Here is a 288,358-nt window from a genome sequence, read left to right as displayed (position 1 = left end):
GCAACAACAAAATCCTAGTATATTTGAAAAGGAATGCAAAATACAGGAAGTCTTAAGCAGTGTTTTCTGAACTAAATATGTTTTTAGAGTCAAGACAGTAGGAGGCAGCTTGTTTAGGAGCAGAAGCACAGCACCTGCTCAGGTAAGATGGTGCACAACTTAAAACTCTCCAAAATATGTTCATTGATTTTCTGCACTTTAAATGTATAGAGATAAACACAGATCATCCTGAGATCCTCCTATTAGATTTAATGAAAAACTGTTCCAGCTCACATAGCCTCACCTTGTGATCTATCATTGCACTTGGACTTTTATCAGGAAATCTGTACAACTTTGAAAATAAAAATAATGTATAACAGAGACAGATAATCGCCAGCATTTATCATTCTGCTTATGACACTTTCAAATAGTTGCTAACCAAATGGTTAACCTCTTATTTTAGAACTGGCAAGCTTCACACCTAGAATTTTGGTCACTCACGACACTCTGTGGTAATCTTTTCAAACTAGAGCAGATGCTATGATTTGTGTTTCAGGTTATTTGTTCTAATTTAAAATGTCATTTCCAAAGCAGCACATTAACAGTTGACATCCTTTTCCAATGCATGTGCAGAATACAGCAGAAAGTGTCATCCTTTACATATTTGCCTACAGGGATTATAATGTAACACCAACAATTGAACTATTTGGAATGGTTTGTTCCTTTTTATTTGTTAAGAAGCTAATGTATATTAGGCTTTATAGTAGAAGTACTGACCTTTACATTTGAAATAGAAAAGTAGCTAAAATAATGCGAAGTATATTTTAGTTTTAAATATTTCTTTAACTTTCCTCATGGTTCCATCAATATTATCCTATCTTTCCCAGAATGTTTCCAGGCCCTGGTTAGAGTTCAATTATATCACTTTTCATGAGGACAAAAGTGAAACACTTAGTTCAACTGAGTAATTTAAAGAGCTCTTCTCCTTCCACGGGCATTTTCCTCCAGGTTCTTCCAAGACAGACCTGTGGACTTTTCACTCACACCATTTTCTACAAAGAATACCCAGGGGGTCCAAGGGAGCTGGACAAGAGCATCCAAGGAGGTGAACTTTTCTTCACTGTGGTACTCAACCCAGTAAGTACTTGGAGCTAATCTTCAAATACATAATGAAAAATGATACACTGGGTGAAAGTCATCCTGAAAACCAGAGAGAAAGAGAGAAAGCTAGAGAGAGAAAAAATTTAAGTCTAAACTCTAAATGATGTCTAAGTCTAATGAAGTCAAATGAAGCCTAAGCTCTAAAAGAGTCCGTAAAACCTAACTTGAAGCCTGGCACCAGTAGCTCACACCCATAATATTCGCTACTCAGGAGGCCGAGATCTGAGGATCAGTTTAAAGCCAGCCCAGGTAGAAAAGTCTGTGAGACTCTTATCTCCAATAAACTATTCAGCAAAAGCCAGAAGTAGCACTGTGGCTCAAGTGTTAGAGTGCTAACCTTGAGCACAAAGAGGCTCAGGGACAGTGCATCGGCCCTTAGTTCAAGCCCCAGTACAAGGGGAGAAAAATCTGACTTGAATCACATCTACAAATGAAGACTCTTCAACTCTACTAGCAGCAGTGTCATGAGGAACTTAGGGCAGAGTAAGCAAAGTGAAGCACCAGACCCTTCTTTGTGTTGACAAATGTGCTGAATTTAGACATTCTTGCTAGTGTATATTAATTTTTCAACTAGAAGCTCCCCTTTCTCTATAAGGCATCAGTGTTGTTGTTTTTACTTAGGCAACTATTATACCCCTCTCTCTCTCTCTCTCTCTCTTTTCTCTTTTCTCTCACAAGTTCTCTCTGCCATAAAGGCAAAGAACTAAATGAAGAAATAAGGTCACTATTCTACCTTCATGTTAAGTCTCACCTTTCTGGGTTACAGAACAACCCTGTTTAATGGACCACTGTTCTGCTTTCTTCATTTCTTAATACCTGAGTATCAGCAACATGAGGAACCATTCACACGTTTGCTTGAGGCAAGTCTTATAAATAGTGTAGTGAAATAAGAACTAATTGAAGTAAGCTGTGCAAGGAAAAGCTGTTAGTGATTTTCCCTTGTGAGGGAACATAAAAAGGAAAGCTCAAGTTTATTTATTAGATGTGTGGGTTTGCCCCTAGCATTAGCAATATTCAAGATGAAAAACTGTAATTATCTCTAAATATGAACCAAAAAAATCCTATCAGGATAAAAGTTGGCTAAAATTAGAAACAAACAGAAAAAACATTTTCAAGACTCCTATCTCAACCATAATTTTCCAGGTCCTGTGAATCAAAATGCACATGGTTTTCACCATCTCGTTCTAGTCCACAGCTGGGTCTGTTTTTTAGCATCTTAGAAAAATACCATAGAAATTAAGGGTAACTCATCCTTGGGGAAAACCTGCTAGTATCCAGGTGGCTTAGAATTGTGTAGCATCTCCCTTCTGGGAGTTTATCCCTTTGCAGATCCCTAGCATACAAGTCATTATGAGTTAAACAGCAGCGTAACTGGATTCTCCTGGATTATCTGTCTTTTACAAATGGCAGTATCTTATAAGTCACAGCCTACGGCCTTCTCTTTTCTTTTAAATACAGCCAAAATAGATGAAACAAAAAAAAAAATACAGCCACTAACCCATAGGCTAAAGGAATTAAGCCAATATGTGATTACAGATGGGAGTCTTCATTAAAATATGCATGCTTACATTTTCATTAATAATATTAACCTATAAAATTCCGACATTTTACATTTCCTCTCATCATTGAGCCATAGAACTATAAACCGCTCTTCTGCATTCTTTTAACTCTTGGTTGCATTGGTGCCTATAAAGTTCATTAAATATTGCTTCTTAAAATGCTTGTTATGGTTACTTATGCTCTGCAAAACACTGTCACAAATGTCCCTTTAATTGGCAACTATTTCCCATACATCCTGGCTACCAGGAAAGAACCTTCCAGTGGTACCGGTTTTTGAATTTAGTTTTTCCCTAGTTTGTAACTCCTTATTTTAAACTAGATGAGGACTTGCTGTTCTTTTTTATTGGTTTCATAGCTTTTGTCAATTTAATTCTACCACTGAGAAAAGCCGTCACTGTCAACGTGTGTTGACCCAGGTTTTGGAGCTTGCTGGGCTGAGGAACAGCCTTGGGGTGTTCTTGTTGTTCAGGATAGCACAAGACTAGGATTTACCCAGGGTGAAAGCTAGGAAAACCCTAGGCACTGTCCGCTGCATGAACACCAGCACACGCTTTCTGTGAAGCACAAAACACTTGATCAGTTCACCTGCCGCAAAGGAAACTATATAAATAACCACTGGGAAGGCTCAGAGAACTGAAAATGATAAGGATGGCAAGAAGGACTCACTGACAGAGAACACCTACCCTTCCATGTGCTTGTAGAAAAGAGACTGGTAGGGGTGCCTTTTAATGTCTCTAGTTCCATCTGTCTTAGGAAGATGTGGTCATCCTCCATGCAGCTTCCTGGATGTGAGGAGTGGAATTGCCACTCAGAGCCGTACTTTACCCCCAGCTGCTCTGATGACAATGTCATCTCCCATCTCCAGTGTTCTGACTTCTGATCCCATGTTCGGAGTCACTGCTTCTGCTCAGTGAACCCATTCCCGGTGCTCACTCCCCAGCAACGCATGTCCCGCTCCAACATATCTTATAACAAAGCTTTGTTTGTTACTAATCCAGAAGCAAGTTGGGATTGCTAGAGGACAGTTGCTCTTCCCACTCTCAGGGGAAGCACATATTATTATACTTATATTATATAAGTTCACAGAACTAGTAATACCTTTATGCCCACCTTTTATTAAATTTTGACTCTATATTCTGAGTTTCATATAGCACTCTTTCTCCATCCCTGCCCAAATCTCTAAATATAAACCGGAAGTTGTGTCCTTCTTATCAAAGAAGCAGCATAAATATGGGTGTAAGTAGTGAATACCTTAAACTGGGATTAACAACAGAGACAAGGAGATAAAATGAAAACCACAAAATGCACACAAGAAGGTATGCTACGTAAATAGAAATTAATCCACATTAAATTCAGACAGTATGATTTTCCTGGTCATATACAGCGTGTGCTTGTCTATAAAATTCATCTGAGGCTGGGAAGGTGGCTCAGTGGTAGAGCGCTTGCCTTGCATGCTCGAGGCCCTGGGTTCAATTCCTCAGCACCACATAAGCAAAAAGAAAAAAAGCCGGAAGTGGTGCTGTGGCTCAAGTGGTAGAGCGCTAGCCTTGAGCTGAAGAGCTGAGGGACAGCGCCCAGGCCCAGAGTTCAGGCCCCACGACCGGCCAAAAAAAAAAAAAAATTCATCTGAAAAGAAGCTTTTTATTCCTTTTGTTGTTTTTATTGTTGTATATTAATTGTATATAGTATTACCTCCATATATGCATATAGTGTACTTGATCACTTCACCCCATTTATCACTTTCATCCTCCTGCCTCTTGCTAGTTTTATAAAATGGACTTCCTATGAACTTTTCATACGTGTGTACAATGTATTTCCATGAGATTATCTCCCACCTCTATAACCTTTTCCACCCACCCACTCACCTCCCACTAGTTTGGCTCCAGACAGTTCCTTTTTTTTTACTTTTTCTATTGAAATGTAGATCCTTTGGGAGGATCTAAGTTACATGTATCTAAACTTCCATGTGCTTTTTTCTTTGCTAGTCTCACCAATTTTACTTAACAGGTTGATCACCAGTTTCATCTGTGTTCCTGCAAAGGCCATAATTTTATTTGAAAACTGTCGAATCAATTCATTTGTCTGCTTATTAATTGCATTATTTATTCTCTAGTTGCTTAACATCTTAAGTTCTTTTTATATGCTATATATTATTCTCTTATCATATTGAAAGCTGGAAAACATTTTTCTCCCATTCTGTAGATGGTTTTCTTTGATGTGCAGACACCTTTTCATTTGATTCCATCCTAGCTGTCAATTCTTGCTGTTATTTCCTGAGCTACTACAGGCTTGTTAAATCTTTTTAACAAGCCTGTGCCTTGATCTTGAAGTATTTTCCCTGTGTTTTCCTCTAGTACAACTTTTTTATTCCTAGTGGAAAGGGTATATTTCTTCCTCTTTTTTCCATTAGGCCTCGAAAACATTCTGATAACAGAAAACTTTTATTGAAAAGCAAATGATCAGAACATCTTTACATCTTTACACTAGGAAAACAGCTCCTGAACATGCTCATTAGAAAGGTACCTAAGACACAGAATAAGGTATTTATATAGAATACCAGAATCTCTGGGGAGGAGATTGTATCTCATGTTTATCACATATTTAAGATGATTGTTCTCATACTTTCAGGGTAAAACAAAAATTAAAATGGGGCCTATGATCAAGGTGTTAGAATTGAAGATGACCCCAAATGAGCAATAAAACAATGAAAACTAATGTTTTATTTCTAAGTGATTGGAGAATTCTAACATAAACTGTGGTTTAAAACTAAATGTAACTCCTAATCATGCTTTAAAGCTTTGCTTAGTGGCCACCTTCCTGCAGGAGCTGCCTCACAGTCCCTACCTGGTATTATTATACTGTTTCCTGCAGATTCATTCAAAGTGCTTCCTACCCCATTGCACTCCAGAGGGTTAGGAGGCTATTCCTGCCTGGTAGCAAAGAATGGCTCTTCTTTCCTTTCCCAAAACCCCCTGGTGCCTAGCCAGGCTACCTTGTACCCGGTTTTTATGACAAAAGACACCGTGTCTTTTGTCAAGGAAGAAAACCTAGATTTTTCTAATAGCCTGGTATCTGAGTTAAATGAAGATCTGTGTATAGTGGCTCATGTCTATAATCCCAGATTCTCAGAAGGTGGGCACAGGGAGGACTGCAATTTGAGACCCAACTGGGCAAAAGTCCATGAGACCAACATCCCAATAAACAATCTGGGCAGAGTAGTTCATGACCGTATTCTCTGATCTACAATGAATGCCTATTATTCTTACAACCAGAAACAACATGCACACACACACACACACACACACACACACACACACACACACACACACACACACACTGCTACACTAAAAATCACAATAATAGTGATTTAGTAGCAAAAGATAGAAATGGAATTTCTATTTGTGTTTTCAGTACACCTGAGACAGAATTATTACTTACTCAGTTCAAATTATGCTCTAGCTTTTACATGATTTGCCGAACACTCGCCTCATAGGGCTGTTTTTGTGTATTTTTTCTACTGTTTGAGAGGGGAATCTTTCCTATCCGACAATTTTCTGTGTTTCATCTTTGTGCTTCCCACTATGCTTCCTTGCACATTTTCAGTGCCGCAAGAGGTCACATAGTGTTTCTGATGATGGACTGAATGTATGGAGAGGGAAGTTGCAGGCCGTGGCTTGATTGATGGTATATCCAACGACGGCTAATCACCAGTGTAATAAAACTGCCTCATAGCAGATGCCCTGCTTGCAATGAAAGGAAATTGGAGATTCAGAAATGTTTGTAAAGGGTCCCGAGTCTTTCACAGGTTTTCACAAGTAAAGTAGTTTGACATGTGACAACGAACCGTTAGAGGAGAAAGGCAATCTGATTGGTCTCCTGACTTCAGGGAACCAGCTGGTCTCCTCATGAGGTGGCCTGGGCTACGTGCTGTCAGCTCCGTATTTTTTATGATAAGAATCGCATTCTTCTTGGTTCTTACCCAGTGCTGTTCCACCACCCTGTGTCACTTTTACACTCTGGGTGCTCTCAATGGGTCTAGGTTACCAGTTCTGGGGCATTTGTAGATGATTTGAAATGTGGGGCCATTATCTAGGAAAAAGCAACCCAGCGCTGTGTTAAATGTGTGTGTGTGTGTGTGTGTGTGTGTGTGTGTGTGTGTGTGAATGTGTGTGTGTGCACTTTAGAGAAAGGTTGTGATAGAAGTAGGGCTGTGGCTCAAGTGATAGAGTGCTCGCGCTGAGCTGAAGAGCTGAGGGACAGTGCCCAGGGCCAGAATTCAAGCCCCATGAAAGAAAAAAAAAAAAATTTGTTTCTAACATATTTATAAAATGATTTCTTTGTTGCTTTGTATGTCCCTCCCCCACGGTATAACCCCTGCTTTCATTTTGTATTTGATGTTGATATAATTTGTGGAGAGGAAGGGAAAAAAACAAGTCGTTTAACTAGGGATACAGGTGGACCCATTGCAACAATGAGATGTACAAGATGTTATGTCGAAAAACGAACTTTACAACTTTGGTGGGGGGGGAGGATCAGCTGGGGAGGGCGGGAGTGGGGGAGTATCGGAAGGGATGGGAAGGGGAAACAAAGGAGGAGGCAACAATGCTTGATAAGAAATGTGCCCGTTATCCTATCCATGTAATTGTAACCCCTCTGTACAGTATTTTCACAATAAATAAATAAAAAAAACAATGGCAAGAAAAAAAAGAATTCAAGCCCCACCACTAACAAAAAGAAAAAAAGAGAGAAAGGTTGTGATAAGGAAAACTGTCTTCTGTACTTTTAAAAAACTATAAATAAACACCTGTGTTCTTTATTTTTCAAACGATAAATTTTACTGATGTTGCTTATAAACTGACAAGATGTTTAAACTTGTAAAATCAAAATTGTTGCCAGGCACCAGTGCCTCATTGCTGTAATCCTAGCTACTCAGAAGACTGAGATCTGAGGATTGTAGTTCAAAGCCAGTCCATCTAATTAACCACAAAAAAAAAGTTAGAAGTAGAGCTGTTGCTCAAGTAGTAGGGCCTTTAGGGGGAAAAGCTAATAATAATAATAACAAAAATAGAAGTAAGCTAAAGGACAGTTTAAGCACCAGTACAAATATACACATATACATACATGCATGCGTACATACATACACACATACCAGCACCCACATACACAAAGCCAACACTGTTTCAGACATTTTCCATCCTCCATATTGGCTCTATTTTGCTATCAATAACACTCTTCACTACTACAGTATTGTAATTAGTTACCACTGAGTGATGATAGAACTGTAAGATTTCAAAGGTCAGTTTTTGGACATCCACTCTTAAGAAAAACAGGACTCACTAGGCTGGCTATTGTTAAGAAATATAACAAAGCAGGTAAATCCGAGTAATGGACTCAACTAGACAACCTATTTCTAAGTTGTGTTTAGTTGAATAATTTGCCAAGGCCAAGGCCAAAAGTAAAAAAAAAAAAAAAAGGCATATGGGGAAATTGTTCTCATATCAGCAATAGAAGAAGCATTTGAAAGCATTTGTTCCAAATCAATCATGCCACATAAATTAATCTGTACATAAATCCTATACATCACAATGAACATTCCCCTGTGCTTTGCCCTTGTTCCTGTAGGACTCAGTGTCTGAGGATGCATTCAAACAGGTGACAGGATACAGAAGTTGGAATTGTTTTGTTTTTGTTTGGTTTCAGAAGGAAGGGTAAAGCTATGCTACACACCATAGTTCAAAATGAGCAACAATGTTGGAACTTTTGCCAACCACACCAAATAACCAATAGCTGGATGATGGGTAGAATCTAGGATACCAAAAAGTTCTTCATTCCCTACCAGGGACTTGGATTCTCAAGTTGAGCTAAGCAACGAATGCTATAATTCTAATTCCTTGCTTAATCCTCTCATAACTTCCCATACGCTTTCAGCATAAACAGAAAGTCCTTTAGATGGGGAAAAAAAATAAGCAAACCAAGTCTGGCCACTTTAAATTTTTCTGGACATTTATTTCACTAATCTGTATTTGCCATTCCCTTCCTGAGTAAAATTTACTATCTCATTCTGTGTCTTCAAGTCAGAATACTTTTGTGAAAATCTCAGCTTACACATCACTATTCCATACACTTCTCCCAACACCCCAATGTTTGATTGTGGATATGTCTCTTCTGTGTGGTTGCCATGCCTGAGTTTAACCCTAATATATAACTTTAACTGCTTACTATAACCTATTACCTTCATCTTCCAATAATTTGTGGGTTCCTTCATTTTAAAAAATCATGTCTAGTCCTATTTTGTATATAAAAAAAATAGAAATAGTAGGTTCTGAATGAATAATTCATTCACCTCCCATGCCTGCATGTGCATGATATCTTTTGAACTTGAAGGACAATCTGGTTGTCCTGAAGTACACTCTTCCAGAGTTCATTTCTCCTCAAGAGGGCATGCCTAACAGAGCTTTTACTAGTTCCCAACACAGCATCTCCAGAGGCCTTTTGGAAGATGTTCAGTGTTACTAGCACTGACAAAAATGCAAAGTTAAATATACTGAAGCACCATTTCTGTTCTGCTGCATGTCAAGAACTGGGAGAAAAAATTAAATTAAATTAAATTAAATTAAAATGATAAAGTATTCTGTTAACAAGGCTATGAGAAAAAGGTACTCATACATTCTAGTAGGAATGCAAAAGGATATAATCTTTTCAGTGAGAAGCTCAACAAAAATCTACTTATGCATTTGACCTGTGGTGTGCCCATTCTACTTTCAGAACTCTGTTTCAAGGATCTATTTTTTTTTACACATCACTTGAATGCACAATTTTTAAAGGTTTTTCATTACAGAATTATTTGTACTTCAAGTAGTGGGAATAACTTGAATATCTGCTTGTACAAGACTGGTTAAGTATCACACCAGAACTATGCATGTGAAAATAGACTAAGGGTTAGGCCTAAATTTTCCATGTGTTCGTATATACTAGTTTGTGTAAAAGTAATAGGAAAACAACAGAATGGTGAGATAAGGGATAAAGGGGGCACTAATACAACAGTGACATATACAAGACAATATGTTGGAAATCATCTGTACAACTTAAGGGTGGAGTTTAAGGGGAGGGAAAGTAGGAAAAAATGAGGGAAAGGATAACAAGTTTGACAAGAAATGCCCTTATTACCTTATTTATGTAACTGTAACCCCTCTGTAAAATACCTTGACAATAAAAAAGTAATAAAAAAAGTAAAAGGAAAGATACACCAAAACACACCAAATTGTTATGTACAGGAAATGAGAAGAGAGCAATGGGAAGATAAAAGGGAGCAATATTTTACTAAGTATAGTTTTGGTTTTTCTCTACACAATGTTTTTGTCAGAAAAATAAACATAAAAAGATTGTCCTTATATCAAGTAGAGACAAATGTGAAAACTGACAACAAATGTATAAGTAACCCACTATTTGAGAAATTGCATCCATTTGATATGCTAAGGACAATGATTAATTAAGATAATTTCAAGATTGTATATATTTAGTAAATATAAGACCAAGACCCAAAATAGAAATTTTACGCTTTTGTGTGTGTGTGTGTGTGTGTGTGTGTGTGTGCCAACCGTGGGGCTTAAACTCAGGGCCTAAGTGCTACATCTGAGGCTTTTGCCACTTGAGCCAAAGCACTACTTTTGGTGGTTGATTGGAGATAAGAGTCATATGGACTTTCCTGCCAGGAATTCCTTCAAATCACAATCCTCAGATCTCAGCCTCCTGAGTAGTAGAATTACAGGCATGAACCTCTGGCATCTGGCTGAAATAAAAAAGGAGCTCTAGAGACAAAGAAGGACATTGCCCAACAGTTACTAATAATAACAGTTATTAATCTATATGTCAGGACATGAGAACTTCAAAGTACATGAAGTAAGTATTGACAGAAATAGCAACACAGGTAATAGCCCATAATTACCTATTTTCAACAATAGAGCATTCAGGATGAAGATCAGTAAAGAAACAGAAAACATGAACAAAGCTAAAGGGCAAATTGACTTAAAAGATAGACTATTCCACTCAGCTGCAGCAGAATATGCTTTCCTCAGATGGTATTCAGCATAGAGTACATGTGTGAGGCACAAAAAAATCCTTTAATGTTAAAATCAGTTCCAACCACAGACAAACTAGAAATCAAGAACAGCAGGAAAAGTGGAGAGTCTACAAATAAGTACAGATAAACAAAACATTTTCTAACAATCCAGAGAGCAAAGAAGAAATCAAAAGAGAAATTAGAAAATATCTTGATGTAAATGAAATCAGAAATGTATGCCAACATTTATGCAATTTGGCAAAAGCAATATTATAAAGGAAGTTTATATCAATTAAGAAAATCTCAAATAATTTAATTCTACCTTAAGGAACCAGAAAAAGAAGAGCAAACGAGCCCAAAATTAGAAAGAAAAAAAGAAATAATAACTAGAGCAAAAGTCAACAAAATAGAGGACAGAAAAGCAATGCAAAATAACAAAGTTACAGATTGGGGGAGGGTAGGTTGTATCAACTCTGGGCTCAGGGCTTGAGTGAGCACTGTCCCTGAGCCTCTTTGCTCAAAGTTAGCACTTGATCACTTGAGCCGCAGCCTCATTGCCAGCTTTTTTTTGTTGTTTTATGGTTAAGTGAAGATAAGGGTCTCATGGGCTTTTCCTGTTTGGGCTGGCTTCTAATTGCAATCCTCAAATCTCAGCCTTTTGTGCAGCTCAGGTTACAGGCATGAGCTGTACCTGGCAAACAAAATTAAAAGTCATTTATGTTTTCATTTTTTGAAGATTAACAAAGATGACATCCCTTTAGCTAGTAATTAAGAAAAAAGAGAGAAAGGTCTCTAATAAAATCAGAAAGAGAAATCATTATACCAATCATAGAAATGAAATGATCTTCATAGACTACTATAAAAAACCACATACCAACCAAATAGATAACAGAAAAATAGTGGACTACCAAACACATACAATTTATAGGACGAGATTATTAATAAAATCTAAATTGACATATAACTAGTAAGGACATTAATTCAGTGGTGTACCGGATGGCTTTATTGATGAATAGATGATAGTCACTGATTTAAAGAATTACTGCCATGGAGCTGGGAAAGTGGCTTAGTGGTAGAGTGCTTATCTAGCATGCATGAAGCCCTGGGATCAATTCCTCAGTACCACATAAACAGAAAAAGCCAGAAGTGGTGCTGTAGCTCAACTGATGTGCTATGCTGGAGCAAAAAGCAGCTCAGGGACAATGCCCATTCTCAAGGTCAAGCCCCGGGACTGGCAAAAAAAAAAAAGTCACTGCTAATCTTTTTGTTGTCAATATTTGAAGAGAAATTATCACCTCCAACCCTATTCTATAAGGTCAACATAGTATCCTGATACCCGACATCACTACCAAAAAAATGAAAAACAAATCAATACCTCAAATGAGTCTATGATTTTTAAATTCCTAAGAAAATACCAACAAACCAGTAAAATAATATACTAAACAGCTATAAACCAACACCAAGAAGCATATATCCTTGGTCCAAGGGAGATTTAATATACAAAAACTAATCCATGTGATACACCATATTAGCAAAATTCATCATTCCTTCATGATACAAAGACTTTGGAATAGAAGGAAATCATCTCAACATAGCAAATAAAGACTATATAGGAAAGCATTAGTAGTAATTTCAGCTAGCTCTAACTCCACTTTGCCCCTTTATTAAGTAGGTGAGCTGCAGTAGAGAATAAGAAAGCAGGCCAGCAAGGCTTTCAGAGGGGAAGGAAACCAAAGACCATACTCTGTGCTGGGCAGTGCTCAACTTGCTTGTCCATATGACCTTATTTAATTATGAAATTGTTTTCTATGTATGTAATCTTATTTGACCAATTCTGTGAGGTTTTTAGTTTGGTTGGTCTGAGGGTCTTTTTTTTTTTTGTTCTTTGTTTGCTTATGGGTCCTCGGGCTTGAACGTGGGTCCTGGGCACTGCCCCTCAACATTTTTGCTCAAGGATAGCATTCTACCACTTGAGCCACAGATCTGCTTCCAGGTTTTTCTGGTAGTTTGTTGGAGGTAAGTCTCATGGACTTTCCATGACTCTCAGATCTCAGCCTCTTGGGATTACAGACATGAGCCACTGGTGCCCAGCTCTGTGAGATATTTTACAGATGAGGAAAACGGGGGTTGAAAGAGAATATAACTTGACCAAAGGAAAGAAACAGAAAAAGTCCTGTGTTCCTTTGTTCTTCTGTCACTGAGCTCTTTTGACAACATGACCCTTTCATTTTCAAGCAGAATTCTTAGTCTATTTTCTCATTCTATGGAATATATTCTATAGGCAGCGTTAGAACATGAGAGGAAGGAGAGGAAGAATGACACAGTAGAAATGGGTAATGAACGCTGATAAAAAAAAAAAAAAAAGCGGTCAAAAATCATGAAATTGTGTGATGACCACACACAGACCATAGGTAATGCTGAGGTAATTGTATTTTGGGTTTTATTTCCCATATACTCAATAGTACTGAGGGAATGCAGCACAATTACTTTGCACAAAGGACACCATAGCTCTCTGTTTCGAGGGCTCTTGATAGATGCGGTGCTTGTCTTGTTTTATTTGTACAAGAGTTGAAAATCCAGTAGAAGAGGTACAAACAGCTAAACTGAGGCCTTTCAGGATTCAGAACCTGCTCTTTGCTTTTCCTCCACAAAGCTGAAGAACTGTGTTGACAGCTACTTGGTTATTGAGATGTTCTGAAGTCTTTTGCTAGTACAACTTAAAACTGGGATGGAAGCATCAACTGAAGCTTTCTGTGCAACTGTGGTTTAAATTGAAGGCTGCGCTTTGTATAAACATAATTTCTGTGGTTTAACTTAGGCTGTTCTCTGCGGTCTTCCCATGGAGTGGGAACGCGTCAGCAGCACTGGTTCGCTTCCTGTGTAGGTTGGAAACTGTTAACAGCAAAGTTTGGAGACAGTCTGAGTGAGTTCTTTGCCATATGTTAAACTAAACTTGATATGAAAAATCATATCAGTTTCCAGATTCTCAGAGCATTAAAAAGAAAAAAAAGCAGCAGCTCAAGCTTTATAAATATAAAAAGCATCTGTCTGCACAGGAAATCCTACTCTGTTATTTTGCAAATGATCCCTACTTTCCATTTACAAACGAAATCACATCCAATGAATTACATAGGAAGTGATGCACCATTTTGTTTAAAATTCTGAAAGCTGGATTTGTAATTCTGTATGACTAACTGAACTGTGAACTCCAGTGGTATAGTGATCTCAACAACCTAGCCCAGCATGGTCCTGACACATTCATGTTTCCAAATGAAAGGAGAGGGAACATTTCGATAGCATGCTGCTAACTTAAACATTTCTATCAGATCTCATTTTTTTGTCTTTAAACGGTCCCACCACCATTTCCAACTCAAAAAGTCTCATGAGTCTTCACACACACAAATGTCTGGCAAAGCTTCCCCCTAATTTTTATTTTTCCTTCTCCTTGACTCTGAGCTCCAAAAGAATTTTCTCCAGTCTTTCACCTAGAGGCCACTGTCCTTGAGTTAGTCTTCGGGAGTCCTTTTGAGGACTTGCTTTCTATGACTGCCTTTTGGCTAGCTTCCCGGATGTCAGCTATAATTTTGTAGTTTCTTTTGCTCTGAACCAACCAAGCCATCACTTTCTTTCCCACTGTACCATGACACTTGTCAGAGTAATAAAAGAAATGCATGACCAGATCTCTGTCTGGGCAGTCACTAGTCTGCAGAGGTCTTAATGCTACCCTTATAATCCCCATATTGTACCATTCGCCCTAAGCCTTTTCTTCCTTCATCAATTCAATACTCCAGAATTTATTCTTAATTTCATTGACTGTTTCTTTGTTTCCCAAACATACTTGAAGACTTTTCCAAACAGAATCTCTAATCCTCTGTTCATGCTAGTATTCCCACTGAATTCCCTGTAGCTGTGGAAAATAAGCATTCATTCCTCTTTCAGTTTCTTCTTTTTCTTCTCACCTTTATTTTCATTTTTTAGAAACTTCTTGCCCTCCATTCCTTTATTTCCATTTTGTCTCTCCAGAGTCCTATTAACAACATGTATTAACAATTATTATTCATCAATTGCCAAGTAGTGACTATATTTACTCACTTCTCTTGTTTAAAAGATGTTAAAAGTTGTTTTCCCTTTTTCCATGATGTGTGGATAGATTTATTACTAGAATTCACATCTGTGATGCTGGATTCTCTGGCAAGAGGGTGCTTATAGCAGCCTGATGATGACTGAAGGAGAAATTACCATTGCAATAAAAGTCAACAATACAAGGGTGAAGAGGAAAATTTACATGCAAAAATGACACCTTTAGCAGGATGCATAAGAAAATAAATAATGACTTGACATGAAAGGAAAAACTAAGCAAACTTAGAACCTTGATCTATGAAGGAACGTGTGCAGAAATCTGAGCAAATGAAAAATTAACATCTCTTGATCTGCAAGTTGTAAGAAAATGGTTTAAAAAGAATATGCACAGGGGCTGGGAAGGTGGCTTAGTGGCAGAGTGCTTGCCTTGCATGCATGAGGCCCTGCATTTGATTCCTCAGCACCACATAAGCTAAAAAAGGTAGAAGTGGCACTGTGGCTCTAGTGGTAGAGCACTAGGCTTGGGCTGAAGAGCTGAAGGACAGTGCCCAGGCCCAGAGTTCAGGCCCCACGACCAACAAAAAAAAAAAAAAGAATATGCACAGAAATTGTAAAGAACAATACATAGCAAAAGTGCAACATAAAATAAACCAGAAAGTGAAAAGTATAGAATTTAACATACAAGATGTCTCTGTGAACCAAGGATAACATGTAATATTAGAGCACTTGTCTAGCAGGTATAAGGCCTTTGATTCCATCCACCACATCACAGAACTAAGTGTTTTGCTCCTTGAAAATGCAAAGATGACACATTGGATTGATATTAAGGGCCTGCCATAGGAAGCTAGCTCTTATGTTCTTTTCTTCACAAGACAAATCTGTGAGATAATACTTTTCTCCCTATCTTATCAATGAAAGGATTGAAATGGTTTTCTCAGCTAAAACTTGGCCTTTCTTACCTCACATAGTAGGAGACTCAAACTATGGGGTCTCCTTTTGATCAATGTTCAGGCTAAGCTATACACTTGTGGCAACTGACAACAACCTCAGCTGTGTGGTTTTCCTCTGCCTGCTATGAGGATGTGTAGACAGACCAAAATTCTCTCTCAGCCTGGGATGAGACAGGAAAAGAGCCTGATGCCTATTTATTTAATAATGCAGGCAATTCCACGGTGGATTGCAAAGCTTCGAGGGAAAGAACTCAATACGAATGTGGATTCTTAGTGTGAATGGGCTCTTCCACGTTTACACTTGTCTGTCTGTGTCATTTTGGCCCAATCTCAGGTGGGCGGAGACTGCACAACCCAACATTGCGCATTGCTTCTTTGCAACTCTAGTAAATGTCATTGCAGCAAATTTTATAGTATCATCTGAAATATTTAGTTTAAAATGGTTATACTTACCATTGAATTTGAGTTTAGAAGAATAAAACCTATAAACAAGCCTACTGAGAGCAGAAAAAGGCAGTAAGGGCAAAAGTCCCGTCCGGTACAGGTTGTGCGTCCCTCACCAAGGCCTTGAGCAGCCATTCGTGTGGTCCCCAGGGCTCTTATCATGGCCCATTGTCCCTGCAAGACTTGCAGGTGAACAGTGGACTGACTGGACCCCAGAACTGTGCGTGGAATGGAGACCCAATCAGAGGGGCTAAAGGATGCATGAAGTCTCTGATTGGGTCTGGGGACGGACGTGATCACAGGCTGACAAATGATCCTGAGGGTCTTTCCTAGAGACACCTTACTAACAGCCACACCACTCACACAGGCAGTGCGCTCACGGGAGACCCCTCCTGCCTGGAGGAGCTCGCTTATTGCTCCCTTCAACAGGTCTTTGCCATTTCACTTCTCCCGTTGTTTCTATGGACTCATTCTTCATGACGGTTGAGACAAACGGTGCAGTTTTTCAGTATTGCTGTCCCCTCTCTAATTTGTAAAATTTTTTATTCCTGCATTTGATATGATACTTTCTTTTAAATGTCTCCTCACAAATTACTTCCTCTCAACTTCAGGGGAAAAAGAGAAACATCAAGGAAGGCTTATAACTTTGGGGAGTCATGCTCATATAATGAAGGTCCTCAGGTCACTTTTGTAATGTAATGAATGGTCTCGCTATATCCAGTCTTGTACAAAAGCCCAAGTACTGAACTTCCTTCAAGGGTAAAGTGTCTCCTCCACTGTCATCCTTCAGCTTCAGTCTATTGGAAGAACAAACCCTGAGTAGGAAATGAAGACCCAGGCTCGGTCTCTTCTCTCCTCTGGATAATCAGTGTAGGGCTAAAGTGGGGAGAAAGTGGAGGAGGAGGAGAAGTACAGGCCAAATAAACTTATATTCCTGAACCCAATCTCCCAGCCACTGCTTTCTACCTTCCATGGCTCAGGGAACTGTGTCGGCTAGCCAAGGAGCTCTTACCCATGCTCTGCAGACCTTTTATCTGACAGCACCCCCAGCACCTGCCTCCCTCCCCAGCAATGCAAAATGCTATCTGCCAATCTCATGTTGTGGTCTGGGATCTCCACTCATTGGTCTTGAGATGAGGAGACACTGCCACCTTCTCCCTAGGAAATTGAGGAGGACGTACACAGGATGCCAATAGCTCTTATTTGTTAAGCCTTCCATTTTCCAAACTCCTTTAGCTGTTTAGTGTTGCAAACACACATATCACATTTATCAGAAATTCTACTTCCAAGACTGTATCCTTGAAATACTTGCAAACAAGTAAGGGGATATACAGGCAATGTTATTCTCAACAGCATAAAATCATAAGAGGGATCCATTGAGTAAACTACAGCCCACTATGAAGAATTAGACAACACTACACAATCAGTCTGAGCATTATTCTCTGTGTACAAATATGGAATGATCTCCAATGCTTCTCAAGAAGGAAAGATTTTAACTATTTGTACACTTTGCTTATATTTGTGTTCATACATTAAGAAGAGGAATGCATAAATGTAGTGGCTCTTATGTTAAGACACTCCCAGAAAAGCATGCACACACACACACACACACACCATATAATATGGCTTCTTAGTAAGTCAACTAGGCGGCTAGAGAACAGTAGTAAAAAGGAGGGTTTTTACTATATACCTTCCTACACCTTCAGAATTTTATATGATGCAATGTTACCTGTCCAAAAGAAGCCTATAATCTTAGCTACGCTGGAGATGTAAGATATCAGATATAAGATGAATTGTGGGCTGAGGCAAGGCAGGTAAAAGTTAGGAAAATCTCTATTCCAATAAAAATTCTAGATGCAGACTTGTAAACCTATATTCCCAGACCTGGGGAAGGCAGGACCACAGTCTACATTTGGCCTGGCCTAAGAGGGCTAGCTCTAACCTTAAAATGGCACAGGAGGCTGGGAACATGGCTCAAATATTAGAGTTCTTGCCTATTAAGTGCAAAGTCCAGAGTTCAATCCCCATCCTCCTCCCTCTCAAAAGAGTAAAGCTTTATGGAACAACTATTTAGAAAACTATGAAGTTGCCCTCTGAACTAGAAGGATATTCCTGTCCCCTATGAAGTTGCCCTCTGAACTAGAAGGATATTCCTGTCCCCTACGTCAACCTCCAGTTACCCATTTATCCTCCTTAATATGGTGAATTTTCTTATTCAATAGGCATTGCTAGACTTTGGTCCTTAATATTAAAACCACTTATAAAAAGCCTTGTACTTCTTTGAAAATCCCAGTGAAGTTAAGGCTGATTGTGATTGTGATGACGATGATGATGTTGATGTTGATGATGATGATGATGATGATGATGATGATGATTCAAAAGTTTTTCTGAAGTTTTTCTATAAGTCACAATGCAATTTTGATGTTATTCAAGACTGAAACCACATTTCAATTTCAGAACCCCAAATTCCTCTACCTCTCCAGTGTAGTCTTTTTTCTAAAAAGAATGGAAACAATGAAAATGCTGATTCTAGCAAGCTGGTTTGCCAAGTTCCTACAATAATTTACTTTTACAAAGTATAACTCCTCATTAAAGAAGAATATGACTAATAGATCCATTTACAGATAAGTAAGTTATTTTTTTAAATTCATAATTCAGAGTGACAACAAGTTATGAACAAAACCCAGATACTTACTACAAATTATATTTAAAATCAGGTACCTCATCTAGAAACAATCTCTTAGTGAACTTCTTACCTTTGATCCCAAGTTAGAAATGTCTACGATTGCACTTTCTCACCTGAGTATGTCCCTTCACCCGCAAGCAGCTTCAGGGCCAGATCAGCTCTGCTGACTCATGACACTTTTAAATTTTTTTATGCATCTGATCTTTCCACATCTTTGCAGAGATGCCTTTTTCTAGGTAACTTGGTTTTGGTTAAATCTTTTACGGTGCTTTAGCTAAGTGTTTCACCTGGATTAGCCTCATCCTAGGAAAACCACTGAAAAACTTCTTCACTGTGGTATCTTAGTGCCAAGAGTTATTTTTTGAAACATCTTGTTTCAATCAAAACCCTGGTATATATACCAATCAAGCATGGGTATTTACAGTCACTGGGTTACCATGCGATCTCCTGCAAATGTCTGTCCTTTTGTTTTGTTTTGTTTTTTCTTGTCTTTTGGGAATGTACTTTTTACTGGAGTGAGTTCTGTACTAAATTGGTACCCACAAAATCTCCCAACATTTTTATGAAACACTTGATTATAGGGACTGCATTAAAATAAATGCATGATTTTTGAATATTTATAAACTTAACAAGCAATCACCAGCTTTCAAAAACCTAACACTGTTTCTGTATCAGTGAACTTGAACTTGGAGCTTGAACTAAGGTCCCTCATGCTCTTAGTTTCAAGCTTTTTTGCTCAAGGCTAGTGCTCTATCACTTGAGCCACAGCTCTACTTTCAGATTTTTGGTGGTTAATTGGAGATAAATATGTCACAGATTTTCTTGCCTGGTGTGGCTTTGAACCATGATCCTCAGACCTCAACCTCCTGAGTATCTAGGATTACAGGTTTGAGCCACCAGCACCTAGCTAAGGACACCTTATTTAGTTTCCTTTCTCTGTTTCCATCAGGTTCTGGAGTAAGTGCCTTAAAACTAAGAAGCAGAAATGGTTTTCCATTCAAAAATAAAAATATTTTCATGGCAAAATCCAATATAACTTTTGTATTGTGTTTCTGCTTTAAAAAGGAAAAGATTTCTCTCCATCACTTTTCAATCCCTCTTAAGCTGTAACTCTACTCATTATTCTGTCACTTTGTGAGTCGAGGAGGAGAAGAGCAGCTGGTGTCTGGTCTCTAAATCACTGCAGAGTGGGCTTGCAGTTTCACGTAGAGACAATAGGAAAAGAGCACAAACCATGGACACAATGCAAAATTAATTGCAGATTGGTGGTCTGAGAGTTGGAGACAGTTTCACGTGGCATGTAAACATTTGTTCGGAAGCTAAGGCAGTAGTGAAGCATTCATCCAGTGGAATCACTCCTGGCACCTCGCAGAAATGTTAATTGATCATCCATCATTACCTTGTAATACAAAGACTAAGGTTGCAGTTCTGAATGTACAGCCAGGAAAATTACGTGAGAGATATAAATGTGATTTGTAAAAAAGTAAAAGCAAACCACTTTAGGCTAAATTGCTTTGAATTACATTGACCTCATCCTTATATCTTTGTAACCTGTCCCTAATTGAGAGCAATTGACTGACCCCTCCAACTTTCATTTAAAGCCTATCATCAGCTCTCTAGCTCGAAATGCTTAGAGCTCTTTGACAAATTATTCTGCAACTGAGCTTCCCTTGGAGATTTTTAAATGATGACTAAGGCACATGGCCAGGTAAATAAACCACTACTCAATGAATCTAACCCTTAAAAATAAAGTGACATCTCTTTGCTTCCCTTGGAGAAGGTGACAAAATCAATAAAAGTACTTGTTGGCATGCAACAATTGCAGCCCAGAACATGAAAGATGTGAACAACAAGAGAGGTCCCCTGCCAAAATTTCCCATCCATCGCCAGAATGTAAAGGTCAAGTTTTGGCAACACTTGGGAAAGAAGGGTGCTGCTACGTGGCCAGCATGACCCCACATACACACACACCCCCATGGAAGAGCAGAGGAGCAAAGCGCCTGCTGTGCTGGCTTGAGGCTTGCTGCGTGCATCAGAGCCTTGAAAGGTGTTCTCTGCAAAAACACAGAAGGTTGGTGTCTGCCTTGTATCGGACAAAATGAAGACCTGTGAGATGAACGAAAATGGTCTGAGGGAGACACATTCGGAATTATATAACCTCTTTTTGTGGGGGGGAGGGGGATTTGAACTCAAGGCCTAGGTACTGTCCTTTTTGCTCTTTTGGTCTGGGTTTTTTTTTAACTCTTACCTAGATAGATTAGAACTCATGGAACTGAAAGCAGATAGGATGAAAAACACAGATGATTTTTAAAAAATGGAATACTTCAACCTGACATTGCAGGTGTCAGGAGGAATTCTAAAAAGACGCAAGTGTGTAGATCCGGGTGGGGCTTGAAAGAGCTCCTGCCCACTGAGCTCTGCTCTTCTGTGAGTTTTAGGGTGATTAGCTAAGGATATGAAAGACCACCGAGCCAAAGGGCCAAGACAGGAATGAAGGGGAATGGAGGGGAGAGGAGGGTTGGAGAATGAAGGGGAGAGGAAGGGAAGGAAAGGGAAGAGAAGGAAAGGGAAGGGAAGGGAAGGGAAGGGAAGGGAAGGGAAGGGAAATCTCCAATAAAAAGCAGTTGAACAGTGAGGTAACAGAAATGAATAAGAAGAATATGCACTAGTACTGAGCATGCCATGGGGGGCCGGGGGGAGCGGGAAGGAGGAGACCATATGCTTTGCAATAGGAATAGCTTCCGTTGTGCATTCTCTGTATCTGTACCCCACCATCCATATGTGTTTGTGAAATAATTAGATGGAAAAAAATTGGCTTGAAGTCTTAAATTTACAGGGCACTGAAAGCAGAGAGATGACAAAGGAATCTAAGGGTGATGGTTGGAGAGAAGTTCAAGTCACTGATGACAGGATTTTGCCTGACAGAGGAAGTGATCTGAAGACAGATGCAGGCACACATCTGTCTCATAATTCTCTGGGGAGTTGAGAGAATTGGGGGAGGTGGGGATATGCTGATAAGGATGAGCTGATGAGCTGCTGGGAAGAAGCTATAAATGCACAGCATTTCTCCAAAATGACAGTGACACAGATAACAGTAACAGCTCTTATCTATTAGGCAATTACTACATGGCAGGCATTACTTTCACTCCTACCTAATTGTGACAACCCTCTGGGATAGGTATTGTTGTTAGATGGTTTGTTTGTTTTTCTTTTAGATAAGCAAGTTAAAGTACTGAAAGTTGAAATAGTTTGCAAAGATCACAGAACCAGTGAGTAGCTGAACCCACGTTTGTAACCACTGCACAGGACAAAGTCAAAGATATAAAGAGATGGCTTATTTAAGGTTCTACGCTTGAAGGCTAAACTTCAGTTCTTCTATAGAATTAAGTTCAGTCTTACAAGTACTCCTATAATTCTTGCAAATCAGGCTCAATATCAGCAAAAGCAATGCCATCAACTAGCTCACAACTCATTTTGAGTAGCCTGTCTTATCAGAGACATTAGCATTTTTTATTTTCTTTGGTCATGCAGGTAGGAAAGAAGTACTCTATCCCAGAGCAATATTTCTTTTTTTTTTTAAATTTAATTTAATTTTATTTGTGAACATACTGTACAGAGGAGTTACAGTTACATGGGCAGGATAATGCATACATTTCTTACCAAGCATTGCAGCCTCCTCCTTTGTTTATCCTTCACATCCCTTCCCAGCCTCCCCCCTCCCCCCCTAATCCCAATCCTTCTCCTTCCCCCCCCCCCCCCACCAACGTTGTAAAGCTCGTTTTGGACATGACAACTTGTACTTCTCATTGTTGCAACAGGTCCACCTGTATCCTTAAACAACTGGTTTTTCCCCATCTCCTCCACAAGTTATACTGACATCAAATATAGTGAAAGCAGGGGTTATACTGTGGAGGAGGGACATACAAAGCAACAAAGAGATAATCTTATAAATGTGTTAGAAACACATGCATGAAAGAAAAAAAACATTAAAATACACATCTAAGGGTTCATTTTCCTGACATCACATTATCTGACCTTTTCCGCTTGACTCATACATATACTAGATATTACAAATAAGGGAAACCATGGGACCTACGTTTCTTTGGGCCTGGCTTACTTCACTTAATATAATTTTTTCCAAGTTTTTCCATTTCCTAACAAATGGGGCAATGTCATTCTTTCTGATGGAGGCATAGAATTCCATTGTGTATATATACCACATTTTCTTGATCCATTCATCTACTGAGGGGCATCTGGGTTGGTTCCATATCTTAGCTATGGTAAATAATGCTGCAATAAACATAGTTGTGCTGGTAGCTTTAGTGTGGTCTTGTTTGTAAACATTAGGGTAAATGCCCAAAAGTGGGATTGCTGGGTCATAGGGGAGCTCTATGTGAAGTCTTTTGAGGAACCTCCATACTGCTTTCCAAAGTGGTTGAACAAGTTTACATTCCCACCAACAATGAAGTAAGGTTCCTTTCTGTCCACATCCCCTCCAGCATCTGTTGTTGTTAGAGTTCTTGATTTTTGCCGTTCTAACTGGAGTGAGGTGATATCTCAATGTTGTTTTGATTTGCATTTCTTTTATGGCTAGGGATGTTGAACATTTCTTCATGTGTCTATTGGCCATCCTTCTTTCTTCTTCAGAGAAGCTTCTCTTTAAGTCTTTCGCCCACTTACTTATTGGGCAGTTGTTTCTTTGAGGATTTGTTGTTGGGTGGTTTAATTTTTTGAGTTCCAAGTATATTTTAGATATGAGACCCTTGTCCGTTGTATGGCTAGTAAAGATCTTCTCCCAGTCCGTGGGCTTTCTATTGATCTTGCTAGCTATGTCATTTGCCCTGCAGAAGCTCAGAGCAATATTTCTTGTGAGGTCAAATGGTGAGTTCAGATGGTTCAGGTATATTCATGTCACCGTCTATGGTATCTCTCATTTCCCATTTTTTGTTCAGTGCAGATGATATTCAAGTAACATCAATAGATTGACTAATAGATCACTCATAAAAAAATAAAGCAAGAAATCTGAACTAGCAGCTAACTAGGGTCATACATATTTTAATCACAATTGTATTCAAATTTCTTAGAAGAAATATAATTTGAAGTATCATTTTACCATGTTATTATGCTACATTGAAAAATGTGGCATATAAAATAAAGGCTGCCTCTTAAAACCCCTCTGTACTTCTCCTTGACAATAAATTAAAAAAATATATAAAATAGATACCAGGCATCAGTGGCTCATGCCTATAATCCTAGCTACTCAGGAGGCTGAGATTTGAGGATCATAGTTCAAAGCCAGCCTGGGCAGAAACCACTAGAAAACTGGAAGTGATGCTGTGACTCAAGTGGTAGAGCACTAGCCTTGAGCTGAAGAGCTGAGGGACAGCGCTCAGGCCCAGAGTTCAAGCCCCATGACCAAAAAAATAATAATTATATATATATATATATATATGAAAAAAGAAAAGAACTTCTACATGTAAGAATAATATTCATAAGTTTCTCAATTGCCACGGGCTTTGATAACTTTTCAAAGAATAAAAGAGGGACAATAAAAATCACAACAGCGAGGCATGATGGAACATACATCCTAGCATGGAAGGCTGAAGCAATAGGATTGTGAGTTCAAAGCCAGCTTGGACTACACAGCAAGGCTCTTAATATAATATCTCAGAATCACAGAATTGAAGCTACTTAGAAAAATTAGTCAGAAAGGTAAAAACTTGAAAGTCATGTTTCATAACTTTCTAAAAGGGTAAAAATCGTATTTATCAATTCCATGATTGCATCAATATTCTGGTAGCTGTTGAAAATGATCTTCCAAGTATCCTGTTTGTGAAAGTCCTGAGATTTCATAAATTTTCTAGCAGGGTGAATAGAAATCAGTAAAATATTCTTGATCACAGCTGGCTTCAACTGAGAAAGCCTACGTGATTTATAGGATTTATTCCACTGAATACAGGATATTGCTATTTCCTCTTATTCTGAGTTTTAACCAATTATTTTCTTCTATATAATATCCACTCTTAATATAACTTTTTCCCCATGATCTCTACCAATTTATCTCAATGAATTTTTGACATTTCTCTCACCATTTTGATGTGACTGGTTATATTCATTATTATAATGAATAGAGTAACCATAATTACTATGCACTTACGTCTTTATATGTTTTAGAGAAGTACTACTATCATATGAATTATTTTTATTTTTAAAGCAGCATAAATGCCACAGAAGTTGGCTCTGCTATTGAGAATCTCACACAGAAGAATTCTTTCCCCTTATCAACAGCTAACCAACAAGAACTATTTGCATTAGTTAAGGCAGTAACTCTAAAAATGTCCATCCAACATTCTAAACCAAGTTGACTGAATTCAAATTTCTTTTATTATAAAATATTCCCCATATTGTCTGTGCTTTTTTAATGCATAAATTAAATCCAGGTCCGCTGCTTCCATAGCAAGAGTCAATTTTATCTAGTCAAGCATTGAAGACTTTTCTTAAAGGAGATATTTTGTATAAGGATTAATGGCAGATTCAGACTCAGTTAATGTGGAAAAGGGTTTGAGGGTGTTGCTGATGGAGCATAACATTCAGGCCCACATGTTGTTAGTCTAGCTTCTAAGAAATATAAAGCACAGGACATACAGTGAATGCCAATAATAATTCATTGATTATTTATACTCTTTAGCTGGAAATATTACAGCATTAGCCAAATTAAATGGGTTGAGTTTACAAAAAAAAAAAATCTCAATCCAAGGAATGCCTGATGATCCAGATATTAATAGTTCACATTGCCAGGCACTGGTGGCTCACACCTGTAATCCTAGCTACTCGGGAGGCTGAGATCTGAGGATCATGGTTCAAGGCCAGGCTGGGCAGGAAACTCCGTGAAACTCTTATCTCCAATAAACCACTCAGAAATTGGAAGTGGCGCTGTGGCTCAAGTGGTAGAGCGCTAGCCTTGAGCTGAAGAGCTGAGGAACAGCACTCAGGCCCAGAGTTCAAGCCCCACTACTGACAAAAAAAATAGTTCACTTATCATAAGAGTACCATGCATTAATATCTAGGCTAGGCTATTAGTAATTGGTCTTACTGATCTTGGGTAAACAGGTATATGGCAGCTATTAAATTTAAAACTTAGTTTTTGGTTACAAAAACATATTAAAATCCCAGGAAATAAATACTCATTAAAGCTAGCTATATTCTATATTGTGCATTAATAAAAAATTTTAGGACATGTTTGACATCAAAAAACACATTATGGTCTGTAATTTTTAAGAAATCCTAACAGAAGAATTTGTAAGTAATTGTCAGGAACAAAAATAATCTCGCCTTCTTATACTGCCTTCTAGTTTATTTACACTAAAGTTCACTTGTCTTTTTTAGATCAGTATTTTCATGACCCATTTGTCCAACTATGGGAATGACCGGCTGGGATTATATACCTTTGTTAACCTAGCCAACTTCGTGCAGACCTGGACCAACCTGCGCCTTCAGACTCTGCCTCCAGTACAACTAGCTCGAAAGTATTTTGAGCTCTTCCCTGATCAGAAAGACCCTCTCTGGCAGGTAAAATTGGCTCAATAATCAGTATGACTAATCTGAATTACAGACTCATTGCTACACATTGACCCAAATTCTCTGTTCTACACTCTGTTCTACACATTGCTACACATTGACCCAAATTGCCTGTAGAAATTATGGAGTTTTCACTGAAGGATTTAGTGATTGGGATGTTTTGAATCAAGAGTGAGAGATCAGTTTGCACACTGCAACAAGCTAAAAGTGTAGATGATAAACAGATAACCACGTGATCAGCCTGGAACACATCTCCCTTCCTCTAATTTCCAAAAGACATTAAAAGGTTCTCAGACTGATAGTTTACATAACTTGCCAGTTATTATACAAGCATCTTTTCTTTTTAACTATCTTAATTACTAGAAATCATAAAATGTTAGCCATTGCAAAAATAGGCATTTTTCCTTCTCATTTAATACCTTAAAGTATTTGAAATTAAGTACTTGACATTATTACTACTTAAGGGACAAGTTTAAAACAATCTTTTCCAAAACAGTAGCAAAATAACAAAAAATGCAGCTTTATTTTAGCTTCGACTATCTACAGTATTGAATATAAATAAAAAGTGATCCTGTTTACCTGTTCCTAGAACAGTATGACATTACTGTAAAATTCTCTCCCATCTCTCCATAACACATACTTGGTAGTTAAAAATGAAAGGGTGTAGCCAGGCACTGGTGGCTCATGCCTATAATCCTAGCTACTTAGGAGGCTGAAATCTGAAGATCACAGTTCGAAGCCATCCCAGGCAAGAAAGTCCATGAGGCTCTTATTTCCAAAATCTACTCAGAAAAAAAACAGAAGTGGCTTTGTGGCTCATGTTGTAGAGCACTAGCCTTGAGCACAAAGAGGCTCAGAGACAGCACCCAGGCCCTGCATTCAAGCCCCCAGACTGGCAAAAAAAGAAAGAGAGAGAGAGAGAGAAAGGAAGGCAGGAAGGAAGGAAAGAAGGAAGGAAGGAAGGAAGGAAGGAAGGAAGGAAGGAAGGAAGGAAGGAAGGAAGGAAGGAAGGAAGGAAGGAAGGAAGGAAGAAAGGAAGGGGAAAAAAGCTTTATGGGTACATCTTACATAGTGGGTGTTAGTATTTTTTAAGTATCGCAGAACAAAAGCAGAATCCTTAAAGTAGTAATTCACCTTCATTTTGCCCTTTTGCTAACATTTAGTCATTTTTACCATCACAGCCTCTAAAGTTGCATTTTTAGATATATTTTTATCCAGCTTTGAAAGCAGCTCAAAGGAATTGGGTATCTCTTAAACAGTATTATTCTGGCTAATCCCAATCCCTTTGAAGCACAGCAAGAAAGCTTAATATCACGTAGAATAAAAATCTGACACTTTATATTTTTGTTAGTTCTTGAATATCGAGAGTATTATAGGATAGAAGGAAGTGCAACCTCTTCTCAATACACTCATTATATTTTTTAAAGCAAAACATTTTAAAAGCTACCCACAATGGATCATGCCTATAATCTTAATGACCCAGAGTTTGAGTTCGTAGGATCACAGTTCAAAGCCAACCTGGGTAGGAAAGTCTGTGAGAGTCATTTCCAATTAATCATCAAAGAGCCAGTAGTTGGAGGTGTCCACTGAAGTGGTACAGTGCAAGCCTTGAGCAAAAAAGCCAAATGAGAGGTTGTAGCTCTGAGTTCAAGCCCCAGTACTGGAATAAATAAATAAATAAGTGCAGTGTAAAACTCTCAGGAGTAGAAAAGAATTAAAACTTTCAGAGGTCATGAGGCTTTTTACCCAATATAGAAATGTCTCCCCTTTCACACCATCTCACTCTCAGAGATAGAGAGCTATTCTAAAACTTCCATCATGCTACTTCTATGTTTTCAATTATTTTAATTTAAAAAAGAAAACTCTTTGTTTATTCCATTGTTTCCTGGGATTTCTTATAAGGACAAAAACTGGAAATGTTTGCACACAATAAACACACACACACACACACACACACACACACACACACACACACACACACACATACCCACACACACTAATGGATCTCTGTATTCTCCACTTTAGAATCCTTGTGATGACAAACGCCACAGAGACATTTGGTCTAAAGAGAAAACCTGTGATCGCTTACCAAAATTTTTGGTAATAGGACCCCAGAAAACTGGTGAGACTTTTTAATGTTATGTTTAGCAAAACGGTATAAAAATACAGGTGTCTAGATAATGCTTGTCATAATAGGTCTTAAATTTCCTACAAAGCTGATGACTGAATATGTTATCCTCAGACACAATTTTTTTTTGCCTCACCATACATTGTCCACATTTTTGCTGTTGTTGTTGTTGTTTGTTTTTTGCCAGTCCTGTCTCTGAACTTCTTTTGCTCAAGGATAGCACACTACCATTTGAGCCACAGTGCCACTTCTGGCTTTTTCTGTTTATGTGGTAGTGAGGAATCAAACCCAGGGCTTCATGCATGCTAGGCAAACACTCTACCACTAAGCCACATTCCCAGCCCGCACATATTGTCGTTGTTGTTTTAAAGTGAAAAGGATGAAATAGATATTACAGACTTTGAAAACCCAGCAGTCAGTTTGATGGCACAGTTTTCCAAAAATCTTAAATGAGAAACTACCAATAACATTTCTAAAATCAAACTGATTAGGTATTTACAAAGTGACTGGCCAGAGTTGGTCAAAAGTCAATAGGGATACAGAAAAAGTTCCTAAAATGTTTTATAATAAATCCCTTCACGAAATCATCTAATCTTCCTGATGTAATTTATTTGTAAAGTACTTTTTTGCAGAGATGACTATTTTTAAAAACAGTTGAAAAGGTGTATGGCAAGCAGAATTCCTAACTATAAACAAAATGTTATGCTAAGAAAGGTATTTATTCATGCCCAAGGGAAACCTTTTGTACCTTTTTCTTAAATTGCTGCTCATTTTTTCCCCATAAACTCCTTTTTTTTCTGTAAGAATCAGGATCAAAATGAAGCCCAGAGGAAGCTTTAAAATGTCAGACACTTGAGCTGTATTCTACGTGATAAATCATTTGAGGGCCTTTGGATTCACAGAAAACAGCCATACTGCGTGCTAAGGGGATGTGTTGCTCTCCTAGTCTCTCTGGAACTAACTGACAAGACTAAGCAAGCCTATTCACTTTTTTCATAGTGCCATTTGCAAATATCAATCTAAACACAATAGGTAAGACAAACATGTTTCTCCTCATTATTTATCTCACTTGTCATTATCTGTCTAATGTCAAAAAGGCAACCAGGAAAACACAGAAGCTGAAGTTTTTCAGTGATCCTCCTGCCAACACATGAACTGTCACTGCCCATCACATCTCTCTGAAGCCTGGCTTACAAATTTGCCCAGAGATCTCTGTGGGATGCATTCCTCTCAGGCTGTGTTTGACCTAAAACCATCTGAACACCAGGGGTAGATGCAGAGTTACTATTTGCCATTCTAAACTCAAAACCCTAAATGTTTATGTTACTATTTGGATATGGTTTGCCTTTTAAATGAAAACTAATTACAGAAAATGATTACTTTTTTATAGATGTTGATTTTTCCCCCAGACCTATGGAGGTATAATTTATATCCAATCAAATTCACCAATTTTAATTGCACTATTGGATACATTTTGGGGATAGTACCCAGTCGTGTAACCAAACAATTCTGTTTAAAAAAAAAATAAAACAAAAACAGTCCCTCTGTGGTCAATACCCCCAGATACAGGCAAACACTTCCTGCCATTGTAGCTTTACTTTTTCTAGAATGTCACATAAAAGAAGCATCTGTTGTATAATCTTTTGTCTTTCATTAACATAATACTTTTCAGATTTCCCCATATATATTTATGACTCGATACCAGTATTTTTGCAAATAGATTTTTTTCAATTTGACAAAAATAACTCCTCATCTAAAGTTCCATTGAGAATTAAATAGCCTTATTTTAACTTTAATTTTGTCAAAAGTATTTTTCTGGATAATTTTGCATTGATTTCTAATTACTTGGTTATTTAAATATTTTTCAATATGGAAACTAACAAGAAGTATAAAAACTGAAGCTTTATAGGTAGTTGGTTAAATAGATGTGTCTGTAATTATGTAGTGGATTTACCACGGTCAAAATAGATATATACAGAAGAGTTTTTTCAGGTGAAAGAATATGTATAAAGATGGAATTTTTCAAAAATCACAATTTTATTTTTGACAACTAATTTTCTCACTGACTTCGCAAAATAATTAGATTATAATAATTTTTCCCTTTATCCTAATTTGATATAATTCTTTTTTTTTGTCAGTCATGGGGCCTGAACTCTAGTCAAGGCTAGCACTCTACCACTTGAGCCACAGCACCACTTCCAGTTTTCTGTATTTTATTGTAACTAAGAGTCTCGTGGACTTTCCTGCCCAGGCTGGCCTTGATCTGTGATCCTCAGATCTCAGCCTCCTCAGTCGCTAGGATTGCAGGCACGAGCCACCAGTGCACAGCTTTGATATAATTCGTAAAGGTAGAATTCATAGAAGAATATTTCAGAATGCATTCTAAAAGTTCAGAAAAGTTTATTTTCTTTTTTCACATTATAACAATTGTGCATCATATGCCCTTAAATATTTATTCTTTAAAGACCATATGCTTTTCTTCAGGGTTTATTTGTGTTTTACTTCTGTAGCTGAGAGATAGACATATTTCATGTATTTATTTTGTTCTAAATTTTATCTCAATAAAGTTCTTTTTAAAAGCATCTTGCATATATTCAGGTATGGTACTACTTAGCTAGAACTTCCACATAACTTATTTACTCAGCCCTTAGAAAATCTTCATAGCTCAGAATTTTCTTCCTTATCACACAAATGAAAAAAGTTAAAGACTTAGAAAGGTTCAAGTTCACACACCTGATGAAGTACTGAAAATAAAACTCAACCCTAAAATTAACCTGCCTCTGAGAAAACATTTCTACTCTAATTTACTGTGAATTTCCAAGTAATGAAGAATTTTTCCCAAATAAGGTGTAAATATTTTTCCACAGTTCTTCTAATTCTTTGATTTTCAAAAAGATGGCCACCATATCAGCAGCATGCTCATCACCAGAGAACTTACAAGAACTGTGAATTCTTGAGACACATCAGCCTGCTGAATCAGAAACTCTGGGCTAGGTAGGGCCTAGCTACCTACGTTCTAAAAGATTGTCTAGGCGACTCTGAAGTAAATACACAATGAAGTCCAGCTTGTGAAGAACACTTTTTACTCATACATCCTGGTGTTTCCTCTCATACCATTATCTATTTTTTTGGGGGGAGGGTCCGGTCGTGGGGCCTGAACTCTGGGCCTGGGCACTGTCCCTCAGCTCTTCAGCTCAAGGCTAGCACTCTACCACTTGAGCCACAGCGCCACTTCCGGCTTTTTTCTTTTTGCTTATGTGGTGCTGAGGAATCGAACCCAGGGCCTCGAGCATGCAAGGCAAGCGCTCTACCACTGAGCCAACTTCCCAGCCCCTCATACCATTATCTATTATTGGAGACAAAGTCTCATGCAAGGCTCATATAACCCAGGAGCACTACCTCTTTCAGTTCAGGTTTAGACAATATTGCTGTTAGCTGGGAGTCATTTTAACAAATTTCCTAGTGTATAGAGAGATCTAAATACATTACTAAAGAGAGCTTAACAGAATAATAAGAAAATTCTAAATTCTGTGCAAATGATATCATAACATTACTGTGAAATTAGGATGCTATATTTTCCAAGTGAGAGGAATATTACAAGGCCATGTCTGATTTGCTATTGCTATTATATAATTATATAATTGAAGAGCCTGCTCTGTCAAATTGTAAAGTAGTGTAAATCACAACCGTGGAGCAGAAAATGAGACAGACTAAGCTACCTAGCAATTTAGGCTAATGAAAACACTGATTTTACAGCCTGTGACACTGCTCACGTTATTCCTCAATAGTCACAAGTCTACATAGGCTCCAATGGCATGCCAGTCTCACTAATAAATGATAATGCTACATTATGTCTCTAAGGAGCCCTGCATCTTGTATATACATTTTTCTAATTTGGGGAGGAGAAGGGAAATAACAAAATGCTGAAATAAGCATACAGGTTGACCCATTGTAACAATGAGATGGACAAGACACTATGTTGAAAATGAACTTTACAACTTGATGGGGGGGAGTTGGGAGATGGGGAGGGAAGGGATGGTAGGGAAAAAAACAAAGGAGGAGATAACAATGTTCTATAGGAAATGTAACCTTACTCGTGTAACTTAACTCGTTACAGTTACTCATGTAACTGTCACCCCCCCCCCCCGTACAGTAGCTTTACAATAATATATGTATATTAAAAAAAGATGCTACTTTCCTGCAGATTTAACCATTTAAACCATTTTGACACTACTTCTTTTTTTTTTTTTTTTTTTTTGGTCGGTCATGGGGCTTGAACTCTGGGCCTGAGCGCTGTCCCTCAGCTCTTCAGCTCAAGGCAAGCACTCTACCACTTGAGCCACAGCGCCATTTCCTTGACACTACTTCTTAAGTAGTGTTAAGTATACTCAAGTTTATGCGAATGTGTTAAAGGATTAAATTCAGTCTTGAGTCTAATTAGTTTTTTTCTTTTTTTGTATGTTTTTTATTGTAAAAATATTGTACACAGGGGTTCCAGTTACATGAGCAAAGTAATGAGCACATCTCCTGTTGAGCATTGTTGCCTTCTCCTTTGTTGTGGAGGTAGGAGGGAAGTGAGGGGAAACAAAGGAAGAGGCAACAATGCTCTAATTAGTTTTGACAGGACTCAGTAAGAGCTTTACAGAGCATATGTATCAATTTTGATAATTTCATATATTAAATAGTGATATGTTTTATTGATATAGTGGTTTATTAGCATCATGACATCTTCTCGTACTTATATCTTTTCATCTTCAGAGAAAACCTGTGAAATAAACAAAAGAGGTGATTTTTCCATCTAGAAAACTAAAGCAAAGAGAGAAGTGAAAACCCAAAGTCACAAGGCAAAGCCATGACTGAGCCAAGATCCCAAGTCAGTCCTTCTAATTCCTGTACCAAGCCACACTGCACACCATTCAATCTTTATTTTTAACAACCTGTTATTTTTAAATCTCTGGTTATCTATTCAACTTAAGTCATGGAATATTCATAATAAATCTGTTTGGATCATGGTAACATTAATTTATTCATAACTTTAGAATGCTAATACTCAGCACTTGTCTTTTTATTAATTTCTAAACCTCTGTTGTCTTTGCAGGTACCACTGCTTTGTATTTGTTCCTGGTTATGCATCCTTCCATCCTTAGTAACTCCCCCAGCCCAAAAACCTTTGAGGAGGTACAGTTCTTTAATAGAAATAACTACCACAGGGGGATTGATTGGTAAGATGGGTTATTAGTATAAATCTAAAAGTATATGTACTGTGTACACTATAAACCTAGTGATAATATTTAAAAGCACATAGTTTATAACTATGGATAAAATTTGTCCTCTATGCCCTGGAAATTCGTTGAGTGACATAAAGGAATATAAGAGTCATTCACTACCAGCCCTTCTCAGTTCATGAAAGGATTTATTGAGAGGCCCATGTGTAATTTCAATTGGCCTTAATTATCTTTGATGGTAATTATAGATGGGAAGTCAGAGGAATAGCCTAATACCAAAATTTCATTTTTCTCTACTCACAGAAATTCATTTGCCTTGCCCCTGAGCACTTCTCATTTGACAATGCTGTGACCCACATGTATAATTTTTTATTACATAAAAGGCAATTAAGACAAAGTAAATAGAAACATAAGTATGTTTATATTTCATCAGTAATTCAAACTATTAAAAAGCTATTAGCAATGTGTAAAATTTAATTTTTGCCTTTCCACTGAAATTAGAAATATATTAAGCATCCAAAGAAAATAGAGTAAAGAAAAAAATGAAGATATAGACAAACCATACAGTAGAAATGGATGTCACAAACCCACATGCTTATCATAGTATGTGTCTAGAGGCATTCTATTAATCCAGAACAATGTGGCATAAAAAGGTTTGATTCTTACAATATAAACATATTTTGCATTCAGTTTTGCATAAGGAGCATGTACGTTACCCTCCATTGTCAAATAGCATGGTCTCAATTTTAGTAGAAGTAACAGCCATTTCAAGGGTTGCATGTGGATAGTGTGAGTTGAAAGAGAAAGAAATAGAATATAATTTGAATACCTACTAAGATTTATGTATATTTCAGTTGTTGTATAGTTTACAGTACTGCCAGTTCTTTCCTAGTGTGCTTGATATTGATTAACTGTGGGTTATTAAATAACAGTGGGGAGAATCAAGAAATCACCACTATTTGACTCTTGACTCTAATTTTAATTTATATATATAATTTTATCCTATCATATCTAAATATGTATATGTGTGTATATATAAAGGCATATAAAAACATATTTACACAATACATATATGTCTAAATATGTGCATATATTTAAATATGTATATGTGTGTATAAGTACATATATATGTAATAGAATAAAATCTTAACATCCAGACTAGAAGAAATGATTAAAAACTTCTTTGGACATAGAAGCAAGTAAGTCTCTGGGACTTAATAATTATAGGCATAATCATAAATTGTATAAATTTTTCATAAATTGTATCAAATAAGAACTTTTTGTTCACAAGCCAGGAATAGTATATATGCACTACAATAATAATAAGTCCTTTAAGCAATTTATAGGAGATGGTATAAGTAAATATAAAGCAGAAGTTCAATAAGATTTTAAATATAGCTCACTAAAACTTCCCTAAGTCCTAACACTTTTGATTGACAAATTGCACATCTTAAAAGGCAGTTAATGCAGATAACAAATAATGGAAACTGCAAATGTCAATTTTCAACAGTAATTGCTGCTTTGCTCTCAGTCACATTAAATGTATTCACAGCCAGACTGTGAATACAGCTTGGCCTCTCTGGGAAGCATCAGCCTTGTCTGCTTCCTTTTGAAAGCAAGATCCCACAGGGTTGAAGGTTAGGTGCCTCAGAGGCTCTAGGGACATTTGAAGAATTACCTCAGGAATAGTTAATGTGGCTGCCTAAACTGATAAGCAGCCCTAAGCATGAACCAACCAGGAAACTGCATCTTTGACAAAAATCTCCAATGTTTGCAATCAGAAGCTCTCAGAAATAAAAGAATATTTGATTTATGTGTGCATGTAAGTTTTATGTATCACTATTTTAATTGCACAGGAGTGTTGTAGATAGTTGAGTGGTCTATGGAAAGCTGTTAGATCCTGTTAACATTGAAGACTCTACAGACGTGACTGGATTATGAGCAAAAATCAATTAAAAATACTTAAGGCTAATTACAATCATGAATAAATTTTATATACCACAAAACTCACTTCTTTCAACTTGAAAAATAAAGCTGAGTTGTTACATGTTATGGAAGTAGCAAAGTTTAGGGGAGATCGCACTTACTTGTAACCCTCAAATGATATACCCACTCTATAATGCTTGCATGGTTCTTTGCATACTTGAATATTCAATCTCCAAAACAAATATAAATAAACCTACTTTGGGAAATATCTGGTCCCATCCTGGAAATTCCTAAATTCCTTTTGTTTTCTTTCTTGTTGATCAAACATTTTTCAAGTGTCTCTAAATTTCAACCCGCATGCTAGAAAAATGTGAACATACAGACAAACAAAAATTGATATCAAGCCGGACGCTGGTGGCTCATGCCTGTAATCCTAGCTACTCAGGAGACTGAGATCTGAGGATCGCTGTTCAAAGCCAACCCGGGCAGTAAAGTCCCTGAGACTCTTATCTCCAATAAACCACTAAAAAAACGGAAGTGGCGCTGTAGCTCAAGCGGTAGAGTGTTTGCCTTGAGCTGAAGAGTGCAGGGACAGCACCTAAGCCCAGAGTTCAAGCCCCATGACCGACCAAAAAAAAAAAAAAACCTGACTCACATTCTCTGCAAGCCACTGAAGCCAGGCAAAAATCTACCTGCTACAGGTCCAACATCCAAACAACTTCTAGAGATCCTCACAGACAAAACTACTCTGGATATAAAAGACTTCTGGGATGTCAAGGCCACTTTTAGAAGCTGAAAGTTGTCTAATGTTTTAGCATACCTCTACTCTCTTTTTTGTGATTTTTGGGGGCCCTTCTCAGAATGTGGATCAACTAGGGTACCGCTCTTGAACCCAGAATCAGCTCTTAAAGAAGAACCTGAAATGAGTCACAGAAATCTAGGTATAGAATGCACAGCAGAAGAGATAGCAAATCTAAGTCTTCCATCTGAAAGGATGTCAGAATGCCCTGTTACCAGTCATGCAATGCCCGGAGGACATATAAAAAGATTTCTTTACTTCTCTGAGTCTGAGACATCACCTTGTGGCAACAGTTCTATTTCACAATGTAGTAACAACTGGACTCCTACCAGGAATTTTATAATGTGCAATGACAACATCTCACAGTTCAATACTGTGAAAATAGCCATGATCTTTTGGCCAAAAGCAAACATGCCATCAAAAGAAGTCATCCCATGAATTCTAATGATTGTCTTGGTTGCCAGAAGTCATGGTGGCTTAATAAACTGAAGGGGAAGGTGTTAACATTATTATAAAGTCTAAAAATCCTTACAAGTGAATTTGTATAGTTCTTCTATAACAAAGCAATTTTTTTTGCTCTAAAAGATATCCCTTCAAGCTCCAGAAATGCATATTACAATATGATTGTTTCGTTGTACCTGACAACTGTTCTGCAGGTAGAATGTTAAGCACAACACTTCATTTCAGGGCTTGAGCCTACAGGTGTCCGTGCCTGTGTGTTTACTGCCTGTGGTCTGAAGTCTCAGCACACTTAAGGATGGCCTTGGATTTTTGATAAGCTTTTATAATTTGAAATATATATGTACTTTTCAAAGCTTTCTGTAATTTTTCTGAGATATAAATAGCTCTGTATGAAAACATTTAAGCAAAGAGATATGCTCTGTTCTTTGACATTCCATGATTAAATATAGAGTTAGCACAGCACACTCATGGAAATGAACTTGTTTTACTGTGACTTACAAAAACTGCCTAAATTTTATTTGATTTGGGCACTGGTGGTTCACACCTATAATCCTAGCTACTCAGGAGGCTGAGATCTGAGAATCACAGTTCAAAGCCAACCACGGCAGGAAAGTCTGTGAGACTCTTACCTCCAATTAACCACCAGAAAATCAAAAATGGAGCTGTGGCTTAAAGTGGTGGAGCATTAGCCTTGCAAGGCTCAGGAACAGTGCCCAGACCCTGAGTTCAAGCCTCACAACTGTCAAAAAAAAAAACAAAAAGTTGAACTGAATATATTCTTTTTGTTTTTCTGTTGGTGGTGGTGGTGGTAGTGTGTGTGTGTGTGTGTGTGTTTGTGTGTGTGTGTGCGCGCGTGCGCGCGCACGTGCATGTGCGAGTGCATGAGCATCAGTATGATGGCTTAAACTCAGGACTTAGAGTTCTTGCTTAGCTTTTTCACTAAAAGCTAGCACTCTACCATTTCAGCCACACCTCCACTTCTGTCTTTCTGCTAGTTAGTTGAGATAAGAATTTCACAGCTTTTCTGGTTAGCTTCAAACCACCATATTCAAACTTCAGATCTCAGCCTCCTGAGTACCTAGGATTATAGGAGTGAGCCACTAGAGCCTACCTATGTCCTTTGTTGTGATCAATTTTTTATTTTTCTTGGAATACTTACATTTATATCTGTATGGTATTTCTGAATTTAAATACATTTTATGGTTTGGTTATTATGGCAATTGTGATCACTGTGTCTATACTTTTGTTATCACATATCTTTTTTTTCTGTTATTAAGAAAAATGAAAAATTATTCAGAAAAAGGATTTCCAAATCCATTATTAATGTTCTGCACATGATTCCCTTGCTAACTATGGAGAAAAAACATCTTTTTAAAAAAGGGTTTTATTTAGGAGATAAATGATTTTGTAGAATACCTAATGTCTTCAGTTAGCAGGATAATGTCATTAGACTTAAAATGTCTTTAGTTAATCAGTCTTATTTTGAGAAAAATATTCATTTTGTAGGTACATGGATTTCTTCCCAGTTCCATCCAATGTCACCACTGACTTTCTGTTCGAGAAGAGTGCCAATTATTTCCACTCAGAGGAAGCTCCTAAAAGAGCTGCTTCTTTGGTCCCCAAAGCCAAGATCATAACTATTCTCATTGACCCATCAGACAGAGCATACTCCTGGTACCAGGTAAGGAAAAGACAGAACACATCAGGGGAAAGAAATGCACTCGAAGGGTTCCTTTTAGTTATACCCACCATCTTGAGTTTTAACAACAACAAATATACCTGTATAAGCCTTATCCCTGAATAAGCCCAATTTCTCTGTAGTTATAAAGTTTGTATTAATTTGGTCAATTTATTTAATAAATTATTCATGCGGTAAAGAAATTAAACTGATACGTTGAATTGAAACCCCTTTATACAGCTACTTTAAATAATTTAAAAATTGTGTATAAAAAATAAAGCAATTGCAATGCATAAAGTAGTAGTGTGTTGCTGGGCACTGATAGCTCAAACCCATAATCTTAGCTACTCAGAAGACTGAGATCTGAGGATCATGGTTCAAAGTCAGCCCAGGCAGAAACTCTCTTCTCCAACTAAACACACACACACACACACACACACACACATTTTTGTGAAGGTACATGCCTATTTCTTTAAAAAGTAAATGTTTTAATAATTTAGAGTCTTTTTATTAGTCAACTTTTTGTATGTGCCATAATGACATGACAGCAAAAATTCAGCAGCTGCGTGTTTTATGGTCCTTGTTGTAAGTCTGCCATTGTATTACAAGAGTGGCTGTGATGATCTGTGTCTCAGGAACTCTATAGAAACTGAGTGTAGACCACAGGATGCTGACCTCAGCTCTCAAAGAACTTAAGTAATGTTTGTACTGAAGAATCAATTTAGTAATAAAGCATATACAAAAATTATTCCATCCTGAAATCCCCTAACTTGTCTAAGCATACTCTTTTCCTCATATATTTATTTTCATTATATTCCTGATGTTGGTTTGAACGTAGCATGGAAACCATCACTTTGATACAATTACAAACTTTAATTATACTCATAAAACATATTTTTTACTTTAATAAACCATGAATAATAACCAGGAAAAAAGAAAAACCTCTTCTAGTCATTTTCATTGTTGCTGTACTAGGGCTGGAACTCAGGGCCTCCTTGTTGTTCTTTGAATTCCCTGTGTTCTTAGTGACTCATGCAGCTCAGATCTCCACACCGATGTGAATTTAAACAGCTAATTTCATGATCATTATGATACTAAGGAATAAAGTTCCTCAGCATAGAAGTCTTCAGCCAGAGTAATAGTCCCAGGGTTCTCAAGTGAAAGAACAGAGGTTCTGTGTCAAGGACAGAGTGGCGACTGATCTCAATAAAATCCTAGATGGTACATAGGTGATAATCTAAATAATAGGAGTGGAGACACCCTGGAAAGCTAAGATCCAGAGAAACCAATAATTCCACCCTAGTTATTCATGCCAAACATAAAGCCATCTTTTAAATAAAAATATACATCAACTTTCATTCTGGCAGATTTGATTTTTGTGCCTTTTACCTTTTCTGTCAAGTATCTCAGAGAAAAGAGAACGAAGGTCTAATTGACTCAAAAAGAGAAATAAAAATTGGAGCATGGCAACCACTTAGCCCCTGAAAATTGGGAATTTACAGAAAAGGAGGTTTCAAGGCTAGAAACTAACAAAACAGCCCAAATATTAAAAATAAATCACTCTCCAATGGCAAAATGCAAGCCTTAACAAATGTACTAGAGTTTGTAGTACAGTAATTTGAATCCCAATTGCAGCAAATTTGCTATTCAACTAGATGTGGTAAACATCCACAATCTCACCACTAAGCCTGAATGTTTATTGCTCAATTTAAGGAAAAAAGGTGATTTTTTTTTCTCTTAAACCCATGGGCCTGAGCCTGAGCCATTATGAGATACTTTCAGGTTTGGATTGCTGCTTTCTACATTTTCTGTATAATAAATTATTCTTATTCACCACAAAGGTTACCATTAGATAAAATAATCTTGGCTTTTAGATGCTAGGGTATGATAAAAGCTGTGGATTTCGGATAATGCGCATGTCAAGAGTTTTCAGTAGTTTCTCCATTTATAATAGCTGATAGGGCTTTTCTAATTTAAAACTGTGTTAGTAGGTAGAGCAAGAGCTAGTAGAATGCTTGTGTATTATGGATATTCATGGAACATGATAAATGATTTGTTTCTGTGCCAAAAAGGAGAGAGCTAAGCAGCTTTCAAAAATTTACTTCCAGAATAAAATACAGACAGCAAGGAAACAACTCTGTGAAGTTGGTTAAAGAAGCTTATAAAAAAAAAAAAAGGCAGTCTCTAATATGTAAATTCTTTTAAAAAATATACTCCAAGTGTCATAACTTTAAATTTTGATGCTCCAAGCGAACAGTTTCACCCTTTATTAATTTCAAAACAAATAGCTCTCCAGCAGAGAGGACTCCTTCCTTTCGCTCTGAGTCTTGTCACACACACAAAAAAATTGGTTTTTCATTATTTATGCCTCTGGTTCAAGTCAGCTTAGTTTGCCGCCTTCTCCTCACAGCACCAGCGATCACACGAGGACCCTGCGGCTCTCAAGTTTAGCTTCTACCAAGTCATCACTGCTGGGCCCCGGGCACCGCTGGAACTCAGAATCCTACAGAAGAGATGCTTGGTCCCGGGGTGGTATGCCAGCCACATCGAGAGATGGCTTGTTTATTTCCCCCCATTCCAGGTACAAGGCAGTAAGAATTTTCATCATGTAACAACCTCATTAAGTTGATGATTTTGCCTCAAGGACACAGGGAGTTTTAACTCACTAAACCATTACTCACTTCTACACATTAGTTGTAAATAATGAGACTGTGGCAAAGAAAAATAGGCAGAGGGAAAAAAATGGTTTAATTTTCTTTCTAAGAGTATTTCAGGATAATTCTCCCTGCTCCATTTTCTAGTGCAAGTCTTTCCTTGTAGAGTTTCAGAAGTTTCTAATTTCTGATACTTATTCTGATGTTAATAAAGCTTGAAAGGACAACTTTTCATAAATCCCAAGTTTTTGGGTTTGTTTTTTTTTTCCCCCTCAGATTCCTAGCTTCTCTTCTACTCAACATCAAGTTAGAATACAAACTCAGTCTGAAAGTGGCGCTGTGGCTCAAGTGGTAGAATGTTTGCCTTGAACTGCACAGAGGAATAACGCGCCCAGGCCCAGAGTTCAAGCCCCACAACCAACTTAAAATAAAAACAAAACAAACACAATGGAATTCTATGCCTCCATCAGAAAGAATGACATTGCCCCATTTGTTAGGAAATGGAAAGGCTTGGAAAAAATTATATTAAGTGAAGTAAGCCAGGCCCAATGAAACATAGGTCCCATGGTTTCCCTTATTTGCAACAACTAGTATATGTCTGAGTCAAGCAGAAAAGGTTAGATAAGGAGATGTTGGGAAAATGAACCCTAAGATATGTACTCAAATGTTTTTTTTTCTTTCTTGCGATTGTTTCTAACACATTTATAAGATTATTTCTTTGTTGCTTTGTATGTCCCTCCCCCACAGTATAACCCCTGCTTTCACTGTATTTGATGTCGGTATAATTTGTGGAAGGGAAGGGGAAAAACAAATCATTTAAATAGGAATACAGGTGGACCCATTGCAACAATGAGATGTACAAGTCGTTATGTTGAAAATGAACTTTACAACTTTCATGCAGGGGGGCGGGGCAGGGAGGATGGGAGGGAGGATGGGAAGGGATGGGAAGGGGAAACAAAGGAGGAGGCTACAATGCTTAATAAGAAATATACTCATTATCTTGCCCATGTAATTGTAACTCCTCTGTACAGTATTTTCACAATAAAAAAATTAAAAAAACAAACAAAAAAAGAATACAACTCAGTCCATACAATGGACTCTATAAGCAATCCAGTGACAGCAGATGTACTAAAGCTTTGTGTACTTACATCTAAAACCATGCTGTCCAGTATAACAGCTGCTACCACATATGGCTAATTAAACATATTAGAATTGAGTAAAAGTTAAGACGGCAATTTGTTGACATTAGGTATAGTTCATATGTTCACTAGCTATGTTAGATATAGAAATTGCAGGATACATCCATTATTGAAAGGAGTACTATGGTAGATTAGTTCTAGTGTAGATAAGGAGCAAATACTAGAAGAGAGATATGAGGAAGAATTACATTACAGAGGGCTCCATTAGGAGACACTAACATTTCGCTGGGTCCACCATCACCAGAATCACAAATTCTTCCCGCATTTCCTGAAGAATTTTCTTTTGGGGGGGGGGGGGGGGAATCGGTCGTGGGGCCTGAACTCTGGGCCTGGGCGCTGTCCCTCAGCTCTTCAGCTCAAGGCTAGCTCTCTACCACTTGAGCCACAGCACCACTTCCAGCTTTTTTCTTTTTGCTTATGTGGTGCTGAGGAATTGAACCCAGGGCCTCAGGCATGCAAGGCAAGCGCTCTACCACTGAGCCACCTTCCCAGCCCCTCCTGAAGAATTTTCTATCCCCATTAAGGTTCTCTTTGAATCTTGTCTTCTCCATGTGGTTTACTGAAGAATTTCTTCAAACTATGTAGAGTTTCTATAGAATTCATTTAGAATTTCTTCAAACTGTATTGGAAGTTCTAGGCTAGAGGCCCCTCTCCAAGGGGTTACACATATCAGGTCTGGTCACTGGCTCGAATGTGCCAAACAGTACTACTTGAAGAGAAAGATTTATTCTACAATAGAAGCACACTGTGTAAGCATGTCCAGTACAGACTTGAGTTTTAGGTTTAAACAGAGGAAGAATTGGGACACGGGAGAGAGAGATGCATTACAGGTAAATAGCTCCAGTCACAGATGTCATCCCCTTGATCTGGTTGATCAGTATCTGAGGATCATTAGGCAAGCCAGTGGCTGGTCAAGACAAGAAAGACATTGTTGTGTATGGGCCAGTTTCAACTCCTGTCACAAAGTGTTTTTTGTCAGTCCTGCCTTCCTCAATTCCAAGGTGGTTGCAAAAGGGACTGCAGAGAGAACAGCTCCAAGCACAGGCATATAAAATGGAGGCAGAGATGCCAAGCTGGTCTCCTGCTCTTAGTGATCATCATGGGCATTTGCAGGTGCAAGTGAGGAGACAAAACAGTTCAAATACCCATCATCTTCCTGATTGAACTGTGAAGAAAGACAAGTTCTCTGTCTATTATAGTTAGGCTTATGATCCTTCTTTTCTTTAATAATTTTTATTGTAAAAATAGTGTACAGAGGGGTTACAGTTACATGAGTAAGGTAATGACTACATTTCCTACTGAGCATTGTTACCCCCTCCTTTGTTTTTCCCCTACCATCCCTTTCCTCCCCACCTCCTCAACTACTCCCTCCCTCCCCCCCACACAAGTTGTAAAGTTTGTTTTCAACATAGTGTCTTGTACATCTCATTGTTACACTGGGTCAGCCTGCATATAATCCTTCTTTTCTTTAGCCCTCCTCCTCAACATGACTGAGGGAATTCATCGCTTTGTTTGTTTTCAAATTTGGTATCCATTTGTGATTTCTGTAGTCACATTTCTAAGTACCCTTAGTCCTTACAGGAGGTGTTTGTTTTCATAGTGTCTGCTGACTTTTCAGACAACAAAACACACTAGTGTGCTTAATGAGCATGATTTATTTCTTGTTCCAGGTCATTAATGAGGATGACCTAGTTGCATCTAACGGCATGCAAATCCCCTCAAGACAGTGTCTGAATAAGTGCAGAGCATAGAGATTTTTTTCATTACAACAACTGACATATCTTTCTTCAACATGTACCATCTCTTCCTTGTTATTATTCCTTTGGTAATTTAGTTGCTAATTATCGATGGGCAGCAGCTAAGAACAGACCCCGCCACAGTGATGGATGAAGTACAGAAGTTTCTAGGAGTCGCTCCTCATTATAATTACTCAGAAGCTTTAACGTAAGTTTATATTTTAATTAGCTTACAAAAGTTTTACCAGAGAACTTATTTGAAAAAAAAATGTGACTTGGTGATATAATTGTCTGGTGAGCTGTCTCTTAGGTAGTAATTGTTTTCTAGATTGGCATTCATGTCTGAGAAAAGAACATTTAAACTGTGACCATGACATGTTCTGAGTCATCTTTTGATGCCTAACTACACAAAGATTTGCCCTGGAAGGAAAGTAGAGAAACAAAATAGTTGTGAAGCATCAAACCAACAACTAACCTTAAGAGAGGATGTATGTAATAAGTTGGTAAGGACCAAGCTTATTTAAAGGACAGCATTGGACCTTTCAGAAAAATAAAGAGTGATTCACTATGGATCTTCATGTGGGTTTCAGAAACAATGTCATGCATCAGGAATGGCCCACTAGGTGACTGAATACACAACAGTGGCCTACTTTCCTTTTGGGCTTCTTTACTCACTGTAAATCTGAGTACATCATTCCGCCTTCAGAAACCTCAGGGGTTAACGGCACTGACTTAATATGTGGAGTTTGCTCTTCTTGTTGTTTGTCTTGTTTTGTTTTGTTACTGGTTTCTTCCCCTTTGTTTAGGTAACTAAGTCTAGGGGCAGGTAAGAGAGGCATGAGAATGTTAGAAAGCACTCCTTGTAGTATGTGCCTATACCTGTGTGCCGCTTTACATTTTGTACCCTAGGAAGCCTCTCATAATCCACCCTAGTCCTGAGTCTATTTTTTTTAATTCCATTACTGGGCTCAAACTCAGGGCCTAGCCTCTATCCTTTAGCTCTTTTTTTCTCAAAGCCAGCACTTTACTACTGGAGCCACTGCTGGCTTTTTTGATGGTTAATTGAAAGCAAGAGTTTCATAGATTTTCCTGCCCTGGCTGGCTTCAAACCTCAATCCTCAGATCTCAGCCTTCTGAGTAGCTAAGCTTACAGGCATGAGCCAACAGCTTCTGGCTCTGAGTCTAGATTTTTAAATAGGATTTCTACTTGACACTGTCCTTTCGTAGTGGTTTGCAATAAGACTTATGAGGGTCATGGTTCTCCCTAGCTTATGTGCCTAAAGCACAGTTGGATGAAAAGGACAAGGTTATTGAATCATTCTATTGTGCTTTTCAGTCTAAAATTCAGTTCCAGATATAAATGATTTTCCTTTCATTATACTCCTTACCATGTGTCAATTTAGAAAGTAGGAAGAAAGTGTCTTTTACCTCTAAGCATCCCTGACAGTGAGGAGTTGGAAAGAAAACCTCAAACGCTGCTTACCTGCAGTACAAGTTGTACGCAGAGACCTATAAAAGAGGCAGTTTGGTTTAGAGGACAACAGAGAAGTTTTGAGCTTCCTTCCGGAGAGTCGTTTACTTTTTTGTTACTATTAACCTACAGACTCTGTTTTATGTATTCCTAGTACTGCTCAAGTCTTGTAGATTTGAGTTTAAGTATTAACAGACACTAGCCTTAAGCATTTAACATCCAACTTAACCTTTGAGAAAGCCAAGTGATTTTTGCTACAGTTAGAAATTCAAGTCCACTTTCTGCCTTCTATCTTTTTAAGTATCTCTTTAGAAGAGAAAGCTTTTATTTTCTAAATAGTTTTCTATTTCAAGTTGGCTTATCTTTGGGTGTTTTCTTTTATAGAGCGTATGGCAAGGCATTGTATTTTCAGAAAGAAAAAAAGAAGTGGAGTGTTCTACAAAGACATAATCTCTTTCTTACAGAATGGCCCTTGACCTGCATGCTGTGTATTTGTATCCTCTGTATCCAGCCCAGCAGCAAGTTTTTTTTTTTTATTCAACTCCACTGCTGAGAAAAGGCAATGTAAACTAAAAAGAAATTAATGCCAAAGCAATGTACTATATACAAAGAACTGTGGGTCATTTCACACCTGGGATGTATCTGCCTGAAATTCCCTATTATATGATTCTCTTTCCTGGTTGGGGGGCTCGGTGGGTAAGCAAGAGAGTGGGATCACAAGTAAAGAACAGAAATCACAGTTTCTGGTCCAGTGGGGATGCGCAGGCTTTCACCCTGCTGATAAAGATAATGCACTTGCAGTCAGTTTCTTTGTCTATTTTCTTGCCAATCATCAAGTTGGCCTGACAGAGCTTGTAAAAACCAGCAGTGCACTTGTAGAATATTTGGAAGTTTTGTGTCATTGTCTTGGGTCTCCAGTGGCCTTTCTTCACCCCCATGCCCTTTGCAGTTGCTTATCTGAGTCCTGTCTGCACAGTCTAGTTACTTTCAGTACAGCAGTGTACTCATAGCTGTTTCATGATGCTCTTGGAAATGACTGTAAGTACAAAATGTATATTCTCAGAAATGATAATTAGATAATTACCAAGAAACCCTTTGTTTACTTTAGCATTGCTTATTTCCCTACTTATGATAGGGAAGATTATTCAGTGCTTAACAAGGTTTTCTTTTGGTTAAAGACTTGTATGGATGCACTTAACTATAAACCAATAAAAATTCTCAAGTAACCACATAAATTTACACACAGTACCAGGCACCAGTGGCTCATGCTTGTAATCCTAGTTACTCAAGGGGCTGAGATCTGAGGATCAAGGTTCAAAGCCAGCCTGGGCCGGAAAGGCCAGGAGACTCTTATCTCCAATAAACTAATCAGAAAGCCAGAAGTGGCTCTGTGGCTCAAGTGGTAGAGCACTAGCCTTGAGCTGAAGAGCTGAGGGACAGCACCCAGGCCCAGAGTTCAAGCCCCATGACCAACAACAACAACAACAAAATGTACTCACAGTACAGAAATAGGTGAAAGAGCTTGTATACTAAGGGTTTGCTATGCAATTTTGCCATGCTAGAATACTCTGAGTACCCTAAGAGATGTCTAAACTGATTGGGATTTTTTGGTGTTTTTTTTTTAATTGTGAAAATACTGTACAGAGGGGTTACAATTACATGGGCAAGATAATGAGTATATTTCTTATCAAGCATTGTAGCCTCCTCCTTTGTTTCCCCTTTCCATCCCTTCCCATCCTTCCCCCACCCACCCTACCCAGACCTCCCCCCCCCCCACCAAAGTTGTAAAGTTCGTTTTTCAACATAACGACTTGTACATCTCATTGTTGCAATGGGTCCACCTGTATCCCTATTTAAACGATTTGTTTTTTTCCCTTCCCCTCCACAAATTATACCAACATCAAATACAGTGAAAGCAGGGGTTATACTGTGGGGGAAGGACATACAAAGAAACAAAGAAATCATTTTATAAATATGTTAGAAACAATCACATGAAAGAAAAAACATTTGAATACTTATCTTGGGGTTCATTTCACCTAACATCAACTTATCTAACCTTTTCTGCTTGTCTCAGATATATACTAGTTATTGCAAATAAGGGAAACCATGGGACCTATGTTTCTTTGGGCCTGGCTTACTTCACTTAGTATAATTTTAAGTAGCACAGGGATGTGTCATTTAACAAAGCAGTATATGAATGCAATGTAGACCTTGATCCATATCGCCTTCTTCAACAATCTCATCCCCCTTCCACCCACCCACCCCCTTGAGTCTTAATTTTGTGGTATACACAATGAATTTTTATCTGCATTTTTCTCTCCCTTCCTGTCATTGTCTACCTTTCTCCTCGTGGCCCCACCCCCTCCTTATAAGTACCCATTTCTTGGTGTTTATTTTGTTGGACTTTGACTTAGTCTTTCTAACAAATTATGCTATTTGAGCTCTCCATAACACCTGTTAAAATTCAGTTAATTTATTATACACAGATTGCAGTATTTTGCAGTATTTCAAAATAAACATATACTTAGGTATCATAAATGCTATAGGTTATAGGTTTATCTACACACACATACACAGAGGAAGCAGAATTAGAACTCAGTCAATTATCTCTGGAACCCACAATGCCAATCCCTTAAGCTTTTCCCATTGGCACAAGATGTTAGAACAAGAGGAAAAAATTACTGTGAGTTTTTCCTAATCGATACTATGTCAACAAAAAAATACTTCTTTAAGAACTAGAATGTTAAACTAAGCTTTTTAAAGTGGTATCTGGCAGCAGGACAGAAACCATCTCTAGACACACTGAGTGTCACTTTACAAATAAATATGCAATCATTCTTATGCAAATTAAAACCACATTGAGATACCACTACAGGCCCATCAATATGGCTAGAATCCAAAAGACTAACCAAATAGTTATAAATCCAAAAGAAAATACTAAATGTTGGCAAGAATATAGAAAAACTGGAACCCTTATATTCTAGCCATGTTGGAAAGCAATTTTGCAATTTCTTAACAATCAAATAGAAACTCCCAAACTATCCAATTCTATTCCTAGGAATCAACCTCAAAATAAATAAAAACCTGAGACCATTAAAAACTGCTGGCAGCACTCTTCATTACAGCTAAAAACAAGAAACAATCATTCTCCAGCAACTGGAGAATGATTTAACTTGGTGAATTTATACCAGAAGGTAAAAAGGAAATGTTCTTAAGTACCAAACTTACAGTCAAAAAGGTTGTATGTGTCTAGGATGGAGAAACAGAAGAGGATATTGACCATCAGTAGGCTCTCGTGATTTTTTTGAGGTGTTCTAAAATGATCATGGGGATAAATGTACTAAGTGTTCCTTGAACTGTATACCTATAATAGTAAAGATTATGATATGTAAATTATGCCTTAACAGAATGCTGAAACAAGGACACAGGATGACCCCTTGCAACAATGATACTCACAAAACACTATGTTGGAAATGAACTTTACAACTCTGCTGGGGGGGGAGGGGAGGGGTTGGGGGAGAGTGGGGGAAGGTAGGGAAAGAAGGGATAGTAGGAGAAAAACAAAGGAGGAAGTAACAATGCTCAACAAGAATGTACTCATCGCCTTACTGATGTAACTGTAACCCTTCTGTACAGCATCTTTATAAGAAAATAAAAAAAAAATTTTTTAAGAATAAAATGTGGGACTGAAGGCATGGGTGTAGTGGTAAAGTGCTTGCCTAGAATGCACAAGGCCCTGAGTGGCTCGAAGGATGGAAGAACAAACTTTGCATTTCTAAAACAATTCATTAGATCCTAAGAAGTAGGGTTGCTTTTGGAGAGAAAGGATGGGGGAGGAGGGGAGACCTACATTAATAACCACAATAATGGCATGTCAATTTTACAATTTATCTTCAATTTTTACATGGAAATATTACTTCAATTTAACAGCATTTCAGACATACTATAACCTTTTAAGTGTTACCTCAATCTTCCTTCACTTTAATCTGCTTGAGGTAAATCATGTTTTAATGTAGGAATTAATGTAGAAATGTCAATGGTTAAATGCTGACATCCCCTGATAAGAATCTTGGTACTCAGCCCACAGATTTCTTCCAGTTCTTTCTAGATAGCCCCAGATTATATTCCATACACACATGTAAGCCCATGCAATGAAGTCTTATGAATGACTACTATGTGTATGATTTGGGGGAAGCAGAGATGAACTATTATTACCACATCCAGGAGAGGGGAGCAGTAAAGACAGACACTAGGTAACACATGATGCTTCTTCAGGAGGGGCTGAGCTATGGCTACGGCAGCCAATGCTTGTGTAGAAAGCTTGTTTCCTTCCTATTCCTCAGACCTCAGCAGTTCTGAGGCCATTGTTAGTGGTCCAAAGGCTATTCTCCAAAGGCACAATGCTGTTCTTATGAATAGATGTGGGGAGATCTTTACCTCTGCTAGACTTTCTCAGATGGGCTCTGACACAAGATGGTTTGTGGATTCAAAATCACAAGGCCCCTCATCAACAACAGGCCCTCATCTTCTGGCCATTCTCTGTGAGGAACCACACTTTCCCTCAGGCAACCTAGAAAATGATGAGCTCCTTTCCCTCTGCTTTTCCATACTGATACATCTATACTACCACCTGTGATCTTATGCACAGACATTTGTTCTTGGTCTCAGACACACATACACACACACACACACACACACACACACACACACATTTACTTCAAAAAATCCTGAGTGATATCTTGTTGCATGGTATCTAATCAATTAGCAGAGATAAAAGAAAAGCCAGGGGCTGGGAAGGTGGCTCAGTGGTAGAGTGCTTGCCTTGTATGCATGAGTCCATGGGTTCGATTCCTCAGCACCATAAGCAAAAAGAAAAAAGCCGGAAGTGGTCTGTGGCTCAAGTGGTAGAGTGCTAGCCTTGAGCTGAAGAGCTGAGAGACAGCACCCAGGCCCAGAGTTCAGGCCCACGACCAGACCCCCACCCCCCCCCCCAAAAAAAAACAAAGAAAAGAAAAGCCAATTTTTCTTTTATCCTTAATTTTGATACATGTGAAATTCAACATTTCTTAGAAAAGCCTGCCATAAGGCTGCTCAGTCTACACACAGGACATATATATCCAACCATGTACCTACAGCCAAATGTAGTAGTAAAACAATAGCAGCTGTTCTGGATTCTGAGTTTTGATCATGAATACTTAAAACATGTCAGAATTCAAATTCAGAAATTGGTGATAGCAAACTATTAATGAAAAATACTACATCCAAGAAACCATGCTTATTAGAGTTTTCCAAAGTCTTTTCTGCATAGATTTAAATAATAGTGTTTATTAATGCCCACTCCATTCAGCTGAACATAAAATTAATTAATTCAGTGGTTTTATCTATTGAAACAAGTACATACACTGCATGAAGATATGTTGTGTCATGATTTTATACTGTTTCTTTAATGATAACAAGGAATAAGTAGGATGTGATTCACTTACTGTGTCTAATAGCCAAAGCAAGACAGGCAGCAACCTGAATTTAGGCTCTCCTTATAAATTATACAAGATTAGCTACATTTAGACACACACAAACACACATTAAATCAGACAGGAGTTGAAATGTTTTATTAAGACATAGTTTTACGTACAACAAAATTTTCCAATCATGATTAGAAAATTCAATTAATTTGATCAAACATACATAGTTGAATCCACCACAATGAAGTCATAGAACATTTCAGTTCATCTAGAGTTTTGTCATGTTCTTGTGCATTCAAAACTTCTCCCTTACTCCTGGACTCTAGCAAGCAGTCCATGTACTTTCCACCATTTAGCATATTTTTGACATTTTTCTGTTTCATCTCTAAGTAGTATTCCTTTCACCAACTGATGGACAGAAAAGCTGTATCCACTGTTGGCTATTATACACAATTTCTCTTTTTTGTATATTTTTATTGTAAAAATACTGTACAGAGGGGTTACAGTTACATGAGTAAGGTAATGAGTGCATTTCCTATTGAGCATTGTTACCTCCTCCTTTGTTTTTCTCTTACCATCCCTTCTCTCCCCACCTTCCCAACTCCTCCCTCTTCCCACCCCAAAGTTGTAAAGTTCATTCTCAACAGTGTCTTGTACAGCTCATTGTTACAATGGGTCAATCTTTATTTCAGCATTTTGTTATTTCCCTTCCCCTCCCCAAATTAGAAAAAAATGTATATACAAGATGCAGGGCACCAGAATCAAATTCAGTGACAACAGGAGTTATACCAGGGGGGAAGAACATACAAAAGAAACAAAAAAAAAAATCACATGGTACATTATAAATGCATTAAAAACAATAGCAAGAAAGATAAAAAAAAAAAAAAACAAACACTTGTGTCTCTATCATGGGGTTCATTTCGCTTAGCATCATCTTATATGGTCATATGTACACAGCTTTTGACCTTTTCTGCTTATCCTAAATATATATTAGTTATTACAAATAAGGGAAACCATGGGAACCTATGTTTCTTTGGGCCTGGCTTACTTCATTTAATTTATTTTTTCCAAGTTCCATTTCCTAACAAATGGGGCAGTGTCCTTCTTTCTGATGGAGGAACAGAATTCCATTGTGTGTGTGTGTGTGTGTGTGTGTGTGTGTGTGTGTGTGTGTGTGTGTGTCACATTTATTATAAACAATTTCTACCAGCATCTGATATTTCTACGTGTTTCACATATCACTCTTTAAATTTAGACATGCCCATGAATTTTTAGTTTTAATTTTTATTTCCCTAATGACTGATGATGTTGAGTAAATTTTCATTTCGTTATTCATCATTCACATTCATTTTTTGGTTAAATGTCTCTTTCAGACAGGTGTTGTTGGCTCACACCTGTACTCTTAGCTACTAGGGAAACTTAGAGCTGAGGACCACAGCTTTAAGCCAGCCTGAGCAGGAAAGTCCATGAGACTCTTATCTTCAATAAACTATGCAGAAAGACCCAGAAGAGTGGAGCTGTGGCTCAAGTGGTAGTGCAATTACCTTGAGCACAAAGAGGCTCAGGGACAGCACCCAGGCCCTGAGTTCAAGCTCCAGGACCATCAAGAAAAAAAAATTAAGTCTCTTTCAATGTTTTGCTCCCTTTTATTGGCATTGTTATCTTTAGGTTGAATTGTATATGCCAACTACAAGTCCTTTAGTGGGTATTGTTTTACAAATATTATCCTCACAGTCTGTGGTTTACTGAGTTTTTCTCTAGTTTTGCCTTTTTAAAAGTGTCTCAGAAAAGCAAAGCTAAGAATTTTATTGAGTTCAAAATTATAAACATTTTAAATTCATCCAAAACTTTTTGCCTAATCAAAGGGTTGGAAATCTTTTCCTTTTGTGTTTTTATAATTTTATTATAGTTTTATCTCCTAGGTTTAGATCAATGATCCATTTCATGTTAATTTTTATAGAGCATAACAATTAAAGTTCTTTATTTCTATGTAATGTCCTGTGTTTTGTTTCTAGTGTAATTTGTCCAAAAGATTAATTCCTTCCCATTGAATTAGCTTGGAACCTATCTTTTAATTAGTTGGCTAATATATGTGTCGATCTAATTCTGGAGCATCTATTTTGATCCATTGATCAAAATAGATCTGTTGATACAAATATAACATAGATTTGATGATTGGAGCATTACAGCAAATCTTGAAATCATGTAGTTTAAGACCTCCAGCTTTTGTTTACAAATTGTTTTAAGTTGTTTTAGCTTGTCTAGGTCCTTCATATTATCATATGTATTTTAAAATAATTTTCAGTTTCTACCAAAGAGGCCAATTATATTTTTAGATGAAATCGCTCTGAATCTATAGATGAATTTGGATAGAGTTTACATTTTAGATAAATTTAGAGAGTTGACATTTTTTAAAGTATTAGTATTCTGATCTATGAGCACGGTATAGGTCCTCTGTTTCTTTTAATAATGCTTTGCAGTTTTCAGAATGGCTATTTTTTTGTTGTTAACCTTATCCTCAGGTATTTTAGTGTTTTATGCTAACTTAAATGTTTTTATTTAAATTTCCAAAATTGTTCATGAAATTTTTGAAAAATGTTAGAAGTGCCATTCAGAGTAATATAAATTGAAGAGGAAAGTAGAAGTAATTATAAATGGTAATTCTAATGAAGAAGTAAGTATGATCATAGAACTATCAAACAAAGACAATGTGAAAGAATTATCATTGCTATTATTTTTACTTTTATATCCAATCATGTTTATTATTCAAAGTTTAAAACTTACTCAGAGACCAATGAAAAGAAAAGGCCCTGAACCTAGAGTCTGGAAGCCAAACTTGTCATGACCAGAGTAGTGAAAAAGTATATATCCTAGAAAAACAACAAATATTTTCTTCCTTTTTACTTTTGATTAAATTTATATTTAGTGAGTGACAAGCTACGCTGAGCTCTATAGAATAGAAGGAACTATTCCTTAAGAGGTTATAATAAAGACACAAATGAGAGTAACAAAATATGTTGGTAAACTGAAATGCAAATTTAACATGCTACTATTACTGTTATCATTATGGCATAAAAATCTCACAAGCCCTGTTCCTTTCATATAAAGTTCATACCAAAAGATTATAGCTTGGGGGGGGGGGGGAGTTAAAAGAGCCAGATACTAGTGATTCAAGCCTGTAATCCTAGCTACTCAGGAAACTGAGATCTGAGATTTTGTTCAAAGCCAGCCAAGGAGGAAAGTCTATGAGATTTATTTCCAGTTAACCACCCAAAACCAGAAGTGGAGCATGGCTCAGTGGAAGAAAGCACTAGAGCACAAAAGCTCAGAGACAGTGCCTAGGCCCTAAGTTCAAGCCCCATGATTACCCAAAAAGAAAAAAAAATGTTAAATGAAAACCTTCTCTCTTACCTGACTCTGTAGTTGAGTGATATAAGTACTATCTAAATCCACTGACACTGATGAAGACTGATTTGTCATTTTTAAAGAGTATTAAAAAAAAGGCTGAAATTTCATTATTTTTTCCTTCCAGATAAAGGAGACAGCTTTATTAATTTCTATTAATAGGAGATCTTGTGCTGAATTTTTTCTATTAAGAATCTGGCAAAGTTACAAATATGACAGATGGACTGAGAATTCAGAAAGGTGCCAAAATATTTTATGGAAAAGGCTGAGCAGAAAATATTCTAGTTTCATTATAGACTGACATCCAAATTTAAGTATTTGTATTATTGGCCAATATATTGTGTAAACTGCTTAAAGTACTTCTCAAATTGTTTTTATGTTTGTTTGCTTGCTTGCTTTTTTGATTTTTCTAGATTTGATTCTCACAAAGGTTTCTGGTGTCAGCTACTGGAAGAAGGTAAAACAAAATGTCTTGGAAAGAGTAAAGGAAGAAAATACCCTCCAATGGATTCTGATGTGAGTATGGAGCTCACAAACCAAATGTACAGGATGATGAATAATAATACCATGTAGATTCTCTAGAAAAATGATGAAAATCAAAATTCAGTCTTCCTAAAAAGTAAAAATGACATTTGGGTTTTAATATATCTAAGTTGGATTGCTTTGATTTTTCCAGTTACATTTTATTACCTGCCATGTAAGAATAAAGAAAATAATAATAAAATTTGCAATGGTGAATTAAACAAAAAGATAACCATCTCCCTGCAAAAATACTGGCACCTGCACAGAAATTTCAGCACAAAAATTGTTAACTAAAACCATGACAGGAAATATACTAACTTGAAATTGAAAAAAAAGATTAAAATTAAATTTTACTGCTTAATCACTCTGTAATAGTAAGTTACTAGAATAATATTAATTACTTATTTAATATATTAAGCTTTGAACTGTCAAATGCTAGTAAAATAAAAAATTAATACATTTTTCAGCTATCAAACATTCCAGCAGACAATTTATGTCTTAAAGAAGGGAGGAGACATACCCACTGTGGCACCTGTGGCATTCTGTTTATTCTGTTCAGAATCATGGCATGGAGAGCACAATGCTGTAGCTCTTTCTTAGTTTGTATGGTCTGTATTTTTACATTAATGCTTAGTTCACACATAGGAAAATGTATTCATCTTTTTATTTCATAGTCAACCTAGATAGCTTATACACCGGGAATATAAGAATGCAAGTGGATTATAAACTCAGAAATTTAAGTTAGAGTTAATAATAAATCAGGAGAATTCATGGACCATTTGTTATGTCAGGCCTGTTTCTGCTCAATAAAATTCTGAACAGAAAGCATGAAAGAGGGAAGTTCTCTTGCTTTGATAGAGAAATTACATTCTCAGGACTCTAGTACCAAAATTCACCCTTGTAGCTATAAAAACAATCCTTAGACATTAAAAGAAATTGAAGGGTGATTTTTATGAAGGCAATATTTGAAAAGTAGATACACATATAGGTGGTAGAGATATTGAAAGTAGTAGGATTTGGACTCAGGGTCCCTTGCTTGCCAGGCAGCCACTCTGCATTATGCCACACCTCTAGCTGTATTTTTGTACTGATCATTTTGAGATAGGGTCTCACTTCCTGCCTGAACCCAAAATCTGCCTATCGTAAGCTTCAGTCTAGAACTGGGATGACAGACATCTGTCTCTAGACACATCTTATTCCATTTGGATGAAGTCTTTTGAACTCCTCCAGGCAGGCCTGGATCCACAATCTACCTCAACTCACCCTCCCATATAGTGGGATGACAGAAGTACACCACCACACAATACCCAGCTGGCTTCATACTGGGACCCTCCCAATCTTAGCCTCCCAAGGAATTAGAACAACAGGCATGAGATCTCAGCACCTAGCTAAAATATATTATTTTTAGGTGAAAGCTAAAACATTTCTAAAACAGTACAGAATATCTTCCTTGGCACTGAATTTCACTTTGGTTAATGTAAACATACTGATACATTACACACAAAAAAAAATGGGTGGTAGGGACAGATAGGAAAAATAATGCTAGATCTCCATATAATACAGATTAGGCTTATGTAATGGAGTATAGCAGCTGATTTTGTGAAAATAGTTTCCAGAGAGGAGGCAAAAACAAAGAAGCCTCCAAAGAAGTAATGGAAATAGAAACATGTAGATGGACTAGGAAAGGCAAGTGCTCACCTTGCTGTTTGCCTCTCCTAGTGTGCAGAGAAATGCCAGAATCCCTCACCCCAAGACTGTCAACAACACATTGCAAGATGTGCTAACTAAATAGTCTACCTCCTTGATAGAAATTTTAATCCAAGTCTGGGTTCTGATCCTTAAGCATACTCAAAGCGTGTAAAATATGCTTTAATAAACAAAATAAAATGTGTTTTTCTTCCTTCCGGCCCTCTCAGAGCAGAGCATTTCTATCAAGCTACTATCGCGACCACAACATAGAACTCTCAAAGCTGCTGCACAAACTGGGCCAGCCTCTACCATCCTGGCTGAGACAGGAGCTGCAGAAAGTGAGATAGCACTGAGCAAAAGAAAAAAAAACTTCTGGAGAAACCACCCTCCACGATATAACACATACCTTTTCCAAAGCTTCCAGAAGCTATCAAAAGGCTGTCAAAATATAATATATACCTCTTCAAATAAGAAAAATAAGAGTTCCTTCCATGTGCTGGCATGTGGATAATTAGGAATAAAAGGGAGGAAAAAAGGAGAAACAAAACTTTATTATAAGCCTTGAAGCCTATGGCCTTCCTCTTAACCCATATCTGAGCCTGTGGGATTATTGTAGACTACTGTGCACTCTTGTGGAAGTCAATAGCAACCAACATAAATAACAAACACAAATGCAGGACTGCTGCATTTCACAGTAATAGTTACACTTTTGTATAGCAAAGAAGATTGTGTCTCTGTAGATTTTTAGATCACTGTTTGCCTGTACAACGTTTTCTTATTCATGGATTCTATAAAGTATCCTGCAAAAACAAGAACCAAATAAATAAATAAATCACAATGTAACATAAAATTCCAAAACAATGCTAGCAAAAAAATGTCTCCCAAAAATCAAATTCACTGAAGTATTTAGAAAAAAGAATTGTGTATCATAATTTACACTACATCAGCAGGTGGAAAAGTCATCTATGGACTTTATTTGCATCAAAAATCAAAAAGAGAGATGTGCTATTGCAAAGATGAGGTAATGGCTTACATATATAATCTAGGGCATTTATACAAAAATTACTTATTCTTCCACCATAATGTTACTATCATAATAAAATATATAGTATTGCAAACCTGTTGGATGGTGACTAGAAACAGAGTGTAAATGACATCAGTGAGCAATAATGCATTTGTGCTCCCCCTAAGGGGGAAACATGATTGAGAAGTCTAGGCCTGTAAGCTGAAAATCTATTCCAGTCCTCTAGTTCTATAGAAAGGCATGCATACAGTCTGAGGTATGTGTCATCACCAGAAGCAAGCTGACTTTTAAATGTGAATAGCTTGCTTTTGCTGTTGCCCAAAACACAACCCACTCAATGCAAACCAGGGAATTTCCCTAGATGCTATGTTTAGGGTATTTACATCTAAAATTTTGATAAAATGACATGTTGCCAGGTAGTTCAAAATAAAATTGTACAATGTACAATTTTTAATTTAAAAAAATTAATGTCAGGCACTGGTGGCTCACACCTATAATCTTTTTTTTTATTGTGAGAATACCATACAGAGGAGTTAAAATTACATGGGCAAGATGAGTACATTTCTTATCAAGCATTGTTGCCTCCTCTTTGTTTCCCCTTCCCATCCCTTCCCATACTCCCCCCATATCTCCCCATCTGATCCTACCCCCCCCCCACCAAAGTTGTAAAGTTCGTTTTTCAACATAACATAATCTTATTGTTGCAATGGGTCCACCTGTATCCCTATTTAAACGATTTGTTTTTGCCCTTCCCCTCCACAAATTATACCAACATCAAATACAGGGAAAGCAGGGATTATACTGTGAGGGAGGGACATACAAAGCAACATAGAAATCATCTTATAAATATGTTAGAAACAATTGCATGAAAGAAAAAAAACACCTATAATCTTAGCTACTCAGCAGACTGAGATCTAAGGATTGTGGTTTGAAGCCAGCCTGGGCAGTCGGTGAGACTCTTATCTCCAACTAACCAGCAAAAAGCTAGAAAGTGGCGCTGTGGTTAAAATGGTAGAGCACTAGCCTGAAGCATAAAAGCTCAGGGACTGCACCTAGGCCCTGAGTTCAAGCCTCAGGACTGGCACAAAAGAAAAAATGTCTTAAAGCAAAAGCATTTGGGTAAAAAGTGAATCTTTATGTGTACTGCTGTCTCTTGAAGCAGCCTGTGGCAAATGTACTAAGAAAACTGTCATCATTTTTCACTAGGAGGCTCAAATATAGAAGAGCCTAGCAGTTATATCTAAGGTCATATTTTCCTTTGGCAACAATGTTTCTACTGATAAAAAAAAAAAAAAAGGAAAACTGATTCATCTATAACTTTAAATGAGACTGTACAACCGAACTTCTAAATAAAGTTACTAATGGCATCCTATAGCTTGGTAAATAAATCTACTCAACAACCAAGAGCTCATCCTTTAATATAAATGCTATAAACATGCTCAATTCTGTTTAAGCAAAGGAGAAAAAAGAAGAGATGGTACTACACTCAATAATTTGGGAGACAGCTTCACATTCTAGAAGTCATGATGATTTCTATACCATATACCCAAGCAGATTATATGTTAATCAGAAAGTAACATGAATAGGTGAGAAAAGAATGAGATGTAATGTCATTTAAAATTAGCTCTGTATAAAATTCCCTTTTCATTGCTTAAAATATAGAACTTCCTCAGGAAGAAATGAAATGGTGTTTATAGTGATAATACTCTTGTCATTCACATTGAATGAAAATTATTGGAAACATTTTTTTTCTCTGAGTTTTTTTAAAAGAAAAAAATCTGGATACAATTCTGATAATAGCATGGTACCTCATATGTATAACAATAAACTCTGATAAGAAAATGAAGATTTTGGATCTGGTGATTTTAAGTATTGAATAGCTTGTGAGTATGGGAGGGTGTGTGTGTGTGTTTGTGTGTTCTCCTTTTCTCTGGAGAAGCCTGATCAATACATGCAGCGTGGCATAGAGTCCATCAACAAGAAAATCTACAAACTCTGTGTATGATTCTCACCAATAGCCAAGGATATTCAAAAGAATTAGAAAACAACTAATTCTTTTCTTTTATTGTATTTAATTTTTGCCCATAAGTGTTCTTCATATACTCTGTGATATTAACTGTTTCAGAGCTCAATTAATTCACTTATTAATATATTAAATTTATTTTAATCTCCTTATTGCAATGCCTTGTAATAATCGCATATATATACATGTCTATACATATATGTGAAATGATACATAAAGCCTTGAGAGTACATAGCATTTTAAGCTTGTATATCTATCTTCTATCTATCTATCTATAGATATAGACATATAGTCCTTTTGGTGCTATTAATACTTAAAGTTAGTTCAACCCCCCTCCAACTTTTATGTTCTTTTCACTTAGTAGATTGATGTTTGGATGTTGGATAACATAACAATTCAAATGTTAATCATATCTAGAAACACTCTTATCATCACACCTCAAAATGTTTAACCAGCTATCTGAGTATCCTGGGGCCCAATCTAGCTGACACATAAAATTAGCCATCATATTTACCAAGCAATTCCTTCCTTTCAAGGGTGTCAAAATAAATTTTACTGATTAAATGCTTACAGCATAAAGTCTCCAAATACTGTTAGGAAGAATATATTTATTTTTCCAATTTTACAATACAGAAAAATGAGTTAAACTGAATGAAATGTGGGACCTTTCCAAAGCACACAGAATCTGTGACAAATTTACATGAAACTGTCTACATCAAGCTTCTTCTTGGTTATGAGGGAATAAATTAAATGTGGGAAATGCCTGCTGTCTACATTTCTGCTGCCAAAGTGTTCTATTCAAATCAATAACAGAAATAGAAACAGGGCCTGGCTCTCAAACATTATGCACAGTTTATACAGTTGGACCACAAAGATGGGTTTTCTTTCTGTATTTGGTACACAATATTCTGAACCTGAATATTGTGTATGGCTGTGTGTGTGTGTGTGTGTGTGTGTGTGTGTGTGTGTGTGTGTGTGTGTGTGTGTTTCACTACTTCAAACAGAAATGCAAGCAATATATGCTACATATTCCTAGGGTTTCAGTATGTTATTTGAAAATTTGACATTCTTCAATAAATAGAACTTTTTAAAGCCACAAGACAAATGTACAATAAAAAATAAAGTTTCACTTCACATATAAATGAAGACTGATAAAGTTAAAAGAATTTAAAGATTATGGGCTAGAAGATGTGGCTCTAGTTGTAGACTTCCTATCTAGCAAGTGTGAGACCCCGAGTTCAAACCCCAGTACCACCAAGAAGAAGAATTTAAAGATTACAAAGTGAAGCAAGAAAAAATAAAAATACTGATAAATTCTCACTCCCATTTTTAATCAACTTGAGAAAACCCAATTGTTTTTAACCCCAATTAATAATGTCTATGGTACAATTTGAATAGCAATGAGGGTAAATTGGACTTCAACCCAACATCTGTGATAAATAATTAACATGGGGGAAACAACTTTGGAGGTTCAGTTTCTCCAACAGAAGTAAAATACAATCATCAGTAACAAGAGGATACTGTTTGCTACTCTGCTTTTATTTTACCATGTAGAGATACATCCATTTTACCATATTTCTCACCTACTCTGCCACAGAGACAGGACCATGATTGCCAAAGTAAGAAAAAATGGAAGCAGAAATTAAGCTGAATAATTTCTTTCTGTAACTTTCCCTATGGACCTACCATGAAAAAAAGTTATTTGGGTCTCTTCTCTCTTGTGTTAAGTTTAGCAGAAGCTGACATGTAGGTGTATATTCTATTCATGTATATATATATTTATATATATATACATGAATAGAATATATATATATATATATATACATAGTAAGGGGTTTTATCATAACCTTTCCCTATATGCACCTAATGTACTTGGATCATACATATTCACTGCCTCTATTGCTCTAGTCTGACTCTCCCCTTCCCCTTTCACCTCCCTAGTAGTCTCCCTTTACCTTCCTGAGCTTTGCTTTATCCACTAATGATCCCTTATGATGATCCTTTATCTGGAATACTGTGAATATTCAGTGATAATTATGGATATGCAGTTATCTCTACTGAATGCTGACTACATTCTTTTGAGTAGGTACCCAGAACTGGTGTGACTGAATTGTATGGCAGTTATAATTTTATTTTTTTGAGGAACTTCCATATTGGCTAGACTAATTGACATTAATGTAGTGTATTTATTAGTGCATAAGAATTTTTTTTAATTTTATTGTCAAGGTGATATACAGAGGGGTTATGATTGTATACATTTCTTGTTGAACTTGTTGCCCTCTCCTTCATTTTTCTCCCACTTTCTCTTCCTCCCCAGAGTGCCCCCCAAGTTGTACAGTTTATTTCCAACATACTGACTTGTGAGTATTGCTGTTGCATTGGTTAGCCCTTAGTCCTTTGTCTTACTATTTTGTTGTTCCCCTTCCCTTACTCAGATAAATGTATATACAATACCCAGGGTACCAAAATCAAATATAACGACAATAGGGGATAAACCATAGTAAAAAGAAAAAAAAAACATCACATAGTACCTTAAAAACAACATCAACAAAGACAACCTCTTGTTTCTATGTCTTGGAGTTATTTTGCTTCACATCATCTTATATGTATGGAGGTTCCTCAAAAAGCTAAACATAGAGCTCCCCTTATGACCTAGCAATCCCACTTCTGGGCATTTACCTAAATAACCACAAACAAGGCCATAGTAAAGCTACCATAACCATGTTTATCCCAGCATTATTACCATAGCTAAGAGATGGAACCAACCCAGATGCCTCTCAATAGATGAATGGATCAAGAAAATGTGATACACACACACACACACACACACACACACACACACACACACACAATGGAATTTTATGCTTCCATCAGAAAAAGTGATGCCACCTCATTTCATTTTCAAGGAAATGGAAAGACTTGGAAAAAAAATCACATTAAGTGAAGTAAGGCAGACCCAGAGAAACATAGATCCCACGGTTTCCTTCATTTGTAAAACTTAGTATATGTCTAGATAATCCTAGCAGATGAGCAGAGTAGCTCAACAGCTATGTGCATAAGAGTTTCTTCCCCACCTCCTCCACAGTATGTGTTGGTTTCATTTTATTTTATTTTATAATTTTAGGTGGCAGTACGTTTTGAACTCAAGGTTCTGTGCTTGATAGGCAGACACTCTACCATTTGAACAGCATTTTCAGATCTTTTTTGCACTGGTTATTTTTTGAAATAGCATCTCCTTTTTTGTTCAGGCTGGCTTAGGCCACAATCCTATTTACATTTCCTGAGTTGGGATAGTAGGAACCACACGAGCTTTTCCCCAGGCCAGTTTTAAATCATACTCTTCCTGATTTCTACCTCCCTAGTAACAAAGATTATATGCATGGTCCACCAGCACCCAAAAGTTATTAGTTGTTGTTATTGTTGTTATTATTGCTGCTGCTATTGTTATTATTTTCTTGATGATAGACATTCTGATGGAGGTGAGGTAGAATATCGATGCAATTTCAGCTGACATTTCCTTGATGGCTAAGACTGTTGAATTTTTTCATTTATTTATCTAAAGCCACAACTATTACCATAAGAAGAATCAGAAACAAATCTAAAAATATAAATACATTTTGAAAACGTAAGTAAATGCACAAAAGTTTAAGGGAAGAAGAACAATATATATAAACTCAATATGTCTCATCTATCATGTGTGGAGCCCATAGACCCTGCTGAAAGTTGACAAATCAAGAAATTAATGTAAAAAGTAATCGAAGTTGTGTTAATTAGCAGAATTTAACAGAAATGGTAAAAGATCTATTTTTGGCTAGTAGGACTACAGTACAGGAAGAGGGAGAAATAATAATGAAGTAAGTGTATTTCATTTATAGAAACATCAGCAAAATGTTTTTGCCACTCCAAGTTAAGTCTGCAAGTATACAGGACCAATGGTGCCTATATTGGAAGAGAAACACAGATGTAAGAGATAGAAACGACAGCCGGCTGTTGGCTGTTATTCAAGAAAGTAATCAATACCTAGGCCTCTGCTGTGGTGTAATGTGAGAGCAGGCAAGTATAGTACAAAGTACAGTTTGTAGACTCTTGGCCCACCTGAGTTCCTCAAAAAATATTAGATTAGCTTTCCTCTGTAACCTGCAATTTATTTTTCTTTGGAATATTATAGTTTCCCACAATTTTTTTTTCATTTTTATCATTCCAGTTTCCTCATTCATTAGACATTTGTTTGAGCCTATACTGATCACAAAGTATTATAGAAGTAAGAAGGATACGGCCACACCTTCACTTCTAGTACACCAAACACTGCCAAGAAATCATTACCTTTTACCATGCATCCTATAGTAACAATGTATTAACTCAAAAACTTCAGACAACAGCAAATGAACTAGTTCTCTACTTGATTGATCTCATGTAATAAAAACACACATACCAAGTTTAAATGTAAACAAAAGGTCTAGTGTGTTTCAACTGTACTAACAGACTATGTTTCTGGAGGAAGTTGGTCCTTTCTAGTAGAATAAGTTTTCAATATTCTCTTTAGCTCTTTATTATTATAAAACTGAAGTATGCAAGGTAAGGTGATAGAGCCATTAGGTGTGTTAACATTTTCATGTCATCATTTACATGCACAGCAACTCATCAGGCATGCAATCCTAGAAAAACATTTATAAGGCAAATCCTTGTAGTGGCTTTAATGCTAAGTCATAGTACAATGGAGCCATCTAGTGGCCTCAAAAAATTGAGGTGTATATCATTTTATTCCATTCCATCAAGTTTTATTTACTTTTTATTTTATTATCGTTAAAATAGTGTACAAAGGGTTTTCAATTCAACGGGTCAGTTTATGAGTATAATGCATCGTGACAGTACCTGCCTTTCCTTCTTCTCTCTTATCTGTCCCCACTCATCCTCTTTGTTATCCTTCTAGATAATGACTCAAAGGTATTTTGAGATAGGTTACAGAAGAAAATGCCTCCCATCATGAAATATCTATAATGCACATGATCGGGAGAAAAAAGTAAACAAGTAATTTTAACAAGTGATTGCTAATCCTCTAAATTGTTTTAATATATCTAGTATTTTACAATTTTTTTTTACAAATATCAGATTACAAATATTCCAGAACAGTAATAAGGTCTTCCATCTTAATATGCCATATGTAATGTTACGTAAACAATAAATCATCCCAAATGCATGTAAGTAAAAGCCCCAAAAAAAGCTTCATTAATCACCACAAATCCCCTGAAAAGGCCTGGAAAAAAAAAATCAAGCATTTGAGGTGGCAGAGCACGAGCATCTCCTCTCACTAAAGAACAGATTTCTACTGGCATTTACTCTTAAAGTGACAGGGGCCAGTCTGAGGTTGTGGAACTTCCAACTCAGGCTACTTTGTAAAGAGCTTAAGAATACTTCTTAGATGACTACACTACTGCTGGAGCTTCCATTTTCCCTGTTCTTGCCTTTCTATCCCTTCTGCCACATAAGAACACAACACAGATCCCCTCTGGAGGAGGTAGCAACAGCCATAAATGCTCATTAGACAGCAGATCTTGAACTTTCAAGCCTTCAGAACTTTGAGAAACAACTTTGTATTCTTCAAATTTTTCCTATTTTGTAACTGTAGTATTAACAGAATAAGCCATAAGTATAGTTTGGAAAGATGAAAAGAATTCTGGAGATAGGTAGTGATAAAGGTTAGACAACAATGTGAATATGCTTAATACCACTGAACTGTAACTCACCCTTTGTTAATATTGATAAATCTCATGCCATATAAATTTTACTGCAATTAAAAAAAAGAATGCTACTTTTTAAACTTCTCTAAATACATACATAATAGATGTTTCACTCAATAACACTGCATCCTGGGTCTGAAACTCCTTTATTTTGGCAGTGTGAGGTTTGAACTCAGGGCCTCAAGTTTCCTAGGCTGGCACAGGGCTATTCCTCTAGCCCTGTTTTTTACTGATTATTTTTAAGATAGGTTCTCACCTCCTACCCAAGCCTGAACTGTGATCCACCTTCGTTAGGTTTCCCCTTCTTACTGGGATCACAGCTCACCACCATATCCGGCTTCCCTTTTATGGAAACAGAGCACCTCAAACTTTTCTGTCCCAGCTGTCCTGCAGCTACAATCCTCCCCATCTCAGGCTCTACACACACAGCCCGAGACAAACAGCCATTGTGCCAGTGTACATGTTCTATCTGAGATGGCAAAGATATCTCAACTAGAAGTTCAAATCTACTCCTGACTGCTCACTCCTCCTCGGCCTGCTCTTCCTGTGGTCTCTACTGCTGCAGATAACAATAATAAAAAACAAGTTTTTTTCATAGCTTACATTTTTATATTTTATACAAAAAAAAAAAATCAGCCAATACGGTGAGCTATACCATAAAAATATCTTCAGAAGTGACTCATTTCTTTCTCCAAGTACTATTAAATCAATAACTTTCTCCTGGGCTGGGAAGGTGGCTCAGTGGTATAGCGCTTGTCTTGCATGCATGAGGCCCTGGGTTCGATTCCTTAGCACCACATAAGCAGAAAGAAAAAAGCCGGAAGTGGCGCTGTGGCTCAAGTGGTAGAGTGCTAGCCTTGAGCTGAAGAGCTGAGGGACAGCGCCCAGGCCCAGAGTTCAGGCCCCACGACCAGACCAAAATAAATAAATAAATAAATAGATAGATAGATAAATAACTTTATCCCATCTTACTATATTGTACTAGCCCGCCTGGCTCCCCATGACTGTCCTAGAGTCCTTCCTAAGCAATACCTTAAAAGAAAAACTGCAAATCCTGAGTTCCATGTTGTCAAACTCCAGTGTTTACCTATTTACTCCCCCACCCCCACCCCAAAAATCAATTGTGTAAAGACTGATCTGGCCAGATCATTATCTTTCTAACTTTGCTGCTATCTTGTCTACACTATTCTATTCAATCTAGGCTCATTTTTGTTCCTGGCACATGTCAAGTTATGAGTTACATATTGTTGCATAACTGAGTTATTCTGAAGTTCACTGGCTTAAAACTTCTCCTACAGTTTCATTTGTTGTTATTGGCCTTCTTATTTATTTTAACACACAAAGTAACTGTACACACACAGGGTACCATGTGATCTTTTAATGTATGTATCACGATCAAATCAGGGTAATTGACCTATCATCTCAAGCATTTCTTTGTGTTAGGAAAACTAAGACTCTTCTTGCTATTTTTGAAATAGCAAATTATTAACAGCAATTACTCTCACTGTGTTTTAAAACTCTAGAACTTACTCATCCTATTTTCTCTGTAATTTTGTGCCCATTATACAACCTCTCCTTATCTCCCTTTCCTCTCTACGACAGTATGGCCTCTAGTAATCACAGCTGTAGTTATAATTATCATCTCATAGTAGTAGGGAATATTTCACTGTTACATCTCCATACATGTTAACAATGCATTCCAATAAATCTCACCACCTCTATATGTCTGGGTTTTTTTTCCTTTTATGTTAATATCATACTATTGTGATTACTGTAGCTTTGTAGCATATTTTGAACTCAGGTAATAAAATGACTCCTGCTTTATTTTTACTCAGAATAGTTTGGACTATACAATCTTTTGTAGTTCCACGCAAACTTTGGGATTCTTAATCCTAATTCTATGGTGACTGTTGTTGGATTTTTGATAGGGACCGAATAAATCATTTGGGTATGGGCATTTAAACAAATACTTATTCTTCCAGTCCATGAACATGGACACTCTTCTCCTTCCTCCTTTCTCTGTTCTCTTCAATTTTTTTGTCAGTGTTGTTTTTTTTTTTTTAATTCTCATTGTAGATATCTTTTAATTTTTTGGTAAATTTTATTCTTAAGGAATTTTATAGGTATTAAAAATGTGAAAGTCTTGATTTTTTTTTCAGATTGCTCACTATTGGCAAACAGAAACTACTAATTTCTTACACTGAATTCTATAACATTGCTGAATTCATTTATCAGTTCAGATAAGATTTTTATAGAATCTATGGTTTTCTATAAATATGTCTTCCAGTAGGTCACTAATCAATGTATGGCTAGGCCTCACAGCAACAAGCAACTATACTACCTATGGTTGCTGCTGTAATCACCTCAGGGCTGAAATGGCTAAAGATCAATTTCTAAGTTCATTCATAAGAGTGTGAACAGGATTCATTTATGGTCTACTGGTCTGATAGTCTCTGTCCCTTAGTAGATGTTGGCCAAAGGCTATCATCTCTTCTGGACAATGGGGCCTCCCTAACTTATTTCATCAATTTAATCAATCCAAAAGGGCAATACAGAGTCTCTTTTTTTTTTTCAGTCATGGAGCTAAACTCAGAGCCTGGACGCTGTCGTTTAGCTTTTTTGCTTAAGGCTAACTCTGTACCACTTTGAGCCACAGTTCCACTTCCAGTTTTCAGGTATTTAATTGATGAGTCTATTGACAGACTTTCCCACCCAGGCTGGTTTCCAACCATGATCCTCAGAATTCAACATTCTGAGTAGCTAGAATTATAGGCATAAGCCACCAGCACCCAGCTAGAAGTCAATCTGTTAGGCTAATTTCAAAAGCAACATTTTGTCTCTATGCAATCAAATGGTTATCAAATGAATTAATGAGGTGGGAACCACAAGGAATCTGTAACCTACCATACCCAATATGGCCCCACTAAGGAACTAATACTAGATGCTGAGTATATTCTAGATATCTGCATGTCTTCTCCCTCATTTTCAAGTCTTTCACCTAATAACATATTCTCGGTAAGACTGTCATTTTCTAAAACCAGAAACAGACTTTGTAAATGTTCAGTTCTTCTCCCCCACAAACACTTCTCATTACCTCCCTTGTTTTCTTTTTCTCCATTCCATTTGCTGACATTAGCATTACATAGTATGGTTTAATAGTGTGATTGATTTCTACTCTAACTTCACGAAGCTAATATTACATTTCCCTTTCCTCCTCTGAATTGTTTTAGGCTGTTATGGGCCACAGGAGACATTATGTAGGACTCAGTAAATAAAATAAAATAATAGTCATATACTGAACTTTTTATATTTGGAAGGCTTGTGCTAGGCATAAGGCAATGTTGCAAATGGTTTAAGTTGTTATCTATCTGGTGACTAATCTTATAAAAATCAGATACCAGCCAGTTATGTAGATTCCTCAATTCATGCCAGATCTCTCAAATTCAACAAAATTACAAGGAAGGTTATCACCCTCGTCAACATTTTTTTTGGCATTTCCATCACTGATGATTAGTAATTACTTAAGTAATTTGTTCAACTAGTCGTTAAAAGTGTTCTAGATCTTCTGACATTTTTCTCTAAAATATTTTAATAACAGTTTAGACTACCCAGCAGAAAAAATTTTAATGGTATGAGGTTTGTACTCATGATCTTGAATTTCTAGGCAAATGGAAGTCATGCTGCTAGCCCTTAAACTTATTTTTTGAGCAGATGTAAATACCTGTCGTGTGTGTGTGCACGTGCGCACACACACACACACACACACACACGCACACACACACACACACACGCACATTTCAAGTCCTAAAGTTTGAAATCAGGGACTGGGGACTGTCCATGAGCTTTTTTGCTCAAGGCTAACACTCTACCATTTGAGTCACAGCTTTTTAGCTTTTTGGTGGTTAACTGAAGTTTCATAGAGATTCCTGCCCAGGTTAGTTTTGAACCTCCATCCTCAGACCTCAAAGTCCTGAGTAGCTAGGATTACAGGGGTGAGCCACTGGCGGCCAACTATTAATTTTCATTTAAAAAGAGAGAGAGAGAGAGCAAAGGAATTCCATGTATTTATAGGCTTATTGATATACAGGAATATGAAAGGGGCATTACACAATTTAAGCTTGTTTTCCAAATATATCACTTAAATGAAAACTAAACAGCAATGATTGTCCTGGTTTCATATAGGAGGCAAATTTAGGGACGTTAAAAAAAATTTCTTTTGGCTTTTTTACCCTATTTCTTAAGAGTATAAAACTTACAGTCATTCTCATGAGATGCAAACCAGCAAGGCTAAAATTGTTAGAGGAAATAGTAAGGTCTCTTCCTTAGTAACTTGTACAGTGATTTTTTTTCATAGATACCCAATATGTGGACATGATTTAGAAACAAAATTCTCAACAAACCACTAAATCTGTATGAAGCTATTTTTAAGTCACCTGTTTTATTTGGGGGGAATGGGTTTGCGTGTCTAAAGTGGTGACTTTTAATTTCCAAGATGTAGAAACATGTAAACGCTTCTATCTATCATCTTAACCTGTGGCGTGGTTTTTGGTGCTTACACATTGAGTCTCTTCACTAAAAGTAGATACGTGCTCTACATTCTTTCCATTGCAAATCCAGATGTACTTTAAAAAAAAAAAAATTGCACAACAACATGACATCCAATAATCCCATTGATTCAATATTCACCGTTGGCTGATTGATCCGTGATCTTTTCAGTTCACTCAGAAAATTGGCCAACATTTCACTGTAAAAAAAAAAAAAAAAAATGTGCAAAAAAAAAAAAAAAAAAGTAGTTTAAAAATGCGGGGTGAAGCGTCAAAGCGTGAAACGCACTCATAACCAGACCTGGCGTTTTCTAAGCCTCTCAGTACACAGCTGGAAGTTTCAAGTCCCCCCGCGGGATAACTGATCAAACCAATGATTAGCCGCTGGCTCCCCGCTTCGCGGCCCCTGGTGGGGCGGGGGACAGGCCTAGAAACGCCGATGGCAGAAAGACCAAAACATGTTGCCTTACTTTGATATAAGAACGTACCAAAAGGCTCAGCGTGTGAACCGTCGCATGCGAGCTGTCAAAGACCCGACTGAAAAGGAAACGGACCTCCGCTCTCCTCAGCGCACTCGGCCCGCGTCCGCCCGCCACGGCATCCCACAAATCTCGCGAGAGCACCCTCGCTCCCCACCTAGGCGCATGCGCCCCGTGCAGGGTACGGGTAACCCGCCCCACTTTCCAGCCGGAGAAAACGCGAAAAAAAGCCCCCCCGCGAGACGAGAAAGGCAATTGGCGAGAGCGGGAGGGTGAACGACGGAAGAGGCGGGGCCTTGACGGAAGGCGGGCCAGAACCGTGCTTGGCCCCCGCCGTTCGCGGCATTTCCGCCGGAAGTTGTCATCGAGTCTATAAAAGAGCGTGCGGCGGCCCCCTTGGCCCTTTTTGCCCGGGAGGTCGCGTCTTCGTCTCTGGGGTCAGCCGACCAGTCCCCGAATATACGTTCATGCGGAGTCAGTGAAGTGGAGGAGATCCGGGAGTACTGCCGTAGTGGGAGATGGCGGTCAGCGTGAGGGCTGAGCCCACTCGGGGGTGCACCGGGGCCCGGGACGGGCCTGCGCAGGCCGGCGCCGTTCGGCCCGAGCCGGGACGGGTCGGCAGGCTGGGCACGGCCGGCCGGGACGGAAGTTGGGACGCCGTCGGGGGCCCGCCGTGAGCCCGTTCTGCGGGAGCCAGCGCCGAGCTCGCGGAGGCCCGCCGCGGACGGTGAGTACCGCCTTCGGCCGTCTCCCCATCTGAAACCTCCATGTATCTATGGGACCTGGCAGCCGTGGCAGGCTCCCTTCCTAGCCATGGAAGAGCATGATCCTTGTTGATTGGCAAAGCTGGCACCATCTCGGTTGGTATCAGATTCTGACTTGCACAAGGAACACGGCGCCCATTGATTTTACAGACCTGCGAGATAAACTCGGTCTCCTGGGGCAAAAAGCCTTACTAAAAACCATGTTCTTGTTTCCCAGGAGCCCTGAACTCGTGGCTGATAGAGTGACTGAAACTGACGGCGTACGGTTTGCCTGGCGGTGAGTATTTTCAGTCGATCTGAAAACATCCGCAGCCTTTAGAATTCGCCAGATCGCTGGCACTTTATAATCTTGCCAGTTGGAATAACTGGGGCAAGTGCACAGCTAGCCGTTCTGTAATAGTTTTTTTTTTCGTTACAGGCAAAGAACTCCAAATGATAATGGATGAAATACACAGCGTCTTCCAAAGGCTCGCCAAAGTTTCAAACCTTGGGAGTGGATATTTTGAATAATTTAGAAGGTATCAGCACTATTTTCAATGCAGCCCTGCATTATTTTTTTTGTCCGGTCATGGGGCCTGAACTCGACCTGGGCACTGTCCCTCAGCTCAAGGCGAGTGCTCTACCACTTGAGCCACAGCGCCACTTCCGCTTTTTTTTTTGCTTATGTGTTGCTGAGGAATCGAATCCAACGCCTCATGTATGCAAGGCAAGAGCTCTTCCACTGAGCCACATTCCCAGCCCTCGTGAATTTTTTTTATAAATAAAGTGGTTTAAAGATACGTTGCTTTCTTCTTGACTAAATCATGAAAAGAGTAAACTTCCGTTTAGGGACTGATGAGTTGCAAGACTATAGAGTTTGAGAAGAGGTTATGTATAATTTTAAGGGGGAGAGAACAGGGTGTTCGATAACAAAAGAGATGCAACACAAATTGAGAAGTTATGCGATTTATTTACACATGCACACCGACCATTTGTGCCAGATAAGGGACTCTAAACGTGTTTACTGGCCTTGAAACATTGCCTGCTGTACTTAAAACTTCATGATATTGTTACCACTTTAGTTATTAAAAAGCAGCCAGTGATTTTGCAGAATGGTGTAAAAAGTACAAATTGCACTTTTAGCCCTTGTGCAACTGGATAGCATGTTTGTTGCACGTGTGAATACTGCTGGAAAGTAATGGAGGTGGTGGGCTTTCAGGAAAGCACACATGATGCTCCACATGAAACATGGCTTGCACATTTGCAAAGTATAAAGCACCTCAAGGTTTGCACCAGTCTTTATCAAATAGGATTTAATGAGGGGATGTAATTAGATGCACTGGGAAAGTCAGGTAAACTACTTTGTAGAGACACCCAAGTATAAGGAATACTTACACCCTTACTCAAAGTGCTGATTCTTCCGAAGGTTTCATGGTATTAGCAATAATGGTTATGATTTGAGAGTATTAAGTTGTGCCATACAGTTAGGAGCAGAAAAAATTAAGCCACCTAGCTGACTTGCCCCTTTGAGAAGTCTGGGCCAAGCAGCTGAGGAACAAAGTCATCCTGAGCAAGAAAGTCAATGGTGTAGACTTAGCTGTTCATCTTCCCATGGCAATAATTCACTTGGGTATTCTGTCAAGAATACTAAGCTTAAAAAGGAGTTGCCATGAGCATAGTGCAATGATACTTATCTCTAACCACCAAAAAGAAGTGGGGCTTTTGCTCAAGTATAAGTGAAGTATAAGCCTTCAGTGAAAGCTAAGGAAAGCAGCCTGGAAGTGGAGGTTGTCCTTTGCCTTGGAATCATCTTTCATCAGCCATATAGTTTACTCAGTCAGAAATGAGGCAACTCTAAAATCCTACTGATCTTAAGTTGCACAGACTTTTCTAGATTATGATTTATACAAGGGAGAAACATTTGTCAGGTTAGGTTTTATAAGGTTAGTGTTGGGAAAACCTGTGAGTCAGTTGCTGGGACATTCCAGTAGATGGCACACTTGTCATGGGCCGTGAAACTGTTAGATAATGAAGGTTGTAAATGTTACCGGAAATCCTCCAAATTACAAAGTGGCTTAACTCTTCTGAAAAATACATTTGGAACTTAACTAGGAGGAAGTAAGTAGCAAGTAACAAGGCATTTATGGGAATGTTGGGACAAACACATCCTGTAGCTTAGTGATTATTGCTGCTACAGGTGTATAATGGAATACCCTTTAGGCCTTTGATTACCTCATTAGAGAGGTTACACCGGTTTAAAAAAAAAAAGCCAAACTAGGTAATGATCCCGTTCTTAATTTAAGGTAACTTTTTATCAAATGTGGACACTTAAATATGAATCCAAGTACCATATTGCATTAAAGTAAGAACAGTTACTGCAAAGTCAATGTGGGAAGTGCATGCAGAAGAGATGAGACTTAAATGAGCATTTTGTTTCTCCTGTAAACTTGGTAGCTAGCAATGCTAGTTTAAAAGCAACCAGTATTGAGGTATATAACCAAAAGAGTTCACAGGTTTTCAAAAGCAGCAAGTGCTGCATAGCTTTTACCACAACAAAAAGCAGGAGGAACACAGAACTCAGTCTCCTGTAGTTGTCACTTCTAGATTAGTGCTAGTAGTGGAGGCTGATGGCTTTCTATTCCCACCCCTCCCTCGGGTTTCAAGGAGCTAAAGTGGTGATACTTTTAATCCAAGGTACAAAGGCTGAGACTTTGGTATAAACACCAGGGGAATCCTTAAGTCCACAACCATATCCCCAAGATGTCACTCCATACACAACCCAGCTGTCTCCAGACCGCTGGCACACAAGTGGTCCTCCACTGTCACCCTGGCAGCTGTCCACACTCGTGTGTTCATGGAGGGTTCCAGCACACAGCATTCTCCTTGTAAACCGGCCCTTATAACGTTCTTCACAAAATCTCTTGGGAAGTAGGGGGATGGCTGCTTGTTGGAGTGTTCTTGAATAGGCTCGTCCTAGTCAAACCAAATTAATTAATTGATGAACTTCCAGCTAATGATAACATGTCAACAGTTAAACATTTAGTATTTGTGAAAATGAAATCACGGCATTCATGTAATTCAAATAAGTTTAAACTATAAGTGACCTATGTAGTGCTACCTACATTTTTTTGTTGTTGGAACTTCTAGTTGGAATACAAGTTTACAGGGACTTTTTGTGCCAGTACTGGAGCTTGTAGTCCACCTGGGCACTGTCTTAGCCTTTTTACTGAAGGCTGGCACTTAGCCATTGAGACCACAACTTCATTTTTGGATTTTTGGTGGTTAAGTGGAGTCTTAGCTCTGCCTGGGCTAGCTTTGAACTGTGATCCTCAGATCTCAGTCCCCTGAGTAGTTAGGAGTACAGTTAACAAGTTTGTTTCTCAATATTGAAATTTTCAAGAAATAATGAGTAACGCGGGCTCTGAGCTTAAAAGGAAAGGTACAGAAAGCACAATTCCTGCAGGTTTTACTACAGTCTTTATATTATTTTTTATATTATATTTTACTACTGTCTTGTATATTAAAAAGCCAGAAGTGTATTTGTGCTGGTTTTGAATTAGCACACTAACTACATTGAATTTCAGGATTAAAAAAATAAATGATTCTCCTGACTCATGCCTGTAATCCTACCTACTTAGGCTGAAATCTGAGAATTACAGTTCAAAGCCAGCCAAGACAATTTTAGAAGTCCTTGAGATGCTTAATCTCCAATTAGCCAGAAAGAGCCAGAGCCAGAAGTAGAGGCCTTGCTCAAGTGGAAGAACACCAATCTTGAGTAAAAAAGCCAAGTGTGAGCTCAAGGCCCCTGAGTTCAAACCCACATATGAGCAAAGCATATATACATAAATACCTAAATAGGTATGTGGTAGTATACAAAATGGTTCAGAAATCAAGCATTGGCCCTGCTTTGCTGTATCGACATAGTCTTCATTTTTACCACCAAGTGCAAGTATTCTCTAACTTTAATTGCTGAGCCATTCAGTACTTACTTGTTCCCATGTATGAAATGTACAACTGACATGTTCTCCATGATTACATTTTCTTGTATATAAACCCATTAGAATCTCCACTAAATCGGGATAACTAAGCTATTAAAAAATTCTGTAATTTACTTACTTGGTCATTTTATATTCAGATATGGTGTCATTTTCCCATGTAAAATCATTCTAACAAACTAGCTTCTGAGAGCATCCATTTTTCACATGGGCCAACATACTGTATTTTGAGATGGCATACTTTGATTTTATGAACTTTACCTCAGGATCATTTCCAGTGTTTTCTTGATATTCTGTTATCTAGAATAAATGTTCTACATCTTGCTACTGCAGAGGTCTCTAAATCTAGTTTTAGTCCACCTAATCCAGGTAAAATCTAAGCCTGCTTTGACACCTAACCTGAGCAAGTACTTCCTGATAAAAATGCTCACACATAACCCTCGCTACTTGGGAGGCTGAGATCTGAAGACAGCTAGGAAAGTCCTGAGACTCTTACCTCCAATTATGCACCAAAAAAGCCAGACATGGCTCAAGTGGCAGAGCACTAGCCTTGAGCAACAAAGCTCAGGAACAGCTTTCATGCTGTCCTTTAACTTGGCCCTAAATTCAAGCCCAAAAAAGAAAAAAGAAATTGGTTTAACTACAGCAAGATGATTCAAAAACAAGAACAAACTAAGCACTCTTTCTGCTTAAGGTTTGCAAGAATGGGAAGGGAGGATGAAGGAGAAACTTTTTGTGGGTTTCACTTCAACCTCCACCTGTGTTCTATGTTAAGGAAGTCTCCATAAAAATTTAACTTGAGGGGCTGGGAAAGTGGCTCAGTGGTAGAGCGCTTGCCTTGCATGCCTGGGGCCCTGGGTTCGATTCCCCAGCACCACATAAGCAAAAATAAAAAAGCCAGAAGTGGCACTGTGGCTCAAGTGGTAGAGCGCTAGCCTTGAGCTGAAGAGCTGAGGGACAGCGCCCAGGCCCAGAGTTCAAGCCCCACGACCGGACCCAAAAAAAAAATTTTTTTTAACTTGATTATGGGCTCTATAGGAAAAAGACAAATCATAGAATATTAAAGCCCTTTGCAGGGCCAACTACATTAAATTCATCCGAAGAAGCTTTGTGTGTGTTTGTGTATATGTGTGAATGCCTCCCCTGGGACTTGAACTCAGGGCCTGGGTGTTGTCCCTGAGCTTTTGTGCTTAAGACTAGTGCTCTCCCAGTTGGAGCCACAGGTCCATTTCTGTGGATTGAGTCTTTTGCTATGTGGACTGACTTTGAACCATGATCCTCAGATCTCATTAGGATTATAGGTATGAGCCACTGGCACCAGGCTTGGAAAAACTGTTTAAAATACACACTGTCAGATCCAAGGGTATGGAGTAGTCTTAAAAATCTTTCCCAGTCCTTTGGGCTGGGAAGGTGGCTCAGTGGTAGAGCGCTTGCCTTGCATGCCTGAGGCCCTGGGTTCGATTCCTCAGCACCACATAAGCAAAAAGAAAAAAGCCGGAAGTGGCACTGTGGCTCAAGTGGTAGAGCGCTAGCCTTGAGCTGAAGAGCTGAGGGACAGTGCCCAGGCCCAGAGTCCAGGCCCCACAACCGGACCTCCAAAAAAATAAAAAATAAAAAAGGGAATTCAAAGTTAATAGAACATTCTCCACTAGCAGTTTGGTTCTCTCAGCTGGTGCTAATGTTGCAGCTGGACCCACAATCAGCTCATGATGTGAATCTAGATTTAAGCTTGGCAGAATCTCCAAACATCTAAGCCTGAAACAATTTAAGATCTCAATACCTGCTGTACAACCAAATCTGGCTAATGGCAGACACTGAAAGGTACCCAACTTTGCTCATTTGTTCTATTGTATTAGATTACCTGTGTCTCCCCATCCTGTTATATAACAATTGGAGGCAGTTTTGTGTGGCCTCTCTCTCCGAAGGGGTAAACAAGCTGGCATTACATGACTACTGAGTCGGGCACATTGCTCCTCTGGTCCTTGCAACCTCACCAGGGCGATGTCATAGTCACTGCTATCTGGCCGATAGTCCCTGTGAATCACAATCTGTTGAACTCCAATTTCTTCTTCAAATTCCTCTGGCACCAGAGTATGATAATCCCCAACACGAACAGCATAGTTCCTGGTATTGTTACCATACCTGAGAGAGAAAGCTGATGAGAAGCTTGTTCCAGATACTGAAAATTGGTGACTGACAGCCCAGGATGCTAGCAGAGATCATGGAAGGCTCAGTTCCAACTTATTGGACACTTGGTAAATATAAACTATCTTTGTCTTTCTCTGACCCAGTGCTCACTGTCTCCTGGGAACCTGTTGCAATCACCTCTTATTTCCATTTCACTATGAAGTCTAGATTACCAATTAATCTTTATTTTCTGCAGAGCAAATGCGGAAAATAAATGGAAACAAAGATCAACAACCTATCGGATTCTCCAAAGGGAAAAAAATAAAAAAGGATCAGAACAGGAATAAATAACATAGGGCAGGATTATTGTCCTACATTTTTCATTTCTTTTTTTTTTAACCAAGGTTTTAAGTTAATCCTGAAAGACAGTATTACTCTCATTCCTAGCATGGACCAAATGCAAACCCTGTTTTCAGGTCAGCATATACACATTCTCCCCCCCCCCTCCCCCCCCCTTTCTCCCTCCCTCCCTCCCTCCTTACCTCATCTCAACTACTAAGCACCAAATACTTCACACTTCCAAAATTTTGATTTCAAAACCCTCATACTTTGCCACCTTGTATTTGTGTAGCTCTATTACTCTTGAATTCTTTGACTCCATTGATTTTTCCATTCCACCCCTCTACTTATGGCCGCCCTTCTTATCTGCCTTGGGCTCAGCTGTCTGTGGCCACAATTAGTTTGGCAAAATGCTCCATCCTTTTGCCTGCTCAAAATGGATTCTGGTTTTATCACCTCTTCTCATACTCGGTGCTGGCATCTGAATGTTAAAGGGGAAAGCACATAGGTAACAGCTCTCACCTTAACGGTGGGACCAAAACTTGAGAGTCATGTACACTTTACAAGACCTCTACTTGAATGTGAGCTTAAAGTTAGCCTCCTGCTAGACTCAATGTCTTAGGTTTATAATCACAATACTTGAGAGAAGAAGATCCCAAATTCAATGTAGCCTGAGCTACATAAAAGACTCTCCCAATACATTTCCACAGACAGATAGGAAAATAGACAAAAAGATAGACTCCTAGATATATAGATAGATACATAGATATATAGATAGACATAGCTAGATAGAAAGATGGATAAATAGGTAGAGATAGATTGATAGATTGATTGATAGATAGGGTTCTAAGTAGGTCTCTGACCTTCTGTAATTACTGACTTACATGGCCATTTACTGTTGTTCCAATAATTGTAATAAATTCTATGACCTTGAAACTCCATGTTCAACCTTAAATCACCACCTCTCTTTAAAGTGCAGAGGCTTTTCAATTGTGCCTAAAGAACAGATTCTTACAGGTTCCACTTCAAAAATTAAGTAAAAAGTTTAGAAGTATGAAAAATCAAGTTTTCAAACAACCCTCACTTCTGCTTTCTGCATAGTATCACAACAATTTAGTATAATTGTGCCTAAAGAAGAGGTTCTCAGGTTCCATTTCAACTGTTAGGTAAAAGTTTAGGATTCTAAAAAATAATTAAGTGTTTCAATAACCCTCACTTCCACTTTCTGTGAAATATCATAAAAATTTAACTTATTAACAGAATATTCTGGCTTTTAAAGGCAGGCATGGGACTCCTGCCCCTGCATACCTGCAACTCACTGGGGAGTAAGCACCCAAAGACATTACGAATAGGTATCAAAGTACCCAGTATTGTGTTCATATAATATGTTCTGAGATCAACTCTATTTTAGGCAGGTGTCCCCTAGAATTAGTATGCTTACCAATCTGGCCTTCAGCGATTATAAACTGAAAATAAACCATTTATCTTAATAAGAAGGAAAAAAACACCATTCTTGTCAAAATGAAAAGCTTAGCACCTACACTTATTTATTTTATTTTATTTTTATTGTTCTGTCAGTCATAGGGCCTGAACTCAGGGCCTGGGTGCTGTCCCTGAGCTCCTTTTGCTCAAGGGTAGTACTCTACTACATTGAACCATAGCTCCACTTCCAGTTTTCTGGTGGTTAATTGGAGATAAGAGTCTATAGGCATGAGTCCCCAGCATCCAGCTGTACCTACACTTTTCAAGTGGTCCTAATTTAAAGAAATAGATCCTGTAAACCTAAGCATGGACTCCCCAACTCCTTTAACCCACTATTAGTGAGAGTGGATTCACACTTGAGATTTGAAGAGCAGCCTACAGAACTCTGGATTCATTTCCCAGTAATTCGTCTCCTACAGTCACTTCTCCTAGTTGATGTCATTTTAAGTTTCAGGGATAAAACTCTGGCCAAAATTCCCAATATGCTAGTAGATTTTGATACATATACTGTGGTTCTTAGATTCTCAAGAAAGCATAAAAAGAAGCCTCTTTTTCTATGTATAGAGTCTATTTCTATGTATTTTAGTTGAACTTTGGGTATCTTTCTAGGATTTGTTTTTGTCCTGAGTTCAAACTCAGGACCTTGTGCTTGCTAGGCTGACACTCTACCACTTGAGACCCACTTCAAGCTAGCTTTTTACTGGTCTCACTGATTCTGCGAAGGCTTGGCTTTGAACCATGATCTTCCAGCCTCCTAAGAAGCTAGGATTACAAGGGTGAGCCACTGATGCCCCATAGACTGTTTATTATATTAAAAAATGCTTCTAAAGTAAACATTGCTAATTTTGACTGACACTTCATCCCGTTGTTTGCTGAAATGCTTTCCACTCCCCCTCAAACAAAACTTGGATGAAATTCTCAGACAAGTTTGAGCAAGAGGGAAGCTGAGACCCAGCAGTTTAGTAAAACTATATGTCCCAGTTTATCTGGGATTCTAGGGTTCGAGAAGACAGTTCCTCCCCCCGCCAAAAAAAAAAAAACATTAAAAATTCAAGCCAGGCACCAGTGGCTCACACTTATAAACTTAGCTTTTCAGGAGGCTGAGATCTGAGGATCACAGTTCCAAGCCAGCCGGGGCAGAAAGTCCCTGTGAGACTCTTACCTCCAATTAACCACTCAAAAAAAAAAAAAAAAAGGAAGTGTCACTGGGACTCAAAATGGTAGGGCACGAGCCCTGAGCGAAAGAGCTCAGAGATAAGAGCCAGGCACTGAGTTCAAGCCCCATAACCAAAACAAAAGAATAAAAATTGAAGAAATAGTTCAGGTTTTAAGGTCATTTGTGTGTGTGTGTGTGTGTGTGTGTGTGTGTGTGTGTGTGTGTGTGTGTGTGTGTGTGTGTGTGTTCTGTCTGAACACACATCTGCTATTACTAGAATCTGTTCTTTTCTGGAGGAAACTCAAAAAGAAGTTCACTAAAGTTGTTTATGAGAACAGTTCCAGCTGCTGGGGCAGAAGTAACCTCCTCAGTAGAATCTTGCATTGAGCTGTACAGAGAAACGTGAACACAGGAAGTGGTTTTAGTGTGACCTGGGATAGAGTACATGTCAGCAAAGACCTTGTCCTCTAGGGCTTTGTTCTATCATACAGATGATGATGGATTATGTCAGCCATCTGATACACTGGGTTCCTAAAAAGTAAGTTCTCATTACCTCTGGGGCTTATCTTTCTAATTAGAAAGATCTACACATTCCTGATTTTTCCAAAGCACTAATCGCTTGACCATTTCCAGCTGCTATGGCATTCCTAGGCAAAAAGTCAAAAAGATAAAAATCAGGTAAAGTTATATTCTTGAGCAAACCAAATTTGGAGTAGAATTTCTCTCTCTCTCTCTCTTTCACACACACACACACATAAAGGAGTCCTTGTGTCAGGTATGGACATTCCTCTAAAATAGTGTGTGTTATCCAAATGGGCAATTAGAAAGAATGAATTTCTTGCTCAGAATTTTTTTTGTTTTTTTTTTCTTTTTTGTGGTTGTTGGGCTTGAACTTGGCTTGGGCGCTCTCTCTCAGCTCTTCAGCTCAAGGCAAGTGCTCTACCACTTGAGCCACAGCACCACTTCTGATTTTCTAGTGTTTTATTGGAGATAAGAGTCTCATGGACAGAGTGCAAGGTTAGATTGGACCTTGTAATAGATTCAAGGCCAGATTCTGCAGTGTGAGACACTATCTCAAAAACAAAGACTGTGATTTGAGAGAGGGCGTGTCTCATGAGGTAGGGCTGCTCGTTTAGCATGCTTGAGGCCCTTGGTTCAAACCCCTGTACTGCAGAACAAAAAACAAAAACAAATCATTTATGTTTTCTTTGGTACTCGTTATGTATACTACCATTGTTTGTTTCCCATAAAATGTTTCCCTTAATCAAATAATAAAACCAAATAAAATAAAAACAAAAAAAAAAAGATTCTCATGGATTTTCTTGCTGGGGCTGGCTTTGAACCGCCATCCTCAGATCTCAATCTCCTGAGTAGCTAGGATTACAGGCGTGAGCCACTGGCGCCTGGCTTCAGGTTCTTTTCAGTTGAAATAGAAGGTCATTCCCTGGTACTTTGTAGAAATGATTCCGTACACAAAAGAGCAAGAACAAACAATGTATGTTGTGAAGGATTAATAAGATTACCACCAAAAAAACATGTTTCCCTTGAATCTGATAAAAAAAAAAAAAGGATATGACATTCCAAATATGCTATGGCTTTAACAATGGAGAAAATGTAAAAACAAAATGGCAGCAGGCCTTAAGTCGTTACTGGATGGATGCACAGGTGTGGGCAGATTTCACACTGCTTTGCCCTATGTAAAACTATGAGAGAAGGATTGGGATCACCCACAAGAGGGCACTCAGTTTGAGGTGTGGGCACCCTATATGAAACGTGTGCTCCCTGTATGAAATAGCAGTGTACTGTATAAACTCAGGTGACTAAGGATAGGCATGGGACATATTGGCATTCGGACTTCATCCTCTATAAGCCATTGTTTCCACCCTAACTTGATTTGAGGATTGTATAAAGTAGACATGACTATGGGAAAAAAAGAGAAACATCCAAGGGTCCCATTCTACATCACAAAACAACTCAGCAGGTAATAACCTGTGTGTCTTACTGTTCAGAAACCACTGCTCAAGAAAAAGGGGGGGGGGACATTTCCCAGGCCCTGAATTCCACCCCCACCCCCGAAATAAGAGCACTGGCCTATATCTGCACTCAAGATACAACTATCAGATAGTGCCTGGTGCACACACACACACAAATACACATGTATACACAGGCCCCACGCTTGACAAATAGAGGAAATATAAATGGAAAGAATAAGGAGATAAAGGAACTAATTTCAAATACAAAGTTCAGACACACACACACTCTACCCAGCTAGTAAGCATTAAATTAGACTAACACAATTTACATATGCCCTGCAAGAAATCTGAAAGGAGTAGCCTCTCGGCATACCACACAGTCTCTATTTTACAAACTTCACTGTTTCTTGTGATTAAAGGAGGATTGTTAGAAACCAAAATCTAGATTTAAAAACAAAACAGACAAAAAATAAAAACACCTGAGACTTGTTCTAATCACTAGGACCTGGCTCTATGCCTTTTCATAAACTCGGTGCAATAAGGATTGGAGTTGTAGCTGTAGGCACTTCAAACAGGAAGCCCAGAAAACCCAGCAGATTACTGACCCATCAGATGTAACACATTTGCTATGCAGTGTTCCCCCTGATCTCATTAAATAAATCTTGTGTTGTAGCCAAAGCATATGAAAACGCTGTATACCATAATCTGCTCTTTAATCAATGGTCCCTACCTTACACTGAGCAGATAACAGAAGGAAATTCCAGATGACATATGGAAAGAGTTAAAAACACTGATTCAGGTTTAAAATAACCACCACCCCCTAACTAAAAGCTCAACATTATTAAACACAGCCACTATTTGCCAACAGAACTCCCATTTTTAGTGTGCAGCAATCATGTAGGAAGACCTACTATGTACCAAGTTACATTGTAGACACCTGATGTATAAACACCAATGAGACAGATACTAAGTCTAGGCAACATCTAAGAGGAACTGGCCAAGGGAGGAAAAGCAAATCCAACCTGCTCCCACACCTCACTCCACACCAAACCAAAAAAAACCAAAATGCCTTCAGCAGAGCCCAAAATCATATCGAAGTTTTCAAACTAAGTGAACTTTTTTGAGCTATCTTCCTACTTCAGTTCTTCAGTCCTTGAACCCCCACACCCCAAGACAATAACTTAGCTAAATTGAAAGGCCAGGAGTCTTGAATAAGTGGAGGAAAATCTAAACAAAACATGCTGATGACTTTGTCTAAGCCCTAAGCCCCTAAACAGACTTTTTCAAAAGGGTCTCTTCTTTTGTGTCTTATTCTTCTCCTCTAGTAAGTGAAAAGGAACACATTTTCAGTCTTTCCTTTTGTAAACATATTTACTCTTCCCTGCCTCCCTTTCATCCTGACCTCAATAATCACCAAAGTTGGTTTTGAATTTCACACTTAATAAAATACTTGCATAATAACTTGCAGATTATTTGTGCAATGATCTTCACTTTACAACGGAATAAAATGAGGGTCTAACAGGAGAAACAATTTCTAAAAAGCCAAACCTTTAACCGAAAAGCTGGAACTAGAATCCGAGTCTTCATAGCCAAATTCAAATCTTCTGTGACACTGTCCTGACTTCTACTGATTTGTATTGCCATGTCTCAAGACCTTCTTTCTTTTTCCACCTCTCTCTCTTTCTCTGTCTCTCTTATTACAATGTTATAACAAGTCTCCCTCTTATAGAAGAATATAAAATAAGAGCCCTTACAGCTCCTGCTGGAGAGTTTTAAATTTTAAGTCACTCCAGAAAAAGACATGAAAACACATATGCAAAGATTTTTCTATTTACAACCTCCTTAATACACCCTTATCTGTTTTGCCATTCCCCTTCAGATCTCTCCAACACAGCTACAAATGACTCATCTCCTAAAACTCTCTTTGATCATGTTTCAAGGTTCAAAAACCTTTGGTGTCTCTCACTACTTAGAGAGTAGAACAGAAATCCACAGCTCCAGCATTCCGGGCCTGACTTAATTCTTCTAAGTCTACTACACAAATCCTAGATTTGATAACCCAACAAATAATACTGCTCTCCTTCAAAGGAGGCTCATCCCTTCTGCGCACTGCCCTCTCAAACAGCCATTCTCTGCCTAAACCGACTGCATTGCAAATCTCTTCCCCACACTTGTAATCTAGCTCATCTTTGTCCTAGTGTTAAAGAAACAATAACCACACACAAAAAAAAGAAATAAGCCTCCTCAAAAGTTTATGTTACAAAGCATCCCACCTCTCTCTAACATTGGCAGTATTTGAAGCAACAGGCAATTGCCACTAAATCTCCTTCTGCTTGCACTTTGAGGTGCGCCATATTGTTTCTTGGTGGCATGGCACTCAGAACCAAGCATGGTTCTCTCTGATCAACTGAGTGTACTTTCAGCCAGGGGATGGTGGCTCACACCTGTAATCCTAGTTGCTCAGGAGGCTGAAATCTAAGGATCGCGGTTCAAAATCAGCCCAGACAGGAAAGTCGGTGAGACTCTTAGCTCACCAGAAAACCAGAAGTGGGGCTGTGGCTCAAGGGGTAGAGCACTAAAAAACAAAGTGAGTGAGTGCCTGACACTAGCCTGAGCATAGGAAGACAGGACAGCAGATTCTTCACTGCTTTTTCTGGACACTGTGCTATCATTCATTGTTAGCTAAGACTGAATTAATGTGGTGGGAAACCACATGATGCAAGTGGTGCGAAATAAAATGGTGGGCCACTAAAAATCTATGAACCTTTCTCACATGTGCTCTGTGTAAGCCTCCTTTCCTGGAATTAAAGACAGCAGTTTGCTTTATCTTTCTGCTGTCTTACTAGAATCAGCCTGTCTTTTGCTATCATGGTCTCAGCTCAGTTCTTAAGAGAAGCCCTAACCATAACTCCCATCCCTCCAAAAATCTACCTTCTCTTCTCCCTAGATCCAGAGTTCCTTTTGCAACTAGGGTAACAAGTGGCTTCCCAGGAGAGGTGTGTGTGTGGGGGGGGGGGGGTTGGGGATGGGGGGGGTTGTCCTTTAGATGTCATCTCCCTCACTTCCCCCAAGTGTTGTCTAGCAGCACGGGGCTGGACAATCCCAGGAGTCCACGCTGATGGTGACATGGGAAGGTGGACACGTACCTCTTGAAACAGTGTGCCGCAGTCAGCACCCAGCAGCTACTCAGCAGCGTGGCTCCGCAAAGGAGCCGGCCATCTCCGTGCCATGACTTCAGCCGGAGGGCCACCTGCCAAGGCCAGCCTCCCCTGCAAAGAAAGCAAGCTGCATATCCATGAAAGGAACACAAAGTAAAGACAAACACCGGTGAGAACAATGACTTTCAGGACTTGTGGATGGTGAGAGGCTCAAAGGTATTCCATGACTGAAGGGCCCTTCCTACATTCGACTTTGAACACATCCCACACGAGCAACTCTAAAGACGAGCTTGTAGGCCTTTACAGGCATCACCACAGCAATCTCTGACATATTTAGAAATGAGCCGAGTCTTCTCCATTTTGTGTGATTTGAGTGGGATTTGTCTCCGTATCCACTAACCTGAAGAAGTCACTGGGATGGCTCATTTCTGTCACCCTAGCTATTCAGGAGGCTGAGATCTGACAATCAACATTCAAAACCAGCTCAGGAAAGAAAGTCTGTAAGACTCTTTTCTCCAATTAGCCACCCAAAAAAAAAAGGGCCAAAAGTAGAACTGTGGCTTAAGTCATAGAGCCCCAGCCATGAGTGTAAAAAAGCAAAGGAACAGCAAGTGCCCAGACCCCAATACCAATAAATAAGTGCCCCAAAAGGTATTGAGTAAACAAAGTGCCAGCTTCCTATTAGTAAATTCAAATAAAACATTCTATTACAATGAGTCAAATCAAAAATATATATATTCAAGCCGGGCACTGGTGGCTCATACCTGTAACCCTAGCTACTCAGGAGGCTGAGATCTGAGGATCACGGTTCAAAGCCAGCCCAGGCAGGAAAATATGTGAAACTCTTATCTCCAATAAACCACCAGAAAACCAGAAGCGGCGCTGTAGCTCAATTGGAAGAGCACTAGACTTGAGCTGAAGAGCTGAGGGACAGCACCCAGGCTCAGAGTTCAAGCCTCACGACCGACAAAAAAAAAAAAAGTATATATTCTAGACTAAATGGGTCTGTACAATTATACATTTTTGAGGTCTCCTGTTAAAATTATTTTGTCCCTGCCACATCATATTTAGCTCATCTAATGGGCTAGAGCCATAAAACTATGATCTATGTAAAATAAATGGAGGTTAAAAAAAACCCATGATATTATCACTGTGATCTGTATTTGATTTAGGAAATGAAATAGATTAAACAAATTACTTATGTAATAACAGGCTATGCCAAGTGTGCAGCATTATATGGATACAAATAACAATCCAATGGAAAAATTACTTTGCAATAAATTTTACCTTAAGGAATTTTTCCCACCAATGATCCGCTTCTGTCGATGGTGCAATAATCGCAACCCACAAACAGAGGACGAGGTGTCTGAAGCAGAAATGAGTGAGGCATGTCACACTGTCAATAGAGGACTAAACACATGAGAGACAACTATCTTCTGATGAGCTCCTCCATATTTTAAATGCCCATTCTTTTCATAGGACAGGATCATTTTTTTTACAATTAAAAATAACTTTTTCATTGAACTTTTTATTGAGGTAATAATGGTACAAGCAGATGACAAACTGTATGGAGCATTCCATCACTCAACTCAGAAGGATTTCATGGGCTGCTGAATGGTTTGACCCTGTGCAGTCTCTGGTAGCTACCCAGGCCTCCTTCTGCTGGTTATAAAAGTTGTTCTGCCATTCAAGAAATGTTAAGACAGAGAATCGCAAAGATAGTAGTGGTCTAGATCACTTCTTAGCTACAACCTTCTTCAAGCCATAGATAAAAGTGTAACTCAGAGGAACAAAGCACACGCACTTCTCAAAATAGAATTTTGATCTGAATTTACATTTACTTGCTCATATACTATAGCAACATACAAAAGCCAGCATCCCAAGATCACAGATTTCTGTCAAGGATATACATAAAAAAGTTATATTAAAAAATATATAAAGAGGGGGCTGAGGGAGGGCATTACTCAAGTGGTAAGAGTGCTTGCTTAGCATGTGCAAGGCTTGGTGTTTGATTTCTTGGATTCAGTCCTCAGCAACACACACACACACACACTCACATGCATGCACATACATACACGTATTATATATAATGTGCATATGAGTATCATATATACTATAGTATTTATAATGTATATATATGTCATGTATAATACATGCATTATATATGCTATAGAATAACAATGCATAGTGACATACATTATATTACATATCAGGTATACATGCATATGTCATATATATGAAGAGATGATATACAAAAGATGGGTAAATATACAAAATAGATTTTATATAGGGATAGTTTTTTTGCCTAAATATATATGCACAAAATGTTTGCTGTCTGTATAAGAAGGGAATTGTGCCAAATGTATGAAGACTGAATCCTCATAACTAAGTTGAAAGGAATCAACTTCTTTCCTTCTTTCCTTCCTTCCTTCCTTCCTACCTTCTTTCCTTCTTCCCTCCTTCTTTCCTTCCTTCCTTTCACTAGGGTTTGAACTCAGAATCTCAAAGTTGCTACACAGGGACTTTACCACTTGAGCCACTTCAATAGCCCCAAAGTAGTTAGTTCTTGACAGAGAAAGTATTTCAACAATGTGTTAATTTGCCAAATGATCTCAGAAGTATAGTGTCCAAAGCTGAACTTTCATCACTTAGGATATGAGTCATCTAGGTGACACTGCAAATTATAAGCTATTAGAAAAACAAAAATTTCCAACCATATCCAAATCATGTCAATGTATATAATTGCCAAGAAAAGGACTGATATAATACTGAGAAAGCAAAACTTAAAGTTTACATCATTCTGGGACAAAGAGTTCCTAATCACAGGGAAGAGAAATCTCTTAAAGCTATACACTGGAATAAAATATTTAATAAGCCAGACGAAGGTCTTTTGGGAAAGGATCATGAAAACAATGAGTTTACATCTGTTCATTTTATACAAGTCACCAACTCTTGAATAACATAAGACTATTTTGTTGGTAAACCATATTTAGTTTTGTAACTAGCCTGAGATGACACCTTTTTGTTGAGGTATGGTAGCATTGCAAGCCATGAAAAATATCAAGATAAGGTGTAGTTCAGTAAAGGTATGAAGAAATAGTAAAACAAATCCAGATATCTCATATTTTATGCTTTTCAGCTGCTTAAGAAATGTGACTGAATCTAAAGAATCAGCTACAATTAATTCATAAGTATAATGTAAATTATTAAAAGAAATTTATTTAATTGTCATCAGCATTCAGGGGAAATTGGGTTACTACCTTGTTTTTCCACATTTAGAGGCTCTCTGATATGAAGAATCCTATAATCAATATTCAAATAATTTATTACATTGTCTTTGACAGTAATTATAAGGTGTTGAAAACAAAAGAAGAGAGCCTGGCATGGTGGAACTGTATTCCCTGCACTTAGACTGGGGAAAGGAGGATCTAAAGTTGGAGGACACTTTGGGCTACGTAGTGAATTCTAGGCCCCCTGGGTGTTCAGAGCAAGTCCCTGTCTCATTATCTGAAAGGATGAGGAGGAGAAGCTGGGGGGTGGGGGGTAAGAAGTGGAGGTGGGAGAGAGCAGAGACACAAACACCGACAGAAGCAAGAGACATAGAAACAAAGACAGAGAATGCTCAGGTGCAACACATGCATTCAATTATGGACTTTCAGGCTGGGCACCAGTGGCTCACATCTGTAATCCTAGCTATTCAGGAGGCTGAGATTTGATGAACCAGGTTTTAAGCCAGCTCAGGAAGACAAATACAGGAGACTCTTATGTCCAGTTAACCACCCAAAAAAAGCTAGAAATGGAGGTGTGGTTCAATTGGTAGAGGGCCAGTTTTGAGCAACGAAAGCTAAGCGAAAAGCATGAATTTCAAGCCCCAGTACTGAGACTATAGATTTTCAATCTGGATCAAGAGATAACTAGTTGTTCTTTTCATAAAGCATAACTATAGACTATTCTAAAGTAACTAATTCCACCACTCATTCATTCAAAGCAATATCTACTTCATAACACTTGAATTTCCTCAGAGAACTCTAAGGAATACCAACTTATTAAACTGTACAAAGAGTCTACTATATTCTCTCTTGCCTTAAGTTACACATTTCAGAGAATAAAAGCTTACAAAAGGTAATTTTTAGTTTTGAAATATATTTATTCTTGCTTGTTTAAAACATCAGGAACTGGGTGAAGAAGTGCCTGATTTTTTGGAGACATCCCTGTTTGCATTTCTTTGCTTTTTGTAAAGTAGATGGCAATTCTGAATTGTCGAGCCTGACAGCTCTATGATACTCAAAGTAGAAACACACTGAAAGGACAAAGAATGTAAAAGGATCTCAGAGATGACAAGGTCCTAGAAAGACATCAACCAAGAACTTTGCCATCCTGGTCAGCCTCAAGTAAGCACATTTTCCCAAGAACCTAGCACTGGTTCTAAACATTGGCACAAGTAACACTGTATACATTCTCTTTGCACGGGATTTTCATGACCAGGGCACCATGTGTGGGAATGAATGAAGTGGGAATGAGTAGTCTTTTATGTGTTCAGGGCCTGTGAAGGAGACTTACCTTTATTACTGTTTCCTGATGCTTTCTTGCCAAAATAATCACAAATAACTCCTGCATCTTCACTATGGCGGCAGTTATGTCTTCCAATCTCTTGTTTGATGCAATCGGCCAGAGACCTCTCGTTCCCTGTGCACTTCACATTGTCCATGTGGATGGGGCCTTTTCCTTCCCCAAAATAAGCCATGGTTCTTGCTCTGGCAGGGCCCCTGGAAGCAAAGCATTCTTTAGGGATGTAGAGACTCAGTCAAGCACCCCTGCAACTAGAGCACAGAGATCCTCTCGCCTGCTCATTAACGTTGACATAGTAAAATTAGCCTGTACATGTCCAGAAGACCCTTTATTTTTCCATGACTGTCCATAAATTGAAATAAGAACTGTACCCTCTTCAGTGTCATGCCCCATAGATGTTTCCTGTCATTTAACTTTTGCTTAGAAAGTCACACTAAATGGCATTTCAAAAGAAGAAAGAAAGCTAGTTTTAAACTCTAAACTGGAGGGGGGGAATAAAAACAATTTTCAACCCTCTTAAGGTATAATAGTAAGCCAGACGTTGGGGGCTCACACCTGTAATCCTAGCTACTCAGGAAGCTAAGATCTGATGTTCAAAGCCAGCCCAAGCAAAAAGTTCATAGGATTCTTATCTCCAATTAATCACCCCTTCCCCCCTCCCCAAAAATAGCCAGAAGTGGAGCTCAAGTGGTAGAGTGCTTTTGTACCTTGAGCACAAAAGCTCAGAGACAACACCTTAGGCACTAGTTCAAGCCCCAGGACTGGCAAACACACACACACGCGTGCACACACACACACACACACACACACACACACACACACACACGCTAGAATATTACCAAGGAAATTTTGATATTAAATAATTCTCAGAGTCTTAAGAACTGATTCTTTGCATCCTTTAGAAGCAAAGGTACAATTCTTAATAGAGAACACAGGAATTAAGAATAGAAGGCAGACTTACTTTTGACATATTTCTCTTTTTCTTTCTACTAGCACACTACTTTTTTTAATGTGCAAATTAGTAGGGCACTCAAATTAGTGACTCAAATCTGTAACCGTAGCCACTGGGGAGCTGGAGATTGGAGAATCATGTTTCAAAGCCAGTATGGGCATAAACATTCATGAGACTCTGTGTCAACCCCATGGCTTAGCACAGCAGTGTACCCCTGTCATCCCTAGCAACATGGAAAAGCACAATGGAGGATTACAGTCCAGGTGAACCTACCATAAACAAAGTGAGACCCTACCTCGAAAATAACCAGCCAACACTAAAAGGTGCTGGTGTGACTCAAGTGGTACAGTAACTGCTGAGCAAATTGCCAGTCCTCACATTTAATCCCCATTGTACCATTACACAGAAACAATGTATATACAAATTCAAAAACTTTTAATGCAATAAAATATTTCAACCAACCTCAAATTTAAAACTCTACTCCTAATAAATTAACAAATGTAATTATGAAAGACAAAAGCTTCAAAATTTGAGTTATAGGGGCTGGGTGCACACAGCTCAAGTGCTAGAGCACTTGCCTAACATGCACGAAGCCCTGGGTTCAATCCTTAGCACCATCCAAAAACGTACATATATGTATATGTGTATACATGCATATATGTACACATGCCTACATATATATATTTACAATATTTGAAGAGTAGAAAATTATCCTACTGTTCAAGTATTTATTAAAGAGGGTAAAAACTATAAACAAAAAGAAAAATTCAATAAATATTAAATGAAGAACATCACTTTACTAAAAATCACCCTAAGGTACAACCAAAAGATGGTTGTATAAGTATTTACAAGGCTGAAGGTGTGGCTCAAGTACTAGAACTCCATCTGTGAAGAAAGTAAACAGCTGAACAATAGCAGTAGGCCCGATTTCAAGTCCCAATATCGATATACACACACAAAATTTACAAATATATTCATTGGTAAGTATTTTCTAATACACAAAATGGCATATATTATATAATTAATATTCAGATTTGTGTGTGTGCGTGTGTGTACACACATGCTAGTTCTAAGGCTTGAACTCAGGGCCCAGACACTGTCCCTGAGGTTTTTGCTCAAGGCTAGCACTCTATTACGCTGAGCCACAAAATCTACTTCTGAGTTTTTTGGTGCTAACTGGAGATAAAAGGCTCACAAACTTTCCTGTCTGGGCTGACTTTGAACTGTGATCCTCAGATCTCATCCTTCTCAGTAGCTAGGATTGCAGGGATAGCAAGTGTGAGCCATACCAGTGCCTGGCTCCCAGAAATAATACAAGAATAAAACGTACCAGACAGATACAACAACTTTGTATTTTATACCAAAGGAAATATCAATGGCCAAGAAACAAATGGAAGCATGTCGATCATTAGTAAGCAGGAAGATGTACTAAGTAAAACACTACCCCAGCTGCCCACGGATTAAATCTGTTTGTAAATTAAACAGAGTTTGTTATATAAGGAAGTGAAAAGTAATCTTACATCCCTTGATAAAACCAAGGCAACACAATGCCTACAAGCCAGAAGTTCTACTCTTAATTATATCTTTGAAAAAAATACTTTTAAGAATACCATCAGAAAATCCTAAGAATGTTCTTAGCAGTCGTGATATTTTTAATTAATTTTTTTTTGGGTCTGGTCATGGGGCCTGAACTCTGGGCCTGGGCGCTGTCCCTCAGCTCTTCAGCTCAAGGCTAGCGCTCTACCACTTGAGCCATAACGCCACTTCCGGCTTTTTTCTTTTTGCTTATGTAGTACTGAGGAATTGAACCCAGGGCCTCATGCATGCAAGGCAAGCCCTCTACCACTGAGCCACCTTCCCAGCCCCAGCAGTCATGATATTTTTAAAAGCAAAACTAGAAATGATGTTATGATGATTTGAATGCCCTCCTCAAAACTCATGTTCAAGTTTAATAGGATTGTCTAAGATTGGGACCAGATGGGGCTTTCAAAGAATGAGACAGAGCCTCATGAATGGGTGCATCCATCCATGGATTAGTAGATCCGAGCATTCATGGATGATCTCAATACTGATCTGGTCCACTAGAAAAGCCAGTTCAGTTTGGTCCCTTGTCGGTACCCTTCTCATCATTTGCTGCCGTGAGCCACCTTGGAATGCCAATCTCAAAAGATCAGCTCATAGACCTAGAGGTTGGAAGGTAAACAGCCTTGTTTAAGGATTGTTAACTTAATTTTTTTCTGTTATCTTTAAGGATTTCGACATGTCAGCTGATGAATATGAGCCATCATGACTAGTGTCACCTTGTCTTGCAGTATTCAGTTAAAGCAATGGGAAATGAATTAATAAAGATAAACAACCCAGCATCAACACCATAAATAAATAAATTGGATAGTTAACACAATTTAATACTATAGAGAAAAATGCATATGAGTGGATTATAGTCACTCGGATCAACAGAGATAAATCTCAAAAGTAAATCTAAGAATAGTGATAAGAAAGTGAAGGACCTAAAGTAGTATTGTTTAACTTTCAAAAAACAGATTGTTTTTAATAGATAAAGCTATGGCTTAAGGATGTCACTAGTTTTAAGGTTATGAAGATGCAACGAAATGACACTGACATTTGAGACAGTGGTCACTTTGGGATGGTAAAGTAAGAATGTCGGATTGGCCCACAAGGAGCTTAAAAGTACAATAACATTCTTTTTTCCAAGCTTGGTTATAGAAACCAAGGTTTGTGTAATGTCCTCCAGACTGTGTATATATGTGTCTGTGTGTGTGTGCACATACACAAATACGCACAGACACATATACGCACATACATATGCATGTTCTGCTAAGGAAGAAAATTTTAAATTTCAAAGATGAAATAACTACACTTTCTATAGGTCTAAGAAGTATTTTCTCTTCATATATTTTTAATAGATGACAAGATCAAATCTACTTATAAAAATGATTTAACTTTTTTTTTGTCAGTCGTGGGGCTTGAACTTAGGGCCTAGGCTCTGTCCCTGAGCTCTTTCAATCAAGGCTAATGCTCTACCACTTTGAACAACAGCACCACTTCTGGTTTTTGAGTGGTTAAGTGGAGATAAGAGTCTCACAGGCTTTTCTGCCTGGGCTGGCTTTGAACCATGATTCTCAGATCTCAGCCTCCTTAGTAGCTAGGATTACAGGAATGAGCCACTAACACCAGCTCTGATTTAACTTTTAAATGTCATATACAAAATATGAAACTTAACTCTTTGCAAGTACTTCAACGTAAACACAAATTAGATATACTTTAATTTTGATTGTTAATAAAACAGTGTTATACCAATTTTTAAAAGAAATTATTTAAACCAGACACTGGTGGCTCACGTCTATAATCCTAGCAATTCATGAGGCTGAGATCTGAGGATTGCAGTTGGAACCTAGCCTGGGCACAAAAATATATGAGACTCTGATCTCCAATTAGTTACCAAAAATGGTGGTTAACTGAAGATCAGAATATCACAGACTTTACTGCCTAGGCTAGCTTTGGATTGTGATCCTCAGATTTCAATTTTCTGGGTAGCTAGGATTATAGGCATGAGCCACCACTGTCTGTCTTATTAGACTCTTACTAGATTTTTTTTAAGCTTTTTATGTGCTATACTATATATTTCAAGAGGGGAAAAAAGAAAAGTTTAGCAAGATACTATTTGTTACTTCTTTATAATTCTGAATTAAGTCAATAAGCTGACTACATTTTCAACTGAGAGGTATTATTAGATTTAGGGAGCTAGGGGCATGGTTCAAGGCGCTGCATTTGAACACCAGAGCTGTCTCTAAAAAAAGAGGCACTAATGAGAACAAACCTCAAAACAAATTGGAAATGTTCAGCAAGAAACCAATCCAAATAATGAGCGTCCTTACTTATAGCCAAGCTGCCGGCAGATCACAGTGGCGTCCTTGTCCATCCATCCATCATCACAGATTGTTCCCCACTGGCCATTGATAAAGACCTCCACTCGTCCTTCTTTCTTATTTTCTCCATCCATCAGTCTGATAGGAAAACCTAACCATGATTCAAAAGTATTAGAAAAGCCAAACCAGCAAACTTACACTAAGGCATGAGACTTTACAGAACACATTTTTTTTTAAAGATCAGATATAAAATCAATTGGGCAATTTGTTTGAGGGAGAAAAGGAAGAGATATCAATAAAACCCTATATCTACATCTATGTATTTTGAAATACCAACGTCAAAGTGCTCACATTGCTCAACCTTGTATCCCCAACATTCAGAACTTTGCCTGGTATCTATAGAAAAACCAATCGCTGTTCATTAAATGAATGAAAGGCTCTATAGAAGTGAGAGGGTTTTTTAAATTACAACTAATTTCTAAATATTAAAAGAACATGAATCTAGACTTGTGTTTACTTATCTTTAAAAAAAATCTATGAACCAAGCCAGGCATCAGTGGTACATCCTATAATCCTGGCTACTCAGGAGGCTGATATTTGAAGTTTGAAGCCAATATTGGGCAGAGAAATTTGAGAGACTCCTAACTCCAACTAGCCAGCAAACAGCCCAAAGTGAAGGTCTGACTTACATGGTAGCCTTGAGCATAAAAGCTATTTAAGAGCATAAGGCCACGAGTTCAAGCTCCAGGGCTAGCATCAATCAATCAACAAATAAATAAATGTGAGAAGATGATTCAATCCTGAGGTTAAAGTCAAGGCCTACCTATGTCTATTTTAACATCTATTCACACACGCAGGGATGTATACCATAGTTGCACAGACTTTTCTTCCCAACTTCAAACCACAATCCTCCAAATCTCAGCCTCCTGCGTATCTAGGATTACAGGCATGAGCACCTGACTTCCCTCTATATTTTTCATTCATGTTTATTCTGCCCTTTTCACCAGACATTGAGAATTTGTCTAGAATGCTTAATTGTTGTTTGAAGATATTTATCTAAATTATTTCAGGACTGTGAGAGAACCTAGTTACCTGTTATCCAAACAGGAGACTGAAAAAATATATATAATTGGGGAACAGGAAAGATACCTGATAGGGAACTTTCTAGAAAATTGTATTTTAGAAAGGTGGGAAAGAGGGTCTATTAAATGAGTCCACTTAGAACACCACTTAGATCGCTGAAGAAGCAACAGATAGCTAGTGACAAAGCACTGAACAGGATGGGGGAAGGGAACAATCTTGTTTTTACATAAAATCATGTCCTAGCCTCTTGTCTGTAATCCTCGCCACCCAGGAGACTAAGATTTGAGGCTCGTAGTTTGAAGCCAGCCTGGGCAAACAAATCACCGAGACTCTTCTCTCCAATTTAACCGGTAAAAAGCTGAAAGTGGAGACATGGCGCAAAGTGGCAGGACTCTAGCCCTGAGTGAAAAAGTCCAGAGAGAGTGAGAGGCCAGGAGTTCAAGTCCCAGTTTTGGCAAAGACTTAGGACTCAAGATCAATGAATACTGAAATAAAGTGATGGAGGCATCGATGAATGGATAATTTTGGTTTTTCTACCTTTCAGACACATGCGATTATAAGCACATTCCATGAGAAAGAGTTCCATGTCACACACATGCAAAAATTGAGGAGAAACAAATTTTATCCGTGGAAAGACCCAAGGATTGTTTTTATTGGGAAACCCACTTGTAAGCAGAGTACCAATGATGAGACATGTTTCCTGTGCAGGCCGGTGGTTTGAGCTGGGGTAACTCTCAAGCGCAGCAGCAAATGCTCACCTTGGGAAAGTCTGCACATATCGCTGCCAAGGTAGCAGGCGATGCCCACGTCTTCTCGGTGGCTGCAGTCATGCCGGCCCCACGGCTTCCTAGGACACTGCAGGAAATGGCTTTCCTTCCCAGAGCAGCTGACATCATCCAGCCATATGGGCCCTGAGCTCTCTTCAATATGGTTTGCAGAGACTTGTTTGCCATATCTGTGGCAATGAAATAAACATTCTGCACACGACTGCTGCCTTACATTTCAGGGAACCATAAAACAAACAAGCTAATTAAGCGTCATGACTTCAGAGGGCAGGCATTTGGTCTTTCTCTTACCTTGGAGACTCAGAGTGGTGTTTGCTTTCATCATACGTTTTAATCCTCTTAATAATTTCTGATTGATTCCATAAGTAACTAACGGGGAATTTGTTCTTGTGTCTGTCTACAGTTTAACCTTCCAACCGAGGGGATTAACTTCCAATTCCCAATTTTGTGAGAATCCCTGGGAACTGTCTGTCTGATTTTGGCCTTTGCTGAGCTTTCTGAGCTCATGTGATTGTTATCCTATCCCCTACAGCTCTTTCGTATTCTCCTCTCCAAAATAAAATGCAGTGACTGCTCAAACCTGGTGCCCCACCCAGAATAAAGTTCTGATGTCAGCCCATGAAAATCATAATGATGCTTTACATGTAAGTTTAATTTTTATCAATTTTGACACTGGCATTCCAATTGACTTTCTAGTTTATATTATATCATACGTATTTGTAAGGAATTATATGCTATAAAATAGGAAATACCTGTAAAACTTCTCTCATCCTCCTTTCAATCTCCCTTTGGTTCCAAAAATATCCAAGTTTCCAGAAATCAGTGTGCTTAAACGATCTTTATGGTGTCATTGTGTTCTAAAAGTTGATGAAATTCAACTCTAATTCATAATAAGGTTTGTGTCAATCATTTTCTCACTTAATGTTTCTCATTTTTGACATTAAGAATATAAAAAGTGCCAGGCACTGGTGGCTCATGCTGTAACCCTAGCTACTCAGGAGGTTGAGGTCTGAGGATCATAGTTTGAAGCCAGCCTGGGCAGGAAAGTCTATGAGACTCTTATCTCCAATTACCTACCAGAAAGCTGGAAGTGGAGCTATAGCTCAAAATAGTAGAGCACTAGCTTTAAGCAGAAAAGCTCAGGGACAGTGCTCAGGCCCTGAGTTCAAGCCCATGACTGAGCCAAAAAGAAGGAGGAGGAGGAGGGGGGAAGAGGAGCAGGAGGAGGAAGAGAAGGAGGAGGAAGAAGGCTCTTTTAATTCACCATGAATTTCTCCAGTTGTTTAACTGTATTTAACCACCTGACATTTAAAAAAATTAAAACAATGCACTTTTTCATTTATCTTAATTTTCTTCCATCATCTTTCTAACTCATCAGTTGTAAATCTTGTATTGCTATCACTTTCAACTTACCCCTTCCTCCTAAAAACATGTGTCAGTCTGTCATTCTCAACATATATATATATATATATATATATATATATATATATATATATATATACATAACATACGTATACCAGCAAGTTGTTTTGTGCCAATGCTAAATCTTGAACTGGGAACCCTCATGTACTTGCATGGCCACTTGAGCCATACCTTCATTCCCAGCTTTTTGCTGGTTACTTAGAGATAAGAATCTCCTAAATTCATCTACTTGGGCTGGCTTTGGACAGCAATCTTACAATCTTAGCTTCTCTAGTAGGTAGGATTACAGGCATGAGTCACTGGTACCCAACTCCAGGAAGTTATTTTAGTTCAATATGTTACTACTATCAAGAAACACAAGGTTTTCTCTTTTCCTCATTCCAAATGAGTTTTCTTTCAAAAATTCCTCAGTAAACTACGTGTAGCACATGCTCACAGTAACACATTAAGAGATCACTTTTAGAACCAGTGAGTATTCTATCTATGAATGAAAGTAAAGCTGGATTGATTTACAAATGAAAGTAATAAAACATGGAGGAGAAAGTTACTATCACAATTCTTTAATGAGGAAAATGGTGAAAATGTATGAAAAACAATGGAGTTTATGAATCTCTCTGAATTTGTGAAAGCAGATCACAGTTTTCTGTGTAACAGATTCACAAACATAAAATGACATGTGCTAAGTAATTCCTAGTAATTGTCAGTAATTATTTGGCTGATACATCGTACCCTCTGACCTAATAATTTTATAAATGTCCTGTCTGGGTGCTGAGCCAAGCCTGTAATTCTAGCTACTCAGGAGACTGAGACCTGAGGGTCATAGGTCAAAGCCAGATATAGAAGGAAAGTGTGAGATTCTTATCTCCAATTAACCACCAAAAAGCCAGAAATGAAGCTATGGCTCAAATGGTAGAGCACTGGCCTTGAGCATAAAAGCCCAGGGATAGCACCCAGGCCCTTAGTTCAAGCCCAGTACTGGCAAAACAAAACAAAACTGCTCTGCCCAATAAATTTCAAAATATGGAGTAATTATACGTATTTATACCCTCATGAAGTATTGTTTACAACTAATCTAATATGAAATTAATATCTGCTTAAAATTAACTTGAATATTACATAAATTATGACATGACTATCATGACTATTTAGTGGATATGAGGTTAACATGAAAACTTGTGACTTATGTAGCCATATAAAGTAAAAAAATATGCAGACAAAACTCCAATGTTCACTGTTAGAGGAGATACAGTTTTATGTACAAGTTATATTAACAAGAGTATAAAAAGAAAAATTTGTATAGAATTTTATTTATTTCTTTTCCAAACTTCCTTTTATATTGTTTTTATAAGTTTATATATATTAATCTGTAATGTAAATATATATTTAAACAGTATTTTTTCTTCCTTTTCCAAACTTTCTCTTTTCTATTGTTTTTATAAATTAATATGCACATTAATTTATAATACATTGTTTATTTATATATTTTAACATGATTTATGCCAGCATACAGTTTTTAAGGTTTAGTGCACATTTGCAATTAGCTTCAGCTCAAGCTGAAAGGAAAGAATTTTGTCGATCATTTAAGCATGAAAACACCACTTCAAGCATGACAGAAATATGGAAAACAAAGAATGGTCATTCATGGGTTTTGTCCAAGTATTTGCTCAAAGGCATCATTACTGCAGCCATTACTGCAGCCAATATAAGTCCTCACACTAGAATGCATTGTGCATATGACACGACATGGAATACATGGCCCAAAGTGTGAAACTCAGCCAAGGCGAGTTTTAAAGGTCATCTCATGACAGAGTGCTGTTTTCCTCAAATAACAGTGATCATTATCACAGCATTCTGAGATGTCACTGGGCTGCACTGAAATGTTAGACACCATGATGTCAAAACTAACCACATCCAATGGTAGAGAATGTCTGAGGACATGATGCCTTCAGTATTACTTGCAGAGAATCAAAGGGATTTAGAAGTCACCACTGACTTCAACTGATTTGTTTAAGGAGAGAGGGGGCAGAAAAGTTGACTGATGTAAATGGCAAGGAATGGTTATTTGTCATCTTAGAAGTTGTTGTGTTTTATTGTTGTGTGCCCATCAGTAAGCAGGCAGACAGATGATAGATAGATAGACAGGCAGATAGATAGATTTCATAGATTGGATGGATGGATAGATGGACAGATGGATGGAAGATTGAGATATATATATATATATATATATATATGATAGAAAATAAATAATGGAATGGATAGAGGGAAGCAAAGAAAGAAAGAAAGAAAGGAGAAAAGATATATTTTTACTATGATAGAAATTACAAGTCGGGATTCCACAAGAAGACTTTTAAAGATACAACTTGGCATTGAGCTGCTTCATAGTGACAGGTCTTACTTAAATCCCAGCTGTCGGCAAGCCACATATGTGTTCGACTCCGTCCAGCCATCGTCACAGACGGTCCCCCACTGGCCCCTATAGTACACTTCCAGGCGGCCCTCATGGATTCCTTTCCCACCTGCAAGTCGGATGGCTCCATCTATGATAAGAAAGAGACACAGAGTCTAAGCAAATCAATTCTCCAAAGTGAAAAAGCAAAACAACCCTTAGATACTGCCAGAAATATCACCATAACTCAGGCCTCCCTCTATGTTCTTCATTAAGCGTACAGTCCCATTCCCTCAGTGGTGTCTGACGCCGTCACATCGCTTCTGACAACATCACGTTGTTTCTGATGTCTGACACAACACACATCTCTTCCTAGTAACAGCCCACCTGTTCTGTGAGTAGAAAAATAGTTCGAAGTGCATATTCTGATTTCTCTAGATGAAATACTGTTTGGGAAATTTTTGATGATCAAGTTGTGCTTATGCCTAACCAATACCATTTGCTGATATTTTAAAAGCCAGAGAACACTGTAACTTGGAATTAGTTCAAACTTTCAACTGCAAACCAAAAAATACAGAACGATGAAGACCGAAAAAATTATTCGGGAATAAGGAAAATTGTATCCTGTCCATAGCTTTATTATTCCATGTGCAGGCTCCTAAACTGGAGCTTGAACTCAGGGCCTCATGCTCTTGCTTGGTGTTTTCACTCAAGGCTGGTGATCAACCACGTGGGCCATACTGCTACTGGCATGTGGCTGGTTAATCAAAATTAAGAGTCTCTCAGATTTTTCTGCTGGGGCTGGCTTTGAACCTGGATCCTCTGGCCTCTTGCACGTGCTTCCCCTATCATGGGCCCAGAAACAACAGAGCTAAGGATTATGAACTAAAATCTCTGAAATGTAGAGCCAAAAGACAAAGTTTCCTCCTTGAAGCTCATGTAAGGTATTTTGTTACAGCAACTTAAAAACTAACACATTATAAATGGTAACCCCTCTGTACAACACCTTAATAATAGTTATTATTTTTAATAGCAATAATAGTTCTTAAAAATAACAAATTAGTTTTTAACACATCATAGAAACAATAGATTTATGACAAACCAAATTCTCCTCATTTCTGTTTTTTTCTTCTTCCCTCCAAACTCATAAGAATGTATGCCAAGGGCAACTCTACTCTGACACGACATTCTTATAACACATGACCTATTTGGACAGGCACACTGCCATGTGGCATACTCTGAAAAAGAGCTCACCCAAGTTAATCTGGTTTCTTTAGCCATGTGCTTTAAGCAACAATCACATCAGTACAGTTTTATATCAGCTAGAAATGTGCTCTGAGAGCCAAACTGGTGCATCAAGGAATAAACTAAAAACATGAATGAATGTCTGCAATTTATCACTGCACATTTATTTTGATTATTGGGTTTCTGTGATGCAACAAAGTTATATTTTTTTGACCTGGCCTTCTGAAACTTTAAATGGAAAATTTCAGAAATAAATAATGAGCTGGGCGTGAAGAGCACACCTCTGTAACTCTAGATATTCAGGAGGCTGAGATCTGAGGATCGTTGTTCAAAGCCAGGCCAGGCCAGGGCAGGAGAGTCCCTAAGACACTTCTCTCCAGTTAATCACTAGAAAAATGGAAGTGGAGCTGTGGCTCAAAGTGGTAAGGTACTAGCCTTGTGGAAAAAAAAATAGACAATGAATATAAAGATTGAATTTTAATGCATAGTTTGTATTATGTTCATTTAATAGTAATATTCAAATAAAGGAGTAAGGAAGCTGTGGGCTGCCAAGATGGTACTAGGGGTCAGGGTAAGCCTCTTACCAGTTAGAGGGGTACAGGACACCCCAGCATCTTCTTTATGGAGACAGTTATGCTCTCCCCAGGGGCTCTTTGGACACTGATCGATTGAAAATTCATTCCCAGTACATCGGACTTCATCCAACAATATTGGGCCAGACCCTTCCCCAAAAGATGCTTGGTTCCAGGCCTTGGCGATGCCACTGAGAAAACATAAGAACATAAGCATTCTGGGCTGGACAACAACACTTTCATGGCCTTTCTTTTGCCTATGGTTAAAGATTATCATCAGTTCACTGAATGGGTGATTATGATTTTCTGTATTTCGTTTTTCTGTTCATTTGTTGTATTTCTTTACATTTTCTATGATCACATCTATCTCAAAGACTGGTAGCTATTTTCATATATTTACCCTACTTTGCTTTTTGGAGGAGGGTGAGAAAATGGCTGTCCAAAATAAAGACCAGGCCCCTCTCCTTCTAGATGACTTTGTTCATTTCGTAACATCAGATCTATCTCTCCGTCTACTTTTAGTGTACAGGGCATCAATTATGCTGCGTAAGTGTAAGTACATCCATTCCAGAACTTTTGTCAGTATCCCCAATACAACACCAGCATGACTGAGTGCTACCAATGATAGTTGAAGAAGCATGTATCAATTACCATTTCTAGAAAGTGTCCTTGTCTTACACCCTTCTTCCTGCTCACTACAAAGCAAGGGTGATGGCTGGAGCTTGAGAAGTTACTGACCTTAGTCCCTAAGGTGCTATTTTAAGGATGACAGATGTGACTCAAGTGGTAGAGTGCCAGCCTTGAATAAAAAAGCCAAGCCAGCTGCTGGTGGTTCACACCTGTAATCCAAGTTACTCAGAAGACTGAGATCTGAGGATTGAGGTCTAAAGCTAGCCTGGGTAGGAAAGCTTGTAATATTCCTATCTCCAATTAACCACCAAAGAAGCCAGAAGTAGAACTCTGGCTCAAAGTTTAGATCACTAGCCTTAAGCAAGAAGAAGCTGAGGGACAGTACCCAAGTCCCTAGTTCAAGCCCCAGGACCAGCACAAACAAAAGCCAAGTGAAAGTGCAAGACCTTGAGTTTAAGCTACACTACTGGCAAATAAACAAACAAAAAAGGAAACTTTTTAAAAGAAAGAAAAAGGTTAACATTGGCCAGGTGCTGATGGCTTATGCCTGTAATTCTAGCTACTCCAGAAACTGAAATTTGAGAATTGCTGGTTCAAAGTCAATCTGGGAAAAAAAAACAAAAACAGAAACTAATGAGACTCTTACCTCTAATTAACCAGCAAAAAGCCAGAAGTAGAGATGTAGCTCAAGTAATATGGTGCTAACCTTGAGTGAAAGAAAGTTAAGCAAGAGTGCGAGGCCCTAAGTTCAAGCCCTAGTATGGGCACAAAAAATAATAATATATGAATAAAAGGATGTTAGAAAGGAAGAAAGAAAGGTCTAGAGCCTTGAAAAGTATACAACTCAGCAAATTAGCATTGTACCTGTCACCTCTGGTCTTTTCTTTCTTATCCTTTTTTTGGGGGGGGAGGGGCTGTGGTATTTGAACTCAGGAACTTACGTTTGTCAAGCTGGCACTCTACTGTTGTACCATGTCTCATGCCATACTTTTTGCTGGATATTTTTAGGATAAAGTCTTGCTTTCCTCCAGAACACGCTCGCCTGGACTGTGATCCTCTTACTTCTGTTACACTCCACCATATCCCCAAAGCTTCTCTGTGGAGCTGGAACTCTTACCAGGCTTCCCAGTTTAGGCTGACCTTGAACTGAGATCCTCCTGAGCTCTACCTCCAGATCACTAAGACTTACAGGTGTGAGCCACTGGCTTCTGACTCTTTTTTTTTTTTTTGTCAGTTATGAGGTTTGAACTCTGGGCCTGGGTGCTGCCCCTGAGCTCTTCAGCTCAAGGTGAGCACTCTACCACTTGAGTCACAGTACCACTTTCGGTTTTCTGGTGGTTTACTGGAGATGAGTCTCACGGGGCTGGGAAGGTGGCTCAGCGGTAGAGCGCTTGCCTTGCATGCATGAGGCCCTGGGTTCGATTCCTCAGCACCACATAAGTGAAAAGAAAAAAGCCGGAAGTGGCACTGTGGCTCAAGTGGTAGAGCGCTAGCCTTGAGCTGAAGAGCTGAGGGACAGCGCCCAGGCCCAGAGTTCAGGCCCCACAACCAGACTCCCCCCCCCCCAAAAAAAAGAGTCTCACGGACTTTCCTGCTCAGGCTGGCTTTGAATCACAATCCTCAGATCTCAACCTCCTGAGTAGCTAGAATTATAGGCGTGAGCCACCAGCACCTGGCTAGGGCTTCTGACTTTTGAAAGAGAAATAAACTTTAGCCTAATGTTGTTTAAGCTACTACTACAATTATGTCTTGGTGATAGACCGCTAAATTGATCCCTAAGGAAAACACCTTCAGCCAAATATAGTGGTAGAAAGTTTATTTTTCTCACAATTCAAAGTCCTATCAACCTTGAATCCAAGAGTTGGATAAAGATTGTGATAATCTGTCAAAATAACTAATGACTTTAGAAATTGCATTTTCACCTCCAGTTAGCCTTTTAATTTTTAGACTCGTATATGTTGTTTGCTAATAACATTGTCTCTAATCTCTATTGTTTTTGTTCTCTATTATTTTGAGAATCTACAACCAAAATATCAAGGAAAAGTTTGTTAAATGGTCTTGACAGTCCCATAATGGCAAAATCTTAGAGTCAGTTTTTTGGTTGAAGAAAATCTTGTTTGACTACTTTAATAGGTATTGTGGGGTGGCTTTTAAGAGTACATATATTTTAAAAAATTAACAAAAATATTTAGTCATTAAGCACATCTTGACCAGTAAAACAAATAAGATGAATTTATTTGTTCCTTTATCACCTGACCAACTTTTTGTTTAAAATTCACAGAGTATAATTAAAGGAAGAATAAAAGAGTATTTACAGTAGTGGGGACCCAGAGAAAGCTGGAGAAAGAAAACAATAGTTAATTTCCCCATTGAAATAGCATATTTTTATTTGTGTGTGGTTAAAAATATTAAATTGGAGCAAGGGAAGGGGTAGCATTGTCCAAAAATAAATATACTCTTTCATCTGCCTTATGGAACTGTAAGCCCTCTGTACATCACCTTTAGAGTAACAATACAAATTTTAATTTAAAATTTGAGATTCTGACACTTGAATTTCTCTCTGATGTTTGCAGAACTGCAGGGTCAGAGTAACCCTTCTTCCCCAACAAATATCAAAGAGTAATATCTGGTACTAAAGGACAAATGTAAGAGCACAACAAAGAGGTCCTAACACAGATGATGTGGTCCAAATGACCATTTCCTGAATGAGTGTTTTGTTTTGCTATGGGAAATGTAACAACCAAACAGAAAAATCTAAATGCTCCATTGATGGGATTGTCTTTAGTGAAACTTTCAGTTGTTTCAGAGAACTTTCACACGCCTTACAAAAGGCTACAGAAGGCAGGCATATATAAAATCTTTAATTGTACAAAGGAGCTGTTTGTAAATACAGTGCCATCTTAATCAATGTCACTGCTTTCAACATTCTCACCCACCCCTCCCAATATACCCCTTCCCTCCCCCGTTTATCTTAAAGTTAGGTTATGTGTTGAATTTTTTGCCTTTTAAGCAATTGATGTGTGCAGTGCATCTTGATCTGTGTCATCACTTCAACATCTTCACCTCCTTCCACTCACCCCTTCCTTTATATTTCTCAGATCTGTGGTTATATACAATGAATTCTTGCCTGCATTCCCCCCACCCATTCACTTTCATTCTTCTACCCCTCCCCTCTTGGCCCACCCTCCACTCTAGCAATTATCCTAGTACTTACTTTGTTGGGCTTTGACTTACTCTTTTTTTTTTTTTTTAAGAATTATGCTATTTGCACTCTCCATAGAGTCTATTACACTTCAGTTAATTCAGTTAATGAGGGAAACCATGCAACATAGGTCTCTCTGGCTTACTTTACTTACCATAATTTTTCTTAAGTCTTTTATTTCTTTTTTTTTGGGGGGGGGGTCCAGTTGTGGGACCTGAACTCTGGGCCTGGTCACTGTCCCTTAGCTCTTAAGCTCAAGGCAAGTGCTCTACCACTAAAGCCACAGCGCCACTTCCGCCTTTTTTTTTCTGCTTATGTGGTGCTGAGGAATCGAACCCAGGGCCTCATGCATGCAAAGCAAGCGCTCTACCACTGAACCACCTTCCCAGCCCCAAGTCTTTCCATTTCTTTACAAATGATACAATATCATTCTTTCTGATGGGTGAGTAGAATTCCACGTGTATATATACCATATTTTCTTGACCCATTTGTCCATTGAAGGGCATCTGGGCTGATTCTATATATTGGCTATAGTAGACAATGCTGTAATGAACATGGTTGTGCTGGTAGCTTTAGTGTGGCCTTCTTTGTGCTCTATTGGGTAAATGTCCAGGAGTAGAACTGTTGGGTCACAGAGTAGTTTTAAGTTTAATTTTTTGAGGAATCTCCATATTGCTTTCCACCCCCCCCCCCAAAAAAAATATATATCAAATAGTCCCTCTGTATCTCTCTGTGTCTGGGGAATATGTTCCAAGGTATCTAGCAGATACCTGAAAGGGCAGATACTACCAAACCCTGTGCATATCATATATGCCTATGATAAAGTTTCATTTATCAATTTTGCATAGTAAGAAATTGATGAGCTGGGCATGGATGGCTCACACCTGTCATCCTAGATACTCAGGAGGCTAAGATCTGAGGATCACAGTTCAAAGCCAGCCCAGGCAGGAAAGTCTGTGAAACTCTTATCTCCAATTAACCACCAGAAAACCAGAAATGGCACTGTGGCTCAAGGATTAGAGGGCTCGCCTTGAGCTGAAGAGCTCAGAGACAGTACCCAGGCCCAGAGTTCAAGTCCCACAACCAACAAAAACAAAACCAAAAAAGAAAGAGAGAGAAAGAGAGAGAGAGAGAGAGAGAGAGAAAGAAAGAAAGAAAGAAAGTTTATAATAACTTTTACCAAAATAGACTGGTTCTAATAACATACTGAAATAAAAGTGATCTGGATCTTTCATTTCACAAAGTATCTTACTATACTATGCTCATCTTTTTCTTATGAAGATTTGAGATGACACACAGTTTTACACAGAGATGGGGTGAAAGGAAGGACAAAGACACCAAGAGACAGTATTAGGACAACTGAACACAGCACTGTGATACCATGACAACCAGAGATGGAGAGGAAGCTGGAGGACTGTGTACACACCCCAGGGCTGAATGGAACAGGATGGAGTGAGATTCAGCCAAGTACTAACAACAATTCAAAACTCATGCCTATAATCCTAGCTCCTCAAGAGTCTGAGGTCTGAAGATCCTGGTTCAAAGCCAGCCTAGACAAGTAAGTCTACAACTTATCTCCAATTAACCTTTAAAAAGCCAGAAGTGGAGCTGTGGCTCAAGTGTTAGAGCACTAGCCTTGAGCACAAAAGCTCAGAGACATCACCCACACCCTGTGTGCAGGCCACAGGACCAGCACACACACACACACACACACACACACACACACACACACACACACAAAGCCTTATGAATTACTAGCATGTCTAAGGAGGCCTGAGTTTGATCCCAGTCCAAAAAATTAGATAAATGACATAGATAATATATAGCCAGCTAGCTACATGGTAAATACATACATGCATATATACATAAATGAAACAGAGATACAAAGATAGTTGCATAAATAAATACATGGATACATGGATAGATAGATGATCGGTAGACATGATATAAATTATTTCTAAAAACTTTCACACCATAGTTTCTAGCTCCAGATAACTGAAAGTAAGCACAATGAAATCACAGGTCAGGAGAACTGTTATACTGCTGTCCATGTTCAAAAGCTCATTTTTTCCTAAGCTGATTCCTTGAAGAGAAGTAGTTGTGAGCATAGAGTCTCTGAAGATCTGGGCTCTACTCTAACTAAGCTTGACCATCTTTGGAAAGGACTAGGATACCATATCTTAACAAGGAAAAGCAATGGCTGCTTTGCAGAAGTGTAGCAATTAAACTACTGCAAATCAGCAGATCAGTAATGGTGACTCTCTCTCTCTTCTAGCACTGTTAACAGTTTTCTTCCTAACAGTTAGTGAACATGTTTTTTTTTACTGCTATGCAATTCACCTAAGACTATAGGTAGTTAGTCATATTATATTCATAAACTACTTTGCTTAATGGCAACTCTAAGGGCTGGGATGCAAAGCGCTTGCCCAGCAAGTGCAACATCCTGGTTCAATCCCTAGTACCAAAAAAATAAAATAAAAGACAATATAAACACAATTAAAATCAAACAACAACAAAAAGAAACCAAACTAAATGGCAGCTCCTTTGTACAACTACTTAAAGATGATCCTAAAACTTAAAAAAAGAAAAAAAAACACTTTCACCACTCCTAAACAGAGCTGAGTATTTTAATAGTTTCTGGTCCTCCTGTTGTAAATTTGTTTTGTTTATTTTGAAGTCATCTTTAAAATAACACATACAAAATGAAGTCACAGCCTTTAAGGCACTAGATAAGTCTATGTGTTATTTTTATTATACATTATAAGGTGAGAGCCTAAAATCCATCCATTTTTGACCTTTTTTTCTGAGACTCTACTCAAAGCTGGTATCTAATGCTTTTGCTCATCCGCTGGTCCTCTACTACCTGAACCATGCCTCCAACTCCTCAATTTATGATTTGTACCATTTCATACTCATGTGGTAGAGACATACATCATCAGAGGTAAACACTTTTAAGCATTTTAATGCACAAGAATTATTTGACAAAGAAAAGCTAAGCACAGTTCTGTACCCTTGTTACCCCAGCATTTGGGTGGTAACAAGATTGAGAGTTCAGAGGCAGCCTGACATACATACTGAAACTCTGTCAAAATGACAACAGGCACAACCACAAAACTTCACAGAAGAAAAGACTGTAGTAGAGTAAACAAAACTTCTTTGTGCGCAGAAGGGGCTGATGCTTCTAGGCAAATATCTCCTAATCAAAATGATACTTTAGTAGTCATCTATCATGCTGTGAAAAAAAATCAAAATGTTTTAAATGGTGCTGAAAAGATCTCTTTTCTCTCATAAGAAAATGCATTTGCATAACTTTTACACCATATTAAACAGAAGAACAGTTCAACACCCACCGAAAATGAAATTCAAAGTTGATGGAAAGGCTGCAAAGAATTTGGAGGGGGAGGATCGAGTGACAAAAATGTATTGTTCTAAATATGTGAATATACGCACTAATATTGGTTCAGAGGAGAAGGGAACTGAGGAGCTGTGTGCCAGAGGCCAGTGACCCCTTTTTTAGAAGGAGATCAGGGTAGCAGAGAAGAGAACAGAAGCCAGCGATCTGTGGCCGCTGGACAAATCGGGAATGCTATCTGGGTGAATACTGGCCTGGGAGCTGTTGTTTTCAAGAGTTGTTCTCACATTTTATTCGTGGCTAGAGAAAAAAGAAAATGAGAATACAATTTATAGGAGTCAAAAATCAAATGCAATGCAGTTTTGACTATCCCAAATCAGAATGAAGCCACACTAAGTTACAGTCTAAGGCTGCTTTTATGCTCATATGGTACAGCTGAATGGCTAGAAAATCTAAAATCCTTATCCCCAGGCTTTTTACCTACAGAGTTTGCAGACCACACTGCTCTCTAGAAGACAGAGATTAATGAAAGCTAACATGGACTCTGATACACACAACACTGAGGGTTGGAGATCAGAAAAGGAGAAACAGGATGACAGATGCAGGTCACGGGCAAGCCAGATGGGGGACCTCAAAGAAGCAGATCAAGTATCCTCTTGGGTCTTTGCCCTGAGATATAAACACCAGGAAGGAAAAGAAGCTCTATTCACGGAAATTTCAGTAGGTACAATTCATTGAGCCATGATTACGTGTACCAAGTAAATCTGGAAGCAGAATGGGATCATCGAAAATGTGATCAGAGGGGCTGGGAAGGTGGCTCAGTGGTAGAGCGCTTGGCCTTGCATGCATGAGGCTCTGGGTTCGATTCCTCAGCACCACATAAGCAAAAAGAAAAAAGCCGGAAGTGGCGCTGTGGCTCAAATGGTAGAGCACTAGCCTTGAGCTGAAGAGCTGAGGGACAGTGCCCAGGCCCAGAGTTCAGACCCCACGACCAGACCCAAAAGAAAAAAGAAAAAAAAAAAAGGTGTTCAGACAGAATTTGAGCGGACAGAAAAAAATGAGATCCAGATGTTTTAAAGATGAAAGATGGGGCACAACTACTTAAAGATAATAAAAATATAATTAAAAAGCAAAAGATTCGAACTCGTTTTTAAAAATGAGAGGCCCAGGCTCAGGCAGCTCACACTTGTGATCCTAGCTATTCAGGAGGCTGAGATTTGAGAATCACAGTTCAAAGCCAGCCTGGGCAAGAAAGGCACGGAGGCTTATCTCCAATTAACCACCAGAAAACTAGAAGTGACGCTGTGGTAAGAGTGCTAGCCTTAAGCAAAAGAGCTTAGGGATATCATCCAAACCCTGAGTCAAAGCCCCATGACCAAACAAAAAAAAAAAAAGGAGGGGAAGGGGAAGAGAAAATAAAAAGATAGATGGAAAGTAGGAAGAAGAACAGAACAAAAGACTAAAATTTTCCTAGACTAAAATAATAGTAACACAATTCTTACAACGTTGGCTAAAAAAGACTTCCCAAGCAAGAGAAGAAAGCCAAAGCAAGAAAACAAAGACGAAAAACAAGTTGAATTCTATGCCATACAAATTAAAAATACTCATATGGCAAACACATCAAAATCAGATTTGAAAGACAAACCAACAGACAGAAATATGTAGCAACAGTCAAATAAATCTCCTAAGAATGAGAAATGATAACTTTATCATTACATCTTAGTAAACTACAAAATGATCACTTTGGTAGGGAAAAAAATAGCATAAGGAAAAGAATCAACATAGTCACAAAAAAGAGAATGAGCTGTGGCCACTGACCTTCTAAGATGTTCAATGTCACCCCTGGACAGATTAAAACAGTAATAAAGCAGTCGTACCTGGCACATTTCTGGAGATCTAAAAGATATATGGCATTTTTTGTACACCTCATGGGCTAACGGGGAACAAGTTAAATGTTTTTTATTCCCAAGAGAAAGCATAATCTGTGGGTGGTGATGAAATTCAAATAGGCTGGGACAAGGTACCTGAACTAAATGCTGTTTCAAATATAATTTAGGAAAAAGCAAATGGCCTAATTACCTCCAAATAGGGTCTCAGCCATGACACAGAACACACAATGGGACATTAGAACTTCTAATTAGGGACTGCAGGGAGAGTCACCTCATGAAATCTACTCATAAACACCACTTCTGAATTACCTCTTCTTCCTGACACAGTTCTCTACATTTTCCACCTAAACATCACCTTAATGATCATAAAAAATGTTTTCTGAAAATAAGATACAAAGAATTGTAAATATAGATGCATATATAACTGCATTTAAGTATATGCACATAAATTCTATACATGTATACATTTATATATGTATATACACTATATTTCCTTATACCTTATTATATAGCACACATGCAAGCACGTGCATGCACACACAAACACATAGTGAAGTACTATTTAGCAGTAAAAAGGAATGAAATTATGTCAGTTGCAAAAAAAAAAAAAAAAAAAAAACTAAGGAATTCAGCCTGGCACAGTAGCTCACACCTGTAATCCTAGGCTAAGATCTGAAAATCATGGTTGAAAGCCAGCCTGGCTAAAAAAAGTCTTACCTCAAATTAACCTCCAAAAAAGATGGAAGTGGAGGGCTGGGAAGGTGGCTCAGTGGTAGAGCGCTTGCCTTGCATGCCTGAGGCCCTGCGTTCGATTCCTCAGCACTACATAAGCAAAAAGAAAAAAGCCAGAAGTGGCGTTGTGGCTCAAGTGGTAGAGCGCTAGCCTTGAGCTGAAGAGCTGAGGGACAGCGCCCAGGCCCAGAGTTCAGGCCCCATGACAGGACCCCCCCCCCCCAAAAAAAAGATGGAAGTGAAGCTGTGGCTCAAGTGGTAGAGCACTAGCCATGAGCACAAAAGCTCAGGGACAGCACCCAGGCCCTGAGTTCAAGCCCCACAACCAGCCAACAAACAAAAAAAGACAGAATTAGATATCAGAATGTTAAGTGAAATAAGCCAGACTGAAAAAGATAAACATCACATGTTCTCTCTCATATGCAAAATTCAGGCCTAAGAAAGAATGGCAGAAGTGTAAAACAAGGGAGCTATTTGGGGGTGAGAATTAGGAGGAGGGGGCTAGTAAGAGGACAGTGAGGGGAGCTGAATATGATTAGAATACTTTATATTTACATATGAAAGTAGTATACTGAAACCCACTAAAATGATTTTAGGGTGAATTTGATCAAAAAGCATTATACTCATAAACTGACATGTTGAAATGAAACCCCTAGATACAACTACTTAAGATAAAAACATTTTAAAAAGAGAGTAGGAGAGCCAGGCACTGATGGCTGTAAAACTAACTCCTCAGGAAGTTGAGATCTAAGGATCACAGTTCGAAGCCAGCCAGGGCAGAAAAGTCCTTGAGACTCTTAGTTCCAATGAACTTTCATAAAGTCAGAAGTAGAATTATAGCTCAAATGATAGAGCATTAGCCTTGAGCACAAAAAGCTTAGGAACAATGACCGGCCCTGATTTCAAGACCAGCACAAAGAGAGCAAGCAAGCAAGCAAAGAAATGGGAGGGGGGGAGGGAGAGAGAGAGAGAGAGAATGAGAAAGGGGGGGAGAAATCAAAAGGGGTGAATGTTATCAATGCATATTATACATAGATATGAAAAGGTCACAATGAAATTCCCTTGTACAAATTAATATATGTTAAAACTAAACTAACTAAGAATAATTAATAGAATAAAGCTGAAGGAAAAGTATGTAATATCAACTAGATTTTCTGGCTAATACGGAGGGTTACTAAATTTAAGAAAAGTTCATTTGTGATTTAAAAAAAAATATCCCAGCACTGCCTATGTTCTTACTCCCTGACCACTGAATAAATTTATGAGCAGTGCGCTCTGACTTAACACACTGAGTTCTCACTTCCTGTGAAAAGCTATTTGACCTACATAACAGCAATTCACAATGAAAAGTTACTGGATTGACTCTATGTCTGATCCTTACTTAAGACATTCTTAAACTGATTAAGCCAATCCGATTGTGTTGGTATAAAGTTCTTTTGTTTTTCCCTTTTCCCAAAGAAAAAGGCTAAATAGCCATCCAGCCAACTCAATTCCCAAATTTTGATACTATTTGTAGGCAGACAGAATAATTAAACAATAACTTATGGGTTAACAATGATTTAAAACAAATGTACTTATTGCCTTACTTATATAACTGTTCTTCCCCACTCATCACTTTTCAATAATTTAATAATTAATATTCAATAATAAAATTAATAATTTATAATAATAAATCTAAACAGGCTAGATAATTGTGTAAGGAAATAATTCATTAAGTTATAAAAGATTGGCTCTTGAGTATCATTTGTGACACTTGTGATCTATGTGTTGAAAAAGCTCATCTTTAATGATTCACATACTAGATTTTTCACCCAAATGAGAATAATCCCCTTCATTTCAATAATAAGACTTTGTAAGTGTCAAATGCTTACAGTGTGCTGAGCTCCTGCCTAACAGCTCTTTATACACTAACTCATTGAATTCTCCCTCTAACCTCATGAGGTTTTTATCCTCAGTTTACAGATAGGAAAACCAAGGCTTAGCTGAGCACTGGTGGCTAACACCTGGGCAGGAAAGTCTCTTATATCCAATTATCTGCCAAAAAAAGCTAGAGGTTAAGCTGTGGCTCAAGTGGGAGAAAACTAACCTTGAACACAAAAACTCAGAGACAGTGCCCAGGCAGGCTCTGAGTTCAAGCTCAAGACCAGCATGTGAGGAAGGAAGGAAGGAAGGAAGGAAGGAAGGAAGGAAGGAAGGAAGGAAGGAAGGAAGGAAGGAAGGAACCCAAATTTAAAGATGTATAATTCTTGATTCTGCTTTCAAATAGCATTTGACTCCAGGACCCACTCCCTCATCTGTAAGTAAGAACTGTTTCCTGCAGAGTAGCTCCATCTGCCAGCATTCTGCGCAGTAAAGTTTATAAAACATTTTAAAAATTCTCAAGCAACAGTGAAATAAAAGATCAAAGACCATCAGTGGCTCATGCAACTAATCCTACTAAGGAGGCTGAGGTCTGAGGATCAAGGTTTATGTAGGAACATTAACCTTAATATCCAATTAACCAGCAAAACCTGGAAGCAGAAGTGCAGCTGAAGTGGTAGAGCACCAAAAACTAAGGAAGAACTCAAGACTGTGAGTTCAAGCCCCAGTGCTGGCATACACACACACACACACACACACACACACACACACACACACACACACACACACACACACACACACACAAATAAGAACAAAGAAAATGTTAAGCAGTTTATAGCAGAAAGATATATATATATATATCACTTTATATAATTTTATACAGCAGAAAAAGGAAAGGGAAGGAGGAAAGGGGGGATGGAGAGGAAAGAAGAGGAGGAAGGGGAGAGGAGGGGAGGAGAAGAGAACAATTAAGAAGAAAAAAGTATCCAGGATTTAAAAAAAAAAATCCCTATGTAAATTACAGCACATGAGCACAACAAAATACGATGTCACTAGGGTTTTGAAAGACACAGAGAAAGCACATGGGAAGGATTTTTGAAAGGTCTCTCTACCTCCCACTTCACTGGGTACATATGATTTCTCAGATTATCTAATTTTCTAATGTCTGGATGTCTCTTTCCTTCTCCTCCTCTTTCTTCAAGTGCTAGACTAATCAAATTTAAGCCTCTTAAGTACAGTCATTCCTTTTGTGTTTGGAAAGCTTGCCAGCTACCAAAATATGTAGACACAATTAAGAGATGAGGGTCAACAGGAAACTGTCTCACAAGAAATGGTACCCACCACTTTGGGGAGGTGGGGGCCTGAGGTATTTCCTGTTGGGAATTCAACAAAGCAAGTGTGACTGAGATGGAATTTGCTTCAGAATAAATCATAAATCAAGACAAGCAACAATTTTACTGTCTGCTATTGACCATGTGCCACTGGAAAAATGATTTCATCTGAAAGCACTTAGCCTTCCAATAAGCCAAACAAACTGCAGAGGAAGAAGAGTTGCGGAATATTGCTTTAATGCAAACTTATGAAAGAAAACTAAAAAATTAAGCAGAGGAAAAGTACACAAACAATGTGGGCTCAGAGCATTAGAGTATATAATGGAAAGCAAATCTAAGGCTTGTGGGAAATCTTTATTGCCTTTTGCTATTGCTTGGATGTGTCCCCCAAACATGGGTGTTAAAAGCTTGGTCCTCAGACTGTGGTACTATGAAGACAAACCATTAAAGGGTGGAAATTAATGGAGATGTCAGACCATGCCCTGGACTGTGGGACCCTGGCACTTTCCTCTTCCTTTCTCTCTTCATGCTCCAGCCTGAGGCAAGCATGTTGCTTTGCGTCCCTCAGGCCCAAAAAGCAAAGGGACCAACAGACCCTGACCTGAAACCCTCACAGCTGTGAGGGTAAATGAACCTTTCCTAGTCAAGCTCACTATCTCACCATCTCACTATCTCAGCAACACAAAGCTGATTAATACACTTACACAAACTTACTGCTATGATGAATTCCCAGAGGAAACCTTCGCCCTGACTGAGGCCTTTTAATCATCGCTCCAAATATGAATCTTTTACAGAAAGATAGCAATGAGTGAATGCTTGAGAATAGACATTAAGATCCTTCTCAACCCACCTGAGTGTTTAACATTAATGGTCTTCCTCTGCTTTCTCTTGGTGTCAGTCACTATTGTCGTCAATATGGTCTTTAATTATGTGTGTGTGTATGTTTGTGAGTGTGTGTGTGTGTGTGTGTGTGTGTGTGTGTGTATTGTGGGGGTGTTTTTGGTCATGGAGCTTGAACTCAGAGCCTAGGCACTGCCCTGAGCAATTTTGCTCATGCCTGGCACTCTACCACTTTAAGCCATAGCTCCACTTCTGGTTCCTTGGAGATAACAGCATTCTGTCCAGGGCTGGTTTTGAACTGTGATCCTCAGATCTCAGCCTCCTGAATAACCAGGATTACAGGGATGAGGCACCAGCACCCCAACTTTAATAATTATTATTATTTTGTACCAGTACTTGGGCTTAAACACAGGGCCTTCTGACTATTTTGTTCAAGCCTAGCACTCTGTCACTTGAGCCACACCTCCACTTCTAGCGTTTTGGTGGTTAATTGGAGATAAGAGACTCTCCTACCCAGGCTGGCTTCCAACTTTGATCCTCAGATCTCAGCCTCCTGATTAGCCAGATTTACAGGTGTGAGCCACCATTGCACAGTTCAACATGAGCCTTAAAAGCTGTTTATACAACTAGAAAAAAAAAGTCTTTGACTCTTATGAAAAAGTGAAATTGTATAATCATTTTGATAACTGCAAATGTAATTAATATTCAGTCTATCATTTAAAGTCATATGCAATTTCCTTTAAAAAAAAAACAAAAGCTTATCTTCACAGAAATATACTAATCATAGAATGAAATCTGAGGAGCAACCTAACTTTCAATTATAGGAACTACAAGAACCCAAGGAATAAACTAAATGACATGAATGAGAAGATATGGGACAAATTCAGCAGATAGAACTTCTTTACAACTAGCTTAGTTTCATATCATTAAAAATTATATTAAAAGAGTCTTTAGAAACAGAAGATCCAGAGGCATTGCATTAGTCCCACAGTAAATTCTGCTTTGGACAAACCACCCGTCAAGGGCACTGTGGGGCCAAAAAGGAAAATTCAAATGTCATGAGGAATCAGCTACTATCAAGAATGATTACCAATTGCATTTGTCATGATAATGGCAATTTGCTTATATAGGACAATGTTCTCTTTTTTAAAAGATGCATATTAGAGTTCTTAAAGATAAAATGTTAATAAGTACATATTTTGAAATATTTCAGTGTAAACATTAGGTTTGGGAAAAGAGATGAGACAATAAAAAATAATTCTGAAACAATGAACGTACATGGTTCAAGGCTCATTCTCTGGTGTCAAGGAAAATAGTTCATAGGACAAAATGATACATTTACAAAGAAACTTTCATAGTAAGGGGGCTCTCACAAAGTGCAAGATGTAATTTTTTAAATATGCATATTAAATTATTGGCCTTAGAAAAATGTACTAATATAATATTAGATTAAATATTTAGTTTTGGCAAGGTACTGGTGGCTCACATCTGTAATCCTAGCTACTCGAGAGGCTGAGATCTGAGGATTATGGTTCAGAGCCAGCCCTGGCAGGAAAGTCCATGAGATTCTTATCTCCAAATAAACACCAGAAAACCCCAAGTCGAGCTATGGCTCACGTGGTAGAACACTAGCCTTGAGTGAAAAAGCTAACGGACAACATCCAGGCCATGAGTTCAAGCTCCAGTAAAAGCAAAGTAAACAATAACAAAAAAAGTTTAGCTTTGTTATTCTAGTGTCAAGAATCACAAGAGTAGAAAATTCGGAACTGTAACAATATTCCAGAATAATCGCAACTTAGAAAACATGCCTTGTTGATAGTCACCTTATTGTTTTTCCTAAAGGCCTCCTTTCTATTCCCTATATGAAAATACTTCCTTTGTACATTAATAAATATCTTTTGTTCTAAGTACATACCTAACAACTAAGTAAGCAAAGTTCACAAGTTTAGACAGTATTGTGTGGGCTAAACAATATATATATGCACATACATATGTATATATAGTGTATATCTCTGTACACACCCTATGTATGTGTGTGTGAGTGTGTGTATGTGTATAATTTAGCCACTGGCTAAATGCTAAATTATAATAAATACAATAAATATAATATAATAAATGCTAAATTATAATAAAAATAGGGAACCCTCCCTCATTCAGACAGATTATAGACAGGTCAGATCTACAAAGGGCTTGCTCTTCAAGGAAGCTACTGCCTTTGGACGAGGTCAAAAGCTGCCTTTTCTATTTGGTCAAGGAAATGTACAGTTTAAACACACAGCATCTGCCTTTTGGGTATGGAAATAATAGACTCAAAAGTTTAACCAAAGTAAAAGGAGGAGCAAGAAAAACAAACCTGAGGCCGAGCTGCCTGCAGACCACCTCCGCATCAGCGTCATCCCATTGGTCATCACAGACAGTGCCCCACTGGCCAGCGCGGTACAACTCCACTCGCCCCTCGTGCCCGCTGCTCCCTCCAACCAGGCGAATGGCAGGCAACGCTGGGCCTGGGCAATGAGGAGTTTACAACCAGTTAAGTATGTTTGTACATTGATCCATGAGAGCTGGTGAACTTCATTTCTTCCCCTTTTCACTACTATTCAGTAATGGCAGAAACATGTGCACACAGCTATCTACCTAGTATTACTACAGTAATATTGACCACTTAAAATACTGCAAGCCAGATGCTGGTGGTTCTTGCCTCTAATCCTAGCCACTCAGGAGACTGAGTTGTTGAGGATTGCGGTTTGAAGCCAGCCCAAGTAGAAAAGTCTGTAAGACTCTGATTTCCAATTAACCCGCAGAAAAAGCCAGACAGAAATGGATCTGTGGTTTAAGTGATAAAAGTGCTAGCCTTGAACAACAAAGCTTAGGGACAGAGCCTGGCCCTGAGTTGAACTCCCAGGACTGCGTGCACACACACGCGCGTGAGCATGCACACACATACACACACACACACATACACACACACACACACAATTAGTTCATCTCTTCCCCTTCCCAACAAATATAACGATTTTTCATTTGAAAGGCAATTAGCAAAGAAGTTGACTTTTATTTTATAGATAAAAATTTTCCATGTATTTTCATTTACATTGCTACTATTTTCTATAACTAATATTTTCACACATGATACTTGACTTTGTATGTTTTGGAAAAGCTCCAAGTTTTGGATGACAAGATACTCTTAGTCAATGTAATTCTCAAACTAAAAAGATGTATTAATGAATTACTGTTGTGTCCTAAGGTAGAATCAGGGTTTGCTGATGTCATGTTCTCTTTTAATTGACCAAAAAGAAGTCTTTTTTTTGGGGGGGGGGCGGTCCGGTCGTGGGGCCTGAACTCTGGGCCTGGGCGCTGTCCCTCAGCTCTTCACCTCAAGGCTAGTGCTCTACCACTTGAGCCACAGCGCCACTTCCGGCTTTTTTCTTTTTGTTTATGTGGTGCTGAGGAATCAAACCCAGGGCCTCATGCATGCAAGGCAAGCGCTCTACCACTGAGCCACCTTCCCAGCCCAAGAAGTCTTTTTTTTTAATGCTTACTTCTAGGTCATCACAGCTTCCTGTGTTTGGTATATGTTTACAAATGACCTGAAAATCATCTTCCTAACACGATTATGAACAAATGAATAGATTACAGTAGGTAAAACGAAAAGAAGAGAAAAGAGAAAAAGGTGGGCATAGTGGTACGCATCTGTAATTTCAGTACTCAAGCTGAGGCAGAAGGCGCAGAAGAAAGAGAAGGGGGGGGTAAGAACACACACAAAAAAAGCAAAACTGAAGTCAAAGCAGATGGGCATATAACTATGGATAACTTTTAGAATGTTAGACGTTTTTATCAATGAAGGTGAACAAAGAGTAAAAACAATAATCCACAAAAAAAGCAGTGCATTTCTATACCTGATTCATGTCCTCTTGTAACAATACTGCGGTGAACACAAACTTGGCAAAGGATCATTAAGCAGAAGGATGAGAGTAAAAGAAGAACACAGGAAAAGTAGAAGATACAGTGATTTAACCTGCATCCCATGCACCCCAAAAGGATTATGGCTCTCAGAGATCACATGCATTCCCTCTCCTGCCCATTAATGGGGATTCCTCTAAACAAAGTCTCTATCTTGTGGTAGAATCTTTGTGATATACGCCCGCCTTCTAGATAATTATATTCCAGCAGAAACCATTGTCCTGCGCTGGCATTTCAGATCCTAGAACATCTGGCTAGGTTGCTCTTTTCAAAAAAAAATGCAAAGAACAATATTGTAAGTTGGGGTAGCCTCAGATTGTGGTCACATCTTAAAATATACTGTGATTTCCCCAGACAATCCATGCATCTATCTTAAAAGACAGCTATCCATTCCTCTACTTACATTCATATAAATACCTGGATGCTTAAATCATACTGTTAATCACCACACAGTTAATAAGAAGCTTGAAAGAATTCCTATGTCAAGCTAATGATTCATTTTTAGGAAATGTGCTACCTACCATCCAAAGACAGGGAATGTAATTATATTTCATTATACAAAGTTGCATTTTGCCTCTCTTTTTAGCTTTCATCATGATTTTCCCCCTACCAAAATAGGTGTTTATTACTGAGTGCATATTTCCATATTAAAATGTTTTAAAATGAGTCACTATTTGAAAATCAAATGGAATTCAAAGAGTCAGATGCACTTGCAATGAGAATTCTTTTCTTCTTTCTTTTCTCTCTCTTTTTCATGTGTTGGTGGACGCCAATACTAGGGATTGAACTTAGGCCCTCAAACTCTTTCTTAGCTTTTTCTCTCAAGGCTGTGCTCTACTGCTTGAGACACACCTCCAATTCTAGTTTTTTCCTGGTTAATTAGAAATGAAGAGTCTCACACACTTTCTCCTTTGGCTGGCTTTGAACTGTGATCCTCAGATCTCAGTCACCAGGGATTACAGATATATGCCACCAGTACCAGTTGTTTTTTTTTTTTTTTAATTTAAGTTTTTTTCATTTGGGTACTAGGGATTAGATACAAGGTGGCATTATACATGATGAGCAAGTGCTCCACCACTGAACCATTCCCCTAGTCTGAAAGATAATTTAACTGTCAAATATGATTAGTTCCATTTATTTCTTATTTAAACCCAAGAGCGTTTTTAAAAAAACTGTGTAACTGAAACTAGAGAATTTCATGGTAAGTATGGAAAAAGCTCCCCATGACAGCAGCTGCCATCTCCAAGGTCACACCGCCCTCCAGATGTCTCCTTCACCCAGCAGCATATTTTCTTCATCTCCTTGACAACAGATACTGCTCAATCATGGGAATCCAACCCAATCCAGAAAACAGGCTTCGCTTTGTGTATTCTTTTACCTCTGGAAATATGAGATCCATCTTAAGATTTATCAAATGGAAGAAAAATTTCTTATCGGAGCACTTGGACTTACAAGGATGGAAGAAATCAACAAAGATGGATGTGGAAGGAAAGGAAATGAAACACACTGGACTATATAAATTTCCAGGGAATCAAAACATCAGATTAGAACTCAGATTGGTTACCTGGCAATGTCATCAATCCTGAAGAGTTTTTGTATGATGCCTTTACAACGAACAATTTACTTCATGGGAGTCCAAGACTAGGGGATTGTGATTTAAGGCCAGCCCAAGGAAAAACAAGTGCATGATTTCATTTCAAGCCTTTACTGGGCATGGCATCATGTTCCTGATCCAGCAAAATGGCTGAATCCAATGTCCTAACCCTGTCATCCCAATGGACTCTGAGAAGCATAAGAAGAAGGATAACCATCCAGGCCCACCCATACATAAGACTGCAAAAACAATCAATAGAAAAAGCAATTGGGGGCTGGGAAGGTGGCTCAGTGGTAGAGTGCTTGCCTTGCATGCATGAGGCCCAGGGTTCAATTCCTCAGCACCACAGAAAAAGCTGGATGTGGCACTGTGGCTCAAGTGGTAGAGCACTAGCCTTGAGCTAACGAGCTGAGGGACAGCACCGAGGCCCAGAGTTCAGGCCCCACAACCGACCAAAAAGAAAAAAAGCAGTTGGAAGGGTGGTTCAAGTGGTAAAGCACCTGTCTAGCAATCACACGGCCCAAATTCAATCCCCAATCTCCTCAGAAAGGGGGAAGGGAGATACGAATAGCTATGTACAAGAAGTATGCCACAGGCCCCGTAAGGCTTAGATTATACTCTGAACTTAACTAAAATCACTCTGAGCTATAAATCTCTCTAATTCTGTGATTTCTATTATGTAGGAAGAGAAATTTGCATGCTTCAAGATTCCAGCTCAATACTGTAGACTAGCACTTTCAAACAGATGAGTCTTACTTCCAACAATGATGATAGAGAGAGAAGAAATCATTTGCAATGTTTAAAACCATATGTTCCAACAAGTATGAAATTAATAAACAAAATAATAACATGCAGATGGGATCTGCTTTCAGCTCATCTAATCCACATATTTTTATAGATAAGCTCTGTTGTGCACAAACTGATACTAAATTTTAAAAAGCCTCCACACTTAGCTGATTAACATGGTAATCTCTGTAATTGTCCCCTTGATACAGTTTCCTCAAACAAATAGCAAGTACTTGGGAGCTACCCAAAATATCAGTGGATCCCCATGACAACAAAGTTGTGTTGTTCAACTTCTATTGTGCAATTTCTTGTATGTTAAAAAGGAAAGTCACTAAAAGATATTATTACTAACCATATTGGTCTATCTAAAGTTTATGTTTGCAGGGATAATAGTTTATATCCTTTCATCCATCAAAAGACTGCAAAGCCAGGAGCTGGTGACTCACACCTGTAAGCCTAGCTATTCAAAAGGCTGAGAGCTGAGGATTGCTTCATAGCCAGCCTGAGCAGAAAGAAAAGTCCTTGCGTCTCTTACTAACTACCAAAAAAGCCAAAAGTAGAGCTGTGGCTCAAGTGGTAGAGTGTTGGCCTTTGAGAAAAATCAAGTGTGAAGCCCTAAGTTCAAGTACTCTAAGGGCATGTGTATGCACACACACACACACACACACACACACACACACACAACAGGACAGGTAAACACACTGTAATTATACTGAGTGTTCTTATTCTCATTATGTCATATAAAAAACTTTATTCTTTTCTGATTTTCAAGGGCAATAAAAGCATCTCTGTTTATGCACACAAAAAACGGCATCAATACCAAGAAATGAATTCATTACATTGTCTGGCTCTCACAGGAAAATACATCCTATCTTGTGAAGGATTCAATATTCATTAATAAAAAAATCAACCATGAAAGACAGATGCTGATGGCTAATGCCTGTAATCCTCACTACTAAGGAGGCTAAGATGTGAGGATGGAGATTTGAAGCCAGCCCACTCAGGAAAGTCCAGGAGATTGTTATTTTTAATAAACCACACCAAAAATCTGGAAGTGGAAGTATGGTTCATGTGACTGAGCACCAGTCTTTTTGTTTGCTTGTTTGTGAAGCACAAATAAAGGCTGGGTTTCTCCACAGACAAAGTAGCTCACATTGTCCATAATCATTGGATGATAGCATCAGCCTTGAGTCAAAAAGCCAAGAAAGAGTGGGAGGGTCTGAGTTCAAGCCCCACTACCGGCACACATAGCAATAAGCAACTCCAGGCACGTTGCTTTTAGATTCCGAACTTAATTCCTTCTCCCACCAATTTATCCTTGCCTCTCATTAAAGGAAAAATCATTCATTTTAATGTAATATATTAACCTTCTTTGTGGCTCTATTAGCACCAAAACTCTGAACAAACTTTAGGCCTTTTTAATTTTTATTTACATTCTTAAATTGTGAATATCTCATAAAAAACATTTTGAGTGAAACTGTACAACTGAATAAATGATTTCATGACAAAACTGAAGTGCATTTGGATGCCATTTGTTTACAATATTAAGAAAAATATTAAGATCATGCCTACCAAATACCAAATTTATCATTTCAAATGACTAGACTCCATTAGTCAAATTCAAGGCAGTGTGGTAGAGCTAGTAAAGAAATTCTCTGGATGTTCCAAATAGAAAACATTGTGCTTAAATTCTCTTTGGCTCCAAGAAAAGTTTGTCATGGAAAACAATGTTTTCAAGTAGAGTGCCAAGTGAAAGAGTGGAGGGAGAGGGGAGAGGTAGGCAGGAAAGAAAAGGTGAACAGGCATTTATGTATTCTAGAATTTAGGGGAAAGCTACAATTCTAAAATTCAGGCTGAGAAGGGAACCCTACTGCAGTGTTGGTGGGAGTGTAAACTTGTTCAACCACTTTGGAAAGCAGTATGGAGGTTCCTCAAAAGACTCCACATAGAGCTCCCCTATGACCCAGCAACAACCCACTTTTGGGCATTTACCCAAATGATCACAAACAAGACCATATTAAAGCTACCAGCACAACTATGTTTATCACAGCATTATATACCATAGCTAAGATATGGAACCAACCCAGATGCCCCTCAGTAGATGAATGGACCAAGAAAATGTGGTATACACACATACACACACACACACACACACACACACACACACACACACAAAATGGAATTCTATGCCTCCATCAGAAAGAAAGACATTGCCTCATTTGTTAGGAAATGGAAAGACTTGGAAAAAATTATATTAAGTGGGGGCTGGGAAGGTGGCTCAGTGGTAGAGCGCTTGCTTTGCATGCATGAGGCCCTGGGTTCGATTCCTCAGCACCACATAAGCAAAAAGAAAAAAGCCAGAAGTGGCACTGTGGCTCAAGTGGTAGAGCGCTAGCCTTGAGCTGAAGAGCTGAGGGACAGCGCCCAGGCCCAGAGTTCAGGCCCCATGACCGGACCCAAAAAAAAAAAAATTATATTAAGTGAAGTAAGCCAGGCCCAAAAAAACATAGATCCCATGGTTTTCCTTATTTGCAATAACTAGTACATGTGTAGGACAAGCAGAAAAGGCCAAAAGCCATGTACATGTGACCATATAAGATGATGTTAAGTGAAATGAACCTCAAGATAGGGACACAAATATCTTTTTTCTTTCTTGCTATCATTTCTAACGTATTTATAATGTACCATATGATTATTTTGTTGCTTTGTATGTTCCTCCCCCACAGTATAACCCCTATTTTCACTGTAATTAATGTCGGTGCCCGGCAACTTGTATATACACTTCTCTAATTCAGGGAGGGGAAGGGAAAAAACAATCCTTAAATAAGGATACAGGTTGACCCATTGTAACAATGAGATGTACAAAACACTATGTTGAAAACAAAGGAAGAAGTAACAATGTTCAATAGGAAATGTACTCATTACCTTGCTCATGTAACTGTAACCCCTCTGTACAGTATTTTTTCACTGTTGTTTAGTTTTTATTCATAATCATAAACTTAACTCTGCAATCCAGCTAGAAAAACATGGAACCCAAAGAACTGCAGTGAGGGCACAAAGATGACAGGATATCGCAAGCAGATGGGGTGGAAGGGTGTGCTCCTGAGCTGCAGAAGGAATGGTCTGGTGGTTGTGGTAAACCAAATCAAATGTATTAGAGTTGTCCACAGTCGGTAATGGTGACCTTCTTGCTGGTCTTGCCATTCCCAGACCAAAGCCCTGCATGGCTTCCACCACTTCCATGCCCTCTTTCACCTTTCCAAAGACCATATGCTTGCCATCCAACCAATCAGCCTTGACAGTGCAGATGAAAAACTGGGAACCATGTGTGTTTGGTCCAGCATTTGCCATGGACAACATGCCAGGACCTCTTTGCTTCAGGATGACATTCTCATCCTCCAATTTCTCTCCATAGATGGCCTTGCCACCAGTGCCATTATGGCATGTGAAGTCACCACCCTGGCACATGAATCCTGGGATAATCCTGTGAAAGCAGGACTCCTTATAACCAAATCCTTTCTCTCCAGTGCTCAGAGCATGAAAGTTTTCTGTCGTCTTTGGAACTTTGTCTGCAAACAGCTCAAAGCAGACGCGGCCCCAGGCCTTGCAGTCGGTGGCAAAGTCAAAGAACACGGTGGGGTTGACTGGGGCTGCCAGCTGGTAACCACAAGCGACAGCGGCGTCTGCAAAGCCCTGTATAGCATTATTTTTAATGTACAAAAAAAAAAAGATTTGTCTTTACTACATATGCATCCTCCATCTTCTCACTGAGAGGACAGGAATCTTGGATGAGACCGCTTCCTTTGTGTGTTCACACAAGCTGCCACAATTCATTGAGGATGACTATGAAATATTAATAAAGCACAAAGCCCCTTTCCCCACCAAGGTATTTTCCATACTTTCTGTTCCATGCCAAGAAAAACATATGGAAACGTATACAGTTAGGAAACATAAGTAAGACCTAAAATCGTTAGAACAGCTAGAAGAAAACCTTTTGTTCTAAAACTGAGCCTTGGCAAAATCCTAGAGTACAAAGTAGAAAGATGTTAGGAGCAGTCACCACTGACCGTTTTGTTTTAGTTATTTATCATAATTATCTTTTTATTCTGTGAATGTGTGCCTGCCCTAAGGCTTGACTTTAGGTCCTGGGTGCTGTCCCTAAGCTTTTTAGGCTCTGCCACTTGAGCCACAGAACCACTTTCCACCTTTTGCTGGTTAATTGGAGATATGAGTCTTTTGGATTTTTTTTCTGCCCAGGCTGGCTTCAAACCAGGATCCTCTGATCTTATCCTCCCAAGTAGCTAGAATTACAGAACCATTGGCACATGTCTCCATGCTTTTTTTTTTTAATGAGTAATTATCACAATCTATTTTGGGGGAGGAAGGGTAATTAACAACCTGATATCAGTGCTAAATAAAACTTTCTCTTTCCACATGTCTCTCTTTTTACTTTATCAAAGTGCTGGGACTGAACTTACGACCTTGAGAATTCTAGCCAAACATTCTACATCCCAGTCTTTCTTTATACTATCCCTTTCTGACTGAAGCAACCAGAGCCCAATTACAACTTGTAGAGGAGTAAAGTAGAAGCGTGTGACTAATATCTTGCATCTGAAATATGAGATTACATCACACAGGAAGTTTTCATCATAATGATTTATCATTCCATTTTCACATGAGGTCACCCACGAGAAACAAAGTTAAAGTCTCTTCCTTATACATCCGCTGTAATTAGTCTTGTTATATCTTCCCTCTGTTTGATTTGTTCAACCACTAAAGTAGAAATAAAGTGCTTTGCCCAATAGGAGCCTCAAGCAACAGTCATGAAAATTCTACAGATTATGTCTCAAATGTCAAGGTGTTAGTTTGCAAATGTGGCTTAGGAAAGTAATGAATGCTCTGGTAAATTCACTTCTTACTGACTATTCCTACTAAACTGTCCCATCGTTTACAGTCTTGAGACATTTTTATCAGTGTTTGGGAGAGTTCAGGGTGAATTGTGGCTCTACATTTCTCTTTCCAGTAGAACTTGTAGAGAAATGATTGGGAAACAGCAACTGGAAAAACTAGGTAGAGATTAAATAAAATGCAAACTTAGCCTGCACCAGTGGCTCACACCTGTAATCCTAGCTACTCCAGAGGCTGAGATCTGAGGATCAGGATTTGAAGCCAAGCTGGGAGGAAAAAAAATCTTCATGAGACTATCTCCAACTAACCAGCAAAAAGCAAAAAGCTGAGAATGGAGCTTTTGCTTAAGTAGTAAGTAGAATGGCAACTTTGAGCAAAAAAAAATGCCAAATGAGAGCTTGAGACACTTGAGTCCAAGCCCCAGTATGGGAATAAATAATAATAATAACAGCAGTAATGATAATAATAAATGCAAACATAACCATTTTGTAAAATTCTTCTCAAAATACCTACAATGTCCTTTATTCTGTAGGTAAGGAACTCAAGAAATAAGAGAAAAACTAAGTCTTACCAAAAAATTCTGAGGTGATTTGCCTATTTCCAGCTACAATGTACAGTTTTATGAAGATTTTCTAAAAGCATTATAATTGTACTGTACTGGCTTAGTGGATCATCACTATTAATACGCCCATTATCATCTTTAAAATACAGAAGAATTTAAGAAAAGCATATCACATTTCTTGGGATAAAACCAAAATCCAATTTCATTCAAATAAAAGGCAGGGATGGGACAAGAATTTGATCGCCAAATTCTGATTATTCAGGAGAAAACCTCAGATGGGTGATTCATATGATAGGTCACCTTAAATCACTCTCAAAACCTAAACCTTTGTAACCCAGACCAAGCAAGAGAAGATGTTGGGAGAAGTGTAAGTGCAGAATATTTTTAAAGAAGCACATCTGAAGAGTTCAGATGCATTTTAATAGCTGTTTTAAAACCACAAAAACCACATAATATTATGCATATCACAAATACCAGCAGTTTCTTTTTCTTTCTTTCTTTCTTTTTTACATATCCAAGGGTTTACTTCAATGAAAGAATCAATTTTTTTGCCTCCAGCATTATTTGAAAATTCACTTAAGATTATATTATCCTCTCAATCTCATTACTTAACCGCTTTTTATTTCTAGTCCTAGGGCTTGACTCTGGGCCTGGGCGCTGTCCCTGGGCTCCTTTTCCTCAAGGTTAGTGCTCAAGGCTAGCACTCTACGATTAAGCCACAGCACCACTTAAGGCTTTTTCTGCTTATGTGGTGCTAAGGAATTGAACCTTGGTCCTCATGCGAGGCAAGCACTCTACCACTGAGCCACCTTCCCAGCCCCTACTTCCAACCTCTTAATTTTATATATATTTTTAAAAATGTCGTTTGTGTGTAGCAAGCTTCTTTCTCTCAAGGCTGGTGCTCTACCACTTGAGCCAAAGCACCACTTCTGTCTTTTTGCTGGTTAACTGGAGGTAAAAGTCTCACAGACTTTTCTGCATGGGCTGGCTGGAAACTGCCATTCTTAGATCTCAGCCTCCTGAGTAGTTAACATTGCAGGCATGAGCCACTGACACCCAGCTGTGATTTTCTTTATTACTATTTTAACCTACTTGTTCATTCCCCCCCCCCCCCCACCAAGTAACTTACGTCATAGGGTTAGAAGAAAGTTCTAGCAATCAAAACACACTGAGAATCCTCTTATGCATAATAAGGAACTCAAGTGTTTATAGTGTTATACCAAAGTCTCTCCAGCAGCAATGATGTGCACCCATCATCTAAATGACTGAAGAACTTGTAGACTGAGTAAAGTAGAATGAAGATGATGCACCGGTGGCTCACACCTGTCATCCGAGCTGCTCAGGAGGCTGAGATCTGACAATCTCAGTTCAGAGCCAGCCTGGGCAGAAAAGGCTGTGAGACTTATCTCCAATTAACCATCAAAAAGCCAAAATGGAGCTGTAGTTGAAAGTGGTAAGTGCTAGCCTTGAGCAAAAAAACTCAGAGATAGTGCCCAGGCCCTGAGTGTAAGCCCCAGGCCTAGCAGTAAAATAAATAAATAAATAAATAAATAAAATGTAGAATGATGGCCACTGCCCTCAATGATAAAGAGCTCACTGGAGATGGTTTCCAAATTAGCTGACAGTCAGGTCTGAAACATGCTGTGAAAACCAAAGTTCGCTTAGCTGTGTCTGCATGATGGTGAGAAATACAATGCACATAGCCAGATTCCTTTTCACAAATGCCCACAAATATCTTAGGGTTCTGAAAAAGCAATTCACAGCTCACTGACTAATGAATTCTCTGGCAGATTACACTCAGCACACCCAGCCTAACACACACACACACACACACACACACACACACACACACACACACACACACACACCTTCTAAGCAATTCCCCTCTACAAAGGTGTTTTTTTTTTAACCCTTCCCTGGGGGCCATAAAAATACTCAAGTATTCCAACAAAATCAACCACCTTGGATTCATGGCTTTTTTTTTCTCTCTCTCTTTCAGACAGTCTGTCTATGTAACTCAGACTGACCTCACACTCAATCTCTGTGTGACAGCTTCTAGAATGTTGGGTTTGCAGAGTTCCACCACTATGCCCAGCCATAGTATTTTTTAAGGGCATATAATTCTATTAAATTCTCCATTCTTCTAATGATTAATTGAAGCATCTTAAAGAACAACAATAAAAAGTCCTAACACAAAACAAGTGTGTAGTGCATCTGAAATTGCAGCACTCACAAGGCACAGGGAAGAGAATCACAAACACAGAGGCAAAGTGTGACTTGGGTGGCAGAGCACAGTGCCTGGCAAGTCATAAACTGCTCAAATCAATCCTCAGTCCATGGATAAAGTTTAAATACACCACTACTAGGCCAGGCAGGATGGATCATGCTAGGCATCCTTGCTACTCAGGAGGCTGAAATCTGAGGAGTGCAGGTCAAAGCCAGTGAAGCAGAAAAGTCCCTGAGATTAGTATCCCCAGTTGATGAGCAAAAAGCTGTAAATGGAGTTGTGGCTCAAGTGGTAAAATGTCAGCTTAGAGCAATAAAAGCCAAATGAGAGTCTAGGCTATGAGTTCAAGTCCCAGTAATCAGCTGCCCCCCCCCAAAAAAAAAGCAATAATAGTCATTAGAAATTTGCAATCTCAGAGTTTTAGGTCAATTATAGTAGTCGTTTAAAATATATAGGCCAGAAGTGGAGCTGTGGCTCAAGTGGTAGAGTGCTAGCTTTGAGCAAAAGAAGCTCAGGGACAGGGCCCAAGGGCCCTCAGTTCAAGCCCCAGGACTGTAAAAAATAAATAAACTAAAATAAAATGAAATAAAATATATAGACCAAACTAGTTATGAAAGGAAGACTGGAACTTCGGCACGATGGCATGTCAAGAGTCCATGAAAGGAATTGTTAAAACAAATAAGCAAGTCAACACATCCCTGGTATTATGATACTTTCAAGGTAGAATGTTACAATTTGTAAAAATGCTTAGAATTCTACTTTCTTAATTCCTTGGCAAAAATGTTTAATTTACTGTCATTTCCGTTAATACTTTACTTCTAGGTAAATATAGATCATGGTACAAAAATTTGCTTGATGGACAACTTTGCTAGAAAATAGAATTCCAAAGACTGAGGGACATGTTAACCATTTTATCCACCTCAGTCAATATAAGGCAAACCAGAGAACAGCTGAGGGCCTTGAAATTCCTTTTGTATTTCCTAAGTTTTTTATCTCTTTGTGTGTAGGTGTATATACATGCCATTCCTGGGGCTTGAGCTCAGGGAACTGGATGCTGTTTCTGAGCTTTGTTTTGCTCAAAGCTAGCAGTCTACCATTTGAGCCACAGCTCCACTTCTGACATTTTTTGGTGATAATTGGTGGTAATAGATTCATGGACTGTCCTGCTCAAGCTGGCTTTGAACTATAATCCTTAGAACTCAGTCTCCTGAGTAGCTGGGACTACAGGCAAGAGCCACTAGCACCAGGCCAGGTTTTCCATCTTGAAGGCTGTTGTCTCTCAATGGTGCATGTCTACAAGATGCAGCAGTGCTGATCCCCAGTACCTAGAAATGTGAGCTGATTTGCCAAAAGGGTCTTTGCAGATGATCAAGTTAAGATGAGATCATTGGGGCCTGGGAAGGTGGCTCAGTGGTAGAGTGCTTGCCTTGCATGCATGAGGCCCTGGGTTCGATTCCTCAGCACCACATAAGCAAAAAAAGCCAGAAGTGGCTCTGTGGCTCAAGTGGTAGAGCACTAGCCTTGAGCTGAAGAGCTGAGGGACAGTGCCCAGGCCCAGAGTTCAGGCCCCGCGACTGGACCCAAAAAAAAAAAAAGATGAGATCATTGGGGTAAACCCTAATCCTATACGACATTTTTCTTCTGCAAAGGAGAAATCCGAGGAGGAAAACATATGAGCCTAAATCCTTAATGACTGTGGGAGCTTTATTCTCATAATCCAAGCAACGAGCAGAAGCTATGAGAAAGACCAGGGCCAGATGCCTCCCTGGGGCCTTCCAAGAGAGCATGTTCTAGCCTATTCCGTGACAATGAAGTTTCTGTTGTAGGTTTTTTGTTTGTTTGTTTGTTTGTTTTTTGCCATTCCCAAGCTTGAACTCTGGTTCTGGGCACTGTCTTTGAGCCTCTTTGTGCTCAAGGCAAGCACTCAACTACTTAAGCCACAATGCTACTTCTGGTTTTCTCTGAGTAGTTTATTGGAGATGAGAGTCTCATGGACTTTCCTGACCCGGCTGACTTCAAACCACAATCCTCAGATCTCAGCTTCCTGAGTAACTAGGATGACAGATGCGAGCTTTTTAAGCCATTCCACATTGTGGTATTTACAACAACCCTAGAGGAAGAATGGAACCATTTTCCCCTTACTTTGAACATCTTAGATGCCCTTCTTCTATTTCATATGTCAAGAGGCCCACTCCAGCACCAGTGGCTCACAACTATAACCCTCGTGGCTTAAGAGGCTAAGATTTAAGGATCATAGAAACCAGCCCAGGACAAAAAGCCCATAAGACTCTTATGTCCAATGAACCAGAAATAAAAGCCAAAAGTTGGATGTGGTTAGAGTGGTAGAGCAGTAGACTTGAGCAAAAAGAGCTAAGGATTGAGGCCCTGAGTTCAAGCCCCAATACTTACACAAAGAAGAAAAAGCAGACCCAAAAGAAATACTAGAAAAGGAACCAAACAGGTCAGCTCTTCCTGAAACAAAGCAAAGGAATGATAAGGCCATGCAGTTAACTACTTACAATGCACTTATAATATAAATTAATTTGAAAAGAAACAAACCAGCCAAGAGAGAGACATACCCAAGTAGTTTTCTGGTAAGAATTAGTAGTAAATATTGAAAAATATTAGAATCACAGTGTGGTAAAGAGGGGGAAAAAACACATATATCTTGCTACAGCTGAGCATAGGAACTCATGTCTTTAATCCTAGCTTCTTTAATCCTAGCAGAGATCAGGAAGATCAAAATTCCAGGCCAATCAGGACAAAAAGTTCACATAACCCCATCTCATCTCAGCAATACAAGAGCCATAAACAGGAGGATCAAATTCCAGGCCAATTTGGGGCATAGAGGCAAGGTCCTATTAGACAAATAGCTAATGCAAAAGGAGCTAAGGGTGTAGCTCAATTGAGAGAGTACTTGCCTAGTCCTGAGTTCAAACCCTAGTACTGCCAAAAATAAACCCTCAAATCATCTACTACCACAGAAAAATCTTTCCTCATTCTTATTGTTCTTGGAGATAATACAAGTTGGCACTAGCAAGCCATTGTTCAGATACTTGACCAAAAATGTGAGTTATATAAACAAAATCTTCAATTTATGAACTACAGAAAAAAAATTAAAGCTAGTGGCTTTACTTTTTACTGCTGGCGGCTCACGCCTGTAATCCTAGCTATTCATGGTTTGAAGCCAGCTGAAGCTTAAAAGTCCTTGAGACTCTTATCTCCAATTAATCAGGAAAAAGATGGAAGTGGAGCTATTGCTCAAGTGGTAGAGTGACAGCCTTGAGTGAAAACGCCTAGTGAGAGCCCTGAGGCCCTGAGTTCAAGGCCCAGTACCAACACAAACATGAATAAATCCATAAACCCATTACTTGTTAGGCAATTTGGTACTTGCACTTGACATTAGATGATTAAATATATTACCAAGTCTTATACAAAATGCAACAGTGGAAAATGTACTAAATAGCCATTTTATGATTTTATGTCTTCATGAATTATACCCCAAAATAATCACAATATCTGAAAACAACTGAATTGGGCCATTGCATGTTAATGTTTCAAATCCAGTAGAAGGGGCTAGGTAAATTATTTGTTTTAGCTCTTCTTAAAACTTTTTTTTATTGTTATTATAAAAGTGGTATACTGAGGGGTTACAGTTACCTAAGTCAGGTAGAGCACATATCTTTTTGGATAATGTCACCCTTCCCTCACTCCCAGGCAAGGTAAATTTTTATCGCTTCTTTTTACAGACTATCTGGTAGCACCAGGCTTAGCTATAATTATGCTGACCATTGACCCATAATTTAAATCTATTTTGGCACTGTAAAATAGTAGGTTTTATTCATATTACCCTAAGTTAAAATGAAATCAAATCATCTCAACACACTGGGCTTTTCCTTGGGCCAATATCCAACTGAACTATATTTTCATCCATTAGTTCTCATCTATAATTCATAATAATTGTTCATTTATTATTCATGTAACTACCTTTAATGCCAAGAATAGAATCGGAATTGGTCTACTTCAAAATGAGAGAACATCCTCTCTGTAATCAATTCTATCCGTTTACATTGCTCTTGTTAGACATTTATAAATCTCATAAATTATTCCTTAGTTTGAAACATTAGATGCTGTCATACAAAGGAAGAAGGTTCGACCCATGATTGAGTTATTGTCTAAAAATAATATATACATATAGCATTGGCAAAAAGCTTCACTTCAAACAGCAGATGGACGTCAAAGCAGACAGACTGTAACCAACAATATTTTGCCCACATGCCCATCTGCTCTGTTGAATCAAGAGACTAAAGGTGGGCAGGAACATGTGAGCAGATTAACATGACATGACTTTTAAAAGGGGCAGAGTTCAGATCTGGGTGTCATTCTTTAAGGTTTGGGTTGCTACTCTTCCCCAAAGTCTATGTGTTGGAGGCTTGACTGCCAGCCATAGCCACTAAGGAGGTGGTGGATCCTCAAGGGATGCTCGGCCTAATGAGAGGACATCGTGTCATTGGGGTCATGACCTTGAAGGGGATATTGGGACCCACCCCAGGCTTTTGCTCTTCCTTGTTCCTTCCTGGCTACCATGAGATAGCATAGCTTCCACCACATGCCTCATCCCAGACCTCAACACAACCGAGACAGGTGACCCATGAATGGACTAACATTTCTAAAACTCTGAGCTACAAGCAATCTTTCCTCCTTTCAAGCTGACTATCTCAGGGATTTTGGGCATAATGGGTAGCTAATAGATTCTTTTATAGTGAAAGTCTCACTTATTAGAGTGATACCTTTTATGCTATTTGTGTCACTCCTCAATCATCAATCACCTAAGATGTATTGGTTGTTGGTATAAAAGAGGAGTTCCTACGACGGTGCCAAGCAAGTTGTTCCATTCATAGCATCATTCCGAGACTTGAGAGGTGATTAGCTTTTCTCCACAGGACGCAATAACTTATTACAGTGATTGTGTGGGAGATAAGTTGGTTTCCAGTTATATCTTTCTGTAGAAATGTGACCACAACTTGACATGCCTTCAGTTCATAATCCTATTCTAGCAAATTTGGTTGCCATTATGGTAGAATGGTCACACGGACAGTAATGGTGCCATTTTGTAAAAATATATAGGGAGTGAGCCACTGGTGTTCCATCTGCCTGCTCCTGCTAGCTGAGATCAGGCACAAGAATGGTGAGCTCAATCACTCTACCCACTACTCCAACATTCTAGGAGAATTGATGCTCTCCCACAGCTGTCTTTTTATCTGATCAAATCAACTTGAATGCCCCTTAGAAAGGCACACTCCATTCTTGATCTAGTTGTGAGAATAACTGAAGACTCTAGAGGCTAGAATCCAGGAAGCTATATTTTAACAAGTCCTTAGGTGATTCTTATCACAAGAACTAAATCCCTAAGCTGAGGTAAGATACTACAATCTCCAGAGAGAAACTGATTACGAATTTGCAAGTTTCATAAAGCCAGAGTTTAGGCCTTACTGGTTTTGCTCTTTGACATTTGAACCACTGGAATTCCACACCCTGCCCCGCTCACCTGAGTTCCTACTCAGCCCCTTCAACTTAGATTCAACCAACTCTCCACCTCGGAGGAACCAACTTCCTTACTTCTCTGGATGCAACTAGAACCCTGACTCTAGACACCTGTTTATTTTTTGAGGATCACTTTACCATACATTGTTCTTTTCTTTTGTCCTGGTTTTCTGTAAAGGAAACAAAAATGAAAGCCTGGAGACTGGAAATAATGTCCTTTCTATTAACATCTTTCCTATTAACATAATTTCCTTCCTTTCTTTCTTCCTTCCTCTCTCTTAACTTTCCTTCTCTTCTTTCCTTTCTTCTCTCCTCCCTCCCTCCTTCCTTCCTTTTTTTAACTTTCCTTCCTTCTTTCTTTCTCCCTCTCTCCCTTTCCTCTCTTTCTTCCCTTTATTTATTTATTCATTCATTTATTTATTTATTGCCAGTCATGGGGCTTGAACTAGGGACCTGGGCGCTGTCCCTGAGCCCACTAGTGCTCTACCATTATGAGCCACAACTCCTCCTCCGGTTTTCTAGTGGTTAATTGGAGTTCAAAGTCTCATGTACTTTCTTGCCTGGGATGGCTTTGCACTGTATCTCAGATCTTTGAACTCAGATCTCAGCCCCCCTAAGTAGCTAGGATAGTAAGCATGAACCACCACTGCCCAGCTATTTCTCTCTTTCTTTCCTTCTTTCTTTTCTTTCTCTCTTTTTTTCCTTTTAGGCCACTCTATAAGCTACCAAATGAGTACTACTACACAGAATAGATATTTCTACATGATCTATAAGTGAAAAAAAAAAGGGCTTTTGAAGTGAAAATGCATATACCCGACCCTATTTACACCTGCATTTGTGTTTTTAAACCTTTGGTATTTTTGACAGTAAAATACTAGAACTCTTTCATAAGATTGTGAAAATTAAATGAGAAAACAAACATAAGATGCTTAGTCCAGCATCCTGCACAAAATGAATGCACAATGGATCTTACCCATTGTTATTAAGCAGGGTTATTTTGTGTACATAGCCAGAGCTGGAGAAGTCCTGTGAATTAACCTGTTCAAAAGCTGCTTTCTTCCAGTGGAGAAAAACCAAAGCTCTCAGGGTTAAGATTGTCTTCCTCTATATTGAAGCAGCAAGGTTTTCTAAACCAAAATTTAATATTCTTTCAACTCTCCATTTTTTTGTTTGAATTCCTAACTGAGATGACTGAAATAACAGAAAAGCTGTGAGGCCAGTTGTTTCCAAGGGATGAGTTTTATCTAACCAGACTTGTAAATGACAGAATGAGAAGTCTGTGAAAATAATTCAGTAACAACATAGCATTTATCTCTTCTTGGGTGGTTTCTTTTGTTTCACTTGTATTCAATTACCTTATGCTCAAAGATTACACAATGTTCAAGGGTTTTGTCTGGTAAGAGTTAGCCATGAACTGAAAGTCATTGGAAAAATTTAAATTTCTATCCAATTAAAGGGAGGGGGAGGGGAGAGGTGATAGGAAACCAAAGAAAAGTTATCCTCGTCAGGAAAATTAAACTATGTGTCCGAAACAAAGCAATAGATGTGTGTCCATTTTGCATTCCTTTTAAGTATGTCTTTATATAATTTAAGGAGAAACAGTATCTTGCATCCTATGCATTTACTTTTTTCTAACAATTCATCTTTATCTACTTATAAGAGTAATTAGAAGACTTTTCGTTTAAACTGCCCATGTTTGCTAGCCATGATTAGATTCTCTCTCTTCAAATAATCTCTTATGGTAAACAATGAGGTAATGCTATGTGGCTTTTTGCTTGATATCACCTCAATTTATTTTTTTTTTTTTATAGTCACATTGGCATTCTGACCATGGAGCATGAGGATAGCGATGACTTCATTCTCGGGGATGAAGGCAGAATGATCTTAACCTTTCTATCATGTTCCTTTAACTCAGAGCACTAATGAAATTGAAGGGACTGATAAATAAAATTTCTGTAGAAAAAAAAAAAAGATGACATTGTAAAAGGCCACTTCCAAATTACCTCTCAAAAGGACAAAATGCAAGTCTTAGGATCCCAGTTCACAAACTCCTGCCTCACAGCTCAGGGAAAAGCTGCTAATTTTGTTATTGTTGTTGTTTTAGGAGAAACTCAAACTTTGAAGGACATAAGAATTTTCTACCTTAGTTGTTACAGAAAGGAAAAAAGAACTAATATTAAACAAAACTCCAGCAATTCAAAATGAAGCTCTGCTTAGAGGCAGATTATTCATTTTACTGTTTATTAATGGGATGCTGGGATGCTTCTATTAGCACAAACCTAAGTGGCGCTGTGGCTCAGGTGGTAGAGCAGAGCATTTGCCTTGAGCTGAAGAGCTGAGGGACAGCGCCCAGGCCCAGAGTTCAAGCCCCCAAACCAACAAAATAATACTTAAACATACAAAAAGGTTTGGAAAAAAATAGGTGTGCTGATACTGAGGCTTGAACTCAGGACTTTGAGCCTCACTCCGCTTTTTCACTCAAGGCTGGTTCTACCACTTGAGACACAAATTCCTCTTTCGTCCCTTTCTTTCTATTTTCACTCCCTGATTTTTGTTGTTGTTGTTATTGGATTTTGGACAGTTTTATTGTTTTGGGGTGTTGTTGTTGCTATTTTTACCATATTGTGCCTCAGAACTGATCATATTTTGAAGTCTGTATTTTTATCTTTTTCATATACAGGCCAACATTGGGAGCAAAGAAAAAAAAATCAGCACCATTTTGCTAAACCCGATTCACAGGAAGGAGGAAAGGTTTGTTAAGTAATATTCAGTATTTCCCTTTCCAAAATAAGTAACGAGGAGCTGGGGCTGGGGCTCAAGTGATGCAGCACCAGGCTGGATGAAAAAGCCAAGGGAGAGCTCCAGAGCCCTGAGTTCAAGCCCAGCACAGAACACACACACACACACACAAACTTAACCTCTTCCTTTGTGTCCTGTACGTTTGTAAGGACATTCAGCAGGTACACACCCAGCCAAAGCTACACACACACACACACACACACACACACACACACACACGCACAGAGCACACCTTGCTACAGCCAACCATCACACCTGGCAATGCCAAGCCATCACCCAAATCCCTGCTCCCTGTCCTCCAGAAACTCCCCTCTTTGCTCTCCTCCCCCTCCTTCCTCTCCCTTCCCCTCTCCTGAGCCTTCCCTTCACCTCCCTTCTCCTTCCCTGCCCTCTCTCCTCCCCCTCTCCCCTCACCCTCTCCCCTCCCCTCCCTACTCCTCTGCTCTCCTCTTCCTTCTCCTTCCCCCTTCCCTTCCCTCCCTACCCCACTCCCCTGTCCTCCCCTCCTCTCCCCTCCACACTCCTCAGTCCTCCCCTCCTTTCTCCTTGGCCTCTACTTTCCCTCTCGTCCCCTCCCCTCTCCCCTCCTCTCCCTTCCCCTCCACACTCCCCTGTCCTCCCCTCCTTTCTTCTCGGCCTCCACTTTCCCTCCCCTCCCTTCCCTTCTCCTCTCCCCTCCCCTCCCCACCCCACTCCCTTGTCTTCCCCTCCTGTTCTCCTTGGCTTCCACTTTCCCTCCCGTCCCTTCTCTTCTCCTCTCCCCTCTCCTCTCCCCTTCCCTCCCCTCCCCACTCCCCTGTCCTCCCCTCCTTTCTTCTTGGCCTCCACTTGCCCTGCCCTGCCCTGCCCTGCCCTCCCTGCGGCCCGGGCCCGCCCCGGCCCCCGCGGGCGCGCTCTCACCGCGTCCGCAGTCGCAGTAGCCCCAGTCCACCTGGCCGCGCGCGTTGCGGTGGAAGCACCAGGCTCTGCCCGCGCCGTCGGGGCTCCGGCACCGGTTGTGGCGCCGCGCCCGCAGCCGATGCCAGCCGGCGGGGGGCGCCCGCAGCAGGAGAGGCGGCACGTCGGCCCAGCGCAGGCACGGGGCGCCCCGGTCGGTGGCGTTGAGCCTCGGGTCGGCCGGGGGGCAGCGGCCGGACCGCGGGGCGCCGCGGGCGGCGGGGATGGCGCGCGGGGGGCGCGGGGCGCGCGGCGGGGCGGCCGCGGAGGGAGAGGGCGGGCGGCGCGGGCGGTGCTGGCGGGGAGAAGCGGGCGCCGGGTCAGCGCCCACCACTTCGGGGAGCACCCCGAGCACCAGCGCCAGCACCAGGCGGGCGGGCGTCATGCTGCCGGCGCGCCGGGGTTTGGTCCATGCTCGCCGGGCGCCTCGGATTCCGAAGGGGAGGAGAAGGGGGCGGGGCGCGGCCGCGGCGTCCCGGGGACCCCCCCCTCCCCGCCCTTCCCCGCCCCCTCCCCGCCCCCTCCCCGGTCCCCGCGGACCCCAGCCCCCTCCCACCCACCGGGGGGCCACGCGATCCCGAGCGCTCCGAGACCCGCTGCGGGGAGGACCCGCGAGGAGAGGGCGGCGGGGCGGCCGCGAGTGGCCGGGCTTGGGGTGCAGGTGGCGGGCAGAGGCTCCAGCTCGCGCACGGGGCGCGGTGTCACCGCCATCCCGACCTCCGATCGAGGCCCAGCTGCCTCGATCCCCCGCACCAGCTGGGGTGCGGCGCCCGAGCCGGAGCCGGAGCGTGCCCAGGCAGGGGACGAGCCCTCTGCCCTTCGCCAGCGGGCAACACCGGCGTCTGGCGGCGCCCCAGGCTGGCCCGGGGCCCAGTGGTCATCTCTCCTCCACCCCCGGGCTGCGTGTTGTTTTCTGTGTTTTGAAATAGTTGGAGAAGTGTGCAGGGACTTCCAAACAACGCCCTTCCCGCGCCTCTGCCAGAGTTCCCCGCGCCCATCGGGAAGGGGGAGGGGGAGGGGGCATGTCAAGGACAAGTCCGAGTCTCACTCAGCCACCTTGGCATCCCCTCCCAGAGCCAGCTTAACACTGACCTCCATCCACACGGGCTCATATTAAATTCCTGAACCGACCCTGGCAAAGGAGCCCTGAGCCTTTCTGCTTCCTGCCTCCCACTCTCCACCCGCTGCCCCGGACCACACCAGGTGTGTGGTTATTATTGGGATTCGGTGAGGGAGGCTCTCTTAATACCAAATTTCCTCTCCATCCGTCCTGCTCTCCATCCCATCCAAAAAGTCCATCCTTCCAGCACCTGCCTCGCTTTTTACAAAGCAAGGGACTCGAGTTAACCTTCTGCGTGTATTTGCCACAGGAAAGTGGAACTCTGCCCGTGGGTAGTTTGGTAGCTACTGTTGGCTTGGCTCTTGCTTACTATAGTCCTTCCAACTCCAAAACATATGTTTGCTTAGATCCTTTTTTTTTTTCTTTTAAATTGATCCCATACCAGGCATCAGTGGCTCATGCTTGTAATCCCAGCTACTCAAAGAGGCTGAGATCTGAAGATGGCCCTTGGAAGCTGGCCAAGCAAAGTCCAGGAGACTTTTCTCTCCAGTTAACCAGCCAAAAGCCAGAGGTGGAGTTATGTTGCTAGTTTTGAGGGGGAAAAGCTCAAGAACAGTGCCCAAGCCCTGGGTGCAATCCTTAGTACCAACACATAGGTGCACACAAAGCTGGGTGGAGAGGGAGAAGACAGTAATGTGATTTCCTGGTAGGTCTCTTTGAATGATAACTAATTGCCTTTTCTTCTCTCAACAAGTTATGTCCCTGAAAAGCCAGCGGAATACTCACCATGGGAGTGTGGGTAAGCATAATGGATAGTTTCAAACCTCAGCTTTGCAAGTGGGCCTTGGCTACATTGAACAAGCAAACAGTGGGAAAAGAAGCAGTACAGATTGCTTGCAAGTGACTTGGGAATCACAGAATTCTTGTTGAAAAGACTTGGGAGTTGTAACTTCCTGTCACATAGAGCAATCCTATCCAGAACTTGCTGACAAGTGGACTTCCATCTATTCCTTGAAAACTAATCAGGGGGGAAAGTCCAGCTAGGAAGCCAGCATACTTCATCTCTAGGAAGTTCAAACTCTCTGAAAAAATGTTCCCTTCCACTGAGCCAGAAGTTTCCTATAGGTTAGAAAGCCACTTCATCTAGCTGGGATACTGTGTCTACCTCCAAATTGATTTGATTAGAAGGTAATAGCTGTGGACTCCAGCAGACCTGGGTTCAAAATCCTGTCATTTATTTGCTTTATTTACTTTCTCCCCTCTTCCTCTTCAAATGCTGACATGGAGGGAGAGGTCAGGAAGCACTCACTGAGGGAGATGTAAATGAATTAGTAATGAGGATGAACTCTTCAGTTCACCTTTTTGTTTTGCTAAACTCTGGGCCTGGGCACTGTCCCTCAGCTCTTCAGCTCAAGGCTAGCACCCTACCACTTGAGCCGCAGCACCACTTCCAGCTTTTTTCTGCTTAGGTGGTGCTGAGGAATCGAACCCAGGGCCTCATGCATGCGAGGAAAGCACTCTACCACTGAACCACCTTCCCAGCCCCTCAGTTCATATTTTATTCGGTGTGTTTTCCCCTGCTTCATCTGAGGAGTGTGTGTGTGTGTGTGTGTGTGTGTGTGTGTGTGTGTGTCTGTCTGTCTGTCTGTCTGTCTGTCTGTCTGTGTCTATCCCTGGCCTAGGGCTTTAAGGTAGAGCCTAAGCACTGTCCATGAGCTTTTGTACTCAAGGCTAGCATTCTACCACTTGAGCGACAGCTCCATTTCAGGTTTTGGGGGGATTCATTGGAGATAAGAGTATCACTGTCTTTCTTTCACTGCTGACTTCAAATCACAATCCTCAGATCTCAGCCTCCTGAGTAGCTAGGATTACAGGCAGGCATGAGCCACCCTGCTTGCTCAGCTCATCTGAGCAATCTTAAAACCCATTAATAAAGCTAAATTTAGGATAGGTCACAATGAAAGGAAGAGAAACAGCTTGCTGTTTTGGCCTGACAACTAGGAAGCCATTTCAGAGTCAGGGCCAAAGCCCAGACTATTGCCAGTTTGCATTTGCCTGGGGAACTCACAGAATGGAGATAGAAAACATGGAGACAGGACTTAGAGATTGAAACTTCTTTTTTTTTTTTGGTTGGGGGGGGGTCCGGTCATGGGTCCTGAACTCTGGGCCTGGGCACTGTCCCTCAGCTCTTCAGCTCAAGGCTAGCGCTCTACAACTTGAGCCACAGCGCCACTTCCGGCTTTTTTCATTTTGCTTTATGTGGTACTGAGGAATCAAACCCAGGGCCTCAGGCATGCAAGGCAAGTGCTCTACCACTGAGCCACCTTCCCAGCCCCTAGAGATTGAAACTTCTTCACACCCATCAATCACTGCTAACCTCTCTGAATATAATATAATATAATCTCTTGCTTGCTTGTCGGAGATAAGGAGATAACAATTCAAGTTCACAAACTTGTAAGTATTAGAACTTTTATTTCAGGTGCTAGGCACCGAGAAAATGTCTAATGTCTATACATACAAAGAAAATTATCAGAGTTCTGCTTTTCTAGAATAGACCATCATTCTTCTTACCATTTTTCAGTTTTTGTGCCATGTACTAGAATTGTTTCTCTGATTAAACGCAAACATAAACTGTAGCTCATAGAACTAACAAAAATATCTCTGTATAGATTGTAATGGAGAAATGTTGGCCATATTTCAAATGTCATGTTCTCATTGTAACCATGTAACCTTGTACATCTAATAGATGGACTTTATACAATAAGCACAAAGTAACCTAAAAATTCATCAACTTCAGTGGTACTCACTAAACACTATGTTGAAAGTGAACTATACAGCTTGTGGGTAGAGACTAGGAGAGAGCCAGGGAAGGGGTGACATTGTCCAAAAATAAAGGTACTCATGACCCGTATGCAAGTGTAACGTCCTTTGTACAACTCCTTTATAATAATAAAACCAAAATTCAAAAACTGCATCAGTGGTCTTGACAAAACTCCTCACATCCTTTAAAGCCCTGTTCAAACTGTGAAATTTCCTCAAAATTCTGCTCTCAAAATACATTCTAGTACACACTGTATGTCAAATAGGGAGTTCGAGTCTGGCTCTGACCCGTCCTGGCCACATGGTAGATGGTGGAGTCTGGCATCTTGTCTTTATGGTGGGGGAAGATGAAGCATGGCTGAATCCCTGGAGGCTGGGCTGTGCACCTTGGCTGATAGGTTACTAAACCTGTCAGTCCAGTGCGTGGGAATGGGAGTTTCCAGTGACCCTCCCCCTAACCTGACCCCATTTTGTTGTTGTTTTTTTTTTAATTTAATTTTATTTTATTTGAGAACATACTGTACAGAGGGGTTACAATTACATGGGCAGGATAATGCATACATTTCTTACCAAGCATTGCAGCCTCCTCCTTTGTTTACCCTTCACCTCCCTTCCCAGCCTCCCCCCTCCCCCCCACCCAATCCTACCCCCCCTGCCCCCCACACCGACATTGTAAGGCTCGTTTTTGACATGACATTTTGTACTTCTCATTGTTGCAACAGGTCCACCTGAATCCTTAAACGACTTGTTTGTCCCCATCTCCTCCACAAGTTATACTGACATCAAATATAGTGAAAGCGGGGGTTACACTGTGGGGGAGGGACATACAAAGCAACAAAGAAATAATCTTATAAATGTGTTAGAAACACATGCATGAAAGAAAAAAAAACATTAAAATACATATTTAAGGGATCGTTTTCCTAACATCACATTATCTGACCTTTTCCGCTTGACTCATACATATACTAGATATTGTATATAAGGGAAACCATGGGACCTATGTTTCTTTGGGCCTGGCTTACTTCACTTAATATAATTTTTCCAAGTCTTTCCATTTCCTAACAAATGGGGAAATTTCATTCTTTCTGATGGAGGCATAGAATTCCATTGTGTATATATACCACATTTTCTTGATCCATTCATCTACTGAGGGGCATCTGGGTTGGTTCCATATCTTAGCTATGGTAAATAATGCTGCAACAAACATAGTTGTGCTGGTAGCTTTAGTGTCCTGACCCCATTTTGGCTGGGACCACTTCAGGCACCTTTATGCCATGCCACGTGTCTCCATGCATGTGTCCTGTCTCCTCTGTCCTGGCTCTTCCCTGGTCACTATGGCTTCTCAATTCAGCTCTCTCTTGGAGCTGAACTGGTTTGTTGGTATTAGTTTTGTTCTTTCTTTCCTCTCCGGCCATCATAGTTCAGTTTCCTAATAGGGTTAAGTGTACTTGCTGGCTGCTGATCGTTGAGAGAAGAGTCCACCGTACAGTCACCGGCCTTTTAGTAAAGACTCCAAGATTCCGCCTCTCAAAATGTGGCTTCTCCATTTTTTTCACCTTACAACATATGGATACAGTTTCACAACAATCACATTGTTCCAGAGTGCTCTTCATTGTAACTCTTTAGATAGAAACAACTGTGCATCCCAGTGGTTGACCCTAAAGTGAATGGCCACAGTCACTGAAGAGTGACATTTTCCAGCAAAATGTTAATGACCCCTTGACTTATTTGGAGGAGGAAAAGTGTCAATGGTGGGGCTTAACCACAGGCCTGAGCACTGTCTCTGAGCAATTTTGCTTAAGGCTAGTGTTCTACTACTTGAGCCATAGCTCCACTTCTGGTTTTTGAGTGGTTAATTGGAGATCCGAGTTTTACAGGGACTTTTCTACCTTGGCTGGCTTCAGACCAACATCCTGAGATTCTCAGCCTCCTGAATAGCTAGGATTACAGGCATGTGTTACCCTTGAATTTTTGGCTGCACCCTTGTCTTTTGAAAGTTTCATGGTATCATATCTACAAAAACAAACAACAACAAATAAAACATACAAATCAGCAGTCTGCAAGCTGGATATGCAATCCAGATACATTGTATTTAGGACAAAATCATTTTAGAACCAGAATTTCAAGCTTGGCTTAAGAACAAATCAGCAGCTTATCTAAAAATTTCTAGATCACTAACTTTTCTTGTGTTACAAAGCTTTGGGCTGCACATAAAATAACCCTCAATTCAAATCCAGAGTTTTAAGGTTTTTTTAGTTCTTACTGTAAAACCCAAGCTGATCTCAAACTCAGACACTTCAATGCAGCCTAAGCTAGCCTTGAACCTCGGATCCTCCTGTCTCTGCTTCCCAAGTGCTACAATTACAAGTCTATGCTTTCATGTCAGGCTCAAAATCAGATACTTTAAATAACTTACATGCTTTTATACCACAAAGAATACCAAGTTTCACTGGTGTGGTGGCTTTAGTATCTAAGTATGCTAATGAAATCTTGATACTTGTTTCGTTTTTTCAGATCTAGATATTGCACATGACAAAGAAGTTCTCTGTCACTTTTTGTTTGTTCATTTGTTCACTGTTGTTGAGACAGTATCATGCTACCCTGTGGAGGCTGGCCTGGAACTCATCATCCTTCTGCCTACATTTTCTGAGTACCTGGATTACAGGTATGTACTGCCATACCTAGCTGAACTGATGCCCTCCCCTCCCCCTGCTCCGTATTTGACTATCTTAATGTTGGCTTCATCTTCAAACTGCCAGGAACAACAGCACTCGCAAATAAAACCCTTGTTTAGAGGAAGAAAAGAAAGTTGTTCTTTTGTCTGTCTTTTCTTTTTTAGGAACAAACAACAACAACAACAAATTTTGCAGAATCCTCCTAGATCTCCTTCCAAAGCGTGTGGGTCCAAAATGGAGTCCCGTGCTTCTTCATAAAAAAAATTCACTCTCAGAGAAAACAGATTGCTCTGATTAGTCTGGATTCGCTCCTGAGGGTGTGACAGATTCTTGGAAAGAAACCAATTTATGTGTGCTACATCTTGAAAAATCACCAGCCCTGGCAACGTGATAAACTACATTCTATATGACACAGTATCTATGGCTGTTTCCACCCTTAGCCCTGGAAGAGAGTCCCCTCCTATCTTTCTGGCCTTTGCCAGCATTTGAATGACCCTCACCTTATCTAGACTTCTATATCTGGCAGGAATCTATCTCATGCTGGTGAGATGTTTCTTGGGTTTTTAAGCCTATAGCTTCTGGAGACTAAGGGTGAACAAATAGCAGGTTTTCTCACAATTTAGTGGCTTACAACAAGTTCATTGTTCACAAAGTTTCTAGTTGTCAGGAATCTAGGAGTGGCTAATCTGGTGGTTTTGACTCAAGGTCTTGAAGTAGCAGTCGAGACATGACAGAAGCTTGATCGACCAAGAAGGTCTGCTTCTACGATTTTCATGTAGCCATGAGCTGGAGGCCACTGTTCCTTACGGACTTCTTCATAGTGACCCTTGAAAGGAGTGAACCAAGACACCAAGAGAAATAACCAAGATAAAAGCCACAAACACTTCCATAGATCAATCTCAGAAGAGACATCCAATTGCTTCTGCCATATTCTATTGCTTTCACAGTAAAGTAATTCTGGAATACAGCAGGGGGGAATTACACAGGATCTGAATTCCAGAAGATGGGGATTATTGGGATTTGGCTTTGGTTATGTTTTGTAAAATTGCCTAAAACAGAATATTTAAAGATACTGTGTTTAGCCAAGCACTGGTGGCTCATGCCTATATTCCTAGCTACACAGGAGGCTGAGATTTGCAGATCATGGTTCAAAGACAGCTCAGACAGAAAATTCCATGAGACTCTTACCTCCAATTAGCCACCAAAAAGCCAGAAGTGGAGGTGTGGTTCAAGTGATAGAGTGCCAGCAGCCTTGAATGAAAAAGTTAGCACCCAGGCCCTGAGTTCAAGTCCCAGTATTAACACACACACACAATAGGATACTGTATTTATCTGAGTTTTCCAAACGTAAGTAGCTGTCTAGTTGAAAGAAAACAAAATATTCTATCAATTAAATCATGTATTCATTCAATCTCTAGTAGCAGACTACAGAATGTACCAGGTGCCTGATGAGACTTAATGTGTCTGGGGTTATTAACATTTTCAAAGAGAAAGAAGAATGCAAAGAACAGGAATTGTGGGATTTCAAGAATCTCCTGTAGTTCCAAGGGAACAAGACTTTGGATAAGGAAGATGACATCACTTGAAAGGTTATCCATGTTACAGCATTGCTAAAGATAAAGAAATATAAAAATGGCTAAGGCTTTCTGGGTGCCAGTGGCTCATGCCTGTAATCCTAGGTACTCAGGAGGCTAAAACCTGAAGATCGAGGTTCAAAGCCAACTAGGCCAAGAAAGTCTGAGAGCCTTAACCACAAAAAGCTGTGGCTCAAGTGATAGAGTGCTAGCCTTGAGCAAAAATGATGTCAGAGCTCAGGCTCTGAGTTCAAGGACTAGCGCAAAAAAGAAAGAGAGAAGGAAAGAAGGGAGGGAGGGAAAGAAGGAGGAAAGGAAGGAAGGAAGGAAGGAAAGAGGAAGGGCTGGGAATGTGGCTTAGTGGTAGAATGCTTGTCTAGAATTCCATACTTTAGCACCATAGAAACAGAAAAAAGCTAGAAGTGGTGCTGTGGCTCAAATGGTAGAGCATTAGCCTTGGGCACAGATATAGGTTCAGGGACAGAGCCCAGGCCCTGAGTTCAAGCTCCAGAGCTGGCAAAAAAGAAGGAGGAGGAGGAAGAAAGAAAGAAAGAAAGAGAGAGAGAAAAGAAGGAAGGAAAGAAAGAAAGAAAGGAAGAAAAAAAGGAAGAAAGAAAGGAAAGAAAGAAAAAAGAGAGGAAGGAAGGAAGGCAGGCAGGCAGGCAGGCAGGCAAGCTATAGTTTGATTCCACAAGATTGCCACTTTTTCAATTAAATTATATTCACTATAAAACAAATCACTAAGCATTTTCAAATACAAGTGTATTTTCTGCACAACAAATAGTGCTGCACACATTTCTTTTACTTTGCTGTTACTCCCCAAAACAAAATTCCCGAAGCATTGAAAGTCTTGTATTTATGCATAAGGAAACAACAATAACTAGACAAAAATCACTAGTAAAGCTGAAATCAGAATTCCTTTTTTCTCCCTCTTGCACAAAGAAAAGTTACATTGTGAATGACATATGCTTTCATTTTTAGTACTGAAAGATTGATAGAGATTTCAAATAGGGATTCATTGGCAGTATTTATAGCTGAGTTGGGTAATAAAGCAAACTCAGAGTATAAACAATTTGACACTGCCCTAGACAAGTCTTTATTTTTAGAAGGCTTAGAAATCTCTACCCAGTGTCAAACCCCTCTGCATCTCGCTTAATGATTTTTATTATCACTGGTAGTAATTAGTCATTACAAAGATGAAATATGATGGCAGTCAGAACTGGCATTTGTTCTGTTGGAAATCTCAGATGACGCTGAGCTGATGACTTTAAAGAAAATGCCGGCTTCCATCACAGAATTGAAAGTAACAAACAGTAACTAAAAAGACTTTTTTCTAGGAAAAAAATAGTTATGAATATCATGCCTGGGCCTTGTGGAACTCTTGTCTTCAGAAATATTTTATTTTATTGTTCATTCTTGTTGTTGTTAATGGGGCTTGAATTCAGGGCCTATGCACTGTCCCTGAGCTTTGTTGCTCAAGGCTAGTACCCTTCCACTTTGAGCCACAGCTCCAGTTCCTGTTTTCTGGTGACTAATTGGAGATAAAAGTCTCTTGGAATTTCCTGCCTGGGCTGGTTTCAAACCACAATCTTCAGATCCCAGCCTCCTGAGTAGCTAGGATTATAGACATGAGCCACCAATACCTGGCCTTCAGAAGTATTTTAAGTTATTTATTTATTTATTTATTTATTGCCAGTCCTGGGACTTGAACTCAGGACTTGGGCATTGTGTCTGAGCTTCTTCTAATATTTTTTGTGGGAAGTAATTTATTGGGGATAATAGTCTCATGAACTTTCCTGCGCCATCTGGCTTAGAACTGCAATCCTCAGATCTTAGCCTCCTGAGGACCTAGGATTACAGGTAGCAGCCACTGGCAGCTGGCTAAGTGAATTATTTTAAATAACTATGAAAGACACTTACCTTCAGACAGTACATGGTTCAGTAGGGTAGATGATTAAAGCAGAAAGGGAAAGATATAAGAAATAGATCAGAAGTGAGGAGTTTAAAGCTGAAGGGTTGAAAACCCACACAATGAATGACACGAACTTTAAAAAGATAATGATATAAATCTTATTTTATTTTGGTACTGGGGTTTGAACTCAGGGCCTGGGCAATGTTCCTTGATTTTATTTATTTATTTTAATATAGATATAGTTTTATTGTTATTGTAAAGGTGATGTTCAGAGGGGTTACAGTTACATAAGTCAGGTAATGAGTGAGGACATTTCTTTTTTTTTTTTTTTTGCCAGTCATGGGCTTTGAACTCTGGGCCTGGGCGCTGTCCCTCAGCTCTTCAGCTCAAGTAGCACTCTACCACTTGAGCCACAGCACCACTTCTGGCTTTTTTCTGCTTATGTGGTGCTGAGGAATCGAACCCAGGGCCTCATGCATGCAAGGCAAGCACTCTACCACTGAGCCACTTCCCAGCCCCATGAGGACATTTCTTTATGGACAATGTTACCCTTTCCCTTGCTCTCTCCCAGTTTTCCCCTTCCATCCCCATCCACGTGACACCAACACAGTGTCTAGTGAGCACCACTGCTGCATTTGTTCATCCTTTCTCCCTCCATTTCTGTGTCTCCTCTTTTATCCTCTGTTCCTTAGTTTTAATTGGAGATACAAGTCTCACAGACCAACTGTGATCCTCAGATCTCAGCGTCCTGAGTAACAGGATTACAAGCTTGAGCTACCAGTGCCTAGCCAATTTTCATCTTTGAATATTGTAAATTACATACGTAGGTTTCATTGGGTAGCCAGTAAAGAGGCAGCCAAGGAGTATTCAGACAGGAAAAGAAGTTTATTTTACCGAACTGCTTGCCCCCCACCCCCTTGCTCCCCGCTCCTAAAGGGGCCTGGAGGTCACACCCGGGGTTCACTAGGGAGGGGTGGAGAGCAGTTGTGGCCAGGTGAGGAAAGGTGTGGCCACGCCCTGGATGCAGATGTGACCTCAGGACCTGGAACCTTTCCCTTCCCCGCCCCCCATCTGAGGGGAGGTGGGACATGGCACATGGCTGCCCAGGATGTTACCTTGGTGACTGCCCAAGTGTGCCAGTTACCTAGCAACACAGGTACTGGGTGGAGACTTAGCCAAGAGGAGGGAGGAGTCTGGCCTGCCTTCCCAGAGTGGACCTTACAAACAGGATGTATGATTGTCTTTGGAAGCTATAATACTGTGGTTTTTCTAATAGTGTTATGTTCAGAATAGTTTGGTAAACTGTAAGGTGTGCCCTGGCCATGCAGACACCTCCCTACCTCTTGGCTGAGTTTCCCGCCCAGTATCTGTGTTACCGAGGTAACTGGCACACCTGGAAACAGTTATCTCCCCCTCCAGCTAGGTCACATCCTAGGCCGCCCCTGGTCACGCCTCCCATCTGACCCAGGATAGTCCTAAGCCCTGAGGTCACCTTTCCCCCACCTCTTCCCGTCCCTGGCCCAGGTAAGGCCTGGCTTCCGGGTGGGTCACCCCTTTTGGCTGTGCCTCTCCACCATGCATGGTGAAGCGTGGGGTTGGGGGGCAGCAGTTCAGTAAATGAACTTCTTTTCCTGCTTGAATACCAGGTGGTGTTCTCTTCATTGGCTAACTAATGAAACCTACCTATTTAATATACCTTACAGTCAAGATCACTAAAGAATGGCTATGCACAGTAACACATTTCTTTTTTTTTTTTTTTGGTCCGGTCATGGGGCCTGAACTCTGGGCCTGAGCACTGTCCCTCAGCTCTTCAGCTCAAGGCTAGCGCTCTACCACTTGAGCCACAGCACCACTTCCGGCTTTTTTCTTTTTGCTTATGTGGTGCTGAGGAATCGAACTCAGGGCCTCAGGCATGCAAGGCAAGCGCTCTACCACTGAGCCACCTTCCCAGCCCCAGTAACACATTTCTGAAAGCTCAACTGCTCAAGGGACAAAGATAGGAGGATCAAGCTCTGAGGCTAGCTCAGGGAAACAATGCAAGACCTTGTCTGAAAAATAACTAAAGCCCTAAAGGGGCATGGCATGGCTTAAGTGGCAGAGCATCTGCTTAGCTAGCAATAGGCTAGTCGCATCTTTTGATCACTTAAGGATGTACTTATATTTTCAGAACAAAGAATTTTGCCCCAGAGGTTGGATGACTTGGTGTTATTTAACTGTAAGTAAACCATTTTAGGGTATTATTTGATCTTGATCTAGGGATGGTTATTTAGTGCTATTTAATGCAAGAGTTTCAAATATATTTTCATTGGCCCTTCCTTTACTTAGTTCTCAGGACGGCCTATGGGTTAATTACCGTTGTGATTGGGTGAAATGCAGAGAGTTTAGTTTATTTTCCCCTGCAAATTAGATATTCCTGGGAAATGGTAATAAAAACAAAGAACACTGTCTTTGGCTAGAGTCCTTTGTTTTGGTATATGTACAACTTTTCCATTGCACTGTTTTTCCAGTTCCCACAGAAAGGATTAGATTTTGCGGCTCTAGGACCACCGAAGTAAAGGGACTGGGACCTACACAATTTGTATAAGGGAAATGTCGAGCAACAACTTGCAAGGTACTTATTATTTTGGAGGGGCCAAAACTGGTGCTTGAACTCAGATCCCTTGACCTCTTGTGTAGTTTTTTTTGCTCAAGGTGGGCACTCTACCACTTGAACCACAGCTCCATTTCTAGCTTTTTGCTGGTCAATTGGAGATTAAAAAAAGAAAACAAAACCATTCAGATTAACCATCCCTTTGGTGTGTGACCAAAAGGGAGGTTTAAAATCTAGATCAGGTAGGGCAAGTAATAGGGAGAGACAGAAAGCTCTGATAAGCAGCGTAAGTAATTTGGGGTGTGTAGACAGCAAATTTTTCAGTTTTTTTCTTGGGTGTGGGAGAAGAGGTGATGGTACTGGGGCTTGAACTCAGAGTGTAGGTGTTGTTCTTGAGGTTTTTTTCACTCATGGGTAGTGATCTACCACTTGAGCCACAGCTCTACTTTCAGTGTTTTAGGGGTTCATTGGAGATCAGAGTGTCACAGGGTGGCTTCAAATTGGGATCCTCAGACCTCAGCCTCCCAAGTAGCTAGGATCACTAACACAAATCACTGGAATCCAGCTTTATAGCCAGGGACTTCTATGGCTCTCCAGAGTTTGATGCACAATCACCTTGAACAAGACCTTGGGGGGAGGGGGAATTAAAGTTATTCAACAGCTGGTTTGTTGTTTTTCTGTCAATACTGTTTATGGTGATGTGTAAACATCTTCGTTCCCCTGGCTTTTCTGTCATTTTCCCAGCCAGCCCCTCCCCCCTTGCTTGCTTTGTCTCTCTCCACAGGATATCTTTTCTGACTCACACAGCCCAATATTGCTATCCTCTCTTCTCTTGCTGTCCTCCCTTCTCATTCCTGCTTTCTTCTCCGTATGCAAGCTCTATCATTAAAAATCTCGCTTTTGAAATCTGCACAATAGATGAACAAACTCTGAAACTGCCCCCTCAAACATGGAAAAAATGGGCTAGCCACTGGTGGATCATGCCTATAACACCAAGGAATCCACTTCCAACATCTAAATGAGCTCTGAAGAACACTGGTACATTTCTTCAAACTGTTAAGAATTCAGCTTGTAGCAGAGCTGATGCCTCTCACCCGTGATCCTAGCTACCCAGAAGGCTAGTTCTGAGGATCCAGGTTCAGTGCCAACCACGGCAGAAAAGTCTGTGAAACTCTTATCTCCAATTAACCAACAAAAAATTGGAAATGGAGCTATGGCTCCAGTGGTAGGGCATTAGCCTTGAGTAGAAAAAGTTTGAAGACAGTGCCCGGAACTGAGTTCAAGCCCCCAGTACTTGTGTGTGCACAGTGCACAGTACACACACACACACACACACACACACAGAGCCACCTGTTTGCTGAGAGCAGGTGACTCATGCGTATCATCCCAGCTACTCAGGAGGATGAGCCCTGATGATCCTGATGCTAAGCCAGTGGGAGCAGGCAAATCCAAAAGGTTCTTATTTCCAATTAATCAGTAATAACTAAATAAAGTGAAACTGGAGGCATAGTTCAAGCAGTAGAGCACCATCCATAAGCATAAAGGTGGAGGAATCAGCTGTTGCTAAAGAGACATCAGAACTGCATGGTTGGGTTTAGTTTATGTGATAAGGAAGCACAAGGGAGAAAAAATGTAAATAGTTGGATATTCAATAAACAATATGACCTTAGCTAGAAGAGATGTACCTATAAATGTAACCATAAATACCAAAAAAAAAAAAAGTAAATCTTTGTCCCAATTCACCTTAATTCACCACGGTGAAGGGGAACAGGGAATTGGTAAACAAATGTGAAAGAATTCAGTCCAAAGAGCAAAAATTATATTCACCCTTCTTTATTTAATTAAAAGAAAAGATGTGGCGTCACTATTTCATTACTATAAGGAATCACTCACTTTTCAGGAAAGCACTTTTCAGGATTGTAAATACATAGTAGATAGACTTTCATAGTGTCATCACAGGGCTCCATTCTGAGCAGTGGCTCTAAGTCTGTGTTTTGTTTTGTGCCATGTTGGATGAACACCAGTGCCCAGCACTTGGTGAGTTTCCAGCAATGATAACATGAACTTAATTAATCAGCCCTGCGGAATAGCCATTTAACATGGTAATGCCAAGGTTTAGTGGGGTTGTGTGAGGAGCTGCACCTTGGCCATCATCCTCTGTCCTCCACTGCATTAAAGCAGTGATGAAGTCATGTCCTTTCTTAAAATAGATTAATCCAGTAATATGGGAGCCCACTAGAGAAAACCTAAATGAATCAGAAAGAGGAGAGCACTGAGGTTAAAACACTGCCCCCCCAAACAAGAAACTAAACAAAGCCAATGGCTTTCAGAGTCTAAGCTGTGTCTCAGATCAGTGATGAAATACAGTTGAACTAATAATGATCCTCACAGAAAAAAAATGGAGACATTTGTGGGGAGGGGGAGGTATGTAAAACATGATAATCCTTCAGACAGTTATTCTTATAAATTATAGTTGTCTTTCTCAGACAGCAACATTAGTCATGACCTATACATTCTTTTAGAAATACATCATTGAATCCATTTAAAGTTTCAAAATGTTATTCAGTACAGAAATAGGTTAACAGTTGTTATTCCAAATTAAAAGCTTCTCTCAGAAATCTCTTTCCTTGGCAGTGGGTTAGTAGAGAGTAACATGCCAGACTTCGAAGGCCTGCGTTCTCAACTTTCAGGCTGTGGTGAGAAATGGCTTCTGAAATTGGCACTGTACCAAAACAAGAAACTTTCTGGTTACTTTTAGAAGTTTCCTGAATGTTATATCTGTATGGTATCACCTGTAATTTATTACATTTCTGCCACTTCGGTTACATCTTTATCCCTTTCTAAACCGTGAGCCACCAGAGTATAAGGCTAGAGCTCTCTTTATAGAACCATATCCAACATGTACAAATAACCCACAGGCTTTAAGGGATATTTTTAAAAAAGTAATGAGAATTGGAGAGAGAGAGAGAGAGAGAGAGAGAGAGAGAGAGAGAGAGAGAGAGAGAGAGAGAGAGAGGCTACTTCTCTGGGAGGAAACCAGGTAATGCATATAAAGGGAAGGAAAGAATTGGGAAATCAACATTTCTAAGCACTAATGCAATAATTACATTCAGGAAGGATCATCGATGGATGCTAAAACTACCGGGCAGTTAAAATCTTGTTGGGGGACAGGGCACTCACCATCACAACATTTTTTGTGTGCCAATCTTGGGACTTGGACTCAGGGATTGATTACTATTCCTAAGTTTTTGTGCTCAAGATTAGTGCTCTACCACTTGAGCCACAGCTCCACTTCCAGCTTCTTGGTGGTTAATTGGAAATAAGAGTCACAGGGACTTTCCTGCCCTGCCTGGCTTCAAGTCTCAGTCCTCAGATCTCAGCCTCCTGAGTAGCTAGTATTACAGGCATGAGTCACCAATGTTTAGCTAAACTACATATCTGTTATAAATTATTCAGAACAAAAGTGATCTCTTAGCAATTGGAGAAATCTGGCAGACACAAGCTTAACCAAGTCATAAGATTGGACAAGGTCCACAGTGATTGGAAAGAATCCTTCAATAGTGATTGGGCAGAGTCCAACTTCCTCTTCTTCGTCAACAGAGATTTCTTCAAGTGTGTTAGGCAAGGAAACGCCGGCTGTATCAGAAGCCAAGCTTTCTTCTTTCTTTCTTCCACTCTCCTCCCTTTCTTCTTCTTCTCTCTTTTTCATCTGGCTGAGATTACAAATGGCAAGGCCCAGGAATATGCTTACAAAGAGAAAGCACTGAAAATCAAGATTTTGAGGAAAGGTAAACACTAGTGTAGAATAAGAAATGGCAAAAGAAAACTGGTGTTTGGGTGGAACTTGAGATATCTGTGTGAAACCATTTCAAACAAATGGATAGTTCAATATAAAGGTACAAGAAGGTAGACATAGGTATTTGCATAGACATACATGTAGGTAGATATGGATGACACGTATAGATAGGTAGATAGTAGATGATGGATATTAGACAGATGGAAGACAGACAGACAGATAAGACAGACAGATAAGTAGATAGATAGATAGATAGATAGATAGATAGATAGATAGATAGATAGATAGATAGATAGATAGATAGAAGATAGGCAGATAATGAATAGATGATCAATGATAGATAAATAGATGTAAATGATATAAACAAAAGTAAGTGACTTGTGTTTATAGATATAGCCACAATGCACATATATTCCTTAACTCATTCAGTAAGAGGTCCAAGAAGTAAAGGAATCACTGTGGAAATGAGCACACCTTGTTATGCTTAGTGCTTAAATCTCGTTCCCTAGAAGTAATTATTCACTAGGAGAAGCCAGTGGTCCTGGGAGATATAACTTGTCCCTGAGCACAACAGGACTGTCTCATTGGGCCAGAGATTAACAAGGAATAAGGGGACATATTAGCAGAAAGCAGGAACCAATGTGGCAGGGCTTCAGTGGCTAGTTGTGTCACAATTTGACCAGTACGATGAGGTGATGTCTGATTTCAGTTTCCCTGAGAAACTGGTACATTACAGATAACAATTCTAGGAAGACTGGATTACAACTCCGGTCACTCAACTCTGACAAACCTTCAGTGTCTTCATTGCAAAGAGGTATCATGTAGCTCCCCATGGCTGAAAGACCTAAGAAGATGCTTAAGGCAGAACAGATAACTAGAAGAGATGGCAGTAGGAATAAGCCCCAAAGTCAAATAAACAAACAGGCATCGTAATGAATGAAAAACGTTGAGTGAAATATCCATAAATTGTCCATGAGGATATTAAATACTTACCTAATTAGAAGGAAAGAAAGATCTTGTCTGATGTTTCGTGAAATGCCACAATCTATAAGGATTTTCTATTTGGCAACTATTATAGTAATAATTGGCTCAAGTAAGAATAATCAAGAGATTGGACGCCAGTGCCTTATGATGTAATCCTAACAACTCAGTAGGCTGAGATCCAAGGATAATGGGTTGAATTCAGCCTGGGCAGACAAAATCATAAGACTCTTATTTCCAATTAGTTAGCAAAATGCCTGAAGTGGAGGTGTTGCTCAAGGGGTAGAGTGATAGCTTTGAGCAAGGGTAGAGGGAAAAATAAGCAAGAGCTCGAGCCCTTGAGTTCAAACCTCAGTACCAGCCTACTTTACTCAAGGCTGGTTCACTCTAACATTTGAGTCTATCTTTCGCTGTTAATTGTAGCTCAGAGGCTCATGGATTTTTCACCCAAGTTGGCCTTGAACTGTGATCCTCAGATCTCATCTTCCTAAGTAGCTCCCATCCAACAGAATGATGAGTGAAAGATTTATTCAGTTTTATGTGCAAAGAAATAGTATGAGAACCAAATAAACTGTTTCTTTTAAAATGACTGCTAGGTAGGTTATATGAAACTCAATACAGGACAACCTTTGGGCAAAACATCTTTGTATTTTCCAGATGTACAAAGTAATTCTCTTTGAATGCTAAATAACCATAGTTTAAATGTATCACTCCTTTTCTAGGATGCAAATTAATTTGCACCCAGCAAATTAATTTCTAACACTTTGGGTAGAGAAATGCATTTAAAGATTTGTATTAATCAAATATCCATCTGTCTTGTACATAAGGGAGCGTGTTAAACTTTCCTTCTGAAAATTGACATATATGCATGATTTGTGAGTCATATGGCCTGTGAATACCAAGATTTCAGATTTAGCTACTACCAGACTGTACAATTTTTCTCCTATCTTATTTAATTATTTTTCCTCTTGGGTCTTCCCATTCTCATTTACTTCGTCTTTTACATTAGAGACATTCACACTATTATCCAATAAATTGCCCCAGACATTTAAAAATACAGTCCCGGAAAATTAAATATGCTATTGTTCTCTGTGTGTATGTGTGCTTTTTTTTTTTTTTTTTTGTAGGTCATGGGGCTTGAACTCTGGGTCTGGGTGCTGTCCCTGAGCTCTTCAGCTCAAGCCTAGCCCTCTACCACTTGAGCCACAGCGCTACTTCCATTTGTGCTTTGAATATGAATATATAGATATAGTTTGAGTCAATAGAACACGTCCTGTATTTCTAAGACTTATTCACAATACTATATAAAAATGACCATCTGTTTGTTACTCTATTGTACTTTGCTGTAGGTACAGATTCCATATTCTGATTAGCCAATTCCTTAGGAAAAGATATCAAGGTTGCCTTTGCCATCTAGGTACCACAAATAATGCTGGGACACTACTCCTGTCAATGTCCCTTACGTACTTTACATATAGAGTACATATAGGTGTGAGACTGATCGTTACATGTAATGAGATGAATGTAGTCAGTCATGAGCAGTGTACTATGTCAGTCAGTGAGGAACCACATATACAACAGTAGTCCCATAAGATTACAATGAACCTGCTGAAAAGTTCCTATGGCCTAGTGACCTTGATGTCATAAACACATCAGCACAACACATTGCTCACAGCACAAACCAGCCTAGTTTACTTCCAGTCATATAAAGGCACAGCATATCCAATTATACACAGCACCTACTTGCTTTATGTATTTACTGTGTGTTTAGTATTATTATATATACACTTATAAAAAAAACCACAAAACTAAGCTGGGCTCCGATGCTCATGCCTGCTATCCTAGCTACCCAGGAGGCTGAGATCTGTGGGTCAAAGTTCAAAGCCAGCTTGGGCAGGAAAGTCTGTGAAGCTCTTATCACCAGTGAACCAGCAAAAGCCAGAAGTGGAGGTGTGGCTCAAGTGGTAGAGCCTTGAGTTAAAAAGCACTCAGGCTCTGAGTTCAAGCCCTAGCTAGTACTGGTGTGTGTATATATACACACCTCCACACACCACTTCATTGTGAGAAGGCATGCTGGTTTATATCAACAACTTTACACAGCTCATTAGCTTTGAATGCATGAAGGCACCCTGTACTGTGGTTGACCTACAACATCTAGGTTTGTGTAAATACAATGTCAACCCCAAGATGAAATTCCCTAATGATGCATTTCTTAGAACATTCCTGCCATCAAGTGACATATAACTGCAATTCATTTCACAAAGTACAAAAATTTACACTCCTACCACCAGTGCTTGAGCAATCTCATTTCTCCTCATTTTAGCTAGCACTTGGTGTTAGCCGACCTTCTAAGTTTTGCCAATTGCTTGGTGACTCAACTTGAATTTCTCTGATCAGTCAAGTAGAACAGGCCTTCAGACACATTCTAGCTATTTAGGAAGAGTTCCCTTCTTTGAACTATTTTTTTTTGTTATCCTTTTTCAATTATTTAGTTCCCGTATAGATTTTGGTAGCTTCTAGCTTGCAGACTGTGGATGTTAAATGGTTGAGTTTTATACTTTGAAGATATTTTTCCTAATCTGCCACCAGATGCCAGTTTCTGACTTGGTAGTTTGAACACATCATTGAGAATGTCACAAGAATATGACCTGGGTGTCTCAGGTTTGCTAATGTGTGTGTGTGTGTGTGTGTTGATCCTGGGGCTTGAACTCAGGGCCTGGGCACTGTCCCTTAGCTTTTTTTTCCTTAAGGTTAGCGAGCCACAGCTCCATTGCCAGCTTTCTGGTGATTAATGGGAGACGGGAGTCTCATGGATTTCCCTGCCCTGGCTGGCTTCGAACGGAGATGCTCAGATCTCAGTGCCCTGAGTAGCTAGGATTACAGGCGTGACCACCGGCGCCCGGCGCGGGCGGCTGTTTTCAGAAGAGCAGAGGTCTGGCTCGCTCAGCAACGCGTGTGTCAGGAGTTCCTGGATTCGTCCTCGTCGTGGCCGGGCACGGAGCGCCCTTGGCCGTCCTCGTTATCACTGGAAACCGTTCAGCATCCGTCGGGATGAGCACTCGGGGGGCCAAAGCCGACCCGCCTGTACCGTAGCGGAAAGCGCGCGGCCGGCAGCAGCAGCGCTCATTCGTTCTTGCCTGGGTGACGTCATCGAGCCGTGTCTGGTGACTCCAGGAGGCGGGACTTCCGCGCCGAGGCTGGCTGCGCCGGAAGTTCCCCACGGAGGCAAAGAGAATCGACCCTGCTCCGAGATGCCGGTGAGCGCGGTGCTCCGCAGGCCCGGAAGAAGGCGCTCGGGGCGTATTCGCCTGTAACGAGTTTTCGGGGTAGTGAAAAAAATACGAGCTGGGACATGGATAGTCGCTTGCAGGAGATCCGGGAGCGACAGAAGTTACGGCGACAACTCCTGGCTCAGCAGGTCCGCGGCCCTGCGTGGCCGGGCGGGGCGGGGTCGCGAGAGCGCGCGCACGGTGCTGCCAGCCCGGCCTCAGCGCGCCTCTCCACCTCCGCGCTGGCCCCCACGGCCCCCCACAGCCCCCGCTCCCTCCTCCGTGGCCCCCCACCCCACAGCCCCCACCACCTCCGTGTCCCCCCCCACCCCACAGCCCCCACCACCTCCGTGTCCCCCCCACCCCACAGCCCCCACCCCACAGCCCCCCCCACCTCCGTGTCCCCCCCACCCCACAGCCCCCCCCACCTCCGTGTCCCCCCACCCCACAGCCCCCACCACCTCCGTGTCCCCCCACCCCACAGCCCCCACCCCACAGCCCCCCACCCCACAGCCCCCACCCCACAGCCCCCGACCCCACAGCCCCCACCCACCTCCGTGTCCCCCCCACCCCACAGCCCCCACCCCACAGCCCCCCACCCCACAGCCCCCCACCCCACAGCCCCCACCCCACAGCCCCCCACCCCACAGCCCCCACCCCACAGCCCCCGACCCCACAGCCCCCACCACCTCCGTGTTCCCCCCACCCCACAGCCCCCACCACCTCCGTGTCCCCCCACCCCACAGCCCCCACCCCACAGCCCCCCACCCCACAGCCCCCACCCCACAGCCCCCGACCCCACAGCCCCCACCCACCTCCGTGTCCCCCCCACCCCACAGCCCCCACCCCACAGCCCCCCACCCCACAGCCCCCCACCCCACAGCCCCCACCCCACAGCCCCCCACCCCACAGCCCCCCACCCACCTCCGTGTCCCCCCCACCCCACAGCCCCCCACCCCACAGCCCCCACCCCACAGCCCCCACCCACCTCCGTGGCCCCCCACAGCCCCCGACCCCACAGCCCCCCACCCCACAGCCCCCCACCCACCTCCGTGTCCCCCCACCCCACAGCCCCCACCCCACAGCCCCCACCCCCACGGCCCCCGACCCCACAGCCCCCCACCCCACAGCCCCCACCCCACAGCCCCCACCCCACAGCCCCCCACCCCACAGCCCCCACCCCACAGCCCCCACCCCACAGCCCCCGCTCCCTCCTCCGTGGCCCCCCACAGCCCCCGACCCCACAGCCCCCCACCCCACAGCCCCCCCACCTCCGTGTCCCCCCCACCCCACAGCCCCCCCCACCTCCGTGTCCCCCCACCCCCACAGCCCCCCACCCCCACAGCCCCCACCCCACAGCCCCCCACCCCACAGCCCCCCACCCCACAGCCCCCACCCCACAGCCCCCACCCCACAGCCCCCACCACCTCCACACTGGCCCCCCACAGCCCCTACCCCCACAGTCCCCCGCCCCACAGCCTCCCCCACCTCCGCGCTGCCCCCCCACCTCCCCACCCCCACAGTCCCCGCTCCCTCCTCCGTGTCCCCCCTCATGCCCCCACGTCCCCTGCACCCTCCGTCCTCCCCTCCCCCTCCCTCACCCCCCATTCTCTTTGCCCTCCCTTTGCTGCTGCAGCTGTGGAGGTCTCCCCGGGCCCCCCCTCCCCCCCGACCCCGATTCCTCCTTGTTCTCAGCTCTCACGGGTCCGGCTTCTGTGGAAGATCCAAAGCCAAGCCATGCCGGGTCTGCAGCCACCTTTCTTTCATAGTTCGCTACCTGGTGTCCTGCAGGATCCCCAGCGGCGGGCGTGCCCGAGGCTGGCCTTGGTGAATACATTCCCGCAGTTCCCGCGAGGAGAAGTGACTTGGCATCCCCTCCCACGTTGCTCTTTTATCTCCACCGCCTGCGGTGCCAGGCCTTCCCCTGCAGTCAGCGCCGAGTCTCGAGATTGATTTTGAAATAACTTTAGTCAGCACAGATTCTTGAGATTAATTTTGAAGTTTTTTTGCTTTCCTCCGTGGTCCTGTTTAAAGAACTGGATCGCAGGTGTCCTGAGGGAAGATTTTAGGTTTCGCCTCTTCTGTACAGTATATTTGATACTCACATATTTGAATCTGGAATCATCTAGTATTAGAATTTTACTATTTAGATGTCGCAACTCCCGTGAAATTGGAAGCAATACCTTCATGTAGTGACTTAAATGGGTTTCAGAGGTTACTTGATTTTACCCTGGTTCACTCATGTCTCATCAGCAAGTTGTACCCGTGTCTACTGTCTCCACAAAGGTTGTTTTCTAAACCTGTCTCCTTCACTGTTTCTTGTAGATGAGTAACTTGAGGTTTGCTGGTTAGTTGAGTTTCCATGCAGCACATACAGAGCGTACTTAAAATCAAACGCTGTTTTCCATTCTGCAGAGGCGAGCGACAGAAGTGGTGGGGACATGTCCCTAGCTTTAGGGGGACATCTTGCAGTTCATTTCAGGGCTGGATTTGGTTTTATTAAGTGCTGATCTGAAACCTGTCCTCCTTTATGATCTGATGAATAAATGTGATATCCTGTTTAAAATATGAGAATTTGGATTCAGACCTCCCAAATTAGGTATTCTTTCTAAGTTTTCCCTAATTTTTTTTCAGTTATTCAGAAATGTTTGGTGTCACCCAAAGTCTTTTACTTCTTAATTTTCGATTCAGATCTCTGACTAAAACTGTATCCAGAAAAATAATCATTTGTTCATTGTTGTAAATTGAACAAGCAGCAGAAACTAGCACGCATTCCTAAATGAACTGAATGGGAGGTTGTTCTTAACCTCAGATAAATAACAAAATTTAATAATGTTTGCCATTTAAGTTCCTTTGGAGTACAAGACTTTGAAACTTTTGTTTTTGTTGGTTGTGGGGCTTGAACTTAGGGCTTGAGTGCTGTTCCCCAGCCACTTTGTGCTCAAGGCTAGCACTCCACTATGTGAGCTACAGCATCACTTCTGACTTTTCTGCCTGGACTGGCTTCCAACCACAATCCTCAGATCTTAGCCTTCTGAGTAGCTGATCCCTGTCTTTGTGACATTGCTGTTTTTAAGGTTTTTAACACCTTAAAAGTAAGGTTTAGAGTCTTGCCTGCCATCAGCTATAAAAGCCTAGCTGGGTACATTTTGGTTTGCAACATTCACTGTTATGGTGTATGAGCTGATACATACCAAGTGCTCATGGTATTAGCTACTCTTTGGGGGTTATTGCTACTACTACCAATTCATATTTTATTATATACTTTAAAAGTCAAAAGTTGATTAAAAATTGTCTTAACTTCAAGTATAATCAAATGCATAACATACTTTTCCAGGAGAAATAAATCATTCTTAATTACCATGATTTTGTCATCTAACTTTTGTGTTTGCCCCCTCAGTTGGGAGCTGAAAGTGCAGACAGCATTGGTGCTGTGTTAAATAGCAAAGATGAACAGAGAGAAATTGCTGAAACACGAGAAACTTGCAGGTAAGTCAGGTAATTGTTTAGTGACATACTGACTGATATTTTGAAGGAGTCTTGATTTTAATAAACAACATGTGTTGCTGTGTGAAGCATCAAAAGAAAGATGCTGGAAACATGGGATTTGAGGGCCAACTCCTGGATTATAAAATTTTATTTTCTGAATATAGTAACTTTTCCTTTAAAAAGTAGCTAAAGCAAAGCACTGGTGGCTCATTTCTATAATCTAGCTACTCAGGAGGCTTAGATCTAGAGAATTGAGGTTCAAGGCCAACCAGGTAAGATTATCTAAATTAAAAAATTAAAAATTTGCCAGGCGCCAGTGGCTCATGCCTGTAATCCTAGCTACCCAGGAGGCGGAGATCTGAGGATTGCAGTTCAAAGTCAGCCCAGGCAGGAAAGGGCATGAGGCTCTTATCTCCAATAAACTACTCAGAAAACTAGAAGTGGCACTGTGGCTCAAGTGGTAGAGCTCTAGTCTTGAACTGAAGGGCTGAGTTCAAGCCCCATGACTGACAAAAAAAATTAAAAATTTACTAAATTAAACCAGCAACAAGCAAGGCTGGGTATATGGCTCAAATAAATGGTAGAGCACCAGCTGAACTAGCAAGCTGAACTACTGCAAGGCCCCCAAAACCTAAACAAGGAATGTTACACTAATAATTAGCTTGCATCCAGAAAAAAAAATTGTATTTTTAAAAGATGCTGTCCAGAGGGGTGACAGTTACATGAGGAAGGCAATGAGCACATTTCCTGTTGAGCATTGTTACCCCTTCCCTTGCTGTTCTCCACTATCCCTACTCCCCCACCTTCCTCACTCCTCCCCCACCTCCCAAAGTTGTAAAGTTCCTTTCTAATATATTATCTTGTGGGTATCGTTGTTGCAGTGGGTCATCCTGTGTCCTTGTTTCTGTATTTTGTTATTCCTCTTCCCCTCCCCAAATTAGACAAATACATACAAGATGCAGGGTCCCAAAATCAAGTACAGTGACAACAGGGGATATACCGTAAGGGGAAGAATATACAAAGGAAACAAAAAAATCACTTAGTACATTAAAAATAACAACAACAACAACAAAGAAAGACCTCTTGTGTCCATATCTTGGGATTCATTTTACTTAGAATCACCTTATGTGGTCATATGTACATAGCTTTTGAGCTTTTCTGCTCATCTGATAAAATTATCCTAGATGTATACTAATTATTGTATTTTAAATTATAAATTTATTTTTTATAAATTTAAGAAGAAAATATACTTTCTCTTAAAAGTGATATTTATTTGATTGCTTAAAGCATTTTAGAATTTTTTTCAAGTACTCAATTTGGAATTAGTGTTGTTTAAAAGAATATTTCCCCCCCCTCCCCCAATATATTCCTTTTATTTTTTTTGGTTGGTTGTGGGGCTTGAACTCAGGACCTGGGTGCTGTCCTTGAGCTGTTTTGCTCAAGGCTAGCTCTCTACCATTTTGAGCCACAGCACCACTTCAGTTTTTTGGGGATTGTTTGGAGATAAGAATCTCACAGACTTTCAAAGTCTGGTTGGCTTTGAACCCACAATCCTCAGATCTCAGTTTCCTGAGTAGCTAGGATTACAGGCATGAGCCACTGGTGCCTGGCTTATAACACATTCTTTGTAACAGCTTTGTGCTTTAGTTGCTTTCTCAAGAAAATACAGTATTATCAGTCAGGTTAGGATCATTTGTAAACAGATGTCATTTAATTAGGAAAAATTTGCCTTGTTCTGTTCTTACAGTTTATTATTCAATAATACCAGTAGATGCCTATGTGTGTCAGTACATATTTGTATATGATGCTTCTATTTTAATTTTCAGGGCTTCCTATGATACCTCTGCTCCAAATGCAAAACGTAAGTGTTTGGATGAAGGAGAGACAGATGAGGACAAAGTGGAAGAATATAAGGCAAGTAAAGGAAAAAATCCTTATAATAATAGATTTACATGTAAGAAAACCAATTAGATGGAAAGCTGAATGTGAATATATGCAAAAATCATTGTCAGTTGAATATGTTATCAGATAATTAAGGCATGTAAGTGGTTATCAGTGGCTCACATCTATAATTGTTGCTAGGCTGAGAATAGTATGAGATTGTAGTTCCAGGTCAGCTTGGGAGAAAAGTTTGAAACCTCAATCCATAGCTAGGCTCAGTGGTGCACACTGAGAGCAAGTTCGTGAGTAGCAAGGTTCTAAGCCAAACCAGGCAAAGAAAAACAAATGTTCACAAACTATCTCATGGAAGGTAGCTGGGTGAAGTGCTGTGATCATAGCAGTGATGACAGTCCTGAAGGAGGTGGATCACAGCACAGAGGAGAAGCAAGACTATCCATCCTAAAAATGACCAGTTAAAAGCAAGGTTGGAGGTGTGGTTCAGGTGAACTACCCCCGCCCAGCAAGTACCAGGCCCTGAGCTCAAATCCCAGTACTGTCAAAAAAAAAAAAAAAGAAAAAAGCTTTCCTATCATTCCCCTCATTTAAGAGTTGTGTGACTTGCACTTATGAATGCAAGTGTGGGTTACTTATGAATATAAAGCATTTAGCAAAATTCTTAGCAAGAACTGGTAATAATACATATTTTTGAAGTTTTATAAAAAAAAAGTTTAAAAAAGTTTTAGCAAGTTTTAAAGTTTTATCAGGATTAAAGCCGGGAGAAAGAAACATTTCTTTCTTCCCATGCAGGAAATGGAGTTAAAACTCCAATAGTATTTTTTAAGAAGAATGAATTAGTAAGTGTGCCAGGAATTTTGGATAATTGGGTTTAATTTGAAGAGACTACCTTAGGTTCTTTTGTTCTCCAATATAAGGCCATACAGTTAAAATGTTTTGAGAATTCATGGGCCTACAACAGAAAGAGGCTCAAGAAAAAGCAAACTTCTTGACTTGTAATTACAGTATTTTAAAAGAAGTATTTTGGACAAAAATGCCTCAATTTTTTAAAGTTATAGTACATATTTATTGTAGAACTAAATCCCTAGTTCTGTAGTTCTTTTTAGTTTCTGAATTTTTAGGAAGTTCATTGACCATAATACCATAATCTCATGAATACTAAGTTACATATTTCAATTTTATATGTGTTTATAACATCAATATTTGTGATTTTATTAGGTAGGACATATACAGTTACAAATACTGGAACATTTTATGTTATAAGAACAGTAGTATCATATAATAGAAGTAAGTTTGTCCGTTAGTGGTAATCTTCAGGGCCCAACTAAATTCTAACATTTATATGAGATAATGCTAGACAGTTGAGCAAACTAAAGTTAATTGTGATAGTGATGAGAAAATTTTTTTATTGTAAAAATAATCAACTAATTAGATGTAATGATAGGAGAGCAAAACCTTTACTGTTTTTGTTTTTGTTTTTTTTTGGGTCCAGTCATGGGCCCTGAACTCTGGGCCTGGGCACTGTCCCTCAGCTCTTCAGCTCAAGGCTAGCGCTCAATCACTTGAGCCACAGTGCCACTTCTGACTATTTTTCTTTTTGCTTATGTGGTGCTGGGGAATCGAACCCAGGGCCTCATGCATGCAAGGCAAGCGCTCTACCACTGAGCCACCTTTCCAGCCCCACCTTTACTGTTTTTTAATGCTCATTTCAAACATAATCATAGGAAAATACATACTCTGAGTCTTAAGATATAAAGAAATAGACTAAATGTTTCCTTAATCCTCCTTTTCAAAGGATGAACTAGAAATGCAACAGGAAGAGGAAAATTTGCCATATGAAGAAGAAATTTACAAAGATTCTAGTACTTTTCTTAAGGTAAAAACAATAGTCTTCAAATCTTATAACATCTCATATTCATGCCTGAAAGTATTGTTTGTGTCTATTTGTCTTCAGAATCACTAGTAAATTAGATTTATTTAAGTTATTTTGAAATACTTTTCTGTTTAGGTTGGGATAATGGTATATTCATATCAGCATCTACTGTAGAGTTTGTGCTATTATTTTAGTTGTATTTTCAAATACTGGTATGTTTAAAAATCTTCTATATTTCAGAGTTCAAGCCCCACGACCGACAAAAAAAAAAAATCTTCTATATTTTATGTGGCCTCATAGTAAAAAAATGGTGCACAAAGTTAGTGTATCTGCATTCCAGTTCATGCCACTAATTTAATTTTGACCATTTCTTTAGGGAACGCAGAGCTTAAATCCCCATAATGATTACTGCCAGCACTTTGTAGACACTGGACATAGACCTCAGAATTTCATCAGGGATGTAGGTATGTCAGATTTATTTGGGTTTTCTTATTGTAAGCTGTTCATTAAATGCTTGTAATTTTATCCATTTTTTAGATTAATTGATAAAGTTATTTCCCCCAGCTTGGACTTTACTCTTTTTTCCTTTCAGTGCTTCTAGTAGATCTTTATTTTCCATCAAGCAGTGTTGCTTTTGTTTTGGCTCTGCTGACGTTTGTTTTTCTTTTGTAGATAATTTATGTACTAGATAGTCAACCCATTTAAAGGGTATAACTTTTAGTGATTCTACAGGGTTGTTGGCAACCATTCCACAACTAGTGGTAGAACATTTTCATCTATTAGTAGTTAGTTCTCTTATGTATTGTATTTTCTTTTCATTTTATTTTATAATTGCATATTTTTTATTTCTTTTTCTTTTTTCCCCCTTTCTCTTCTTTTGGTGCTGGCATTGGGGCTTGAAATCAGGGTCTTAAATTCTTGCACATCTTTTTGCCCACTGCTGCCGCTTTACAGGTAGCCATGCCTCCAGTTCTGGTCCTCATATTTTAGACAGGACACTACACATCTGCTCATCAGATCATCAAAGAAAGATGAATTTAGATTCTTCAAATTAGACCTTCTGTTTTGTTGGGTGATAAAAAGCTTACTCTACTGTGTTGAAATCTGACTATCACTGAATCTTTAAATTTGTTTTTATTTGAAGTGCAATCTATATTGATTGGAAAGCCTTTACATTTTCCATTTTTACTCTTGATAGTAAAACCATGTGGCTTTTATTTTTTGGCAGTACTGGGGTTTGAACTCAGCATCTCATGCTTGTTGGCAGGTACTCTATCAGTTGAACAGTGCCTACAGCCCTGTTTACTTTTCAGATAAGAGCCTCCAGTTTCTTCCTGAGGTTGACCTAGGACCACAGTCCCTCAGTTGAAGGTCCCTTACAGTTGGGCCACAGTGCATGCCTTTCTGCCCAACTTGTTTGTGGTAGGGTCTCATCCTGCCAAAGAAGATCTCAGACTACCATACCTCCTGATCTCTTCCTCTTGAGTAGCTGAAATTATAAGTACGAACCACTATACTGAGTCAACAACTTTTGGTGTTTAAATGAAGACATTTACATCATCTGTATTGTTACTATTGTGTTCAGTATGGAAGGAAAGCATTAAAAAATGAGGCCGGGTGTGGTGGTACACTCTATAATCTAGCTACTGGGAAGGTAGAGATTGGAAGGATGGTGGCTTAAGGCCAACCCAGGAGCTAGTTAGTGAGATTCCCCTCTCAATAATCAAGCTGGGCATGTAGTGCACACTTGTGATTCCAGCTTCATGGGGAGACATAGATAGGATTACAGTCTGAGGCTGATCCTGGCCAAAAATGAGAGTCACTCCTGTTTTAAAAAATGGACTGGGGTGTGGCTCATAGTACAGTGCCTGCCTAACGGGCATGAGGTCCTGAGTTCACACCTCACTAATATGTGTGTGCATATTGTTTTGCTTTCTTGGGAGAACTTGTAAGCTGTGAATTAATGAATATTTCAGTTGAATTAAAATTTATACTTTATATTTTCTCCTTAGGTTTAGCTGACAGATTTGAAGAATATCCCAAACTAAGGGAACTCATCAGGCTAAAAGATGAGTTAATAGCTAAGTCTAATACCCCTCCGATGTAAGTAGTTCTGTTATTTTTTTTTTTGTTCTTAACTCTAGCTTAAAGTAGCAGTCTGTTTATCCTATAACCTTGCTTTAAAAGAAAAACTCTACTTAATGTTAAAATATTCCATAAGTCTGTTTCTTTGAAATTCTCATGTTGAGTACACAGTGGGTTCTAATTTAACTTGCTAGATAATTAAAGTGCCTCTAAATGTATTTTTCTGGCTTAGAAAATCATTTGGGTTCATATTCTTTTTTCATTCCTTTTCCTCTGTGTGTGTGGCGGGGGAGAAGGGTGGGGGATGGAACATTATGGTGGTAGAGATTAAACCCAGGGCTTTGAGCATGCTGGATCAGTGCTCTACCACTGAGTTACATCCTCAGTCAGCTTATTATATTGATAATTTGCATAAAATGCCTTTAATTGACTTTTTCCCCCCTTCACAAAGTAATTTGTTGAATAAAGTTTAGGACACTTAGATGAAAAACAAATTATAACTTGCCATACTGAAGTATTATTTTTAACATTTGGAGTACAATAATTCATTTTTACCTTTGCTTACCAGAGTAAAGTTTTTCTCAGCAATGTATATAATGAGTATTATATTTAGGCTATATTTGGATATCTTATACTTTTAAGAATTTAATGAGAGCTAACTTGTTAGTCATTAGACTAACCAGAAATAAGTCTCACAATGTGGGAAGCCTAGGTATATGCTAATATTTATCTATTTAAAAATGTTCCTTAAATGTAAAATACTTCCAAACTATGTGAAATACCTTAAAGCTAGTAATAATTAACATTGTGTCATGTGGAAAGACTACTAATATGTACATTTTTACTAGTTAACAAATGAATAAAAGAAAATTATGTCCATATTTAGAAATTTTCTTAGGAGGTGGAATTTGGAACTTAGTGAGAAATAGTTTTTCTTTTTTCTTCTTTTTTTTTTGGGTCCGGTCATGGGGCCTGAACTCTGGGCCTGGGTACTGTCCCTCAGCTCTTCACCTCAAGGCTAGTGCTCTACCACTTGAGCCACAGCGCCACTTCCGGCTTTTTTCTTTTTGCTTATGAGGAATCGAAACCAGGGCTTCATGCATGCAAAGCAAGCGCTCTCCCACTGAGCCATCTACCCAGCCTCGAGAAATAGTTTTTTAACCTACTTAAATAATTGAGAAAAAAGCAATACAGTATTCATTAGAAAATTCCAGTGGCAATGCATAGGGGTTATAGATTCACATCTGTGTGTAGACTTCAGTGTTAAAATAAGTGCAGCATATAAATGGCTGTTGATGGAAAATAATATGGTATTTACTTTGTCCTGTCCTGTCCATGTCCTAGGACAGATTTTGGTTGATGGATTTATGTCAGTGATGAAGAAAGAAGACTCTCCCCAAAAAACATTTTACTTTGAAAATAATATTTAACAATAGTGTTTAGTAATAGTTAAGACATTACTTTGATTATCTGCAAGGTATTTCAAAATTTTACTCATTTTTTTTTTAATAGGTACTTACAAGCAGACATAGAAGCCTTTGATATTCGAGAATTAACACCCAAATTTGATGTGATACTTCTGGAACCTCCTTTAGAAGAATATTACAGAGAGACTGGCATCACAGCTAATGAAAAGTGCTGGACTTGGGATGATGTATGATGATACTTTATCAATTTTTTCTTTCTTTTTTTTTTTTTTGTTGGTCGTGGGGCTTGAACTCTGGGCTTAGGTGCTGTCCCTGCACTCTTCAGCTTAAGGCGAGCACTGTACCACTTGAGCCACAGCGCCACTTCGGGTTTTTGAGTGGTTTATTGGAGATAAGAGTATCATGGACATTTCTGCCCCGGCCGGCTTTGAACCATGATCCTCAGATCTCAGCCTCCTGAGTAGCTAGGATTACAGGCATGAGCCACCGGTGCCCGGCTACTTTATCAATTTTTCAAATTGATATATGTTTACTTGATCAGAAAGTAAGCTTATAACTACCATCCCTAGTTTTGTATTGATAATAAATATAAATTTATAGAACATTTTGTAACTGAAGAGCCAAGGAACATTGACATGTAATATATTATCTTTAATTTGTTTTTCTTTTTGAGTAAAAACTGAGCAGCTAGTAAGTGAACTATAAAAGAATCATAGTCCTAGTTCTAGAGTCCTTGAGTATATGGCTGGGAAAGTCTAAAAGCAAATAAAATGATTTGTAATTCATTGAGCAGTCGTTCAGTTTTAGTAAGCATCAGAATATGTATATGTGTGTATACATTTCTGTTCTTATATAGAACTTACAGTCTTTTACAGTATAAGTCATATGTAAGTACATAATTTCAGTATGATATAGTCATGATAAAGTTAATTGAACTGCTGTCTTCAGTTACATAAAGTATCTGTATTCACAACCAATAACAAAAGTAACAAATATTTATTGAGCACTATTCATTACTATACCTTGAACAACAATTACACTATAATTCTGTTGGCTCTGTAGTGGAGAATAGCATGAGATGATAATGAGAACACTGACCATGCCTAGGAAGATAGGGCTTGTGAGCACGGAGAAAGTGACACATGAATTCAGTTTGAACTGGCCCAGTGAAGAAAGATGGGGCACAGGATTCTTAGCTGAAGCGAAGAGCAAGAACAGAAGGAATGGAGGTAGAAGACAGTATCTTCTTCGTGGTGGATTTTGTTGGGGAATAGATTTGGATTACATTGAGATGATTTCTCAAGAGCTTGAACTTTAGTTATGAAGTCATTAAAATGTTTTGAGTTAGAGGCTGGACCAGTGGTAAAGCAACTGTGGGAAGGCTCTTGCAATGACTATCTGCAGATACTGGGTTCAAGTGATCCCAAACTTGGCTCAGACCCCTAAATTCTCTGTGACTACAGGCATATGCCACCCATACCCAGCTTAAATTTCATTTTAATTTTGCCAGTAACTTTGGACTCACCTAAACCTCTTTTTCTGTATCTTTTTCTGTGTATAATAGTGTTGCTGTTGAATAGCTCCCAATTCCCTTAGAAGCCCCCATCATTCTGTGAGTTGATTTTCATGTAAGTTCTTTTCACACATGTTGTATACATGGGTATGTTTGCACACATGTGTATGTTGTTTGTCTATAAAATAACAAAACAGCACTTTTTTCTTTTTTGTGTGTGTATAGGACCTGGGTGCTTCCCTGATCTTTTTTGCTCAAGACTAGTACTCTCCCACTTGAGCCACAGTTTGATGATTAAGTGGAGATAAGTCTCACAGACATTCCTGCCCAGGCTGGCTTCAAACCTTGATCATTAGGTCTCAGCCTCCTGAGTAGGATTACAGGTGTGAGCCACCAGCATCCGGCTTATCATGAGTAATTTCAAGGGATAAATTTATGTGTTTTCTCAGGGAAATGATTTTATCTAAAGAACACATCCACAGAAAATTTTGTCCTACTGGATGTAGATAAATAGCAAACTATTTTTATACATGTTTTGTTTTCTTACAGATTATGAAATTAGAGATAGATGAGATTGCAGCACCACGATCATTTATATTTCTCTGGTGTGGTTCTGGGGAAGGATTGGACCTTGGAAGAGTGGTATGATCAGATTCTTTTATTATTATTATTATTATTATTTTTGGTGCTGGTTCTGGGGCTTCAACTGAGGGCCTAGACTCTGTCCCTGAGCATTACTACTTGAGCCATATCCCCACTTCCTGTTTTTTTGGTGGTTAATTGAAGATCATAGTCTCCTGGACTTTCCTGCCCAGGCTGGCTTTGAAGTGCATTCCTCAGATGATTTCAGCCTCCTGAGTAGTGAGGATTACAGACATGAGCTACTGGTGCACAACAAAATCAGATTCTTTTAATGTGGGTTCCTAAATTCAGAAGGAAAAATATAACAGTATGTTGCATCAACGATGTGAACATTTATGTTACTTTGTCATTTGTTTTTTGAAGGGTTGTAAAATATTCAAGGGAATGTCTCCCTGCCCAGGCTGGCTTTGAAGTGCATTCCTCAGATTTCAGCCTCCTGAGTAGTGAGGATTACAGACATGAGCTACTGGTGCACAACAAAATCAGATTCTTTTAATGTGGGTTCCTAACTTCAGAAGGAAAAGTAGAACAGAACGTTGCATCAAGGATGTGAACATTCATGTGATTTTGCCATTTGTTTTTTGAAGGGTTGTAAAATATTCAAGGGGATGTCTACTCGCTAAGTCAGTTAACTAGCACTAAGGATAAATGTCAATCCTTCAGAATACAATTTAATGAGAACAGGTTAGAGGCTGAAGCTCCAGATTACAGCAAAAAAGTGAACTGTTGTTTATTGTTCTTTATGAGTAGCAAAAATGGTTATTCTGAATAGCATTGACTCCTGAGTTCCAAATGGGAGACACACTGGGAAAGTAACACAGCCTCTGCACTGTGTAACTTGAATACATGAATGGAGAGAATACGAGAATGGAGAATACATGAATGTTCTACATCCAGTAGAACAAAATTGTCTGTGGATGTGTTCTCTAGATAAAATCATTACCCTGAGAAAACATGTAAACTTACCCCTCAATTTATTGTCTTAGACTCGTTTGCATCTCAGAACTTTTCTTCTTTTTTTGAAAAATTATTTGGAGTAGTTTGCCAAAAGAAAATAAGTGAACATAAGTGCCTTTAACCAGAAATAATGGTGACATTGGCTATCTATCATGAGGCTCTGTTTTGTCTGTGTTACTGAGTGACACTTCCTGTGGTAGGCTGTATTACTTAATGTCCAGGAAGTAATCTTGTTTAATCCTGTTTATTTATCCATTTGACAGATGAAGAATTTAAGTAAGATTATATGAGGTAATAAGTAGGATTATACTGAGGTAAATTTCTACTCAGAGACTGAGATTCTTCAGTACTTTGTATTCGTTATATATGTAAATAGTGAGTTAGAGACCACTGGGTAATAGCATTAATTCCATCATTTATTAACTTCAAGGGGGACTATTGTACTGATCTTGGTCTTTGATAGTTATTTAAGTAAACATCTTAAGTTTCACTTTGAGGTGTTCACTGTGTGTAGTAATGAACATTTATGAAATGTGTTTTATGTTTATGTGTACTTGATCATCATATCAACAGTATTGTCCCTCACCATTTGCTCATTCTCCCTTATTTTGCCCTTCAGGGGGTCAGGGGTAAGGACTGTCTCTTACTCTAGCTAGCACCTGCATGTGGTAGGCCCTGCACATGCCACTCTGAACAACGCTTTAACTAAAATAGCACTTTTCATATATTCTTATTTAGCAGATTTTGGATACTAAAGTTCATATCTCTGTTTTGATGATTATATAAAGATCAAAAGTACAATTTTACCCAATAAGGAGATAGGCATAGGAATTTTTCTGAACTTTTTGCAATTGAAAGTAGTCAATATAGAAATGAAGTTTTATAGGGTTTATTTGAAGAGAATTGTCAGTTAGAAAAGTTCAGCTGTATTTGCCTATGTCAGAGGACAGAATGTAGGTGGTAGGATTCAGATGATCTTCTGGATAATTTTGTGATTATACAGGATCCTCAGTTTCCTTACAACTGACAGCTCATTGTCTGTTGATGGCAATGGAAGATAGTTCAGGTCAGTGGCCCTATTCAAATGTTTCAGACAAAAGTGCTTCAGATTTTGGAGTGTAACTCCCAAATTTAGAACCCTCTGAATGTCTTATCAACAATCAAAAAGTTATTTTGAGAGCATTTGTGATTGCAAATTTACTGATTGGGAATGTCCACTCGATAGTAAGGAATTGGTTGGAATATGATGTAATCTTTTCAATGCTTTTATACTTTATATACAATATGAATATCATATATGCAGATGATACACGCATTCTGTATTATGGCTTCCATTTCTTTCTTTCTGTATCTACACTTGAACAGTTACGTTAATACTGTAGAATTTAGTGACCCTCTAGAAAAGTTTGAAGGTATTATTTCTTTAATTTATGAGTTTCTTTTTAAAATCTTTTTTTATTTCTAGTGTTTACGTAAGTGGGGTTACAGAAGATGTGAAGATATTTGTTGGATTAAAACCAACAAAAATAATCCTGGAAAGACTAAGACTCTGGATCCAAAGGCTGTTTTCCAAAGAACGAAGGTATTGTCATTACTGTTTTGTTTGTGTTATTTTTATTCTCAAACTTTTCAAATCACTATATGCTATTTAACTAATTTCAGTAGCAAGATTATTTTCTTAGACTTATAAAAATAAAATTGAGCATTACACAAATATATCCAAGTTAATTTTAAGGCATTTTATTCACTGTCTTAGATTGACCTCCACCGTGCTAGAAGGGGGAAAATATTCTTTTTTTTTTTTTTTTTGCCAGTCCTGGGCCTGGGCACTGTTCCTGAGCTTCTTTTGCTCAAGGCTAGTGCTCTACCACTTGAGCCACAGTGCTATCCCTGGCTTATTGTTTATGTGGTACTGAGCAGTTGAACCCAGGGCTTCATGCATGCTAGGCAAGCATTCTACCACCAAGCCACATTCCTAGCCCCAGGAAAATATTCTTATATGTTCTAAGCTTTAAATTTCAAAGTTAGGTATGGGCATTTGAAATTCTTGACTCTCAGAATTATTTTTCTTTCTCTGGGCTTAGAAATAAGAAATGGCAGCAATACTCAGCACTAGAAATTATTTTTTTCTTTCCCACTTGGAAGTGTTTCTCCTCTTCTTCCCTTTTTTTCCCTACCCAAAACATCCTAAGAATTTCTGCTTCAGTGGACTACTAGTATCAGCCTGTAGCAGCTTTTATTCATGAGTTTTTGGGAGCCAATAGTGGAACTTTCTTAAGTCCTTGAATTTACAAGCTTGGAGGGTGGCTGCTATTAATGTGGGCTATCTCCAAAGAGCCTGGAAGCTCAGTTCCTTGCTTCACACCTTATCATACGCATTTTTTCTATCTGCCTGTTTCTGACTCATAGCCTTTTATAATAAGCATGTGATGGTAAACCACTTTCCTGATTTCCATGAGCCACTGTGGTGAGCGATTTAACCCAACAGAGAATTATTAGAACATTTGATTTCTAGTTGGCCAATCAGAAGCATTGGTAACGTCTGGACTTGTCATTGGTAGGATGTCAGCCCTATGACAATGAGCCTTTCACCTGTAGCTTTGTGCTCATAATTATAGGTAGTGTTAGAATTGAACTGACATTGAACAGAATGAAGGTGTTGGCAGAAAAGCAGAGACTTGATGCATTAATGTTAAAAGCAAATTGTTCTGGAAGCAGTGAGAATATAGAACAGTTTGTTTCCTCACTTACCTGGCAGTCTGCCCACACCTAACGCCTATGTCTTACTACCATGTGTTGACTATAAAACGGTATCCCAGAGAGTGAGAGAAACCAAGATTGTTTTAGAGTTGATGACGTCAGTAATGTAAAATGCTATCAGATGTGACCATTGATGAATGGATCCTCTTGTGCTGTAGGAGCACTGCCTTATGGGGATCAAAGGAACTGTGAAGAGAAGCACAGATGGGGACTTCATCCATGCTAATGTCGACATCGACTTAATTATTACAGAAGAACCCGAAATTGGCAACATAGAGAAGCCTGTAGAGATTTTTCATATAATTGAGCATTTCTGTCTTGGCAGAAGACGTCTTCATCTGTTTGGGAGAGATAGTACAATTCGGCCAGGTAGGACCTCAGTTTTTTTGTTTTTTCTTCTTCAGTAAAAAGGATAAATTCATGATTCTCTGTGATACAGGTGTTAATAGGATAAAGTGCTGTGTAAAATAAAATTACTACATATTTGATTATAGTTTTAGGCTCACAGTTAAGAGGCAGATACAGAGATTTCCTAGATCCTTCTGGACCCAGCATTCTCTGCACCTCCTCCTGTGTCAGAATTCCTCTCCATATTGGCACATTTGTTGTCTTGGGTGAACCTTCATGGACGCTCAAATCTTCAGTGTCTGTATTTGATGCTATTTGTGTGTACATTGCATGATGATCACATTGGAGTAATTGGTATAGCTAAAGACACTTTAAAATATTGGGAGTATTTAAAATGGTCTCTATTTTGGAATATATAATGAGTTGCTGCCAACCAAGGTTATTCACTGTGCTACAGGACACTAGAAGTCGTTCTCCCCAAGCCAACTGCACCCCTGAAGACTTTTCTATCTTCTCTGCCCCTCCTCTCCCACCTCACTCCCAGGCCTCTTGTAGCTGCCATTCTATTTTATTCTCTTCACCTTTATGAGGAACATTTAGTTTCCATCTGTAAGTGAGAATATGCAGTTTGTCTTTCTGTGCCCAACTCATTTACTTACTAACTTGGTGTCTCTAGCTCCATCTGCACTTAACAGAATCTGTATGTATACTACATTGTCTTCATTCACTCATCTGTCAGCGGATATCCACGCTGATCCCATGTTATGTTGGCTGTTGTGAAGAGTACTGTGAAACATGCAAGGGCAGGTGTCTCTTCAGCACATTAATTTTGACTGCTTTGGCTATGTGGTGGGGTTGCTGGATCATCTGGAGTTCTAGGTCAGGATGTTTGTGGAAGCTCTAGACTGCTTTCCGTAATAGGTATCCTAACTCACAATTCCATCAGCATTGATAATAGCCATTGTTGTCAGTTGTAAATGGGGGGAAGTGATACCTTATTGGTTTTGATTTGCACTTCTCTGGTGATTAGTGGTGTTGAACACTTTTTCCTATGTTAGTCACTTGAATCTTCTTGAGAAGTGTCTGATCCACTCATTTGCCCATGGGAAGATGGGATTGAGCTGGAGCAACATAGGATCTGTGGACTGAGATGTTTTGTGTTAAAGCAAAAATTGGTTCCAAAATGTTAGTCAGAAAAGTGGCACCATTTTTGTTAAATAGGAAGTGTATGTACAACTTAGTAAATTTTCAGGAGTCTAAACTTGGTCTGTTTTATAAATGTTTTTCTAAGTAGCATATTTAGAGAATGTAGAACATGGATGGGCAGGAAGTTGGTATGTTGTGAAAGTCATAAGCTAGAATGTAAACAAGATATGTACATATGAACTCTAACATATGACTGTGATTAAGTGCCATACATTCAGTAAGACGTTTCACTATGGGATGGATCATGGAGATATCATTAAGAATGAATTGGGGCTGGGTACTTGTGGCTCATGCCTGTTTTCTAGCTACTCAGATGGCTGAGATCTGAGGATCATGATGTAAAGCCAATCTGAATAGGAAAGTCTGTGAGACTCTTACCTTCAATTAAGCACCAGAAAGCCAGAAGTGGAGCTGTGGCTCCAGTGGCAGAGCACTAACCTTGAGAAGAACTATAGTGCCCACACCTCGAGTTCAAAGTCTGACACACAAAAAAAGAGAATGGATTAGGGATTCATATTACTCCCTGAAAAGGATAAGAGAGGCAAATAAAAAGAATGTTTGTTTTATTTTTTTTCAGGCTGGCTTACCGTTGGACCAACACTTACAAATAGCAACTACAATGCGGAAACATATGCATCCTATTTCAGTGCCCCTAATTCCTACTTGACTGGGTGTACAGAGGAAATAGAGAGACTGCGACCAAAGTCCCCTCCTCCCAAATCGAAGTCTGATCGGGGTGGTGGTGCTCCCAGAGGCGGAGGGAGAGGAGGGACTTCTGCTGGCCGGGGTAGAGAAAGAAATCGGTCCAACTTCCGAGGAGAAAGAGGAGGTTTTAGGGGTGGCCGAGGAGGAGCACACAGAGGTGGCTTCCCCCCTCGATAAATTGTAAAGACTGGTCTCTAGTAATGCTCCTCTCAACTTCCTCATGAGGTGCTTACTTTCACTCTCAGTTCCAACTTGCTTTAGCTTTTCTGTGCAGCCAGGAATATTTCAGCAAGCTCCCTTGCAGTTGACACACACATGGTCCAATTCTGTACGACAGAACTGGATGGTCCTTAGGCTGAGTCTGCCTTGGGTGTGTAACTGAACGAGATGCAGCAACACAAGTAGCTTTACCTTCAGAGACTGAAGTTATCTTGATCTCAGTGAAGGTGTTTACTTTTTAGAAAGAGTGAAAAGTGCCAAAGATCTTTCTGAGGTGTCGTGCAAACTCACACAGGCAGGAGTCATAACGTGTGCTGTCCCCACACATGGAAACTGGAAGCCTCGGCTGAATGGAGTTGGGCCCAAGGGGAAGCTTTTGTCGGGTTTTAAACTGTCTTTATTGAAACAATAAAAAGAAGCACACTTCTTTTTTCTCCCTTTCATGAAAATTTTAGTAAGTACAAATGTGATTTGAGAACCAAAGACTGACAGGACAAAATCCCCTTCCAGCTGTGAGTGTGAGGCGGAGCTCCCACTAGCAGTGAAGGGAGAAGTACGATTTTGTAGGCAGACTCTGGAGTGAAAGCTTGTTCTCATGCCCTCACTGGTGTAGCTGCAGATGTCCTACCCATCCTTTGCAGGCAGGGGGACAGATGTCATAGTAAGACTGCTGTGGACTTGAACTTGGAGGAGAGCAGGCCAGTCCTCTCATCTTCTCAAAAGTAAGATGCAGCAATAGGTATCTGAGTATCAGGTGTTTGGTTTAAACATTTTGGGGAATATTGGGTAATGAGGTCATGACATAAATCTTTTAACATGTTACTAAAAAAATCATGTATCTAAGCATCTCTGGTTTATGCCTGTAATCCTAGCTACTCAGGAGGCTGAGATCTGAGGATCAAGTTTCAAATTCAGCAGGAAAGTCTATGAGACTCTTACCTGCAATTAATTACCAAAAAAAAAAAAAAAATAGAGCTGTAACTCAAGTGGTAGAGCACTAGCCTTGAACAAAGAAACTCAGGAACAGTGCCCAGGCTCTCAGTTCAAGCCACAGGCCTGGTGAACGCATACACACACACCAATTCCAGGAAACGCTCAGGTTTAGAATATAGCTTGCAAGTGGGGTTGTAATGCGTGTTTTTGAGGACCTGGCCATGCATATCAATTAGTTGTGTAAGACTTCATGCTGTTTTTCTGTACCTTCACTCATGTTTAAATGAATTTCCTGAATGAGATAGTACCTTATTCTTGATTACTACTTTTTTGTTATAAATTTTGTAATGAAACTTCAAACCTTTGAAAGTTGTTTGTTTTCTGTAAGTGGAATTATTACTATTAGAAAATGTAAAAGGACCAACCTAAGATCACACCTCTTCTGCAGGTCTCTGCATTTTCATGGCTGTTCTGTTCTCACAGTGCACCTAAGGTGAGCCCATGTCACTCACTAAGGCCTTAAAAGCTGGGTGTATTTAACTTGCCCAGCTAGTCGGTACTTTCTAGTATGGATGGCATTTTGACTAAAAACTTTCCTGCAGTCATTATGTGCACAGTGGGTTAGAATGTTTGCAGAAGCAATGATTTCAGCATGAGTAGTTATAAGCTGGCTAGCAAGTGGTCGCTTTGGAGTGGCGGGTGCTTCCATCACATGGTGGTCTTTCCTCTACATTGAGATAAAGTGTTTTCACTGAACTTTGCTTTTCCCACACTTCAGGTTCACACACTTCAAGTTTCTATTTTAATATCTGTTGTTTTACAGAAGTATCTCCCATGTGTGCATCATGCCAGTTAATATTGGAGGAATGAAAATCCTGTCACTGTGTTTAATAATATTCAAATCAACTTCACGACATCTGCCAACTTAGCAATCCTTATTAAGCATCCCAAAGCCCATTTCTTCATGTGTACATGAGGCTGATAATGCGATTAGGTTTCCTACAAAGGAAGTGGTCACAAAATACTCTTGGAACATGTACTTCATGGTCTATTGTAGCAATTATTCATTCATACTTTGATAAAAGTTGAGCAAAGCAGATAGTTGGGTATCACACAGCTGAAATCACTCTGGGGTGTGTGTGTGTGTGTGTGTGTATTTTATATATATATTAATAATAGCTGGCCAGTTTCTATTTCTTTGCCCATAAAGATACATTTGAGAACTTTTAAAATGTATTAAGTACATGGCCTTTACTAGCTCCTAGATTTGTTATCTAACACTTCTGAACCTGGAAACAAAAGATTATTTTTTCATCCTGATTTGCTCTAAGTGACCCATCCGATTTTCCCCCCAAAATACTGTATTATCATTTTGTAAAAATCTCAAAATTCCTAAAAAGTAATTCTACACACTGATTCAAGAGTATATGAAGTGATTTATTGGTACTGGTTAAGATCCATTATATACAGGTAGAAACCATGAAAATTGTACAAAGAACTATTAAGAATATTGATAGACAGTTTTATAGACAAAACACTTGGAAAATACTTTCAACATAGACAAATATAATTATGGAAAATAGAGTAGAACACAAATTGTTCTACCAGGTAGAAGATTATAAGGTTATTAAAAGTCTACTGTACTTTGAAAAATTAGTTCAATGGAGTTCGACTTAAAAAAATTAGGCATAATGTAAAAATTATTTTTCCCTCACTGTAAATATGAGAGGAACCAGACTTTTTACTCCAAATCTATACACTTTGAAAAATAATTTATATGTCTAGCACAAAGAAAATTGAGAATGTTTATGTTTCTGTAAACTATGCTTTTCATGAAATGGACACTGCATCAGTTTTCAGATTAAAAGTTGTGCAATCAGAAATAGACTTGTTCCCTTTATGGTACAACTGCCCCTTCATTGGCTTTATACCTGAGCACCAAAGCTAAAGTCCTCAATGCCATCTTGGAAAGCTATTCTGAAATTGAGCAAGAAATCAAAACTAGCCTATATCATCTGCAAAATTAGGCACCAAGAAGGAGAGATCTCCTTAAATTGCAACATTGCTGAAAGAAATTTCAGTTAATTGAGCAGCTGGCAGATCTCCTTGTGAACACAACAAAGGAAGTCCATGTATGATGACCCTCCATAAAGTCCTTTGTCTTCCACCAGGAACTGTCGGAAGACCATCTCTGACTGTTCTCGCTGCTTCACTATTGTCAGCTGGAAAACAACAACAGCTGCTGGTTATAAACGTTTTCTCACGTGGCCCGGTTTAGGTTGCTTCCATTTTTCCAAGTACTATAGATACTCGCTATGGATGAGGCCCTGCACAGTGCCTGATAGCAGAGCAGAGGGAGGCACCGACACCTACCCACAGACAATGAATTTTTAGTGAAAAAAAGGAAAATTTCCACTGGGCTCCTAATGATGGCTCATGCGTGTATAGCAATTCAGGAGGCTGAGATTGAGGATCATGGTTCAAAGCTAGCTTGGGCAAGAAAGTATGAGACTATTTCCAGCTAACCACCAAAGAGCTGGATGGAGAGATGTGACTTAAGTAGTAGAGTACTAGCCTTGAGCTAAGGGAGTGTGAGGCCCTGAATTCAAGCCTGAGAACTGGCACAAGTGCACATGCACAAAATTCCCATAAGTAGAGTGCTATGGGAAAGGCTTTACACTGGTAGTCACTGTACTGTCATGTGAGTTTTCCTAGGCCTTCAGGTTACAGCATTCCATACTGGAATAAAATGTTTCATGTATGAGAGAGAGAGAAAACTGTCACGTAAATTATTCGAGGATTTTGTGTGTGTCTGTGTGTACATGCACATGCTAGGGCTTAAACTGTCTCTGAGCTTGCACGTTTTCAAGGCTAGCATAATCTACCGCTTGAGACACAGCTCCACTTTTGGCTTTTCTGATGGTTAATTGGAGAAGAGTCTCACATACTTTTCTGCCTATGCTGGCTTCATTCTGTGATCTTCAGATCTCAGCCTCCTGAGTAACTAGGATTACAGGCGTGAGCCACCAGCACCTGGTTATTACAGGTTTTAGAAGGCAATGAGAAGGTAGGAACAAATGACTATTACCATGAGTTTGAGCTTTTGTATGAAAAAACTGAAAGGAAAGGAAGCAGGTAGCCATCTGTGTAGTACACTAATGAGAAGAGCAGGATGCAGACGTATTGGAAAGTGAGTAGACTTGAGGGGACTGCAGAGATCACTTCCTCTTGTGCCCTGGGACTATTCTGAGCTTACTGTAGCCAGAGCCTTGCAGGCTGCTGAGTCCTAGAAGTGTGGCTCACTCAAATTGAGATGGATTGATTGTAAAGGTAAGGTACCTACTGTCTTCCTAGGACTTAATTTGGAAAAGAACATGTAGAATAGATCTCAATACTGTGTGTTCTGGATCCCAATGGGGAGAAGGCGCCTCTTACTCCAGGCCACTCCAGGGGCTGCACCAGCTGCCGCTACAGACAGGTGTGCAATTCAGGTGTGCAATTCAGTTGTGCAGGGTCCACTCCTCCCCACTTTTGCACCAGGTGCTTTTTATTATGAAGAGTAATCCAGTTATACAAGTTAATATTTTTTTGTTATATCTTGCCCTTGGTTTATAGACTGATAACCTTTTAAATTGTGCCTGGCCTAATAAAGATAGTATATAGAACTGCTCCTACCTCAACTCAGTCTCATGGGATAGGAGTTGACTTTTTTTTTTTCTGATCCTACTATTCTAGATTCCAGTTTCTCCTATTCAATCCTTTATGTGTGTGTGCACGCGTGGTGCGCATGTGTCAGTACTGGAGCTTGAACTCAGAGCCTTGGTCCTGTCCCTTAGCTTTTACACTCAAGGCTAGTGTTCTACCACTTGAATCACAGCTCCGTTTCTGGCTTTTTGCTGGTTAATTGGAAATAAGAGTCTCACACACTTTCCTACCTGAACTGGCTTGGAACAGTGATCCTCAGAACTTAGCCTCCTGAGTAGCTAGGATTACAGGTGTGAGCCGCCAGCTTCCAGCTCTCCTATTAAGTCTTAACTCTTAAAAGTATGTTTTCATTTCCTTTGTGTGGTCAGTTTGCAAATATCAGGAGAAAGACGTGTAATGCTGAATGCAAATGTGCATTGCTGTAGGTCTTGGCTTTGTGATGCCTGCAGGAAGAGTAACTGGCACTCATTCGGCTACCAAGAGAGGCCTCAGAGAGTGAGTGTGCTTCACCTCCAGTCTCCTCTCTCAGGGACTCCTCAGAGTCACTTCATGGGGGAGTGATTAGGATGTCCCAGGAAGGCTGTGTTGAGCAAAAAAGAAGAGCGCCATGGACACAAACCTTACCCAACTCTGGAGGTGGGTGAAGAGAAGCTAAGAAAGGTCAGGGAGAAAGAAGAGTTGAGATCACATGTTTTAAAAACTGATAGAAGAGAGAATTTGAGGAACAAGGTAATATTCCATGTTTTAAATGTTGCTTAAAAAAAAAAAAAGCCTTGAAGCCAGAAGTGGCACTGTGGCTCAAGTGGTAGAGCACTAGCCTTGAGCTGAAGAGCTGAGGGACAGCGCCCAGGCCCAGAGTTCAGGCCCCATGACCGGTCCCACCCCCACCCCCCCAAAAAAAAATCCTTGAGTGTCTGTTGTCTTTAGCAATTTCACTGTTTATAGACAAGTGGAGGGAAGGGAAGAAGGAAACACTAATAGTTAAGTATAGATGACTTTTTAAAGAAGCCTGATGGTAAATGAATGCTGTGATGCCAGGATGCAATAAATATTTGTAGAAAGGAAGGAAAGGGAAGCAGACATTTGCAGAAGCAGGTAGACAAACAATTTGCAAACTGGAAAAGAGCCAGCGGGAAGAGTGTTAGCCAGAAAGACAAAGAGGAAGCGAGATACAGCCTTTGCAGCACAGAAAAGAGTGAGCAGGGCAGGAGCAGAGTGTATCAGTAACACTTGTTTCCAGTCATCTTATGAGCGAAATTTTCTTTTGTTCCACCAGAGTTAAGAATGAGGCTCAAGAGATTGAGTCTGAAAAAGTAATTATCACCGGAATAGTGGAAGTACCTTCTATATTTGATTCTGCTTTGTTTGTTGTCTTTTTTTTGGGGGGGGGGTTGGTTGTGGGGCTTGAACTCTGGTGGGCACTGTACCTGTGTTCTTCAGCTCAAGTGCTCTACCACTTGAGCCACAGTGCCACTTGCAGTTTTCTAGTGGTTTATTGGAGATAAGGGTCTCACAGACTTTCCTTCCCAGGGCTGGCTTTGATTCTCAGATCTCAGCCTCCTGAGTAGCTAGGATTATAGGCGTGAGCCACCAGCACTCAGCTCTATCTTTTTTTTTGTTTTGGGTCCGGTCGTGGGGCCTGAACTCTGGGCCTGGGCGCTGTCCCTCAGCTCTTCAGCTCAAGGCTAGCACTCTACCACTTGAGCCACAGCACCACTTCCAGCTTTTTTCTTTTTGCTTATGTGGTGCTGAGGAATCAAACCCAGCGCCTCAGGCATGCAAGGCAAGCGCTCTACCACTAAGCCACCTTCCCAGCCCCTTTTTTTTTTAAAGAAAAAAAACCCTAAAACAGTCTCAGTAATGTTGCTAGGCTGGCCCTGAACTCGTGGACAGAAGCAGTTCCTCTTGCCTCAGTCTCCTGAGGAGCTGGAACTATAGGTATGGCCATCATGTCTGGCTCAATTTTAACATTTCAGCGTTTCTCTTCTATTCAATCTTCTCTTTGTCTCTCTTTTGTACCAGAACTGGGGCTTGAACTCCAGTTCTGGGCCCTGTCCCTAGGCTTTTCAGTACTTTTAGGACCAAAGGAAAAGTTATTTCAAAGATTGTCAATGACATCAATTGCTGCTATACCATGCAACAGATCTTCATGATTTTTACATTGATGCTTCAAGAAAACCCTTGGTGATAACTCCTAATCAGAAGTTAGTGTGTTATACCATAAACATGCAGAACATTTGGCGGGTGCTGATGGCTCATGCCTGTAATCCTAGCTACTCAGGAGGCTGCGATTTGAGAATTGTGGAACAAAGCCAGCCTGGGCAGAAAAATCCCCATGACTCTAATCTCCAGTTAACCAGCAAAAAGCCAGAAGTGGAGGTGTGGCTCAAGGGGAAAAGTTCCAGCCTCCAGCAAAAAACGCCCCAAAACAAAAAAAAAAAGCCAAGCAAGAGCGAGTTTAAGTCCCACTTAGTGACAAATAAATAAATAAATATTGAAATACAGACATACATTTTAAAAAGTTATAAAAAAAAAAAACACATCCAAATCCCCTTTTCACCTTCATGGAATACGGCCTCTTCTGCTGGAGAAGATTCATTGTCATTCTGAGCTGTTGCGAGTGCGGACTTCCTACCTCAGGCAGCAGGGTCTACATTTAAGAAAATCACAGTTTCAGTTCATTTTGTAGGATTTACCTAGAAGTCGTGACATGAGGTTATCAGAATGTCAAACACATCCTTCAAAGAGAGGTGATTGGCTTAATTCACTTACCTGAAAACAAAATACAGAAAACTGAACTTGAAATTGCTCACTTTTTGGGGCACACATTCCCACCAATGAAACAATTTTCTTTGTCTTTTGAAAATAGTTGCTTTTTAAAAAAACACAACAAAAGCCTTCAGTGGGATGTGACAGATGCACACATCACTGCAATGACATAACAGGTGTGATGCTTACATCAAGGCTGGCTGTGGAGGCCCACTGAGGTTTAATCCTTCTCCAGGCCCATGCTTCTGGGCTGTGTGTGCAAGTAAAGAATGTACTGTATCTTCTCATTGCCTTGTTTGGAAAAGCTATGCTCATCCCACAGTTCCAAGATGAAAACAAACGACCCAACTGCTTATTTCTCAAGGGGATGTGGTCTCTCAGATTTCCCTGAAATCTGGTGAGTAGTTTACAAAACAATCTGGCTGCACATGGCTGCAGGAGATGCTTCTGCAAAGGCAGGGTCAGATGCTACCCTCAACTCTCAGCAAGAAGATGCCGAGATCTAACATGTTTTCAGTTAGCCACAGAAGAGCTGAGTTAGGATGCGCTCCTGTAAAAGCCCCAAGTCTTAGAAAAAGAATACAGCCAATTGTTTCATAGGGGGTTCATCATTCACACTCATACTTTCTCCTTTATGTGCAGTCTTGGACCTTATGGTGTATATGTGTGCATGCATCTGTGTGTGGCCACTAGGGTTTGTATTTGAGCCACAGTGCCACTTCCTGTATATCAGATGTTATTCATACAGAATTATTTGCTCTATTATGTTTCTTCTTTGTAACATTAAAGTGCACAGGAAGTTATTTAAGAATATATCTTTTGAATAGTCCCCACAAAACAATGCCCAAATACTTACCATATCTGTGTTGACATGTGCAAAAGACGGCACATTAAATATTGCCTGGATCAGTTCTGGAGGGCTACTCACTCCCAGCCACAAGAACATGTTTAGACCATTAGCCAACAGGAAGATCCCTTCCTCCGAAAGACGGGACTCCGAGCAGCGGACAGCGGCTGGTAACTCTGTGTTCTTCACGTCTAATGTGTGCTGTGTGGACAAACAAGGGAGTTACAAATCTCTTCTTCTTTTTCTTCATTCTTCCCCTCTCTCCCTTTCCTTCCTTTTCCCTCTTTCCTTCCTGTGCACATTTAACCAGTATCTACTCAGTGTCAGACATTGCTCTAGTCATTATTTGGAGGGAAGAAAATATGAAAAGTATAAAACAAGTCAGTTGTAATACTAGCTACTCAGAAGGCTGAGATCTGAGAATCTTGGTTCAAAGTTAGCCTAGGCAGGAAAGTGTGTGAGACTTATCATCAATACACTACTCAAAGGTGGAAGTGTAGCTGTGGCTCAAGTGGTAAGAGTGTGCTAGCCTTGAACAACAAAAAAAAAAGCTCAAGGACTAGCACACACATACAAAAAAAAGTGTAAACTATATACAACTCTAGATGGTATTTAATAACTTTTCAGAGTAAGGTACGAGCGGCTCACACCTGCAGTTTTAGCTATACAGGAAACCAAAATATGGAGGATTATAGTTCACAGTCAGCTTGGGCAGAAAAGTTTGTAAAACTCCAATTCCAAAATAAGCAGCAAAAAGCAGGGCTGGAGGCATTGCACAAATGGTAGTGACAGCCAAGTGAGTAAGCTAAGTGAAACTGAGTTTCTGAGTTCTAATCTCGGTATTGCTGAAACAAAACAGAACTAACCTAGGCAGAACTACAGAAAAGTGGGGGTGGGGTGAGAGTGTATTGGTGGTGAAGGAGGAATGTTAGAATTTTAATTGGCGCAGTCTAGGCAGTAACTTTTGAGTAAAGACCAAGGCAAGAAAATGGTTTCTTTAATGCTGTAGAGTGCTTTCTTTCTCTTTCTTTTCCTCTCTCTTTCTCTCTCTCTCTTTCTGTCCTCCCCCCTTCCCTCCTTCCATTCTTTCCTTTCATTGGTCATGGGGCTTGAACTCAAGGTCTGGGCACTGTCCCTGAGTTTTTTTTGCTCAAGGATAGTGCTCAACCACTTTGAGCCACAGCTCCACTTTTGATTTTCTGGTGGTTAATTGGAGATAAGAGTCTCACGGACTTTACTGCGTCAGCTCACTTTGAACCATGTTTCTCAGAGCTCAGCTTCCTGAGTAGTCAGGATTATAAGTGTGAGTTCTTTAGCGGTTGCCGCTTAGCTGGTTCCAATTTATCTGCAGAATTCGTAGTGTACCTATTCAGCTGAAGGTGACTCAGTGAGAATGAGCCAGGCAAACCACCCAGCTTGACAGTTCAGGGAATCTAACTCATCCATCCCTCCTTGCTCCATGTGCCACGCACATATTCTGAAAGCCGTTTGTAATTCTGAATTTCTTCTTAGATCCAAAAGGTTTGCATATATACAATATGTGCAAAAAAACAAAAATGTGATCCCCCATCTGCCTGGGTACAAGCGTCCCGGACAGCTTACGATGGGCAGCAGCTGTGGGTAGAAGAAGAGCTGGGAGTCGGCCACGCCCATGGCCATGACCAGCTGTCGCTGGTATGCCCGCTCATCCGTGGAGATCTCTGGGCGGCTGAGCAGCACGCAGTTCTTCAACAAGCAGTTCATGTATAATGGGAACACCTTCATGGATTCCGGCAGGATCAGCTGAAAAACAAAAGCAGGTGTTTCAGGCTTGACCGTGACAAGGAAGACCCCCTGAGTTTCCATCTGTTAGAGAGAACCATTTGCTTTTGAAGTTGTGTAGATTAAAGGTATGCATCTCTCCATTGCCACTTTGGTTCGATAATGGGATGCTACAAAATGCTGAAGACCACCTGACAGTTTAAAACATTCTAGATCTTCCAGATCAATTATCAGAATAGACACACTATTCAAGTTTGATTGATTCCTGCCTTCCTTCTAACAGAATGGGTCACCAACAAACAAGGATATAAAAATTTAAAACTATGCAGAAGAGATAACAGCAATTAATATAAAAATATCTGCCCTATAGATTCACGACTTCTTTGCAGATATCTGTCTTTTAAAATGATGAAGAAAATGAGGTGCTGGTGGCTCATGGCTGTAATCCTAAACTACTCAGGAGGCGGAGACCTGAGGACTGAGGTTCAAAGCCAGCTTGAGCAGGAAAGTCTGTGATTCTTTCATCTCCAATGAAGCAGCAAAGGAGCCAGAAGTGGAGCTTTGGCTCTAGGGCAGAAGAAAAGTTCAGGGCCAAGTTCAAGCTCCAGGACCAGAAAAAAAATAAATTAAAAAGATGTATATACATATATATATAAAACAAAGAATAAAATACTTATCAGAATCTACGCTGAGAAGAAAATTTCCCTCTGGGCTCTATTAAGACTTGTTCTTCATCTTTTTAAAAAATTGTTATTAAAAGGTGATATACTGAGGAGTTACAGTCACCTGAGTCAGGTAGAGGCCATTTCTTTTTGGACAGTGTCATCCCTTCGCTCTCACCCAGTTTTCCCTCCCATCCCCACCCACACGTTGTATAGTTCATTTTCAACACATAGTGTCTAGGGAGCACCCCTGCTGCATTTGTTCACTGTTTGTCCCTCCATTTCTGTGCTCTACTTTACCCTCCCAAAGACAGATAAATGAACAAACAAGACAAAAAGGCCAGTCATAAAAAGCAACAAAGGAAAAAACCTTGTTTCCCTTTCGTGGAACTCACTTCGATAAGCATTATTTTATATGGTCAGAGGCACACAGGCACGGCACCTTTTCTGTGTTTCTTCCCTGCATCATCTTAAATCTTTCACATCACAGGTCTCGTCGCATGATCTAATTAGGGAATGTGTTTTAACTGACTCAGGCACACATTTTTCAGAATGATCCTACTTTGTGAATTCTTTCAATGCACCAAAGATAGGTAACCATGTTTCCTTACTAGAGGACACTCTCCTCATGCTAATTTTTTTTCTCTCGCCCAAAATGTTTCTACTCAACAGCAGGTGGGACTGGATGGATTCCTCAGCCAAGGAAAACGGCCATCAAAACATGTAGGAGTCGGGGATCCCGGTTCTGTTTCAGAGCTGTGTCTCCCAGTGCTATTCCTGGACATGCCACACACTATTATAGATTAAGAATGTTCTCAGATTCACAAATAAAAGTATATACGTACTGTTTTGTTTCCATACTATTCCTGACATTTCACAGGTTGCTTCTGATTAATCAGATCATATTAAGAAAATTAACTGGACACCAGTGGTTCATGCCTGTTATTCTCGCCAGTTGGTGCAGAAATTTCTGAGAGATGGCCTACAACTAACCAGCAAAAAGCTGGACTGGTGGCATAGCCCAAGTGTAGAGGACAAGCTGTGAGCCAAAATGCTGAGAGTGCAAGGCCCTGAGCTGAAGCTCCAGTACCAACACACACACACACACACACACACACACACACACACACACACACACACAAATGCTTGGGCATGCCCGGACTGTGATCCTCCTATTTATGTCTCCCTGACTTGCTCAGATGGCAGATGTGCTTCCTAATAATAATACGTGGGCACTGTGCTTGGCCACTGAAGGAGATGGACTATCACACCTTCATTTTGACCTAGATGTTTCTTAGGGGGTCCCAATCTCTCCCTTCTAAGTAGGTAGGATTACAGACTTTACATCCCTAACTAAACTTTGGCATGTTTAAAGAAATTCACTTGTTAAGAATGTACTGAAAGTGTACTGATGGAGGAAGAAAAATCATAAGAACAGGAATAATCTCTCTTTCAGAGAATACGGACATTGTACTGTTTTTACTTCAGAATAACTAAACTATATAAACAGATGGTCTCATAGTAGGGGAAATGCTTTTAACTTTTAAATGTTTGATAGAGTTTTCCCCCTTCATTAGAATTTTCACTTACGGACTTTGAGTCTAACATTTTAACATTAGCAAATGAGTTTGCAGAGAAGACAGTAACTGTACTTGTTTTCCTTCATCTTATTCCTTTGAAGAGTGAGACACTCCAGACAGAAAACTCTTCCAGGATCGAAGACAAATCGTAAAACCTGAACTATGTCCAGGTAAGACTCCAGGTGGCGCTCACCCGGGCTTCATACAGTTTCCACAAGCATAGTAAGCAATAGTACATTTAATGCTTGCATTTACTACAGTGGAACACCTGAATAACAAAGAGCATTACATCCTCAAATATAGCCAATAATTGCTAATAGAACTCCCAACATGGGAGATGACAATGCACAGGCAATCACGTTGAACCACACAAAAAGAAGTTTTAAGGAAAGTCCAATCTCAGTATGTCTTTGTTTTCCTTCTTGAACATGGATTATGAATTTGGACCCAGAATTAATCTGCTTTGTGTTTCTGGCTAAAGGCTTCCTCACAGGTGGGATTTCAGATGTCCTATCAGTAACTGCTTTGAAAAGGAGTGAACTAGAAAATGTTCCCATCTCTGGCTCACTGTCTGCTTTGTCAATCAAAATTTTATAACCAGATATTTAAGATACAACTATGAGAAAGAGCTAACTATTGGCCTAGGGAAGAATGTGAACAAGAGAACAAAAGTAAAAATAAACATAGATTTGAGGATCGACTCCATTGTGTGGTAAAGATTCTAAATGAGGGTTATTTAAATTACTTTCTAAAATTTCTGCCAGGCAGTGGGGGCTCACACCTATAATTCTAGCTACTCAGGAAGCTGAGATCTGAGGATTGTGGATTAAAGGTACAACCCAGACAGACAAATCCAACAGACCTATATCTACAAATAACCAAAAGAAAGAATTGGAGGTATGGCTCGAGTGGTAGAGTGACACCCTTAAGCAAATAAGCCAAGAGCAAGATTCCAAGTTCAAGCTCCAGTACTGGTATATTAAAAAAAAGGAAATAAAATAACATCCCAAATTATTAGATGATGGCCAGAGATAACTTTTTCCCAAAAATTTCATATCCATAGTATCAACAGCTGACATATACTTATTTACAAATTATATTTATGTTTTTATAAAATACATTATTTCTGCCATTAATGATGATGACATTGTTAATATGCCCACATATTGTAGGCATGCACATTTTCCAGCAAAATATCCATCTCTATACACAGAGGAGAATCCTGTTTATATTATGACAACATTCTTTTGTTTACACATAATGTTGTGACTCTTGGGTCTGGCACTCTAGAAAGCCCAGCTTTTTCTTTCTTTTTTTTTTTTTGGTCTGGTCGTGGAGCCTGAACTCTGGGCCTGAGCGCTGTCCCTCAGCTCTTCAGCTCAAGGCTAGCGCTCTACCACTTGAGCCACAGTGCCACTTCCGGCTTTTTTCTTTTTTCTTATGTGGTGCTGAGGAATTGAACCCAGGGCCTCAGGCATGCAAGGCAAGCGCTCTACCACTGAGCCACCTTCCCAGCCCCAAGGCCAGCTTTTTCAATGTTGGTTATATTAAAAAAAAAAGCGTAATCCCACCCCCTGCCCACTGTATTCTCAGTCTTGCTGGCTGTAGGCTTTCTGACCAGCACCTAATCGCCTGCACCACTGTTGTCTTCTGTAGCTCCCTGCTGAAAGAATAGGTAATTGCATTTTATACTTTACAGTCTAAGCACCACAGGTGGCTTACCTGGCTGACAGCCGATGGGCCTGCACAATTCTTCCGGTAACATGCCAATATATGGGCTGTCTGATTCACTAGGATTTCCCGGATCACCTTCAAAGGCTGGTGTAGAACTGCTTTAAAAGCTATGTGCACACAAGCGTGAACAAAAAAGGACATCAAAGTCTTAGAATCTGATCTCTCCAAAGAGCAGAAAAGACAACTATTTATCTTAGATCACCTAACTAGGAGAGCGGCATTTGAGGGTGTTAAAGCTGTTTGCTGATGGCTGTCTCTCCACTCAGGATGGTGACTTAGCCAATGGAGAACGATGGCTCCCTATAGCAAAATGTTTTCGATTGGCCTAGATTTGTCTTCAGAATATAAAAATCAGAATTCTCCATAAAAGCAAAGAGAAAGACCAGTTGGTCATTTTTTTTGACATGTGGAATTTTGATGGGCTGCTTGTGACATCTCACTGAGGCATTTCAGAAGGAAAGACAAAGAAAATACTACTGTGGGTACCCCCCACCCCATTTCTTAGACTCATCAAGATACGGATGATCACGCACAGTCAGGAGCCATGGACATTTTCCTCACCTGCCACAGGGCATTGTCACATACATAATAAAACCCTTCGCATCACCTTCCTACATTTTAACTCAGACTACCCACTAGAAAGGAAACTATAGTCTGAAACTATAGTCTGCACTGAGTTGTCTCCCTCATTAATTATTAGAGTTGTCCTCCACTCCTGTTCTTTTTTCGTGTGTGCCAGTCCTGGGACTTGAACTCAGGACATGGGTGCCATCTGAGTTTTTGTGCTCAAGGCTAGCACTCACTTGACCCACAGCTCTACTTATGGCTTTTTTTTTTTTTTGGAGTTTAGTGAAGAGTCTCACAGACTTTCCTGCCTGGGCTGGCTTCAAGCTGTCATTGTCAGACCTCAGCCCACTGAGTAAGAGGATTATAGGCATGAGCCACCAGCACGCAGTTTAATAATTTATCTACCAGAGAGCTGCACCACCATAGTATGTTTTTAGGTACTGCCTGCTAAGGTTTACAGGACGGCAGGGTTCCAGGGTGTTACCTGACTTGGCAAAGAAGTTGATGAGGGCATCTGTCTCACAGCTCTTGTACAGCTCAGCTAGTTGGGAGCTGCACTTTAAGCCAAGGTTGTGAATCCGAAGTCGCCTTTGGCCACCGATGGTTGTGTAGAGCACGGCGCACTGCGGAAACAACATCGATGCAAGGGCATTATGGCTCACATAGCCGGCTACGCTAACTTGATTGCATCAACGTTTGCAGAGCAGTGTGCATAGATGACAGATCTCTCCGTTTCTCATGGGATCTTTTTCTATCCTTGTGAGCAACACCGATGAAAAGGGAACAAGGACCACAGATTTCTTACGTGGCATCGATGGGCTGTTCACACATAAACATCTGCTCGCATTTGCATAGCTGGTCTGTGTTTCACATTTCTCAGACCTCACTTACCACACTTCAGCTCAGGAACCAACACCTTCACAAATCACAGGCCTACTCAAGGCGCATCTCTTGTTAAGCACACAAATAGCTTTAATAATCTTTAACTTCATGCCAGCCTCTCTTCATTGTTCAAGTGTGATGTCTGAAAACTATGCCTTTTGATACTTTTTTTTCTTATTTTAACGGGAAAAAATCTCCAGGGTTCCTAGTTAATCTTACTCACTACAAAGCTAAATTTGATTTTACTTGCTTAAGATATGCTAATGTGCTTGACATGTTCTTATGTGCCAAACTGTGACACCCTCAGACTTTTAAGATGAAGTCCTACTCCACAATACCTCAGACTAGCTGAATTTTTGTGACAGCACCTTTCAACAGGTAAATTAACTATAATAGAGCCCTATGGATGGGCCCCAATCCAATGTAATTGGTGTCTTTACTAGAGGAGGAACTTGAATAGTGGGAACACTACACAGACACAGAAAGACAGTGACAAACCAAAACGAGAGGCCTAGAATAGAGTCATCCTGGATGGCCTTCAGAAGTCTTTTATTTTGAATTTCCAGCCTCTAGAACTTTGAGAAAATTCTTTTTGTGGTACTTTGCTACAGTGACATCAGCAGACTGATGCACACCTGGCAGGAGTAAAAGAGTGCTAATGCTGACAATAGCCGGTGCCACTGGAAACCCATTTGCTACTGTCATGCTATGTCACACACGGTTACTGGGTTACCTTGCAGTGGCATGGGTGTGCTACGCCACATTGCAATGACATAGAACTGTTATGTCACATTTCAAAGACTCATGTATGGTATATCATATTTTACCATATGTACATGCATGAGACTTGGAAGCCACATAATATGGTGCTCTAATGACTTTTCATTTAAAAAAGGAGAGATGAAGTGTGTGTGTGTGTTTGTGTATGTGTGTGTGTCTGTCTGTCTGTCTGTCTGTGTGCATGCACGTGCGTACCACTACAGGGTTATGAACTCAAAACCTGGGAGCAGTCTCTTAGTTTTTTCACTTAAACCTGGCACTCTATACCACTTTAGCCACAGCTCTACTTCTGGCCTTTTGCTGGTTAACTGGAGATAAGAGTCTCATGGATTTTCCTGTCTAGGCTGGCTTTGATCCTTAATCTTCAGATCTCAGTCTCCTGAATAGCTAGGCTTGCAGGCATGAGCCACTGACACCCAGCTGAGAGTTAAAATTTATTTTTAAATAATTACTTACTTTATTGTTACTTTAAAAGTGATGTACAGAGAGAGGATGGCAATGACGTGAATCAGGTAATGAGTACATTTCCTTTTGTATATGTCTTTGCTTCCTTTAATCTCTCCCATTAATTTTTTTTAATGAAGAATCTAGCACCTTTGTTCACATGGCTTCTGTCCCCAGGCCCCGCCCATCTGTGCCCATCACAAGCTGCGACTAAACGTGAAATCACCTGGATTAAGGCCCCAGTGTCCTCGCTGAGCTTGTCATCGTGCTTGAACTCCACAGTCACTGCCTTGTCACAGTCCATGGCCGCCATCTCCACGTCGGTCGTGTTGTTCATAAAAATTGCACCAAAAAAATCAGTGGCTCTGAAACCTACCAACAAAAGCAAAGGGTCCTCTGACTGTTTTAACTGTCTTTTTATTTAATTTGAAAAGAAAACAATGATTCAAATGAGAAATGAAAGTGGCAGAAGTGAAGGTTACCTGTGCTGGTGCGAACTCGCATGATGGCATCAAAGCCTATCTTCTTTTCAATGTCGTTTCTGAGGTCCTTCAGAAATTGTTGGCTGTCCAAATGCATCTATAAAAGAATGAGCCATCGGAGACCACCAGAGGGCAGCAAAATACTTCAAATAACTGTGTGTGTGTGTGTGTGTGTGTGTGTGTGTGTGTGTGTGTGTGTGTGCGTGCGTGCAGCAAAATACTTCAAATAACTGTGTGTGTGTGTGTGTGTGTGTGTGTGTGTTAACCTGATTTAAAATAGTTCTTATTTTTCATCCTAATTCAATATATTTATATGCGTAGCTAAAGAAACATACACAAACTATACATATGATCTTGGGACAATGATACTTTAAGTTTCCAAATGAAACCTCTGCTATATTTCATCTTTGTAACATTTGGGAGGGGAAAACCAATCAATCATTTCAATTTTCCAATGTGAAAATAGAATAAATGATCTACTGGAGGGTCTAGTGTGAGGGACAAGGTTAACACCTAAATTAATGAGGCTGGGGTTCTTTTGTGCCACCATGAACTGAGCTCGGTGAAGTTCCGTCAGGGGGTATTCCATACACAACATGAGTAGAAACCCTCCTATGTGTCTTTTTTTGGAGGGGGGGGGCTAGGGATCAGTACTGGAGCTTGCTTGGCAAGTGCTTTACCACTGGAGCTCACAGCAGCACTTCCACACTGATTTTGTTTTTAAGCTAGGGTCTTGCTAACTTTGCCTGGGCAGGATGCTCCTGCCTCCATCTCCTGAGTAGCTGAGGCTACAGGTGTTCACCATCATGCCTGGCCATTCGCCTCCTTTTCTTAACTACTTTTGTCTCAGTTTACTTTTGAAAGCTATTCTCCACAGGCAACATCAGTGCAATGTGCACATGTGCGCAGGACTGAGCAGAGAGCTCACTCGGGAGAGTAAACAAATAAGCTGAGTGCCAGGCTTGCAGGGCAGCCCCTTGGCCGGTCAGGGAAGCTCTGTAAGTTCTCACCTACAGGTGATAGGCATGGGAGAGGCACACAACTCCCTCTCCAGCTCCCCAACCCCCAACAGGAAGCAATCCCAGTCTTTATACAGACTCACTTCTATCGTGTAATATCACTGGATGGGAGATTAAAGCTATTAAATCTTTTACTTTGTATCTAAGAAATATGCCAGAATATGATTTCCTTCTCCAACAATGCACAATAAATGCAAATAAGTGAGAGTAGCATAGTCCAAATTAGCACTCTTAATTCTCATCGATTACAAAGTAACTTTCCCCTTGTTTGTGTTTTAGAGAGCCTTCTTCTATAGGATTACGAGAACATTATCCCTTATAATATAATAACATTATTTCAGCGCTTACTCAGGATTAGTGCCTGACTCAGTAATGTAAAGAAGCAGGAAGAAGACGGTGAGCCTCGAGGGTCCCACTGCAGAGTCCCCACTGCCTGTGCTTCACTCGGTCCCATGTTCTATGGGGCTGGTGCTCTAGGGAACACACAACAGCACCCAGCTTGGAACCCTGGCACTGCTCAGATAGTCTAGGACCTCATTAAGAAATACATGCTAGGAGATGGTGGCTCATGACTGTAATCCTAGCTACTCCAGAGGCTGAAGTCTAGAGGATTGTCATTTAAAGTCAGTATAGAAAGAAAAATCCAGGAAACTTTATCTCCAAAATAAAAGTCAGGCTAAAGGCTCCGGGGTGCCTGTCTAGTAAGCATGAGGCTCTGAGTGCAAACCCTGTTATTGCCCCTCAAAACTTAAATATGCACCATTTCTCTGTGTCCTCAAACTTACCTTTGTCAATTTTGGCCACAGAGGAGGGGAGCTTTCTTAAACTATAAGCTGAGCATCAAAACCAACATGGGAGAAGACTAAGAAGGACAAATGGCTGCCATTTACCTGGAAATGATTGTATTTGTAGATGGTTCCTCCAGTGAGCTGAGGAACAACACCCAAGGAGGCCACATCCACATACTGGCTAGGGAAGAGGAAGAGCGCCACGGAGCAGCCGTGGGATACACAGTCCTTGGCCAGAGACTCATACACATTCGTCTGGGGCTGGAAGAGTAGCTGTAGGCACAAGACCCAAGAAAGCCAAAACCAAATTAGTTTCAGTTTAAAGTTAAGTTTCTATTGAACTCTGCAAGAAATTGTAAAATGAGAGGGAAAACATATATATACATATAGGTTCTTTTCCAGTTAGCTGAACTGGCTTAAAGAAACAGTTGTATGATCTTCAGTTTCACTTGATTCTCCTCCATTGGACCCTAGGGGGCCAGCTAGCATTGCTGTCCCGGTTCGGAACTGCAGGGGTGCTCATGTGAGGTTATGTGGTCAACTGTTGATGCTTTCATCCATGGCCTTACTGTTCCCACAGGCTTCACCCCCCCCCCCCCCCCCCCCCACTGCTTCCTATGTCTCCTCACAGATCCTACATGGGGGAAAAAAAAAAGTCTGGGCTCGGATTTCAATTTAGATATTGTGGATAGACACCACCAGGGTTTGTACTCCAAACATTCCTACAACATATACAGTAGACTTAGCTCCTCCTCTTTCTTAAGCACAGGACACACTGGCCCCGCCTCCCGCCATAGAACACCTCTGCTCACATAATACCTTCTCTTTGTCTGTGTTAACCAGCTTTTTGTCATCTCTGTTTTTCAGCTTCCCTGGAGCATCAGCAGTTGGCAAGGAGGAATGGAAGATGAACAGCTTCCCGGGACATTCTGCTGCCTAAAATAACAATAAAGAATTAGAGAACATGTTTACATAGAAAGGGGTTTTTCGTTTTGTTTTTGTTCTGGTCTTCTTGAACTCAAGAGCCTGGGTACTGTCTCTGAGCTTTTGTGTTCAAGCTAGTGTGCTCTATCATTTGAGGCACATCTGCACTTCAGGCTTTTCTGGCAGTTAATTGGAAATAAGTTTCACTGACTTTCCTGCCTGGGCCGGCTTTGAACTGTGATCTTCAGATCTCAGCCTCCTGAGTAGCTAGGATTATAGGCATGAGCCACTGGGACCCAGCAGGAAGGTTCTAAGAGAATCAGAAATATATTAAAGTATTTAAGTTCTTTCTATGAGCCAAATACTACAGCCACCTAAGTGAATAATAACCTTGGGCAGGATCTTTTCTCTCCACTAGATAGACTGGTAAACTCAGGCTTAGCCAGGATAAGCCAACAGTTATAAAAGTGGAATGGAAGAACCAATATTTAAATGTAGATCTAGAGGACACAGCTTTACAGTGCTAGCAGAGTGAAATGGCACAGGGAAAGCTTGCACTTGTTTAGTCAATGGTAGAGTCTTTCAAGAGGGAATAAATCCCAGAATGCCAGAGTACGTGACAGGATCCCCAGGATGCGTCATCCCAGGACATCAGACCTCCAGTGCATACACATGACAATGAAGCCATATTTGATGGAAGAAGGCACAAAGCAAGTGGTGGTGGGTAAGGCCACTGAGGACACAGGGCACCAGCTTCCAGGCATGACAAGGGAAGAGCACTTCCTCCAATGGGCAAGGTCGCAGGTTTGATCTCCAGAACCACAAGGACAAAGAAAAGATTCAGACTCTATGAAAGACAATCCAGCATTAAAAATATTTAAAATCAGGGGCTGGGAAGGTGGCTCAGTGGTAGAGCACTTGCCTTGCATGCCTGAGGTCCTGGGTTCGATTCCGCAGCACCACATAAGCAAGAAGAAAAAAGCCAGAAGTGGCACTGTGGCTCAAGTGGTAGAGCGCTAGCCTTGAGCTGAAGAGCTGAGGGACAGCGCCCAGGCCCAGAGTTCAGGCCCCATGGCCGGACCAAAAAAAAAAAAAATTTAAAATCATACCTAAGGAGCTACAAATTCCCAATGACAAAATGTATTGAAATGAAATATAATGCACTATATTGGCCCACACCCTTACATTGCCATCTCTAAACCACACGGCACAAGGCTGCCGGGGCAGCTGCCAGGGTAGAGTGGGTCATAGCTGACGTACAGGCCTGTGCGGGCCGTCTGGGCTTGGCTGAGCTAGTGGTGAAAAAGGATGTGAGTTGTGATCTTGTCTACGTTGTGCACTGAAAGTCCCACACGGAGATGGCACTAGGAAGAAAGGAGGCAAGGGAAGTCAAGAGTCGTAGCTAGGAAGCTAAGCTGAATATGTCAAAAATATTAAAGTTCTAGGACTACAATTTAGAATCTGTTACGTTCATTACTATGAAAACACCATTTAAAGCATTCCCAGTAAGCCAGGCATGGTGGCACATGCCTGTTATTGTAGCAATGGGAAGGCTGAAGAAAAGCCAGCCTGGGCTATACAATGACACCTTGCCTCCAAAACAAAACAACAACAGCAAAATGCACACATTTTTATCTTGAGGAAATGAATGACATTGGGACAGATGAAGAATGGTGGCGGACTGACATTGATCCAGATGCCTTGTACTCATAAACTGACACATTGAATTGTGACCTCTTTTGTACAATAGTTAAAGATTTAAAAACACACACCTCTAAAAGTAATAGAAAAATTAAGAATTTAAATGAAATCCAATTTTTCATCAAGGCTCCCACACAAATTCACTACCCTTAATTTTGTGACAATACAGAATGCCTCCCAGAAAGCAAACGTGCCCAAAAGAGGAAGTAAGGTTAATGTATGTAACTGAAGTGATCAAATGAGAAACTGAGATTTCCTGGTAAGCGACATGTCTTCAGTGGGAGCTGGGTGGCAATACGGGAAGAACAATCAAGCATATGCAGTACTGTATATCTACTATACATGTAATTTAGACATTGGCAGCAGCCATTTATGCCTTATGAATGACAAGCATTTAATCATAATAATAGTAATAATAATAGTAATAATCCTAGTTACTCAAGAGACTGAGTGAGATCTGAAGACCATGGTTTAAATCAGCCTAGGCAGACAAATCTGCAAAACTCTTATCTCAACAAGTAAAAAGTAAGTACAAGGCCCAAAGTTCAAACTGCAGTTCCTCCAAACAATATCTAAATAAAAGTCTCAGAAAGAGTTGCCACACTAGAATCACACTATAAATTTAGACATGAAACTTGTGCAGAGTGGTTTACACCCTCAATTTTGTTCTGTTATTGCTGATACTTGTACCAGTGTATTATGACTAGTCATTTTAGTTTAAAAGTAAGTCTAAAAACAAGTAAGCACATTTAAAACTAATTTTGAGAATCAGCTCTCAGAGCCAGAGAGATTTACTTCCATGCTAAGGTAATCGTCACTTAGAGCAGGTGCCTCCAAGGCATTTGTCATTAGTTTGCTGTCTGGATTACTAGAAAACTGACCCAGAGTTGTTTGGGTTCAGCTTCCTGACTGCACATTTGGCCAACCTTTGGTAGCCAGAGAGGCCCGAGTGGCATGCGCCTCCTGTCATTGGCCATCCCAAGGCCTGCCCCTCACATATTTCAAAGTCCCAAGGAAGGGGAGGGCAATCTGGGAACTGAACTCTTCACATCGTGATCCAGCTATTGCTGAACTGATTTGAAAATAGATCACATCAAGGTCATCTAAAAGCAGAAGGGAGGAGCTAAGCTGGAAATCCTGCCATGCTGGAATGTAAGCACAGGAAGCAATGGTGTCTTGGCTGTTTCCTTCTGCAGGCTGTTGGGGAGTTTTCAGTAGCCTCTAGCAGTCTGCAAGCTTTGGTGAAGAGGTACGAAACTTTCTCTTTTGTCTGGTTTTTCTTTTCTTTCTTTTTTTTGTGTCAATACTGAGGCTTGAACTCAGGATTTGGGTGCTGTCCCTTAGCTTTTTCACTCAAGGCTAGCACTCCACCACCTGGGACACAACTCCACTTCTGGCTTTCTTGGAGGTTATTTGGAGATAAGAAACTCACAGACTTTTCTGCCCCAGCTGGTAGACACCAGGATCCTCAGATTTCAGCCTCCTGAATAGCCAGGATTACAGGCCTGACCCACTGGCGCCAGGCTCTGTTTCACTGTTTTGAAAACGTATTTGACAGCTTGAACAAATGGCTTCTCACCTTCAGGGCTTCCATGCCAGCCTGGATGACAGGAGCAAAGACGGTCTCATTTTCATTGGAGTCTGCAAACATCTCTGGAATCTGGTCCAATAAACTATAGGAAATAAAGGAGTGGTTTTAAATGATGGCCATAAATTTCAAAAAAATAAATAAATCACTAACATTTCAAGCTAAAAGACTCATGGTATTTTATGTAGGACACCCAAGACAGAGTTTTACCTACTGGGAAAGTAAGTAAACTGATAAAGATATTCCTTAGGAAATGATGCCCTACTGTGGTTTGTGCCAAACCTAAGATTTGGCTGGGACACGTTTACTCAATCATACTTTTTGTACATATATTCATTACTCCTCTCATACACCCTAAATTCTTGAACCTGTGGCTGCATCTTTAATTGCATCACTATGTCCATTCACATGCAGAAAGTATCTCCTTGCATTACCTTCCTAGCCAAGACAAAAAATTCACAAGGTTGAAAGTGAGTATAATACAGTGGAATTCAATTCATCCACTGGAAGAATATTATCTTATTTGCAAGTGGAAAGGCTGGAATTATGTTAAGTGAAGTCATGCTCAGCGAGACAAAGAATGTATATTTTCTGTCATATATGGAAGTTGGATCTAAACTATAAATATAAATGAAAACACGTACAGAATCAGATGCATATATACACAAACAAACTGGCTAAAGTATGGCATATGCAGGGAAAGATTCCAATGTTGTAAATCCCATGAACAACAAAAATAAATACAAGGAAACTGAACCACGTGTTGTCAGAAGGGGAAGAGGTCTTAGGGAGGGAGCAGACGGGTCGGGAGAGAAGAAGGATGGGAGAATACAGTCACAATATTCAATGTACACATGCGAAGATGGAACTAGGGAACTTGAGAAGGGTGAGGTTGGGAGAGATGGAGAGAACAATGGAAGGTGTGATATAGATCAAGATGCATTATTCTCATAATCTGACGCACTCAAATGAAGCCCGTTTGTACAATTACTTAAACATACCACTAAATACATTTTTAAAAATAAAGTGAGTACTAAAATTCTTCCTTCTAAATACTGGTATATATTAAAAAGAAATAGGCCTAACAGAAATGATAGCGTTTTACAAACCATGTCACAAAGCCCCCCTTGCATATGACGAAATAAAACACTGTATAATGGAATTAAAACAAAATGCAATTAGACACAGATGTCCAGTTGCAGTTAAATGACCAAACACTTGCTATTTACTTGTGAATCACAGATTGGGATTCTTGGTAGTTGACAAGGAAGCCATCCAACAAAGGAACGAAGACTTCTCCCACGTCAGTCACCACCATCATCTGTGGCTGGGCCAAATTACTCTTCACATTGAAGAAATGCAGAACTTTGTTATAGGTGATAAAACCAACTCGAATGGCAGATGTCTCTTCCTGCTCTTCCCTGTGAGAAAAATAAGTGTTTACAGTCTTTTTAAAATCAGTCTAGAACAGCATAGTTTTCTTTATGAAAGAAATTGGAAATTGGAAAGAAGATGTGTTTAAAGTTCTAGTTGTCATTTCTGTTACTAGAAAAAACAATACTGAAGCTGAGTGCTGGCGACTCATACCTGTAATCCTAGCTACTCAGGAGGTTAAGATCTGAGGACTGAGGGCTGAAGCCAACCTGGGCAGACAAATCCAGTAGAGTCTTTAGTCATCTACACTTTATTTTCTCTTGCTCTGTCCCTAATATCTAACACTGAGACTCGTTTCCAGTGGTGATAGTACACAGTGTTCAATGATCCAGTGAAAACCATACAATATGCATACCATTTTTAATGTTTAGGTATCAGTTATTTTAAAAAAGAAGACCTTATTTTGCTTAGGAGATATAGTTTTTTAAAGAAGAGCCTGGTTTGCTCCATTTCTACATAGCAAAAAGAGCTTAAACCCAGGAAAAAGAAAAATGGAAGTATAGCAGTAAGGTGTTATCTTAACCTGTCTCAGTTTCTTTGATGCTTCAGCAGGCTGACCAGTACTGGTTCTTTAATTCTGTTTCCTTTCTTCATTGTGGTCTTGAAAACTGGGTTGACAGTTAAAAAATTTTCATAATCATGAAGCACCAGTAACTCATACCTGTAATTGTAGCTACTCAGGAGCTAAGATCTGAGTACTGAGAGCCAGTCTGTGCAGACAAATCTACATGATTCTTTATCTATAATTAACTAGTAAAAAAGTGGAGGGGCTGGGAAGTTGGCTCAGTGGTAGAGCGCTTGCCTTGCATGCATGAGGCCCTGGGTTCGATTCCTCAGCACCACATAAGCAGAAAAAAAAAAGCCAGAAGTGGCGCTGTGGCTCAAGTGGCAGAGCGCTAGCCTTGAGCTGAAGAGCTGAGGGACAGTGCCCAGGCCCAGAGTTCAGGCCCCACGACCGGACCAAAAAAAAAAAAAAAAAAGTGGAACTGGAGACTTAGCTCAAGTGGTACAGCTCTAAACCCGAGCTCCAAAGCAGAGTAAACAAGCCCTGAGTTCAAACCCTAATACCAAAAAAAAAATCCCAACTCCTTCTAAAAGCACTTGGTAAATGCTTATGTTCTGGACCCTTATAAAGCTTTTTGGCAGAGAAAACCTGGTCTTTTATGACTACCCCCGCCCCCCCCTGCTCCCCAGTACCTCAGTATCCTCAGCTGTGTGACTGACTACTCACATCTACCCTTGAACTGTACCATGCCATGCTGTATCACTCTGCTTCTGGGCTGTCCCTCTCCTCTCCATACAAATCCTTCCTCTCTGAAACTTCCCTGCATACACCAATCAGAAGTCATCTCTTCTAAACTCCCATAAATCATCTTCACTAGGCTTGTGGTCTATGACAGCTTTAACAGCCAGCAGTTAATAAACAGCGCTGCACAAGGCCTCTGTCCCGGGCCTCACAGGACCTCCCTGCTCCAGTGTGGAGAACTGGAGGTTTGACTGAGGATGTTTACAGAATAGGGAAATGCTGGCTGGGATAGCAAGTCACAGCCCTCAATAAGTCAAAACGAAGCAACTCTGGTTGCGTGCCACCACCTTGACAGCTTAAGGTCAGCCAGTTCTAAGTACTTACCCCGCAGAATGAACTGATACTACAAACCAGGGCTTGATTGCCAGCAAACTACTGGTTAAGTTTCTAGCCTCCCATCAACCTCATCACATAAGGAGAAATATCTGACAAATTATGACATATTATTCTCATTCCTCGGTTAATTTGGAGTCAACTAAGGCAAGAGACACAAAAGAAAAACTATAGAGCATGGTGCTCATTGCCATTTCCCAGTGAATCTGGGCAGACTGAAGTGGTGGGGAAGGAGCAGTGTGGGATTGGCAGGATTCACGAAGAACCTAAATTTACATTTTTGTAAATTTGTAATCAGAACGTTTCACATTACTGCAAAAATATTATTATTGTCTCCATGCGAACATTTTTTTGAGAAACAAAAAAAACCATCCTAAAAAAGTTCTTCAACATTATAGCTACCTCATTAAGTTATATTCAGAAGAAAACTAATTCTCAGTCTCTCTTTTGTATTAACTTTTTATCAGCTTTGTGAAGTTATATCATGGATAGCACGAAGTCTGACACAGGCTGCTCTTTCATTTTTTAGTGACCACTGTCTTCAATACTTGCTCCTATCATTTCAATAAAACAAATCAGACAGAACAGCATGGAAGACACACAAATAGAGAACCAGAAAAATCCCCAAATCATGTACTGAAAACAAACAGGCGAATAAAAACTCAACCTAGAAATCCGATTTGAACAACAGGGGACACATTTCAAGGTTTGTCTTTCTTGGAACATGAAAGTCAGAAAAGTCTGGAAACTTTTCAAGGTCAAAGACACAAATTCAAAGTTGACTGGAAAGGACAGACTCCTTTTCTTTTCAAAGGCTTAGCTCAGAGATAACCACACCCTTGGCTAAGAATTCAGACTTCAGGCTGTGATTTAAAAAGGCTATTCAGTGTGTTTTTCCCACTTTAGTACAAAGAAGCAAATCAAAGTGACAAGGCAATCTTACCATGGAAATAAAGCTTCATAAACACACAGCTCCAACAAGTTTTGTTTTAAAAGATAAAAAAGGGAAAGGAAGTAGTTGCCTGGGGGGGGGGGAGAGGGGGGGAAAGAGGTGGTATACTTCTAAGACAGAGATTTGCATAAGGCCAGAAATAACTAGTGGTACCTTTTATTTCAGCTCCCATCTTTTGCCAAAGCCACATCTCCACTTTAATGGAACGGACTTCTGGTGACACAGTATGATTTGTTATCTTATATCATACCACCATTGTCTTGGTAAGAAAGAGTTAGTGGAGTAACAGGTCTAAGAAAACAGGGTACATACACTGCATTGCTGTCAGTTTCAGACAACAGAGAGACCATTTTCAGAAACTTAAGTAGTTTTCTTTCACATTAACCAAGATTAAAGTTCAGATTTAGATGTAAAACAATCCTGTTAAGAGTGGGCCACTGGTGGCTCACACCTTTAATCTTGGCTACTCAGAAGACCGAGAACTGAGGGTCAAGATTCAAAAGCCAGCCTAGAGCAGGAAAGACTATGGGACTCTTATCTCCAATTAACCAGCAAAAAGTCAGAAGTAGAGCAGTGGTTCAAGTGGTAAAGCACTAGCCTGGAGCAGAAAAAGCTAAGGGACAGTGCCCAGTCCTTGAGTTCAAGCCCCAGTACAGACACCAAGCCAAACCAAACCAACAAAAACCCTGTTAGAGATCTCCTTGCTAACATATGCCGTATTCTGCAGAAAATCAATCCACACTTCTCAAGTTTCCCTAAGAATGGGCTAAGAGAAACTCCAGTCACTACACCTGCAGGCCAGGAGGCCTTCCTTATGCTATGACCTTCCACTTACTCCCAGATCAATCCTCATCTGGATTCAGTTTGAAATCACCTCAGTGTTTCTCAAACATCCCCACTGCTTTTCCAAACCATCCTGCAGAATATTATGTCTTCAGCTTCACAGATACAAACAAAGCCACTTCTGGGAGGTCCTGCGTCACCTTGGCAGAGCCTCATGTGGCCCCAAACACTGCCTTAGGTAGAAGGAGCAAAGAGGGACAAGGCATCCAATGTCAAGTAGGAAAGATGGCAGGACTGATGGCCTTTCCCTGATCCCTGATCTCTCTCCTTGCCAGATGCTTGTCCTGCCCTAAACAACCAACTGCTACACTAAGACATTTAAAACTAGCCAGCAGAGGAGGCAAGACAAAAAAGAAAGGATTCCTTTAGCTATTCCCAGCTACTCTTCAAATCTTTTTTAACATCTTTTTTATTTAATCCCTTCCTTCATTTTCCAGATCTGGTTCTTTTTCTCCATAAAATTTATTTGGGCCTGTTTATGTGTAGCGTTTTCTATTTTCTTATAGTAAGATTGCCATCAGTTTTATTTACTTGTTTGTGATAAACCACGTACCATGCCACTTCAAGAAATGTGAAATTCATTAACACCTAGGATGATGTTCACCTGCTAGTTACTGCTCACCCTTGCCCTGCAGCAATGGCAAGGAGAGGGATGCACCTGCCACCACAGTGGAGATGTCCAGTTTTCTAACACTTTTAGAACAGTTAGTCACTTCTAGAACCTTGCAGTTCCCACTAGAAAGCCACTTATCTAAAAATGAGGGGGGAGGGAATCTTCCAGACTTGCCCTTCTACTGTTTGGATTCTCATAACTTACATATTTTGAAAGTTTTTCTTCTAGCACTATTAGTAATTTTTTGTTAGCCAGCATGACTCTTTTGCTTGATACAAAGGAGCACTCTAACTGTTTAAAGCCTTAAAAGAATTGTGCGGTTTGATTTGTTAACTGACTACTCAATGTTCTCATTAGTAAAAAATGCCCACTGGCCACTCAGCATTTGTTTCCTGGACAATGTATTCATTCAGCAATGGAAGCTAAGGAAAAAATGGTGGTTCTCTTACTTTGGGAGCTTTTCCAACACAGTCTTCAGTTCTTCACATATGAGCTTGACAAGTCCGTTCTTTATGTTACTATACGAAACATCAATCATGAAGATGAAGGCTGGTGGGTTGGGAGGTTTATTCTTCTACAGGAGAGCAAACAACATCACACAAATGGATAGAAAGTAAGTACACTTAAGAACTGAATTTAAATACTAGAAACTCTTCAAGTTGATCAGACACTTCACATAAGATGTAGGGCTTAACATCTAGGAATCAAGTAACTGTCTAAAACAGTTTCTGATGCCATCAAAAAGATAAGAGAAACTTTTTCAGGGTGTGACTAGAACTAGGCAGTATTATCTAACAGAGCAAGTTCACTTTTCCAGGGCTCAAGGACCCACTATTAAAGTTACTGAAAGGAAGATACAGTATTGTGATCAGCCCTGCCATAACACCATCTTCCAGGATGAAGCCCTAAAGTCTTGTGCCCAAAAGCAGTTATATATAATATATATGTGCATATATACTATATAGAATATGCAATATGTTATATATAACAATATATTATATGTGATATATAATAAATACTAGTATATATAATAAATATAATAAATACTTGTATATATAAGTACTAATATATATTAGTATTTACTTTGGAAACTGAAATAAAATTTCACAAACGCGGATATTGTTGTTTTCAAACCTCTTCTTTTATGTCTTTCCATTTAGAGATATGAAATTATATGAGAACATGTAACTGCATATTTTAAAAACTGAGCCATATTGTTAAATACTTACCTGATTTATTGCATATTTACAGTAAGAATGGTCTTTTCTCTGTGTGTTTAAAACAATCACTCTGACATAACGCAGCTGCTGTAACAATGGTTTCTAACTGCTGGTCTCTATTTTGGCTGGTGTTCAAAGAGCACTTAGGGAAACGATCTTTCAGTTGGGACTTGCAAAATATTTAGAAAAGATGGCTATAGAAGAGTAACATTAGTGAGCCACACTAGAGAATGAAAGATTAAAACCTAGTACATTTTTAACTTGGTAATCAATTTAAAAATGTTCTAAAATAAAATTTGACTTTAGTTACTATATAATACTATGTAAATTTTTTTTGGTGCCAGTCCTGGGCCTTGAACTCAGGGCCTGGGCACTATTGTTGAGCATTTTTGCTCTACCACTTGAACCACAGCTCTACTCCCTAAAATACTTCATTTCAAGTAAAAAACTATAAGGCTTAAAGATTATCAACCTGTAAATACCCAAAATAGACTGGCATCCTCTGGGTCTAATATATTTCTCTGTGTGTGTGAATAGGGGCTTGAACTTATGGTTTCAAGCTCTTCCTTGGCTTTTTCCATTCACACCTAGCACTCTACCACTTGAGGCAAACCTCCACTTCTAGCTTTTTGCTGGTTAGCTGGATATAAGAATCTCAAGGAATTTTCTCCCTGGCCTGGCTTCAAACCATGATCCACAGATCTCAGCCTCCTGAGTAGCTAGGATTCCAGGTGGGAGTCACAGCACCTGACCAATCTATTTCATAATATAGATAATATATTGATTTATATTAGATGGAAATAATTATCCTTGTTAATTAAACCAAAAATTCTTTGCAACAAACTCAAACATGTCTTATTATGCTTGTATTCTCTCCTAAATTCAGCATGACTAATTCCCCAGTAAATAAAAGCTGGAAGTGGAGCTGTGGGTCCAGTCATAGCATGTCAGCCTTCAGCAAAAAAGTGAGGACAGTGCCAAGGCCCTGAGTTCAAGCCCCTGTAGTGGCACAAAACAAACAAACAAACAAACAAAGAAGAAGAAAAGAACAGCAATACATTGCCAGTGGAAAATCAATAAGTAGACTGTTTGAAAAACTTTCTCTCAATTTACTTCTCATTATTCTACAATAAACATTCTCCCACTTAAGTGGAAATCAAAGCCATCTAGGGCCAAAAGCCTGAAAAGTAACTAAAGAAAAAGGGCCCGGGGTTGGGGTTCAAGTGGTACCACATTTGTCTAGCAAGCACAGGCCTTGAGTTCAAATTCTAGTACTGCAAAAATAACCAAAGTTGAGTTAAGATCAACTAAAACGGATAGAGGAAAACCTGAGTTTTATAATCTTCCTTTCAGTGTGTATAACAGTGTTAAAAAATACAAATATGAATTTAAGTAACTTCTTTCCACTATCCAAATCCCTAAGCTAACCTATTCTTCTACTTCATTTGCATTTTAAATTGTAACTAAATTTGAAGGTGTTTATAGCCTTATTCATTATAAACTCTGCTTGGAAAGTGATAAGGAAGATTTAGCTTACTAAAGCCACTTGTTTGGTTCTACCCATGCTGGGTGTGATTTTTCCATCTATCACACTTCTGGAATATTTCCATAAAACAGAATTTGAAGATACTAAGATTTTTGTTCCAAGAAATAGACTTGACTCTCTGTCTGAGTTTCTACTAAAAAGCATAAAGTCAAGATAATGTAGGTTTTTTGGCAGGGAGCTGGAGACTTGGAGTGTTGTAAGATTTATACTACAATTGTAAAGATCACTCACTGAGTAAATTCTCCTACCACAGGTTATGATGGCTTTATGAGGTATAACCAGGATAGCAAATGTTTCAGCTTTGCCTACTGATATTCCTTCAGTCAACAGCAGGAAGGAATAAATAGGTTCAGACGTCTTTGAACTTGGGGACCCACTTCTTGCCTGACAGAAACCATTTTGTATCAAAAAAGTGTTCTTCTATTCCCACCGGATGCTCAAGTGTGATGGTGCTTCAAACCAATGAAGCTCAAAGTGGGTTTTTTTGGGGGTAACTATTTCTGTGTGACATAGAGCAAACTAAAATAATACACTAAAGTAAGTGAAGATGTTAATGAGAAAAGAGATTCCGTCAATGGAGAAAGTGCCTAGTTTGTGCAAGTACTCTCTGTTCAGTTCTCAGTTGATGAGCAGGTCAATGAGAAACCATCTACAGAAGAACTCTGGGTAGAGGCAGGTGTCTGGGCAGGAGGTGTTAGTGGGCTTTCATTTTCAGAAGGGAGAGCAGGCAAGAAGGCAGAATGACACTCATGTTTTCAAGCTTCCCCATGATGTTTCAGATAGAAGCAGAATTCTCAACTAAGATGTGAAATGACCTGCGTTTCAAATCACTAACCCATTGTAAAGTGGTGCAAGATGCCTATAATGATGTCATGAAAACTGACACTGAAGAAAGGAGATGGGTGGTGGTGACCCTCCTGTAAACTCACTCACTCACTCACTCACTCATTCATTCATTCATTCATTACATACATAGTAACCATGCATATTGATCAACTTCCCACTAGCACAAGACACTATAAAAATGTCATGAAGAAATTTAGGACAAGATTTGGGTCCTCAAGAATATAGAAAGAGGGAGACAGGCAAGAAGACTTAAATTCCAGAGGAATTTAATATGAAGATAGGACCAGACTACTAAAATCAAAAAAATCAGAGGCTGAAGTGAACAACTGTGACAGCTAGAAAGGTGTGTGCATTCTCTCTCTCTCTCTCTCTCTCTCTCTCTCTCTCTCTCTCTCACACACACACACACACACACACACACACACAGAGGTAACAAAACTTCAGACAGAAGAATAAGTACAAGTGCACTGGATGGGATCTATACATACAGATGTGACAGGAAAACAGAAGGCATGGTGAAGGACATCTTGTATAAAGGCATGGACTTGTCCAAGAGCTGGTAAGTTCAGAGCACATGGCAAGAGCTGTGAAGAACTGAAGACAGACATGGCTGAAGTGGCAATGTAGGCTGCAATGTCAATGGCTTTAAAGGGAAGTTACACTTTTTAAACTTAATAGTCTAGAAGAGAAAGGGCCAAAAGAGATTTGTAGAGCAAGGAAATCAGAGGCCAAGATCCCCAAGCCACCATAATAACAACTAGATTGTAGAATAGAGGCAAAGAAACATGTCAGTAGTTCTGCCACTCACGCTGGGCAAAGTAGGGAAGTTTTCCTGAGATTACTGACAACAAATGAGGCAGAGATCCTGCATGGCACTGTTGCACTGAGAAGCCAGTGTATTTTATCTGGAAGAAACAAAGTAATAGTTTTCTTTTTCTGGCACCGTGTTTTGAGAAATGGGTCTTTCCAGAAGATGCTTAGGCAACTGCTTCAATGCTCACAACCTAGAAGTTTGGATATGGGTTTCATATCCTGTCTTTTTGTATTCCCATGGTACCGCCAAAATGTTTTGTTTATGAATCAAGTCAACTCTGTACAGAAGAATGTTAGTCACTTGAATCTGACATTGATGCATAAGTACTTGGAGCACTGGGAACACTTACTCTGCAATAATCCAAAGTGGCAACATATTCATACGATCCCAGCGATAACTCAGGCTTCTCATAGTGGTCTAGCCTTCTTCCAATGTGGTCCAGATGTTGGAAATAGAACGGTGGAACTAATGAAAGCCAAACAGAGAAGGACATGTTTTGTTTTCATAAACAGACAATTTAATACATTCTCAAAATTTATTACCGGAAGAAAGGAACTAGTCTAAGAAATGTAGTCTAAAGCTAGAATGCAGAGTATTCTAAATACAAAAAGCATGCCTTGGAAAGTATAAGAGTTGCTTACAAATCCTCTGGATTCTTCTACAAGTTTTGGAAGACAAAAAAATGCTTGTGATTGGGATCATTCAAGAAAAACAGTATAGTTGAGTGCTGGTGGCTCACACCTGTAATCCTAGTTACTCAGAAGACTGGGATCTGGTGTTTATGGTTAGAAGCCAGCCCTGGCAGGAAAGTCAAGGAGACTCTTATCCCCAATTAAGCACCAAAAAAGCCAGAAGTGGAACTGTGGCTCAAGTGGTAGAGTGGCCAGCTTTGAGTAAAAAGCTACGGGACAGCAATTCAGACCCCAAAACTTTCACCAAAACTAACAAAAAAAATGACAAAATTACTGATGATTTTAAATCAGTAATCATCTGTGATTGAACTTTTTAAAAAGAATTTTGAGGGGGCTGGGAAGGTGGCTCAGTGGTAGAGTGCTTGCCTCATGCATGAGGCCTTGGGTTCAATTTCTCAGTACCACATAAGCAGAAAAAAGCCAGAAGCAGAGCCATGGGCTCAAGTGCGAGAGTGCTAGCCTTGAGCTGAACTGCTGAAGGACAGCACCCAGGCCCAGAGTTCAGGCCTCATGACTAACACACACACACAAAATTGAATTTTCCATCTACCTAACAGAGATAAACAATGGTTATTTGAACTATACTATTAACTACCATATTTATTATACTTTAATTAGGGAATGTTTTCTGCTCTAGGGAAGTTGGTAGGTTAATCTTCTCATGGCTGGGTTGGAGAGTGCTGAAGATGACTGTATTAGGGAAAGACTGCAGACAAGAGATCTCCTCTGAAGAATTAATTTGATTCAAATGTCTGAGGTTAGTTCTGGCTAAGTCCTGGAAGCCATCCAGTAGCACAGAAATACTTCTGAGTCACATACAGAGCACTTGGACAAATAAGGCTTGGTATCTGTGCAAGAAAGAACTCTCGTTGCCTCAAGATGAATAGGGAAAGCTATGAAACTTTTGCCAACAGGGGTGTTTAGAAAAACTCTCAGTGCTTGTGTGTGAGGCATTTTGTAAAGAACAACATCTTCCTCTGTAAAGCTTTACAAATAAAGTAAGGACTTTTGTTTGAAAACCAACTGAGTGTTCTTTACTTTTAGTTGTGAAACTGGCATTGAAATTATGAGGGAGTGTTTTCTCTTTTGTTAACATTTAGTTGACCAATAAAAATTGCATGTAGTTATGGCATACAACACAATGTTTCAATAGACAGATACCTTGGCTAGTGGCTAAATCAATGAATGAACATCTCACTAGTTGCAATGTACAATTCAAAGGCATTTTGTACATTCACAAAATCATACTACCCCAAATGTTTTAGTTTTAAGGTATTTTGGTCACCTCAGAAGAAACTCCAGACCTCTTAGCTCCCTTTTTCTTTTGGTGGTACGAGGGTTTGAACTCGGGGCCTTGTAGATGCTAGGCAAGTCCTCTACCACTTGAGTCTTGTTCACAACCAATTATTTTCTAAGGTAAGATTTGCAGACAAAATTATAGAACTTTGATTTTTCTACATTCTTAACATATCATAGCCGTTTCTTTTTAAAGTTTACATTTACATAGGGGTCTCTGAATGTGGAAGATTCAACATTATTAAAATGATGACTACGTTGGAAACAGTCTCAGCTCCAGTGATAAAACTAGGAAGGCCAGAAACTGCCGTGGTGGTGGTGCAAAGAAGCGAGAGAGAAGACGTGGGCGGGCGGGCTGAGGACACATGGCAGTGTCCTGTCTGTTTCATCACCTGTAGTATATTCCAGCATCACCTGCGGCTCATTCCCACCCCACATCCACATCACAGGGCCTATAGTTGAAACCCACACATCTATTTGTAATGTGAAGTTTTGCTCTTGTATTATTTTCTTTTTTTTATTATTGTGAAAGTACCGTACAGAGGGGTTACAATTACATGGGCAAGGTAATTGTATTATTTTCATTAGCATTTAATGTTCTCTGTCATCTTTTACGATCCAAAATTTAAGTCATAGCATAGACTAGGCACTGTCATGTGACTCCTGTCTCCCAGCATCCTTCTACATCATGGCTCTCACTAGGCAATCTCTAGACATTGCAGAAAAGGAAGAGTGGAATTATTGGAGCAGGGTTTCTGTTCTAAAAAATCTACCCACTTCTGTCTTCATTACACCCAACTGGAGAACATAGAGATCAGTCTAAGTCCAAGTCTAAGTCTGGCCTGCAGCCTGGGAACACTGGCCTGAAGGCTGTTTTAGGCCCATGAAATCATTTGGTACAAACAGAATAGGCATGCCCACCACCTGTTGGCTGTCACAGCCCAACTTTCAGCACTGATAATTTTGTGAGGCCCGTAATGATGTTATAAATACCCAAACAGCACTTGGTAGAAAAAAAAGGTTCCCCAACCCTGTGAGAGACCAGGGAATGACAACAAATGGAAGATTCTCTGTGTTCTATACCCTTGATCACCTTCCAAAGACAGCTGAGGGCTTGGCTACAGACCCTGAGGAGCCGTGGACTGGGGAGGAACTTTATCCTAGTGCTTCAGGAGCGGCCTCTGCCATCTCACGACAGTCCGCTCCAAAAGACCAAGTAACAAGCTCCCCCAGGCTCCTGACAGAAAGTGCTGAGACAGAGGTCCAGCCAAGGAGATCTGGTTAGATTCCATGTTGGGGATGAGCAAGGGAGCAGATCTTCCTTAGGAAGAAGAATAAGCCTGGAAAACAAATCCTGGTCTCAGCGTCACGTCCAATTTGCCCTGAGCAGATGTTATGGGTGGCATGAGGACATACACCCATGGAGCAGTCCACGCCACAGCCTTCAAGGTGAGACCAGAAGCCAACCGCGCAAATCCACAGCAAGCCACTTGTGCCAACTGACAGAAGGTCTTCACGGGGAAGACTCCCAAGACCAGTGTCCAGCGCTTTATGTTTCTAAGCTGGACAAAGGCATATCTAGACTGTGGGCACGACAAGGGGACAGGAAAGAAGGTGATAAGGAGTGCTCTCCCACCAGAGAACACTCACAGAGCCAAGAGGCCACGGACACACTGAGGTAGGCAGGAAACTGTGGCGGGGTGCAGTGCCTATGGAGAGGCAAAGGGACAGGGAGCGCTGTGGCTATGCTATATAGTATTCTGGTCTCAGAACTTGCCTGGAAGCATGTCCACGATCATCAGGAATGGGGGAAACCCTAAGAAAGTCATTCTCCCACAGTCATTATAGTTAACAAAAATCAACACATGTACACAAATGTGGGGGGGTGCATTTTATTTAATGCCAGGGAATCATAAGTATAAAGACATGGTATAAATAGGATACATGTGAAAGTAATCTTGGAAAGGCTGCAGGTTTTTTCAACATCAGTGAGTTCATAGTGGCATGAGATTAATATAATAATATAATGCCTTAAAAATATAGACAAGTGTATCATAAGAATGTTCCTTTCTTAAAAGAATCAACATTCATATCAGAGGAGGAAAGTAAAATCTATGTTAAGAGTTAAAGCCTTGGGTTTCATCTGTGCTTATCCTCAGTTCCAAGGGCTTCACAATCAAGAATAACACTGCACTCAGTCGTGCTGGTGGCTCACCCCTGCAATCCCAGCTACTGGAGGCTGTGCTCTAAGAAGCACCAGGAAGAAAAGTCCTGAGACTTATGTCCAATTAACCAGGAAAAGGCCAGAAGTGGAACTGTGGCTCAAGTGGGAGAGCACCAAAAAGCCAACTGATCGTGCAAAGCGTGAAATTTAAGACTAGAAACCAGCACAAAAATAATAAATAAATAAATAACCCCAACGGTTCACAAAAGATAAGTGTCAAGGGTTTATCCTCTGTAAACTTAAAAGGTTAAAAAACATTTTTTAAAATGTCATTTTGCTGCAACTGGGGCTTTTGTGTAAGGTGATTGAAAAATAACACCCACCCCAGCTACCACATCTGAGCTTTCTTTCACAGTTTCCACATGGGGCTCAGCCAGCTACAGAAAGTTAAGAGGGAAAGAGGGACGTGGATTCCCAAGCTGAACATGGGTGTTTTACTTAGCTGCCCCCTAGGAAATGATAAAGAAGGCACTAGGACAAATCAAAGCTGGGAAAAACAAATGTGTTTTTGCTGAACTAAACATGTCATGCATGTTACTTCTAGATGAAAACCTTCCACAGACCGGGTCGCAGCACCACCTACCATCGTTGATGCAGTTGCAGAAGCCACACTGGTACTTCCTCCCTCCCTCGATGAACTGCATGAACGGGCACATGTAGGCTTTGCACCTGTTGCACCGGACAGGTCCATTCTCGCCGTGGTTCACCAAATAAAGGGGAGTCTGGAAGAAGTAGGTCAGATTAAATGAACGGCTGAATTCGAGATGACTATTAGGCGTGAAGAATTAGAAATGTCTTCTAACATAGCATTCGCTTACCCAGGAACACAACACTGAGAATTTTCCAGGGCAGCAGAGATCTCTTGACAACAAGTGAGTGCAAGGCAACACGACCGTCTCCACAGAGCCCATACTAAAATCTTCTACAGTACACATACAGTGTATTATCATACAGTATATTATCAGTAGATATCCGTCTATGTACACTGTCATGTAGATGATATATTTACCTTATATGTGTTTAAGCAGGAATTATAATACTTCACTGTACTTATGGTAAAAAAAAACGTCCTGAACCCCTGAAGCCACATGTTTTGTTCACTCTGTTCAGACTACAAATGAAGAAGCAAGAGATGGACTGGGTTTTCTCCTCTGTCTTCTCTGACCTGCGCTCTTTTGGGGTGACTCTGGCATCCACTGGCAGGGCTGTCCAGTACAGAGTGTTGTACCCAGTGTCAATGGTTGGAAAAGAGTAACATCATTTCAAAATTCATGAGAAAGTATCTCTGCTAGGAGTGGGCACTGGATATGTATGAAAAGGGTTTATGTTTTTTTGTTTTGCTTTGTTTTGTTTTTGTTCTGGTCGTGGGGCCCGAACTCTGGGTCTGGGCGCTGTCCCTCAGCTCTTCGGCTCAAGGCTAGCGCTCTACCACTTGAGCCACAGCACCACTTCTGGCTTTTTCTGCTTATGTGGTGCTGAGGAATCGAACCCAGGGCCTCATGCATGCAAGGCAAGCGCTCTACCACTGAGACACCTTCCCAGCCCCGGGTTTATGTTTTTTAAAGTGAACTTTCTTTTTTATTTTTTTGTTGGTTGTATAGCTTGAATTCAGGGCCTGAGTGCTGTCCCTGAGCTCTTCTACTCAACGCCAGTGCCCTACCATTTTGAGACACAGTGCTACTTCCAGTTTTCTGGTTATTAATTGGAGATAAGTGCCTCATGGACTTTCCTGCCTGGGTTGGCTCTGAACCATGATTCTCAGATCTCAGTCTCCTGAGCAAGGATTACAAGCATGAGCCACCAGCATCCGGCATTCAAAGTGAACTTTATTAGTTAATACAGAACACTATTACAATCTAGTCTGGGTGCTGGTGGCTCACATCTGTAACTCTAGCTACTAAGAAAGCTGAGGATTGTGGTTTGAAGCCAGCCCAGGCAGGAAAAGTCCCTGAGACTCTTATCTCTAATAAACTACCAAAAAGCCAGAAGTGGAACTGTGGCTCAAGTGATTTGAGTACTAGCCTTGAGGAAAAAAAACCAGAAAAACAAAAGCTCAGGGGCATCACCTATGTCCTGAGGCCAAGGCTCTGGACCAGTACCAAAAAAATAAAAATAAAAAACTGAAAACAAAGATAATATAGAAGACAGAAGCTCTACCCTTCAGAAGACCTACACAACTTCCAGCAGTTGAAAGCTGAGAGGCAGAGTAGATTTGTAAACATGCCAAGAATCCATGTAACTTTGTATACACTAGCTCATGTATCCATGTATCGTTGTGTATACAAACCTTTGTGTGAAAGATATAAAGTGGCAGTGTTCACTCTCTTTAGCTGGTAATAATGAGAAATGGCCTGAGGAAGGGGGAAAATGATGGAAGGGGTAATACTGACCAAGATGCGTTATCCTCATAAAGTGGCATATTGAAATGATAACTCATTTCTACCACTATTTAAAGACACTGACACTAAGCAAAAGGAAATAAATGTACATATCACCTGATGTGGAAGAAATAGCTGTATTGTCAAAGCTCATAGAATTCACTAGCTTTATAGACCATGATAAAGACCATTTGCCCCATGAAGGTTAGAATGTGTTTGTGACTTTAACTAAGTATCACTATCTCACAATACTGTGAAATCTATATAATCACTTAATCACAATAAAAATATGCTCCAAGATTTAAAAAAAGATAATAAAACATAATAAAAAATGGTCTGTGGGTGAGAAGAGATGGGAGGAAAAAATGGAGAGAGAGAGGGAAGGGGTGACATTGTCCAAAAAGAAATGAACTCATTAACCTGACTTATGTAACTGTAACCCCTCTGTATATTACTTTAAAATAATAAAAAATAGAAATAAATGGTCTGAGGAAAGCAGAAAAATACAGATTAAAAAAGAGAGAGAAAGAGATTCTTAGGAAAATGAAGGGAGATATCAGAAGATCAGAAGCATAAAATGACTGCAGACGTGTCGGGTCAGGGGTCTGTTTTGGAGCAGAGTCCAGCGGTCGAGTCTGCCTGTGGTTTCTGCAAGGACTCCAGCTCCATCCTCCTCAGTTCAGAAGATACCTTTCAAAAGCTAAACTATGTTCACTCCAGACACATCACCTATGCTCATCCTTTTGTTTTCAGAGTTCAAAGACTATGATCAATTCCCTGAGATACTTGAGACCTCAAATAGGATGTAATTATTTCTTACATAAGTCAGTTTCATGGGACAAAATTTGCCTTTGATTCTATTACTATTATTTGCTCAAAGGCAGACCTAAAATTACCATGATTGTCAGCCAGTAATGCCTAAGCCTTCTAACGCTGACATAGTCCAACTTGTAGAACTGAAAATAAATGTCCAGCAACCAGCGGCAGTCAAGTTGCAGTGATATCTAGGTGATTAAGTACACATACAATTTTTTTTTCAGTTTTCACTCTTGGAAAGCAGATGATGGATAGGTAAGGAAGGTAATCAGACCATCAAGGTGACAGTAAAGAATGTTAAAAGCTTTTTAACTGTTTACATTTTGTTTGGGGGCAACAGGGCAAGGGTTTCTAAACTACACTGCTAATGTTTCTTCTCTCATGCCGAAAACAATCAAGCATTTTTTTCCCTCTCTCTCCAGATGTCTGCTTATCTGCTCGGCAGGACTGTGCAAGAGCTTGTAAACAGCTAAGTTTACTTTGCTTCTGTCTTCAATCTAAGTGAATATAGCATTTAAAAAAAAAAAAAAAGAACACCCTCGAGTTACTTTCCAAAAGACAACAGCAACAAAAATGCCCTAAGTTGTTTTCTTAATATCCTATTTACTTGAGAAGTATTTTCAGGTTTTAAATGCTTTGTTTAAAAATGGGCTTTAATCTTCAGCCTCTAAAATATCCCTGCCGGCTCTTTCTTTTCTGGTCTTCTTTTATAAATGGAAGAAGGAAAGGATAGAGAAGCTGGCTCCAAGCCCTCAGCTGGCTATTCTTAGTTCTAGCAATTATGGGCCATGTCTGAGATAAACTAAGAAGAAAAGTAATTTTGAACCCTATGTTGCTGGATAAACAAGGGAGTGCCATGTGCTAGACTGGCACCAATTCCCATTAAAATGTTTGTTTTCATCTTTAATTAATATGACCGGATTGCACAATGGGTTGTGCTGACGACCCTATGAATTCCGACAACATTCCCCCATCAAGCCAATACACTCCTCCCACACACACTCCTTTCTCAACTACTTCCCTCCACATCTTTATTTTTTTGCAGTAGTACTGCAACTTGAACTCAGGGCCTGTACACTGTTCCTTAGCTATTTTTGCTACCGGTTGGTGATCTATGGCTTGAGCCACAGCTCTACTCCCAGCTTTTGCTGGTTAACTGGAGATAGGAGTGTCATGTGTTTGTCTGTCAAGGCTGATTTCAAACCATGATCTTCAGACCCTAGCCTCCTGAGTAGCTAGGATTATAGGTAGGAGCTATTGGCACCCAGCTTCCTATTCAATTTTTTTAAAAACATTTTTTAGTGCAATTCATTATGCATTTACACACACACACACACACACACACACACACATACACATGTGCGTGCGCACATGCGCACGCGCGGACTCTGACGACTCTATTTACCCCCTTACCCTCTCCTTTTCTCCTCCCATTGTTTTCCCCCAACAATCAGTTCCCCTTTTCCAATCACATTTATTATTATTATTATTATTAAGGTCTAGGTTCTACATGAGTGAAAACATGAAAATTTTGTCCTGAGTTTATTTCTTCAACATGGTGATCTCCATTCATTTTCCTATAAAATGTCTCTTTTTAATGCATATAAAACAAGTACCTTGAACATTGCTATTATACATTTTGGACGACAAGCAAAAATACTATCTACCTACTAGTCAAAGGATGCCAATGTTAAAAAAAAAACCAAACAACTCTTATTTCCCATGTTAAAGAAGGTATCAAAGAGTATCACTTAGCATCTTGATGCTACTCATAAAATTCTGTATATTTTCTTATTTCAACATGCTAGTACCCTGTCAGGTACCACAGGAGCTGGGCATGTGGCCTGTCTGTGTGGCTTGCCAGGCAGTGGAGCAGGAAGACAATGACACAATGCAGGACTGAGAGAACAGAGTGCACACAGACAGAATACTTTCCCATGTATCACTTACTAGGGTTATTTTTAGCTTAGAAAGGCAATGCTAAACTTATCCATATTGGATTTCCAAAACAAAAGCAGATGCTCCAAGAAAATGAAGCATAATATAGGATGACCCATCCCTAAGAATATATCATAAAGTTTGCAAGGTATGGGTTTTTGTTTTGACTACTCCATTTTAAAGAAAACTCTAAATATCCAGGTTGGTGAGATGGCTCATGCTTGTGATCCCAGCATCAGGAAAGCAGCAGAAAGATGATCACAAGTTCTAGACAAGCCAGGGTGACATGGGAAGATCCTGTCTCAAAAAAGATTCTGAATGCATAAACCTGACTATAGATTTTCTCAGTGGTTAAGTATCAAATCTTGAAGTCAAAACTGTGAAAGTGCTTACTAACATACAACCAGTAGGTGGCGCTGAACAACCAAAAATTAAAACAAAGCTTTCATGGATTATAAAATACCCAAGATAACTCTGCTCTGTCCAGTTTATGTAACTTTAATAATTATTAAATTTAACTTACAGCACCTATTATCACAAAACTGAGAAACCTAAACTTTCCTTAAAACAAATCCATCTTTGATTAAGGGTTTAAAAAAATTCTAAAAGTGAAATCAATTAAGAAATGCAAGGCTACTAATGTATACATAAATTTTATAGAAATTATAGTTTGTCCAGGAACGGGTGGTTCATGCATGTAATCCAAGTTACTTGGGAGGCTGATATCTCAGGTTCAAACCCAGCCCAGGAAGGAAAGTCCATAAGACTCTTATCTCCAATTAACTATCCAAAAACTGGAAATAGAGGCCTGGCTCTTAGTAGGAAAATTCAATCTAGCCTTGAGCAAAAAAAGCTCAGGGGGCCTGGGAAGGTGGCTCAGTGGTAGAGTGCTTGTCTAGCATGCGTGAGGCCCTGGGTTCGATTCCTCAGCACCACATAAGCAGAAAAAGCTGGAAGTGGTGCTGTGGCTCAAAGTGTTAAGAGTGCTCGCCTTGAGCTGAAGAGCTGAGGGACAGTGCCCATGCCCAGAGTTCAGGCCCCGCAACTGAAAAAAAAAAAAAGTTCAGGGACAGTACCAGGTCCTGAGTCAAAGTCCCACAAAAAAGAAAAAAAAAGAAAGAAAAGAGAGAAAGAAAGAAAGAAAGAGAGGAACAAAGGGAGGGAAGGAGAGAGCGAAGAAGAGATAAAGAAAAAGAGAAGAGAAAGACAGAAAGATAGAAAGAAAAAGAAGAAAGAGAAAGATAGAAAGAAGAAGGAAGGAAGAAAAAGGAAGAAATTAAAGGATGTGCTAGATCTACTAAAGTAACAGACAGGAATTTATTTCAAAAAGTTTCTTTTCTTCTTTCAACTTTCCTCCCCTTCTCTATGCAGAACAGAGACACTGCTGGGTCAGCCTCCAAGCCACACGGCCACCTGAAGCAAAGGGCACCAGGAGGCTGGGTGGGGGAGGCTGCCCTGCACACTAGCAATGGCGGAGCTACTGAGAGGACACGATGACATCTGCTGAGTCATGCTGTTTGGCAGCACACTGCCATGAGGAGGTGATGGTCTTCCGCAACCATCTATCTCCGGTTGGAGCAGCAAATCCAGTCGCCAGTAACCAGGCTGATATGAGGGTGATAACACTGCCATGCCCCCATGTCTCCTCTCATACTGTGCACGCTAAAAGTCTCTCTTCCCACTTTTCTCTCTCTGCCTTTTCCTCCCCCTCTCTTTGAAGACTGGAGGATTTTTAAGGCATACAAATTCTACATTTTCAACACACAATTCTAGCTATTTTTTCCATTACAAGTCTCCAGGTAAGCTAGGCCAGGGTGGCTCACGCCTGTAACTCTAATTATTCAAGAGGGGAGAGTGAGAGTCTCCAAGAAAGAAGTCAATAAGCTAGTGTCCTGAAACTATTGCTGCCTGCACATCAGTTATCTTCTACTTTACTAAGTAGAGGAAATATCTCAGCAGAGTGTAGAAGACAAAGGTTTCCTCATGATCAACCTTAACTCAGATGAGAAGATTTAAAATAAGAAGCTGTGACAAAGGGCACACAGTTGTCCAACTGACTGAGAGCCACAGTCAGCGTCAGACCATGCTCTCCCGCAACGGCAATGGAACCTCCAGGGCCCAAGTCATCACACCATCCCTGAGAGGCTCTGGGGACAGGAGCAGCACTTGGCTTCTGAAACGTCACACGAGTAAGTAATGTGTAACTTGGATTAACCACAGAATGGAAGCAGACATATGGAAATGGGTATGTGTAAAAGATCATCTACAACCTGTGATGAGAAACCAAAATGGGCCTGCTTGATAAACACCAGGACATGCTTGACATCTCTGGCCATAAAGGAAATACAAACTAAAACAACACTGAGATTCCTTCTTACCCCAGGAAGAATGGTCATCATAAAAAAAAAAATTCAACTGGGAGTATATGGTCAAAAAACATATTCTGTTAAGAGGTATAACAGAACTCAAATGACAGATCATACCTCTTGGGAATATAACTTACCCTAGCGCATTTCAAATGTTTTCTACAAAGTGTCTGCAGAACAGGAAAGAGAGTAGAGCTATGCAGGTGGTCTGCAATGAAGCTATCATGTAACACACTGGAGAGTAGCCATCCCAGGACACAGCCATTTGGGCTTGCTGGGCCAGTGCCAGGGAAGCAGACAGCCATCTTTTGACTAAGTTCATTTGACTTGAGTACACAGACAAAGTCACTATCAACAGTAAGGTTTTTTAATCCCTATTTAACCACCAAAACCTGGAAGTGGAGCTATGGTTCAAGTGGTAGAGCACTAGCCTTGAGCAAAACATCTCAAGGAAAGAGCCCAGGCCCTGAGTTCAAGCCCTAGTCACTTGTGTGTGTGCACACACACAGACACAAAAGCATTATACTCATAAACTAACATGCTGAATTGAAACCTCATTGTACAGCTACTTAAACATAATTTAAAAAATCCAATACTATGTTGAAAATGAACTATAAAATTTGTGGGAGGGATAGGAGGGAAAAACTGGGAGGGAGCAAGAGAAGGTATAACATTGTCCAAAAAGAAATGTTCTTGGGCTGGGAAGGTGGCTCAGTGGTAGTGTGCTTGCCTTTGCATGCCTGAGGCCCTGGGTTCGATTCCTCAGCACCACATAAGCAAAAAGAAAAAAGCCGGAGGTGGCGCTGTGGCTTAAGTGGTAGAGCGCTAGCCTTGAGCTGAAGATCTGAGGGACAGCGCCCAGGCCCAGAGTTCAGGCCCCAGGACCAGACCAAAAAAAAAAAGAAATGTTCTCTTTACTTGACTTGTTACTGTGCCCTATATATTAAAACAATAAAAAAATTACAAATAAGTAAATTTCATCACTAAGGAGAAAAAACAGATATTTAACAAAGGTTTTAATTTTTTAAAAAATCTAATTTAAAAGCATCTAAAATATATTTGTATTTTTGGTATAAATCAGTCATGAATTGCAATGAAAGAAGGTGGTCCATTAATTCACCGTAAGAAAATGGATAAAAATTAGTTAACCCATCTTTTGTATCCTTTTCCTGCCAAAGGAGGAAGTGATATAGGAGAAATTACATGTTTGCAGTATTTAGATGAAAAGTTATATGACCTATAAAGAACCAGAAAGCATGGGGAAGTAGAAACTCAAACCTGGAATCTCATTCCTGTGTTACATGCTCACTGCAAGGCCACAGTCTGGCTAAGATGGAGGAAGGTGAGTGACATGCACTTTACTTTATTATTAGGTTTCTTCTATTTTACTTGATTTTTTATTTTACTTGGTCAGTTAATGATGGTCTTATTTTCTCAAATGATAAGGATTCAGATCCTCTCTTTGTACATGGCTCACTCATATACTTCCCTGCACATAGGTATGCATGTAAAAATACTACATACCTCAACACACACACACACACACACACATATACCAACACTTACACATGCATAAACTATATACATCTGACAGTGAGATGATATTGAGAAAAACCAACAGAGGGAGAAAATGAAATGTGAAACCTAAGCTAAACCTAGAGAAAAATGTACTGTCGAGGAAATTCCTTAAGCAACTGTTCCTGGAGCCAGCACAGCTGTCTTTAACTGCTAGCAATCCTAGCAGCAAGGACAATGCGTGCCAGTTCCCCTGTGGGCAAGTCTTCATTAGAAACGCATGTGTGGAAAGAAGGTTATTTTCATTGATACAGAACATGGAAACTTAAGTAAATGGCAGATGGCTGCATGGGGAGATGAAACATCCATGGAAAAGAATGATACTCTGTCTTTTGCAGGGAAATGGATTGACCTGGAAAAAAATTATGTTAAGTGAAGTAAGTCAGGCTCAAAGAGACATACATAGACGTTAGATCTACATTATAAACGTATATGTAAACATATACTGGGTTATGTGCATATATATACATGTATATGTGTATAAATGTATTCGCTGAAGTATGGTATATGAAGGGGAAGACTTTAATAGTGAAAGCCCTTTAAGCAACAAATGTACAGGGTAACAAAATGAATACTAGAAAGCTGGAACATGTGTTGGGTGGGGAGAGCTGAGGTAAGTGTGCAAGGAGGAGGCAAACAGAGAGGGGAAGGGCAAATGAATGCAGTCATAATATTCAATGCACACATGTCAAAATGGAACTAGGAAAATTGAGAGGATGGGTGGGACGGGGAGATATGGTAGAGAATGATCAAAGGGGCGGCACAGATCATAATGCATTGCACTCATAAAGTGACATCATATTAAATTGAAGGCCCTTTGCACAACTGTTTAAGGATAATAAATAAATGACTAAAAATGCAGGTTTCAGGCTTATAAGGGCCTTCCTTATTTATCTGACCTTCCTGTCTCAAAGACAGCCTTTATATTGCAGGAAGAATGCCCAATACATGTTTGGACTTTGAACTCTGTGAAAAGTCTCACCAAATTACTTGTGCTAGTGGATTTCTACATATAGGTAAAGATAGATAAGTACACTTGAATATTATTATTATTTTTTCTTTTTTGTCTGTCACGGGGCCTGAACTCTGGGCCTGGGTACTGTCCCTCAGCTCTTCAGCTCAAGGCTAATGCTCTACCACTTGAGCCATAGCACCACTTCCGGCTTTTTTCTGCTTATGTGGTGCTGAGGAGTCGAACCCAGGGCCTCATGCATGCAAGGCAAGCGCTCTACCACTGAGCCACCTTCCCAGCCTACACTCAAATATTATTTAGCACAACCATTTTCCAGATTTAGTCTTTTAGGCTCTGGGAAAGCACTCTTACATCCCTGACAATAATCACTTCACAAGAACGGACACTCCAGGCAAACTTGTGGCAAACATCCCCAGAGATGGTTATAAACGTGAAGCTTAGATAGGCTTTTCTTTTATTCCTACATTCCCTACATTTTAAAAATAGAATTTTGTTGATTAATTTAAAGTTGTTTACTCGGTGAATACGGGATACTTAGGAACCGCTCACATATCAAACTCCACAATACTTAGCTTTCTCCCAGGAGGCACACGTCTACGGCCCTCACACTGCCTAAACAAGCACACAGTGTTGATGAAGCCAGCAGCAGGAAGCAAGGTGAAAACAGTTCTGAGAGATTCCGAAATTCCATGAGGTGCAAGAGATTCCAAAGCTGCTGAGTAAATCTGGCACAATGCTGAGAAGTCCTGCTTACAAAGACATGTCCCTGGTCTTGAAATGTTAAAATGTGGAAATGGAGCTGTGGCTCAAGTGGTAGGTAGAGTGCCAGCCTGGAGTGGAAAAAGCTAAGACATAGCACCTAGGCCATGAGTTCAAGCCGCAGTACCAGCACCAAAACAAACAACAGAAAATTCAGGTCTTAGAATTAAACAATGGAATGGTAGCTAAAAGGCTCTGAACTAGTCCCTCTGTAGAGGATTCTCTGGAGTTTGGCCTCTGGGTTTATATCACAGATTCCATTCAACCAACTGCCACTTACATTCACTGAAAATTAAAGTATGGCAGAATCTTGTGAGGGGTTTTCATGTGTGTACCAGTCAAAGCTTGGGCACTGTCCCTGAGCTTCTTTTGCGAAAGTTAGTTGTCTACCACTTGAGCCACAGACCCACTTTTCACTTTCTCTGATTGGAGATCAGAATCTCACAGACTTCCTTGCCCTAGTTGGCTTCGAACTGACATGCTCAAGAGTAGCTAGGATTATGGGCACGAGCCATAAGCACCTGGCAGTACTGGCCTTTTTTAAAATTCTTGTTTCTTCTAAAGTTATTCTTCATTTAAAATAAAAATGGGAGAGCTACACGAACAATTCTGTGGCTGAGAAAATCAGCTCTGTGTGTTTGGCTTCTGAACTGGAACTTAAAATAGAAATTCTAACCACCTTTGCTCTGACATATGTGACTATGTCCGTCTGTCTGCTCCCGTTTTATTACACAGTTCTAAAAGTGGACACATCTCTGGTGTGCAGCTGCCTACTCCCCCACAGCCCTTTCTCACAGAGTTGCAACCAGAGTGACCAAACGCTAGAAGGGACATGGCTCAGTTCCCAATAACTTTATACCACAAAGGTACTTTAAGTGCTGCGTCACCATCCTTTTACTTCTTTGAATTTTTATGCATTTAATTTTTATTGTTATTATACAGGTGATGTACACAGGGTTACAGTTTCATGAGTCAGGTAATGAGGACATTTATTTTTTGGACAATGACATCCCTTCCTTTATTCTCTCCAAGATTTTCCTCCTATACGGTTTCTATTTTATTTTTCACATTTTTTAGCTAATGGTTTTAAAATATTGCAGTAACAGGGAGGTTATAAACATCTGACATACCATAGTGAAGGCCCCAGATGTAATTAATACACACTAAAAGAAAGCGACAGGCAAGTGCAGCAGGCTCTTGAGGAGAGTGAGCACGAGGGTGGGGGGGGAGGGAAGGGGGGTGAATGGGTGGAGGAGGGCTCCTTTATTCAACTAAGGCCTCTACTATATGCTCTCTCAATGCTTGGTTCTCAATGGTGCCTTCTTTCTCTTCAAGGACTACTAAGCAGGAGCTTAACCTCAAAAGACAAAGAAAAGAAAACCAGTTTCAGATAGTCACATTTCAAGATAACTCACAAACTTGCAGTAGTGAAAAATCCCACTGCTGATGCAATAGCCAGCAAGAAAAAAAAAAGGAATGCCACTTTCCATGTGGAACCCAATAAAACTCAGGCAAGCACATCTGCAGCTGGTGGAGCTAGAAGATCTTGGCACTGGAATTCTTGCATTCTAGCCACACCACCTGTTAGCTGAATGGTTCTGACAGCCCAGACCTTTATGTTCATCATCTCTCAAAGTAGGATAATGCTTATTTCTCAAGCTACTATCGTCCTAGTGGGGTAGATAACACAAGGTCACTGCAATGAGACAGAAGTTTCCTCTTTGATGTACTAAACTGAAGTTACCAATTCTACCAGAATGACATTAACTCATCCAAGCAAGACTAGCTGAAAGCCACAGGCATGCCCAGCCATTCCAGGACGAAGGCTGGCAGTGGCTTTCGCCATGACAGTCTTTTCATTTTATGTTAACTTTATTGATCAAATTTTTGACATCTATTCCTCTGTCTTCCCAACAGGTTTTCTTCATACTTAGTCTATTTGAATGTGAACCCTCATGAAGAGTAAAGAATGGAAATGGTAGTGAATAGAACAATTTGTTTTCTTTATTAAGACATTTTAGGTAAAAGTCTGAGCCAAACAAAACTCCTAAGAATGAAGCTATCCTAATTACAGCCTTCTTCACATTGGTAGTTTTATATACAAATTCATATGCAAATCACCTATAAATCCTTGCCAAAGAATAACTAGTTTGGTGGGGAGCTTGTGGCTCACACCTGCCATCCTAGCTGTGCAGGAGGCTGAGATCTGGAGAACTACAGTTCAAGGACAGAATGAACAGGAAAATCCACTAGATTCCACTTCAAAAAAAAAAAAAAAAAGCAAAAAGCTGGGCTGGAGACAAGGCTCATGCAGCAGAGCACCAGCCAAGAAAGCACAAAGCCCTGATTTAAAACTCCAGTTTCCTTTCACTTCCCTGAAGTCCAGTTCAGTTTCTAACACAAAGTACGTAGGAATTCACAATCAGGTAAAAAATTATAGCTTTGGATAAGAGTTTACCATTACCAATTCAATGTTGCTGTGATTATTATATCCATCCATTTCTAAAACTACACACAGGTATTCCCAAGTCTAGCTGCAGATGGAGTAAAAGCTTTGACCATCTGGTTTACACATGCTGTCATTAAATGTACATATCACCGCATGTGTGCGCTTGTATGAAGTATAAAGCTTTCCTATGTCAGAGGGAGAGAAATGCACCATTAAGTTAGTTACACTCTTCAATCCTTTTGTACTCAAAATCCAACTGATCCTACTTGAATTTCTCCCTTCTTAAAATACAACCTCCCAAATAAAAATGCAACTTAATGAAAAAATAAAAAAAAGAACAGCATCACCACTATCTCTTTAACTTCTGGAGTTAATTATATTAAATGTGGGAATGGATTCCACTTCAAACATTTAAGGATTAAAATTTATACAAGAAGAAGGATTGGTTAAACACAGATGACACAAGTCTGCCCTTGGAAGCAGCTTACACCCCATGGCAAGTGCTCACTGAGGACATTCTCCTGCGATTACTGCTCAGGAAGGTTTATATTTATAGCTCGTTGCTAACACAATGGCAATACTTAGAAAGGATCTGTCAAAACAGTGGAACAAACTTTGAAAAAGTGCACTAAATAAATTATTTTAGTAGATACCAAATCAGGATATTCTTCAGTAAGGTTTGGCAGGGAAGGTGGGGGGGGCTTGAACGCAGGGCCTGGTACTCTGCCATGGCTTTTAACACAAGGTTGGTACTCTACCACTTGAGCCACATCTCCACTTCTAGCTTTTTGCTGACTAGATGGAAATTAAGAGTCTTTTAGATTTGCCAAGGCTGGCTTTGAACCTTGATTTTTAGATTTCAACTTCCTGAGTAGCTAGGAGCCATTAGTGCCTAGCTAGAAAGTTTTTCTGTTGTTGTTATTTTTAATGCTATAATGAAGACTATGATATTAGTCAGATAAGGACTCAAAGCCTAACATTTTACTAATATGAAAAGAAACAAGTCATTTAAGGTCATTCATGAGAACAGTATCCATGAAATTCATTTGCCTTTGAGAGACACTTTAAAACATTACCTTGAGTATATTATGAATACTTAAATCCAGTCATCCTTTATTTTCAATTACTTGTTTCATTTTTATTTCTAATTTAAGTGATTAGATAAACGTTGAACCATTTATTGACATGTGGGAGATTCAATGTGATATGGAGACCAGAATTCTGTTTTTGCACATGTGAGGTTTGTGAGTTTTCTGAGGTGCCCCAGGAAAAATGTGAGCAAGGCCCAGAGGACTGCAAATTTTGACTTGATGGGAAGCAGGGCTGATTAAAGATTAAAGTGAAGAACTCTGAAAGCAGACCACCTGGAACTGGATTCTAGCTCTACCATGTAGCTGCTGACCCCAACAAGCTGTCAAACTCTGCACCTCAGTTTCTTTTTCTTCTTTTTAAGCTTTTACATCAACTTTGTCTTCAGAGCCAATCTGCTTCAGTTAACAAACCCCCATCATTGCCAACCATTGTAGGAATCATAGTCCTTCCGTGTACCAAAAACTCACATGCAACAATGAACACTGGATTGCAAGAGAGGACTTACTGTTTGCACCTGTCTGTGAAGCTTTGTTAAAATGCACCTCAGTTTCTTTGTATCTAAAATGGCGATAAGAGGCTGAACATAATTAAAATAATAAGAAGAAGAAAACCTGTAATTATACTCTGGCAAATTAGGGCAATAATGTTTCTTTATGGTTAATGTATCTACAGGTTTAGATCTAGTTAAGTATGTCAGTACTTAAGGGTTTTGTTGTTGTTGTTGTTTTAAAGTATGCCCTTGGGGAACTTCTTCCTGGTGCTGTTACATGTGTTTCATACTCCTTGACTTTTCTAAGTCTATTTCAACAACGAAAAGTGAAAGTATTTCTTTAAGCAGAGAAAGTCTTTGTTCAAGAAGATACTGCCATAAAATGGACAGTGGTGCTTCTTTTTTCCTATCCTGGGACTTAAACTCAGGGCCCGGGAACTGCCCCTGAGATTTTTGCTCAAGGCTAGCCCTCCACCACTTGAGCCCAGTTCTATTTCCTTGGTAGTTAATTGTGGTAAGAGTCTCACAGAATTTTCTGCCTGGGCTGGTTTTGAACCACAATCCTTAGATCTCAGCCTCCTGAGCAGCTAGATTACAGATGCAGCAACAACCAGTAACACTTCTTAAACATAGTATGTTCAGAGTAATTCTACTCTTGAAGTTCCAAGAAAAAAGGAAGTACTTTCTGTAGAAATGGTCTGAATAGAGAAAGAGCTCTGTCACAATGCATGGAATTGGTCAGGAGTTAGGCTTTAGAAACAGTAAGTGTGTTAAGCCTGGCACTGATAGCTCACACTAGTAGCTCATTTCTCAGGAGGCTGAGACCTAGAGGATCACAGATCGTAGCCCACCATGTACAGAAATGTCCATCAGACTTCATTTCCAATTAACCAACAAAATACTGCATTAGAGGCATGGCTCAAGTGCTAGAGCTTCAATTGTGAGCAAACGAGCCAAGCAAGAGCTCAAGGTCGGTCCTGAGTTCAAGGGCTGGTGAACAGCATGTTGCTTCCTCAAGTAGAGTTTCGCCCTAAGTCAGTTTTGAAAATAAGTTATCAGTCTAACCTCACCTGTTTATTACTTTGGAAAGCACAAAGACTTTAATGCAATGTAAGTTTTCACAAAAGGAGAATTTTAGGCTAAAGAAGAGGTAGTATTTGTTTAAAATAAAACTTTAGGTAACAAGAAATATACTCAGTGTGTATGCATATAGGATATGCATATAGAATGCATATCCACACTTTGGGAAAGGCTCAGATTAATATTTGAAAGCTTTTGTCTCCCAGCACTGGTGGCTCATGCCTATAATGCTAGCTACTCAGAAGACTGAGATTTGAGGATTGCAGTTCAAAGGCAGCCTGGGAAAAGTCCCCATAAGACTCTTATGTCCAATAAACTACTCAAAAAAGCCTGAAGAAGTGCTGTGGCTCAAGGATTAGAGCACTCACCTTGAGCACACAAAGGCTCAGGGACAGTGCTTAGGCCCTAAGTTCAAGCCTCAGGACCATCAAAGACATACATACATACACACATACATACATACATACATACATACATACATATGTATGCATATATACATAAATGTACATACATACATAAATATAAACAAAAGCTTTTGTCAACAAACAAAACTTAAAAATGAGATTTTCGGGAATAGATTAACCAAATAATTTCATTGTTAATACTAACTTATATCAAGAAGACTGAAGAGTCTATTTTCAGATGTGAGTAGTCACTAAGTGTTTGGTTCTCTTCTCTGGATATTTGACTCAGGTCATAAGTAGGGGAGGGAAGAGAGATTTCATTTGTGTCTACTTGAAAACTTGGCAAATTCACTGCCATGTACAAGGTTTGTCCTACAAGAACACTATTCTGGGGCATCAGTCCTACATAGCAACAATTCTAATGCACAACAAAAATACCCTGCCCAGGATATTTTGTTATTTTATATAAGCTTCAGCTTTCTCTGAAGATACAATGATTATCTCCTCTTGATTATGAAAGTAACAGAGGACTACAAAACCATGCAGACAGCATAGGAGCCACGTGAAGTAGGAAAGATGTTTGTAGCCACTCTCTCCAGAGAGAAGCTGTGCTCACTGCCTGTCCAGACCACTAATGAAGGTGACTGCCCCAAATCCAGAATAGTCATAATAATGGCTGCCCCCTTCCAGACTCATTTACCATAAGGCAGTGATTTCTTCCACTTTAGGATTCATACAATGAATGCTACTATGTTCTCAGATCCGTAGACATCTCAAAAGCTCGACACAGATGCCTATAACAATGGCACTCTTATTACTAAATTAGGCTTATTTGTTTTTTATTTTTATTTTTGGGCCAGTACTGGGATTTGAATGAAGTTGAGGCCTAAGGCTCCTGTTTGGCTTTTTTTTTTTTTTTCCCACTCAAGGCTGGTGCTCTACCACTTGAGCCACACCTCTACTTCTGGCTGTTTGCTGATTAATTAGACATAAGAATCTCATGGATTTGTCTGCCTGGGCTGGCTTTAATTGTGATCCTCAGATCTCAGTCTCCTTAGTAGCTGGGATTACAGGTGTGAGCCATGGGTGCCCAGTCCTTCACAGCTGTTTTAAAGAATGGGGCTTATTCTGTACACAGAAGCACTGAGTGAGCACTAGACAAATGGACTTGAAGAAGACAGTGTAGAACAATGCATAAGCTGTATCTTCATTTATATAGCTATTGTTATGTTCTGGTCACTGTTTTATTTCTAATGGGTATCACTAAAATCAGGGAAGAGATGTCTGAAAATGGGAAAGGGCAAAGGTAGGAATGAAATATAGCTAGATTAGACTCTGAGTTCAAATCTTAGCACCACCAAAAAATTACATATATGTGTGTGTGTGTATGTAAAACAGTGTGTGTGTATATATATATATATATATATTTTCACATATACATGTAAAGTGTGTATGTATACATTTATGTCTCTATACACATGTGTGTATATATACTTATATACGTGCATACATTTCTGCTTATATACGCATACCCATAGGTATAAAAATCATATATATGCAGAAATGTATGCACATATACAAGTGTATATATATATACATATCTATATATCTATATATATATATATAAAATAGGAAAAGACCTATTTTTCATTGTATATTTTCCATCTTTCAAATTTTTTATACTTTACCTGTTTCTTACTTATGTGAGAATAATGACTCTAAAAAGTAATGAGGGGCTGGGAAGGTGGCTTAGTGGTAGAGTGCTTGGCTTGCATGCATGAGGCCCTGGGTTCAATTCCTCAGCACCACATAAGCAGAAAAACCCGGAAATGGCACTGTGGCTCAAGTGGTAGAATGCTAGCCTTGAGTTGAAGAGCTGAGGGACAGCACCCAGGCCCAGAGTTCAAGTCCCACAACCGGCAAAAATAAATAAATAAAAATAAAAAGTAATGTATAATATTATATATCAGTATACATTACAGAAACAAATAATGCTAACTCAAGAGAGAGGAAGACAAGTCCTGGAAAGGCTAAGGTTGTTCATAGTTGCTTTACTCACAGTAGCCAAAAGGTGAAAACAAAGCCCGGCTATCCATCATGAAAGACTATGTAAGTGACACATCGTTACAATGAAATAGTATTCCCGATAATAAACAGATCACTGGTGCATAATGTTTTTGACACATGCAGAGCAAAGAAAAGTTACCATGAAGTTATAAAAAAAAAAAAAGTTACCATGACAGAGTGCATACTCTACCACCCTACTTATTCCTGCTGAAATAATCAAATCTGTGTGGAAAACAATTAAAACACTGTACTGAGACGGGCAAAGGAACAGGGGTCAGGAAAAACAGCAGTCTATGGTTTGGAGGGAGCCCTTGATTTTAGTGTGTCTTGTGCAGTGTAGCAGCACAGAACACTGTCATCTGCAGGGACTAGAGAGCAGTGTCATCTGCAGGGACATGAGAGCAAGTTGGCAAGTAGCGTTGTGCTCCTGTGTCTGTTTTATTTATAGAGTCCTATTAAGTGTAATTCTTCAGAACATCAAATGTGGATAGGAGGAACCGTGGGAGAGGGAACAACTGTGTCGCACTTCTGGAGTTTACCACCCAGACTAGCGTTGCATACCCTGACTGCTGGCATCTGGCATGGCTGCCTGCATTCCTAACTCCTGGCATTTAATAATGACTGTCTCTCTTCAGTACTATTTATTTGTTTCAGAAATAACTGTGTTTGGGAAAATACAAAAAACAAAGGGAAGAATGCTTAAACACTGGTCAGGAATACTAGTGTTGACATTCTGGTATATGACATTCCAGGTGTGTCTTTTTGTATACATGTAATTTGTTTTTGAATCAAAAGTGATGTCATCCTCTGCCTGACACAACCAGCCTATTGGTGTCCAGACTACCCCTCCTATCATTAAATCCCCTGGAATCTTGTCAGTTTGTTTTGTTTTGCTTTGTTTTTAGTAGTAGGGCTTGAATTCAGGGTCTGCGTGCTGTCCCTGAGCTCTTTTGCTCAAGGCTAGCACTATCACTGAGCTACAGCTCCATTTCCAGCTTTTTTAGTATTTAATTGGACATAAGAGTCTCATGGTCTTTCATGCCCAGAGCTGGCTTGGAACTGCAATCCTCAGATCTCAGCCTCCTGAGTTAGGATTACAGGTGTGAGCTACCAGCACCTGGCTTGATATCTTGTATTTTAAAAAATAAAATTAAAACAGTAATTGGCAAGGAAAGTGAGACTGTGAAGTGTGGAATGCCCAGGAAGGAGTGTGAGTTGACTTTTTAGAGTAACTATGAGGTTCTAGATTTTGGTATGAGTTTAGGTTACAAAGGAATTTGTCAGGGAATAAGACATGTACATTTTATATGTAAGGCCTGGGTTCACTACACACACACACACACACACACACACACACACGATTTGTTTTGGTATCAATACAGAGTGGGGCTTGAATTCAGGGCCTAGGTGTTGTCCCTTAGCCAGCTAGTACTGGCTTCAAACCTCAATTTCAGATCTCAGCCATCTGAGTAACTAGGATTACAGGCGTGAGCCACAGTGCCCAGCCAGTTATCTGTACCTATATCTATAACTATATATGTTTTGTGAATAAATTCTGCCTCAAAGGGAAATAGAAATCTCTATGGAAACTAAGCAAATACTGAACATTAGTTAATGATGTGCTTGCTAGACTTGCTAGAGGGAACTGCTATCTGCAACTTACCTGAAATGAATGCAGACTACAAAGGAGTAGCCATGTGATAGAACAGTATATCTGGGCATTAACTTCAGTGTGGAGGAAACAAGTGTTCACTAGGAAATGTCTTTCAAAGCTTCTGTCTGAAATATCTTAAAATGTTGAAAATATCCTCTAAAACACACATGGGCATTGCATGCAGCAGATCTCTATCAGTGCGTATCAGTCTACTTCATCCTCATTAAATGTTTGTGATTTTAAAAAATTGAAAGAAGAGTTCATAGGCATTGGGTTAAGTTTAAAATCAAAAAGGTAAGTATCAACTAAATACAGTTCTTGATCTTGAGATAGCTTGAGGCCTTGTACAAGCTGTTCCCTTGACTCCCCAAAGAAGAGAGGCAGCATTCCCTCTGCTCATAAAGAGATAAGAGAGGGCTGGTAAGGTGGCTTAGTGGTAACAGTACTTGCCTAGCATGCATGAAGTCCTGGGTTCCATTCTTCAGTACCATATAAACAGAAAAAACCAGAAGTGGTGCTGTGGCTCAAGTGGTAGAGTACTATCCTTGAGCAAAAGCAGCTCAGGAATAGTGTCCAGGTCCAAACAGAGAGAGAGAGAAAAGACCCCCACACAGTATGAAAGCTGCTATCTTTCCCTTCTGTCTTCCCTCCCTCTGGCAATGTAAAGTAGACCCCACTACCAGCCCCCTCCCTGCACTTTGCTTTACCTCCCACATCAGCCTAGAAAAGGGGTCAGACCTGCTTTATCCTGGGGGTGCTTGGCCTCCTCCTCTGCATCTAGAACAGACTTCCCCACAGGACCAGTAGGTACAGGGCCAAGGGTCAGGTTGGGAGGGGAGCCACTGGGGCTTTGGCCTGAGTGTAGGGGAAGCATGGGTGGTTCGGCCTAGCAGATGGGAATATGCAGTGGGTGACAGTGAAAGCCCAGGCTGGAAGTGAAGCCTTTCTTCCATTTCCAGTTTGGCTTCTCTGCTACCATATCTGTGTCTCTGTGTGGATGAGTATCCATCTCTCAGGACCATTAGGAAAGGCATGGCAGCACTGGAAGTAGGCTGTATCTGGAAGGTATGCTCACGGCAGATTTAAAATGGTGGCGCACATCTTTCCAAAGTCAACTATATGCAGATTTATTTATCTCGTGTTTCTTTTATTTCATCTGTGAATAATAGAAACATATTTCTCAAAGTTCTGAGGGCTGGGAAATCCAGGATGAAAGAGTTAGCAGACTCAGTGTTTTCTCATTGTTGACTCTGCTACTAAGATGGCATCTTACTGCAGCACCCTCTGGAGAATACAAACATGGTATCCTCTAGAGTGGACAGGAAGGAGGGATGGAAGAAACTAGGTCATTCACCTCATGTCCCTCACATCCAATTTATGAGCACTCTGGCCCAGTTGGGATTACAGGCATGCACTACAATCCCAATTATTCAGGAGGCAGAGGCAGGAAGGATCTCAAGGTCAATGCCAGCCTTAGAAAAGTTAGGAAGACCTTAAAAACAAAATATAAAAAAAGGGCCGGGGGGGGGGGGGGGTGGGTGGGTAGGACATAACTGAAGTGCTAGAGTAGTTGCCTAGTGTTAACTAAGGCCCTGGTTCAATCCCTTTTCCCTCTCCCGCCCCCCTTTCTCTCTCACTGTACACACACACACACACACACACACACACACACACACACACACACACATACATACACACACACACACACACACACACACACACACACACACACACACACACACACACACACACCACCTAGGGCAAAAAGGCTTCACCACAGATCATGTGTTTGATGCTACAGGACCTGTTGAAGTTTCTGTATATATGCATCATTACAACAGATCACAAATTGACTCAGTCCATCCATGACTGGTGGACAAGATGCCAAAGAACATAATTTAGGAGATTTATGCTGTTCCAATGAATTGGATGACCAGATGTTTTTGCATAATATAACCACCTTCCAACTTCCTGTTCCTAATACCAAATAACTGTATAAGAAATAAAGATGAGGGCTGGGAAGGTGGCTCAGTGGTAGAGCAATTGCCTTGCATTCCTGAGGCCCTGGGTTCAATTCCTCAGCACCACATAAGCAAAAAGAAAAAAGCCGGAAGTGGCGCTGTGGCTCAAGTGGTAGAGTGCTAGCCTTGAGCTGAAGAGCTGAGGGACAGCACCCAGGCCCAGAGTTCAGGCCCCATGATTGGACCCATAAAAGAAAAAAAAGAAATAAAGATGAGAAAAGAATTTTGGAGTCTGCACATGATTGTATCTGTGCCATGCAGTCATACCTCATTTGATGGAATGGTGGCAAAGGGTTTGATGACAGCTGCTAGTGGGATCTGAGCCTGCTTTGCCATGTCTGATGTGCACGGGAAACAGTATGTGGTACACCGGATGTAGCGAGGACTAGCATTTCCTGGAACATTCAAAGTGACATATGCAGAACTTGATTAGAAACAAACCTTCCCTGAGACATGTACATATTTACAAAGGTAGACAATGACATGTTTTATGTATGAACCTGTAAAACTCTTCCATCTGTATTTTAGGGACACTGTTCATTTCTTATAAGACACTGAGTACTACTAAAGATATAACATAGATGTTTCAATTACTATGATTATTTTTCAATAAATTGGGTCTTAATGTAGCTTAATGTACGTATACTAGACAGGTATTTAGATTTAATAAAAGATGTCAAACAATGAGGCAAAAAAACCAGGAATGCGTAAAACCTTTGGGTGACAATCACCTCGATCAATACCTCTGCACATGGCAAGGGTACAAGAGTAAGTAACTGCATACCACTTCTGGGGTGAAGCCTTGTCAAACATGACCTTACTCTGACCATGTTCTGTCTAGACTTGCCAACTAAAGTGACAATTCTACATGTACAACTAACATATACTAATGGGAATCCTAAAGAAAATAGAGAAATACCTTGGTCTTGTATCACACAATCTGTAGTGACTATCGGAGGGACCTGGCCTCTGATGTTGGTGGTATAAACTTGTCCCCCTCTGGTGGCTCTGTCATCCTCAATCACCTGGATCTGGGAAACAGAACACCAAGGGCAAGTTAAAAGTAAGTGAAGACTCATGTCAACACTCAAAGAGGAGCGAATACCAGCTGCTCATGTTTCTTCTTGATTCTTTCGCACCTCCTTCCTTCACACACAGAGATAACACACATGTGCATACACAACATACACATAACACACACACATACTTCCTTTCATATAAAATTCTCTTTTCTGGGGCTGGGAAGGTGGCTCAGTGGTAGAGTGCTTACCTTGCATGCATGAGACCCTGGGTTTGATTCCATAAGCAGAAAAAGCTGTATGTGGCGTTGTGGCTCAAGTGGAAGAGTGCTAGTCTTGAGCTGAGGAGCTCAGGCCCAGTGCCCGGGCCCAGAGTTCAGGCCCCACAAGGAACAGAAAAAAAAAATCTCTTTTCTTGGCTTTTTGAGTTGAGTCCGACTGGGATTCAAACTCAGTACCTGCTGCTTTCACTAATTGGCTAGGGCTCTACCAACTGAACCATGCCTCCAACCCCAATATCAGATTCTCAGTGAGACCTACCAGGTCTTCTTCAGTTCCATGTTTGTTTACTTCCAAATTTTAGATCACTAGTTTCCCAGTTGTTTTCTCTCGTTCTCAGAGCTCTGATCCTTACCCTTTGAAGAACTTTTTCTCCAGTTTATTATTGGGCCTAGAGGTAAGCATTTAAAAAATATTCTGGGAGCTAGAGATATAGCTCAGTGGGAGAGTATTTGCCTAGCATGTGCAAGGCTCTGAGTTCTATCCCTAATATTGTGATAAATAAAATAATAATAATAAATACAACAAATAAGTAAATGAATTTTTAAAATTCATAGGAAAGGAAATTAAAACAAGATTTTAAAAAGATATTTTAATAAAAAGAAATCTTTAGAGGACTAAAAAAAATTCAGAAGTGATTATCTACAATACATGACCTAAAGAAGCCTTTACATTTCTCTTCCAGATTTCTCCTGATCTTCAATTTGCCTTTCGGGTCTTCCTCACTTGAAAGACAAGAACAGTATAGTTTCCCAAGCAGATTTCTGCCTGATGCATAGAAATTAATGGGAGCCAAAGTCCCCAGTTAGAAACATGTCTTTGTACTATAAATATGTATTGACAAAGAAATGTGAGGGCTTAAAAAACTGTTGTAACTGTCTAGAGATATGAAAATTATGAACAAAAGGTAGTATGGATAAAAAGAAAAGGGCCAGGTACTGGTGGCTCATGCCTGTAATCCCAGTTACTCAGACAGCTGAGATCTGAGGATCATGATTCAAAGCCAGTCTGGGCAGGAAAAGTCTGTGAGACTCTTAACTCCAATAAACCACTCAGAAAACCAGAAGTGGTGCTGTGGCTCAAGTGGTAGAGCGCTAGCCTTGAGCTAAAGAGCTGAGGGATAGTGCCCAGGATCAGAGTTCAAGACACACGACTGCCAAATAAAAAAGTAGAATAAAAGAAGAAAGTCTAATAATTACCTTGCTTGTTACTTTCTCCCTCTCCTCATTTCTTTCATCAGAAAAGAGAAAAGGAAGAAAAGGAGAAAAGAAAATCAAAACAAAGCAAACAAAAATATGAAAGAGGAAGAAGGCAAAAAAGGGAAAGGAGAAGTATGAGGGGATAAGAACAATGTCCAGAGAAGAATAAAAAGATGGGAAGATTTTGATATTCATAAAGAAACTATCTTTCACCAAATTCTAAAATGTATCTTCTGCCTTTTCCGTCCATCCCATCCAATCCAGACATAACTGAACTTTACTGGTTTCTCAAAATGTTTGCAACACATGCAGACTGGCTTTAAATATATATTTTTTTCTGTCTGCCAAAATTCACAGAACTTGAATGATTATTAAATTAAGGATATAGGAAGTGTGCCAAATATCACTGCAGCAAGACAAAAAGTTACCACAGGCCACCTAAGAGGTGGCAGGAAAATCAAAACACTGTAATTACATTCTATATTTTGACTAGAAGTTTCATCAGCTTGATTCAAAATCAGTGAAGGCTTTATATTAATCATTTCAACCAACAAAACTACCTCAAATATCTGAGGTAAAAGTCATGGTTTTCAGAGATATGCCTAACATACTGAAGTCGTAGATTCAATACTTGGTCTTCTCAAAAGTTTGTTTGACGTGCTGGGCACTATTGGCTTACCCCTGTAATCCTAGATACTCAGGAGACTGAGATCTAAAGATTGCAATCTAAATCTTCCAGGGAAGACAAATTTGAGAGGCTCTTATCTCTAATTAAACACTTTATAAAAAGTCAGAAGTGTAGGTGTGGCTCAAGTGGTAGAGTAGTAGAGTGCCAGCCCTGAAGGAAAAATCAAGTGAGAGTAGAAAGCTGAGTTCAAGCCCCAGTAACAGCACACAAATACACACACACACACACACACACACACACACACACACACACACACACACACACACACCAAGTTTATTTGTAAATTATCCATCTGAAGTTTACAAAACTTATCCCCAAAGAAACAATGTAGTAAGTGGTAATTACATTGTTAAATGACGCTCTATCTTGGCAAAGTGGACTAAAGCAGAACATAGTAGGCAATACACAGCAGATCCAGTCATTTTTTAGAAACACGTGCATGCTAGTAGAAAACAAAATTTCAGTAGTAATTCTATTATGACTGGGTATCTAAAGAGTTTAGATGGTCACGCTTGGATGTCAATGCTTCCCAAAAGGTATAGACTGCTTTCTCTTCAGAACACTTGTCTCTAGAATCATTTTCACATATCTGCTATGAATACAATATAGAAGTTCACAAAAGAGAGTTGGAAATGTATAGCATATGTAGAGGTGGGTTTCCATGATATAACTCCTTTGAACAACTAACAGTTTAACAATATTAATAATAGTAAGAAGCTGGAACATGTTTTGTCCAAAGGGGGTAGAAATACAAGTTAAATAGTTTCTCTCATTTATGGTAGCTAAAATGTGTCCATAAATCTACAAATAAACCAATTGGATGTTATGCAACTGGCTACAAATGAATTAACTAGAATATAATAGACTCTATGGAGAGCCCAAATAGTATAATTCTTTAAAAAGACTAAGTTCAAAGGCCAATAAAATAAGTACCAGGAAATGAGTACTTGCAAGAGGGGAGAGTGGGGCCAGGGAGACAGGTAGAGCGTGAAGGAGGAATGGGGGAGAATGCAGGCAAGAATTGACCGTATAAACCACAGAATTGAATAATATAAGGGAAGGGGTGGGTTGAAGGGGGTGGTGAGATGTTGAAGGGATGACCTAGACCAAGATGCATTGTATACATAAGTGTCTTTGATAAATGGCCAAAAAATTCAATACATAACCTAAACATTAGGCAAAGTGAGGGAAGGGATAGGTTGAGAGGGGTGAGTGAGAATGTTGAAAAGGGTGACATTGATCAAGAAAGCACTATATCAGTAACCTGTTTTGTTGAATGACAACTCCTCTGTACAACTACTTAAAGATAAAAGTATTTTTATTTATTTTTTTTGTTTTTTTTAATTTAATTTTATTTTATTTGTGAACATACTGTACAGAGGGGTTACAATTACATGGGCAGGATAATGCGTACATTTCTTACCAAGTATTGCAGCCTCCTCCTTTGTTTACCCTTCACATCCCTTCCCAGCCTAGATAAAAGTATTTTTAAAAAAGAATATAAGAGGAGGGGGATGGAGGCAGATAAATGGAGAGAGGAAGGGTGAGTGAATACAGCCATAATACTTGATGTACATATGGAGAAATGGAGACAGGAAACTTGGTGGATGAGGTTGAGATTAGATGGGGGAGAGGGGAGAAATATGTAGAGGTTGACAGTGATAGACATTGTGCACATAAATTGACATGTTGAATTGAAACCTCTTTGTACTATTACTTAGAGATAATTTCCAGGGAAGAAATAAAGGAAGATATAAATGAAGAAGGAGAAAGGAGAAATAAATAAAGATATGCGAACCTTAGTAAGGAAGGCTGGCTTACTCAAAGCAGAATTATGCAGGGTCAGGAGTGGTGACAGAAAGAGGATCAGCAAGTGCAGCTTCTGAATGAGCATCCTCCAGACACAGGACAGACAGTAAGGATGAGTTCTGGCAAATCCTGATTTTTGTCAGTGCCTCACTTCCAAAATGTGGCTGAAATTACCATCCAGAGGGTTGTAAAAATCATCTAGGCTTGGGATTGAAGTATGGCATCTTTCTTTCCAAAATGAAGAGTTTATGTCATTAGCAAAAGCATGTTGTTTTGGAAATAGGAACAAGCTCCATCTGGCATAGTTAGTTCATTACTTTACAATAAAAAATAAATATGGGACTGATTTGCATGAATGTGACTAAAGGGTCTATGTTGAATCACAGCACAGACTGCTTTCTGATTCTGTGCTGATAATCATTCTTTCCTTCATTCCTTAAACCAATACATGAATGTAGGTCTATAAACCAGGTGGCAGTGGATACAACCAAATTCTTGCCCTCATTCATTGAGCTAGCCCTGTAGTGTGGAAAACAGTCAACAGAGAGGATAGGACAGAATTTGTTATAGAACCATTTGTGAGATGTAAAAGAAAGAATCAACGATGACTTAGAGATTTTTAGTGAGATGCTAGAAATGATGAGATCAGATTGGATCTGGATTTTAAGGGGAAGGTCTGGGACTAGAAATACCCATATCCTCATTTAAAGCCAAGAGAATGAAGGTGTTGTCTAGAGCACTGATCCCAGGTGGTGTGCCTAGGAATCCCTTAGACAGCCTAGGTGATCAGGATCCTCTCTGAGAGATTAAAACTCAGGAAGTCTAAAACAACAGCCTGAACACGAAACACGAATTCTATAGAAGCTCTCTGTGAATGTGGGTGGCACTGAAGTTCATTACAGTAGTTTTGACCTGAATAGCAGATACGAGGAGAGAAGGACAGGTCTAGGAGCCTTAGGGTACCTCTCACACTATGAAATCAGAATGATGAGGTGAAAGCAACATATTTTACCAGTAAGAAAAGGCATAAGTCCTCTGGTACCATAGACTTCTGAGAATGAGGGTCATGACCCAGAGTGTTAGAAGATGTCAGGGGTAATCATACAGATACAAAATCAATGTAAGGTCACTGGAAGCACCTAATTTTTAAACTGGAATAATCAAATAAAATTAAACTATGAAAGTAATGACCAGATCCTGGCATGGTGGTGGCTCAAGTCAGTGGTTTACTTTTTGTGCCAGTCCTAGAAGTTGAACTCAGAGTCTGGGCACTGTCCCAAAACTAGCACTCTACCACTGCCTTTATAGTGGTTAACTGGAGATAGGAATTTCACAAACTTTCCTTTCTGAGCTGTCACTGTACTGTGATCCTCAGATCTCAGCCTCCTGATCTCAGATCTCAACCACCTGTACCCGGCTCAAGCCAGTCATCTTGGCTACTTGGGAGGAAGTGATTGGAGAATTCTAACTGGAAGTCAGCCCTGTGGGGAGTTGGACCTGGGGGGAGTTCGAAAGACTGCATCTCAACAGTGGCATACATCTGCTATCTCAGCTAAAGGGGAAGCACAAAGGCTGGATCACTGACCAGGCTAGCCCAGGCATAAAGAAAGATTTTACCATGGGAAGAACCAATACAACTAAGGAGTGATGCAGTGGCTCAAGTGGCAGAGTGCCTGCCTAGTAAGCACAAGGCTCCAAGTTCAACCCCAGTACCAACAAAACAAAACAAAAGATCACAAATATTATTGCAATAAGGCAGTTAGATAATTTAATTTCTAATGTTATAAAGTTTGTTAGGCACTTAAGTCTTCAAGTCTGTATTCAAATAAATATAGGATAAATAATAACTTGCAAAATAGCCCAAATCTTCCACCCTCAACTATACTTGTCCCCTTTCCCCACGACTTGCGGCTTCCCCATCATATGGAGAGTTCTCTCCCAAGACCCCTTGCAACACTGCCCCTAGCATGATACCCTACAGGTCCAGAGGCCTAGGCACTGAACAGCCCCATTCAAGCTCAGTCACAGGCATGATAAATACTAACAATGTTTCGGGTAAGGGTGAATAAATGGTTTCTTGGGAAGGAGAGTAAGGAAGGAATTGGAGTTCTTACCGGGCTGGGAATGGAGTCAGGGTCCAGCTTCTTCTGGGGTTGTGGGGGTCCAGCCATCTGTGAGGGGCCTGTGGGGAAGCCTCCCAGGTAAGAGAGCTGTGCACCTGCCATTTGGGGGCCATAGTTGGCTGCTGCGGGGAGGGTGTGGAGGAGGGAAAAAAGTAAGAAGAAATGGTTATCAAATCCCAAAGTATGAGACTCATGCTGACAATACTGGCTGGTTAAACCATGATTTATTTTCATCCTAACAAATAAGACAAGAAGCGAAGTGTGAATCACTTCAATTCTTTCCTTTGCACTTCCCTAGTTATTCAAAAACTACCTTTCCATACAAGTAAGTGACATACATGGGTTCAAAGCCAGCCTTCCAGTTCTGGCTCCTCTAGGTAAGCCAGGGCCTTCCTCTACCCACCTTCACCCAGCCCTTACCTTGCTGTGGAGGATAGCCAGCACCTAGGGTCTGGCCTGGTGGAGGTGGAGGCTGGTACTGGGCACTCAGAGGCACAGGCCCAGGAAGCCCTTCCTGCCTGTGCGCAGTGGGAGGCAGAGGCGGGGCACCAGGCCCATTCAGCACAGTGGGGGGTGGTGGCAGGACTTGAGAGCCAGGCTGTAGAATGGATGGCTGTGGAGGTCGTGGGGGACCCTGGAATGATGTGGCTGACAGAGGTCCAGGGGACCCCTGGCTGGGAGGAGTCATGCCTGATGCTGTGGAGAGAGAAGAACCACTCAAATCAATGCCCAATTTCTCAACTCTGATGCTTACTGAGTATTTGATTTCTAGGAAATGAACAAGAAGGCAGACATGCAAATCATTTTGTGTGTGTGTGTGTGTGTGTGTGTGTATGTGTGTGTGTGTGTGTGTGTGTGTGTGTGTGTGTGTGTGTGTCTGTGTCTGTCTGAGGCTTGAACTCAAGGCCTGGACACTGTCCCTTAGCTTTTTCATTCAAGGCTAGCATTCTAGCACTTGAGCTACACTTCCACTTCTGGCTTTTTACTGATTAATTGGAATTATGAGTCTCATAGACTTTCTTGCCTGGGCTGGCTGAACTATGATCCTCAGATCTCAGTCTTCTAACTAGCTAGGATTATAGGTGTAAGCCTCTGCCACCTGGCTACTTTTTTTTTGGGGGGGTGGGGGGGAATTCCAGTCATGGGGCCTGAACTCTGGGCCTGGGCGCTGTCCCTCTGCTCTTCAGCTCAAGGCTAGCACTCTACCACTTGAGCCACAGTGCCACTTCCGGCTTTTTTTTCCTGCTTATATGGTGTTGAGGAATCGAACCCAGGGCCTCAAGCGTGCAAGGCAAGCGCTCTACCACTGAGCCACCTTCCCAGCCCTGTTGGTTTTTGTTGTTCTTCTTCTTCTTTTTGCTTTTGGCCACAGGTTGAAATTTTCACTCAGAATAAAATATGAATGTTATTTGTGGCATTTTATGCAAGTGGGAAAGTTTTTTAAATTTCTTTACTGAGATGAAGTGATTATATAAATTTCACCATATTGTGGGATAATGATACCTAGCTAAAGTCACAAACACACTTTAACCTTCACAAGGCGAATTGTCATTATCATGGTCAATAAAGCTTGTAAACACCACAAACTTTGACAATACAACTCTTCCTTCCAAGTCGGGTGGTATGTACATTTTTTCCTTTTGTTTAGTGTAAGCTGTTCCCTCTTTCTCTCTCATTCCCTCCCTCTCATTGCTGCCCTTGAGTTGCTTAGTTCACTTTCATCAATGTCCAGTGCAGCTGATGGGCCCTTCTGGTGTATTTTTCACGTTTCCCTCTGATTCTGTGCCCTCCTCCTAGTTTCCTCAGATATGCACATGTATATACCATATGTGGAGTCAAGAACATAGTCATCTAAAAACGATGTGACAAATTAAGAAAAGGTCCTTTGTTTCCTGAGTCCTGTTTACTTTGTCATATTTCATTGTGTTTTGAATTTAACATCCGCATATCAGGGAGACCATGTGACGTTTGTCTCTAAGATCTTGGCTTATTTCACTCAACATGTTTATTCTAGTTCCATTTGCAAATGGAATATTTAAAAAGCACAATTTTAGTCAAAGACTTATTAGGGGAATTTTTAACTCAGCTGAATTAACTTTATATGATCTACATATTAGTTTAGTTGCCCAGGCCCAGAGTTCAAGCCCCACAACCGACCAAAAAATAAATAAATAAAATAAAATACATATTAGTTTAGTTATCTGTATCTAGTGCCATCTAGCACAAAATCTAGAAAGTAATACTATCACAAATTTTGTTCAAGGAACTTACACCTTCCATCAGTTATTTGCATTCTGATCAATGAACTTTAGGAACATATGGAAGTCACTAGAAAAGATACGCTTTCCAATCCCATTAGAAATGGTTGGAAAACCAAGCTGTATTTCTTTCACTTGGATTAAGCAAAGTTGAGTTGCTCTTTTAAGCTTATCCATTTTGAAATCAGTAGAGTATAAAAATAGGTAGTACTTCAGGAGATTTTTATAATATTCCTAAAAATCTAAGGAAAAGAGCTGATTGAGGTTACACAGTGGATATTTCTAGGAAAATAGCTGACTCTGAGGTTATGCAGTGGAGAGTTCTCTAATTCCTAGGAAAATAGCTTATTCTGAAGATATGAAGTGGAGATTTCTCTGACTCCTACAATACAAAGCATTGCTACTGATAACTGAGCTCAGCACTCAAACTATTCTTCTCTGCCTCAAGACCTCTGAGACTTGATTTTTCCAAAGCTGTAAACACAGAAGTAAAAAACACTCTGAAGCATATTTTCATTTTAGGGTAACTACAAGAAACAACACTTTCTTGAAACTATCCCTGCATTTCTTAAAATAATTCCATTATTATGTTCAGTTGTAAAACAAGCATGTTTTTATTCATTCTAGCATAGAATGTAAGGTATTCTAACAGTTCTTTAATTACCTTGAAGAAAGTGACCAGGAAAAGTTATTTACAGTCATGCATAATGCAACTCAGTTATATAAAAATGTCCATGGCTGGTCACTGGTGGCTCATGCCTGTAATCCTGGCAACTTGGAAGGGTAGGTCCCTAGGCAGAAAAGTCTGAGAGACTCATCTCCAATTAACCACCAGAAAACCAGAAACAGTGCTGTGGCTCAAAGTGGTAAAGCACTAGCCTTGAGCAAAAGAGCACAGGGATAGTGCCCAGGCCCCAGGTTCAAGCCCCACGACTGACAAAAACAAATATCCAAAATGGCTGGAAGCCAGTGGCTCATGCCTGTAATCTTAGCTACACAGGAATCTGAGATCTGAGGATCACAGTTCAAAGCCAACCCAGGAAAGTCTGGGAGACTCTTATCTTCAATTAACTACCAAAAACCCAGAAGGGGAGCCATGGCTCAAGTGATAAAGCACTAACTTGAGCAAAAGAAGGAAGAGGACAGTGCCCAGGCACTGAGTTCAAGCCCCAGGACCAACAATGACAGTCCCCCACATATACACAAAATGTCTAAAACAGTCTCTCAACATGGCATCCCAGAGTTACATCTATTTGAAAAACAAAGAAAATCTTTCTTATTAAAAATAATCATAAGAAATAATGAAAGAGTGGCATTGGTCAAGACGCATGGTACTCATCAACTGACATGATGAACTGAAACTCCTTTGTACAACTACTTAAAGACAATTAAAAAAATAGTATCAAAGGAAAAAAATACTCATAAGGTTTGGGATTACGTGTATATCAATGGGAGAATGCTTGTCTACCATGTATGAGGCCCTGGGTTTGAGATCAAATGTCTCTGTTTCTGTCTCTGTGTCTCTGTGTCTGTCTCTGTCTGTCTATCTGTCTGTTTGTCTCTCTCTCTCTCTCTCTCACACACACACATACACACACATACAAAACCACTCATACACCAACAGCAATCACTGAACACTAACAATACAGTCGTTACCATAGTTGTTGATCTGCATAGCACTGAGCTGAGTGCCTAGATGGGTGACAGACGAAGTGGCCTCAGGAGGCAGATAAGATGGCTGTGTGGAGGGCTGGTATGGTGCATAAGAAGGTGCCACATTGTTGACAGGTGGAGGGCCTGGAAATCTAAGAGAGATTAAGAAAGATGTGGGGAAAGAATATCATCAGATTTCTAAGGCAAATCACATACAATAAATGTCAGTAACTTATGAAACCAAAGAAGAACATTGTTATGGGGCATTCAGTACCACATGCCACATGTCTGATCTTGCTATGAGCTCAAAGTCATCATGGGACACCAACTGATATGTAGCTCATGCTCAGTATGTCAAGGTAGAAGGAAAAGAGAATTTCTACTGTGAAACAGAGTTGGCTTTAGAAATCAATCTGAGCCCACCACAACTTTGTATATATAAAACATAATGACTGATAAAACAGACATCAAGAAAGCTAAATGCTGCCAGGCTCTCATACCTGTAATCTTAGCTACTAGAGGCTGAGATCTGGTGATCCCAATTCAAAGCCAGCCTAGGCAAAAAAAAAAGTCTATGAGACTCTTTATCTCCAGTTAACCAGCAAAAAGCCACAGAGGTATGGCTCAAGTGTCAGCACACTAGCTTTGAACAACACACACACACACACACACACACACACACACAAACCAAAGCTAGGTGTTGGTGGCTCACACCTGTAATCCTAGCTACTCAGAAGGCTGAGATCTGAGTATTACAGTTCAAAGCCAGTCTAGGCAGGAAAGTCCACGAGAATCTTATTTCCAATTAAGCACCAGAAAACTGGAGGTGGCACTGTGGCTCAAAGTGGTAGTGTGCTAGCTTTGAGCAAAAGAGTCCAGGAACAGCATCTAGGCCTTGAGTTCAAGCCCTACAACTGATAACACACACACTCACACACACACACACACACATACACACACAACTTTAAATGCTTTGTGGTTGTATCGTAAGACCATTCTGCTTACACTCAAATGAATGTCATTTGGACTATAATCTGAAGCAAGTAAAACATTCCCTGAAAAACAATACTGAGAAGTGAGTGGGCTGGGGGTTGTTTTTTTGTTTGTTTGTTTTGTGCTGATACTAGGGCTTGAATTTACAGCTTGGGTGTTATCTCTGAGCTTTTTTGCTCAAGGCTAGTGTTCTATCACTTGAACCACAGCTCTCCTTCTGGCTTTTTGGTGGTTAATTAGAGATAACAGCTCTTGGACTTTCCTGCCCAGGCTGGTTTTGAACTGAGAGCCTCAGATCTCAGGCTCCTGAGTAGCTAGGATTATAGGCGTGAGCCAGTGGCATCTAGTTTTTTGGTTTGTTTTAGCCTAGAAATTTCATCATGCTCTACCTTTGCTAAGATTAGAACTTGCTCATGTGTTTCTTCTTGTTTTGCATATAAACTGTGTCCACCATTCCAGTTCTATTACTCTACAAATTTGGTTAATGTTGAGCCATAGGTGTCAAAAGTTTAGACAAGAATCCAGTTTTCCCCACAGATAACCCCCAGGCTTCGAGTGTGATTACAGTGAAGATTCTTAATTCAATAGCTCCCAGCTGTCAAACTGTAAAAGTAAGCAGCAGGCAGAATAGAATAAAACCTCTTTCCTACTGTAAACATAATGTGATTAACATTAGGCATCAGGGTTGGTTGGGGGCTGATATTCACACACACACACACACACACACACACACACACACACACAATTTTTCTTTTGTCAGTCATGGGGATTGAACTCAGGTCTTGGGGGGCTGTCCTTGAGCTTTTTTGTTCAAGGTCACTTTAAGTGACAGGTCCACTTCCAGTTTTGGGGTGGTGAATTGGCAATAACGAGTCATGGACTTTCCTGCCAGGGCTAGCTTCAAACCATCATGCTCAGATTTCAGCCTCCTGAGTAGAGTATTACAAGCATGAGCCACCAGTGCCCAACTTTCAAGTCTATTTTATGATTTCACTGAATGCCAGAAAAGAACAGAATCAACATCAAAAGAAGTCAGTAAATATTACTACCAAATGAGTAATAAAACATGAAAATTGAGTCTCAATTTAAGCTTAAACCTTTGTGTCAGATTATTATCTCTATTATGTTCAACTTCAAACATTTCCCATTTTAAAGTCTGAAATAAACTTGGAAAGAAATGAAGGATTTGCTTAAATTTATTACTACTGCAGACAAGATGCTTGTGTGACTTGAACATCCCATCCGTTAACTCAAGCGTTTCCACTGTGACAGTTTTAGGAGGTGGGGTCTGAAGCCTCCTTCATAATGGGATGAGGGTAAAAGTGGGCATTTAGCCCTTTTGCCCTTTCACCTTAAGGGCAGAAAGAAGGAAGGGAAGTGGGAAGGAGAGAAAGAAGAAAGAAAAGAGGAAAGAGAAAGGGGGAGAGGGAGAGAAGGAAGGAGAGAAAGAGGAAGGGAAGGGAGGAAACAACTGTTTTTCATTGTTCCTTCCTTTTCTGTTGCAAAAAAAATCCTGGTAATTTCACAGCTGCTAGCTGCAATTTGGGAAGCTGGGAACCTAGACTCTTCCAAGTCACTATTTCTTGGTTAAAATGGATCACTTACAATTAGCTAACTATTTCCTTATAATTTGAAAGCAAAAAAAAGCGATGTTGGAAGTGAAGGTGTTAGCTCAAGTGCCCTTGAGTGGAAGAAAACAAGAGTGTAAGGCTCTTCTGAGTTGCCCCAATTCCAACACCGCAAAAGGGGAGGAGGGAAGGAAGGAAGGGAAGGAGAGAAGGAAGGAGGAAGGTAAGGAAGGAAGGAGAGAAGGAAGGAAGGAGGGAATGCAGGCAGGCGGGCTGGCTGTACACAGCCCTGCTCTGACGCCCTGGCTATCAGACAGGGTGACTCCCCAGCACAGTCACCGGGCCCTTTGCTCTAGCACTGTACTATACCTGCTGAAACGTGTCCCCTGAGGGCAAGGTGACAGGCACCCATGGAGGCTTGGCCTGAAATACTTGACTTTTTTTCCCATAACTTACTCATTTTTCAAACCCACTTCTAACCATCAGGTCAGAATTCTAGCTGTACCAAGTGATTGAGAGGAAGAAGGAAGGCTAGAGCCATCTGTGCTACCCTACAGCTACAACATAAGCAGATTCTACAACTGAGCTGTCCCAAGCGACCGGACTGAGCTGTAAGGCCATGGACTTTCCATCCATTGATAGGGTTTCCATAGCTAAGGAATGCTAACTATTAACATGAACTCAGCCCAGGTGCTGTAATAGGCGTTGTGTATTACGCAAGGCACTTTGTAGGCACAATCATCAAAATCCTCTCAACCACATATTACTGCTACCACTCTGCTGAGCCAACCATGACACACAGGCAAAGTGCTAGAATGCACTGAGTAACAATATAACACATTCTGAGAAAGATGTTATGAGGAGACTTCATCACAAAAAATCATCAAATACACCTATAAAGACCTAAATGGGAGATGTGACACCCCAAGGCTACATGGTTTATATATGTGGTGCACCTACTGCTCTCTGGGCTAAGATGGACAAAATGACATCAGATAAAGTCAAGTATGAAAAAATAACGCTAACCAGAAACACAGCAAATAGGAGCTTGAGGGAGTGCTAGCGTAACATTCTATAATGTCCTAAAGTAAATGACTGTGTGTGTGTGTGTGTGTGTGTGTGTGTGTGTGTGTGTGTGTGTGTGTGTGTGTGAGACAGAGAGAGAGACACAGAGAGAGAGAGACAGAGAGAGAGAGAATATGACAGCGCTGGGGCTTGAACTCAGGACCTCACACTTCATTCAGCTTTTCTTCACTGGCTGGTACTCTACCATTTGAACCATGCCTCTCCATCTGACTCTTCACTAGTTAATTGAAAATATGAGCCGTCTGAGATTGGTATGCCTAGGCTAGCTTTCAATGGCAATTTTCAGATCTCAGTCTCCGAGTACAGCTAGGATTACAGGCATGAGCCACTAGCACCCAGCTCCACATTTCTCTTTTCTTTTAATCTGAGATGGCAGGAAGTTCTCAATGAACTTTTCCCAGACCCTCTTTCCTTTCTTCTGGTTGCCACATTTTACAAATAAAGACAAGGGACCTCGCCAACATCAATGTTGGTTTGTGCAGGGGGCAGAAGAGGACTCTAGGATCTTCCCTTTTGCCATCCAAAGGTGGTCAACTGTTTCAGCTTACAGCTAACACCCTTTGATTTCTTGCTCTGTGATCAAACCACAATCACTTCCACCAAACTATCCATGCCCTCTGTGTCCTGGCGGAGCCTGCAGTGTTACCACCACCAAGACTAGGAAGTGCTAAATTCAAATGCCCAGAGGACAGCTAAATTTGGTATTTTACAAAAATCCTCCAGGAGTTTTCATATTAGAAGAACAACCGAGTCCTTGAAGAACAGCTGGACAGCTTCACTGTGTCCAGGGCCTGGGTCACACTACAGAGTGATTCCAGCCTGTCACTCCTCCATCCCAACCACCTCGGATAAAACTGCAGATAATCCTTGGAGAGGCTCCAGGGTAAATGCTGCCTGGAGCTACTGTGTGGTTAGTGGAGAATGCTCCTAGGACAAACAATGACAGACTTTCCAATGGGGAAGGTACAGTGCTGGCTCCGCCCCGGGTGACAGTCCCTGTGGGATGCAGGCTCTGTTTCTAGCATCTTACACCTCGGTTTCTCTGGGGCCAGCCTCTTAACTTCCCTCTTTCTTAGTTACAAATACAAACATACATAGGTGGAGTTCTCCCATTGCTTTTACAACATCCCTGTCAATCAAACTCTTGCTGGACATCTGGATGTCCTCCACATCAACCATCTCAATCTGAGTTTACTGAAAATGACTTAGTAAGCTCTCACTAGCATTGAGCTGAGATCTGTAAAGGACTCTAAGAATATAGGATATGAGGAATATAAATTAGTGCCATCTGAAGGAATTAAAGAGATAAACACAACATTTTGAAATAATTGAGTATAACCACAAACCAAAATGAACAGTATTGACACAAGTCATTTTTATATGTTTTTAAATATAAACTAGACTACTATATCCATACATTTGTATTTACTAATACTTTCCTCCTAATTTTTCTAATTGCTTTGTTTCCTAGGGCAGGAGTCCAGTAGATCTGTTCAAGATATGGCTATCTTGAAGAGGTAAAACAGTCAATCAACAAATGTGGAAGTTTAGAAGGTATTTCTGGGACAGTATGGAATAATATTCAGATAAGGAGTGATAATTACTTCGCTCACCTCTGGGGAGGTTGGCCTGAAGCATGAGCTCCGTTCTGGCCAAACTGGTGTGGTCCAGGAGGTGGAGCACCTGGAGGTAGCACTGCCCCAGGGTTGGTGGCCCCCAAAGGCCCAGCTGGCTTAACCATACCTGAAAGAGAAGGGCATGGGTTTAGAAGCATGTTAGAAAGCAAACAGACAGTCAGGTGTCAGAGGCTCATGCCTGTAATCCTAGCTACTCAGGAGGCTGAGCTCTGAGGATTGTGGTTCCAAGCCAGCCCAGGCAGGAAAGTCCATGAGACTCTTGTCTCCACTTAACTACTAAAAAGACAGAAATGGAGCTGTAGCTCCATAGAGCACAAAATAGAGCACAAAAGCTCAGAGAAGTGTCCAGGCCTTGAGTTCAAGCCCTAGGACCAGCACAAAAAAAGAAAGTAAAAGAAAAAGGAAGGAAGGAAGGAAGGAAGGAAGGAAGGAAGGAAGGAAGGAAGGAAGGAAGGAAGGAAGGAAGGAAGGAGCAAACAGCCATTAAACAAAGACGCATCATGGATAAAGGAAAAGGAGAACAAATGGGCTGGGACAAGATGTCCTTCCAACTTGCTTCAACCATTACCCACAGGCCTGCTGGTGCCAGGCTCTGGCATAGCTATGTGATCCTAATAATGACAAAGAGGAGGAAAGAGCTGGGCTCCGGTGGCTCAACCCTGTCACCCCCACTATGTGAAATGCTGGGATCAGATGAGGAGGGTCGTGGTTCTATGTTAGCCTGGTCATGAGGCCCCCACCTCAACAGAAAAGGATGGGCATGGCCATCCACTCATTACCCTAATGACTGTGGAATATATAAATTGGTTGGCCCAGAGGAAAAAAACAGCAAGAACTTCTCTGAAAAGTAACCACAGTGAAAAGGGCTGAAGGTGTGGCTTAATTTGTAGAGGACCTGCAGAGCAAATATGAAGCCTTGAGTTCAAGTCCCAGCAACACAAAAAAAGAATCATCTTAAAACCCCCAAACACAAACTGAAATGGAGGCAGTAACCTTTGCCAATGGTAGATCATGAGATCGCACAGTGATAAATGCCAGGCAGGCTAGCGGGACCACTGGAAAGGCTTTGAGTTACAGTACCAGGAGACTGACTGGAAGGTAGTGTCTAGTTCCCCAGCAATCCCTAAGCACATCCTTGAGCACTCTGCAATTCCCACATAGTCAGGTGATAAACATCTGGGCATGGCTCAAGCTGGATCATCTGCAGTTAACTGATGATCCTGGCAACATCTTCTGTCACGAGCATCTCTTCCATTGACCCTTAAGAGGTTTCCAGCATCTCTCTCCTTTCTTCTGGGCAATGGTGGGAGGTTAGAAAGATCAGCAGGCTTGGGTTACAGGGATTCAAAGTCCCATGTGTACTGGGAAAGAAGCTTTGACTGAGCACACAGTTTCCTCTCTTGTCAGTAACAGTGAGGTCCCTTTAGCCTCTAAGAAGGAAAAAAAAGACAAAAACACAATTCTGTTTGCTCTACTTACTCTCATGGTTGCTCCTGCTCCAGCCTGGTCCATTTATTTTTTTTTTTAAATTTTTGGTGCCCATGCTGGGGCTTGTACTCAGGGTCTTCAGCTCTTCCTTAGGCTTATTCACTCAAGGCTGGTGATCTACCAATGAAGCCATTTCCAGTATCCTCCACTTTGTACTTCCAGTATTTTGCTAGTTAATTGGAGATAAGAGTCTCTTGGATTTGTCTGCCTAGACCGGCTTCACACCTGGATCCTCAAATCTCAGCCTCCTGAGCAGCTAGGATTACAAGTATGAGTCACCCACCAGTGCCTACCTAAAATTACTATCATATATAAGAGCTTTATGTAATTTCTGAAACTTAAACTCAGAAACATGAGAAAAACATAGGAGTGGCAATCACACAGACCTGAGTCTGAATGGCTGACCTCATATCTGACACTCTCACAAGACACTCTGCATTCTAGAGCCATGTTTGCAACTCTGTGTTACCACAATAATGTCCCCTATGCCAAAAGCATTTACAATTGTTTCTCTCTCCTGACCCTGCTCTCTGCCTTCCCTTGTTGATTTTTAAGGATTTATATTCTAACAAATCACTCACACACATATATATATATATATATTAATATATACATTTGTATTTTTCCTTTGTAAAACATTGTTTTAGACAACAGCAGAAAAATCTACCATAGTAGATTACTAGGCACTATAAGAAACCAAAACAAGCCAGGCACTGGTGGCTCATACCTGTGATTCTAACTACTCAGGAGGCTGAGATCTGAGGATTGTGGTTTGAAGGCAGCCCAGGCAGGAAAGTCTTTGAGACTCTTATCTCCAATTAACTACCCAAAAAGCCAGAAGTGAAGCTGTGTCTCAAGTACAGTGCTAGCCAAGCCCTGAGATCAAGCCTCAGGACTGGCACAAAAAGAGGGGGAGGATTGCTTGGGCTGCATCCTGAGGACAAGCAGGTATGTTCTAAATAGTAGACAGGATGAGGGGTACAGCTTGACTGAGACAGCCTGGAAGATCAAAGTCTGGGGGCAGGGGGTGGGGAGGAACTGCCTAGAGAGACTATAGCAAAAGTAAGCAGAGAAGAAATTGTCCAGACTGGCTGGGGTCAGACTACAAAGTCTAGAGTGCCACGGGAATTGTCCCTGGACAGATAGAAGCTGTATCACTGTTACCTGCAGAGTCAGCAGTGTTTCCCTGGCTGTGTTACTCGCATTTTCAAAAGAAAACAAACATAAAGAGAATCAGAACAGTAGGGGAATCTTAGCAGGAAGGGATGTCATGGAGAGAGAATGAAGTCACCATGCTTACTGCCAAGAGAAAAGTGTGGGAGATCACAAAGTTGTCTTTAATACAGTGAAGAAAGTATGGACTGGATTCCTTAACACCAATTCTATGTCCATCAGCCTTGCCTTTCCAATGGTCCTGCAAGTTCCCTCTTCTACATTACAGATTACTGTGCAAAACAACACAATCTCTATATGTTCTGGGACTAGAAAGGTAGTAACAGATGGCAGGATGGTCCTATGTGGGTAGGACATCTCTATGGACCACAAAGTCCTAAGTTCAATATTCTGTTTGTGCTTGATACCCTTTAACCAAACCCTTTCCATTACAAAGGAATCTGTTATCAGCAAATGAACTCTGATCAAAACCATGTCATAGCCAGGCACTGGTGGCTCATGTTTGTAATCCTACCTACTTAGGCTGAGTTCTAAGGATCTCAAGAAAGAAAAGTACATAAGATTCTTATCTCCAATTAACCAGCAGGAAAAAAACTTGGAAGTGGAGGTGTGGTTCAAATGGTAGAGCACCATCCTTGAGTGAGCAAAAGTTAAGCAAAAGTGTCCTGCCCATGTGTTCAGACTTCAGTACTGGTACACATACGCACACAATGAGTTGGCCCCAGATATGGATGGTGTAGAAACTAAGAAACTGCTGCTCCAGAGAGCAGTGCACCCACCCTACTTCTGAATGCACAGTGTAACTCTTTCTACAACGTACACTGTGTTGGAACCCTTCCTAGCTAAGGATTATGCCCCACTATTTGAGTCTAAAGTCTTTGGCATGGTCCACCTCTTCCTCAAGGTGCAGCTCTCTTTGTCCATACTCTCCACCCAGCCATTCTCCATGTCTTCTTAGCCCTGGCAAGCTACCTCTCAATCTGAGAGGCTGACTCTCAGTCATCGTCCAGGTTATTCCTTATGGGAAGATTCTCTGTCTCTCCACAAACTTCTGGTTAGTTACCCTGCCCCATGCTTCCCCAGGACCTTCCACTTCCTGTATGAATGTAATGGTCAGGTTACTTAATGTATTGTCCTTTACATAATTAAGTACTCAAAGGATGGAGAGTAGATTTATTTTATTTGTTGTTATATCACAAGTATTTGCTCACTAGATAAAACTGTGAAATGGGTTACTGTACCACATAGCACAAGAATTATAAAACCACAGCCAATAGGCATTCATGGAGAGATGAGTATGCTAGAAATGTAAGGCAAGGGTTAGCACTGGCCACTATGATAGAATGATACTCAAGAAACCACACTGTAGGTCTGTTGGAAAGACCTACAAAAAAAGCTAGACAAAAAGACTCACAGTGACAAAAGACTAAGATATCTGGGTTGGGGATGTAACTCAGTGGTAGAGGCCTTGCCTAGAATAAATAAGGTCCTGAGTAGAATAAGGTCCTGCAGAGAAGAAATAAGGTCATGTCCAGCACCAAAAACCTAACAATATCAAGATATTAAAGTACTAAGTTACCTATGACACAGAAATAAAGGCTGGACAATGGCATAAGTTACAGAAAGCTTATACAGAGGATGATAGTTTGATTGCCCATATGAGAAATGAATAGGAGAAAAGAGGTTTAAATTAAAGCACTAAAGATTCAGTCATCAGGGACAAGCTTTGAAAACATCCCTCCTGGCAAACAGCAGAATTCTGCAGATTAATCCTGCAGCTTGCCATTCACTTCATGGGATGGATATTTACATAGAGCCAGAGTCAGTTTTCCATAAGGTGTACATATTTCAAAACAACATGTGCAGGCTAAATATATACCATTTTTATGTGCCACATTAAAAATGTATCTTCTAAATATATGTTTTAAAAATGTTTTAAGACACTTTTAAGCAAACATGTAAGTACTTTTTCTGCTTTAGGCATATTTGAGTATGTCTTTGTTTGATATGTTTTATTTATTTGTGTGACTAGGTGCATCCAATTTAGAGAGTCTTGTGCATGCTAGGCAAACACTCTAACACTGAGCTACCTCAACCTAGCCCCTGGCACAGCTGTGCTGGCAGGGTGGTACTAGTATAAAGGCCTGTACTGCTTTAGGGAGAAAGGAGATAGAAGTAGGCGTGAGGAAAAAGATGGTCAGAGAAGACTAAAACCGTTTATAGAGATGTTATGCTCTGGTGGCTCTTGCCAGTAATCCTGGGTACTCCGGAGGCTGAGATCTGAAGACTGAGGTTCAAAGCCAGCCCAGGCAGAGTCTAGGAGACTCTTACCTCCAATTATCCAGAAAAAAAGCTGGAAGTAGAGCTATGTCTCAAATGCTAAAGCATCAGCCTTTAGTAAAATAGCCAAAGAAGAGCATGAAGCCCAGAGTTCAAGCCCCACAATTGGCAAAAAACGAAAAAATAAAAGTCTGTAGAGGTGCCCATAAGGAGGCAGGTAAGTGCAGAGGCAGCAGGCATGAAACAGCCCGCAAAGGACAACCACATGACATCTAGGGAATAGTAACCAGTATGGGAATGGGGCAGATGAACTGGGCCGGGAAGGGGGAGGGAGGGGCGTGGTGGGAAGAAATCCTAGAAATGAAGGCCTAAAGAGCTTAGAATATAAAATAGGAGCAATGGACCCGATAAAAGGTTTTACGCAGAGTCTAAACTGGATTAATGTGCTACACAAACCACTCTGGCTCTAGAGTTGATGGGGTGCAGAAAGGTGCACTGGACAGGGGATTAGTGGTGAGTGCAGTTAGTGGTCCAGGTAAGAGGAGGTAGACTGAACAAAAAAGACTGAGGGGAAATGGAGGAAGTGGGGAAGATGTTTCAATGGTTCCATAAGGGTTTGGAGGACCAGTTAGATAAAAGGGTAAAAAGTAGAGGATTAGCCGGGCACAGGTAGCTCATGCTTGTAATCCTAGCTACCCAGGAGGCTGAGATCTGAGGATCACAGTTCAAAGCCAGCCAGGGCCAAAAAGTCTGTGAGGCTCTTATCTCCAATTAACCACCAGAAAACTAGAAGTGGTGCTGTGGCTCAAAGTTAAAGAGTACTATCCTTGAGTAAAAGAGCTTAGGGACAGTACCCAGGCCCTGAGTTCTAGCCATGACCAAACAAACAAACAAAACCAAAAACCAAAACAAAGAGAGGATTTTTGTTTATTTATTTATTCTAATAGTGAGGAATTTTAGAATAGACCATGAAGTAAATGAAGCTAATATGTGACAGAAAATGTCAGAAAAATAGTTTCCAGTGAAAGAAGGTTGAATTGCTTAGAATTAGAGTTTGACATGTCTGAGTCCACAAGTATGCAATGGAGATTTGTCTCGAACTGAGGAGAGATCACAGGGCTCCAGAAGCAGATCTAAGAGATAGGTACTTCAGATCACATGACACAGTTTAGTGGGAAACCTGCAGATAGAACTGAAGATAGAACTGAATAGTCAGGTAGAAGAAGGCTTCTTCAAAAGAAACGTCCAGAAAGCAACAGAATGAAAGTGAAAGGGGTTTTGTAAAAATGAGAGCCGTAAACAACATCAAATACAAGAGCAGCGTCTACTGCTTCCAGCATAGGGGGTCACCATCATTCCTGAGGAGGAAAGAAAAGGGTGGATCTATGTGAGCTATGGATTGTGAACTATACCGAGTGCTGCAGGGAAGAATGGAGAGGAGAGGGTGGAGAGACTGTGTTCTCTCTTAAGAAAATGACATAGAAGAGAGATAAAACGAGTAACATTGAGTCTCATGCTCAGGTGTAAAAGAGAGTTTGTTGATTGCTTTTCTGAGGGACTTGATTATAAATCCCAGCTCCTGTAGATTACAGCTCTGTGACCTGGAATTAGTTATATTATACTAGACATTGTTTTCCTATCTACAAAAAGACTGCTAATAATCTACTGTTTAGCACAGTATGAGGATAAAAATAGGATAACTGATGAAACTGATTTGGACCAGTTTTTGATGCAAGGAAAATAGTTCATAATATCATTATACAGAGATACACTGGAAAAAGAGTTAATGTTTTCTACAGGATTCAGAAAGGCAGAATGATGAATGTCCTGGGTGAGACAAGAAGAATGGTTCTAGACAAGAAGAATGACCTAGGAGGCACTGAGAGCTCACAACTATTCAGGAGGCTGAGACAGGAGGATTAAGACTGGAAACCAGCTAGAGTAGGCAAATCCAAAAGACTTTTATCTCCATTAATCAGCAAAATGCTGGAAGCAGAGGGGTGGCTCAACTGGTAAAGAGCTACCCATCCCATAAGTGAAAAAGCTAAGGAAGAGTGAGAATGAGAGGCCCTGAGTCAAACAGGGAGATAATTTAAACATCTTTCAAAATCTGAGGAAGACTAATTTATGTCACATGGGAAATTCAGAATCTCATAGCATCTTTTCATAGCATGATCATTAACTTCAAGCATCCCACTGGGCTCTCCTCCTGTCACTGACTGGACTCCATACATGCTTTCTAACTGTCCAGGATCCTAGTACCTGAGTCAGTTCCAAAGAACCTCAGGGTTGAGTTACTCACTCATTTATGTGATTCACTGATTTGTGCACACGCCATTTCCACCACAGATTATTATGATACACAGAATACATATAATTTATACAGGGCCAATCTTCCCCGTAAGACTTGTCATCTGCCTTTCTAGATCCAGTAGGAAACAGGAGTCTATCAGTTTCCCCACCTTGAGGATTAGAATTGAATTTCCCAGTATTCTCTAAGAAGTCCAGGTGCTGCCATACTCAAACACTTAGGAAATATAGTTGCCCTCATACCTAAAATGAGCAATAATTAGCTTTGCCCCAGTCTTGCAGAATCCTCAGGACAGCCCTCTGAGGGGGTGCGGGGGGGCAGGGGCGGGGGGAGGGTAGGTGGCTAGGGCAATAATCATGAGAACAGGATTTGTCAATCCACAATACCACCTCTTTTCCCATAATGCTGGGTACCATGTTCTACGAAATTAATATTCAATAATGTTTTTCCAGCAAAGCCATGCTCTTCTTGTTATTATTGTCAAGGAACAATCATTAGTGCCCAAATTTAACCATATTTTCTAATCACAAAATTGATTTTATACTATTATACAAACCACCAGAATATGTAACATATACCAGCAAGAACAAGTCTAATGGTGCAAATGGAACACTCAGTGTATGTATGTACATGTGCATGTGTGTGCACACATGCTGCTACTGGGGCTTGAACTCAGAGCCTAGGAAAAAGTCCCTTAGCATTTTCACTCAAGGCTGGTGCTCTACCACTTGAGCCATGGCTCTACTTCCACTTTTTTCAGGCTAATTGGAGTTAAGAGACTCAATAACTTTTCTGCCTGGGCTGGAAACTGTGATCTTCCGATCTCAGCCTCTTGAGGAGCTATAATTACATGTATGAGTCACTGGTGCCCAGCTTCTTCTTTATTCCACATTTAAAACCCAAACTTATACTCCACTCAATAAGCCAACTAGTGTTGTTGAGTTCTACTTTGAAAGCCATTTCAAACAAATCCCATCATCTCAAGGCATGGTATCATATAACCACCACTGACCCTTCATAGTCCCTCTTTTCAGAGCATCTCATGCGTCTGGGCTGAGACCTGCACTATCACACTCGGGTCAAAATGCCATACTTCACCTGGTGGAGATGGTGCGTGAGAAGGATCTCCATAGTGTCCATAATGAGGGGGAGAAAGGCCCATTCCAGGCTGGGACTGAGAATAGGGGGGTGTGGCCACATAACCTTGTTGACTCATTATGGAAGTGTCATTCCACAGGATAGTTCTGCAGAAGAGCCCTGCAAGAGAAGAACAGAAAGCCATGTAGTCAGAGGGTTTCAGTTACATCATGCTATTGAAAATACAAATACATACTTAGGATGGCTTAGGGGAAACATTCAAATATCATGTACTACTGTAGTTCCATACCATACAATGCAATATTGCCTCCTAAAAGGGAACTCGGGTGGTCCTATGGAAAATTCTCCTGAATAATAGAAGCCCATAATGTTTCACACAGAGCCCAACACAAAAGTTCTACTACTTTTGTACTTTTAGCATCCAGGGCCACATTTTCAACCCATAGCACATCATACCATTCAACTGACCACCAAAACTACCAATTATAAAACCAGATGTTTCGTGATTTGTATCTTTTCATTGCTCTTCTCATTAATCATTTTAACCTAGTAGTTAGGACAAAGAGAAATCATAGTCCAGCAAATATATCCAGAAATAAGATTGATACTGGCCTTACTCTATGAGTCTTAATTAGACTAAGCCAAGCATGAGCATTACTGGTGCTTTCTCAAATATGACATAATTTCTTTCTGACACCATTTGCTATCATACCTCTAAGAACATGCACATCTGTACTTAAGGCATTAGGTAAAAGGGGTAATTTCACATTTGTGTAGGCACACATGAGTAAAATTCTCATCTTGAGTCTATTCAGAAATCAGTTATCAATTTTTATTTTTTTCCTCTAGATTTTCATATGAGAAATTCCATGGAAGTATTTTTTAAATTCAATAACAAAAGGGAGTGCTTTGAATCCCACTGAAAGACAAGTGGGTTTTCATTCCAGACCAGATAATAGCTGTGTGACAAGAAATATTTGAAAAACCTTTCTAAGCTTTAGTTCTCTCTTTAAGAAATACGAATGAAACCTCCAAAATGCTTTTGAGATACAAAACAAACACAGATTTTACAGTTCTCTTCCAGTTTCTCTTCACCTAGCATGGGCATATTCTTCCTTTTGTTCTTTTATTTGCTGGCTTTGAAGGGGAAGATGGAAGCTACCTGCTAAGACTTGGAATCCTTCCAGTCTTAAGGAAACAACACTCATATGTGTGTGTGTGTGTGTGTGCGCGCGTGTGTGTGTATATATATATATATATATATATATATATGCCATATGTCCTAGCCTGGGTTTTCATTTTCCTAGGAAACTATGTTTCAAAAGCTTAGGGGGTAGCTTCGTCTCTTGAGGAGAGGAGAGTGGCAGGCAGAGGCCTCGGATGTGTTCCTGACCACACTTTCCCTCCCCCCACTTGGGAGAGAGAGACGTGGCAGCCTGAGCTTTGGTCAAGCCTGAGCACACACACCCACACAGCGGCCTGTTGCTGAGTGACTGACGGGAGGGAAGGAGGGAAGGAAGGAGGGAAGGAAGGAAGGAAGGAAGGAAGGAAGGAAGGAAGGAAGGAAGGAAGGAAGGAAGGAAGGAAGGAAGGAAGGAGGGAAGGAAGGAGATGACGGTCCCTGCGAGGCAGAGCAGAGGCCGCCGGGTCCCCTTCCCGGTCCTGGCAGGAATGTGCTTCCTGACGCAACCCCGGTTGCCACGTCAAACTTCCTCAGACAGCAGCACCAAGTTGTAGAAACCTGACTCAGCTTCAGGCGGCGACATGGCAGAAAGCCACTTGGCATGAGCAGGCCCGGGATCGAGAAAACCTGGGGAGATCCGCTGCGGATCCCGGAGGCCCCCCTCCCACCCCCCCCAGGCCCACTGTCACCCCGCGACTCGGGCCACCGGCGCCCCTCCCGCCCGGCTCCTCGCTCCGACTCCCCCAAATCGGTCCCGCCGTCGGGGTGTCCAGAGCTTAAAAGTCCCGGCGGCCGCGTCACCGTGGAGCCCCCCCCCGCGCCACGGACACGAAGGTGACGGGGGGGGGGGATGCGGGGCTCCCCCGGGACCCGGCGTCCGGGGCGCGGCGGAAGGGCGGACAGCGATGTCCCCGGGCCCCGCAGCAAAGTGCGGGATCCGCGGATGCCGCCCCTCACGGGTGAGCGCCAGACGCTCGTCCACCGCCACGCGCCCCCCCGACGGGCACAGGACACCGGACACCGGGCCGGGCACCGGACACCGGACACCGGACCGGGCTCCGCGGCCCGTCCAGCGGCTCCTGAGGAGCGGGCGCCCGCCCGAGCGCGTCCGCCCCCCGCCGGCTTTACCTGGTTCCGCACGGCGCTGGCCTTCCCGGAGCCCGCGTCTCCGCTCCCGGTGCGGGCGGCCCCCGCCGACCCGGCCCCCGCCGCGCCCTCGCCGCCCCGGCCCGGTGCGCGCCGACTTGCAACCGGGCTGGGAACTGCCACGTCAAACCCTCCGCCGCGCGCTCCCGGCCAGGGCATGGACCAGTCGCCGCGCGCCCGTCTGCGCAGGCGCACGGACTAGGAGGGGGCGTGGCGAGGGGCGGAGAGGCGTGGCGACGCCTGCCGGGGGGCGTGGCCAGAGGCGCGTGAGGGCGTGAGGGCTGTGGTGGGCGTGGTCGTGGCTCCCGGGGCGCTTGCCCGCCGCACCTACCCCGCTGCTTTGCTCTTTTCGCCTTTTTCCGGTTCTTTTTTTTTTTCTTTTTTTACATTTAATTTGATCCTTTTCCCCTCTCGCTGCGGTCCTTTGTTCTGTCTGCGCCTCCAGCCAGGTGTCAGGCGCTCGGAGGGACGCAGAGGAGCGCGCGCAGAGCCCATTCATTCTTCCCTTCATTCAACAGGTCGCGGGTTCGGCCCTTTAAGCGCAGTGTCCGAATCCCGGGGCGTCTGCGGTGCGGCTCCGGCCACGCCCGCGGGAAACACACCGTCTGGACGTGGCGGAGAGTGGAGCCTGACGGCGGGTCTGGCCGGTGGCCTCCGGCGGTGTCTGCGCAGGGCAGGGACGCCCCTGGTGACCTGCAGAACGGGGGGGGGGGGGGGGGGAACCTCCCCACCGAGAGTCGGGAAGGGGACGCCCAGACCGTCTCCTTGTCTGTGAAATCCAACGCCTGATTCCACCCCCAAATAGATCTCTCTCTTAAGTGTGCAGAGGGAAGTTTGGGAACTAAGGGCAACCTGTGTGAGAATTTCACCTATCTTGCTCTAAAATCCGGACCTTCAACCCACTCCACGTTTGGAAGAGAAAGATAGCCTAACACTTGGCCCAAGTTTACAGAATAAAGCCAGATTAGTAATTCTGTATTCATCAAGTACCTTCTTTTGGACTACCAGAAAAACAAAGCTCCTGAACAAATGCTTTTTTTCCTGATGAACTGTCGAGATAAGGTGGTTGCTGAGGAACTTTTCTGAGATGTTCAGGGTTTGTTGTTTGTTTGGTTTTGTTTTGTTTTTGTCTTCCTGGGGCTCGAACTCAGGGTCTGAGCGCTATCCGAGCCCTTTTAGGTTAAGGCTATCGCTGTACCCACTTTAAGCCATAGAGCCATTTCCAGTTCTTTGGCATTTAATTAGAAATAGAGTCTCATGGACTTTCCCAGGGCTGGCTTCGAACCTCCATCCTCAGATCTCAGCCTTCTGCATAGCTAGGCTTACAGGCGTGAGCCACCAGTGCCTGGCTTGTTCAGGGATTAAGTCGCTTGTGTTAGATTTGTTTTTGTTTTGTGACAGCTACCTGAGAGAAACAATTTAAAAGAAGAATATTTTATTTTGGTTCACAACTTGCTTAATCACATGGGCTTTTGACACAGGAGAACATAATGTGTCAAAAGGACAGGGCAAAGAAACGTTGCTCATTTCCTGACAGGCAAGAAGAAAAGAGACAAAGAAGGGCATTCTCCTCCTCCCCCAGTAGCCTACTTTTTCCAGATAAGAAGTTTCCATGATCTCCAAGTATTTCCATCAAAGTATGAATCCAAAGCTGGCACCAGTGCCTCACGCCTATAATCTTTGCTGCTCAGAAGGCTGAGATCTGAGGATCACATTTTGAAGCCACAGTCTGTAAAACTTAATCTCCAATTAACTGGGAAATGGCTGGAAGTAAGTGGGAAAAGTCAAGCAAGAATAGAAAGCCCCAAGTTCAAGTCCCACTGCCTAAATAAATAAGTAAATCCACCAATGGATAATGTCAGACCCTTCTCCCCCTTCTTCTCTTTCTTTTTCTGTCTCTGACACTGTCTCTTTCTGTTTTTCTCTCTCTCCCTCTCTCTGTCTCTGTCTCTGTCTTTCTCTCTTTCCCTTGCACTCTCCTGAAGATTCAAGCTTCTAATCACTTATTCACCTCTCAGTGATTGCTAAGGATCAATACCTGGGTCAGAGTGTGGGGACACCCATGTCTGAAGTGTTACATCATTTGCATGGGTACAATTTATGGTCTTTTTCCCAACTCTTAGCAGCCTTTATGGTAGGATGTGCTTTCTAAACCATAGACAGGGTGTGGCTTCCACATTTGGCCAGGGTTAAAAATCCACACTGAGGATTTTGTTTTAAATTGGTTCTTACAATCTACATACCTATAGGATGAAAACGTTTTGTGGTTGGTGGTTTCAGAAATTCTGACCTACAGTACAGTTTACAAGAGGAAAGAGAAAAGTTTCCATGTCAATAGCTCAAAGACCGTGACGGCTATGACACAAATGTAGAGAGAAAAGACAGCCAGAAACAGGCACAATGGTGTGATCCCAGCTGGTTGGCAAGTTACCTCTAACATTCCTAAACTTGATTTGTAAATGCATCCTCCTTGCTTGGGGACCATACGTGCCTGAGATCAGGAAAAACCATTTGTGCTTTTGGTTCTCAAAATAACTTTGAATTTCTAAACATTAAATCTGTAAGGGTCTGTAGAAGTAAGAATATTTAACTCCATATTCAGTGATGTCTATGCTCAATGTAACCATTTAATAGGTTAATAACAATATGATTTATAACATACTAGATTGATAACATAACAATAGGTTAATAATATAATTAATATAATAGATTTATAATATAAAAGCTTCTAAGAGTTAGGAAACGGACCATAAATGGCCTACTCATGCAGGGTACCAGTGCTCACACCTGTAATTCTAGCAACTCAGGAGGCCAAGATCTAAAGATTGCAGTTCAAAACTAGCCCAGGCAGTTCCTGAGACTCTTACGTCCAGTTGGCCAAGCAAAAACCCAGAAGTGGAACTGTGGCTCAAGTGGTAAAGTGCTAGCTTTGAGCACCAATGCTCAGGGACAGCACGCAGGCCCTGAGTTCAAGCTCCAGGACCAGCACACACACACGTACACACACACACACACACATATACACATGCACCTGTGCAAATGGTCTACTAGTCTTACAGCCAGTTGGAAGTTAGTACTTCCTATTCTAGAATGTTTCAGTAGTTTTTTTTTTCCATCTGTATCCATTTCTTCTCTTTTGTTTGCTGTTATTAATTGTTTCTCTTCAGATTGCCTCATAGTCAAGTAACAAAAACAGTGATGACCTATGTAGCCCTATCAGTGACTGGAGTTTCTAATCGCAGGTCCTTTTCGTTGTCTTGCTCTTTCTTCTGGTCCCAGGTGCTTACCACTTACATGATTGCCTGACTTCCGGCCTTATTCCGGTGTTTGGGCTACTGGCCTTCACAGGCTTGAGACTCACCTTGGGTTTTGACCTTCCTTATTTTAACCTACCCTGTTGCCAAGTCTCCAACAGTCCCTATAGTTAACGATATTCAGGTAACTGCATCCTGCTTGAAAGCTGAGATATGGGGAAAAGCCCATGGGCTAGAGTTTTGTGTTCTCTAGGGTCTTTTTGTTCTCTAAAGCAAACAAAAAGCAGAAAAATTAATTATGAAAACAGACTATATGAAAGAAAAATTTCCTGATAATACTTGAGTTTCCTTCTAATGGGAGCTAAGGAGAGACCATAAACTAACTTGAATAGCAACTGATTATGGTAATGATAGAGTTCAAGTTCAAGGCCCAATGTCAAGATGCTCCTAGAATCAGGTGTTTAATATCTTGTTCTGAGGACACTACATCACTTACAGCGCAGACTGGGCAGGAATCCACCACACTGCCATCTCAACTTCACTCAGGCTTGCAGCCCAAGGCCTCACTGCTGGGAAAGTTTTACCACTCAGCAACTTCATCAAGCACTTCCTTTAAGTTAGATAATATGCTGTGTAACGTGGATACAACATCAGCTCAGATTCACCTTGGCTGTTAATAGTTTGTAGAATTATACAGGGATTGGCATACCAGAGCAGCATCTGGACCACTTACCTGTATTTTATAGCAACCTCAGCTAAGATAGATAGATAGATAGATAGATAGAGAGATAGATAGATCTTAGCCACATATATATTATTCTGTGTATGGCTGTTTTAAAAAAACAAGTACATTGGAACATATTACTGTTATACGAAATGGAAATTAAGTGATTGGAAGCATGGCTCAGTTGGTAGAACATTAGCCAATCAGTGAAAGTGGCAGGTATTGAGTTCAAATCCTGGCTTCGTACCAAAAAACAAAACAAAACCAAAAAAATGGAAAAGAAATTTAAAAATCCATCATTAAAGCTTTCTTAGATCATAGCCATGCTTTTTTTTATAGTCATTCTCTGTGATTGCTTTTGCATCTAATGGCAGAGTAGATACAGAAATCTGTAATTTCCTTTTCATCTCTTTTCTTTCCTTTTTTGTTCTAGAACTAAGACTTGAATTCAAGGCCTGGGCACTGTTCTTTAGCTATGTCTCTCAAGGATGGTCCTATACCATTTGAGTCACACCTCCACTTCCTGCTTGTCCATAAGCATCTCAGAGATTATGGTTGGCTTCAAACCATGATCCTCAGATCTCAGCCTCCCAAGATCTGTAACAATCACAGAGTTGTTACAGAAATCTCAAGGCCTTTCAAACCTAAAATATATATGACTTGGCCCTTTCCATGAAAGGTTTGGTCTCCTAAGACCTCAATTATAATACATTTGATTAACATCCTATGAAGAGATGAGATTGTCTAAGAAGGGAAACAGAGCTCAGACTTGGGAAGTGAGCAAACTTTCCCTGATGGAGATGGCAGCTGTGCTGAGGCCTGAGGAGGGGGAAGAGCAGCAAGCACAGTGTGAACAGGAGAATGAGGAGAAGGGACACAAAGCACCCAGGGGTGCTCAGAGTCCAGGACAGTGGCCACAGGGGCTTCTAGAAGACTGAGCAGAGGAATGAGATTGGGTAGATAGATTGGGATTCCTCAAAGGCATTGGAGAGGAAGGAAAACTGTTACACCAAGATAAGAAAGATCAGAAGTTGGTGAAATGAGCTACGTTGGCAAGCAGGTTCCAAAGGGAGGGGGAAAGAGGGTGAACATGGCTGAAGTACTTTATATGCACGTATGAAAGTACAGCAATGATCTGGGCACAGGTAGCTCACATCTGTAGTCCTAGGAGGCTGAGATCTAAGGATCAAAGTTCAAAGCCAGCCTGAGAGTCTCTTTTCTCAAACAAACCACCAAAAAGCCAGAGGCATGGCTCAATTAATAAAACACTGGAACCAGAAAGCTAAGCAAAGGCTCTAAGTTCAAGTCTTAATACTGGCGCACGCATACACACACAGAGAGAAAGAAAGAAAAGCAGGAAGAAAGAAAAGAAAAGAAAATGAAAGAACGAAAGGAAGGAAGGAAGGAGGGAGAGAGGGAAGGAGAAAGAAGGAAAGAAAGAGAAGGAGAAAGGAAGGAAAATAGAACAATGAAACCTGATGAAATTGTTGTAAGTAGGGTTGGGGTGAGGACAAGAGATGGAGGGGGTGAATTTGATTGGGGTACATTATATGGATAGATGGAAATATGACAATGAACCCCCATTTGCTCCTAAAATATATATTAATAAGATCTTTTTTTAATGAGACACTCTTATCTTTAGTTAAATGATTCATCTTCTCCTCACATGGCACTGGATTTCTAATGACCTGAACTTCTAATTCTACTATTTAAAAAGTATGTATTGGGTGGGTGTTAGGAAGGTAGCTTGGTGGTAGGGTATTTGTTGAGCATGCAACAACCCCTGGGTTGTTTGGTCTCCATCAACACACACACACACACACACACACACACACACACGCACACACACACGCGCACACACACACACACACACACAACGTTCCCAATGTTCCAATGTTCTTTGTTGTTGTAAGCCATATAGCCAGTGTGATAGGATAACAAATGACTTGAAACACTATGGTGAGACAAAGAACGATATCTATTAATAATAGATTGAAATAGAAAAGATCGCTTCAACTTCAGAGATAGCACAGACGCTATCGCCCCTCTCAGAGAGCGTAAATGCTCAAATCTTTCCATCCAGAAAGGACAGTTTGATTTTTCAATTTCTGCCCCCATTTAGAGCCACTTTGTTCTTGTTTTGTGTGAAGATGGAGCTGTACAGATGCAATCTGGAGACAGAGGAACCTGCGGCTACAACTCCACATCATGCTACAAAAACAGGTTCGCACCTCTCTTTGGATTGCTTGGAATAATGGATCCAAGCCACAGAGAGAAGACAAAGAGCCAAGAAAGGCAGAAGCTGAGAGCCAATTTTCCTGGCACGCAAGGATTGTACAGGATTAGGATAAGCCAAAGATAGAAGAGTTTTCCCCTTCCCTTCCCTTCCCTTCCCTTCCCTTCCCTTCCCTTCCCTTCCCTTCCCTTCCCTTCCCTTCTGTTGTCTTCCCATGTCATCTTCTCCTTTCCCTCTTCTGTCTTTCTTTTCTATTTTTGGCTAACAAAACCATGAATAAAAATCTTCTCTTTGCTCCCCTTGGCTCTGTTTGTACCTATATGTATGTGAGTGGGAGCATAGAGCATGATCTTAAAGCAATTTAATATATGAATTATAAATATAGCATATGTGAACTTATTCTGTTGTTTAAAATTGGCTTCAAAATATCCTCCTGAAGCTAAAAAAATAGAATGGAAGAAAGACAGCCTCTTCAGTAAATGGTGCTGGCAAAATTGGATAATCACTTGTAGAAAACTAAAGCTAGATCCTTCTATATCACCCTGCACCAGAATCAACTCCAAATGGATCAAAGACCTCAAAGTCAAAGCAGACACTCTGAAAACATTACAGGAAAGAATAGGAGAAACCCTAGGTCTCCTTAGCACAGGCTGAAATTTTCTTAATAGAGACCCAGAAACACAACAAATCAAAGAAAGATTGGACAAATAGGATTGCATGAAGTTGCAGAGCTTCTGCATGGCAAAGGACACAGCTAGAAAGATCAATAGAAAGACCACAGATTGGGAGACAATCTTCACTAGCCATACAACAGACAAGGGTCTCATATCTAAAATATACCTGGAATTCAAAAAATTAAATCCCCCAACAACAAATCTTCAAAGAAACAACTGCCCAATAAATGAGTGGGCTAAAGAATAAAGAGAAACTTCTCTGAAGAGGAAGTAAGAATGTCTAATAGACACATGAAGAAATGCTCAACCTCCCTAGCCATAAAAGAAATGCAAATCAAAACAACATTGAGATACCACCTCGTCCCAGTTAGAATGGCTAAAATCAAGAACTCTAATAACAGATGCTGGAGGGGATGTGCAGAAGGGAACCCTATTTCATTGGTGGGAGTGTAAACTTGTTCAACCACTTTGGAAAGTAGTATGGAGGTTCCTCCACATAGAGCTCCCCTATGACCCAGCAATCCCCACTTTTGGGCATTTACCCAAATGATCACAAACAAGACCATACTAAAGCTACCAGCACAACTATGTTTACTGCAGCATTTTTTACCATAGCTAAGATATGGAGCCAATCCAGATGCCCCTCAGTAGATAAATGGATCACGAAAATGTGGTATATATACAATGGAATTCTATGCCTCCATCAGAAAGAATGACATTGCCCCATTTGTTAGGAAATAGAAAGACTTGGAAAAAATTATATTAAGTGAAGTAATCCAGGCCCAAAAAAACATAGGTCCCATGGTTTCCCTTATTTGCAGTTACTAGCATATGTTTGAAACAAGCAGAAACAGTCAGATAAGTTGATGTTAGACGAAATGAACCTGAAGATAAGGACTCAAATGTTTTTTCTTTCTTGCGATTGTTTCTAACGTATTTATAAGGTGATTTTTTTTTGTTGCTTTGTATGTCCCTCCCCCATGGTATAACCCCTGTTTTCACTGTATTTGATGTTGGTATAATTTGTGGAGGGGAAGGGAAAAAACAAATTGTTTAAATAGGAATGCAGGTAGACCCATTGCAACAAAGAGATGTACAAGATGTTATGTCAAAAAATGAACTTTACAACTTTGATTGGAGGGGGGGGACGGGGGAATGGGAGGGCAGGGATGGTAAGGGGGAAACAAAGGAGGAGGCAACAATGCTTGATAAGAAACCCCTCTGTATGGTATTTTCACAATAAAAAAAACTTATTAAGAAAAAAAGAGAAATATCCTCCTGAAATGCAGTTATAATCTAAAGTTTGCCTAAGTCTTAAAGGAGGCTTTAGAATGAAAATGCAGTACAGACAATGTAGAGAGGATGAGGAGGAATCAGGGGAAAACACTGAGTGCAGAGCCAAAGATCAAGGTTGCAGCCTTAGATCTTGCAAAATCCTTTTGAGTCTCTGAGCCTTGCCTATCTGGGGAATGAAAGATTTGGGGAGAATGAACTGTAAGACATTTTCCAACTCTGGCATTTGTGTTATTCTTTTTGATGACTCTATGATTATTCTAGAATTCTATGGCCATGTGATGCAGAGAGCCAATCCCTACGTAGCACATCCGCACAGGGTGAAAGCATACTTAAATTGTCAGAAAGGGATGGCTGAAATCAGCTTTTGAAATGATAAAGCTGCCCCTTCAAGAAAGGCATAGCTTGCTTCATAATTCAGTAGAAACAAACAAAAAAGGACATCTCAGTAGCAACCTGTTGTATTTGTCATGGGTGAATATGACTAAGACTGGCAAAACCAAAGAATAAGTAAATAAGAACATTAAAAGACACATACCAGCATGTATAGGTTGCCCTTTTCACACAAAGTTACAGGTAGAAAAGACAGTGGAAATAAAATTTAGGAGTTGGAAAATGTGATTACAATATGAATAGACTGATAATGATTGACCATCCATGTTAAAAAGGAAAACTAGAAGTTTGGGTTTGGTGGAGAAAAAAAACCCTCTCAAAATCTCTATTATAGGGGTTGGGAATGTTGCTTAGTGGTAGAGTGCCTAGTATGCATGAAGCCCTGGGTTCAATCCCTCAGAACCACATAAACACAAAAAGCTGGAAGTGGTGCTGTGGCTCAAGTGGTAGAATGCTAGACTTGAGCAAAAGAAGCTCAGGGACAGTGCCCAAGCCCTGAGTTCAAACCCCAGGACTGGCAAAAAAATTTTTTTTACTATGATGTAAAATAATATCGATTGTTGTCATTTCTAGTGATTTCAAAAGCCAACAGAAGCTGGTGCCAGTAACTCATACCTGTAATTCTAGCTACTCAGGATCACAGTTCAAAGCTAACCCCAGGCAGGAAAGTCTGTGAGACTTTTAATCTCCACTAAACTGCCAAAATAGCTGAAGTAGAGCCATGGCTCAAATGGTAGAGCAGTCCTTCAGTTTAAGCCCCAGAACTGGCATACACACAAAAAAACAATTTATCTTAGGTGATTTTTTAAAAAGCAGATTATTTTACCATCCTGTGGAATAAACACAATGAATATAATATTAGTTATCCTATGTATTACTGTTGTTGTTCTTAAAAATTGAAAACACAAATAGGAACCTCCAAGCAGCGTCGCCGTAACCCATTAGGAATAAACCTCTCCAACTCCAACACAGAGATGTAAGGATGGAAAAGGAAGAAGGTGGATTTGGTGGAACTTGGAAACCTGGAGGTGTTGTTTCCTGGGATCAGGCCAGACTTCTGAAGCAGGGTTAGCTCATGCTGGTCCCTGGCAGGCTGTGCTGAAATGAGATGGTTTCTGGAGGTGTTGGAATAGATGCAAACTGCAATCAACTGCTGCCATTAGAACTGACAAGAACGCCACAGGAACTGGAAAAGGTAAGAGCAAGTTGGCCATCCTTTTCTGGCCACACAGGCTGCCTCTAGCGCCCTCTATTGACAGATGGGACCAGAGGGAGGAAGATGAACAAGCACCAGGAAGATGTCACCGGATGACACAGGTTATTAAACAGCATTAGGTATGTGGCTGAAGAAGACCTTTTGTTTCATGATTAGGAATTGGCTAGGAAGGAATTTGCAGACAATCCACAAGCAGAATCTAAATCACAAGTAGAAGTAGATGCAGTGCCTGGGGATTACTTTTTCAAAACTGTAGCAACAAAAAGAAGGCTAGAGATGGGAGAATAACTAAGAAAGGGTTAAGAAAAGGTGATTTAAAAACAACAAAGTACCAGACAAGCAGAAAAGATCAAAAGCTATGTACATATGACCATATAAAATGACCCTAAGTGGAATGAACCCCAAGATATAGACACAAGCGGTTTTTTTCTTTGTTGCCATTGTTTTTAATGGACTATGTGATTTCTTTTGGTTTCTTTTGTATGTTCTTCTCCCTATGCTATAACCTCCGTTGTGACTGTATTTGATTCTGATGTCCTGCATCTTGTATATACATTTTTCTAATTTGGGGAGAAGGGAAATAACAAAATGCTGAAAAGATAACAGATTGACCTGTAACAATGAGATGTACAAGACACTATGTTGAAAACAGAGCTTTACAAAGGGGGGGGGGGGGGAAGGAGTTGGAGAGGGAAGGGATGGTAGGGGGAAAACAAAGGAGGAGGTAACAATGCTCAACAGGAAATGTACTCATTACCTTACTCATGTAACTGTAACCCCTTCTGTACAGTATCTTTACAATAAAAAATATAAAAAAAAATAAAGGACAGAAGTTTGAGCCATTTATTCTTGGTAAAAAGGACAGTGTCTTTTTTTTATTTATTTTTAATTTAATTTTATTTTATTTGTGAGCATACTGTACAGAGGGGTTACAATTACATGGGCAGGATAATGCGTACATTTCTTACCAAGCATTGCAGCCTCCTCCTTTGTTTACCCTTCACATCCCTTCCCAGCCTGCCCCTCCCCCCCAATCCCAATCCTTCTCCTTCCCCCCCTTCCCCCCCCTGCACCGACGTTGTAAAGCTCATTTTGGACATGTCAACTTGTACTTCTCATTGTTGCAACAGGTCCACCTGTATCCTTAAACAACTGGTTTTTCCCCATCTCCTCCACAAGTTATACTGACATCAAATATAGTGAAGGCAGGGGTTATACTGTGGGGGAGGGACATACAAAGCAACAAAGAGATAATATTATAAATGCGTTAGAAACACATGCATGAAAGAAAAAATATTAAAATACATATCTAAGGGTTCATTTTCCTGACATCACATTATCTGACCTTTTCCGCTTGACTCATACATATACTAGATATTGCAAATAAGGGAAACCATGGGACCTATGTTTCTTTGGGCCTGGCTTACTTCACTTAATATAATTTGTTCCAAGTTTTTCCATTTCCTAACAAATGGGGCAATGTCATTCTTTCTGATGGAGGCATAGAATTCCATTGTGTATATATACCACATTTTCTTGATCCATTCATCTACTGAGGGGCATCTGGGTTGGTTCCATATCTTAGCTATGGTAAATAATGCTGCAATAAACATAGTTGTGCTGGTAGCTTTAGTGTGGTCTTCTTTGTAAACATTTGGGTAAATGCCCAAAAGTGGGATTGCTGGGTCATAGGGGAGCTCTATATGAAGTCTTTTGAGGAACCTCCATACTGCTTTCCAGAGTGGTTGAACAAGTTTACATTCCCACCAACAATGAAGTAAGGTTAAAAGGACAGTGTCTTAAGGATTGAAAAGAATAGGAGAAGTTATGGAAAAAGTAATGTGTAGAGGAGAAAGGAGGGGAGTATTTGTAGTATGTTCCTCTGTGTACAGTGGAGGGGGGGCGTGAGATGGGGGGTGCAGTACTGGGCTTGAACTCAGGGCCTTGTGCTATTCCTTAATTTTTTCCACTCAAGGCTCACACTCTACCACTTGAGCTACAACTCCACTTCCAGCTTTTTGGTTGTTAACTGGAGATTAAGAGTCTCATGGACTTTCCTGCCCAGGCTAAACTGGTATCTTCAGCTCTCCATTATTAGGCTGTTAAGTATATATCAAAATGATTTGTGGAAAACAAACCTGACCCAAAGTACGAATGAGAATTACATGGCATTTACTAAGTGTGTGTTTGTGTTTTTAAGTCTCCGGATTGTGTATCTCTCTAGTGGTTTTTGAAGCATGGTGCTGTTGACATTTGGGGCTTCATAATGCATACCTGAGGGATGAAACTATTTTGTGTATCAGCTGCCTCTCTGGCTTCTATCCCTAAATGCCAGTGGGAATCTGTACCTCTGCACTTTGACAATCAAACATGTCACAGACATTTGTCACATATCTCCAGAGGCTCAATTACCATTGGCCGAGAGCCTCTGCTCTATTCTGGACCAAGAGAGCCACAGAGATTTGCTCATTCTCTGTTCTCCACAATGAGGCAAAGCCCAGATTCTCAGTTGCTTTTCTCTTCTCTGGAATCTTGGTGTCCCCTTTCCCCTCCCCCACTTCCAGAATTAGCTCAGCACTTCTGGTATTGTCTAACAAATTTTAAAATACTATCTGCCTTTTTGTTAATTCTCCCTAGGATTTTTTGGTCTGCTAAAAGTTGGGATCCTTAATATCTGACATCAGATGAATTGCATTTTTAAAGTTCATTTATTCTGTTCCACTATTTTTTTTTTCTGTAGTCTGATTGAAAGGTCAGCAAATTGCAACCCAGGGGCTAAGTCCAGCTGTTGCCTGTTCGCCAGTCCCTTTCTGTTCCTATTAGTTATTTTTTTCTCCTTTATTTCACAGACTAACCTTTCTTATCTATGTTGTAAAAATGTATTATTCATTACAAGGAGGAAACAATATTAATAAATTCTGTAGTACAAATCAGTCATGCCTACATAGATGAACCAAACAACACACTTATAGTACACTTATTAAAAATGGTTGTTCAGTCATTTCTCCTCATGGATTGCATGTGTGAGTGTGTATGTGTGTGCATGCCAATACTGGGGCTTGAACTCAGGCCCGGGTAGTATTGTTCCTTAGCTTTACACTCAAGGCTGGTGCTCCACCGCTTTAGCCACTGCTCAACTTCAAGCTTTTTGCTAATTAATTGGGAGAGATGATTCACACAGATTTTTCTGCCTGGGCTAGCTTTGAACCTTGATCCTCATATCTCAGCCTCCTTAGTAGCTAGAATTACAGATGTGAGCAGATAGCCATCTACTTCAATCTTTTTGGTATTATGCACTTTACAGGTTCCTTGGACATTTATTGGGAGAATATAATTTATCTTTACTGTATGTGATAACTTCATATTTAGTGATAACAATATCTTCCATCTAGCCGGGTGCCAGTGCCTCATGCCTGTAATCCTAGCTACTCAGGAGGCTGAGGTCTGAGGATCCTGGTTCAAAGCCAGCTCAGGCAGGAAAGGCCATGAGACTCTTATCTCCAACAAACCACTCAGAAAAATGGAAGAGGTGCTATGGTTCAAATGGTAGAGCACTAGCCTTGAGTTGAAGAGCTGAGGGACAACACCCAGGCCCAGAGTTCAAGCCCCAAGACCAAAAGAAAAAAGTCTTCCATCTAGTTTCTATCTAGCTTCTTTCAGAAGCAAATTTACCTTGAAATAAGTAATTTTTCTTTCTCCTTATTGGCAGAAGTAAGGTATAGGTCAGTAATCAGTACACTTCTATGTCACAAATGGGCTCATGAAAGAAGGGAAATAATGTATTAGCTCAGTGCTTTGGGGAATTAATTGTCCTTAGATTAAATTAATCTTTTCCAGTTTGTCTAGCAATACAGCATTTGTCTGTAGGTTGACACAGGAAATATTTGTGTGTGTGTGTGTGTGTGTGTGTGTGTGTGTGTGTGTGTGTGTGTGTGTTGGTACTGAGATTTGAACTCATGGTGTTGTGCTCTTGCTTTGCTTTCCCAATCAAGGTTGGTGCTCTACCATTTGAGCCACAATACCACGTCTGACTTTTTTACTGGTTAATTTTTAAATTTTTCTTCCTGGGCTGCTGTTGAAACCAGATTCTTCTACCTCAGCCTACTGAGTAGTAGTATGACAGGTGTGAGCCACTAATGCCTGGATTGAAAATCTTATATTTTTTATTAATGAGTTGTTCTACTAATCCTTAATCATGAACGTCTTTAGGTAATGTACTGAATTTTACATCTTGATATTACATTACATTACATCACATTAATATTACATAGTAATGTGAATTTGTCATTCACTACTTATGTCACAAAAGTATACTTAGAATGTTGGAGGCATGGCTCCAAGTATTAAGCACACTTGCCTAGCAAATACAAGGCTCTGAGTTCAAACCCCAGTATGGCCATAAGGGAGGAAAGGAAATATAATTTACTGTACTACAAAGAGTATCAGATTTTGGACAAAATTACTTGTAATTTTGAATCTGTGTTATTTTATGGTTTTGAGTTACTCTTGTACCTTAGGGGTCTCTATTATTTATTTGTTTGGCTCCTAAAAGCTATTGATAATCTTGCACAACTGTTCTGAGAAGAAACTGAAGGGTTTGTATTTCAAATGAATGGCCAATGGCTCTAGTCACTGGAACTAGAAAGCATGCCTCTGCTTTACCGAGCATGAAAGGCAGGATCTTCCAGCATCCAAACATCTGGATTTCATTTACTAGGAAGGCAGGATAGCATGGACTTTTGGGGGGGGGGGAAGTGAAGTAAAATCAGTTTTAATGATCGTTATCTGAGTTTTGCTTTTGGACTAAAATTGCCCTCTGTTGAAGCCAAGCCCCATCAGGTTAACTTAGAATAAAAGTATGTATTTATAGGGGGAAAGAATTGCAGTGACCTGATCTACTTGCCTTCGCCCCTGACTTAGAACAAACAAAAAACAAAAGAAAACACCTACTCAGTTAATAGAGGATCTTGTAAGGAGAAGTAGATTCTTGTCTGAAAGTTCTATGCAATAACTGATGGATTTTGAGTACTTAAAAAATGAAACACTTTAAAAATATTCTGTCTCCATAAATATACTTTGCCTAGGTGTTATAGCTTTGCAAATCACTTGTCTAGATTTGGGAAATTACTGGCTTTTTTTTGGGGGGGGGTCCAGTTGTGGGGCCTGAACTCTGGGGCCTGGGAGCTGTCCCTCAGCTCTTCAGCTCAAGGCTAGCACTCTACCACTTGAGCCACAACACCACTTCTGGCTTTTTTCTTTTTGCTTATGTGGTACTGAGGAATCGAACCCAGGGCCTCATGCATGCAAGGCAATCGCTCTACCACTGCCACCTTCCCAGCTCCAATTACTGGCTTTTTTAAATTAAAAAAGCATTAAATGAAATGTATCAGAAACAATAGATTTGCCATATCTCACATTTGATTTAAACTATAATAATAGTATAATAATAATATAATAGTATATATAATAATAGTATATATATAATATATAGTATATATAATAATAATAATAGTATAACGTTACTTTTTTTCTTTGTCGGTTCTGAGGCTTGAACTCAGGGCCTGGGCACTGTCCCTAAGATATTTTGCTCAGGGCTGGTGCTCTACCAGATGAGCCACAGCTTCACTTCTGGCCTTTTAGTGGTCAATTGGAGAGAAGAATATCAAGAACTTTCTTGTCTGGGTAAGCTTTGGATCACAATCCTCAGATTTCACCCTCCTGAGTAGCTAGGATTACAAGCATGAGCCATCAATACCTAATTATGTCACATGTTTAAATACTGAATTTGTACAAATTTTCATTCAGGCTAATGTTATATGAGTATCTTTAAAAAGCTTATTCTGTCTGTCTATTTATCTATCATCTATCTATCTACCTATCTGAAGATTAGGTCATATAGCCCAGTGTGGCTTCAGGCTCCCTGGGATTCTTTAGAATTTGTGATTTCTTTGCCTCTGCTCCTAAGTTCTGGGATTATAGGCTTGAACCAGTGTGCCCAGCTAATTTCCTTGAACTTCTAGAGATATCTAGCAGAATGAATGATTTTCCTCAAATAAAACTTCAACATTTTGAAAACACAAATCTACTTTTGAGATAAAAGGAAAAGAAGGCCAGGCACGGCTGGCTCATGTGTCTCTAATCCTATCTGCTCAGGAAGCTGAGAGCTGAAGGTCGCAATTTGAAGCAAGCTCAGACATGAAACTCATAATTCACAGGAAGCCAGCCAAGGCATGAAAACTCATGAAATTCACAGCCTAATCTGTGAGAGTCTTATCTCCAATTACACACCAAAAAGAAAAGAGAAGAAAAAGAAATAAAATAAAATTTTAAAAAAGAATAAATCTGGAAGTGGAGCTATGTGACTCAAGTGGTAGAGCGCTATCCTTGAGCATAAAAAGCTCAGGGACAGCACCAAGGTCGTGAGTTCAAGTACCAGGATTGGCACTAGAAGAGACAAAAAAGAGAGGGATTTAAAAATAAACTTTATTATTACTATAATTTTATAACTGTTAAGTCACTGTAAAAGGGGTTTCAACTCAACATGTTAGTTCATGAGCATGTTGGTCAATGTTACCTCTTTCATCATTCTCCCTCATTAAACCAATACCGAGAAGGAATTTTTTACACAAGCAGCCCCCTTCCCAATCAGTATCATGACTAGTATCAGCACTAAAAAGGAATAAAGAAAGCTGGGCACCGGTGGTTCACTCCTGTGATTCTAGCTACTCAGGAGGTTGAGATTTGAGGATCGTAGTTTGAAGGAGACTGGTGAGACTCTTATCTCCAATAAAGTACAAAAATCCGGTAGTAGAACTGTGGCTCCAGTGGTAGAGTATTAGCCTTGAGCAAAACAAACTCAGGACAGTGCCCAAGCCTTAGTTGAAACCTGAGGACAGGCACTAACACATACACACACACACACACACACACACACACACACACACACACACACAGAGGAATGAAGAGATAGGAATAAGGAGATAAAAGCTAGAATAGGGATGGAGGAAAGTGTTCTTGGTGGTCAGAGCCAGGAAATAATGACATCATAAATTACTCAAGTTAAGAAGAAGAAGAAAAAAGGGAAGGACATGTTATCCCTTGGAGTCTTTAAGGCCAGACTTGGCAAAGGTCTGGAAAATAAAACAGAGAAAAATCCCCTGAATGTGTTGCCAGGGAAATGGCCCAGTAACTTCCCTAGACCTTTCTGTGTGCCATTGATGTGGTTAGGAGATGCTGGAGATTGGCTCACTGACTCCTGGGTGACCCCCAGAGGCCTGGATGATCCCCAGAGGCCTGGGTGACTGGACTGCCTGTTTTCGTCTCTCCCCAGAGTTAGTTTAGCAAATGGTACACACTGTGTGATGTGTCATTCTCCTAAGAACTTCAGGATTGCCAAGAGGAAAACTATTAGAAAAGTAAATATTATGTTTCTTGTTACTTTACTTTCTCTTTCTTTCTCTCTATTTTTATTTCTCTCTCTCTCTTTCTTTCTTTCATTAGTTATGGGGCTTGAACTCAGAGCCTGAGTGCTGTTCCTGAACATTTTTGTTCAAGGCTAGTGCTCTACCACTTTGAGCCCCAGTTCCATTTCCAGCTTTTTGATGCTTAATTGGAAATAAGAGTCTCACAAACTTTCCTGCCTGGGTAGGCTTTGAACTGCAACCCTCAGATCTCAGCCCGCTGAGTAGCTAGGATTATAGGGGGAGAACCACTAAAGCCTGTAGCTATTTTTCTTTTGTTGCCAACAAAAGTTGAGATCTGTAAATAAAGCCCAAAGCTTCAGATTGACCATCTATAAAACAAGATGTAACAAAATCTATCTCACAGGGTTATAAAGATTAAGCAATGAAGAGTATAAATTATTTAAGACTATGTGATATGTGTCAGGGCTCCCAAACTACCAACCACCGTAATTACTAGAAAGTAACCAACCAACCTTTCTTGTCTTTAGCTTCATGTCACAGTGACAGATTTTCTCTTTTTTTTTTGTCAGACATGGGATTTGACCTCAGGGCCTAGGTACTATCTGAGCTTTTGCACTCAAGGCTAGCACTCTACCACTTTGGGCCACAGTGCCACTTCCAGTTTTCTGGTGATTATTTAGATATATTAGTCTCATGGACTTTCCTGCCTGGGCTGGGTTAATATGTTAGTTTAAGTCTGCTTTTTCATATGTGTTTCATATGTTTAATGCTACTTTCATTCTATGTGTGTTTGCCACTGTATGATTGTTTGAAGGTAACTCAGAGTCCTGGGTCTAAAATAAATTGGTCCACTTGCCATATTTGAAGTTCAAGATCACAGATAAAGATCCCCCAAGCCCTTTCTGGTTTTACAGTTCTATTGAGCCTGGCTGTGCAGGACTGTGGAGAAAACTCAACACTGGGAGATGGGACCATTGATTTAGCAGAACATTATTTTTAAGCTTCTTTATGGCTTTAAGCGCCATGCTAGAAGCTAGAGATGGAGAAAGAAGAAATGGAATTCTAGCCACAGCTGCTAGGCTTATTTCACAGCTGTGTCCAAGAGTATAATGACATTTTTCTACTTCTTTAAGGTCCTATGAGCAACCAATAAAATAGTGCATGTGACACAATGTTAGATGTTTTACATTGGCTTTGTGCCAAAACAAGTCCTATCATTGAATTGTAGCTCCTTTTGCACTTCAGTGAAGCATTTTCATTTTTACTTGATTTCCCTACTGTGGACCTTCTTTATTATAAATAGACTTGGCAGGAGTGGTATCTGTTTTGTGGGATCTGAATGTTAAAATGTTAGTGATGGAAGCGTATAGCCTTTTAAACAAAACCATACAAATTGTAAAATTAGGCACAAGAGAGAGTATTTACAATGAGCAAAAAAAAAAAAAATCAAAACCTAGAAGTTAAAAGAAAAAAAAATACCAGATGGTGTTTTAAGCTGGATGCTGGTGGCTCATACCTGTAGCTACTCAAGAGGCTAATATCTAAGGATCAAGGTCCAAAGCCATCCTGGGCAGGAAAATCCATGAGAAACTTACCTCCACTTTACCACCAAAAAGTTGAAAGTTGAGCTGTGAGTGCTGCATTTGAGAAAAAAAAGGCTCAAGTGCCCAGGCCCTGAGTTCAAGGCCCAGGATGAGCAGAGAGAAAGAGAGAGAGAGAAAGAGAGAGTGTTATAAATTTTTGATTGCCCATTTGATACTTCCCCCCTGGGTTTTGATTGATTATATAATCATAATTTTTTGGATTATTACTTTCTTTATATTAAACTTTTCCCCCTGGTTAATCAAAATTAGTATTCCAATATGATTTCTCCATTCAGATGCAGTCAGTGTAGCATACATGCAGGTTTGTGCTCACATCGTTGTAAGAATGCTGACAAACTGTTTCTCATGCTATCTAGCCTATTTATCCAGCATTTTCCTGACTAAGCACACTCAGCAGCAGCAATCCTTGTGTTTGGAGATTGGACGCCTTTTTTCCCCTGGACTGCCAGGAACTCTTGCCCTCTTAATTTCTACTTTTCCTCATGTCCTGCCTGCTTACACTGGGTGGGTGCCATCCCGAGGCTTTCCCCTGGCCCTGAGGAGTTTCCACAGCAGGTGGGTTGACATAGTGTGAGGGAATGCCTGAAAAACATTCCTTCGTGGGGACAACTGGTGATAATGTATATGTGTTTGACAATCGTATCTACAGAGTGAACACATCTCTAACTCTTCTCCTCAGCTAAATTCCAAAACATATTCCTGGCCATGTTACCTCCTCTTAGAGGAGAACTTGGAGTTGATGCCAACCTAATTTGTTGTACGCATTTTTCCTTTGTCAGAGTGAACACAGGCATGTGAGTATGTAAACACACGCTGGTATTTCAGAAGGGGTCCAGGAAATAAAGGTTGCGGAGGCCAGAGCCTTCTTTGAAAAGGGGGTGAGCCTACCATGCTGTAATCACATTAGCCTTCATGTGTTCTTTGTATGATAGAGCATATAGTGTTTTAATGCCGCCTTCTCCCCTTCCTTCTGCTTTTCACATAATTGTCTCTTGGCAATGTGTGTGTCAGCCCAAGGAGGCTTTTTCTCAAGACCTTGTTTGTATTACTTTCATGGCTCTTTCCCATCTCTCTCTCTGACTTATTTCCCTGTTAGTTTCCACTGTGTGTGTGTGTGTGTGTGTGTGTGTGTGTGTGTGTGTGTGTGTGCTTGCGCACGTGTGAACACACGTGCATGTGCCAGACCTGGGACTTCAACTTGGGGCCTGAGTGCTGCCCCTGAGCTTTGTCACTCAAGGCTAGCACTCTACCAGTTGAAACACAACTCTACTTCCAGCTTTCTGGTAGTTCATTAGAGATAAGAGTCTCATGGACTTCTCTGTCATGGCTGGCTTCAAGCCATGATCCTCAGATCTCAGCCTCCTGAGCAGCTAGGATTTTCAGATGTGAGTCACCAGCGCCCAGGAAAAGAAATAATTTCTTGCTCACTCTGTGAGAAGACAAGGAAACAACAGCCATTTGCAAACCAAGAAGATTCCTCACCAGGCCCTGGCTAAGCCAGCACTCTGACCTTAGACTTCTAGAGACCTGAATTTCAAGAAAGAAATGTTTGTTGTTTAAGCCATACAGGCTGTGGACTTCTTTAATAGCCTGAGCACACTCAGTAAGACACCAGATTTGCAGAGTTCTTCGGGTTTCAGCAGGAGGTTGGCTCATCTGTGGTTTACTCTCCCTCATGCCTGAACTGTATAGTGTTGACACTGAGCTATGCTGAAGAATCTTGTCAGGAGTGGGAACCTGGTCTTGGTGTATTTCCCTCTGGGGCTTTGCCCTTATGTCCTTGCCAGCAACATGGAGGTTTATAACACTTGGGGGGGGGTGGTACAAGACTAAACACAATGCTTCTTAGGACCTAGAGCCTCCATTGCTTCTCTTAGGGGCTCTTCCATCTGTCTCACCAATCTGAGACACTCTGAATAATTATTTCATGGAGGTTAGACCTTACCACATTAAACACTCCTTTTACTATCTTCTCTCTCAGCAAAAGTCCCTGAGGGAAGGAAATTATAAGAGCGTGACTACTTGTTTAGTATGGGACCCAGGGATGTATCTGAAGAACAAACAAAATGATCACAGTCTGAAAAATTATCCCGTCATCTAAATGTTATGTATTTTTGCACTTGGGAAGGACAACGGCAAGTTGACTATTTTTGTACTACACATCCCTGTTCTGGTTTGTATTTTATCTCCCCAAATTCATATGCTGAAGTTCTAACCCTCACCATGACAGCGTATTTAAAGATTGATCTTTAAAGAGGTAGTTAAGGTAAACTGAGGTCTTTAGAGCAAGCCCTATTCCAATAGGACTGATCTCCTTGTAGTAAGATGTTAAGACAGACAGAGAAGGCTATGTGAAGGCAGATGTAGCCAGTACAAACCAAGGAGAGAGCCATAGGGGGAAGCAACTCCCCCCAAACCTAAGCCTGCTAGTATCTTGGCCTTAGAATCCACCCAAACCATGAGAAAGTGAAATGCTGTTCTTAAACCACACACGTGGTCCTTTGTTTTGGCAGCTCAGGCACAAGCAGTCCATTCCCTCGTGCCCTGGGCTTTATGAAAAAGTAGCTGTTGTGTTGGTAGCTTTAGCGTGACCATGTTCATCACAGCATTATTTACCCTAGCTAACATATGGAATCAGCCCAGATGACCCCAGTGAATGAATGGATCAAGAAAATGTGATATAATATACACAATGAAATTCTACTCATCCATCAGAGTGGTTTTGTACCATTTGTAAGGAAATGGGAAGACTTGGAAAAAAGTTATATGACGTGAAATAAACCAGACCCAAAGAAACATACATTGCATGATTTCCCTTGTTTATGGTAGCTAGAACGTGCTTATAAATCTACAAGTAAACACACTGGATGGCTAAAAAAATACACTGAGACATGATAAATTATGCAGGTCTCTAAGTATTCAAACACAGTGAGACCCAAGGAAAATATTGTTAGGAGAGGATCACAAAGACCCAATACATATTTGCATCTGATCATACAAAATAATATTTCCTGCTTGACTCAGACATATACTAGTTATTGCAAATATAGGAAACCATGGGACCTATGTTTCTTTGGACCTGACTTATTTCACTTAATTTAATTTTTTCCAAGTCTTTCCATTTCCTAACAAATGGGGCAATGTCATTCTTTCTGATGGAGGCATAGAATTCCATTGTGTATATTTACCACATTTTCTTGACCCATTCATCTACTGAGGAACATCTGGGTTGGTTCCATATCTTAGCTATGGTAAATAATATTGCAATAAGCATAGTCGTGCTGGTAGCTTTAGTGTGGTCTTGTTTGTGATCATTTGGGTAAATGCCCAAAAGTGGGATTGCTGGGTCATAGGGGAGCTCTATGTGGGTCAGATAAGTTGATGTTAGGGGAATGAACCCCAAGATAAGTATTCAAGTGTTTTTTTTCTTTTATGCAATTGTTTCTAACACATTTATAGGATGATTTCTATGTTGCTTTGTATGTCTCTCCCCCATGGTATAACCCATGCTTTCACTGTATTTGATGTTGGTATAATTTATGGAGGGGAAGGGAAAAAACAAATTGTTTAACTAGGGATACAGGTGGATCCATTGCAACAATGAGATGTACAAGTCATTATGTCGAAAAACAAACTTCACAGCTTTGGGTGAGGTGGGGGGAGGTCCGGATGGGGGGAGGTGGAGGGATTATGGGAAGGGATGGGAAGGAGAAACAAA

General features: G+C 40.3%; 4 protein-coding genes, 1 long non-coding RNA gene, 1 other non-coding gene and 1 pseudogene across 7 annotated transcripts in view; 4 read left to right on the top strand and 3 right to left on the bottom strand.

Moving 5' to 3' along the window:
* Positions 1-57,727, top strand: part of Ndst3 (N-deacetylase and N-sulfotransferase 3) — a 144,653-nt gene extending 86,926 nt beyond the window's left edge. Inside the window, exons 6-14 of the mRNA XM_042697588.1 lie at positions 988-1,116; positions 26,306-26,488; positions 28,523-28,619; positions 33,724-33,847; positions 38,544-38,718; positions 41,126-41,296; positions 44,403-44,512; positions 55,056-55,158; positions 57,081-57,727. Coding sequence (XP_042553522.1) covers positions 988-1,116; positions 26,306-26,488; positions 28,523-28,619; positions 33,724-33,847; positions 38,544-38,718; positions 41,126-41,296; positions 44,403-44,512; positions 55,056-55,158; positions 57,081-57,200 — 1,212 coding nt within the window. The 3' untranslated portion in view covers positions 57,201-57,727. The remainder of the gene's footprint in view (positions 1-987; positions 1,117-26,305; positions 26,489-28,522; positions 28,620-33,723; positions 33,848-38,543; positions 38,719-41,125; positions 41,297-44,402; positions 44,513-55,055; positions 55,159-57,080) is intronic.
* Positions 57,728-71,040: 13,313 nt separating this feature from the next.
* On the top strand, positions 71,041-72,049 carry LOC122123183. Its single transcript, XR_006150337.1, has 3 exons — positions 71,041-71,388; positions 71,643-71,702; positions 71,844-72,049. It is a non-coding gene; the product is annotated as an uncharacterized LOC122123183 (long non-coding RNA).
* Positions 71,425-71,557, top strand: LOC122123203. The gene has a single exon (XR_006150341.1). It is a non-coding gene; the product is annotated as a small nucleolar RNA SNORA24 (small nucleolar RNA).
* A 2,014-nt stretch (positions 72,050-74,063) lies between the features above and the next one.
* Prss12 (serine protease 12) lies at positions 74,064-140,072 on the bottom strand. Its single transcript, XM_042697596.1, has 11 exons — positions 139,652-140,072; positions 118,725-118,875; positions 102,548-102,726; positions 100,728-100,869; positions 96,884-97,080; positions 95,052-95,193; positions 90,195-90,400; positions 86,922-87,000; positions 85,623-85,745; positions 77,261-77,541; positions 74,064-74,377 (listed from the first exon to the last, which is right to left on the bottom strand). Exons 1-11 carry the CDS (start codon positions 140,070-140,072, stop codon positions 74,064-74,066), a joined length of 2,235 nt encoding a protein of 744 aa, XP_042553530.1.
* Positions 125,683-129,315, bottom strand: LOC122123177 (annotated as a pseudogene).
* A 20,247-nt stretch (positions 140,073-160,319) lies between the features above and the next one.
* Mettl14 (methyltransferase 14, N6-adenosine-methyltransferase subunit) lies at positions 160,320-180,393 on the top strand. The gene is made up of 11 exons (XM_042697582.1): positions 160,320-160,513; positions 163,765-163,853; positions 165,680-165,767; positions 167,545-167,625; positions 167,999-168,086; positions 169,635-169,725; positions 171,220-171,361; positions 173,197-173,289; positions 175,712-175,828; positions 177,165-177,375; positions 179,138-180,393. Exons 1-11 carry the CDS (start codon positions 160,448-160,450, stop codon positions 179,440-179,442), a joined length of 1,371 nt encoding a protein of 456 aa, XP_042553516.1. The 5' UTR covers positions 160,320-160,447; the 3' UTR covers positions 179,443-180,393.
* Positions 180,394-181,793: 1,400 nt separating this feature from the next.
* On the bottom strand, positions 181,794-265,960 carry Sec24d (SEC24 homolog D, COPII coat complex component). Of its 2 annotated transcripts, none has more exons than XM_042697587.1 (23): positions 265,805-265,960; positions 263,494-263,652; positions 255,120-255,249; positions 249,863-250,011; positions 246,369-246,644; positions 245,940-246,067; positions 239,751-239,862; positions 239,099-239,226; positions 217,353-217,491; positions 212,907-213,022; positions 208,581-208,705; positions 203,880-204,071; positions 202,642-202,735; positions 199,257-199,373; positions 198,540-198,710; positions 196,631-196,727; positions 196,375-196,520; positions 194,527-194,665; positions 193,464-193,582; positions 189,341-189,520; positions 187,748-187,939; positions 186,683-186,772; positions 181,794-182,639 (listed from the first exon to the last, which is right to left on the bottom strand). In XM_042697587.1, the coding sequence occupies exons 2-23, from the start codon at positions 263,609-263,611 to the stop codon at positions 182,499-182,501; spliced, it is 3,099 nt and encodes a 1,032-aa protein (XP_042553521.1). In that variant the 5' UTR covers positions 263,612-263,652; positions 265,805-265,960; the 3' UTR covers positions 181,794-182,498. The 2 variants fall into 2 exon arrangements, with proteins under 2 accessions (XP_042553521.1, XP_042553520.1); XM_042697586.1 differs by having other exon boundaries at positions 245,940-246,070; positions 265,805-265,959.
* Between the last annotated feature and the right edge of the window lie 22,398 nt (positions 265,961-288,358).

The sequence above is a fragment of the Dipodomys spectabilis genome, unplaced genomic scaffold (assembly GCF_019054845.1).
Source record: "Dipodomys spectabilis isolate Male_0828 unplaced genomic scaffold, ASM1905484v1 ptg000225l, whole genome shotgun sequence".
Taxonomy (NCBI): Eukaryota; Metazoa; Chordata; class Mammalia; order Rodentia; family Heteromyidae; genus Dipodomys; species Dipodomys spectabilis.
Note: the sequence above shows the minus strand (reverse complement) of the source record. Positions and strands in the feature narration are given on the sequence as shown.

Excerpts from the sequence above, each read along its gene's own strand:
- Prss12 (XM_042697596.1), bottom strand. The coding sequence starts at position 140,072 with ATGACGCCCGCCCGCCTGGTGCTGGCGCTGGTGCTCGGGGTGCTCCCC. Across the intron at positions 100,870-102,547 it reads GTCCTGTACCCCTCTAACTG|ATGGAGCCATCCGACTTGCA; the intron begins GTAAGAGGCTTA and ends TTCTTATCATAG. Across the intron at positions 87,001-90,194 it reads ATCAGGAAACAGTAATAAAG|ACACCTCGTCCTCTGTTTGT; the intron begins GTAAGTCTCCTT and ends TTTCTGCTTCAG.
- Mettl14 (XM_042697582.1), top strand. The coding sequence starts at position 160,448 with ATGGATAGTCGCTTGCAGGAGATCCGGGAGCGACAGAAGTTACGGCGA. Across the intron at positions 169,726-171,219 it reads AAGTCTAATACCCCTCCGAT|GTACTTACAAGCAGACATAG; the intron begins GTAAGTAGTTCT and ends TTTTTTTAATAG. Across the intron at positions 177,376-179,137 it reads AGATAGTACAATTCGGCCAG|GCTGGCTTACCGTTGGACCA; the intron begins GTAGGACCTCAG and ends ATTTTTTTTCAG.
- Sec24d (XM_042697586.1), bottom strand. The coding sequence starts at position 263,611 with ATGAGTCAACAAGGTTATGTGGCCACACCCCCCTATTCTCAGTCCCAG. Across the intron at positions 198,711-199,256 it reads TTAACACAGACAAAGAGAAG|CTACTCTTCCAGCCCCAGAC; the intron begins GTATTATGTGAG and ends TTGTGCCTACAG. Across the intron at positions 194,666-196,374 it reads ACACTGGGGCCTTAATCCAG|TGCGCCGTGCTCTACACAAC; the intron begins GTGATTTCACGT and ends TTGTTTCCGCAG.